This window comes from Apteryx mantelli, chromosome 16 (assembly GCF_036417845.1).
Source record: "Apteryx mantelli isolate bAptMan1 chromosome 16, bAptMan1.hap1, whole genome shotgun sequence".
In the NCBI taxonomy this organism is placed as follows: Eukaryota; Metazoa; Chordata; class Aves; order Apterygiformes; family Apterygidae; genus Apteryx; species Apteryx mantelli.
This window is the reverse complement of record NC_089993.1, coordinates 4,957,635-5,245,992: the sequence shown is the minus strand read 5'-3', so window position 1 is coordinate 5,245,992 and position 288,358 is coordinate 4,957,635. Positions and strand designations below refer to the sequence as shown.

General features: G+C 41.7%; 6 protein-coding genes across 11 annotated transcripts; 3 read left to right on the top strand and 3 right to left on the bottom strand.

Moving 5' to 3' along the window:
• Positions 1–147,142: 147,142 nt before the first annotated feature.
• On the top strand, positions 147,143–157,626 carry EEF2KMT (eukaryotic elongation factor 2 lysine methyltransferase). Of its 4 annotated transcripts, none has more exons than XM_067306300.1 (9): positions 147,143–147,288; positions 148,654–148,716; positions 149,432–149,512; positions 149,785–149,886; positions 150,079–150,212; positions 151,875–152,182; positions 153,504–153,653; positions 154,344–154,417; positions 157,389–157,626. In XM_067306300.1, the coding sequence occupies exons 1-9, from the start codon at positions 147,205–147,207 to the stop codon at positions 157,500–157,502; spliced, it is 1,110 nt and encodes a 369-aa protein (XP_067162401.1). In that variant the 5' UTR covers positions 147,143–147,204; the 3' UTR covers positions 157,503–157,626. The 4 variants fall into 4 exon arrangements, with proteins under 4 accessions (XP_067162401.1, XP_067162403.1, XP_067162402.1 ...); XM_067306302.1 differs by having other exon boundaries at positions 157,363–157,480; XM_067306301.1 differs by lacking the exon at positions 149,432–149,512.
• A 485-nt stretch (positions 157,627–158,111) lies between these two features.
• ALG1 (ALG1 chitobiosyldiphosphodolichol beta-mannosyltransferase) lies at positions 158,112–167,946 on the bottom strand. Of its 3 annotated transcripts, none has more exons than XM_067306363.1 (13): positions 167,736–167,946; positions 167,520–167,597; positions 166,769–166,872; positions 166,113–166,261; positions 164,922–165,011; positions 164,138–164,254; positions 163,106–163,227; positions 162,419–162,457; positions 161,775–161,834; positions 160,893–161,003; positions 159,809–159,923; positions 158,682–158,757; positions 158,112–158,341 (listed from the first exon to the last, which is right to left on the bottom strand). In XM_067306363.1, exons 1-13 carry the CDS (start codon positions 167,944–167,946, stop codon positions 158,207–158,209), a joined length of 1,407 nt encoding a protein of 468 aa, XP_067162464.1. In that variant the 3' UTR covers positions 158,112–158,206. The 3 variants fall into 3 exon arrangements, with proteins under 3 accessions (XP_067162464.1, XP_067162465.1, XP_067162466.1); XM_067306364.1 differs by having other exon boundaries at positions 158,112–158,291; XM_067306365.1 differs by having other exon boundaries at positions 166,113–166,264; positions 167,736–167,879.
• Positions 167,947–169,227: 1,281 nt separating this feature from the next.
• C16H16orf89 (chromosome 16 C16orf89 homolog) lies at positions 169,228–177,608 on the top strand. Its single transcript, XM_013961670.2, has 8 exons — positions 169,228–169,402; positions 171,654–171,803; positions 172,609–172,759; positions 172,949–173,066; positions 174,620–174,755; positions 175,215–175,319; positions 175,761–175,844; positions 177,485–177,608. Exons 1-8 carry the CDS (start codon positions 169,228–169,230, stop codon positions 177,559–177,561), a joined length of 996 nt encoding a protein of 331 aa, XP_013817124.1. The 3' UTR covers positions 177,562–177,608.
• A 3,914-nt stretch (positions 177,609–181,522) lies between these two features.
• On the top strand, positions 181,523–194,754 carry NAGPA (N-acetylglucosamine-1-phosphodiester alpha-N-acetylglucosaminidase). Its single transcript, XM_067306399.1, has 12 exons — positions 181,523–181,629; positions 181,815–182,300; positions 186,639–186,778; positions 187,348–187,456; positions 187,797–187,925; positions 188,811–189,019; positions 190,259–190,306; positions 190,755–190,883; positions 192,094–192,225; positions 192,414–192,462; positions 193,060–193,298; positions 194,122–194,754. The coding sequence occupies exons 1-11, from the start codon at positions 181,523–181,525 to the stop codon at positions 193,271–193,273; spliced, it is 1,752 nt and encodes a 583-aa protein (XP_067162500.1). The 3' UTR covers positions 193,274–193,298; positions 194,122–194,754.
• Positions 194,755–199,970: 5,216 nt separating this feature from the next.
• On the bottom strand, positions 199,971–233,894 carry SEC14L5 (SEC14 like lipid binding 5). The gene is made up of 15 exons (XM_013961667.2): positions 233,823–233,894; positions 216,669–216,818; positions 216,369–216,500; positions 214,290–214,418; positions 213,348–213,567; positions 211,500–211,612; positions 206,779–206,968; positions 205,969–206,057; positions 205,347–205,417; positions 204,510–204,681; positions 203,683–203,817; positions 203,172–203,309; positions 202,087–202,332; positions 201,512–201,690; positions 199,971–200,317 (listed from the first exon to the last, which is right to left on the bottom strand). The coding sequence occupies exons 1-15, from the start codon at positions 233,883–233,885 to the stop codon at positions 200,212–200,214; spliced, it is 2,133 nt and encodes a 710-aa protein (XP_013817121.1). The 5' UTR covers positions 233,886–233,894; the 3' UTR covers positions 199,971–200,211.
• A 12,926-nt stretch (positions 233,895–246,820) lies between these two features.
• LOC106500004 (syntaxin-binding protein 4-like) lies at positions 246,821–285,437 on the bottom strand. Its single transcript, XM_013961669.2, has 20 exons — positions 285,371–285,437; positions 278,426–278,521; positions 277,570–277,639; positions 276,063–276,137; positions 267,913–267,998; positions 266,934–267,054; positions 263,536–263,677; positions 263,234–263,340; positions 262,649–262,802; positions 260,953–261,025; positions 257,719–257,816; positions 254,715–254,811; positions 253,427–253,554; positions 252,604–252,696; positions 251,995–252,060; positions 251,275–251,463; positions 250,538–250,654; positions 249,250–249,299; positions 248,249–248,379; positions 246,821–246,882 (listed from the first exon to the last, which is right to left on the bottom strand). The coding sequence occupies exons 1-20, from the start codon at positions 285,435–285,437 to the stop codon at positions 246,821–246,823; spliced, it is 2,022 nt and encodes a 673-aa protein (XP_013817123.2).
• Positions 285,438–288,358: the final 2,921 nt, after the last annotated feature.

Sequence of the window (288,358 nt, the reverse complement as noted above, 5' to 3'; positions counted from 1 at the left end):
GCGACTTACCAGCTTAGACTAGATCCAGGAGCCCACTATCTCATTTCGCTGGACAGACACATCCTTAGTAACCCTCCTTACCGGATTTTATCACTTTATTACCAGTGTTTTGAGAGCTGCAGCTAGTGATGAGTCATAGATGTGCAAGGTTAGAGCAACTTTAACAAAAACCCCTCAATCTACTATTTCTGTACATCTCTAGTGATGAACATCTGATCTCCGCATAGCTGCGTACCAGTCAGTACAGCTTTGTCAATTAGTGTTGTACAGGTGTCAGCTGAAATAATACAAGTCTGGGGTACCACAAAAAGGAACATTTTCATATTTAATTTCTTCTTTGTTCTGAAGATTTGTTTTTAAACCTTTGTTCATAATCTGAAGATGACAGTATTCAAAGCCCAGCCCTGGGGCCCCAAGAAGTAAGTGGCTTCAGCAAGACCACTCATTTTAGCAAAGACTGCAAGACTGAGCCCTGATATATTTTTTTAAAGCCACTGCAACTCTCCATCTTACAGTCTGTCTTACCCACTGAGAACATAGAGGGTTTGTCAAACAGGAAAGAGAATTCTGACTTATGTTAAGTGTGAACAGCTATACTTGACATTTTCAGCCAATGTCGTTATTCAGAATAAAAGTACCTATTCTGAAGCGGAATCAGATGATCTAAAATAAGGTAGTATTTCTGCTCAATGAAGAGCGCTGACGCATATCATAGAAAAAGTCCCTGCACGCACAAGCCTCCACTCCACAGTGAAATAATGTACAGATACTGAAAATAAGATATTTTGATAAGGAACATAAACAAGCTCTTCTTTATATTTGAAATCATAGAGGAATACAAGCAGAACTGACTGATTAGAAGGCTGGACCTGACACAAGAGCCAAAGTTACCTGGGCTAATTAAAAGTCGGTTTAATCAGATCTGCTAGCAAATAAAGGAGACTGGGCAAAGCTGAACCTAAAAGCCAATTCCTAAGAAAGCCTTGCGCAACTCACTTGTGAAATACGACACTGCTACTGCAACGCTGGCAAGTTTGGCAACTGAACTAAGACTCATCACAGATTTGGTATACCTGGAAAGCCCATAAGCTTTCACTTGGCAATGGGATAAAAGCTCAAATCCCTAGACATCAGGGACTGAACAGACTCATTCCTCATAACTCCTCTCTTCATGCATTAAAAAGAAAAAAAAAAAGCTATGCCATCTTTGGAAGAATTGAGCTATGCTTTTTCCACACTAAGTTAACAGTTTTGACCAGTTTAATCATTTGCTAGAGGGGATTCCCTGTATCACCAAACATTCATTTATTCTGTCACTTGATTCAAAGTATTTCCCTCTCAAAAACAACATACAGAAATGCGATTTGAGCAAGCCAAGTTCAGAGGGCTTTGTACAGTGAGGGCTGTTATTCGCCTTTAATCCCTGTGAGCTACTCTTGATCAGGTTAATAAGAGCTACGCACAAACTCACAAACACCCTTCTGAGAACACACCTCAGTGAACACATTTCATTATAAATCTAAATGCTAAAATGAAAGGCACCCAAAGAGGCTGACGGTGAAGAAAGAGGTTTGCCCTACAGCATCAAGCGAGGTTGCTGCATAATGCTTAGGATCTTCCTTCGGGGGTCAAAAAGTCTAAGCAATAGCTCTGCGTATCAAACAAGGCGTATTGGTAACAAGGCAAAATAAAGGAAAAGCAGAAGTCAGAGCAGTTTTATACACCTAAGAAAGGTTTACTATATAAAAAGCACCCAGCTACAAGCTGAATCATACCTCATGCCACACTAGCTTATGCATTACTGTTATTAGCATATCGCCCTGGAGACCGATGCATAAAAGAAGAGATTATGTCAGCAACTGACCCAGTTACAAAGAGTTGGAATTTAACCAGCTGGTAACAAACACTGCAGATTAGCTGCAAGATCAGATTAGATTTAAAGTAGTTTGAAGAATAAATGAAAGCAAAAACACTAATTTGGTGTGGGTGCCAAGCGCGCTCAACGGCGCTGCCTTGCTCTGCACGGGGCAGGACCGTGGCGCTGGGCCCAGCCAAGGACACCGGGGGCGGCCCGGGCCGCTTCACTGGTGGGACTGAGCCATCGCCTGGTGTGGATTAGCAGAACTTTGATGAGCACGTGGAGTCAAACTGATCCTTACCATACATCTGGTCTACACTTCTTAGCCTTCTGATACAGACAGACTTATGGGCTTGCTGTTTGTGGCAAGTATTTGTGGCTACTTTCAAATAGTGGAGCTGGGACCACGTTTAACTGCTGGTCCAGAAAAGAGCAGCTTTTAAAAGAATATTTTGTATGACTTCTTTGAACACTGCTTATCACTGATTTACTTTCTGCTAAACGCACAAAGGCACAATTACCACAGAGGGCAATTTTGAGGGAGAGAGAAGAGAAGGGGTGACTGAGAGAAGGGGCAAGAGAAGGAGAGGGAAAGTTTCCTTGGAAGAACAATATTTGAAAAGAACTGGAGTTACTACCATGGTTAGATGCCATTTGCCAGCTCAGGTCCATTTGCTAAAAACCAAAATTGGGTTTAAAAACAAACAAATAGCATTCAAGACCTTCACAACTGACCTATATTGGAATGCCCACGGCTAGGAAAAATTCACTGCCTTTCTTCTGTATGACTGCAGCAAGCAGGAGAGTACTTCAAGTCCGCTAAGCCAGTGGACCTTCCTCATCTGTGAGAGCTCCATTCCTGTAGGCACTTACATAGCTAGAGTCCACATTTGCTCAGGAGACCCCAGCAACTTCTTCATCTTTGCCACAGCCATGGAATCAGCCTAGCTCGGTTCCTGGCAAACAGGAAGGCACGTGTTTGGAGGAAGGAATTGTGTGGGTAGTGGAAGAGAAAAGCTAGCAGCTGCAGTGGAGGCACACAGGCAGGATGTAGTCATGCAAGAGCTGTGCGAGTCAAGGGCCAAATGAAGGTGCCCGGAGGCAGGATTATGGAGGAAAGGCACTCACATCAAATAAGCTGTGTCAGATGAAAGCAGTAGGCTAGCCGGGAGCCAAGGGCTGGCCCAAGGTCAAACAGCCTCCCCCAGCCATCTGTGCTCCCAAGCCTCCAAAAGGACGCAGAGCAGATTTGACTGGTGAAAACACAGGTCGCCTCACCCCCCTGCTCCCAAGGCTGCTTGGTGCTGCAGGACGCTGCACAAGGAAACCACTGCACACCGGGGTTACCCCCAGAGCAGAAACCTTTCCTCACATTGCAAATACTCTTTCCTCTGCATGAAGCACAGCAGACGTGTTTGCCCTCTGTAATGTGGCCCAGCAAAGAAAGAGCTTCCTAACACCTCTCATATACTTATCCACCAGGAGAAGACCATCCACAGCTTGCCAAATATAAACAGCAGTCACAGAAGATACAAGCAAAGAGCCCTGGTGCTTTTCTTATCCTTCCTTGCTACTGGCCAGCATGTCATTTTGCATTATTACTTTGGAAAATACCTTGAGTGTGATGACATTTCTTCTGTATAAATATTTGAGGTGCAGTAGCTGAGACAGTTTCAACTGAAATGAAAGACAGTAAACAGAAGAGGAGCAGTTATTGAAAATGCTTCCAAATCTCAGGGCAGTCAAGGATGGCAACCCAGAAGCTGTTGGTACACCTAAAAGGAAGAAAGATTTTTTTAAAAATATAAATAAAGACATAAATAAAATAACAAGTGGGGCAATCCAGTGAGATTTCTTTGAATTTCAGAAAGAAAGAACATGAAGATCATGTTTCAGGAATTAATATTCTATTTTTCCTTCAAGGTTGGCTACACAAGCACAGATGAAAAACTACTGGGAAATAAAAAATAAACTGGATTTGATAATCAGGATGGAAGTTATTGAACATTTATGAGCAAGCCCATCCTAAATATAGTGAACTCAGAAATGCTTTAGGACTCAAGTTCAGCTGTTAACCAGACAAAATATTGGATTTTAATACTGCAGGCTCAGTGGAAATTTAACACGAGTTGAATAAAAGTGATAGGAATCAAGAGAGTTCTGGAAATCTACCATGGAAGTCATATTTAAAGAAACAAAGACACAAATTAAACATACTGAAATTCGTCTGATAAACTTATTTATAAAAAGAAACAATAGTCTCAACAGTAACAGCATAGACCTATGGAGTTAACCAAGTTGTGTTAGAACCAGAAACATGAAGGAAAGCAGCAGGAAGAAACACTGTTGTTAGCATTTATTATAAATATCCCTCGTAAATCCCTGCCACCTGCTAGAGACTGAAGGAGTATGAGGAGTTTTGCATTTGCCCTGTTTAAGCCCAGGACATTCATAACACACATTGAAACACCTAGAGTAACAGATTCTGCTTGGAAATCATCACGTAGCGCCACCAGGTCTCCTCCACAGTCTCCTTCACCCTCCCAGCAGCACACAGGGGTGAATACCCACTGTGTCTAGAGGTAAAGAAAAGGCAAATTACCATTATTTTTTTCATTTTCAAGTGTCCCTGCATTTACTGATTCCAGAAGGAGCCAGAAGCTGAAGACAGAATATACAGATACATTTTCCTTTTATTATTTCCAGCTGATTCAGAAGTAAGAAGGAATAAAATTCAAAACCCAAGAGCCTGATGTCAGGAGAGTTTCACCTCACAGTCACAGATTCAGACATCTCCGATGAGGCTGCTAAGAACGAAGCAGAGCCAAATGCCATGAATGGAACGACAGCTCATGCCTTCTTGCTCATACTACGCCTCGTGTTATGCTGTTGTTCACATACTACCATTCTACTCTCTGACCAAGAGTGTGTAACGTTGTTGTGAAATTTAATTTAGGACTGTGAAATTAATCTAGGACCTGCTTCACCTAAGAGTAGAAAGAAGTGGGAAAAGGTAGTGGTAGTCGCATAAACTTCTAGTAGTTGATAATTTAGCCTCACAAGCCTAAGAATTAAAATTTAAGCTTGATGATGTGCTCTTGGTTTCCAAAGTTGAAAAGGGCACAGAATTTGCTAGGTCTCTGCCACTGCCCTCGAAGGAAAGGAAAAGCACATTTCAGTGATGTGCCTCCCCACCACACCGTGAAAGAAGTCAAAAGTAAAACAATTGTATTTTGGAGGGAACTAAAATTCCAGGCTCTTGGCAACTCTCAGGACAAACTGCATCAAAACTAGGCCTTGCAAGCACGCCATTTTTTAAACAGCAGTTTTAATCAAAAAGTGAAGGTGTAGCAGTAGGGACTGATTTATATAGAAGATTAAAAAAAGAGTTCCAAACATACTATTTTGACCAAAGAATAACAAAGAGAAAACATTACCAGGCGATGCATTTGTAAGGTATAGAAATAATAAAAACTGTTATCACATCATTTAGTGCCATAAAAGGAACTATTACTAGCAAGAATAAGGTGAATTTAATATAGGACCACACAGCCAAAACACAAGAAAGAAAATTGTACCAGGAAGGTACATACCAGACTATCAAATTGTCCTCCTCTAAGAGAAGATAGAAGCTTCATCATTAGGGACATTTAAAATTAGGCTGGGCAAAGCACTAGTGAATGTACAGCAGAGAGCGCGCCAGCAGGAATACAGACCAAATTAGCTAAAAGTTCTTTTCTATTTCTCCAGTGTCTGTAATTCTATTACCAGAGAGTAATTACATAAATTTAGGAAGCAAAGTAATTTGATAAGGAAGGAAAGATGAGATAGAAAAAAAACCAAAACAAATAACAAATGTTATAACAAATGTGCTTTACAGCTCACGGTTGTTAGCAGAAGAACCTGCTTTCCTACAGACCACAGGCCACAAAGAGAGACTTGACCTGTAAGGCACTACCATTTGTACCAGTGTAAGTGTGCCAGGGTACCCACAGTGCCCAAAGACCAGCTTTCCGATGTGTTTTACGCAGGCTCAGGAGGTGTTTTGGGGCTCAGGAGACCTCCGGGGACATGAGTGCCAGCAGCTGGATGTGACCTAGTAACTCAGCCGTTGAATATGGTGCTCCAAACGCACAAACCCATGAAACACTACAATAAGATTAATGTAATTAGTTCAGTTCTTTGCTTTGTTCCTGATTTCAACAGATAGCCCCTATTTAGAAAATACTTCAGCACATTGACAGCAGGAGGATTTAAACCTGTTTTCTAAATACCTTACTTACCAGACACAAGTTATTACTCTTTGCAATACTGTTCTAATATTACTGTATTAATAATACATAGACTCTGCCTGTTCTTTCAGGTGTAAGCATTTAAACACTAACCACAAAAAGTGGGAACCTACGTTGGGGTTTAGGAGTTTGTTTTAAGCAACAGAAGCCAGCATGGAAAATTTCTCTGCTAACGCAATGACCCTGACAGCACCCTCCAGCCAGGTGTAGGCTTTGGCAGGCTACTTCCTCCTGCAGAAAATCTGGACAATGAACTTTGCTTGGAGAAGTAACTGGACGTGCTCTTGGGAGGTGCAGTGCTCCCACTGCAGAGGCCTGCATTCACTGCTCTCTGTTATATCAAACTTAAGTGGAAATGCTGAATAATCTTTAAATGAGAACATTCAAAATTAGGGCATTCCTAGCAAGCACATCTCAGCCTGCTTAAACAGTTTGCAACGTTTCTGTACAAGAGCCCAACAGCCCATCATGGGATCAGAGGGTTACAGGGCATCACAGCGACACAGAACCAGAGCCCAACTCTTACTGATAGCAGACTTGGGACCTCAGCAGCTTTCATGTCTTCGCATCACTGTGCTGTACATCCAAAATGTGCTAATTCCTGGAGCTTTAATTTTAGTATTCTTTATACTAAACTCCTGGACATCCCTTGCCTATGCATTAAACAGCAGAGTCTGAGTGCCCTGGTAGCCTTACTTTCCCCAGCAAGCCTTAGGGTACTATACAATAAAGTAAATATCAGTTTGAATCTAAGAGCACATAGAAACGGGTCAAAGAGCTACAGACCATTGTACCACTTCTTTCAACTGTCTACTGTACACAGAAAACAGAGCCCTAGGAAATCATCACAGGCGAAAACGTTCCAACCAGCACAGATCTATTCACTTCCCTCAGACAGGTTAAGCTAACTTTGTGCTAGTGATACTCTATGAAAAGAGTGTACCCCTCCAAGATGGTGTCCTTCTCGCTTCAAACTTTTCTTCACACAAGATTCGCATCTGTAAAAGCATGGAGATTATCTTTGAAACTCAAGACATGAGCTTGAATTTTGTTTCTTCACTGAAAAGTTAGTGACCTGTTAGCTATAAAGGTAGGACCTCAGTCTTTTAGGAAAAGACATCCATCTCTCAAAGTTACCTATCAATGAATTCAGAAGTCCTCTAATGAAATGTGTATTACTTTTGTACTATATTATTCTTTATTTCCTCATTGTGTTGCATGCTCCAGATTCTAAGCAAGATCTCTAAAACCCATTATTGTGGCTGCCTGTTTTCTCTGGGGCAGATTCCTTGAATTCTCTTTGGTCCTGGCACTTACCTGCAGGTCAACACCCTGCTTAAAACTATTTTTGTTACTTGCACATTGTTGACAAGCTACTCAAGGCTCAAAAGAGCATCAAATCCACGGACTTGCACTCCAAATTTACTCACTGCTACCTGATGAATGTAGTAGCTGTGCTAAAGAAAACAACATCAGCTTTAATGAATAGTTCCTACTGCAACATCCGTTACTCCTCAGGACAGCCAGATCCTCAGTCAGCCATACCTTGCAACTTCACTGACGCTTCTATTTTATTAACTTCTTTTAGCATCCTGTAAACAGAAGCAGTTCAAGAACCATGTTTGTTGGAATACAGAGCAACAACAAACAACAAAACATTTAGTAAGTGGGTAATTGCAATGGCATCTCACTCGATGACAATATTGAAAAAATGCAAAAAAAAAAAAAGTAGATGTTTGGAGAAAAAAAAGAAATACATTCTGGTCGCCTTTGAATTAAAGGCTGTATGGCCTTATATACACAAACAGACTTTCCCTCGTTTGCCCAGAGCAGTACACCCCTGTACAAACAGAAGTTGCTCATTTTCTCCTGTCTGCGACAAACAAGTTAGGGGAAAGTAGGAAAGAACCATGCACTGCCTGTCTCCTCTTCTCCTCACTCCCGAGGCTGCCACAGTATGTTGATGCAGATTGCTCCTACAAATAGAAAATCTCTCCTAAGAGAGTATTTTTCCTTCTCATTTTCTTGTTCACTCAGACTGGTTGAGAATCTGCCTGGCATCAAATTAGCACTGTAAGGCTGAGAAACAGATGATGCTAGTTTTAAATCATGAGGCTCGGAAAAAGATACTTCAAGGTATCAGGAACATCTGTCACTCTTCATACAGAGGTATAATAACTTCAAACCCTAAATGACAGCAGTACATCTCATCTGTACTGGCACTTTTATTCCCCTTCCCTTGTTAATATCACAATTTTCACCAAGCATATAGGCAGCAGGTTTTATGTTCTTTCTAAAAACTAGAGAAGCAGAGATGGTACCCTGGGGAAAAAGAAAGAGAGACACAAAATCCCCCACCCAAAGCACAGATGCTGACAGGCAAGAGAACAGAAATCAAGTTTCAAGCCTTAAGGAGAGCTCCCAGCCAACACTGATAGGCTAAAATTTGACCTGCTGTCTCATATACCAGAGTTATCCTTGAGAAGTTTTCAGCTGCCTTTGCAAGAACAAAGTCTTGCTAGGGCAGCGTTCATCATAGCATCTTCTTGGCATTTCCTATACTGAGATTCAAAGAGAACTTGCTAATAGTATTTAGATACAAAGAAAAACTGGTATGTGTTAAAGATGATCCACTGCATCTCTTACTAAAGCCTTTTGCAATACTTCATGTTCTTATCCCTAAAGAGATCAGCAAATAGGTTCAGAAGAAATTAGAAGACCTTCTTTCTACTTTGCTCACTTTTGAGGACCGAGAAGCTGAATAATTATTATTTCCTTAATTTTGCAGGTTTAAGTGTTTCGAATGAATGTCTAGCAAAGAGACAAATATCCAGGTTATGATCCAAATGCAACATATAGTTTTTCAATGTTTACCTATCTCAGCACTTTCCCAAAAGCTAAATAGTTGAGAGGGCTCAATTTTAAAAATGAAGACGGACAAAACCTGCAAGAAGCATTCACTGAAAACCTTTAAATAGCTAATCATTCACAGGCATCATGCACCCTCCAGTTAAAAATATCAGTCATGCCAACAACTATTCTAAATATCTTCTCTGCTTTCTCATTGTTTTTCCATTATTATTTTTTTTTTAATCACAGAGTACGTTAATACAGGAGGGTCTTCCCTTTCTCCTTTCCTCAGTGTCCCATCCTTAGTATTCTAAGGGCTAAGAACTTGCAATAGCTCTCGATTATTTCTATCGGATACAGCTACTTCTTTAAGTCAGTTCCAGAAGCCTGCACTGTAGCATGTACTCAAATCCATACCAATTCCTAATCTGTATGTACGATAGGAAAGCCAAGGTTTTAGGTCACAATGCTTGTATAACATTGGGCAACATATTCAGCATTTCTGTTTCAGGTTCTCTTTAGTCATGGTCTATAGAGCTCTTTTCATAATTGTTTTCAGAAAAATAGCCTGTGCTCAAATCTGAGAAACAAATACTATACTGTAGACTTGACACAACAGACTGGTACATGTGGAAAAGGAGGTACAAATATGTCACTTAAAGGAAATATTGTAAATAAATCTCCAAAAAAGTTTTACTGGTTTGATCAAAATAAGTGATCTAGTGCACTGACAAAAAGAAAGAAAAAAAAAATCACTCTTTCCCCCCACCCCACATCTCACATCATAACATTAGCTATCATACCTGGAGCTAAGAGAAGGAATATGCAACTATTTCAAAATACAGTGCACTTTTATGAAAATAAATCCTCAAGATCCTTGATTTACGGTTATTATGGTTGTACAAAGCTTCCTGTTTCTGTTTCAAGTCTCTGAATAAATGTACTCCTAGAGCCTTCTCATCAAGCAAATGGTAACCTTACATAGAAATTTTTTTTAAATGACTGAATTGTGGAAATGCAACCTGGTGGCTGGTCCAGAGATTCAGGTCTCACTCAGCTTTCATTAAGCGCTGCGACCCAGTACCCAGGACAAAGGTTTTATACGTTGTCTGACACAACCGGGCACCCTCCATTCCTTCCAGAGGGTTGGCAAAGTACAACTCGTCCATCAACTGCATCTTTTCTCTGGCTCCTTTGTTTTATTTTCCTTTCTTGTATAAACCTCATTCGCTGAAAAAAAATCTTTGTTCTTTATGACTGTCTTTACTGAAAAAAAATCTTTACTCTTTACAAAAAAAAAAATCTTTATTCTTTATGATTTTATTTTCTGTTTAGTCATTCTGTTACTCTGTAGACAAACTATGCCTCCCAGGGAGGCATGCCAGCTCCCTAGCCAAGGCTCCATCCATGCTGGGAGGCAGCACCTGGAGGATTAGCGTTTCGGTTTAACACAGCATCTCTTATGCAGGAACTCAGGGCTGTTTGAAACCTGCAGATCTTAAATCGCACTTCACATTTAAAGAGTGAGCTTAACTCCTTCCCTAAAGACAGGCCTAGGAAAGGGTTTTTGCATTCGTTACTCAGGAAGACATTACTGTCACAAGAGCTGACACCTCAGATTTCCTGTTTCGTTATTTCCAGTTACAGCTGAATTATTTAGATGTTCCATACAACACAGAATGCTTTGCACAGTGAAAAGCACAGATTAACATATGCACATAGAATAGACATAGAATTAACTTATTCACCTGCACAGACACTAACAGAATGAAAGTGTCCCGTTAACGGGGCTGGTTATTAATCCCGATATAGGCAGTGCTTTCTTTCCAAGCTCCCGGTTAGGTGGCTCAGCACAGGCAGCCCCTGCGAAGATCAGCCGCTATTTGTGAAACCCAAGAAAGTGAAATGGAAAGCAGAAGGAAGCACAGCGGCCTGCCCGCTTCCCTGTGCGCAGTCGCACTGCCCAAGAGCGCTGCAGAAGGTCTGTTCAGCCCTTTGCTCTCCAGAAGGGCACCAACTTGAAGCAGTGCTGAAGAAGTATAACAGGGAACACAATTATGTAACATCTACTGAAACTTTAGCTTTTAAATTCCCTTCCACCGGGGATGTCAAAAAAGCAATTTTTATTGAGCTATGGAATCCAATAAAACTCTAACACTGCAAAGGCTCTGGGACTGCCTTAAGTAATAATGTATATACGACTAGGAAGTCAGTTTTTGTACGGTACAACCTACATTTTTTTCTTTTTAATTTAAACTTTAACTTATCTTTTCTTTGGGTAGAAACTTCACAAAAAAGATTATTATCTAATTATAAGTCAAAATCCTGTGTCACTGTCAACAGCAATAACACACTTAAACACATTAGAAGATCTGGACCAAACTGACATGGGAGTACAAAATCAACTACGTTCCATTGAGATTTAATATCTTACATACCACGATCACTTTTGAAAATGTGGCTGAAGTCTATGAGCCACTTAGATTTTATATAGGTTTATTCTTTATGTGGAACACAAAATATATTATTGCTAACTATTGGCTTAAAGCCCAACTATTTTATCTCCTTTCATCTAATAGAAAAAGCCAACACACCAGTTAAGACTACCCTTTTTATTTATAGAGGGCCTAATTTATGGAGATGACTGAATGACTTACAAAGCGTTGTGCCATACTGTACCTGAAGAAACATAGCAACTCTCCCATGCTCCGTAGCAAGAAGGTTGCAATAAGTGGGGTTCTTTTTTCCTGTTGGCTCATAATATACTTTTACTACAAATATTATGCAATCCAATTTTAGAGTAATGAGTCCTCCCCTAAAAAGAGGATGGATTTCAGCTATTGTGTAGCAAACAGCACTGAACAAGGATGTGATAAGACTTTATTAAAAAGGCTGTGTAAAAAGTTCATCTCTTTTCTCAGCGTCAACAATGTTTTTTAAAAGAGAAAGGAAACAAATATTTTATGTCCTCGGTAGCTTTTTGAACAATTGTCTAGTTGTCATCTTCTTTTTTGTTGTTGTTGTTTTTTGATATATTCTCCACTAAGACACTGTAATTGATTAACTACTTGGAAAGGATGAAATAGGAAATTGTCTTCAACTGAACCTTTCTTGAAGCTTAGGGAAGTTCATCTCGGGGACGAGCAATTCTCCCCTTATGGAAGAGGCAGCCTGTAACAAGGTCCCTACTCTCTTGTGCTGCCCTTGACATAATCTATTAACCGGGGTCTGCTAGCTACAAACCACCTTTGCAATTGCCCTCTATAGGTAATGCCAAGAAGATGCTATGATGAACGCTGCCCTAGCAAGACTTTGTTCTTGCAAAGGCAGCTGAAAACTTCTCAAGGATAACTCCGGTATGTGAGACAGCAGGTCAAATTTTAGCCTATCAGTGTTGGCTGGGAGCTCTCTTTAAGGCTTGAAACTTGATTTCCTATAGTGCCTCTCCATAGCAGTATTTCAGAATTTTTGCCCATACTACCTTTCCAAATCTGCACTGACTCCAAATTGCTTTTTCTTCCAAAGTGACAAAGCTCCATGTCACGGAATAAAAGCACAGAGGCCCAGAAGCGACTGACAAGTGTTCAGAGCCTTGTATCAGGGGATCTCCCCGGTCCAGGTTTGGGGGTGAGGCCCATGTATTTCCCTCCTTTAAAAGGATGCTGCGTGAGTGAGTATGGCTCACCCTCCTGAAGGAGCATCGGAGGAAGCTGGAAGGCTCTTCTCTCAAAAGCTAGTATGGGTAAAGGAGCATTAAGAGCAGCAAATAGAGATCTGTAGGAAGACTTAAAGGAGAAAAAAAAAAATCAACAAGCAATTAAATTCCTGTAACATAACTCTCACATACACTTTTCTTGGCATAATGAGTATTTGCCTCAGCTTGTTAAAGAGGCACAGTTTGTGAGCACATATTCATGCAGGGACTGCCGCTGCTCACATCGGCTTCATTCACGAATGTCTAACACAGACAATTCCTGCATTGACAGCACTGACCCTCCAATGAAGGGGCACAGCTGAACATTTTCAATAGTCATTCAGGGCAATCAATCACTGTTTCATCCTGCTTTTAGTCTTATTCCTTTCTGATGCATGAGTTTCCTTGATTTTTTGGGTTTTTTTAGAGAAATGATCCATCAGGGACCAAGAGAGGCTATTTGTGACAAGATAAGATAACTTACAGCATAGCGCTTACGTTTAAGGCCCACCACTTGATTCTTTTCTATTTGAATTTTTCAGTACCATGCAGGTCAAAAAGCAATTTCAGGTGCTGTAATTCAGGAGGGAATAATAAGAGGCAGCATGCAGTGCTAGGAAAATTAAAAGGGACCTTCATCCTGATCTTAGCAAGTCCGGTCTTTTGACAGTTTTGCCTTCTGGACCAGTAGGAAGGTGTGAGGCTTTCCAAGACTTTAGCTTGGTAATTACTGGATGCCTTTTAATAAGACAAGAGTGCCAGAGGGAAATACTAACTCTCGGCTCAGCTAAGTAGGAGATGATAAACTCAAGCTATTATAACAACACTCAAGCTCAAGCTAATTACATTGCTCTAAACTAAGCAGCTTATTATGGGAGTGCCCAAGATGTGTTGCTTGAGAACAGTTTCTTGAGCTGAAAATGGAATTTTGAGACTAAACAAGAGACTCCAGTGTCCCTTTTTTTGTCTAGATATGGGAGAGCCAGATTCAGACCTTTTTCTAGCCTACCACAAGTTCCATTTTTTAATAAAATATGTGACAACACCAGCAGAAGAGAGAGGAACTGACTTTGCAACAGGTAACGTAGGGCATTGCCTGGCCCAGGGCAGATATGTTCAAGGCTCTAGTATGAACCGAATAAAGCACACCTGAACTTGGACTACACTCCAAAAGCAAGTCTGAGTTACTGACTACTCTAAAGCATGCCTATGTCTGTCTGGTTTTCAGACGTGAAGAATATTATAAATAGCATTCCAATAAATATCAAAAACAAATCTGGAAACTTAGTATTAGACTGCCAAGCAACCATATTCTAGCCAGCTCAAATTTCTAGCAACCTGACATCCTTCAGTCCAGCCTTCTATGTGGTGGAGCTCCTTCAGCTGTTTTTTCTCCCTGAAGAGGGCAACACTCGCAAACCAAAGGATTTCTGCTGCAAATTTTCTGCAAACCATTGTTAAGGTCTGAACAGCAATCCAGTGAACATGTGCTAGCATATCTAGGTTTTCCATTATGGTATTTATACCATACATATAGATTTACACACACACACACATATATATATATATATATGGGTGTAGGGTATGGGTGATGTAGCCCACCCCTCCTCACCCAAATCATAGCCTTGCCTATAGCTTATTGACTAGGTGGTATAGGTTTGAGCTGAGAAAGGCATAGAAGCCATGCCTCCCACATAAGTGCTTTAATCTATGTGTCTTTACTGTCTTACAATAGGACAAGCAGAAACATCCAGGTGACTAGCCATTGCTGGCTGGCTAGGACTGCTTCAGCAACACTCTTCAGAATGTTATTTTGTCTCAAGGTTTCTTCTAGACAAAAGATCTTCCTTCTCTCCTCTTCTCAAGCTAGAAACCCTGAAAGCAGCCTATTGCCAGCACCGTAGTGGGCCAGCTGGTGATGGGTCAGAAGGCAGTGGACTCTGCCATATCATCTGGCAAATGACACTGACGAGTATCATGACTATGGGCAATTCCTGCTCCTGCCATGCTTTGGAATGAAGGACCATTTTCACCCAAGGAAAGGTCTGACTTCAGCTTAAGTTGAATGCAACTCTAAAAGGTGCCTAAGTGACTCCATATTTCTAAAGGAAGCTAGTGCTATCAGTGGATCATCAGCACTCCACAGATCCACTCCTATTAGGCATGACTATTCAATAACATAGACATAGCCAAAGGGAATGTGTATTTTCCATTTATAATCAGTCGAGGACTCATTGCAGAATAAGAAGAATTTTCTTCTACCTATGTAGGCTCACAAGTAGCACAAATGAGCATGGAGAGGTTTTTACCCCATTTGTATCTCTCTGATTTAATGAATTAATAGTCTTAGTATGAGACAGTCTTATAAGATTTAAGCTGGAAGACATAATTAGTCAATAGAGAGCATCTCACTTGCATGTAGAAGATTATTTGGTTAGACCCAGCAACATTTCCAGGGAGAAACTAAATTCAGAGATGCTTCACATCACTGGAAGGACACATACAGAAACACTGAATGCTATCAGTTATAAAACAATTGGAGAAAATGGTTTGCTAGTATGATACACGTTCAATACAGCTTAACAGTCATTTAAATTATACAGCCAGTAATGCCTATTAAAGTTACATTATTAGTTTGTTACTGACTAGTTGCATAGCATTTAAAATGTAGGTGTAGGGTAATAAGACAGTACTTGCTATTCATTTAGTGCAGCTCAAATACACAATCAAGTTCAGCTTCTGAACCACATAGCAGAGCTTTACATGAGTAAAATTGCTTTTGGAACACTTATATGCTCTGGCATAGTGCTTCAGTTGCATTTAATTACTATGTAGTTACTTACCAATCAGTCAAAATAAGATTTATCATGATGAAAATATACATCTATATGTGCCTTAACATTTTCCAGTGCTTATGTGCTAGAAATAGCAAGGTCCTGGTTTTTGCAGCACTTACTGGAACATTTATATTAATTTCTGTTTAGATATCTGTAGTCCAGTGCTCCCAAAATAGCCTTATTTCAGTCTCCAAATTCAAGAAATGCAATGTCCATGCTGGGCAGGTGCGCTTGCACTCTGGTTCATCAGACTTCATTGTCAGAGCATCTAATTGCTTGCTGAATGAGATGTAGTTCAAAACTTCATTTTCAGTTAGGTCCCTCAGGAAGAAAATGAGCATGTAAATGTGTGAGTTGTTGCAGTAAGAGTCACTGAGCAAACTGTGCAATAGAACATGTTGCTGAACATAAGAGTATCTACAACTGAACATGAAGAAAGAAATGCTTGGCATTCAGGACTAAAATGCAGAGGCAAGTGCCCTGTGAAAACCACGAACAGAAAGAGTTAATCATGACCAGGAAACTCAAGCGTACTATGTCCAGAAAAGAGTAAGATCTAAAAAGATTTTCAAAGACAGTCACACTCATTTGCACTGCTCTGATGTAAAAAATTAACCTCAAAAGCTGGAGCCAGACCAAGGATGATTAGTATAAATGAAAATCTCTCAAGAACTACTAAATGAGTTTTCATCTGTGCTATTTTCAATTATATAACCCATGTGTTTAAGAACTTGTACCTCTTTTAAAGTATGTATACCTTGAAAATAGTTCTCATTTAACTACCAATATATTGTTACTGCCTCCTTCTGGATTGACTTGCAGCTTAGGAGCGAGAATATTTTCACAAGCTCTGGCAGGGCCTAAACTTTGTTCCCACTCCAAAGTAGGGAGGTTGCACACTGTCTCCAACAGAAGCAGGGTTAGCTGAACACTGAGTGCTTTGAATAATCTCTTGATTAACCTGCAAGCTTTTGTTTGCATTTACACAACTGCATTCACTGTGAAGATGAACACACAACTAAGAGAGCAACATAATTAATAAAGTAAAACATACATATTCAGCCAAAATGCATTTGGACGCACGTAACTGAAAAGTCTATGACCTGGAAAGCAGTGGTTCTAAAAAGGATCATAGAGGTCATACCATGCAGCACCTAAACATAAGTTCCCGTTCCAGTATTGTAGCCAAAGTACCTAGATAAGCAAGCCAAGCCAAAAAAAAAGCCAGTGTGCTTTTTGGATGCTTGCACTAGCAAACTGAGACACACGAGAGAATACATTTTATGAAATAAACAGCAGAATCCTATTCTGGTACCAATATTTTTAGAAGGGCACCAGAAATGAAGAATAGATTGAGAAATGACTTGGTCATAATTGATAATTAACCACAACTGGAAGAAACCCAAGATATTAAAGACCTCTCTAATCTTGTATGGAAAGATGAAACAAGAATCAATAGCTGGAATCTGAAGCGAGATAAACCCAAACAAAAAACAGGCACACCATATGCATATTTTTAAATAGTCAGGATGATTCATCATGAGAAGAACATCCCAAAAAGTAGTGAGAGATTCTTCTTATTCAGTCTGAATTGAGTGACAAAGATAAAGACCGACAGCCTTCAGCCTGGAAGAGAGACACTTTGGTTAAATCCATCTTACCAGATGCAGTATAGCAGTAAATGAGTGCAAGTGAAAGGCCTGTGACAGTCAGAAAGTAACATTAAGTGATCCGCTTTTCCCAGTTTTGCACAGTTCCCAGTTTTGCACTGCTCACACAAATTCTAGAATCTTTAACTCCATGAAGAAATGTTCCTAACTAGGATCTCTTCACATTACTACAAAAAAGTATTAATAATAATAATAAAAATAAATGCTTATATTGAGAAGTGTAGGGCCCATTTCTGAGAAGAGAACACCACTCAAACTTTTTTTTTAAATGAGCAATAACAAACGTATAAAAGCAACAGGAATCTCGCCACTGGCTTGTCTGGATTTTGCATCAGACCCAAAGCGTTAGTATTATGTAAGACCCAAATTTAATTTCTAAGGAGGGAATTTTCAGAAACCATCCCAATATGAATATTAAACAATAAGAACCTAAACCGACTTCCCTATTCAGTATTAGAAAAATCAATGCAATGAATATTAGATCCAGAGATTCTATTTGCATTAAGGTTTAACAGAAAGTATGGCCATGTCACTCAAAGAAAAAACAAATCATACTTCATGCTGGAACATTTGCTTAATAACACAGCTGAATGTCAGCTGAAGATTTCTGCTGCAATATTAAACCTGAGAAAATAAAGAGTAAATGTCTAAGCAGCGTTACTGCATGATAAAATTATACTGCTCTAAAAGCAAAGCTCGTTCACCACACGGCAGCTCTGGTAACACCCTGCACTCCCTACTGCTGCCCTTCAGCGAGGGGACAGTGCCTGCGGCCCCGGCGTCTGAAAAGAGCATCTAAACCATATTAATCCAAATCGAACGTGATCTGTGCTTTATTTTCATTGCCCGCAAGGAAGTTTCGCTACGGAAGAGTGCGTGTCAGTTGGGTTAGGCAGCTAAGGGTGTCGAGTGACCACGCTGCGAACCTCCCGTCGCCACCGTGCCACAGCACGTGCCGCAGAGACCGCTCCGGCCGCCACGGCTCCGGGCGGCGCAGCCACGCAACGGCACGCTGCGCCGCGGCACCTGCGCAGCTCCCGGAGGAAAACACCCGCAGCAGCACGGCACCAGACCCGCGTTAGGAGCATCGCAGCTCAGGGAAGCTTTTCGTCCAGGGTACAGCACGCTGCGCACGCAGTTACGTTGCCTTCGCCGCTACGGAATCAGTGTGGCTGCCACCGGTGCGGGTAGCGTTATTTGGTGTCCGTCCTTGGGGAGCTGCCCTGGGCTTCCTTCCTCCCCCCTCCCAAAAGCAACATCCCAATTAGAACAAATCCGGGAACTCTGACTCAGAGGACTTAACACGACCTTTCTGGGAAACCGCAAAGGCACAGAGCGAGCTCCGGCTCGGGCGAATCCTTTCTCCGTCTGCTTTGTGCATAGTCTGTTTCATCTTCCCGGTGCTTAGAATGGCTGCTTTTACAGCCTGAAATGCATGTTATGTTTCAAAGTGGTATTTTGAGAAATTGTTTCTATTAGGAATGTAGCAGCCACTTTCCAGAAATCAGCTCTTTGCATTTTGCATCCCTGGGAAGTAAACTGTAACAGTGGGTAGGTTTTCATTGAAAATGCCTATTGTACTACACGTAGGGTTGGTCTTAATTTTCCAGACTAAAAAGGCTTGGATGTCAGATCTGATAAGCCTATAAATTTTAATTTGTAAAACTGGGCCAATTACATTCTCTTGCAGGTCAGAAAAGAGCAGCTTTTCCAATGATCCAAGTTACTCTTAGGCTGCAGAGTCCTCTCTGAATAACAAGTCACAACTGGCAGTGGAGGCTCACTTTCCCAGTGACTGCAGAAACACACATCTTAGAGCAAAGTAACCAGATCCAAACAGCATCAAACACCACAGAATTGATTTGCAACCTTGTTTTCCCACAGCACAGTTTGCAAACTAGATTCTACAGGCTCTACAGATTAAGTGCAGAATTATAAATTTAGCACTTTAATAAGTCACAGAGAGCATTACCATACATATCTGCATATTGTTAAATACATTGGAGTAATAAAATGGCTTCATAGATCAGCAAGTATTAGGACCAGGTAGTATTCCTGTGATCATCTAATATGGCATCCAGCGATCCCTGCACCCTGGTGAGCACGTTTTGCTCAGTATTCAGCTCCTCTAGTCAACCTAGTTTTAACACAGCCAAATGCTCTCCTGATAACTGACTCAGTTACTACAAATTAATTTGAACCTATCAGGAGGATATGAAAAACAAACCCTAAGTAACCACAGTCTTCCTAAGACAACAGGAATTTCTGGCTAGCACTGTGGAAGCACAGTTTATTTTCTCTCTACTTTAGATGAAACAAAGAAATACGCCCGGGAGGCAGAAACCTGCAGGGACTTCGAAAGAAAGAAAAAAGTTGCAGAAAGTTGCAGACGGCAACTGCTTAGAAAACAGGAGAAGTAGCTTGTATGACCATGGTTTGAATGCTAGATGCATTTGCATTATTTTTTAAACAGCAGGACCCAAGAAATCAGCTAACCAAGAGTCAGCTTAGGTTTATGAGCACAGAGTTTCAAAGACTTTGTAATGTTATTTTCCTGTACACTAAGCAGAAGGATACACGATCCAAGAAATGGTTCCTTTGAAACCTCCCGTTGCAGGCTGAGGATGATGTATGACTTTCTTCACCACGCCACCCACCCCAAGAGGAGGAATCTGGCTCTAGCGCAGCCTGCACAAGTTTCTGCACTTCAGCAAGGCAACGAAACATGCGCTTAGCCGCAATTTAAAGTATATTTCAGTATCACTGATTTAAGAGTAACTGACACAGCTACGAACACGTGAGTAAGAAGTTTCCTTGGCCAAATCAAAGCATCTGTTTGGAGAAAATATCATCATCTTACTGTGATCTAACAAATACGCTGTCATTACATAAACAAGGCAAAATTAAGCCGTATGACCATTTGGAAGAACAAAGCAAGAAAGAACACTGAGAAATATTGGTATAATATTGAAAATAGCACAGAAGCAGACAATACACAGAAAATAAAGACAACAGGAGTGACTGTAAGAATTACTTATAGGTTAAGACAGAAAAGTTTCAGAGTGGCTGCTGATCTATTTTATCTCGTTTTTTGTTTGTTTGTTTGTTTAATATTAACATCTAGTATTTCATTAGTACCTAAATTTTCAGAATGAATTAAGGCCCTTTCTGAAAATGAGGCCCTATACGATGCCTTCATCACCCTTTTTCCACCTTTTAGAAAGACAGACAACCCCCTCCCACAAACCCCACGCACTTTAGAAATTTGTTAATAACTTAGGCTTTCAACAGGGAAAAATTAAAAGCAACGTACTGTAGAGGAATTTACTTCTATTTACAGAACACTTCCAAATTGAGCACAAAAGCCTGCAAAGATTTTTCTTTTAGAATAGTGTATTAGAATATAACTGTAATACCAATAGAGAGATTTTAACTGCATCATTAAGCTTTCTTCCAGGACTATGTAGATTTGCATTCTTTACCTTAAAGTCAGGCATGCAATTTGGGCAACTCAGTCAGGCTACATCCTGCTCCCAACTGCCTTCTCCCACCTCAAGAAGAGGAGGAACAGGACTCAGGATGGTTTCACCAGCTCCAATACTAACAGCTGGCCTTTAGGTGCCATCTTTCTCAAGGACTTGGGGTGAATTGTTGTGAACATATTGGGACTCCTGACCCCAGACAGAGCAAAAGCACGCTCCCTCCATCAGGCGGGCAGCAGGAGAGCGACCATGGCCTGCCCCTTTCACCTGTCGCTACAACAGTTTGTGTGGCCAACTTGGTTGAAAAGGATGGGCAACCATGACCTAAAGAACAGGGCTTTTTTTATTTGGTTGTTTTTTTCTTTTAATCTGCTCTAGCCCAAAATATTTTTAAGAACTGCTTGCACCTATATTTTACCCCCAAAATTGTGTTTTCAAAGGATTTCTTTTTGATTTGCACAACCTATTTTTTCCTTTTCTAAATGGAAGTGCAGATTCCTCTAAAAAAGTTAAAGAGATTAGCCATTCTGTTCTTCAACAAAAAATGATACTACTATGGATTATTTTTTAAAAATGCTGATTGCACCTGGCTCACCACTTCACAGATGCGCCAAGTCTTTCCATGCAGACGAGGCTGTTGACATGCTAACCCATTAATGATAGCATGCAGGTGGACCGTCCACTTCAAGATCAGACATGAAACAGTAATTTGTTGTTGAATGAATTATGTCAAGATTGTCTTGCTGTGATACTTCAAGGCATTAAATCAGGCTTTTCCAACTGTCTAAATCTTGTATAAAGAGAAATGGAAGAAAAGCATAAAGAATTTAGACAAGCTAGTCATTCAATCTTAATTCTGAATAGCAAAGAACATTGCTCTTTCAGAAAGGTTCTGCTCTTGACTGCAATCACAAATAAATCTGTGCAAAAAGTAGCATGCAAAGTGCATTTGCTGCAACACTGTGGTTAATAGAACAGTGCATTCAAAATACCAGCAGTTATATTTTAGCACTTGTCCTCAATGTATTCTCACAAAAGGAATGAAGTCAAATTCCTAGAAAGTGCTCCAATTCTTTCTGCTTTGTGTTCTCCAAGTTCCTAAATTATTGTGGAAGGCTACTGAGTAAGAAGCTAAATGACCCAAACTTACTGCCAACAGCTGAATGTCCTGCATTTTGCAGAAATGGGAAGCGAGACTGCTGTGCTGTGAGCTCATCCACCCCGCAAGCCAGAATTGGAAAGGTTATTAATAAAGAGGATGCACAAAGTCATCTATCACTGTAAAGCTTCATCCTGCAATACATTTAAAACTTTCATGGATTTAAAAGAGGATTTTATTTCCTGCAAGTTTCAATGCTTCTAAATTTCCAGATTTTAATCAAGAATCTCATAATATTTTGGTTTATTCTTGTAATTCCATACTGCTAAAGTGATGGAATTATTTCAGAAGCTGAGCTTTTACTTAAAATTCAGCTTCTAATTTACATTCTTATGTAGCAGCCTACATTCTTGTTTGCACTCTTATAGGTAAGTTTGTGATTAAAATATCGTGCAAAGAACTTGAAGTGTAGAAGGCAAAAGAACTGAAGTCAAAATTACTACTTTTAAAATATCACAACTGAAGGCATTTTCATGATTTGGAGAGACGAGAGATTTACTCTATTTTTAATGCTTGAAACTGGCAATCCTAGAGTAGCTTTGCAATAAATGCTACATATATGTTTGAAGGTTCAAAGAGTTTTCCCCATATTTATGGATACTTCTCTTATATTAATTGTATCATGTCTTGCATTTCTTAATGTTAAGCTGTTGGTATTTTTATAATGCTTTAGGTAGCATTTTGGAATTCAGGCCCTATAGATACAACTTTCCTTATTCCTATGGAAACTGTAATTATTGTTTTCACAAACTGTGTAACCCAGAAAAGATGATAAAGCACAGGAATAACAACTTCAGGATGATTTAATTTCTTTATTCTTTTAAGTAGGCAGTGCTAGATATTTTCCTTTCTCACTACAGCTTTTCAGCACTTCCACTGCAAAGTTAAATCACTATCTAGTATTTATGAAAATAAAGCAAAGTAGAACAAAGCAAACAGAGACAAACTAAGTAAAAAAGCAAGGTCAGAATTCATCCTCCTTAATGACTTGAGAAGATAAGAACACATGCATCTTGCAGATGAATCAGCCCTTGAGGTAAGCAAGTCCGTTCCTTAATCAGAAGCTTTTTCTTCCAGCTACTTAAGTCTTAGAGGTGAAAGCCAAAACCCTGGAGAACCGTGTTGGCTGGTGTAAACTGTATACCCCCTATGAAAGAGGAAGACAAAAGGGCAGGGAGAGGGCTGAGAAGAGGCAAACAGGGCATAAAACCACAGGGCTTAGGGGATTCCTGAAGACCAGGATTCTAAAAACAACTTGAGAAGGGACAGGCAAGCTGCAACATTGATTTGTGCCCTAATTGAAGGCAATGTCATAACGCTCTCAGCACTTCACTTGGGTATCAAAGCTCCGCATGTTATTTTGGGATATGACCTATCTGTGTACACACAAAGGCATCTTTCACGCACTCTTACAGAACCAATTAGGGCCAGGACTCCTCAACGGCATCCAGAATTTAATCCAAAGAAAGCGAAGAGCCCTTTTACAAGGTATGCAGTTCATTAAATTCCCCAGTGATGCACTGTTTCACAGAGCTGATCTTTTATATCATAAAGGAGAATATCTTTCTCTTCAATGAATGTGCATTCTTTCTATCTACATCTTCAAAAAAGGCCATACCTAATTATTTTGTCTCCTTTAGTAATTATAAGTTGTTGGGACTGTTTTGCTTCAAGGTGGTAAATTCCCATTTGCAATGAAAGCTTGCCATGTAACTGGAGCTTACATATGTGTGTGTATATATACACATATATGTATTTATACACAGACACATGCATCTCCAGCACCCCTGCCCCCCAAGTTACCACTGCAGCTAGACAAAGTTTCCAGGGAGCAATGCGTTCATCACACGTATCTTTTCATACTTGTTCAGAAATATATACTTGAAAATGTCTCATCATATCCTGTTTCAGGTCACATCTTGCTGCACTGCACAGCGTCTGACCATATTCTACACAGGTCCTGACATGTTATAAGGAGGAAAGAATACAGCTTTGCTTAGTGTTGGCTATTTCATCACCATGATAAACATGAGGGACCTCCCCCATGCACAAGCTAAATGACCCACAGGAAAGAAACTAGCTGAAATAGAAAAGAATTTGGGAACACGGTGTCAGAGTGTATATTAAAAAAAACAAAGTCACATATTTGAATACTCCCTCTTTCACAATACCCCCCTGCCATGCACTCTTGTGATCTTGTGCTGACCAAATGCAACTGCAAGGCTGCCCAGAGACCTTTTCCTAGATGTCTTTAGGGCACCTGTACTTCTCAAACATGCTTGATTTTCTAAGAGCTCAGAAGTACAAGAGCTAAGTGTGTTACCAACAAAAAAACAAACCAAAACCAAACCAAACACCCCCCCCCCCCAAAAGCTAGTTATGATAAGGAGGGACACCTTTGCAGGGCTGATCAGCCAGGGCAGTTAAACTCTTCCCAGTCAGTCTCTGATGACAGACTGTGAGCCCACACTTCACTAACACCTTCCAATACATCTTTCCAGAAGGACAGAGCTTGTCCCAAGGAGCCGCTTAGCCTCCCCGGCACAACTGCTGCTGCTACAGAGCATCACTGTTTCCCAGATGAGGTTGATCTGAGTTGAGGAAACTACATATTGTTCTTTGCTTTCTCTCTGAAATAACAGATTTGTAGGATTTTAAACAATGTTAATGCAGATCCACGTTGCACCATTTGTCTGAGAGGTGGGTTTGGTGCCTGCTCAAGCCCCCAGTCCTATAACGGGAGGAACTCCTGATTCCTGCCTCGGCGGAAGTGACGATTTCCTCCCCCCAGATAACAGAAATCCTGCTCCAGCCACATTTATCCCACACAGACAGGAAGTTTCTGAGCCCAGCTGTTGGCATCTCCCTGGAGGCTCCCTCAGACTCTGTTCCTGCTCTAGCAGAAGCGCAACTGGGTCCTAATTCGCCACTGGCTTGATGAGAGACAGGTCAGGGATGGACTACTCCATTTCTTCTTTTTTGTGTATGAGGGTAGGTGTGACTTTGCACAGGTATTTACATAAAACTCAAATGCTTTCAGTATTCATCACCTCCTGCTGCTATAGTCCATAATCCCGATTCTGACCTTGCAATCACTTCCATTGCAACCAATTGCTATGGCAAAGCAGAGATTGTGCCTTCAGGTGAGGAATGAGCAGCAGGAGCAGATGAACTCTGCAAGATCCTATGTTCATGTAAATGTCCCATAAAATAAAGAACAAAAAAAATTAAACACAAGCAAGCGCACATCACTATTTGTTTAATGAAATGTCAGTTTTGCAGGATGTACCAGGGTTCCTTTAATACAAGTGCACTTTTACTCTAGTCTTAAGGTTCAGAAGAGAGGAGGCCTTAAAGGTCAGAGGTTGGCTGATACATAAGAGCCACATTCTGGATTTACATCCTGCAAGATTTAGGACGATTCTAATATTATCTACAGAGCTTCTCCATGTCTCCTTCAGTTTAAGTGATATCAGAATGTGCCCAGTAAATGTTATACAGAAAGCAGTTGCCTCCCTTAGGCCTAAACTACAGGAAATTAGTTACTGTGTTTACAACTCAGAACCCTGCTACAGTCATATTGAAAACTTAATTTTGAAGGTGGTGGAGTTTACCTGGCCTTTTGAGGGCTTCCTGGCACTGAAGCCAGACAAAGATTATATTGAATATGACTTCAAGTCACCCTCAAGCTGTAGCTTAACATGTAAGCCCTTTGGAAGAAACTTGGCTTTTATTATCACCAAAAATAACAATACTTCCTGCTTATATAACGATCGGAGAAACTCATGATGCTTTTCAAACGTTAATTAAGCTTGAGTTGAACCTAAAGAAAGTGTGCACGCTAAAGTGTTATTGCTGCCATTTATAAAGTGGATAATCCTAGAATGTGAGAATTTAAACTACTTGCTTTATCTTCCACAACTGATTCATGGTAAAATCGTGCTAAGATAAACACAGGGAGGGGGCGACCCTCGGCAGAGCTAAGTACAAGCTGACAAGAACAACTAAAAGCAAGGATATTTTAACTCAGAAGCAAGTTCAAGACGAAGGAGGTAAATTGCCATGCAAAGGAGAAACAAAAATGTTAGTCATATACACAGCTGCATTCTTTTTCTTGGTTGCCTACGGAAAAACAGCTCTCAGACCACCAGACACTAAAGCGTTGGCCTCTGCCATTCCATCTGAAGGGTAACATCCAGTACCAACAGGGCAAAAACACTAAGTTCTGGACATGGCAAAGGTCACAAGTTAAACAGTTTAAATTAAATGCTGTGATGAGTACCAAATAATGTGAACACTTTCAAAGACAAACCAAAGCTGTTTACCTAGAACCTGACATCCAGCTCCAGTGAGACACTCGTGCCTGGTCTCAGCCCCTGCTGACATGGCTTTAGTCACCAGTTGCTTCAGCTTTTGAAGAGGGCGCAACACTATCTTCTGATTTTAAGGAAGAGGCCTAAAAACCCCAGTGAAATACCTTGGGAACTTCATGACAATCCATTGCTTTAGCTCCCTCTGTTTGTGACTCCTTTGAGAAAAGCAGATTGTTTCCATTGATTATTCCCTTACATTTTACATGTAATCTCCCACCATCTAACTGCATCTCTCTCCGGACTGAGAGGCTGTACTTAACTAAAATCCAATGTCTTTGCTAGGTGAATGCAATGAGACCCCAGATCCTGCCTCCCGATCTCCTTTAAGGTCTCTGTAAATTTTTTTAATTTAACTGCTCAGATTATTTTATATAACTCATCTCAATCCAGATGACACTCAAAGCTTTTGGAATTACTTGGCTAAGAGGTACTATATAGCAAGTGCACATTTATGTGACGTTTTGATTGCTGGTTTGTGTGAGATGACCAATTTAGGTACTGAATTCTGCCAATTTCAATGTCACCTGAAACAGCTACGACTATTACCAGACAGAAAACTTCGCTGACTTAAGCTTCACAATAAACTTTTTTCTAAATCTCCAGGTCTTTGGAAACTTTTGGGGCCCTATTAATGACTAGTCTAAATGAACTCAGTGCTAACGTGCCCTGGAATGGACCTAGGATAAACATAGTCTATCATCTGCCAGCAGGAACCATATTCTACATCCACAAAAGTGTTCACTCTTACTCCCAGTGGAATAGCATCTGGAAACAAGTTCAAGAAAGTTCAAACACCGTAAGGGGGGCAGGAGCGAATTTTCAAAGCACTACAGAGAATGTGCACTCTCTTGAGATGACAAGGAACAAATCCTACCACTTGAAAACCATATTCTTCAGGGAGCAATTATAACTCACACGCATGCTTCATTTCCAGGATTCCTGAATTCACCATGCCAAAATTACTCAGTAAGGAAGGAGTAGGGCAATTTGGACTTCAGGCTCAGAACAAAGTACTCCTGGCAATTGTGAAAACTGTTGCAAGGCTTTAACTAAAGCAGCAGTAAGGAGATGCACATATAAGCACAATTACCCAATGCATATCTAAGTGTGCTATTCTACACCTGTATGAATTGGTACAGTGTTAAAATCTCAATATGATTTGCAGTAGCCTATAACAGCTACTTCTTTAGACCCTCCGGATAAAGGGCTGGGGGAATATGACAAGAAAAAGGTCCCTTCCTTCGGCAAACAGATTTAAGAGCTACATGTTTAGCAATTACACATCTATGATAAAAAAAAAAAAAGCAACAACAAAAACTGCCTTACAATTTGACTAAATACTTAATTTACAGAAACATGCTTTCATAAAATAAAGATAATAGGAATGCTTCCATTTGCATGGGTGTAATTCCAGCAAAAACTGTCAGGTACTGAGAAAGCAGAGCAATCAGTATGAAATACCATCAGCTGTTCAATTTTTTTTTTTTTTTTAAACAGTGGTTTGAGCAAAGACATTGCTTTGTGGGGTTATGACTTCCCTAGTGCATAAACAAAACGGCGCATCTGCCAGGCAGCCCACTTCCCTCACCTGATGCAATAGCTATTCCACAACACAAACTTTCTAGCGCACACAAACCTTTAAAGTTATAGAATAGCTCAACCTGTTTCAGCAGAGGCAATACTATCGTTGCACAAATACCACTGAGAGAACATTATTACAGTACAGGAAAAAAAACCTAAGGAGTTGCCAGGCCTCGTAGCATGTTACAGCCAACACACTGTAACAATGCTGTACTGCATCCTCTTCAAAGATATCAATAGCCAAACTTGTATACACCACTCCCAAGTGACCTCGGCTCTTCTCCAGCTGCTGGGGCTCCCTCCCTGCTTTCGCTGCGCGTCGAGCCTCGGCCGTGCTCACGGTGCCTTCCAGGGACGCCTCCGCTGAGCCGTAGAAGGGAGCTCTTTCCTCTGGCATTTAGACAGCAGTCCAGCCACTTCAGCAAAAAAGGTTGCTCAGCAGGTTCTTCTGTGCAATACAGCACTAACAAGCTGATCACCTTCCTGCAGCATCACACAGTCCCAGCAGAGTGGCCAAGAGGTTAAAGACCACATGGGCCCATGATTTGTTTCAGCCACATGGGGTTTTTTTTGTTTTTTTTTTAAACGTTTATTATTATTTTTAGAAGCTTTATTGCAAGAACAATCCACACAGTACTTACATGGAAGGAAACAACTTTGCTTGCTAGGCAGCTGCCTTTTTTTTTTTTTTTTTTTAAACAGGTTTTGCACATCAGGTATTGAGAGACCACACAGTAGTTCATGTCACAAATATATCTGGCCTTTTGTCCAAAATGATCCTCCAACTAGGAAGATTAAGAGTCTTTGAAAATAATCTTTCTGAGACAAAGTCTATCTGTCAACATATAACAAAGCACTAACAACAACATACAAGTTTAGTTTAGACTTCTTGGTTGTATTATGTGATGAAATACTTAAAAAAAACCCAAAAAACTATTGAGCATTTTGTAAGGGTATGTAGTGTAGTGCCCAACTAACCTTGCGCTGATCTGGGACAATTGCAAACACTTAAGCTTAAGTCTACGTAACAGAACGATGCCAGTTTACTAGTGACCATTGACAACAGGTTATGGAAAATAACCATGGTCCAACCTGAAGTGATTTTTGATTGAAATTTCAAAGTTTCATTGATAAAAAAATAATTATTTATAATATACATCAACTGCTCTGGACTACTAAACTACATATGCAGATAGGGGCATAGCTACACAGCATATTTCAATGAATTAAAACCCATCAAATAGAAGAAAAAAAACAAAACCAGAGTCATTCCACTCAAGATACCTCTATAGTTATGTCACACAAGGATCTGCTCTTACATGAATATTATTCAGTGATTTTTCAACGAGCTGGGGAGAGCGGGCAGGTATAAATCAAATCACTGATAATTTTCAGGCAACCTGAAAAATCAGAAAATAGTGATGGATGATAGGGATGGGAGTTATCCAGGCAATCAATTCTTTGGTAAGCGGGGCTTGTCTGACAGAAATGCATTTCAGCATGGACAAACACAGACTCATCCATCAAAAGTAGGATGAGGGCACAGTCCTGCTGAGCAGGAACATGCCAACAAGTTCACTGCCTCGTTCCCAGTTGTTGCCAAATGAACCTGAACTCCAAGGCAAAGCACTACCTAAACCACTAAAAGATTGACAGGGGACCATCGAGCAGGATCAACTTTCTTCAAAACAATGTTGAAACTGGAAAGAGCCAGAGAGGGTGGAGACTAATTATTTCTGATGGGCAAGATGGACCTTCAGGATGGAAAACAAAGTGAACAAAGGTCATGGATACAGTCACTTTATCCAAGAGAAAGCAATGCCTTTATTCCCATCGTGTGAGCCTGTATGATCTGGTACAGCAAGTCTGTACAGGCTGCAATGCACAGTTAAATTCAGACCACAGGAAAGTACGTATTTTTGACAGTGAAAACAATTAGCTACTGCAGCAAATTTACCTGGGGATTTGATGAATCTCCATGACCTGAAGTCTTTAATGAATAATGGATGTTTTTGAAAAAGATGGGTTCTAGCTCAAACAGAAGTTACAGACTTGGTACTGACTTTTAACGGAAACCAGGGCCTAACAGTCAATTCTGACCTTCAAATCTGAGAATAAGGATTTAGATATTAGCAGCCAATAGCATAGTGCCTTCATTTAATGTGTACTTATATAAAGACATTAGTAGAAGAAAACATTGTCGCATAACCAAAAGCTGCGCATACAGAATTTGAAAACCAAACCATACTGAGGGGGGAAATTCTGTTCTGCTCTGGGTCTTCCAAGACTCATTCCTTCCTAAAGTAACTGCAACAGCTTTCCACAATGTCATTAACTATTTTAAATTAAGCAAAAGTGATTAATCGCTCAAGCAGCATTCTTTTCATTTATATAGACTTTTTATACAGAAACAGTTTCTAAACATAACAGTCAACAAATTTGCCCTCTGGAGACAATAAAAAGATTATTTTTTTCAGTTGAAATATAGATATTTGTTAAATAAAACACCCTTCAGCATCTCAGAACAGAGATTACTTTGCCAATGTACTTATTGATCAGAATACTTACTGTCAATTTAATTATGGCCCAACTCAGGGAAATAATGTAATCTGTGTGGTGACAGTTATGAATTGTACATACTAAATACAATTATGTTTTTTCTGATTAGTCTAATTTTTGAAAAAAGAACATTCACTGGAAATATTATAACAAAATTAGTGCTGAATACCCAGTACCTCTCAACTAGCAAAACAAGATAATAAAAACTCATACTATACTAGCAATTTGTATGTTTTATATCAATTCAAATTTAAAAAAGCCTCACTAATGCACATGTAGAATTAAACAAAAAAGAATTCCAAAATTGCAGTCAAAGTGGAATTAGGATTTACACTTAATAAGTGAAGACTGACAGATGAAAATGTAAGACAAGGTTATGGAGCTTTTCTCTCTTCCGCCAGTGTGCCTCAGCCAGGACCTACGTCTCCCACATGGCTGTAATTCTTTGCCAGAGAAAAACCTGTCAGTGTCCAGCTACAGCTGTTCTTGCTGTAACAATATTCTTAACTCAGCTGTAGCACAACTTTGCGTCCTTATCAACCACAAAAATATAGTTATTGTACCTTACCAGAAATTGCCTCTCGTTCTTGTTGGAGACCGTCAACAGGGCCTGCCTATCCCACCCAAAATAGTGACTTCTGATATTGCAACATGGGGACTAGCATGATGAACATAAAATCATTTGCAGTTTTGACCCACATAAAAAGAGCAATTAGTGCTTAGTAAATAGGAGGGAGGAAGAGAGTAACTCTGTGATTCACTGGTTATAGATTAGCACCGATTTACTAGTGGAAAAATAGGATTTACTAATCCTATTTTTGCTGGTTGTGCAACTTTTACCACTGACTTTGATAAAGTCAGAATTTAGCTCAATAAATTTAAAAATTCCAGCTAGAGAATTCACACTGAAACAAGCCAGAAACAATCTGAGCAACAATTTGAGCAACAACTTAAGAATAAACCCAGACCTGAATGGACTGTGCACCTCAGTGACTCAAGAGACAAATCCTGTAAAGCCCGACAGCAGAACAAGAGGTAAGAAGTGAGCTTTTAGAAAACTAATTTTTCCACCACAGACCTAAATTCAAGCAACCTGCTCAATTCAGGCTTAGTATCTTCAGGGCCACTTAAGAGGAAATTGTTCTGTTGACAAATTCCATCTCGATCATGGATCTGGAGTGGGGTTTTTTTTGCAGTACAGCAACCTTTCAAGTTGCATTTTACCTGAGCTTGAATTTAGCTTATCCAGAAAAAAAAGGAGAAAACCTTCCAACAATGTTATTTGCTTAATCTTTAATCGAGAAAAGACTAGGACACTGAGAAAAATGTTGCCTCCTTTCTATGTTAAACAGAGCTGATTTGTTTGTACAGATATCAGCTGCGTTATTACTTGAAAACATATCATCCAAAATCTCACTGGGTTAGTTAATAGCTCTAAGTTCACACTTTCATCTAATACAAAGCCTGAACTTTTTACTGCTGTCGATCAACAAGATATGCTTAAAATTCGCCTCATAATAGACTTCTTAGAGGAGTCCTTGCTAGTGATGACAACTCATTAGATACCATTCAGTTATTCATTCAAGACAGCATCTTGGTGAGGAAGAGCAGCGCCCACACAGCATCTCTGAAGCGGAGCTGGGCTATAGTCTATCCTCTTTAACAGCAGAGCCCAGGATTTTCCTAGCTAAGTTCTGCATGCACTTACCGTCTATTTTCTCCTCGCTGCACTGAGTTTCGCCAGCCACCGTCCCCACCTCCAAGGCTGCTTCTCTGAGCAGCGCCAAACTGGCCCCGCACCAAAGTCGGCACAGCTCTGCCCGGGTTTGTTTACCTGCAACGCGTTTATATGTTATGGATAGATAATCCTTGGTGTTGAGAAAAGCTTGCTTTCTCTCATCATATGGGCACATTTCCCAACAGCTATTTCGAGGACAAGCATTTAGTTATAACATTAAAAAGTCTCTGCCATCAGCTAACTTAATGCTAAGCATATTTATTTGGCCTTTATACTATTAAGGTCAAACTGCAGTTAAAAGAAACAAATACTCTACAGATAGCACTAAATCTGATCCAGGTACCAACAAGAATATCAGTTGGAAAGGTGGCACCAGCATTTAGCAGACACAGAGCATCACTGCAGCAGTATTTGAAAATGCAGCACATTTTTGATCTTCAGGGCTTGCAGAAATGATCCATGCTCTGCAGCCTTCCGACGTCCGCAGTCATTCTGACTTACAGCAAATGCAGAAATAAGAACTTTCAATGGCTATGAGCTTACATTGGTTATTTGCAATTCTCATCTTAGACATTTTCCAAAAGCCATCTTACTGAAATCCCTAATTATTAAGCTCAGAACAAGTAGATTGACTAGATAAAGCTGCTTCTCTGAAAGAGGGCTTTACCACAATATTCATGATCATTAACAATAACAACAATTTTAAAACCTTTCATCATCTAATTACTATCTAAGGTAACTAATACCACAGAAATAATTATAGGAGCTGGTCAAGTGTGGAGCCCTTTAAGTTTAAGCCATTCGTGGCTGATCCTGTGGTGTTCTTGCTCAACTATTCAAAGTCATTACAACCTAGCACAACTTCTGTTAGCCTTCAGACAACAACTCTGAGCACGCAGTACACCACAGATAGCAGACTTTGTTCTCCTTTAGCAGCCTTTATCTCCTTACAGCCATGAAGGCTAACGGAGGGTTTCAGACATGTTATCTCTGAGTCATAGGATGGGGATCATTGGTCTTAACAGCTAAGGCTCTGGAGCTGGAGTCTGAGTAGCTAGAGTGTTTTAGATAACAATTTGCTATATGGCCTTAGACAGGTTAGTGCTTCTGCTTCACCTCACCTTTTGTCTTGTCTGTTTAGCTACAGGCTAGTTGAAGGAGAAATTTTTCTACGAAGTGAAGAACCAGAGTCCTTTTGCTCCATTGGGACCCCATATACTATTTGTAATACACAGTAACATTTAAAGTACTATGATCCATGCCACAGTCCACATTTACCTGTAAATACCTGAGACAGTGAAATAGAAGATGGAATAGGAACTGTAACCTAAGCCCTGGACACCACTCTGGGCAGTGACAAGCATAATAATGGCACGCATGCAGAAAGGAAACAGCTGGTAAAAAAAAAAAGCTACATATACAGGAATTATTGCACATAGCAAAGATTTTTGACATGTTAAACAAGTTTTGCTTTTAGGAATAGGATGAGAGTGTCTTTTCCAATGACGGCACTACTGATGTAGTGCCACTACGTCACTGCCACTTCTTATTGATGCGTGAATCTCAGACTGACCTTTATTAATTAACTCTCATTACAATTAATCGAAAATTACTTAGTTATCTACTACTTCACAATCAATGACATTAGGTTAAGCTATTCAACTGCTGTATTTTTCTACACCTAGAGATGTGAAAATCCCTGCTAGTAACCAGCTTGCTTCATGGCTGTAGAAAAAGTGAAGTTTCTCTTAACAATTGCTTAGGATGACAGCAGGAAAAAGTTCAGGATCCAAGAACATCAAAAAGTAAATGTTCAGTACTCTTAATTTAAAGGAAAAGTGCCCTTCTCGACAAGACTAAGTTTCACTGCTTGGGGTGGTGTTTAGCAGCTGCAGAGCGGACAAAGCATTAGAATATATTTTAGTATAGTCTCTGGGGAGAAGTTATATGAGTGCTGGTGGATCAGATATTACTGTCTAATTTAATGGAATAATAAAGGCACATCTGTAGTAATAATGCACCAGCAAAGGAGTCTGAATGATGAGTGCTCCACAGGAGTGATTCTTCAAATAGAAGAACTGTTCAATGGGAAAGGTGGTGAAGCACTATTCTGCTTCCGCTTTCATTTTTTGCATAGCTTCTATGGCGTATTCATCATTATTTTTAATCCAAGTGTATGAATAAGACTGCAACCAGTCAAAAAGAAAAAAAAAGAGCAGGGCAGACAAAATATTATTTCTCAAACACTTTCAGAGTGATTCTATTTTCACTCAAGTTCTGTCATTTATTTTAGAAAAAGAATGGTATAATGACAGTGTGTTGGACTGGAGACTGAGGTTCAAGTTCCTATGCTGAATTAAACAGACAATATTTGAGATAGATTTGTATCTTAGAGGATTACTAGATGTTGGGCATTGCCAAAGTGACCACAGGGAGAATTCTCCTTTTTGACTTTGAGAAAGCTTTCTTGTGAAAGCTGATAATGTACTCCTGTAAAAAGGCTTGGCTTCAGTGAAACAAATTTCTCTTATCTATAAAACGTTGTCTTAAAACTTCCAACTAGATAAAATTACAGTTCCCACAGAAAGCAAACTGTTTTATTAATTCCTAGGTCATAAGTATTTAAAATATTTTCTTCATAGACAATTGGGGGAAAATATTCAATGCACACTAACCTACCTTGGATTACGGAAGGGGAGTGCTAATAGCAATAAAAGAAATGCATAAACATCTTAACTTCAAGTCTTCACTACTTCAGCTCAGTAGACCAGAAGTGTCTTTGTTTGTACTCCCAAAGAATTGAATGCATTTCGGCTGTCACTTCAGTCAAAAGTAATATTTGAATTGCTCTACAAAAATTGTAGTGTTAGGCAATCAATTATCCAAGCTGAGACAGAAATATTCCACGAATGTTTAGTCATGAGTGAATTAAAACTTTCACAATGTAAATACAAAAGGGCTTGTGCTACTCTTGGTTGCACTTCCATATATAAACAGACCACAATTCACTGAATTAAATGAAATTTCCCATCCGTCTAAACAATCTGGAGGGCCATATGAAGTCTTTAGTTTTGTACACTTACCACCTGCCATCTAGTGATCTGTCCTAGCAACTGCAGTAAAACGTTAAAAGGAGGTCACCCGTACAGGTCCATTTCTGCTGCCTTTACTTGTCTAACCAATTTCTTCGTGCAGTTACTCTGCTCCAGTCACCACGATGCTGTTTGCCAGCCTGGGCATCAAACAGCAGAAAGGTAACACGATTCATCCAGGAGGATGAATCCATTCAGGGAGAACGTTTTCCATCAACTTGGTCTTGGAATCAAATCCAAACCAATTTTTAAAGTTCTTTCCTCCACATATTCTTGGAAAAGGCTCCCTCACTCTATCTTACATCATGGACTTCAATTCTGTTCTGAACAACAACAATAAAAATAGTATTTCCAGCATATAACACTGTTTACCTAACAAGACAAAAATCCTTAAATTGCCCTGTAAAGCAAGCAACCTCTCCCAAAAATATGCAAGAGAGGAATGGCAGATGTAGACTGCTTTGTGACATTCCAGATGTCATGCTATCCCAAGTGTGTCAGCTTTATGGGATACTCCTAGATGAGATCCATTCTCTTCCATAACTTCATAGGACAAAAGGATCTCAATAGATTTAAACACTGTTATAAGGAGAGGGGAAAAAAACACACACACACACACACACACACACACCCCTCAAGAACAAGAAGGTTTAAAGCTGTTTAGGACTCTGAAGGTCAAAACCAGCACCTTAAACAAGACGCAGAATCCAATATGGACCCACCATCCAATATATGGAATGCAAAATTGCTGCCTTCATTTCTGGCGCCTCATTTGAGAATCTTCCCTTCTTCAGTTCACATAAGGCAAGGGGGGTTATCACAGCACACTGCATTCCCTTTCTGCCAATATTAAACAGTTTTATAATGCCACAGATTAGACAACTACTTATTTTATTCCCTCTCCATTATGAACAAACAAACTACATTAAGAGTAATGTCACTTATACTGAACTGAATTCAAAGTACAACACGGTGCAATTTTGCTTCTATATCATGTCCTTCAGCTAAAGCATCCTAAGCATGTTGCAGAGCCGGTCAAGAAAGTACATAAAACTGAAATGAGAACTTCTCAGGGTGTAGAAGAATGAGTTCATTTATTTGTTTGCTGTTCTAGCATATTTCTTCAAACTATTATTTTATCTTGTAACAATACCACCATCTGCTATCAATGGATAGATTTTAACTATGGAATTATTTAGGAGGAAGGTACTTGCTAAATGCTATAGCATAAAATGGTCTTGTCGTCAGTGGTGTCCCACTAGAAAAACACCTTTTTTTCCCTTCCAAAGTGACAAAGTCACCTCTTTGAAACTTCTCATTATCCAAGTTTTTGTAATCACACAGCGATTCCAAAATATCCATGCTACTTTGGCTATACCAAAAAGGTCAAGAAAAGCTTGTGGAGAGGAGTGAAATGCAGTAGAAACAGACTAACAGCAAGAATCCAGTTGTTTGAAAAAACAACAATAAAAAACCCAAATCCCCAGACTTAAACAGCTCCTTTTAGCCACAAGCTAGACAAAGGTACTAAGAGGCGAAGGCCTTCTGCCTCAGTTGACAGGGCGTAAGGAAAGCTAGTCACACAACACATTTGATTACTTCCGCTTTCTTCATTTACAAACGTTTATCCACAGCTCATCAAGGGAAAGCATCTTCAGCATATATAAAGGTGAGCAACCTTCCATATGCTCCCTCTGTGTTTTCCTCCTAAAAAACTTTAACTCTCTACCTGCTTCTGAACCAAATACACCCCTGTATTTCCAAAGTGCTTTTGAGATATATGCATTGCTTTTGGCTTCCTGTGGCCCTGGTGCAGATTTTTTTCCACCTTCAAAAAGCAGCTATGGCAGTTCTTTACCGGTGACTAACCTCTGGCTAGCATGGCAGATTCACTCTTGACAGCTCCTTCTAGCTGGAAATCAACACCGCTACAGGCAGCACAACATAACCACAACCGTCACTGTCCCCGTCAGGGTTTCACAAAGGAATTTCTTTTCCTACTGTGGATTTGCGAATACTTCTGTATCACTAGCAAGATCTGGACAGACATTTCTTTCCAAGAGACTTTGAACATTTAGCCCGAAGGATCTATCACACCTGATTAGTCGTCGACTAGGACACTTTGTTGTGCCAATTAAAGACATGCTAAAGAGATAGGTCATCTGCTTCTCTAGTTTCTTAAGCAGCTTTTTCTAGAACTAAAATTAAGCCATTTGGAAATCATCTAACACAGCTAGTCCTTTTATTTTCACTTCTTCTTAAATAGGTCATTTGTCTCTGTGTTGAGCCCAATGTGTTTTATTTAATTAGGATGTGTTTATTTGTAACTGCATTCCTGTGTCAGCGGTTTCAAAAACAAACACACACCTCCACCGCTTTCAAACCTCTAGGAAGGGCTTTATCATCTACAATTGTTACAATTTCATGTTTGAAGAATATATTGTCTGCAAGAAACAGAGTTTGAGACCTTCACTTCACCTTAAGGCACCTGAGAATGAATCTTGATAAGAAATCCAGTAATGTATTTACCTGAAAAGATGGCACTTTTCCCATCCAGATATGCACAGCAGATTAAGGTCATTTTCTTAATAACGAAAGAAGCAATTTGCTCCTGGGTATTGAAGAGGGGGTGAGAAAGGAGGACACAAAGGGGAAATCATACATGCCAGGTAGTATTCCCCTCGGCAAATGGCAGTATATTACTTGAAAAAGGAAAAGACCAACGCTCAGAACGCAGCAGGAGAGAAGGGGTCTAATCCAGACTCTGCCAAATGACTTTACATTTGGATGATCCTTTTACAATATGTCCATTTCTCAGCTAAAATAGCTTGGACCTGATTTACCAGTGAGTTAAGTACCTGCCATTACTACTGAATTAAAAAGTCCTAAAGAACGTGGAGATCCTGAAAGGACTGAGGAAGAGAATGAAATACAGCAACTGTTCTGTCATCTTTATTACGCTGTCCTTTCCTTTGTCAAATACACCGTCATTTACAAAGAAATGAATGAACAGCCTGACCCAAATGTTCATGGAAGTCTAGTGTGCAGTGTGAGCATCTCTGTTATTCAAGACTTTCTGATCTAGCATCCCAAAAACTAGAAGCTGCCTCTTGTCCAGTTTAATATAGCTCGGAGTCATGAATATAATGTAGTCATGAATATCATACGACCCATAGTCTAACAGTTTAACAGAAATCTGTGACCCATAGTCTAACAGTTTGTTATTGTACTCCTTCAGCTCCTTTAACATTTCTAAGATCAAATCCTATCTTTTTTCCAAGTGACTAGTTAATTTATCTCCCAGGAAGCCAACAAAACTATTTGCAACCTTTAAACCTGTGCTTTTGATTTATCCACAAGTACAGAAAGGACACAGATAAAACTGTTTCTCAATACATTCATGTGTTGCAAAATATTCCATTCTGCCTCCGGTCCATTTGCAAAGACTTGCAGTGAGCCAGAAAATGATTTGCAACCATCTGCATAATGTTTTCAGTTTTGTCTAGCTCATCTGCTGTCTTTTGGAAACAGTTATTGAAGACTACAATTTTCATAAATGTTTGGAAACTGATATGAAGGAAAATGGCCACAAAATCCTGTTGGAAGTGTCTCTGAGTTGTTTGCAGTTAAATGACATTGCAGTGCATGAGCACTGCTGAGCAGACCATTGACAGTATTGTCAAAGTCTGCAACCAAATCAGGAGGCAGGTTACAAGAGAAATATCAAGGCTTTTTATTGGACCAAATGTTAGTTTAAGATCTTTTGGAGGTCAAGAAGTCATCCCCATCAGGTTTTGGGAAGCTCAGAGGTATCTTCTATGCAGACTGTGTAATATACACTCTCTAATTTTCTGAGGACCAATTATGTAGTTAAACATGCTGCATTATCATATTATTGCTTTTTACTGTGCATTTAACAGCTCCCAGCAAGAGCAAATCATTGGATAGAATATAAAATACTAACTTAATAACAGCTAGGCTGGCCTAGAAGAACTATAGGTCCAGGGACTGCAGTGTCTTTAGATGCATTGCTGCGAGCTAAAAGGAGACAATGTTTGTAAGGAGAAATCACATATTTTAATAGTTTAACTGAAAGAAACAAAAACCAAACTGGATTTAGGGAACAAGTTCTCTTTCAGGTCTGGAACAGAAGAAGCAATTTTCCAATTTAATTTTTATATCGCCATACACTATTATGCAATTTCAGTTTCTATGACCCTATCAAGATGTGAGCACTACCTCCAAGTAAAGACAGAAAGCAGATATGTGTAGTATTGAAGAGCACAACAGTGGCAAATGTCTTAGTTATTTTTAACCTTTCCCTTTCGAAGAAGGACAACATGATCTTCACCCCTTAGGGACTCTGCAGAAGACAGCAGCACATACTTTTCAGCACTGACAGTAGGCAAAAAAGTCCTGTTGCACCAGAACCAAATTCCAAATATACAGACTACAGGAGAAATTCAGAAGACTATTTGACTTCAGTGGGATTTGGATCAGACCCCTTAATATTGACTGCTAGGTTATTTCTTGTGAAATGTATCACTGCTGTTATCAAGTAACAAGACAAAGTTTCTGCATGTTACAGAAGGCACCACAAACACCATATGCTATCCTTTGCTCTCTATAGCAGAGAGATTCCTCAGACATTAGATCCTAGAAAGGACAGTAAAGCTTGTAAAATAAAATAGCTTGAACTTGAATGTCTGAACTTCTACTTTGGAGTCTTCCACTTCTACCTGTCCTATGACCAACTATCGAAACATTCATTTGTTTCTTTTTTGTCCTCCAGAAGATTATTTTGCACTTACCTGTCTAGTTAGCTGTGGTCTTCATTAGCTTCATTGGTTAGACAATCTATTCACATAACTATTTGTAATAACTATTCCTAACAGCACCTGAAAATAAAAATAGTCACAATACATGCTTTAAGTGCAGAGAGCAGAACTTCAGAATTATACTCCAGGTTTTTGCACAGTATGTGGAAGACTTCAAAATCCTTTGGCAAAAATCATGCTTTTCTGGACACACAACAACTTTTGAGTGAATACCCACTCATTGTGGGAGAGAAAAAAAAAGCTTCGCCTTTATAAGAAAATTCAATATTTTTCCTCACAACAGAAATGTTCTTATTTTTATGAAATATTACATGGTCACAACATTCCACAAACATATAAATAGGTCACATAAAATAGTGAAAGTGTTCATGAAATATTCTCTGAAATTTCATGCAAGCTTACTTGATATCTGATGTCCTGTAGAAACATAATGAAACCATAAAACAAACAAACAAAAAAAACTTATTTAAAAAGCACTCCTTGAACGACATGCCAATTTTTTCTCTAGCATACGAAGTTTCACTGTGGCTTAATACTAAATCTGCTAAATGGTCTACTAGAATACCTTGAATCCAAATACAAACACATGCTCTGAATTAATTGTGTTTAACACCTTGCATTTTCCCAAGGCATTTGCTTTTCAAGTTATTTATGCACCTGTCCACAAGGCAGATCTGTTTTTTGCATTCCTATGTGAAACTGGAACAACGCTGCCATTGAAGATTCATAACCTAGTCTTTGAACTAAATATTTTTGTTGAACAAAACCTTTAAGCTGGAAGCGTTAAAAAATTAGTAACCAAACAGACAGAACCTCATACACATTGTAGTGCTTAGGGCATCATTCTCTGATCTTTTGACCTTCCTATTTATTTGGGGTTTCTCTCTGGACCAATATTTTGTCAGAAGTATTCTGTCACTTCCATCAGTTGTCTTACTGCAAATACCCTCAAACTTTCCTAACAACGTTTGTTAAAATAAATATATGCAGAGACCTAGGGCACAGCATGCAACAGCCTGCATCAAAGATAACAAGAGGAGAAAGATTCTGGAAAAAAAAGGAACTCTGGTCTAAGTTCAAGATCTCCAAGGTTTCTTGTTTTCGGCCAAGTTAGTCGCTTCATACACTGTGCTCTGCCTCACACCTGCTGCGAGTGCTCTGCCACTCGCACTCTTCAGTCATGTTCATCAGTCTTCTCATGCTAAGATTTACTCCGTCTAAAAGTAGCAAAGTTTAGTGACTGATTGAACAGCAGTCCATCAACCATTAGTTATTCCACTGTCCTTCAGTTTACACACTTAACCTGTATTTGCACACTGCTTCCTATTTCAGTTTTACAATCGCTTTATTTGCGGCTTATATCTCTGGAAGAGTTAAAAATTTTTTACACTAACTTGCTCTCTCTCTGGACCAATCCTTTATGATGTTTCGATATCCCCACATTCAGAATTTGCATTGCCATTTTAACATTTCAGGTCAGCCTTCCAAGTACCATGCAACTTTGTAAAGGAGGTGTGTAGCTCTGTCTGAGAAAGCAGGAGATTTTACCAGCTTTCTGTATTATTTGCAATACCTTCAGTGCATTCTCATTAGGTTGCAGCACGAGCCAAACAAAATTAAAGAATAAAGCTAAACTTCTGAGATATCCTGTCTTACATGTTCAATATAGCAACCTTAATATTAAACAGCTAATTTCACTATTTATAAAAACAATAATCAAGACCTAATCAGCATAACACAAACCGTAGCAGATCACTTCCCAGTTCAGAAACTCAACAGACAGCTAGTGCTTCAGTTACGGCAAGTGACCTTGTAAGGTACGGATAAAGGACAGGTTAGGTTGCAGAACTTACAGCCTCGAACAATCTTCAACTATGAACTGCGTCAACAATTCCAGTAAGCAAATGAAGAAAAGGCAATATCTTGAAATCTACATACATTTAATTTTTTTTTCCAAATCTACTAGCTTTTAAGTTTTAATTATGTCTATACAGGGCCAGTTAAGACATTTAAGCCATTTAAGACAAGGAGTTTCTACAAGGAGTTTCTAGGAGTTTCTAATTTGATCAAACGCAGCAGTTTGTATTTTTGCCCACCATTATTCTATCCATCAGTGGTATATTTCAAACACTTATATTGGCATGCAATTGCCAGGAAAAAAACAAAACAGAACAAAACTGCCACACAAATGCTTTGAGTTTTGCATTTGAGAAATATGGATACATTTCTGTAAAAAGTTTAGCACAGTATCTGAGATCTTTCAAGTTCTTTCACCAGCCTGTTGTGCCTGAGCTTCAAAATAAATGGCACTGCAAAATGTAAAATAGGACAATAAGATTTATTAGACTGTGGAACAGCATCCCCTGGGATGTGGTGAAAGACCCATCTCTTGGTATTTTTTAAAATTAGACTAGACAAACCATTGCAAAATGTACTTATAGGGAACAATTCTGCTCTGGCTAAGAGATAGACTGGATGATTTATTAAGGTTCTACCTGTCTAAACATTATGATTCCCCCTCAGAATAATATTCATAAATATGATCAAGAGCACAAAGCCATATACAAACAAAGACAAGTTTTCCTAATAAACTGAATCTAAGGAAAAAATAAATTTTATAAAACAAAAATCAAACCTATATGAGAAACTGCATTAACACAGTGTAAAGTTGCTTGGCAATGCACAGAAAGGTCACAAACTGTCAGGCTTCAAATTGATTTCTTAGACTTGACTCTAAGCTGATGCATATATTTCAAGTAAGAGACTCGAGTTATTGGGCCACAAACTATTTCTCAAGTGCTGTGGATAGCTTTTCATATAACCTGGGATAAACATAAAAGATAATAAATGTGCATTTCATTTGTTTAGATTAACATCATTCACATACTCTAACGCCTCACTATATCTTTGCTATTTACCTCAAGTGCTGCATGGCATCAATATCGCGCTCAGGCTGCTAAGGCACATACTGAAGTTTCTGCAGTGAACCCAGTTCAGCTCTTACAGCCTCGGTCGGACTTTAAGGAGCTTGTAATTTGGTATTTGATCCAGGCCGGTCCCTTGCATGAAGAAATGTTGATCTTGAATTGAACATCAGGCATTCTAGGTTGCCAGCTCGTATCTTCACTATTTGAGAATCCTTCCTCGCCTACTGAGAAACAGCTTCTTACATGATCCGCTTTCTAAGGGGCGTTTTTCTACCCTTTGGGAATAGTCACACATCAGGCAAGAGCTGAAGAACGTCTCATCAAACCAGCCTGCTACCAATTTAATGCTGAGCAATGGCCAGAAGTTAGAGAGCCATGAAAAAGGCAAGGCTTCTCTTCGCCACAGCAGGGCCGCACCACGCATCTGGGTCTAGAGAGTGCACGATATTCCCACTGCGGGGAAGAGGAAAAAAAGGCCACAGGACCTGACTGAATCTTCATTCCAAATGTCTCATGCAGGCAGGGATGAGGGTGGGGGAAGCACGTTAAAAACCTAATCTGACATGAAAGGCAGTTTTCCCATATTTCAACAAAGTTCATGCCAAATGAGTATCTGCTTTTAAAGATTACATACATATGTTAAAGGAGTTGAGCTCACAGAATTTTTTTTTAACAAATAATATGGCAGGGTCAAATTTGTTCCGTATGCAATGATGAGGACTTAACATATAATGCTGCATCCTCCCATCTAAAGTGTATTTAAAATAAATATATAGTAACATTTGAGATTTAAAAGGCCAGATTTGTCACATGCTACCAATTTAGTATAGGCAGTTATTTAGAGTTGCTTAGCAAAAGCAATTTTTTCCTCCTACAAAAGTGTTAAAGAACAGATTTACATGTACTTTTCTCAGATTTTCTTTTACAACATGAAAACACAAAATGTAGTAAAAACATTGCTTTTGACTCAAATTATGAAAAGTTGCAGTTTTTCTTCACCGTACTTCTCTGCTTGTGCCCTTTCCAAGTCTTCACAAAAGCAATTTTTGTAAAGAGTTTGAAACAGTCCTTTAACTCCCAAAAGCACTGGGTCCTTCTGAAGGTGTTTTGAAGGGATGAACATTTAAGCATTTCAGGGCACTCTCCTACACATTTTTGCACTGGTGACATTGCAGGTGAGGACACAGTTAAGACTGCTAAACACTAGGTGAACACCAAAGAAGTCAAACCAAACCCAGGAATTCAATCTACGAGCGTCTTGTTCTATTAATTTTGCACAAGGATTTGGGGGAGAAAAGTTTGGTTTGAAATGCAGCAAGCATTATGAATACAGAAGTCCCCTTGCACCAACACCCAGTCTTCATCAGGCCATATAGCCTGACAGGTTGGGTAAAGAAAGACCAAAAAATACCATATCACTTAAGTACAAATGGTTAATAGTTGAACTGATACACCATAACTCAAGGATCGAGCATTTCATATAAGCTAGTCAGGGAAAGAACCTCTCTTAACAGTCTAGAAAAAATATTTTGTGCATGCTTACTTTCTTTACATGTTTTCCATTTCAGTAACTACTATTTTACACAACATTAATCACCTCCAGCATGTGCTGGAGCATGGCTAGGTGATGATCAACCATATAATGCCACGTAAATGACTGATATGGGCATCCATATCAGGCGGACTCGAGTTCTACCAACACCCTGACTAATACTTAAACTTTACCTTTTGGTGAAAGCTCCTCTGGCTGCTCATTCCCCACATTTGTACCAAATAAGAAATTTTTAGTTGACTCTTACTGTAAATATTACATTCCATTTGGTTTGAACCAAATGCATTATTCAGATGCAAAACAAGAAATAAATACATATATTAAAAAAGAAGCTTAGACTATGCAAGGTCAAAAACCAGCAGTTTCCTCATTAGAAATGCCTCAAAGTAATACAAAGAGAAGGCAAGCAGCAACTCTGATTTGGATAGCTGTCTAAATTAATGATTACAGTTTTATCCCAGGTTACTAAATTAACTAGCTACTCATAATAAATGAGAGAAACACTCCAGATACCACTGTGAACTAACTGTTGGCAAACGCAGCCTTGATTCCCATGGCAAAACACAAAGCATCTCTGTCCAGTGAAGCTAGTGGCAGAAAGGTCCTTCTGCAACCAACTTCTGCACAGCAGCAGCTACTGTTACAAATACGTAACGCCAAATAAATGCCCAGAAGTATTATGCACCATTTCACAAGCATAAAATATAGATAGTGTCTGCATTCTCTCATAATACAGGATTTCATACTAAGTGGGGTAATGAGTTAGAGCTGATGACCTGGGTAGTTTTTTCTTCTAAACCTAGGAATGGCTGCTGAGTCAGACAAGCAGCAGTGGAATAAAGAAATAGCGCCCTTGTTGTGCTGAATTTTTATTACCAGTCCAAAGTGAGTCAAAGCTTATAATTTTTTTAATGTAATTCTTTAAAATAGAAGACATTAGGGACTATTAGGAAATGTTCTTCCAATGCAGGCATTGATTGCCCATACCACTAAGCCTATTAAAATAGTTAGAGATTCTTCTCAACACAGAACTGAAGTCATTCCAGTGCTTCCTGAGGGCACAGAGTCCCTCTTTTCCAACAGCTTGTTCGCTGCAGCGTGATGGACGCTTTCAGTGATTGTTAAACAGTTTTTTATTATTTTTTTAAAGGATGTTTGTGTTAACAGAATTTCAAGTGCTCCTTGTGATGTCAGGCAATTTGTTTCTCATAACGGCTCTGACTCAGGCAGGCTGCTTTAAACAAGGGGAAGAAATACTAGAACTTTATACAAAATGTAGCGCAACATCCTGAACAAGAGTCTATTGGAGTGGAAAATAAACAGTTAACCAGTTGCTCACTTACCACATTTGCTTTGTATTTTCAGCAACCCTCCTATGGAAAAGTCAACAGAACACAGTGCTGGAGCAGATACGCACAGGTCCTCACAGGAGAGGACCAAAATAAGAAAGCTTCCCATCTCCACATAACTTTCCTGTAACAGCACAGAATTAGCTGGGTAGTAATGGAGCCTCACAGATGGGGCTGAGCCTAATTATTTGGATAAGCAGCATTCTAGTAGAGTCTATGTTTTAATAGTCTGTCCTCAAAAGACAAAAGAAACTTGTCCAATTAAAGCTTATTTTGCAATATTTCCTAATTAAATACTATAAGATGTACTATCAAAAAAAGCTGTACTCCAACCCATAACAGTATTCAGATATGGATATTTATCATCAAAGAGAATGGATTTATAAGCCTTCCATGTTTTTAAATCTGTTTTTCTGAAAGTAAACACTTTGATTTGACCAATTAACTGAGCCCATATACTGCACATCTTTGGAGGGGGGGAAAAAAATCAATAATCTTTTAAGAATTGTTACTAGAACAGCATGAATACTAGTCTGATGAGTCAGAGTTATATACAGCGTGCTTTTATAAGCATCAGAAGAGCAAAACAGACTTGTACCAAAGTGAAACCTATTTGCAGCTACATGGAGTGATAGAGAGACTTTTGCTTGCCTAAGCTGGCATTCTATACACATATATAAATTTTAAATACTTTTGCAAGTCAGGCAGACTATCGCATTTAGAGAAATGACCTTCCACCAGGACAAACTGAGTAAATTACCTTTTAAGTTATTTAAAATGTAAATTTTACTGAAGTGCAGAGCATTCAATTGACTTTTCTTTTGTTAAGAAAGAACATTATAATTCAGGAAGCCGGGGGGTGGGGGGAAGGCAAGAAACACATTTCAGAGAACTTCCAAATAACTACACGCCAAACTTCAAGCAGCTATTAGGTGAACTCTAGAAGCTATGCTCCCATTCTATGACCAAGACTTAAGCAGGAAACACCTACACCCAAGATGTTGCTTTTTTTTGTTTGTTTGTTTTAAATTGAGGGAAGCAGCTAGTATGTGTGCAAGAAGAAAATTACCTTCTCTGATTGCATCGCAAGAAGAAAAGCTTCAGCTGGTTGGGAATCCATCTGTTCCCTCCCCCCCCCATACTTTCTGCTTTGCCTCAAAAACCTGCTGGCAAGCACAGCAGCTGAACTAAATAACCAGTCAGACAACACTGAAAAAGTTAACCTCCTCTGAAGATCTCATAATGGATATATGCATACAGACAACCGTTCAGCAGCTTTCTCTTTTTTGGGACGTCTCAGGAGATGACAGTTGCTGTCTCCCCAAGATCTCCTGGGGGTGCTGCCCACTTTGCTCTCCTGGTTCACTGGAGGTCCTGCCCCAGCCCTGGCTGTAAAGCCTGAATGCACAGACTGATAAACAACCCCAAGGGCCCAAGTCAATACACCAACTATTACTTTAACCCTAAATAGGATTAGGGAGCTGAAAACAAGCTTTAGCAGTCAATATTCTTTCAAAGAAAAAAAATAATCACTTCTCTGCCACGGACGTTTTGCAAGCAGCTAATGGCAAGAGCCAAAGTAAAGTACAAACTCCCACACTGGAAAACGTCTAGCCCCAATAAGACACTAAACAGCAACATTCCCAATGAGATGGGACACTTGATCGCATTCCTCCTCCACTACTTGATGCCCACTTACCAACTTCAGGCTGACAAATAATTTCAAAGGCAACCTCACGGCCCTCCCCCCTTTCCAGCTCAGGGCTGAACAGCCTCACTTACACTTTTGCCTTCGCCACCTGCCTCAGGCACTGGCTCTTCTCTGCCCGGACCTGGCATCATTTCTGCTGCTGCTGCTGCTCTGTCCTTCCCAGTGTTTCCTCCTTCATCCCCCAGCTTCAACCTCTTCCCCTCGGGTTGGGAATCATCCACGTCCTCCCTCCTCATCTTCCCATCTCTGCTCCGCTGCTTCACCACGTCTTCAGGGCTGCCACAGGGATTTGACATTTTATTAAAAAAAAAAAAAAAAAGTTTGGCACTTTCTCTCTCTATCTCTTATTTATTTATTTATTTGTTGACTGAGGAAGCTGCCTCTTTGGAGGGGATTTGGCTTCTGAGAGCTCCGACGTGCTCTCGCTCCTCTTAAAAATCGAGCCGGTGTTTCCCAGCCGCGGCCGGCGCGGCGCTGCCGCTTCTCTGCCGCCCTCTGCCGGCCGCGGGCGGCGCGGCGCGGCGCGGCCCGGCTCGGCTCGGGGAGGGGGGGGTCCCGGCTCGGGGAGGGGGTCCCGGCTCGGGGGGCCCGGAGTGTGTGTGTGTGGGGGGGGGGGGTCCCGGCTCGGGGGGGGTCCCGGCTCGGGGAGGGGGGCCCCGGCTCGGGGGTCCCGGAGTGTGTGTGTGGGGGGGGGGCGGGTGCCGGCTCGGGGAGGGGGGCCCCGGCTCGGGGGTCCCGGAGTGTGTGTGTGGGGGGGTCCCGGAGTGTGTGTGTGGGGGGGGTTCCGGCTCGGGGGGGGGGGCCCGGCTCGGGGGCCCCAGCCACGGGCACCCCAAGCAATCACCTTGCCGGCGCTGGCCGCACGCGCCCTTCTCCTGCAGCTTACTTTACCCAAACCCTTGGGTTTCTGTCCCACCGGCTCCAGAGCACGGGCCTTTCTCCACCGTGGAGAGCGGGTGCTGCGCCTCCTTTACACCCGAGTTCACCTCTGTCTCTGCGGGATGCAGTGCCTTTGGTTGTTTAATGGTATTAACACCAATTACCCACAAAAAGCTAAAGAGGGCTTTAATTCCAGGTAGCTTTTCTTTGAAAATTCTTTCATTAGGGCATTTTTTTTTCTTTTTTTTTAAAGTGGTCCTTACTTTGTGAATTAGCTGTGCCTCTTCTAAGTCCATATCCCACATGGCTCCTATCAGTATTGCAGAATACATTCTGTTCCTACAGCTGTGGTCAAAAATGAGATTAAGACAACCCAACATGACAGCTTGGAGATCCTATTTGCTCACTCTGTCAGTTCATAAAACCCACCACTAATATTTGATTGATAGAGTATCTCTCTTTTTTTTTTTTTAAACAGTCATAGTAACCTGGTGTTTTCTCATTAACTTATAATGACCTCTTTCTTCCAATATCAAAGGCAATAGGGAGTAGAATAGGAAAGTAATCTGAGATTTGTTTTCTCCTGCTTAAGCACTTACAGATTTAAGTGAGGCCCCTTATATCTTGCAGAGAAAACAGCCCCTAAGAAGCCCGCTACAAATAGCTAGAGATGTGCCACCCAGGGCCTCAGAGTTAGGGACTAAGCTTGAGAAGTGGGGACCAAACATTCAGTTATGTATGAATGTGTCTAACCAAAACGTCCAGTTTTCCAACGCTCAGGAAAAAGCCTCTCTCAAGAGTCAGACGGTGTTAGAGAGAGTGAGTCTGCCCCCCAGCACTGAGTTCATCAACATTACTGAGCAGACTCTACGTTGAGCAAGTAGCAGCCAGGTAATTATTCAAGCACGGCAGTGAGCAGAGGTGACTCAACAGGTATCGATAACCTGAGACACCGCTGGCCCCCGTGCAGGAGCACCAGGCACAGCTCCAATGGGCAGACCCGAGACGCACAGCTCTGAGCTCCCAGAGCTGGAGACATTCAAAATCTGCTAATAAAACTTGTGGTCTGAAAGGTGGGGGCATTTGCCTGGGTCTAGCTTGCCAGCTGTAAATATTTTCTGCTGTGGATGAACACAAGCCAAGTGGGCTCCAGGGAGGAAAAATAAGACTGCTAAGCTTTTTGAATGGTGCTAGATAAACATATATGCCCTATAACCTTATAATTCAACAGCTTGGCCTTCTCTTTTGAATCAGGTCCGCTCATGATTAATGATTTACGGTAGTAACCTGCCCTGCTGAGAAGTTTGATCCTCTTCAATAAACTCCCAGCGACAAGAGTCAGCAAGAGCACAGCCAGGCACCTACCGCAGGAGGAGTCGCGCTGTAGCTGAGGGTAGGAGCATGGATTCATACAGCTCCTGCTCCACTTCTCAGACCCACAAGTCCCTGCACAAATATAGTGGCTCAGGAGAGAAAGAAAGCTTTAAAACAAACTGTTCAGAATCCCCATCAATAGCAGCAAGAGGAGAGAGTAACAACAGGGATTTTGTGCAAAAAAACAGCTCCCCCATGCACAACTGTTTATTTACTCACAAAAATCCTTAACCCTCTTTCCCTGCCGATTAACAGCTTGTTCCAACATTTCTCTCCAATCTTGTCCACCTTTCCTGCTGGCATGGAGCCCTTGCAAGAGTTCTGCAACTGCCGTACCACCTCCCCCATTTTGGGAGGTGCAGCTCTAACCAGCAGGGGCAGGACAGACTGCGATGGCTTGAAGCTTTCCTCTGCGGAGTGCTCAAAAAAGTCGCATCATTGTTATGTCCAAGGTTCCCACCTCTTCCACCACTCACACCTGCTCCCTTTTTCCATCACACTTGTCCCACCATGTCCTTTAACCCTGCTTTGGATTTCTACTTAGCTTACCCCCTTTCTCTCCAACCTTACCTAAAATACTAAAAGACAAAAATAATCCTGCAATTAGTTTGTCCTATTGCACCGTTCTGCCAGATAACGTATTTGTACAGCAGCCTGCCTCAGTTTCTGGTTCTCCATCCGAAAGCATTCCTTTGGTGGAACCCGCGTGCTCTGCAAGAACGTGCCAGTTCAAACACAAAAATAAAGCAGTGGTAGAAGTGGAACCAGGCAGGCACACAGGTTGCTTCAGTGACCGCCCAGCCAGGTCCCAGCCAGCTGGCAGCTGCCCGGCTCCTCGCGCACTTGCGTCCCCAGGCTGCCTCGTTCACAGGCAGAGTCTGCTTCTTCCAAATTAAAAAAAGAAAAAAATATCCACTTCCTTGTTTGTGAAGCATAACTTTTGTAAATTTGCATTTCTTGGAAAACAGAGACAGATATAGTGGGCTTTTTGCTAATTAAAACCAAACATTTTGGAAAGGTCAACTTTGTTGTGCCTACAGAAAGGGGAAATGGCAGGGCAGCAAACACATTTTGTGGTGGTACTTGGGGGAGGGCAGGCTGGACAGGACTTTCTTTCCTGTTACTTGGCTTGCAAATGCTCTGTGGCAAGAACGGTTCCTTGCTACAATTTATGGTTGTACAGCACCTTGCACTAAAAGAGGCCCTGGTATCAAGCCATTCTCCATTACATTACCCTGCGTTGAGCTCTGTAATAAGTTTAAGCTGGAGCACCAGGCTTTATGCACAGAGCTCACTGCCAATGACCCCAAGCTCATTATAAATGGCAGAAGAGGATAAAGTGACCAACCTGGGAGAAGAGTCAGTGCTACAGCATATCTGGCTGTCTCCATCATTCTGTCTTGCTATGGTTCTTGCTTAATGTCAGCCTGATTCACTGCATAACCTTCTGACTTGACTGGGTAGCTTTAGCTTAATAACTAGTGTCTTTGCCATATTCCTTCTCTCCCACCTTTCCTGACATGTCAGTACCTGGCCCAATTTTTTGACAGAAGTCACTTGTTACCTAATGAGCATTTTTAGATTTCAAGCCCTGTGCTGGTTTCCCCACAGACCTCTTCACACAACTGATCGGGAGCCAAATGGAGCAATTAGCACAACTTGCTCAACTCTAAGAGGCCATTAACCAGGAAAGGATGCCAAACGAAGTAGCCAAGTGCTCTGAGCCCTCAGGAAGCCTCACGCAACCTGATTTGAAGACATTTCTAGTTGGAGTCATTACTAGAAATTGCAAGAATATCAAAACCAAAAGACCACAGTCAAACATCCACATGTATTATGCACGGTATCATCCCCTGCAGGCAGCCCAACACTGGGCAGCATCTGTTCTTGGACTGGAAGGCACAGTAAATATAATACAACAGGCATGCTGAGCATCCCAGGGCACTGTCACGAGACACCAGCAGCAAGACACACAAACAAGTCCTGGGATAGGGGTCACAAAAAGCCACTGCAAAATTCCCTCTGACCTTTCTTCTCTCATTTGTTTACCCTCTCTCACAGTGGTGTCCCCTCTAACAGAGAAAAAAAAAAATGAATGCTTACTTGGAATCGAACCGGGCGCAGTGGCTGGGAGGTAAACGGGGCCCGTGGCTGCAGCTTGGTTTGGGTACACTCTGCGTGTGCACGCACAGCACTGCTCTGCGCAGCAGCAAGCCAGGCTGAGCCATCAGTGGTAGGAGGAGTGGGGAGACCCATACTATCTCCTGCCGGCAAGCCGAGCTTCCACCAGGTCCTGCCTGGCAGCCATGGGCCTGGGACGTGAGGAACCAGGGTGCAGGTCAGGGCTGGGGGAGAGGTGGGAAGGGCAATTCCCATCAAGGACCTGTGGCCAGCAGCACGGGGACAGGAGTGCCGAGCACGCGGCTCCGGGAGCAGCTGGAACGTACCAGGGTTCAGGAATTTCTGCTAGGGATGGAGGGAGAGGCTAGGTAAGGAGGAGGGTCTGAGGCTCTGACCAAACTTGCGACTGCGTGTGGCTATCAAAAGTAAAGGCATAACAACTGCCACGTTAAATAGTTTCTTCAAAAAAAGCACATCTCTGCACTCATATTTCCCCCAGGATGCTTCTTCCTCTAGCAACTATGGAGATATGTCTCCCCTTCCTATTCCTCAGAATGACACTTTTATTAGAATTTAATACCAGAGAAGTAAGCTTACATTCATATTTGGATGGCTAAGAAGGATATTATTAAATGATACTAACAAAGGTAGGATATTCCAAAAATAAATAAAACACTTGGGATTCACACAACATGTATTTCCAGTGCCAAGTGCATTTTTGCAGACTCGCTGAGACTAAGATTAAAGAAAAACAACAAAACTTATAAATGGGCATCCAAACTACTTCAGACTGTTTTAACTGCAACAACTATTGCTTTAGGCAATATGATAAAATGTACTTTCCCATGCTGTAAGCCTGTGCCCATCAATATTAAAGAGTTTAGTGAAACTGAAGTAATAGAGAATAACCTAGCTGGAGGACTCAACTTCTTTTTTCTTATATCTTATGACATTTTTGATCCAAACCAGGATACTGAGATCTAGGACTACTTGTATTCTTATGACTCATTAGATACACTAGTAGAAAACAAAAGTTGAAGAGAAATAAAAGAGGTAAAATGTAGTAGATTTGACAAGCAGAATTTAACTACTGCTACTTATCTGGTAACTGAGAGAAACCAGAAAAGACCCAACAGAAGTGTACAGAAGTGCTGAAAACATCAGTAATGGTATTCAGAAACTTCTCTTTGGATAACGGCCTGAAAAGCAAGCAAGACAGGTAGTGTCTATGTGAAGCTGGCCAAACACTAGATGTAAAATGAATCCGGTTTCAGGCCAGGTTATTCGAGTAGCTTCCAACAAGCGAGAGCCATTCTCAGAACTGGCAGAATTCACCTGTCCTTTACAACTTCAGCAGCAAGATACACAGTCATCAAAAGAAAAGCGAACTAGGGAGGATGATGTTCATTCTCCTTCAGATGAGGAACAATGCGGTATGCACATAACACAAGTCTCTGCATCATGGTATGCATACGATAACTCTGTTCACCGTTCATCTGCATTGTAACAAGATGAATTTTGCAATACTGAACAAGTCTTACTTGCAAAGTGTATGCTGGCCATTGTAACAGCTTTCTATATTAAAAAAATTATTTATCTACTTTCTGACATTACGTATGCACAACATGATTTGGATCAGTATTTCAGAAGCTGCAACAGTAGCAAGGAGCTCTTTAATGCAACATACTGATGTTTTATGTAAGTCATAAGTCATATCTAGTTAAGTACATAGTTCATCGGAACAGACATCCAAATTCCAAAAGCAATTGTTAACTCATACCTGCTTCATTTTGTAAACTGACTTGGTCATCTTCTACGCCCACCAAGCAGATAACTAACGAATCATACAGGTTATTCACTACTGCCATTGGAACTGAGCCCTTGTTAAAGGTAGTAATTGGGATTCAAAGCTCATCATTAAAATAGCAGCATTTTACCCATATTCCCCCCCACTGAGTTCTCTTGACAATTCCACAGCTCTACAGTAAACAGTAAGTGCTTTCACTTGTAGCACGCCTAGTTGAGATTTGTTTATTGCTGATTGCTAGACTTGGCACCTATGGTTATATCAATATCCCTATTACTCCATATAGTCATAAGCAGCCTCATTTGTCAGCTCCACAGTAGGTCTTGGACACACTGTATGCACTTTAAGAAAATTTATCATTGTTTCATATTTACTTCTTACATTAAGAACATGAAAAGCATTATTAGACATGTCACTTACCATTCCATTTTCTCTTCACTTCACAGTAAGACTCAGTTTTAGCCAAACTAGAACTTTTCCTGGTGCTACATCTATAACTTCAACTCAGAAAAGTCTTTTTATTCTAAAGATAACAAAGTATCCTTTCCTTTAAACCCCTGTATCACATCCCATGCTGGTACTTTCAAATGAAGTCAAAGTTATTACATACAGCCAAAAGCTCTCGATCGTGGGTGCCTCCTACCCTGCAGGAAGGAAAAGGTCTCACTCTGATTCCCCAAGACAGCAGTGGATACAAGTGGGGTAACCTACACTACTGATTGCAAAGACTTTCCTAATGTCTGCTTAGTACGTTTTTTAACTCTCAGATGTAAAGAAGGTTCAGTATATCACTGTATCCATCTTACAAATAGGCAACTGAAGTACCAACAGACTATCTTTTTTTTTCAGTTCAGATGGCAGAATTCTCCATGGAATAGGATGGAGTCTATGTGTTACATGCATCTTACTTAATTACTCAGAATTTAAGTGTTGCAATGGTCTTTTTGTTGTCTTTACTAGGAAGTGACACTCAATGAAAGTTTCAAGGGCAGATCAGCCAAGAAAGCAAAGAAAATGCAATTCTCCAAAAAATTTTATCCCTACCTAACTGTGCTCCTACTGAAAGCAAGCAGTTCTAGCGTGAGCAGAATTAGACCAATCCCAAGTGATTTTGTAATTCAACTCAACCAGTTCACAACCACCAGAAGGTAGAAGTTCAGTATTCATAGATTTTAGTGTCTCATCAATGAGTAACATGACAGGAATTACCCTAGAATGACATTTATATTGGAGCACTATGATGTTTTATTTAATGGAGCACTTGTTGCGTTCCCTTAGCTCACCTTAGTTTGCAAGCCAACGTAAGGCTAAGCTTCTGATTTATAGCCCTCTAATGCATGCCTTCTCAGTCAGAGCACAGACTCTAAGTCTATTCATGTCGCAAGATAACATAAAATGCCAGTCCTGCCAAAGAAAGGCAATATAATCAGCAGTAAAAGCTCAGCTCTCTTTTCATGTATACTCCGGTAAAAGAAGAGCAACATCAGACAAGTTACCCACTTGTAAAATTACTTTAATGGGAGAAGAATTGAATCTTAAGTTTATGTTAATCGGGTAACTTGGCAGATCTTATTGCTAAAAGGAGGACAAGTTATTTCTAAAAGTCTTAAAGTGAACTCCATATATAAAATTAATTTTTCATTTATTTTGCTGTTGCTCCCACATTAAACTCTCTCTCATCATTCTAATTACTTCTAAAAAGCTTGTAAATATTTCATTATTCCTTATTATGTTGTTTTATGTTCACTGACAAACATTGGAGGCACTGATTGCATTGTTTATAGCACAGAGTAGATGTGGCAGGAACATCTCTTTCGCTAGCTTGTTTACACAACAACTTCCCAGCCTTTAGTCTAGCTGCGGCCCAAGCAACAAACACTCCCATTATTCACACGCCTCAAGCTCTGGTGCATGCTGGCACCTTCCATCTTCCCTCTTACCTTTATTCAGTCAACAACATCCGCGCCAGAAATCTGAGCATGCGATCTGAGGCAAAATCAGAGGTGACTAAAATTTATTTTATATATATATATATATATATATATATATATATATATATGGATGCATGCTGTCACCTGGAATATGTGTTTACATAAGCAAGCTGTTCCACTCCCATACAATGGGGTAAGGTGCATCATTTCTCCTTATCCACATACACAGTCTAGTTCCTCTTTTGTTCCAGGTGCCAAAGTTCTGCTCCACAGTGGATCCTCCCTTAATGCTAATGCCGGACAGTTAAAAAACAGCATGCAATTTCTTTTTTTAAAAAGGGGGGAAAAGTTTCTGTTCATTTTCAGTTGTCCCTCTCTCGCGCTAAAGTCAGGACAAGTACTTCTATTTTGAATATAGCAAGACAATTTAGATTTCTTGACACCTATTTCCAAACTTTGCACCCTTAAGAAATTCTGTTTGTAGACTTATTTATTAACTAACTCAAAAGGTGTTTTCTAGTTCTGTTTTCAGTTTGTCCTGCGTGAAGTTGAGAAGAGCAGTGCAACCTTGGCACCAGCCAGCCCACCGTGTTTTTTTTTTTGGTCAAGCTACGGAAAATAATAGATCTTTCCATGCATTTTAGTAACTTGTTTAACATGTAGTTGAAGGAGAGAAGAACAAGATTTTATGATTCCCCCCCCCCTTCAACTATGGCCCTCCATTTTTATTCTAAAGCACGAATATAAATGGCTACTAAGCTGGCACAAGTCTAAAGCCTAGATAAATTCTTGCCAGCATCTTAAAGATATTAAAAACACTCAATTACTTCTGTTGTTCCTCAAGTCTTAGCATAGCCCCTCTTCCCTCTCCCATTTATTTCCTACCCAACATTAGTCTGGAAAAACACCTAAGCATTTTCTTATAGCTAGACTTGCCCTCTACCAGCTGCCGTTTGTCCCCAAGCTACAGGAGTGGCAGCAGTGGCACCCAGCTCCAGGAACAGCATTTGCTATGGACTAACAGGGTGAGCGCACACGAAAACAGTTCCATCAAAATTGCTTTGACTGGCAGCTAATATTGACATATCTCAGAAGGAAACCTCAAAACAAAGGTTTTCCACAGGTGTCCCTTGAAAATAGAAAGCTTGGAGGATCTGAATGGAAAAAAGATAGCATGGTTTCCTTTTAAAAGCAAAATGGATCAATCACTTGAAGCAAGATGGAAGACCCTGTCTCCAGGTTTCCCTATAAACTTACTCTGTTTTGTACTAGGAGCAGAGACAGAAATAGTCTAGTTACATAGTGGCTTCTGTATTGCATACATATGAAAACATATTAGCAAGCAACATGTCATCATATAAAACAAAGTGATATCTGTGTCTAGAACTGTCGAGGCATTTGGGTTTCTAGGAGTCTGACCCCAAACCTTCAGCAAGTTCTTCAAAAGGTACTAGATGGGGCTCTGTATTTCCAAAGGGCACTGTAGCCATTCATGAATATGTTGGAACTAGAGCATATTCACCGTGCGATCCCCTGGCAGCTTCAAAACAGCCCCTTGAAGACAACACGCGATAGATAAGATCTGGCAAGAGACAGAATTACAGCAATCCTGCTCCTCATTCCCAGTAACAGCATAACATGTAAAGAAGATGCCCTACTAAGCGCACCGAGTGGAAGGACAGCTTAGGAAGAACACTTGGATGCAACAGTTATATCTGCTATTGCAGCCAAGTAGACAAAAAAAAAAAAAAAAAATATATATATATATATATATGTATATGTATGTTATTGACTGTAAGTCTTTCAGAACTGATCACACATCAAAACATCCCCACAGAAATCTTGCAGAAATACAGCAGGACTTCAGTAAACACTCATCAGCCATGGTCACCACAGACAGCCCCGGCGGAAAGGCTTGCTTCTGCATTCTAGGAGCAAACAGCATGGTTTGTTTTTACCAGCTGCACAGAAGGATCAGATGCATCCCAATGTTTGTGCCCTCAGGCTTCTCTCCGGTGCTAGGAGTTGCACTCTGTACAGACTAGCATATCAATCTCCATTCCAGTTGTCATTCTGTCTGGTTGATCACAGCACAATGTCCCACTTTCAGGATCGTTTTGCAAGACATGCATGACTATGGCTGATAGCAGCATTTCTTCTGCTTGATGGCGAGTTAAAGGCAGTCAGATGTTGAAAGAGCCTTCTCAACCACTTCTAGTTCATAAAGCAGAAGGGATGAGAGAATGTTGGGCAGGTCAAGATGTGGGACAATGCTTGAAAGATTTATGAGTTTTATAAACCTGGTCTGTGTTCACAAGAGGTATTTTAACTTTAACATGGCTCAGTCCTCCCCGAATACCCTCAAAAAAAGTTCTATGTAGACATATGGTATATACTGTTCATTTTAATCCACTTTCCTTATCTCCTTTAGTCAAAGAGCATTAGAACCAAAGACGCCTTCAAATCCACTGTGTTTCAACAAACATAAACTAAGCTGCCACAAAAGTATTTATTAATAAATACATTTCCTCACTTCATTAACCCTCTGCTTTTCCTGCTACAAACCCACAATACAGATGGGAATTCTCTCCCAATGATCCTTACTGTACCTGAACTTCAGACACAAACAGCAGGCATGAAATCCCACACTGGCAAGTAGATTATTCCTGCACTGGTTTTTGTAACACCTTGAAGTCCTTCTTGACTAAAATCTTGCCTACCAGCAGTTAGCAACTACAGACTTTTGATTTAGCTATGTTTAATATCCAAGTCCTGAGAGTCCCATTATCAATAATCCTGAGTCTCTGTAATGTTTAATGAAGTAGAGAAAGCAAGTGTTTAACTGGCTGAGTTGGTTTGTTTTAATGCCACCAATATGCCTACAGGCCAGAACATGGCAGCAAGTTGAACAATGAGATGAATATGAACTTTTATCAAAGTAATTGCCGTTTGTTCTGTGGCCTACATTAAGCATATGCAACGTATTGTATGATCTGTCTCCATGTTTCACATTATTCTCTCAGCACCTCCAAGTCTATTCACCTTTTGAATAAGCTTGTCAAACATCTATGAAAATGGGCAGTTATTAGTAAGAACAATACACATCACCTACAGCCTTGCCTGATTTTTTTCAATCTTTCATTTAATGGGTAATGACACCCAAGATCTTTTGGGGAATTTGAATGCCCAGTTCTCGTGCAGCTGCAGTAAGCAGTCACTCTTTAAATATAATAGAGCTACAGATTGCCACTCTTTAAATGGCTCATCTTAAAACACAAGCCAGAAACCAGTGTTTCATTTATACAAGAAGCTATCTAAAATTACCTAGTTGCTTCAGCAAAGCTATTCTGGATTCACACCTGCAGAGTACAAAGTAGATCATGCCATTACCATCATTACTTTCTCTACCACCACTCTTAAAAATCAGAGTAACTTTATAAAGGGACCCTATCACATTTACAGGCTTTATAAATACAACCTATCACATTTAAAATTATATAAAAAGCATCAGAATCCAAAGTCTCTCCTATCTTTTCTTTAAGGAGAATTTTAAATGGCCAGAGAGTAATAAGCTGCTACTGAAAGACTTCAAGCATGATAGGAAAAAAAGGTAGATCCTCCCTACTGAAAAACTGTTATTATAGAAATAAAAGTAAAAATATGTTTTGCTTATACTAGCTTATTGTTTCAAAGGCTCAGGACCTTAATAGTCTAGTGAACAAATACTGTACGCTAGTGAGCAAAATACTACAGCTGACAGGACAGAAAACTGTATTCAAAGAGGATCCCAGGTTTACATGGGCCAGAAGTTGTTCAGAAGCTGTTTTGGCACAACCAAACACATTACACGGGCTTAGTCTCCCGAGCGACAGAAGGACAGGCAGGGTTACACAGCACAGCGCACGTCTTGGTGCAGCTCGCAGAAGTAGTGTCCTGTCCTCCTGCTCAGCAAAGGCCTCCCCAGGCACAGGGGAAGACTGCAAACAGCCTGAAAACATGGCCCCAACTAATGAACCCATACACAGATAGCACATTCCTAAATAGAAAATAAACAACTTATTATATTATCTCTCATGCTGTTTTATGTCCTTTGGAGAAAAGGATTTATTCCCTGTTTGCACTAGCCTAAGTGCTTTAAAGTCAACTTAAAGGACCCTGGCTGTGATGGAATAGTGCTTATATGGTCATATTAAACATGCCACAGTCTAAGGGCACTTAAACTGAAAGTTAACCTTGTGTTTAAGCATTTCCCTCACTAGAAGAGTGTTTGGAGTACTTATTCAAAATGTAAAGAACAAAACAAATATACAGTATATATATATACTGTATATAAATATACAGAGAAGCATGGGCTTCTCATTTATTAGTAATTTGTGTCAAAAAGTCTTGAACTTTTTTGTACTTTTGTTGTGCATTCAAGACTGGGCAAGGGCACAAAATATGCCACTCATGCTTTGATAAAGACTATGTAATTTAAAGGGAGTTTGGACTTGGGTATACCAGAATGAGAGGAGTTTAATGCGACTTTCAAGGGAAATCTTTGCACTGCAGTTAGAACATGTTCGCTGCAGGTGGGTTTCATCATTTGTGTGCAGAAGGTCAGCCAAAGGCAGCCAGAACATTTCCACCCTATTTTAATCCTTAAAGGGCACATGGGCCACGTGCTAGGACTTCTGAAGGGAGTTCAGGTCTGAGGCCAAGCCCAGACCATAGAGCTGCGATTTAAACACAGCCAGCTGAAGAGCTCACTGTCTTAATTGTGTACCAACTGCTCGGGCTCATTAGTGTAAAATACAGTTTTCACTGTTGCACAAGGCTGGCTGATTGCCTGAAAATATACAATATATGCTCATTTCAAAACATGTGCTGTATGGTATCTCATTATATATGAAAGCAATAGAAAGTTAATGAAGAACTAATTTACAACCCTCTTGATATACTCTGAGACTTAGAAGTGCATCTATTAATATTTCACAAGCCATTAAGCCTGCTTAAAAGGGTTAATTTTTAATTTAACATTCTTAAAATTGAATATTTGGAGTAGCATTTTCTGTTAGAGAAAGTATTTTCAGCAGATCTCTGGCTGGCTCACAGAATTTATGGCCCACACAGCCTGCATTTTTAATTTGAATGAACATGCTAGAAGCAGGTTTGCGCGCTTCCTTGGCAAGCTGTTGCTGCTAGGAAAAAAAATCAAGTAAATATATATATTTATATATACATAAGCCCACTCATGGAGAGCGCACCTGTGTTTCTAGCGGTAGCAGAGGGACAGTTCGGGCGCTGACACTCGCGCTGCAACACTGCTCGGCCCAGGGTCTCCGCCGCAGATTCCAGGCCGGTCCCTGCGCCAGCCGACAAACCCAGCGCTCGTGCGGAGCGGCTGTTTTCAGGGACCTGCCACATTTGCAGAGACGCACGTTCGCCGCAGAGATCGTCCGCAAGGCCTTCGGGAGCGCGCAAACCCGGCGAAACGCGCCTCCACCACAGAGCGCGGAATAAAAGGAGGCGCCGGTCAGGGAGCTTATTACTTTCAAACACCCTCTCTTAGAAATAAAATATTCCTCACGCCTTACTGGGAACGACCAAGCGACACTGCCTTCTGTGGTCGGGAGCTGGAAGTTTCCGGAACCTCTGCACCGCCCTCGCCCCTCACGGAGGCTCTGCAGCCCGGGGGCTCCCCGGGGACGTGGTGTCCCACAGGCTAAGGTGAGATCGACGGTCTGGCTTGCCTATTTGTCTAAAAATAAATAAATAAATCCATTTGTCTTTTGATAACATTGAATAAGCCAGATACAAACTCACCCGGACCCGCAAAGAGGTTCGCCGCCAGGCCTCGCTGCACGAGGGAGCAACGCGGGGCCGCCCCGAGGGAGGCCGAGCTGGGCCGAGGATGCGGCTGGGGACGGGTCGGGTCTCGGGTGAATTTGGATTCGGATCACGGCAGGAGACAGGCGGCCCCAGGCAGGGGGGGCAGGGCTGGGCCCAGGTGGGGCAGTCGGGGCCACGGAGGCCGTTAGCCGCCTCAGGCCCCGGCGAGGCCGCGCTGACCGCGGATGGGGACGGGAGGGAGGGAGGCAGGGCTGCGCTAACGCCCGCTTCGCAGGCTCGTTCGTTGTAACGTAACCCGTGTAAAAGGTGTTTAGGGTCCTCCTTCAACGTCCTCGGTCGTAAAACAAATACACGCCTTCCGCCCAAGCGTCTAGGAGACGTGGATATCGCACGCCAGCTTGTTTCACTGCATGCCCATGCCTCGGGCGCGGCGACGACGGCATTTTGCTTTCTTTGCCCGGCTCCCCGCCCTCGCCGTGTTTTCGCACAGGTCTGCGGCAAGGAAGAGCGTTTCGGCACGGCACAGAGCGGCCTGCCTCACGCCGCGCGTCCAAGGCGCCGGCACACCGCCCCCGCCCCAGCCCAGCGAGTGCCTGCCGGGCGGAGGGGCGCGTACCGAAACGCGGTGTTATTTGCTGTTTCCTTCCACTGGGGCATCCTCATGAAGTTTTGGACAAACATTCAAAGGGGCAATACGCGGACACACGGACCAGCGGAGAACAGCTTCCTGAAACTCTGCTTACCAAGTGTTAACAGTATAGTTCATCTGGCTTTCTCCTGCCTTTCTCAGGACTAAAGGCCAGGTTTTCCTCCATAGTACCACCACGGAATCTGTATTTCCTACGCAAAAAAAAATAAATAAATAAAAAGAATTAAGTTTGCCGGTCTGTACTCCCAGCCACATGTCTCTCACTATTTTCTGTCCTGCCATCTGTGCCTGAGGCCTAATAACGTACTGGCAGTTCCAAGGCTTTAAATTCATTCATCATTAGATTTCATGCTAGGAACAAACTTCAGAGCTCTGGCAGCAACAGCTGTCATGCATTGAAATAAACTTATTTGTATTACGAAGGTATTCGACTGAAGGAGCTCCAGCTTCTAAGGCTGCACTTTGTTCTCCTCAGTCTTTGAACAAAAATTCACTTTGCAATTCTTACACGTCTCCCAAATTCACTGGCACATCTGTGAGCAACAGTGAAGCGCAGGACTGCAAGGAAGTAACTGACAAATCAGAGCAAGCGATTTGACAGATGCAGCAATAGGCTCTCACTAAACCTGGTTTGTTTTTTCATTCCTCTCTCCAGTACTATTCCAGTGTACGATAAGATCTTGATCAGTGAAGTCAAGAGAAATGTTATCAATGACTTCAGGGATGGTCAGATCAAAAGCTAACCTTATCACCATAATATGCTACTTGCTAAAGGGAACAGGGAAGACTCCTGAAGGCACAAAGGAATCTCAAATGGCAGTGGAATTATGGTTTGCTTTTTCAACTTACTGGCTTTGCTTCTAGATGCATAAAGGGAACCAATCAATTACTGAGATCCAAAAGACAGGCCCACCGCATTCTGTGTATTTTGGCATGCAACCTTTCTGATCATCTCATCTCCTCCCACTGTCACAGAGGATGGAAAAGCCAGCAAGCCTGCGCATCAGTACAGTTAGGTTCTGTTCAAAGAAAAAGCAAACAAACAAAAAAAAAATCCTGAGAATCTTGGCAAAGAAAGCTAATTTTAAAATGCACACCATCTCAGGACAAACGTTATCTCTGCAGCAGCTAGATCTGTAGTTGCCCAGTGAGCATAGCGAGATCTAGGGAGGGCCAGCTTTCCCCTCCGGCAACTTCCAAACTGATGCATGAAGACAGATCTTTCTTCCAAAGTCCCACGACGCCCGCTGTCCCACCCCCCGTTATACTCAGAAATACAGCTAAAGGCACAAATTAGACAGCTAGAAGAGATAAAGGAACTGCTGTAGCATTCAGCCAGTCAGGCATGGTTGCTGTCATCTGAATATTGTTCCAATCCACTGAGCATCTTCATCTCACAGCCTCTACTGTCTTCCATGCCTCCTTCTTACCTCTGTCCCTTCAACTTAGCCTCATTCAAAACCTTCCCTTAAAAAGCCTTGTTCCGTTACACACTTTGTAGCCCTTACTTTGCATATCACATCCCTTTTCTGTCTCCCTCGTATCTTTGTGAAGGAGTGGTGTCTTACTTTTCTTGCTCCATGTTTGTAAAAAGCTTTATGTAACAGGGCCCTGATCACAACTAGAGCCAATAGATACCATAATACATATATATGATAAATGGACTCTATCAGTCAAAAGTAATACTCTCTGCTGATACCCCAGGAGTAAAGAGGAAGTCAGGTCAAAAATACGCACATGTAAAACAATGCCAGATAAGCAGTTTAACCAACTGAATCTCTTCTGGTGGAGTCCAAAGGAAAGGTCATCAGTTTAAGTCAATGTGGAAGCAGCAGAAGTAGAAATAACTGAGATACAGCATACTTCCATAAAAGAAGATAACAATCTTCTCATCATATCTAAAGGAAGAAAATAAAGTATAACTCTGGGTCTCTGTTACTACCACAAGACCAATATCCAAAAAGAACAGACAAGGGGTGAACCTTACTGCCTTAAATACAGGAAGTTATTATCACAGATCCTCCAGGGCAATTAATGCATATGATCCCAGCTGGTCTGCAGCAAGTTCACTTTCCCACAAGCATCAGCTCTGAAAGAGAGAGATCCCATTTCCTTCAGTCACGAAACAGAAAGAAGCTGCGTTTAGAGTCTATACCTTTTGTGAGCATCTCATGATTGATGAGGTCTCAGCTTCACATGGGATTGGAAGCTATGTCCTGATCTGTCAAAGCTGTTTATGACAAGCAATAATATAAACCCATTCAGAGTCCAACATAAACATTGCGAGGTTATTTGCCTCCCACTGTTCCTGTTGTCAGATGGCAAAGGCAAGGCTGCTACCTAGTTTCATTTATACATGCATAATCTGAGGTGCCTATGTGCTTTATAAGCAATCTTTTTATTAGAGCAGAAATTCCAAGAAAGTGCAGCAGGCAGTCTCTAATCCAAAGAAGAAAATACAGATTCTGGAGCCACAACTAAAGTCTGGCTCCAACTGTTTATTATGTAAAGTGGGCTATGGGTTAGTATTTTTAAACCTGCCCTATAGCAACAGAAAAGGTTAATGCATATCTATTCATATCAGATTCAGAATGAGTCTAGTATTTCAGGTAAAAGACTCCCAAACCCTTTAAGTGCCCATTTTTCATTCTTAGTATCACTTATTTCATTGATATGGGGAAGGTGGGGAAGACAGGCAAAGAAACCAAACCTGAAATCGAAAGATATTTCACATCTTATGCTACTTTTCTCTCTCTCATTTGAGTATTTGTGCTGCATAATGGCTAACCTTTAATCAGTTAATGCCCTAATCTGTCAGAAGGTATTTTCCTAAGCAATAGAATTACAATCCTTTGTTTGCTTTTATGGAAATAAATTAGCCTAACGTTCCCTATGAAATGGAACCAAGTGAAAGAGTGCCTTTTTTGTTCTGCTTAAAAAGTGAATGGAAAGAACTGCTGTACCACTGGAGAACTGGTAGCTAAAGTCAAGGAAGTGTCTTTAATTTTGGGTATGGGCACAAGGAAAGCCAGCAGTATATAATACTCTAAAAATCATTGACAAGAAGTCAGACAAGCTACTGGACAGGGTATAGCCCCTACAAGAAGTTAAAATATTCTGTCGTGGGAGAGAGACTGAGAAATCATTAATATTTGGAGCTAGATTGCAGCGATCTTCACCTAGTTCAGATTATGTCACTGGAGCTATCCTGAATTTACTCCAGGGACACACATAAACCTAACTGTGCGAGAAAGGTGTTCTCCAGGAAGCAAGAATAGGCTACAATCCATATTAAAACAGGGAACTGCTAACTGTTTTTTATGACTGACAGGAACTCAGTGAACATGGAGTTTTTATCTCTTACATTGATTCTCGTTTCTCTACCTCAAATAACTTGAGTTGCTGTCAATGGGCAGAAATGAAATCTCACATGAAGGCGGTTAAGCTAAAATCTGGCTGCATTTTAAAGCTAGAAAAAGACAGTTGCAAGTCAACACCCTTTGAATACCGAGATATAAGAAAGGTAAACTATTGCTATATTTAATACTTGTATAATACTTGTATAATCCAAATAAAAAGACCAGAACTGCAGGGGAATTAAACTGAGTCCTCTGATTTTATTCACACGTCTGTATAACATGGAAAGAAAACTTAAATGGATGGTATTGCAAGCAAATTTTACTGAAAAGTAACTGTGTAGCCCCACATGCTAAAGAAAAATGCTAGCCTTTCAACAGAACAAAGTTACTGCTGTCTGGTGTTTGCTAGTCCTTAGTGAAGACCAGGTGTGTGATCTTCATGTATGATCTTGAGCTAATGAACACAAGTGTTGAATGTATTTTTCCTGTCCAAATAATAAGCAAAAAAGTTGCCTCCAGGTGAAATGAAGTGTTTGATTCAGTCCAGAAAACTCCGTTTCATTGCAGGAATTTTTAAAAACTATATAAAGTTAATTTTATATAAAACTTTAATAATGAAAAATATTGAACATTTCATTTAAGAAATATGAAAAAAATATGACTTCAGCACTGAAATAATTTGATTGAATTTGATTAATTGAAACAATTCTGTCAGATTACTAACTGTGTGTTCACATGCATGTGACAGAGGAAAAGACAAGGGAAGCTTGCCTGGCTCAACTCTTGAATAAATAAGGCCTATAACAATGCTTATGAATGTTACTGTGCAGATAAGACCCTGGCCTTGCATACACCCCAAGAATCATGGTATGGCTTTGTGCAGCTTTATTTATTTGCACATCAGGTCCCCTTAAAACTACTAATAATAATTTCTTTCTTTTTGTGTGTAAACTATTTGATACACAGATTATGTACAGTATGGATATATATATATATATATATATATAGCCTAGTATGTAAGATCCTGGTCTTGCAGTGTAAGTACCAAAATTGTAAGCTCAAAGCACTATCTTTTATTTTTATACTCGTTTCTCAGGTTCCCTTCACATTAAAAAGGATCTGCCTGACACTGGAAAAGTTTACACCCATAATACTGAGCAATACAATTCAACCAAAGTAAAAACTGTGATCAGGGTAAATCTTCCATTTTTCTGGCCAAAAATATGAAAAGCCACCCAAGCTTTCTAAAATTTGATATCAAAGTAGTAAAATGTTTTTATCTCAATCTCTTAAATTTTCATTTGAATAGAGAAGTCTTTTTAGTCAAAAACCTTTGACTAAAACTTTTCTAAAGAGCTGTAAACTAAAGATGCAAGCCTAATGAAATCTGCCAGATTAAATTTTATCAACCAAAACAAATTTTACATCAGCAAAACTTGTATATAAAGAAAAGATTTGCTCTTATATAATCACGAAGTCTTTTACCAGACATGAACCGATAGGACTCACCTCCCTTTCCTTTGCTCTTTTTCCTTCTCCTCCTTTGCCTTTTCATGTTTGTGACTGTTGGTTCAAGAGACCTCACTGCTGTACCTAAGCAGCCTTCTTAGGCAGAGGATTGAGGATAGATCTATTCTTTTACCTCTGAAAATCAAATAACACAAAACGTCCAACTTTTAGTTTCAACTTCAAAATTTTTAAAAACTAAAGCCAACATTAGAACAGCAGCCAATTCCTAACAAAGCAGAGCTTGAAGGCATGCAGTAATGAATTTCATCTCATTCCCCTTGAAAGACCAGGTGGGAATTCTGCTTCACAAAACAGAACTGTAAGTGAATTTATTTGCTGCCTCCATCTTACCAAACCAATTTGAAATAGTATTTTGCAAAGTACAGCTCAGGTAAGAGAGAGATTTCCTAGGTTTAACTGTTGATTTGTATCACAAATTCCTGCCTCTAAAATCCACTGAAACAGTTTCCTCACTGTGTGTTACCTGAGCGCTGTAGTCAGAAAAGGTGGAAGCATTAAAAGCAACTCCAGACAAAATCCATTTCTAGCACACAATCTGACACTTCGTAGGTTTTCAGGGCACTGCAGCATGGATTGAGGGACAGAAGTTCCTTGCACACAGAAAGTGGTGTTAAAGACATTTCTCTCTACTTTGCATGTTAAAGCAGTTTTAAAATTGCATTTATTTAAGATCTGGTCCAGATGCCAATTAAATCAATGATATGCTGACCAAAAGTGCCCTTAGACACTGAAAGCTAAGGCACCAATTTGTCCTGCTGCCACTTTTGATGTGTCAGCACTGCAGTTGTGGCTTCGGGACACTGACCAAAGACAGACACCTGGCTTTATAGAGTGCCATAGCAACAGAAACTGAAATGCTCCTTCAGATTAACCACGTCATTCTTTTATTAGGATTAACAAATTGGCTTCCGCCTATGGAGTCCCAGCTAGAGACTTTGCACAATGAGCACCATCTTAACGCAAAAGCTCAGAGATGTCAATCAGCACACAGCTGCATCACCCAGCGGGAATTCTAGAAAACCTTGTAGCTTTGCCAGACAATATGTAAAAAGCACTGAGAAACTCTGGTTCATTCTTTTGTTTTCATTTAACTAGTTGCCTTCCTCTGCTCTTAGCCCGTATCACTAAAGAAAGAGTCTACTACTGATCAGACATGTCCTGAATGCACCTTGCACTCACTGGAATATAAGAATCACCATCATGGGCGACCTGTTTCTTATGAGGCCTGTAGGAAAAGACTCTCCTCCATGCAATCCAACTGAGACTAAGGGTAACTTTGCAATATATAGGTTTAAAATAGCAGGGGAAAATAGATTTTTCTCCCTAAGTACCTCCATACTTGCAGCCTGTATCCATTTTGTGGTGCCACTGAGGAAGAAAAAAAAAGATATAGAAAGCAGCAGTAGGAAAAATGGTACATCTTCCTGTAAATGGGCTAACTCTGCAGCTGTTTGACAAATGCAGCTTGTCCTATGAGATGTCTCACCTTGTTACAACTACTAATTTAACTGCTCCTGCCCCATAACCTCAGTTTCAGCACTTCAGTCAGATCACGCTCCTCCTCCACAAACATGTCATGTCAGATTGAGCAAGCGAGGTTGGGGTGGCGTTATGCAATGTGACTAATGCAATTTGATTTGAATTGAACTTGTCAGCTGGGAAATTTGACTAAAGCAGATTTCCTAAAGTATGATGGTTTAAGAAGTGGGTTGAAGCAAAGCTCCTTATAAAAGCATTTACCTTTCAAGTAAAAAAAATGTGGCTTTACAGATGTCTTTCAATATCAAATTTTCTCCTAATTTCCATTTGTGTGCATAGTGAACAATTCTGGGGTCAAGGGCTTCACCTCCTCATGCTCCTTAAAAAGCATGTTCTCTCTCATAATCTAGGAGAATCCAGTTATTCACAGGCTGGGGGCAAGAAGGCCAGTTTTTCTCTCATCCACTCCACTTCTTTCACTTCAGCAGCTCACACAGGATTTGGTTATTTTCGCTGCCCAGATCAAAGCTCTTGATGGTGAACGGTGGTTTTCATGCAACTGCCCTCAGACACAAGTGTTTGATCCTGTATAGGAATACACCCTGCACTTTCAGCACACAAAAACCAGCAGAGACTTAACAGTCAAAACAGCCAGGCAAAACCAAAAGCTAATGCTAACAAAAATCTACGTGACCCCTCCGGAGGTAAGGAAAATGATCCAGAGGGGCAGGAGTCACAAGTTAGGGGAAGCAATAAAATCCCATTGGAACCTAAGAGTGTCCAGTTTGCCACCCCTCACCACACTGGAAGAGCGTAGGAAGTTACTGACTCAGCTTTGGTTGAAAGGCACCATCCCAAAGTCCCCAAAGCAAAGGAAAGACAGCAGAGAAAGACACTACAGTGGCTCCATCAGCAGATCCTCAGTGACCCCAAAAATCAAAAAGGAACATCCACTTTTTCTACAATAAAGACACATAAACAAGGAGCAGTATGAGTACGTAGGGACTGGTGACAGAAGGGTTAAAATGTGTGATCATAAATTTCTATGATCATAGTACATAAACAACCAGTAGAGAAAAAAAACACTAAATTGGACATATAAGGAAAACAAAGCACAACTCCATTATTAAAACTGGAAAAGGTGAGCAGACAGAAGAGGGACTCTTATTCAGTGTGTTCTCTCCTTCATTCTCCACAAAAATGATTCATTTACCTTTGCGTACATGCTAAAGGAAATTAATTTTAAATATGGAGATAGGAGTGCAGGCCAGAGTACAGAAAGAACAAGTTGATTATTTAAAAAGATAGATGTGTTCCAGCCAGCAAGACCTGAGGAAAGTCATCTCATCGTGCCTGAGCAGGTAGCAGAGGTAACCTTTAAACCACCAATAGCTACTTTGGGAAGCTCTGAAGCAGCGAGGGTGGTTATATATCATTAGAAAGGGCCAAATATAGTAATCATCTTTTTTTTTTTTTTTAAAGAGTATTTAGGCTAGTCAGTCAATCATTTCTAATTAAAACAATCCTTAGTGCCTTGGAAATAATACCAGGATTACAAATCCACATTGAGTGAGGATTTGTCAGGAGGAGACCACCTCCCACCACGCACCTTGACAGCGGGGCAGACCTGCGCGGCACAGAGGGAAGCAGCAGGCAGAAAGGTCTGGCGAGCCCCGGGACACCGTGGGCTCCAGGGTCCGGCGGGCACGAGCGGCCACAGCGCTGCCCCGAGCCAGCCCGGGCTCCGAGGGACCTCCGGGGGGTTGAGCCCCTCGCCAAAGCCTGGTCCCGGCACCGCAGCGGTGCTCCACGTCCCCCAAGTGCCCCTGTTGCTAGAGATCAAATGGACGTTTTGTTGCTGTGTGCAGTCGTGCTCTTATAATTCAGAGGAAATACACCAAAATATTTGCATACTGCACACTGGCTAATGTATTGCGATTTTTACTATACCAAGTTCCAGCCTCTGTGACTCTGTATTTGAAGGTTTGACCGGATCTAGGGATTTTATTTAAATTCCCCCTTTCAATAAATAAATGTCTATGTCATTTCTGCAACTCTGTGAGGAAAAAAAACAACATGTAAAAAATTTATTTATTATGTTTTAATCAGAGCTGAAAGATCTGTTTAAAATTGAGATATAGCCTCTGCATCTCATTAATTTTAAAGCTTTCCCCTATATTTACCAACATTGTTTAAACAGCTGTACCTTTGTGGTGCACAAACCACACAAGGAAGTAATTAAATGCCATAGAATTTGAAGTCCCAGGGAGAAGCCATTAAATTTAATAATAATGCCAGCTTCTGCAACAGCTAGAAAACATGTGCACAGCATTAGCTGTAAAGTTTTGATTAATCATTTCTGTACCCACTAGGCAAACCATCGAGTTTAGGTATAAAGTTGATATCTAGTACTCAAAATCTTTTAATAAAGAATGAATGATCCACATTTCAACATTTACACTTAAATAGGATTTTTTCATTAGTGTTCCATACAGCTATAATGCTTAAGTGCTTAAAGAGACAGATCTCACCATACTTGCACATACTGAATACCACCTCATCACGTGATTTTTCACAGAGATCCATTGGCTATGTCTTGAGAGACAATAAATGAGTATAGTCACTTTAACCTCACTCCAGTACTGTTGAGGTGGATTGAAAACTGGCTGTAGAGCAGAGCTCAGAGGGTTGTGATCAGTGGCACAAAGTCTAGTTGGAGGCCTGTAGCTAGAGGTGTCCCCCAGGGGTCAATACTGGGTCCAGTCTTGTTCAACTTATTCATCAGTGACCTGGATGAAGGGACAGAGTGCACCCTCAGCAAGTTTGCCGACGATACAAAACTGGGAGGAGTGGCTGATACGCCAGAGGGCTGTGCTGCCATGCAGAGGGACCTCGACAGGCTGGAGAGGTGGACAGAGAGGAACCTCATGAAGTTCAGCAAAGGCAAGTGCAGGGTCCTGCACCTAGGGAGAAATAACTGCATGCACCAGGACAGGTTGGGGGTTGACCTGCTGGAAAGCAGTCCTGCAGAGAAGGACCTGGGAGTCCTGGTGGACAACAAGTTGACCATGAGCCAGCAATGTGCCCTTGTGGCAAAGGCCAATGGTATCCTGGGCTGCATTAGGCAGAGCACTGCCAGCAGGTTGAGGGAGGTGATCCTGCCCTTCTACTCAGCCCTGGTCAGGCCACACCTGGAGTACCGTGTCCAGTGCTGGGATCCCCAGTAAAAGAGAGACATGGAGCTACTGCAGCAAGTCCAGCGAAGGGCTACTAAGATGATTAAGGGACTAGAGCAGCTGTCATATGAGGAAAGGCTGAGAGCTGGAAAAGAGAAAGCGCAGGCCACAGGGGAAGGGTGCCTGTGTGTCTTATCAGGGTGTGTAAATATCCTAAGGGAAGGTGTAAGGGGGATGAGGCCAGACTCTTCAGCGGTGCCCAGTGGCAGGACGAGTGGCAATGGACACAAACTGAAACACAGGAAGTTCCGTCTGAACATAAGGAAAAACTTTGTTACTCTGAGGGTGACAGAGCACTGGAACAGGTTGCCCAGAGAGGTTGTGGGGTCTCCTTCTCTGGAGATTTTCAAAAGCCATCTGGATATGGTCCTGGGCAACAGGCTTTAGGTGACCCTGCTTGAGCAGGGGCGTTGGAGTAGATGATCTCCAGAGGTCCCTTCCCACCTCAACCATTCTGTGATTCTGAGATTTGGCCCAGTATTGCCAAAGAACAAGAACCATTTCAACATCTGATGCTGGTGATTCAATTCATACAAGTCCACTTCTTGATAATATAGTTGTGTACAACTACTATCCACCAAATGACAGCATGTGCAACAGGATCATTTTTGTGAATTTCTGTTGGTATTTTATCTATGATTTTCTTACATTCCTGACCTAGTATTTCTCATTTTTAACTTTCTGAATGCTTGCTTTCATGCATCAACAGAAACATATGGATTTCAAAAGCCCAGCTGTAATTACGTTAGACATTTGCACACAGGGAAACTGAGGCATAAATAAGTTAAGGAACTGACCTTAACTGAAGTTAATGAACTGGCCAGTCACTCCAGACAAATATCAAAGCAAAGAACAGAATCTAAGTCTCAGAGAGCAAACAGTTTCTACAAAGGCAAGCAAGTCCTCTGTGAGGTTTTATTAGATGATATCAAATCTTTTGATAGGTCTGCTATTTTCCCCCATCTTTAAATATTATTACTATAGATACGCAAAATTATTATACGATTGAAAGGTATCATTTTAAGATGTTTTGATAACACTTACAGAAAAGGTGGTTGAAAAGGAGCCTTTGAGGTCATCTAATCCAGCCTCGCACTTGAAGAAGTGCAAACACTATCAGATCATTCTATAACGGAAAGAGATTTCTAAAGCCCAGAGATATGTAATACAGCTGGGTGTTCCATCCCTTGTTGCGAATCTGTCCTTAACCTTCAGACACCCTGACTAGTAAAATGTTTCAAACACATGCCAAAAATTAGCTATATATCACAGGACGAAGGCCTGCCAGTGTGGTCCACACTGCCAGTTCTCAACCATCCCTCAAGCTGCTTGCTCTTTCCAGCCCCAGCAATCTGTTCTATTTGTTTACACACCTTTAACGAATTCAGGATATCACTGCAAAGAGGAAGCGTATTTGAAATAGGAGTTGAGGTCCTTCACTCTCATAAAAACACATCCACAGCTGCATGCTTTGCCTAGGCTCACTCAGGAAACACATCTCTATTACCGAGGTTTCATGTTGTTTAATGCTGGCTGTGGCACAGCGATCAACTGCTCCGATTGCAACCAGCACATTGTGGTTTTTTTCGATAAACCGTTAGCTGGTTAGGGAGGAGGGTAGGAACTCTCACATTGGTACCCCATGCCCTCTCTCTGGGTTAGCTTTTAAATAATCCATCTTTGTCAAGAAAAAAAAGGTCCCCAAAAATTTCAACAACAACAAACAAAAAACACATCCACCCCATTTTTTTTTATACCAAAATCTTCATTTTGAGACAGAACAAAGCAGAAATCTCTTAAGCAGTTATAACTATTTGCAGGATCAAATATCCTTTTTTGGAACATTTGCATTTTTATTAATTCATGGATTGAAACAACATATAATTGGTCTAAGAAATAAAACAGTCTGTTCTGTTGTAAATGCTTCTCTCTCCTAAATCATTAATATCTCAGTACTTGTTGAATAACTATTTAGTTATGATTGGGTTCTTCCAAGACGACATTTATCCAGATTCCTGGTAGACTGAATAAGAGGAAGAAATGACCCCTAAGCTTTCAAGAGGCATTCACCTAAGAACAAAACCTTCTCATTCATGTAAAACACTGACCCGTACATGGTCTACAATCATTCATGACAACAAAATGTTCAGCTATGGTTCTTCATGGGAAGGATCAGCTACCAACAGGCCCTGAGCAGCTGTGACATTCCTAACCCCTTTCCACAGCAAATAAGAGCACCACTTTAAAACCTGCCTGGTTTTCTCTTGCATAAATATATCACTTGTTTTGCAGAACTAACCAGTAGAGACTTTGATACCTCTTTCAGACATATTGGATGCTGTTAGTCTAAAGGCATTTTACCAGCGGCCCAGACCCAGCCAGGGTAGTCAGTCCCGAGAGCTGCATTAACCAGGAACAAATCCATGCTGTGCTTCCAAACATGAGGCAGAAGAGCTACTCCTTAACACTTAACCTTAATCATGTGTAATGGACTTGATTATCCCTTTGAGGAGTAGCTGAGGGTCAGACTGTTAACTCATTTTGATACTTAGGTTGGGGCGGGGAGAGAGAATTATGCTGGAAAATGAGTATCCAAAAGACTGAGTCCTTCTACTAGAAAGAGTTAGCTTACTTTTCTGTTAGCTAGTGGCATGAAATCACCATCATTTACAAGGGCTTAACTTTTCATAGTATAAGAATAACAAAAAAGTAGTCAGTGGCATAACCCACAGAGTTCAAGGTCAGCAGTTAAGACTTCGACTGTGGAAAAACAAGCAAAATATTGTGAAAGACCATTAGATAGTTAGCTGAAGCTATCCAACATTAGATGAGGCTACGACAAAGCCTAGTGCAAGCACCTGAAACCTAGCCTGGTGATTTAAAGCTTGTTTACCTAGCAATAACTGCATCCATTCGTACTGAAGATGCATTTTGGTTAATAAGCACAAATACTTAAGCTATAATTGGGCTAAAGGGATTTCTTTAGAAGAAACAATTAAAGACTTAATGTGTAATACCTTGACTAAATAATCATAGAGGGGAACAATAACCTTCTCCAAATACCTGGAGGATGAACACACCAAGAAGGGAGATGACTCTTGAGGGACTGAGCTAATAGGATTAAAATTTAGAATATCTGAAATTTTAATAGTGTAACCTAATAGACCAGGGAATAATTGGCATCTCCAGAATAAAGAGGTGTTTTATTAATACTATATGGACAAAGTACTCACAGTAAGACTGTGGGGAAAAGCACATCCCATTAGACAATGAGACCTTAAAGTCCTTTTGTGGGATCATTTTTTAAATAGGCCTATGAAGTCTATTGATTGGATTCCTTTAAATGCTTCCAAATAATTCATGTGAAATAACTGATGGGATTTTCAAATGAAAGAAAGAAATTTAGATGTCCTAATACCCCCAAATAAAACACAACAGTGGACATTTGCTTACCAAACCGTTGTGTCCTGTTTTCTCAAGATTCTCATTTGTTAAAGGCATCAGAATTAAACATATAGGTCTCCATTTTGTAATGGCCTGCTCAGATGAGTAACTTTAAGCTTCCATGGAAACTCCAGCTGAAGGCAAGTATAGATTGTTAACGTAGGAAGGGATGTTTAACACAAGCACCAAGGCACACACCGAATGTGGCTGAGGTGTGTTCAGTGTGTAACCCACTAAACACTTATGTGAAGGTCTATCATGAATGCTTTTGAAGGAAAATACACATGGAAATCAATACAAATATAAGGAGCAACATACTCAGGAGCAACTAATGATTTTTAGGTGCAGGGTTTGAAACATTTTAAAAGAGAGGCAAGTGTCACAGTGGGAATGTTTAGCATTAGAAATCTACCAGGGCATCTTAACTTGAAAATTAAAAAAAAAAAAAAAAAAAAAATCGAGACACAGAAGTTGCTACTGAACTTGGCAGACATTTTGCCACTTCCCCAGGCCAAGGATTGCTCGTTTCACTAGTGACAGCTAAGACAGCCTACATTAGCCCAGTCACTTAGAATGAAGCATGCAAGCCTTCACGCCAAGTAGAGCGCATTTGGAGCCTTTGGTAATTAAGGCATAAAGCTCCTCGGCTCTGAGTAGGAATAGATAGCTATTGTGATGGCTGAAATGTCGAAGAGGACTGCAGCAGGCATAATGCTAATATCTGTCTTTTTAAAATTCTGATTAGTCCCTAGAGATGGGAGAGAAAGTAGGAGAATCACTCCAGAAGAGCATTCAAAATATTTGTCTACCCGTCTGAGCATTATGCAGCCCCCTCTCTTTCATTTCCTTGCCTTCTCCAGCCTCCAGATTGTTGGCTTCTCTCTCTCCAGTGGGAATATAAATTGTTATACAATGGGACCAAAACAAAATACACAGAGGGGGGATGCAGAGGAAGAATGTGTGGTTTTGCATCAGTTTAATGCAAAGGGAGCTCAGGAATGATTTTTCTGCAGATTCTCTTATGCTTAATTGCATTCATTTCCAACAATAACCTATTCAATACATGAAATTAACAGTGCTGCATTGAAAGCAAAGTGTTATTAATTACCCATATGACTTACCCAAAATTTTCAGTGTACTGGATCTATGCTTGAGACACACTGTATAGCTCACAGCATGTGTTAAAGACCTACTGCTCCCATCCACAAGTGCTGATCCCCCCACCCAGCACACGTTGCTAATGTCACTCTGATTTTGGCACTGAAAGAGAGGACTTTTGTCCTTATCTTTCTATAGGAGACTGCCCCTTTGGCAGTATGTTTTCCTCACTCTAGTTCATAGTCCAAAGGCAAAGAAAATCCCACCCTTAGAGGTAGGTGTACTTTCGCCCCACCCGAGAGCTAGGCTATGGGCTTCAGCTAACACTGGCAATATCATTTTTCACTCCTTAACGAAAAGCAGTGTCTGCATCTTTTCCAGAACAGATCTCATTACATACAGAGCATGGTAATCTTAAACTGACTTATTTTAAGATTAAAATCTTTGTTGCCACATAAAATTTTGTAAGTGAGAGACTCCGATACAACGGAGTTGCGTTGCAGTTTCAATTCCTAGCTCCAGGGAAGATATTGATTGCTCCTGGCAGGAAGTTCCATTTCTAATATATTGATGCACTGCATCAGATTTATATACCTCAAATTCAAACAAGCTAAGTAAAGTTATCTATTCTCATCACACTCGATTAAACTCAGTACACAAATCCTCCAAATCAATAGTTAATTAAAAAGAGGTGGCAATTTCTACATACCAACTTAGCTCATATCTATGAAATAAATTCCCAGTTGCAGGTATCTGTATACTGGAAACAAGAAAACTAGTTCCACTGGAAGCAACTTATCTTTTACTTTCTAGGAGGCTTCCTTCTGGTTTAATGGTTAAAAAAAAAAAAAAGAAAAAAAACCCACAAAACTTCTTACTAATGTTGAATTTTGAAAAACAGATTACTGGTGCATATAACAAGATTAACCATATGAGGGCATAGCAAACTTGTACACGGCTGTGCAAGCCTACGTAAAATAGCCATATAACTGTTAAAAAAAAAAAAAAATCCTTCTCCAACGTGTAAACCTGCATGCAACTCAGGAACATCCTATTCCTAGGTGTCCTGCAGGAGAACACTGCACAGGGGAATGCCTGGGACTTCAGGAACCAAAGCATGTCTTTCTCTGGGGTTGTTCAGTCAGGACACACGACAGAGGTAAAAAGAGCTGCCCTGAAGCCTTTCTTACTGTACCAGATTCTTCAGCCCCGTGCAGTAGATTTGTGACTGGAGCCATTCATTTCTCATTCCTCTTGCCTCCTGTGCCCAGTTCAAAGCTAATATCATCACAGATCCCCCACCTCTGCAGGAGCTTCACAAACCATTGCTGAATGTTGTAACTCATCCTCTCCTTATGGCCCACCAACTTAAGCCCAGGCATAAGAAATCCAGTTTGCTTCAATCCCTCCTCCATTTCAATTTTCTTTTTCTACCTCTTTTCCTGTTTATAAAACCCCAACTTAGTGATAACTGCTCTTGCTTCAATCCATGTAATGACATGAAATTGCTGGCATGGACAGTTGCTGCGAGAAACACCTTCTGGATGCAAGAAAAACATTTTGCTTGTGATTTTACTCGTAGAAATCAAACTGAGCCTCAAAGGGCAGAAAAGTCACTTGCTAGTCTCTATTTCACAATAGGCTACTGAGTCCCAAGTTGCCCTACTGTATTTTACAGGATTCCCTCACATGAAGCACACTAAAAATAAGGAACTGTCAGAGTGACTCATGAGCTGCTGTTTAGGTCTTAAAGACAAGAAAGTTTAAGACCTGTTTATTTTCCACCACATTTTACATCCAAATACAATACAACCAGTTATGGAAACTTGCCAACAGCAGAAAGTTCTCATTCTATTAGGATATCTTTGTAAATGTCTTGGTTTATATATTTTTAATTTTTTTAAGCTAAAGAAAATGATTATTATGTGCACCAATCTGGACCTAGCAGATGTGGGGATAGAACATGTTATTCGTATTATGCTAATGTGAGCCAGTTCAAAATACACAATTAAATTGCAAGTTTGGTGGGCATGTCAGGCATACATATGCCACCTTCCCCATTAGGGCTCTCATGCCCGACGAAGCCTGAAGAATGTTTGTAATTCAAATACAAATGGCCTCTGCTCCCTGCAGTATATAATCCAAGTATATAATCCAATAATGTAGGAAAGACCACACCTGAGCAAGAGACAAAAGGAGTAAAAGGAAAGGTAAGACTGTTCACAGCTCATCTTCAACGGTATGGTTTCCTCATAGGAAAGCACCAAATCAGTGGAATTTATGTATTCTGCAGAAAATGGTCAGGGTTTTCTGTGGAAAGCAGAAGAGCTGCTGATTACACAGCTAGCTGGTATTTCTGGCCTCCCGCCAGTCCAGCCTGCTCGGTTTTCACTAAGCGAGCTGTTGGGTTTCCAGATTGCCCAAACCATTCCTCTGGGTAAGCAAATGTTTAGATTATAACAAAGTAAATGCAGATCTGACATATGTCCTGTTTACATCCCAGAAACGATGCACCAGCATTGCTCACAGAAGGTTTAGGAGATCTCGCTAGGATATTCCATTTCAACCTTCAGCCCTGCTTGGCATTTGGGTTTCTTTGCTTTTGGGGGTTTGGAGGTTTTTTTGTTTTGTCTTTCTTTTTAACTGTAGAGAGATAATGAGAGATTGTATTTAGCGTATAGCTCTTTCAGTCCATTCTCAGCTACTGACAATACCTAGAGCCAAATCTGGCTTCATTCGTCTACAAACCAGCAGCAATGTGACTAATTCCCAACAGACCTTCTTCCCCAGCTTTGCAGCTCCTAAAAAGAAGCATTAGCCTTTTTCAGACCTTCTCCAGTTCCCTTACATGCACTTGCAAGATCATGTCCTCCTGTGTACCACCTTCCGCACAGGATACTGCAGCTTTGTTACCTGCCCTGTGAAACCACAGACTCGCCCAATTCTCTGAGAATCACTTGCAACCTTTGATACACAAAAGGGAAGAAAAATGAGGGGTAAGAACAATACTTTTTTTTTTTTTTTTCCTTTTGCTTACACCCACAGTGCTACCGGTCTTTCCAGAAGAAATCACATGTTGTAACGTTGGTGCTGATTTGCCCCTTTCTTCACCTCACTGACATTTGCAGTTCACCTTTGAATTATATATTTTTCTAATACATGCAGAAACCATTTTTAAGGCATTAGGGAAAATATTTCACATCAAAGACATCAAAGAACAAGAAAGAGAAATAAACACGAGAAATTTGTTTGTTTGAATTGATCTTACAAGGTAAGGACAAGGAGAAAGTGGCAGAATGATTTGTCTACCAAATGGTTTAATAGTCTGAACTCCTGCCAGTTTTGTTGGAAGTGCGAAACATTTTTCTCTGAACTCACTTCAAAGTATATTCTTTTTTTAAATACACGACCCTCCATAGATAGATAGGCGAAAGCACTTCAACTCTGAATTTAAGAGAAAATACTTAATTGCTCTGATGTGAATGAGATAGGGAGTACAGAATATAAGACAACAAAGAAAACCAGTAACTGTTAAACTGTAACATTCACAAGCCACATCTTCTCTCATCTCACCAAATTAGCATGAAGAATTAATAATAAAAATAGTTCTTTCAGTATTTATTTTTCATTTCGTTTTGTCTTCACTTGAAGGATAGACTTTATTAAAGCTGTTCCAGATAAATTCACACACAATTTGGACCAGAGGGAAAAATTCTCTCAAAAGAGCATCGCTGTAGTTTTGCCAGTGTCATCAAATTATGCCTTTGAGGACACAGGTGTCCACCAGTGCAATGAAAGAACCCTAAATATATTCAATTAATGGATGACAAGTTCCAAGAATACACACTGCATCACATTGTATGAAGAACACCACATACGAGATCGCCAAAGGTGATGTCTGAGAAGGTGCAATAGGAGCATTGCCAAGGCCAGCTGCTGGAGACTTGAAAAAGAGATACACACTATAAAATTGGCTTGAAAGAAGAGATTCATTTTGTTTTCTTCCTAGCATGAGCCTCAAAGGTACATTTGATTCATCTTAAGCCTCTTTCCCCTTCACAGGAGTCACTCGATTGCAGGAACAGATGCTCTAAGAAAAGTATTTTCAACAGGGCAGTTCCAGGGCAACTGTAGTAAAGCAGAAATGGCAAACTCCATTTCCAGTCTGATCAATACATGAGAAGGGGTCAGCTCTACAAACCAAACATGTTGACTTACCTACTTAATTTGTCACTGATTACTGCATTAAAAATCAGAATAGATTAGATTTCCTTAATAAGCACAAACTATCTCAGTTAAGAAATAATTTGGAGTTAGAGATCCTGAAAAAGAGTTGATGACAGAAACACATAAACACATGACTAATCTGAACTGTAGTTCAAAAGCGCATAATAGGATTTTGTATTTTTGTCTCAGGAACATCTATGCTAATGGTGCAGTCCTGATTGCACCCATCCTAGCAATCCTTGCCCAGGTAGGATTATTGATCTCAGTGGTTACTGATCTCAGAAAGTGATAGTAGAATCACCCCTTTAAATTTGGTCTGTTTAATAAATGGTAATTAAAAGGGTGCAAATTGCACTTTTCCACATATAGTATTGCCTGACAGCAGTGTAAGTCCAAAGGAAAAAAAAAAACCAATTAACAAAAAAACAATTCATAAGACAGTAACAGTAACCATTGCCCAAGCCTCATGGATCTGCTGCATGGCTTGCGGTGAGCACAGCAAAGGCCTCCAGTCACCGAAGCCAGGTTTATTAAAATAAACTACAGATCCAAAACATGGCATCTTCCCCCAGAGCACTGTCACAGGACCGGCTCGCAGAAAACCTTCTCCCCTTCCCAGTCCCACCCTTTCTAACAAGGCAGTAACCAAATAAATCAAACAGCTGTACGCCCTCTCCCGGCTCTGTATGACAAACTGCCGCCAGCACGTCCTCTCAGCGTCATGAGGAATTTGACGGGATGACCTGCAATATCTTATTTTCCCACAATCAATAAAATATAGCCAATGTTCCTTGTACCGAACTTCAGCAGGTTGTTAATGATGATTTTTGTATACAAGCACTTCTTGCAGTACAATTTCTGCACATCTTACAATTAGGAAACATCCTGACAAATATCAGATTTGTCAAAATAGTTAGATTTCAGGGGGATTGAAAATGGCCAAACGTGGTAAATAGCTCAAGAAGAAGGGACAACACTTCTGAGGTACTGAAGTCTTTCAATACTAAAGAAAAGCTTTCACAAGCATGTTTTGTTTAATACTTGACCAAGAAAAATAGTCATTCTAGTATGCCTTTCAAACAACGCACAAAGAGAAGCAAGACATTTATTGAACCAAGTCTTTTGTTGAATCTAAGCATAATTCTAGTTTTATCATCATGCCAAGGAAAATATCTGATGATTTGGTTTAAGCCCAACCCTTTTTCTAATTCTTGGTTTGGTTATTGAGCTGGGGAGAGGAAGACAAACAAACAAACCCCCCTTTTGCCAAGTGCTGCCTATAATGTTGAAAAGATGCAATTTTTACACCTAGCTCTGCTGAAAGACACAGATAACACATATTGCATGATACAGTGCTAGGAATTGGTATGAACCTGCAGAACTTCATAGACTCCAGAAACCAAGAGGCTCTGGTGAAACCTTTAAATTGTCTCTAGCATCTGCTTCCAGGGTCTTTTGCTCAGGTTCAAAAGCTGTATGTCTTTTGAAACAAAGACATGTTCTACATTTTATCTCAGAATTAGTGCCTTGAAATATAACATTGTACAACTGCAATGCGAATAAAGCTGCTATTGTCAAAAGGAAAAATAGAGTTTTCTTTTCAACATCATGTAGAATTATTTATGAATGTTGGATTACAGAAATCGCACAGAAGATTGTAACATTCAATTCCAGCTGCAAACAAGGAAAGGCTGGGAAAAGCATTTCATTAATTGGTCACTCCCCTGTAATTTATGCCCGAACCTCGAATAGTAAATAACTTGACAATAAGGGATAATGGCAGCACTAAGCACTTGAACACATATTACACCAACAGACAAATCATTGCATATGTTTGTGTTTAGATTAGCATTGCTGATCCTTTGCTTTCAGTAAGTAGTTCTCTGCGGTTTGGAGGTTTCGTTTTGTTTTGTTTTAGATAGTAGGTAGAACAGAAACCCTGAGGAACATACCAATTCTCAGTAGTGGTTCTTTCTTCTAAAATAACTCTTTTATTTAAAAAATTTAAAACAAATATTCAGACTGCAGTGTGGGTTTTGAAATACATCACCTTCACAGAACACTAAATTAATAGCAGCACGGTCCTACTGAATCACATCTGCTTTGGGAAATTTCTCTGATATGCTTAGATCGCAGTTCCTATTTTAAGCATCCACTTAACACAAGTATCCTTTCTGTTCAGAAAACAGATTGAATCTGGACTTTAGCAGTGCAGTTTGGCCAATTCTGAAAACTGTGTCATGATCAAGCAAATTGTGGGAAGGGCTGTATTTGCCATGAAAACACTCAGGGTTGCCATTCCCCAAATCTTTCCTTTTTCTAGATCCTAATACCTCCTATTAATACCTTAGTACACTGCTACTGCTGATGGGCTGGCAAGACGGATTCTACTTTCCTACAGTGTATCTGCAAGGGATAGACACATACAGACGGAGGCTGAGCGGGAGGGAGGATACGGTCTTTTGATGCACTTACTCCACAGATCAAGAAAGAGTGTGGAAATTAAATAATTCATATTTATAAGACATTGAGAGAAAACCTGAGATTAAAAAGTAAGTGCCAGAAATAAGATTCCCATCACATTCTTCCTGCAGTCGATGCGACTATGGATTATGACACAGCCATTCATGACAGTGACTTCTCATATTTTCTTTCAAGACTACTCACTCATTCAACACCTAGAATAAATGTTGCCCAGCTAATCTGCAGATATTCAGTAGTCTGTTCCTCTCTCTCTGTTCAGTATTTGGCTATGCTTATTCTTGCTCTTCAAAACCCTGCTCTGAAGACATTGAGTTATTCATGCATTCATTAGCTTTTCTATCACAGGCTTTATTGCAGCATCCAAGTGCTGTGCAAACACAAGGCAGAACACTGTCCACTTTGCTGAAACACTGTTTTAATTTTTCCTTTCCAAGTGACTTGCATAGAAGTTTTGATAGTCGATTAAAATTCAATACCAAAATTCAAACAAAAAAACTTGGATAAACTTTTTTTTTTTTTAATGTCCGGGTTTTGATTGTTGCTCCTAGGGTGAATAAAAACTGCATTCCTAGATGTTGAAAATAGAATTTCTGTTCTGCGTCATACTAAGATTTCGCTAGTCTTTTCTTTTGCGGGCATCACTGTTAGGTACAGCTAAACGCTGAAGAACTTTCCATCACTCAGAAAGCTCTTCACTCTGCTTCCCCTCCTTGCCCGAAAATGTCAGTGGCATTACTCTGAAATATGGATGGATAACCTGCCAGGCAGTTCTCAGCAGGAAACATCCCTGATGCTTAAGCTCAGCACTAGAGAGCAGTGTTTCAATCAGCTTTATGTTCAGTTTTAAAAAAAATAGAAATATAAAAGAAAAAGTTTCTATTGCAGAAGGAAGTCATGCACTAATCATTGCAAATTTTTCATAGATTCATTTTTTACTTTATCTCACAAGAAATTTCTAGTTGGGATGTTTATACTGTGACTGAATAACCTTAGTTACTCATTCAGAGAGAGCTGCGCAAACAGATTCTGCTACTTAAAAAAGGACAAAAACCAAACAACCCAAAAAAGCCACCTTTCTCCCCCGAACACCAGATGTTTTCAGGAAGAAACATTAAAAGAGATGTTGTGGTTTCCCCTTTTCAATACTCTTCACTCTCTCACTTCCATGAACAAGAAATAACTGCTAGTAAAGACACAAATGCAACACAAAATTCATCTCTACCATCTCTGACGTGAATGACCTTCGAAATCCAAAGCTCCCTGAATAAATATCTTACAATAGAGAAATTTCAACAGCACAAGCTGGAGCCCTAACTCCAGAATTTCAAGCAGTGCATGCAGGTTGAATAATTTGGCTCAAAAGCCAAATCTTCAAAAAGCAGAAGCTGATTATACATTGTTAGCTTCTATACAAACTCTCAGATCTTTCCAGTGTAGAAACTATGAAAGGTTTGGGAGCTTCTTCTAGAAATCAGCAGAGGGATCAGTATCAGAACTAACTTTTTACTGAATAAATTATTTGGATGGCACTACTAAAAGCACTCTTAAGTTCGCAGATGGGAAGCGTTTAAAACAGAGAACTAATGCAACAGGATACATAGAAAGGTGAAATAATTTAGATTCATTTGTTACTGGGCAATGAACTGCAGATAAATGAAGGTTATTGAGCTGGGGGAAAGAAGTAACAGATGAGCTGTAGGAAAAGGTCATTGTGGAATTTGCTGGCATTGCTGGAGATCCAGGTGAACATTTTTCTTTGAAAGTTCTTTTCAAAAGAGCTTCCTTAATAATTCTTTTCATGTCTACAGCATTTTCCTAACCATTGATTTTATGTATTTTTCCAAATATGAATTAAATTTCTGATTGTAACGATGGAAAGAGTTGGTAATGTTACTCATCTGTAGGCGAAGAAAAACAGAGAGGTCTCTGTTTGCAGAGGAATGGGAAACAGATCCAGGCTTTCAGTCATACCTGAATACATGACCTCATTGTACAAGGAAGAGGGAGAGGATAACGTTGGCAGTATTCAATAATAACAATAAAAAAAATGCAGCAGCAAAGAGATTGCAGAAGGGGGGTGATGAGTTACACTCCACACTTTCTGCAACAGTGGAAGCAGTAACGTCACAGGGATGTTTCCCTGAAATGGTATCTTCAACAGTTTTCTTCCTTGCCATCAGAATGGAAACCCGAGGGAAGCACTCATTCAGCCCCAAGATTACTAATAAGGAGTGTGGTTAAAATTGAGTGTGATGGCTTAGATTTTGTCTGGAATGAGCATAAGGTGGGTATAAGTTAAGGCTAACGCAAATTAAGCAGCCACACAAAGCAGCTACCTGGTTAGCTACATCCCCTTGAAATTGCACGGTAGACCTGGCACCACCTTCAGCACTGCTAGCTGGTGGGGTAGATCAAGCACCAGCTTTTTAAGCATTTGATGGCCTCAAAGCAGCTTAACAGGCTGGTTGCCAGTTTATTTAGCTCTCTGATGGCTCTTGTAACAGCAGGATGCTCTAAGAAAATGTCCAGTGTACAGAAGGTTATAGCAGTGCAGAGTTAGAAGTGCTGAAACATAATGGATTATTATTTTCTCTCCCTCTTCAGAACTAGAAAAACAGGAGTGGAGGATGGAGGAAAGGCTACAGAAAAGGAATCCTACCAAGCAGCTAGATTTTCTTTGTGTTACACAGGCACCTTTGCTATCATGAAGCTGTTTTAACTTGTGGGTGGAAGGAGTTTCTTTAAGAAACTTACACTGAACAGAAATCTTCATATAGCAAAACGGATAAGTGCTGCTACATTACTCAGTGACAATTCAAGTGAAGGTCCCAAAACATGACATTTGGCAAAGCCTTTTAAAAATATTTATTCCCCCTCACATGTACGGAAAGAGAGGCACAGAGAAGGGACTTGCCTTGTTCAGAGTGACAGGGTCAGCAGTAAAGCCAGGAAGAGGATACTCATCCTCTCAGGTCTCTCTCCAAAAGCTAACTTGAATATTTTATATTTGCTAAAATACACAAATTCTTAGCCCATCTTCAAAGCCAAGATTTAATAGCTGGTTGAGTCATTTTCACTGCTTCTTTCTTGCTTCCTCCTCCACCCTCCTGCACTGCTGCAGAACCCTCTTACTCTTTTTATTTTTTATTTTTATTTTTTTGAAAACACACATTCTCCAAAGACTTGGTGGAGAGAAAAAAAGATAGAAAAAAGACAGAGAGGAGAATTCCAGTTTAGTCCTTTTCCTGCTGCTAAATTATAGTGCCTGTGGGATGTAGTTATGTAATGCAAATTAACACTGATGGAAATTCTGGGGCTACAGTTTTCCACAACTTTGAAAGTTTAAAGCTTAACATGTATTTTATCATAAATCCCGGCTCTTATTTTCAATTGTTCCCTGTTTGCCCTTGACATCAAATGAAGCTCAGATAATGCAAATTTAGTACAATTTGTAGACAATATTTCACTTCAGTTTTACAGAATAACTACCATAAAGTGTCTCCACCCCGGGATGGAAGGGTCAGGATACAAATATCAGAGAAATTCAGAAGTTCTCCCAAGGTAAATTCAGAGGGACAAAAACACTTTCTTTTTTTTTTGGTAGCATCAAAAAAAGCTACTCAATAAAGTGCTTGGCCCTCTACAAAATAACAGTTTTAGAAGTTTTTAACTATAGATTTCTAAACTCATCTAGCTCCACTGAAACAAAGATTTTCTCTTACCATACTACCATGAGCCAGAGCCTCTCTGACTGCACCTAAGCTCATCAGATGCAATATAGAAATCTAGCTATTCCCTTCATCTTTCCTTAGGTAAATGCCCTTTGGGTTGAGACTCTTAAGAACTAAGACATCTTAAAGATGGGCCAGGGAGCAGCAAGGGCTGGCTGCTCCGCAAGGGAAGGGGAGCCGACTGCGACAGCAAGGCTGGCAGGGGCCATGGCCGCACTGACAGGGGGCTGCAGCCCCGCAGCATGTAGACTTCCAAAGGAAATTACATGTCCTGATGATTTAGACATCAGCTCCCAGCTTAACTTTGGGCCCAAGGTCACCCAACAGACCTAAGGCAATGGACTATTTGTTCCAACCATGTTTCAGTGCAACAGAGACAGGTAGCTCTAGAAGTCTGGCCGAGTGGCTGTAATTCCAGAGATTTATTCCCTAAATTCCAGTTCTGGACTTTGCTAGCCTTGAGATACTTTGGCTGAAACATAAGGTCTCCATGAACAGTATGATACAGACTATTTATTAGTATGAATGGATGTGAACAGTTTGACTGAAGGAGATGTTCATATAGATGTACATATATCCTTTGCTCATCCTCATATACCCATTTATCTAAAACGCATTAGTCCACCTACTGAAATGGTATTTAACAAAAAGATTAAGATGGACTATTGGACTATCCCTGCTATTAAAAACAGGAACGCTGTGTTTGTATAGATAAGATGACAAATGAAAGAAACAAAAATGTGTTTTGACAAAAGGTCACGTGTACTGAAACATGTGTAGCTACAAAACAGCGGCAAAACATAAGATGACTAGAATAGCTCTACCTTTGTTTGATGAGAAAACAGCTTCTTTTATAAAAGAATGAGTAAGAAAGAGGTATCCTCTGCCTGCAAGGCCCAAAGCAGAAAAGCCATCGTGGGGGTCAATAGATAAATCTCATCTGAGCAGAAGGGTGTCAAGAGTGAAGGGATAGTCTGGAAATCTATGAGCAAAGTAGACTATCATAGAGAAAGCTGGAAGATCATTGATGTGCACGTTAATTTATCAATTCTGTATGAAATACTGTCCAGAAGGGCAGGGGGAAGGTAGCTGGCCTTCTAAGAGGTTTGAGCTGACGCACAAAGCCACCAGGCTATTCTGGTGCCCCAAAGCGATTAGCGAGTTAGTACCAAAAAGCCTAAGACATTACCAGCTTTGGGAGACAGTGATCCCTTCCTCCGTAAGGTTTTTTCCTCTAGTGTTTGTTAACCTGCCTGTTATGTTAAAAAGCTCACTGTAATTATAGCTCCAAGATGACATTAATTGTTAAATAGAAACACTTCCTCTGTGCAACCTCATGAGAAGCACATTACAACCTAAGAGGTCCAAAAGCATCACAAATCATTTCACCTACAACTGAAATGCATCTGTTCCGGAGGGGAATAAAGCAGGGTTTAGAAACTATATCTTATTTTTTTAACAGCTTACAACTTAATGGTCCCAACACTCTTTTCTTAACCTATGAAGCCCTCAGTTATTTTCAGATCTGTGTATTCATACATCTGTGTATTCATAGCACATTCATATTCTGACCTGTTTTGTGCAGAAATTGCACCCGAGATCCAACGTGCCATAGGTACAAATCAGCGTTACTCTGCCCACTGCAGTGGCATTATCGATACAAAGCTTAGCCAGTCGCCACAGCCGGCAGAGGAACCCTCTGCAAGCCTTACGCCCTGGTTTCAGAGATTAGCACCAGCACTGGTGCTCCAGGCTGCAGCTAGAGCAAGGGAGCAGAGAACTGGGGCTTCGCCGCCTGCTACAAGGGAAGCTGAACCTTGTAGAAACGAGCTTCTCCAGAGTGCAACACTGACGCACCTTGACCCCTTACCTTTGCAGCCGTTTACTTGCAGTTTAAAGTGGGAATCAAGCTTCCACATCAAAATGGCAAATGTTGCAATTCCTCCACTCTGCTACAAATCATTAGATAAGAAAGAGGCATATGCCATCTCCATGATAAGATAAAATAGCATAACTGGCAATTTATGTCAGCTGATGAGACGTTGAACTCTGTTCCTGTAATGCAAGTGTCTGACAGGACACAGCAAGATATTTTTATTAGGCATCAAAATCAACTTCTGTTTTCTCTCATGTCATATTCCAGAGCCGAGTTCAATGTTCTGGGATGATTTTACTTCTGAAGTAGAACTGTCATGTCCAGACTGGATGTCACACACAACTACATACATACAGCAGAGCAATTCCTCTCTGCCAGAAGACTTCATATAACAGACTAATTGAATATTTCTCTCTGGATAAAAGGGAATTACACACCACGATTTACTGAAAAGAAGTAGGTTTGTATAATCAGTCTGATTTTTTTTTTTTTTTAACTCATTATATTTTTTGCGATCCAGTGAGCAAATCCATTTGCCTGACCAGGTTTTACATGCAAATCAGATAAAGAATTTTACTAAGTGGATGATTTGTACAGTATAGCCCCTAGATCTGCGGCAGAACTGCTTTGATGAGGGAATGTTTCTTTAATTATGCTGAAGGCCGATTAGCCCATTAGAGCCACATTGTTTTGTGGATTGCATATAATTTTGCTGTTTCCAAAAGCTTCCCTGCCATAATTCTGAAGAAAATGCAAACACCAAGCAGACACTTGAGACACATTAGGCAAGAGATGAAGATGCTTTAGCAAATTCAATTTAGGCTGCAACATTAAAGTTATTTTGTTGAATAAAACATAATGCAATAATGAGCCTGTGTATGTCAACTCTGTGGAGAAGATAATAGCTGGAGAGCTAGCTTTCCTTCCCTCTTTTCTAGGCCCTTCTTTTCTTAGGCTCATTAGAGTGAGAGATAATGCTGCAGACAAAAACCTTTTCCAGTATATGCTTTATTTCAGCTTAAGTATATTTCCTACAGTTGTATTTCACAATTGAATAAAGTATTAAAGAGATTAATTTATGTGAGCTTCACAGCAGCACTAATGAGACATAACACGCTGCACATTTTTTACCTGTTTATGCCTGCTGCTAGGGATAACATCGTATATAGCTCACTATAGATCACTTGGCAATATTTGCTGTCTTTTTTTAGAAAAGGAATATTTACAAAGTTATGCAATTAAAAGGAAAATAAAGTCTCACAATTGCACTCTGCACAGTTCTTCTCACTATAGTTTCTGGCACCCTTCTACTCCCCTAAAGATAGGCACCCTGAATGCAACAATGTCAAGAGCATATGTCCCAAGCAAGGATTTGATATGACCTGGAATTTGGAGCCTGGTTTCTTCCCTCCTTTCCGAGGAGCTCAAATCTAAATTACATATAAATAGATTTTTTGTGTCTGCAAGAATAATCATCATTACCAGAAACAAGAGAAAGATGAACGGTTAGGATTTTATGAAAAAAAAAAAAAAAACTAACAAGGCTATTTATTGTTGCAGTTTCCACAAGAACTGTTCTAATTTCCATACAGAGTTAACATACAACTTCAGTTAAGTATGGCACAGCTACCAGATTTTTTCCTTTAAGAGGTATCAGAACATCTATAATGTGGTCTTTTTAAGCAGACAGGTGACTTCTAACACTAGTATCTGCACTGCTTTCCAGTTATTTCTGTCTTTGGGCTTTGACAGATTTAACTGGTGCACAAAGAACAACCATCTGCTCTGATGAACAAAACCCCTGGCTTCCCAAAACTCCCTGGATTCTGTGATTGCAGTATACTAGCAGCATTTCAGCTTAAGGCAAATGCTTTCATTTATTCCTGGAGTCATCATTTTCTATGGAAAAGAAAGGTAATTAATCAAAATCTCAGTCATTCATCATGTGGGGCTGCCACAACTTGCAAAGTCAAGTCAAGTTTTAATGGTTTGGCACCATTTTATTTAGATTTCATTGAATGAAGAATAGCTAAGAAGAACAGCCGAGCTTATACATCACTATGTATATGAAGCAAAGGAAAAAACAAGAATGAAGTGTTTCATAATGACAAAACAGCAGCAGGAGCTTAAAAAGCATTGCTTAGAGGAAAGAAAATGAGGAAGACAAGGAACCTTCTTTGCTTGAACTTAGAAGTTCAGAAATCCTGTGCCTTTGAAAAATAATAAAGGCCCCTGGATCTGCAGGATAATGACAGTTCAGTCTGGAAGATGGTGGGCACGCCAGAGGTCTCCAGGCTCTTTGTTCATGGCAAAATTGAACATCCTTTCAACTTGGGGGCGGGGGGGGAGACTGGTGAACCTGGTTGTACTGGTGATATGGACATTGCTATGGTAGAATGGCCAAACATATTCAAACGTATCTCCACACTCTCTTGTAAAAGGCATCCAGGGACTCTAGGGAAGCAGCAATTACAGAGGGGCTTTGGATCTGATCAGGGCTGTCCTCACAGCCTTGGTTGCTCTTATCTCCAGTTCTTCTGGTCTCCTTGCCAGCTTCATTTCCTTGTCATTGGAGTCTGCAGGGTTTAACTTCATTTGAGAGAAAGACTGGAATCACGCAAATCCTGGGTTACTGAGAGCAGCTTTATAACTTTGGTGGGGCAATAGGAAAGAGATGATCAAGTCCAGGGGTACTCTCAGATAGTGATAATTAAAAGAATGAAGATAAAGCACAGGGAACCATTTGTACTAATGAACAAAGGTTGTAGGAACTACAAATTATAGCATACATGTTACTTTGGTAAAGAAATAAGTGAATGAATCTACATTCTCCTATCTCTTTACCTTACTGCTCAATCCATAATGAAGACCAGATCATGCTAGATTGTAGAGACGGATGGAAAGCATCCATTCTCATCTCCAGAGCCAAAAAGTCACTACATTTTCAAAATGGAAAAGAGGAGGGAAGAATTTTTAAACAGATGTTCCACCATAAGAAGGTTAACTGTACAACTACTGTGCATGTCAGATCCACTATGCTCATTACCTCAAATGGTAGCAGAAGATGAACTTCAGCAATGGCATAATAAAGGGAGGAGGTTCCAGGTATTGGCAGAGTTTCCAATATTCTGTTCTTTTTCCTGCCCTGTACCATTTTTCTTTCCCCGACTCTTCCTTTCTCATTGACCTGTTCAGAAAATCCTCCTTGTGTCACTGACATGCAGAACATCAAATCTGTGTTTTTGTGTTATGCACACAATGGCTACAGCTGTGTTCAAAAATTGTATTGGGACATGAAGATGGCTTAGTAACTGCAGGACGGAACATCTAGGCAATCCCTAATTATTCGTGTGTGACTTTTGTTAGTTGTGTCATGTCTGAACTTGCTTTATTGTGGTAGCCCCAAGTCAAGGATTATGGCTTGCCCTTTGGTGGCAGGTGCTATAGTGGGGAGATGCAACTTGCTCACCAGGTTTCACGTGTTTTGTGAACTATTTAATGCAGACACAGAACACATACCTAGACTGTGCAAGAGATTCCAGGGAATGTTATATGCATTTCATACACTTGCTGTATTTTTCCTTCACTAATAGCATATGACTCCATTCTTTTGCTTTCTATGGACATTTTAAAGGAATGCAGACCGTACAGTTTAGGGTGGATAAGTCAAATCCCGCGTGCACAGGCCACATCCTCTACACACAACGTCATAGGTTAAGGAGTGAATCCAACCAGTTTGCCTACCTTTTATGAACTGTGATTTAAGCCAAGTGTTTATCATTAAGTTTCACTAAAATCCAAGTTGTGATTTATTAAACATTAGCGCTAGCTCTGATTCAATAAATTTCAGTTTTAGATCATTAGCATAAAAGAAAAGAACCATTTGTGCAATATAGCCAGAAATCTAACTGAAGAGGGACTTATAGTCTAAAATCTGCTAAAGTGTGTTTGAAATTACACCATTCATATCCATATGATTAAGAGTTTCATTCTAGGCTTAAATTTATGACAACGCTGGCTCTTAGAAGTTATATAGAAGTAAAAACTAAGAACAAAATGTACCAGCCACACTGAGTAAGGCTGGATGGAACACTTTGGTCATTTACAGGCCAACACCAAGATGTGGAGAGGTGAACTGTGGCAATAACAACGTGGTCTTCTATGGTCCAAGACCACACCTGTGTTATCAGTATTAACAAACCCATAGTGCAGGAAAAGTGTGCTCATATAAGAGGCAAGTTTGGAGTAATTATTCCCATTATTTCTCCCATGCCAACTAGTTCTCAGAAGCCCTTGATCCACAATTGGGCTTAGACACCTAAATCCCTTTTACATGCTCAGTTTCCCATGGAAATTAACCCTCAGATGTATTCTTTAACAAATTCACACACTCCCAATAGTAAAAGGCACAGAAATAGGTAAACACATAATGCACAATATAAATTCATAATCCACTACAAAGCACGGAGGTGTGCCCCGTTCCTACTCTAGTTTCCTTTGCAGCAGCTCCCCACCAACAAACAGCTGGGGGAGCTGCTTTTGCTGATGTTTCCCACTGCTACACAAGCTGTCGTTAGCGAATGATTAGCCCGAGTAGCATATTTAAACACACTGTGAGCATAATTCTGATACAACATCTTCACTCCCATCCCGCACTCGTGCTGCTCAGCGAGAAGCTCACACACCCCAATCCCTGCAACTTCCCGTTGGTTCTTTTCACATCTGCAGCTTCAGCCCTCTACATAGGATATCTCCGTCTGTTGTAGCTAAACAAAGATGGCTATGGGTTGGCACCGAGTTGCTCGCTCCTTTGCGACTAGGGGAGCATCCCGGAGAGATGCAGGCAGCCGATCGTCCCGCAATCGTTACAGCAACACCATTTTGAGGTGCGATACCCTGCTACACACTAATGAGCCTGAGCGTTCCTGGGTCAGGACTTTAGTCAGTAAAGTCTCTGTTCTTTTTTCTAGCATGAGCCAAAATGGTTAAGGCTATAATAATTACTCTAAGGCCAGGCCTATGAGTTGTGTCTGCCCCAGAACTTAAAGAGCCGTCTAAAGAGCCTCGGGTCTGCTCGCTCGCTCGCACACCCAGATGTGTCCCGCCGAGAGGCGCTAGGGCTGCAAGCACAGACCTGGGCCGCGGCCCAGGCCATCCCCTGCAGGGAAGCTGACTGATGGGGACGGGGACTATCGGACCTGCCATGAGGAATTGCCGCTTGTGACTAATAAGGATGAGAGGAGCTGACAAAAGTTAAAGGTAGCGCTGGGAGGGATAGCAGGATTTCACAGGTGCTTAAGGGGGACTTGGGTGGAATACATGCCATATACCAATATACCAAATGACAGTCATATTTAAGTAATGAGTTTCTAAGCTCCTTTTAAGAGCATATTGATTAATTAAACTAAAAGCTCATCAATACTGTGAGGGATAAGGCAAATTCTGTGTAAAATATATAATGTAGAGATTTTGCTCTTTAGCATACATCACATGTATTTACAGCCCACAAAATTTGTAAAACAGCAGACAGAAGAAAAACCTGCTACATATTGATAGACAAATATATTTAATATTGACCTATTTTTAATACTGACCCAAGAAACTCTGCTGGGCAAGTATCTGACTACACTGCCAAGATCAATCACTTTCTTCAGGATTAACAGGAAATTGGACAAGAAATTCAGGATGCAATGCAAACACTCAATAACAGAAATCGGTGAGTGTCTTTCCAATAGCTTTGGTAGGAAAAGGTTCAGTCCTTAAATATGTACCCCCCTGAGGGGGATAGAGTTTTAATGAAACTGTTTATTAGTAAAAGTGACCTTGACAGTGTTACAAAGATTTCACAGGACTGAGAACAAATCACGAAAGGGCAAAGAATGAATAATGCAATTCCTTAATCTTGCTTTTTCCATTTTCCTGTTTGGGAATTGTCTACAAACTTGTCTGCAGAGCTCTTCAATTTAAAGTACTTATGCATTCTTTCATTGCTCATTTCTTGCTCTCTAGCTGATTGAAAATGCAACAATTACAATGAAACATACTATTTGCAATACCCATCTCTAAGCATATGCAAATAACTTGTGTAATTTATCAATTAGCTGATATCTCTTATACAATTAAACAACTCGGCATGAGTTCTGAATAGCATACTCAGCTGTAATAGCCACCATTTTCCCCATGATGAATTGTTATTTCATTCATTCTGTCAGGGAAAAAGAACAATACAGAAAACATAACTAACCTGTGCCTTGCACCCTGCAAAGGTGAATAAATAAGTCAGAGCACTCTACTACAAGCAGACTCTAGCACTGCAAGAAGTGTGGGCTGGAAATAATTTCCTGAAGTCCACTGTTGTACATTAGACAGTGCACAGAGCTGAACCTGGACCTCTCGCATCCCAAGTGAACAGAAATTTCCATCCTTTGCCCTGAGAAATTTTTGCCTTAGAAGTTCACCATAAATGTGTCATTCTCATGAAAACATTCAGCTTTCACACATCACCATTCTCCTTTCTTCTCCTCCCTGCAAAAAAATGGCCAGGAGAATCTCCAGCTACAGTTCCCAGCCAGCTCTTTGCAGGCCCAATTTCACATACTTGCAGATTGCTGTCATACCCCATCTTGTTCTTCTTTAGAGTAACAACCTCACTTCTTTCAGTATTTCCTCAAAGACCATATTTTGCAGATCACCAGTTATTCTTTAGCTCTCTGCTCGGGAGGGTTTCCAATTAGCCCACTCCTCTTCTGAAAGTGAGGTAACCAAAGCTGAATGAGTAATTTATCCCAAGCTTTACTACTGCTGAGTAAAATGCAATTGCAGGAGATGCCTCCATTTTTGCACCCTGGGATGCATCTGTCTTTTTTTGCAATAACATTATACTGCTAATTTGTGTTGAGCTTGTGACTGCTTGCAACCTTTCTGAGGAACAGCCCAGTAATCAATTGTTTGCCAAGCTCTAACTGTGTAGCTGATTATTGTTATCAAATAGTGCCTTTTATCTTGTACTTGTCCCTGCTTCATTTTATCCTTTTTTCAGACTATTTGTCCAGTATTCAAGGTAGTTTTGAGTTCCAATTCTGCTCTGCAACACCTTTGCAACCCTACTCATCATCTTATCTGGGCTCTAGGTTCCAACATTTAGACCAGGCATAGAAACAGTGCTGAAGCAAGGCTGTTTGAGTGCCCATCCTTCCGACAAAAAAAATATGGACTGCCATCTGTACTAAGATCAACATACTGGGGTACCTTTTCATAACCCTCACAAAGCCACCTTCTCTTTTTTCCTTAGTGAAATAATTCTCTCAACTGAAAATGCATCTCTCAAGCAGTGGCATCAGCATGGGTCATCAGTTCAAGCCTATGTGCGCTTTGCTGTTCCCCCTCCATATTTCAAATTCTCTAGTTTTTGTCAGTAACAAAAGACTTAAACTGGTGTAAGATTTACAAATCTAATATTTGAATCAAAAACAAACAAACCAGCAAGCAAAAAAACCTGTGCTCAGAAGAATCAATCACATTTATGAAAGCTGAAAATGGGCTGCAATTTGGCAAATGGTATTAAACAGCAATGGTTTTTGTAGGAAGGAACCCTTCAAACTAGAGGGATCTGCTGGTTGTTAGTATTCTACAGTGATGTGCAGGACTTGGCAGAATATAAAGAATTTCTGAAGACTGATTATGCTTTTTTTTTTTTTATTGGTGCCATGTTTGTAATATTTGTTTGTCCCCAGCTGGTGCCACAGTAGGTGATATAAAAAGATGTATGAATAATTTATAAAAGAACTCAGTAGTCAAAGAACATTGCTCTGATGATGTAGTATGCATGAAGGTTTTGGATAATGGATTACAGTGTAAGACATTAAAAGCGTACATTTTGGTCTGTGTTTTTATCTACATTTCTAGAAGTCTGGACACTTCAGACAGCTTAAACTGCAAAGAGAAATTCTCTTTTCCAAATGGAAGCATCTTTAAAAGTCTATAGATTCTCCAAGTCTTTAGAGCAATGAACTTTATGATAAATAAAGATTTTATAATATATCATCTTAGGAGGTTCTCTTTTATATCACCTGAGGCCTTAAGCTACTTTCACCAAAAAGATGTGAATTCTGTTTGTAAGTCAATACAATCTGTAGATTGATGATAATTCATAATGGAGCAGCATAGAGTGTCTTAATTTCTTATCCATGGTATCCTACTAGTTTTAAAAGGGAAATAAAACATCATGATGGTTTCAGTTCTGCATCTTCACACAGGAGTTTCACAGAACCAAGTGCTGCTGTCACTCTAAACAGTAAAAATGAGAAGGGATTTCACTTTTGGACCATTGACTGCAATGGAATTACTATTTGAGCTGAAAATCCAGCTGCATATAAAAAAAAAAGTTTTATTGGGGTAAACTGGATCAAAGCTTCCACAGTGCTTCAAGCCTGCTCTCATTTGCCCCCACACTAAAGCCCCTACATGAACTCAGCTGGATGCCCTACTGAAGGCCAGAATCCAGGAGAATATTTCCTGCCCTCAATACTAATATCCTAGAAAAAAAGATTTAGCAACATGATTTAGCAGTAAGAACTGCATTTTAAGAACACATCCCATTTCATATACCCGAAGAACATGCATTTAACAAAATTAAATGGCAGTATGACAGCTGTCGTTTGGCACTCATCTATCACTAATATTTTACAGAGATACTATATGAATGCTGTTTCTCAAATGAGTTTCTGCAGCATACAAACTATTGGTTAAGTACCTGATACTATGCTGTTCCCTTTCAGTATGGGCCTGATATGCAAAGCAGTCAAATTCTCCCAACTGCAGATCAGCCAGGGTAAATTGTTGCACCACTGGGAATTTTCTTCACCTCTCTAGATCTTTTCCTAGCATTCAATTCCTGATATGGAGCAGCTACTGTATCTTCTCATGCAAATACTGAATGCTTGAAATAACTATTTTTCCTCCATACTAACAATGAGCAAAATCATCCATGCAACTATTTCAATGGGGATTGTCATTTCCAGTGTAGGGGATCCCCCCAAAAAATAAAAATCACAAAATGATGTCAAGACAAAATTGAGACAGTTTGACTTCCACTAGTGGTAAATAAATATCATTTTGAAATTTTTGCTTTGTGGGGACCAATGTCTCAAACACTGTCTAAGCCCTCCATTTCTACATGAAATGCTTCCATCCTCCAAGGGAACTGGGTTTTTGTTCAACCACTGCTAGGTAATTTTGTTTCAGCACTCTCCTTTTGTTTTCATTCATGGAAATGGAACCATCAGGTATTTCCAAAGAGCTGCCATCGCTCTCAAGAGCGTTCTTTGTCACCATTTACCTCCCCCTATTCCCCCAACCATAATTATCTTTTAGCTCATATCCCATGCTTAATGTAGAGAAAGCTTTCTATATTGTTTTAAGGTATCTTTATCTAGTATTTGCAAATGGTTGCCCTCCTTCCCAGCGGAAAACATATGGAAAGTAGCAAATTAGTGAAATGCTAATTCCTGGGGAATGTACTCACCCTTCCCCTAAAGGAAGGGGTAAAGCCATTCTGGAAGATGCTGACATTTGTTGTTTTTTCCCCTCCAGATTCACCAATCACAGGTTTATGTAGTATGGAATGATATGCATTTCTGGTATTTCACATGCCAAATATGTAGATATAGGGAGAAGGTATAAATAAAAGACACTGTTTTCAACACACTAAAATTATTTAACATTGGCTCATGCATCCAAAAATAGAACTCTTCCAGTCCTCCAAAGATAATACATCTGTGATGACCTAGAGGTAGATCACATACGCTGAAGCTGCCTAGGAGCAAATTCATAATATTTGGTATATGTTTCTTCCAAGATTTCAAATGAATTTTGCAGAAGATAATACTTAAGGTATATTTGTATTGGGACCCCTTCTCATCTTTTACCCGATTTGTATGCGCGCTTAAACTTAGAATAAAGAATAAATACCAATTTACCTACATTTTCATTGCTTCTTTTCTCTAAAGTAGGCCAGTGTCGGATCTACTGTTGTTTCTGATGCTGACCAGCAGGCAAGAAGCCCCCTTTTCCATTTCAAACAATAGGAAAGAGCTGCAGGCCTTCTGAGATATGTTAAGCATAAGATGACCAGACAAATCTTAAAAATTTAGGCTCGGTATGCAGTCCAAATTCGTTGCAGAGAATGTCAAAGGATTTCTGTGCCAGCACTGTCCCTGTACCTTCCGAGGAGAAAATATGATCCTTTCATTAATGATTCAAAGTGGTTAAGGTTATTTTGAAATAGATCAATGATCTGTGAAAACTGATACTTTGGCCCTTAAAAATCTAAGCTTTGCTCAAAGTTAAGCTAAGGTTCCCTTAACAACTTTTTTCCATTCAAATGTTAAGGGAATTAGCAGGCTCCTTGAACAGGAGCATGAGACAGAACTATATTTTAAGTTTTATTAAGGTCAGTTCCACTAACTTGAAGATAATAATTCAATATAAATTGCCTATGCTCATTCGCTTTCTCTTGCACACTCGCAATAACGAGAAATTATGAAGTTTATGCTAATGGTATATTAGCTGTTTCCAAAGTGTAAGCTGATAGCACAGTGATCCAGAGGTGAGCCACCTCATCTACACAGGTAGCTTACCTCAAAACTATTTGTGCTGCTGCCACCTTATCCCCCCCTTCCCTTCTCCACCCATCTCCAATACCTGTGTGGTGTCTTGCCGTAAGCCAAGACTGTGGACAGATGTTACTGGACGGTGGAGAGCCAACATAATTGGAACAGAAGCTTACCCAGGAGACCTGCTGGGTACAGGCAGGGACAGGAGGTATCAAAGAAGTGATCTGAACTCCAGCTACCATCACATGGCAGATAACTTTGTCCAAACTATTTACTCAGGCAGAGGTCAGAGAAGCCACGCGATCTTCTCAAACTTCACCTAAAGTCTAGCAAAATGCCATCCTAGAAATCAGAGCCCTGATAGCTGAAGTCAATAAAGAACAGCAACAGCAGAGAATCTAAGCCAATATTTTCTGATTGATACAATTAACTAGAGACTAGGGAGCCATTTTAAAAGGAGGATTTGGCAGGATCTTCAGCAGCAGTGGCAGCAGCACCATGTTCTGGAACAGAAGCTAGCATAAGGGAAGCACTTCATGAGCTCAAAAGCCTGTAAGTTGCAATGACCAGAAGATAAGTATATGAACCTATGTAACATGGTCTAAGATATGAAATGTATATCTGAGCCGATCTGGTGGAATTAATCAGCTTGCTTGTAAGTACATCTTTTAATAACTGTATAGAATATGATTTTTGAATACTGATAGATAGCATCCTCTAATAAATCTAAATAACTATCCTTCTCTACTTATATCCCTATTATGTATATTTTATAGAAGTATTTTGATTACATTTTTATAAATAAATTTTGAACTATAAAGAAAAGTGACTTTCATTTTTATTGCATTTTCAGATTCAGCATTTCCTTATCTCTTGGACTATAAATAGAAATATTGCAGATACAAGAGAACACTTCAAACAAAAACTGTTTGAAGGTTTCCTCTTTAACTTTGTATTAATGATATCCCCTCCCTTTATTAAAACTACAGTATAGTGATCATCCTGCCTATAATATTGAAATTTTTGTGGAATACTGTAGTAAGTTTAGAAATAAAAGGATATTGAGAAACATTATCTCTATGTGTTTAGATACTGAAGTGCAAGCACTATTGCTGAGTGCCTTTCCTATGCATCTATGAGAACTTCAAACAGTAGGAAGCCTATTTTGTCATAAAAAGGAAATTGAAAACACTTACAAAATAAGGAAGGATTCCTGACTATGAATTTTCATACATGGTTCTTATATTTTCCTCAGTCTATAGTAAGGCAACATTCAGCAGTTTCACACGTGCAGTTAGAAACTGCTCTGTAGCTTGTTGATTGATACAGAGGGATTTGGGGCCAGTCTGTTTTGGGGATCATCTCTCGTTTTGTTTCACACTTTTTTACCTTCTTCCTGTCTAGTTCCTTTTCTTTCTGCACCCCTCACTGCCTCAAAGTTTCAGGAGAGAGAAGATACTCTCTACTTCACCAACCGTGATTCATCCTTTCCTCACCTCTGGAAGGCCTGAATCAGCACTTCTTTTGAAACCTGAACCAAGATTCTCACTTGCACCCCAGACTTTGTGTAGCTGGTGAAAAGGCCAGGAGAATATGAGGACATTCTAAATACACCAAGTTCTAGTAAGAAAGACTTTTGCAGCCAGTACAGAAAATACTTTTATGGCCATCTTCACAACTACTGCTGTACAGAGGGCAGGAGACAAGAGAAGTATGATACAAGCAGGGTTACAGATGCTGCAGAGGCCGCGGACAGTGCTGCCTCAGTTAAGCCTAGAATTGAGACAGGCTCCCAAAGCTAACTTCCTCCTCCCGGGTGCAGGAGGGTTCAAAACATAGTTGAAAGGCACCTGAACTTCTTGCTCTGTCTCTCAGGGCTATCTCGTCCCAGGGCATCAGGGAACTCTCCACAGGCCCATAAATGACATGCCACAGCATCCAAAAGCAGCACACAGTTCTGGAAGCACATGATGAATCTTTCTGCTGGAAAGAGAGGCCTTTTTAAAAAGGCATAGGGGAACAATTCGTGGTTTCCACCTAGCTCTGCATCACCCCAGTCAGGATTCTTCCAGACAGCATTATCCTACACACAACTCTATACATAAATTGCAAGAATCATCCAAAAATCCATGGTGATGCTTCATCTTAGTCTTTCGTGGCACTTTTGTCGACAAAGAATGGTCCTTTTGCCATTCTGCCTGACATTGATATATCAACAGCCCTATTTTAGCTGAAGCTGAGGGCTGATGTTGACAGATACTTGAATGCCATTTCAAAACACCAGACTCTGCCTCATTTGGATACAAGAGGCATGGAACTTTTATGCCTGCTTCCAACCATTGCCATGCATTTACGGGAAATGTAAGCCCATTAGATTTGATGCTAGGCAGATCTTGGCTCATCCTTGTCAGTTTATATTCTCCTTCAGTAATTTGCCCAACTAATTTTTCAAGATATAAATCTATTCAACAATAGCTGTTGACTCTGGACTACTCTGCTTGTAGTTGGCTGTATGTTTCCATTCTCCACCTTCACAAAAACAAAATTAGTTAAAAAGTAGTCCTTGCGGCTTGCAGCTGTTACCACCTCCAACCTCCCTTCCAAACTGAACATTGGGCAAGTGCTGTCACAGTGACCAAGGGAAGAGATGTGTGCAGCAGAGAAAACCCGCAAGAAGAAAACCCATTTATATCACGCTCATATAGTCAACATGGATATTATTCTAGGTGCAAATGCCAGTGAATGATTTCTATGACTTTTTCCAGAGTGCTTCATAGTTATTGTTTTTAAAGAGCTTTGTAGTCATATGTCAAATTTCCTGATACTATTTGCTAATCAGTCAGTGAGCAGTTTTGTTTTGAGGATTAACTGCATTCACTTTATACTTATTTGAAATTCAAGTTCAGTTGCTTAATTTCTGACAGGATGCACAGGAGCTGGGGAAGACAGTGGATAAGAATGTTTTGATCTTAGATTCAGCATTTCCATGAAAGTTTGCCCTCAAACTTGCTAGATAGAACATAACAAAATGGCATGAATGTAAATCATTATCTCTTAACAAACATCTTTAAAAATTTAGACCAATGTTCACATGGAATTGATCTCAGTATTCACCAGCTTATACTTTCAATTGGAAGAGACATTCACATAGGTTCATATCTGTCCCCTACAACTTTTCACACAAAATTCCTTTGTGCATTGTAAATCAGGGCAGAACATCTAGATATTATATAGCATTTGATTTATTTTAATCATAGGGAAGAGACTGATGAAATCTACTAGATAAGATCCATCTTCCTAGCAAACATCAGCATATACAACTGTAGGTTCCTAAAGGATATTTTACCTAACTACCTGCATACAGCCATGACTGTCAAGTCTTGAACATCTGTGTCACCCTGAACTTATGGAAGCTGCAGGGGTGATCAGCAATATTGAAAAACAGGACAACACAAACCGAGTAAATATCCAACATATTCTTCTATAAGAAATGGAAGAAAGATATTTCTCACTGGTCACAACTGTGCTATCTGGCATATTTCCTTTCCTCCCCCTCCCCCCATTTTTATTCCCAAAGATATCTTAAGTGTAAACCGGATTCTATTCTTGAAAAACTCTTATGTTCTCATTCCTTAGTCTTGATGACAGGCTAAACAAGAAGTGTTTTCAGGGTTTGCTTCCATATTCTTCTGCCAACATCTGACCTTTAGGCCAAACCCAGAATTTTGACAGCAATAATAGATGGCATCTCGGAGACCTACAAGCATTAATAAGATTCAGATATCCATATGCATACTCCTGCATCTGCCCAGAGCATTCAGTATGGGTGATCTTATGATCTTCCGCAGGCAGTTACTGGGATCACACAGAGATGGCTTTGCAGTCTTTCTTCTTAACTTACTCTATAAAATAGCAACCTGATCCTCCACTTCCAGAGTCCTCACCTACGGAATCCCAGTATACAACATATGTTGTGCATCATCTTTAAATGCATACCATCTTTCAGCATCTGACAGTTAGAGAAACAAACCTACCTTCATGAGCAGGCTTTGCCATTGCAGAAGGCATTCAAGTGCCATAGCATTATGCACAATAAAAGACTTGAGCATAAAAAGTTAGCATTAGGGATCTCACAATGATTTCTTCAGACACAAACTGTAACTTCATATGCAGAAAAAGTTTTCCCTGGACCAACTCTACAGCAACTCCAGTGAATTTGCCTTAGTATAAAGAAATAGAGGATGTAAGGTCATGTTTTAGAAAACTACAGTAATCTGAAGAGACAAGTTTCAGAGAAATAAACATGCTGTCCCCATGTTAGTGTCCTGAGAAATAATCAGATTCAAAGAGGAGATGAGTAAGAAAAAAAAACCAACCAAAAAAAAAAAACCCACAACAACCCACAATTTATAATAAGAGTTGTTCCTTAGCTGAATGCTTTTCTGTATTTTCTGAGCATCAGGAGGCTTTTAATGCTGCAATTTGGCTCTTACACCTGCATAAATATTTCAAAGCATGTTTACTTAATTCCTGTTAACTCGATTTTTCTTAAAATCCTTCTTGATGCCATTCCTTCAAAGCTACATTGTCTTTCCTTATTTCTTTACTTCTGCAAAATCTGTAAGGATGGATTCATGAAAGGCAACCGATTTACACACACAGCAAAACTTGCAAGCTTCTGTTCACGCCATAGAAAGCAGGCACCTTCTGTGTTAATTGTAGCTCTGCTTTGCCTTTTGTAAGACTTTTGTTCACTGTGCTTGGGGTTCTTGGAACAGTTTGAATGATTTAAAAATTCATCTAACCCAAAGATTTTTTTTTCCCCCCTCCCCAAATAGGAGGGTATTCAGTCTCACTAGAATAGATATTAGGCTTGTGCCCCTGTTGATATAAACTTCTTTTAGTAAAACCATTCTGTTCCTGGAGCTTTGGAGCCCTGTCAAGCTACCAGCCTTTAAAATTAAGAACTTACCTGTATTTCTGCAATAAAACAATGATTGTATGAAGCCTATCAGAATTCGCTGCTATTTATCTTATGAAAAGGCTGCAATATGACCCCAATCTTACCCTAATGCAAAGGAGAATGAACTGTAATGGAACAAATAGAAATGCTGGCAATGTCTTTACCCAAAGAGGATACTTTTGATGTAAACCATGATAAAATTCTGTCTCCAAACTCAATTACTAATTAAATGGTTTGCTTGCAGCACCCTTTCAGTCTTACAGAAGGGGAAGTGAAGAGCGATTTCTATGCTGGCTCCAATCCTAGAGTACAAACATTCCGTGTTGACTTCTGTCTAAGAAGTTCTGTGTAAGAACAGAAGAGGTTCCAGTGAAGTACCCTGGGCTTTATTTTTGATAATTGACCAAATAGTATACTTAAGTGTCAGCATTTACTACTGAAAGAAGCCCAACTAGCCTGTTCCTGCCAGACTTACAATCACAATTAAGGCAGACCTCAGAGTACTCTATCTATAAAGTATACTAGTTATAGACAGAGGCCAGCACTGGGGAGCTGTCATCACATCATGTGCACCACAAAGAAACCACAGGTTCTAGGAAGTTTTTAAACAGTGAGCATATTACTGAGACAAAAAAAAAAAAAAAAAAAAAAAAAAAAACCAAAAAACCCACACACACTTAAATTCAGCTATTGTTAGCAGATCAGCACCACAGCAGGACGAATGAGGTGTATGATACTGACTCACTTGCAGCTGCAGGGGCAGCAGTAATTCTGCAGCGTGAAGGTCCTGGCTCTTCCCCAGGACGCTGGGACTCCTCAGCCCTCGCGGGCAGCCTGTGGCAGTGGAAGCTGCTCCCTTGGTGAGCCAAAGGGGAGACTTCCCATTAGCAGCGCTAGATGAAATGAAGGTGCCTCATTAAAATCACTTACGGCTGCCTGCAACAATCCAGCTACCTTATGAAGATCATTTGGGGACCTTTACATTAAAAGGCAACACAATGATTCTTTCAGAGAGAGAGAGGAACAGGGAGACACATATTTAGACATTGCCAACATCCGTAACGCAGGAAAGCACTAAAATGGAGTATTATCTTTATTATGGCTTTTCTGCCCTGGAAACTTTCTTCCCCCCAACCAACAAACAAGGATTTTGTTGACACAACTCTGGGCCAATTTTGCCTTACTGGAAGCTAACCTCCAAATAAAGAGTTACCTATGAGGGAAGTCAAACCAGAAACCAGCTGCAGCTGGGTTAAATCCAGGGCTTTCTATAAAGCCTCGTGAACTATTAAAGCATTGCAACGCGCTCTCACTGTTCAAGGACAAGCTTCGGTTATCAGTTGCCAAAACCTAAAAATCAGTTACCATGTTGTGTTTAGTACTAAATTCTGGAATACAATTACATTTTGCTTATTTTCATTCATTATTCACTGAAAATAACAACAACTGATGCATTTGGGTGTTGGAGTGAGGGAGGGGACCCCGGAGTAACGATGAGTCTCAATATGAGTATGGTCGTTCTCCCTTTATTAGAGCTTACACAAAGTATATATATATATATCGACAAGCAATACGCATGCGCTAGCAATAGTTACATGATTGGTTACAGTCTCTGTCCATACGTATAAAGCGGGTACATGATTGGTGCAAAGTTGCTGACTGTGCTCCATCAACATTTATGGAACCTAGTTCCGTCCAGACTTGTTTACCAGTTTCATGAATACCTTCTTTTGTAGTGCTCAAGGCCGCTGTACGGCCACGTTCAGCAGGCTTCAGCAGGTTCGCTTGCCTTGGCCTAGATAAGGCCGCTTTCAGCAGGCTCGCTTGCCTTGGCCTAGATTCCTTCCTCTACCCCGAAGACGGGATTGCTCATCCCAATCAGAGCATGCCCGCTCTCAGTTAACCATTCCTCCACATTTGGGGACTACCTAGTAGATTTTAATTACTTTACACAAGTAATACAGTGTTAGTCATTATAGTGTAAACACATTATTCAGTAACTGATTTAATTAGTAATTTATTTGCAATCTATTATATTTAAAACAAAATTGCTCTTATCATGCAGCAGAATCCAGAGACTAGAAGTTTAAGGTTCCTCTACCTGTTTCCCTACTCTGTCACCGATTCTTCACACTAACTGAAGTCTGCAGTCAGCACTGCTTCTCATCCTATCGAATCATTCAATCTTTTCATTCCTCTGTTTCCCCACACAGGGTCTGTGCTTTTATTTATCTGCTCCACAAGGCATTTGGAGACCTCACGTTAGTTTATGAAACACTTTACAGTCTTCAGTAAGACTGACACATGTAAAAATCTTGTTACATCAGAATGGAAAGATAGTGATAAATTGAGTTTCTAAATGTTAGTTCTTCTTTGTAAGCAGAACTGTTTTCAACTGAGGAAACTCCTACCCCATACTGAGGAAAGGGACTGAGCTTTTCTTGTCAATGTATACACCACCCTGCACTGTATATTCCTGAAAACCTGCACTGCAGACAAAGAACTGATGTAAAATACCTAAGGACTATCACAGAAGCATAGAAATTGTCAAAATAGTGGTCAGTCTAGGCCTGTGTTATGATCCAACACTTCTCAACACCAGTGGCTTCAGAGGAAAGTGCAAGAAGCTACTCTTTAGGAAAGTTTCCTTCAAAAAAAAATTGTTCCTTTAAAACTGGCTTAGGCTCTGGAACAGATGTTTCTTCTATGGTTGTCTCAAGATCTTGAACATAAATTTGAAAAGAGTATTCCATTTCAAATAATCACTATCATTATTTTGAGTGAAGAACCACCCAATCCACAGGTCCATGCTTAGTGTTATCTGACATTCACCCGTTCTATGTGTATTCTACATCTGGGCTTTTCCCAAGTTAAAAAACACACACACCCCGACACACACACACACCCCAACACCACAACCAACAACTCTACTTCAGCCTTATTTTTTTAAGCATAAGATATCCCTCCCTGATCTTTTTCACCCCTCTCTTCTTATAGGCTGTAGTCACTGGTCCATCATCAGTAATGGCAATGAACACTTCTGCAATCTCAGTTTTTATTACTAAGTGATTGAACAGCAGTAAGGATAAGTTATGCCGTGATACTAAGAAAATCCTGTCAAGTAAATGGTGTGTGAATGGAAAGTTCTAATGTAGCAGCATACATTTTCTCCCCCAATGAATCAAGTGGAAATAAGAAGTTATCACCACAGAGTTTTGGACAAAAGCTATCAAAAGTATCAAGCCTGATATTATAATTTTGTCAATTACAATTTTCAAGATTTAGCTGAATAGGCAAGACCATAGAGGTGAAAAGGAGGGCACTGCTGTATATAAGCAGGCAATAGCAAGAAATAGCATACCTATCCTTCCGCTTAACCTCAGTTTGAAGTTTTCTGCTTCCATGCAAATGAGGTACTGATTAACACCTCAAACATTTTTCCCTTTTAGCAGCCTGAAATAGTGATCTCTCTCATAATCCACAAGCTTGCACAACTCTGGAGATTTCTGTGCTAGAGGGCGATTTGGCTGGCAAGGCTTCTGCAAGGGCTACATCTCTCCCTGAGATTTCATCTCTCTTTCTCCAGGTAATTGATCTCTAGCTTCTAGGATAGGCACTCATATTAGCAGATCAGGTTCTCACTCCCTTCAATTCATCACTTTTTTTTTTTTTAAACACTTGCAGCTCAAACAGGTATCACTGTGGTTACAGAGGGCCATGTAGAGTGTGTACCTTTTCCCACATGTTAGCCTACTAGTACATCATACATAGGTTACTAAGTGAGCTTTGGATGGCAATACCATGCAAGTACCCAGAAAATGCTTCCTCCTACCCCAATATCAGTAGTTGGTGTGGGCTGTCATGTTCAAATCTCTTTTTCAGAAGCTCTGCTTCAGCACAAAAATGGGAGGAAGTAACATCTGAGAAGAGGCTCTGCAAAATGGAAGGCACCTACTCAAATATGACTGTCTATTTCAAGCATTAGACTGATGAATAAATTGCTTTTTCTAGACCCAGATTGAAGTGGAAAGCTTCCATTATCCAAATACAAAAGTGATTGAGGATAATGGGACTCTTTCACTAACTGCATTGGGCTCAAGATCCTCTTGACTGTTATCCCACTGAAGTGCTTCCTATTATCAGTCTCTCACCCTCTTAATGCCTGTCCTCACATGCTGTTCCAGTAGACCTTTAGCTGTTCTTGAAGCATAACCACGCTGTTTCAGCTGTTGTGTCATGAGCTAGTCTTTGAAAAGTTGCATATTAATAATGAACACTACTGTGCTGTAGTAACAGCTGCCACCAACAATACAAAGTCATAAAACAGCTCTGAAAGGTTTCATTATTTGTTTTCGAGAAAAGGCTTAGAGATAAGCACAATCAATAGAGTTTGTGCTGAAAAAATACTTCCAAAAATCAATTCTATTGACACACTGAAGCCAAAATATTTTTTCCTTCATTGAGTTGGTCCAAATGTTGAAGAGGATGTTTGAAATGTCAACAAAACTGCTGCTGGAAAAAAATGAAAGAATTGGGTTTCATTAGTATCTGCACCAAATCACAATAGTCAGTTTACTGATTTTGAACTGACTATACCATAAACTAGTAGCTTGCTTGACTTCTGACTCGCTCTTCTGTTCCTATAAATGCCACTAACTAACTTCATCTGCTGGAGCAGACCTACTACCATAGCACACAAGCTCAGTCACAGAAAAGCCTCATTAAGCAGTCAGGAAATAGATTGTTTTATTGCAGTAGCTGGAGTGAAAGCTGTCATGGTCTAGGAATCACTTTTTCAACCTGCTGTACTTTGCAGAATAATTGATTTGAACATCAGGCAATTTCTACTTTAATTTTCTCTTACACTTCTGATGCAGTAGGCCAAATGCTTTAACTGCTTTTGACATCAGCAAAATTATGCTGGGAGGATGTTTAGCCAGCTTACTCTGTTGGTACATTGTCAGAAATACAGAACATAGGGACTGGCATGCTGAGATCCAAAGTAGTTCAAATCCAACTGCTGTCACTAGAAACTTCCAAAGAGGTGCAAGACACTGATAGGCAGAGATGGAATTATGAGCTCCTTGGGAGAGGCTCATCCTTGAAAGTTTCACTCTGACCCCATTCTTAAACTTCAAGTCTTAACTTGCACTAAATCACTGAATTCAAAGGTAATTTAGCTCCCACTCCAGTTTCTGGCTCAGAACTAGGGGCATCAAGATCCACCAGATCTCTCCAAAGGGACAAAAACCCCAAGGAAACAAACCAACCCCATGATGAAAGCAGTTAAGCACTGGAACTGGCTCTCCAGAGAGTCTACAAAATCATCGTTCTTGGAGACTTTCAAAACTCAACCAGACAAGGCCCCTGAGCAACCTGATCTTGCTTTGAAGTTAGCCCTGCTTCAACTGGGTGATTGCACTAGATAGCTTTCAGAGGTCCCTTCCAACCTACATTATTCTTTGATTATTCAAGTCTGTTCCCACAATGTTATCCCACATCCTTTGGCAAGGATAAGGGAGAGATTAAAAGTGAAATAATTATTGTGGCTAGCTCATAGCGCATGGAAAACTTTGCACTTATCAATACACATCTTCCTCCTTTCCACCACCTCTCCTCCACTTCCATCACACACAAAAAGCCTACTCATTTCCAAGGTAAGGAAGGAAAGGTATTTGTGAAATGATTTTCATTCATTAAGAGAGAAAGTGGCTAGTGTATAAAGCACACAGAAGCATGAAATTTTCTTTTAGCGAGAAGTTCACTTTTTGATACTTGATTATGTTTCCAAATTGAAATACAGACACAATTTTGGAAGTTTCCGGAATAAAGATATTCCAAAGCATTCCCATTTCAAAAAATGTGTCTGAAAGAGACAATATTTTCATATCCAGTTGAGAATTTTCACTGATAAATTTTTATTACTTCCACTTATACCATAAGTAGCAATTCAGTATGTGATGTTCTATTATTTTATCATGCATGATACCTGATAAAATATAATAAACTTTCTATTCTGATTTCATTAAACTTTGAGGGCAGCTGCTTAGAAAAAAAAGGATGTCTTCATGTGTCATTTATTTATATTCTTAGAATACAGTGCAACAGCTATACTCTATCTCACTTTCTTGTTCAAAGCATCCAAATCTGAAAGCATCCAAGTTGGTGTAGAGAATAAGATGTTTCAATCTCCTAAGAAACTACCCTTACATTAAAGAAAGAGTAAAATAAAGTATTTGATACACCACCTAACATAAAATTTTACTGGTATTGGTACGTCAGAAACATGAAAACAAAATAAAAATACATAGTTGGGAATGTAATTTCAACTTTTCTAAAAAGCTTTACATTAAAAATGTTTCCATGCAAATTTTTATTTAAGAATTTCATTTTACTGAAGTGGCATTTTCCCAGTGGAAAAAAAATCTATTTTGACAAAAATCTTCCACTGATTTCCACTAAGACACTCTAGAATGAGGCTTCCCTTGACTTCCTCTGACAAGACAAGGAATGCAACAAGGTCTTAATGATGCCTCATCAAGGTAAAACAGCAGGAAGACGACTATTTTCCTTCTTCCATGGCATCAATATTTTCTTTCAGCTATCCCAAATGACACATCTGCTAGGGTTTGATCTCGACTATCCAGGGAACCACTGATGTACAGCTCAAAGCTGTACATCATTCAAAGCTAGGAATAGATCTGATTCAGAACACGTGCAAGAGAAATGACCATAATCAGCACATTATTACAGAAGCTAGCTGTCATAATACTGTAAAATACTTTTAAAAAAAGAATTTCCATTCACTTTACTAGAGTTCATGGTACCTTATTAAAGGAAAGGCTGTTAGGGAAGGGATTGTTTATGATTTTGCGCTAAGTGTTATATATATTTATTTATTTATTTTTATTTTTAAGTTTGTAAAAAAGGCTTTCTTCAATTGCCTGAAGATAACAGAGAACATTGGTAATCTCCAGAGGCTTCCCCAGTATTATCCAGGAAGTATATGGGAGAATTAGGAACTTGTTTTATCACCAAGTCACCCTTCTCTATACAAAGAAGAAGAAAAAAAAAAAAAGCAGAAAAGAAAAAGCATCACCATGTCAATAAAGATGCAGCACGCTTCTTGTACTTCCTCCTGCTCAGTCTTCTTTCCAAAGTCACTGCTATATGATTTTCAGAAGAAGCCATTTCTGAAGCTAGTAAGAGACTGGGAATATTAAACATTCATGATCAGGCCCAAGCGAAAAACCCAGTTCTGAAAAATGTCTGAAGCGTGGAGAAGTTTTGCTCTGTCTCTCTTACCCTTCTCTGCTTGACTGGTTCTACCTATACATCTATCAGTCAAGAGAGGCACTTTTACCATTTACAAGCCTCATTCAGGCCACTGGAATTAATCAATAAACTTGCTTTGCTACCAACCAATTTTAGCTGTAATACCTCAACTTTATTAATGGGCAGCAGGTCTCTCTCACCCCTTTTCCACAGAGCCCTCTTGGAAAGTTTCATCTGTTTAAACACTTCTCAGGCCCTTAAGAAGTTCTGTTCTGCAGATGACTGTTTAAACAGCTTGGAAATGCCCCAAGTCACCTGCTAAACACTGAGCAAGCATCAGCTAGGAGCCAGCTAGCTCTGACTTCAGTCAGCTCAGCTCAAGCAAAGGACAGAAAACAGCTCTTTCAAGGCACCAGAATGACCAAGCTGACACACTATATAAGTCATGGAAGAGGAGCTGAAATGTATCTGGGGAAAAAAAAACAGCTTGGGAAAAAAAGAACAAAAAAAGAAAACAGCTACCAAGAAAGAAACTTGACACTGCTGCTAGCAAATCTGGTTAAAGCCTCAGCAGATGGTTGTTATGAATCTAGTTAGACATGGGGGGGGCAAACCTCAACAAGTACACTCTTCCAAAAGCAGCTCATTGTTACAGAAAAATCCTGAAAGTTAGTGGAGATCAAAAAAATTGGCAAGGGAAGAGTGTAATGAAAAGTGTGGTATCACTGGCAAATGGAAAAGCAAAAAATGCTGGCATCTCATTTCTCACAACATATGCCCCATTCAAATGAAACTGTGGAAAACCAATAAAGTTGCATCTTTGATCAGCAGATGATAAAAAAAAAAGAATTTTTTCTGAAAAGAAAAAGGAAATCTGACCCAGTTTTTTTTAAAAAGCTTAGAACCACATGGCCGTATAAGCAATTACAAGCAAGCATGACTCCCTGAAAACTCATCCTTTGGTAGCACGAGGTAAGGACTGCCAACAGCACAGGTCAAGCAGCAGAATTTATCCAGAGCACACGCAGACTTTGCTCTTTGCGCAACTGGCACAATCACTAATAACCCCTGGACAGTGACAGCTAAAGAACGAGGTGTAGAAAAGTGATTTGTTAAATGCATAAGCAACCTGTGAGCTGTCTAGGACCAGCAGGAGCCAACAGTACGTCGGTTGATACATTTCATCAGCATAGCTGTGCACAAATAAAACCAAAGCATACAGTTTTGCAGAGGTGCTGAAAGGAACTTACAAGACTAAAAGATACAATTTTGAAAAAAGAGAACCATTCCATTATTGAAAACCCAGAGATTTGCTATTCAAGCCCCTTGGCAACAAGTAGGACTATCGTCACGTTTTTGCCACTGTGGCAGCTCAGACTGAAAGGAAACAAGTGGCCAATGACAAGAAATCGGTAACCAACTTCCAATGCTGGAACATTGTCAAGAAACCTGCTTCTGAATCCTCTGCGTTTCAAAGTCTCACTTTGAACGCAACGAAGAGCAAAGGTGGGTCTCTGACATTTTAAAATTTGCTGGCAATTTGTTAATCGCCCACAAGTTGTCACAGTTAAAATTAATTCTGTGTGGAATCAAGAGCCAGGCTTCCAATAGAAAAAGCTTGTGTGACAGGCTGGCGCACAACCGTTCTACCTTTCACTTGCCCAAGGCCACTGACACACGCTAGTGAATTTTTCTGACCATGCCATCCTCTGGCAAGAGTTGAAGTCACTTACACACAAGAGGAGAGGGCATAACCCATGTCATTTTTCATGTGGTCCAAGGGGCAGTTCTTCAGCAAAAAACTGCTAGACTAACTTTTTGCTGTCTACCAACTGATTAACCTACTAGTTCATACCAATATGCTCCTGTTCTTTCAGGGAGGGGAGGAATTTTTTCCACAGATGGTTCCCCATGGCTCTAGACATTGTAAGAGAGCTGAGATAAATAAGATATGATAATGCAACTCAAGCCTGGGTTTTGCTGATGTCAAATAATCTGGAAACCATGGTGTCCACAAAACTATCTGTTGCTAACTTGCTCTTTTGCAATATCCTTCTTTTCACTACAAATGAGTCTGGAGTGGATGGTTTTTGTCCCAACTACAGAGAGTCCACAGATTTTGTAAGGCACAATATTTGTTTCAGAGGTCACCCACCCCTTTGTCTTGAGCTGTTAATATTTAGCAATTTGTCTGCCCTTTTAGATGATTGGGTTCTCACTTATATGCTTACAGTGCTACAATTCAAGCTTCCTTTGCTATGCCACTTTGACTATGCTCTTTCTGAGAAGAGTGGCTCGTTGCTCAAAGGGGACCCACAGATCATTGTATCCCTGTGCTGTGAAAGGCCAAAGGAAAACAGAGAGTGGAATACTGCATCAGTTCTTCATAACTGACTTGATGCTCTGGACTTGTTCAGACAGTTGAAATATTCTCATTTACAGTGAGAATGAGATGAGTGACCAGAGCTGTCTGTTGATTTGAGACTGTGAGCTACCAAGTTTAGTGTCCCAGAGTAATCCACAATGGCTGAACATTCATATCGCAACAGACCTTCATGCCTCACTCCTGCATGAGAGCTTCATTTTAACAAAGTTAACATATTAGCTGAGGATGTTTTACACTACCAGAATACGGATGCATTTCTACCACTCCAGCTGCACAAATAAATATATTTCATGTAGCTTGAAATAAGTCAGACGAATTTCCTGCAGCACAACTTGCTGCTATTTTCCTTTTAATAAGGCTGACTCCCTTTTAAGCAAGAAGATAATTATAACAGTGGAAAGTTCTTTTCCTTGTTTGAACAGTATTTCTCAGATCTTTACTTTTTACTGATTATTTCAAGAATGCAAACCTCATATTGACAGCTGCAGCATATATCCTAAAGCCTATGAAAATGGAGGGCTTAAAGAGGCACTTGGCAGCTCATCAAGTCAGCCCTCCACCTGTGAAACTGGTCCAACTCAGAGATAACCTATTTTCACATGCAGTATGGCAAGTTGGACTACTGCTTTTCTTCATTCCTCCTCTTTTTTCCTGTTAAGAGGACCATTTGGTAGGAGAAGACCTGTCTCCAGGTTTCTGTTAACATGCAGTACTATACAAGCAAATGGGTTTTGGCAGGTGTCTGATATAATTACCCAGAGATAGGTGACACCAGATGCTCACCATATATTTTCAAGACAGCAGACTAATTTGTAAGAAAATGAAAATATTTCAGCCTGACAGTTCTGAGACACTGGGACAGCAAACTCTCAGTTACTTCAAGTTCAGGATGCCCAGATGAAACCAGAATACTTAAAAGGGTTGTCATTGATTTATGATTCAACTAGCTTATTCTTTGAGCCACCTTACCCATTAAAAGCAAAAACTTATGCCTTGTACTCTTATATCTCATCCTAGTATCTACACCCATTTCAAAGCAAGGCTATTTGGAGATAAGATATGTGTATTCTCTAGTTTTTGTGACACATTCTATTCATTCTAGAATAGAAGCAACGCTTCTTACTTTATATACACAAAGGTCATTGTTAACACACCTTGCATTCCACTCTTTTTAAGGAGTTTTACTGATTATGCAAACAACATACAGGGGGCATATTTTTTTTCCTACCTCACTAGAAACATGGCAAATTTGAGGGTGTTGTCTAGCAGAATGCAAAACAGGTGAGGCTAAAGACTGAAGAAAAATGCCTTATTGGCTTGTAAATCACAGGAGCAGATTAGACCAACAGGAATAAACACAGAAATAAATACATTATAGGAAAGCAACACACAAACCCAGAAATTCAGGCTATCCAAAAAACTAAAGAAAAGGTACAAGTTCATACTAACCCTCAAACACCCCCAATAGTCCAAAACGCCTGAACAGCCATAAGCAACTTCGTTGATACCACCGCAGCATGAGAGTCTCCTCGATATTAGGCCTTTATGTCGCTGTTTTCTGCTGTGGCAGAAAAAAGGGATCAAGTATGTATTATTGTTCCCATTTTTTCCAGCCCTTCCACTTTTTGGGTAGGTGGAGCTCTATGCTTTAGTGCTAACTCCTCTTGTTAAGCCCTGCCTATTGTCCAACCAGGATTATCACAGAGCAATATTTTCACAGTGTGTTTTTATTCTCTCTTGTTCATTTTTTCTTTCTGCTGAGAATATAAACTCTTCAGGACTCTCATATTCTCCCTCCCAAACACCTCAGCCAGCACATGGCCAAGTGAGGAAGGCTTTTGGTCTTAATCTGTGATTGTTGCAGGCCTCCCCAGGGCAGAACAGGCACTCTTGAAAGACCACATTAACTCTACTGTTTCATTGCATGTCTGTGCCAGGCCTCCTTGGAGGACTTGGGGCCTGAAAGTCAGAGCATCTGACAGTCTACTGTGCTGAGCTACTTGTTAGGCTACAATGCTAATAGTTTCATAATCATATCTATGTGGCTTGCAGTGTTTTAAGGCAATACTGGTTGTCTTTGTAAAGCACATGCTTTAGCTCAACCAGAAATTACAGTCTATGTGCAAGAGTTATTGGATGGAATAATTGGCTTGTGTCATGCAGCATGGCAGAGTAGATAATACAAATGTTCTCCTCTGGTCATGAAATCAATAGACCTTTTGCAAAGGCTAAAACAACAGGCCTCAGATTTCTGTCAGAGGCTGGGAGACATATTTCATTGAGAAACGCAAGGGTATAACACCTATAAAAATGTGAAGAAATGGCCTTGTCACAAACTACATCATCTTTGCAAATACTTGTTACCATTTACCCTTAACATTCCCGCTTGATGGGCCTGCAGGGCAACAGCCACACTGGGGTATCTAAATTCTCACTTTGGGATATTTACACAACTTGTAAATATCCCAAAGGAAAAAAACCAACAAAAAAAAGACATCTTTTCCTATTTATTTCCTATGCTGCATCATGAAAGGATGATCATAGCCTGAAGTGCTGGGCCTTAGCTGAAGGCTTTGAGCCAAATTCACCCCAGATTTACAACCTCTTCTGTTTATAACCATGGAATTTGATAGATGAGAATCAGGGAAGAATTTATATGTCAGAATTCATTAATTCAGAAGTTTAAGACAGAGCTAATTCCACATGCTTTTTCACTCAGCATTATTGCTTTACTGCAACAAATAGTTAAGAGAAAACATCTTTCTAATATCTCCTGGGAGTTTATGCTTTCAGTAGCAGATCTTAGAATCAGTCTGGAGTGTTGAGTCCCTACTGCATTACTCAGCAGTACTGGACATTTAAGTAATCCTTACACAAAAGCTTGCTCTCTGCCATTCACAGCTAGCATGAAACTCATACTATATCCTGACAGACACCAACCAGGTCATTAAGTTTTACAGGTTTGTGGCAACCAAATTTGTAGTTCACTAACCGCAGGAAAATAACTAAGCCTTTGAGGAAAGGCCATCTGGAGATGCACTCCTTCTGCAGCAGCTCCTCATGGAACATAGAGTCCTTTCTAAGGATGGAGAGTGGCTCATTAGATCTCTTCCAGCCATTACTTGCTGGTGGTTAAGCTCCACTGAATCCATGACACTGTCAACCAACAAGAGACTCTAGTGACCAGTGAGCACCAGTTAAGGAAAATTTCCCTCAAGAAAGGCATATCATAGGAATTATGATAAAAATAGGCTTGAGAAAAGAATGAACGATACCTGCAATAGCTGTCAGAAGAAGGACCTCTACTTAGCCAACTATAAGCGCTACCATACCTCTAATCCTAAATCCAAAGCTCACTGAAAAAGTCTTTTACTTCACCCCAGAAAAGAACACTTCATACTTCTGTAAAAAGCTAGAGTCAAAAAGTGGAAGAGTTTTTAAAAAAATAAAGTATCAGATTTTAGATTAGCAAATATGTTTAAAAACAACAAAAATGACAGAAAGGAATTCTTTTTCTCTGGCCTACTGATTTTTTCATTCATTCACCACTTCTGTTTTATTGTCAGGAATCCAGAAATAAAATGGCCAAAGAAAACATTTTCTATTACTGTAACTCAGTGTTTAACTGACCTAAACAAATACATTTTGTTTTGGTTCAACAAAACCAATATGCTTCAACTTGTATCAGTCTGGCCTCACCCAAACATCCATTTGGGAACTTGGAGAAACAGAAACTATCACTCAGAAAATACAAGCGTGGACAAAAGTGGACAGAAACTACATTTTCTCTTGCAATGTTCCAGCAAAAACATTCCAACGAGTTCTGATATACACCAATCAAAACAATTTTTTTTTTTACTTAGGTAGAGATAAACAAATAATGGTATGGCCACAAAGCTAACACAGGAATGACTCATTTGAACGTGTTTAATCTTCATAATATGTTGATGGGATGCCACTCTATTTTCATTAAGACAGGTAAATTGAGGCTATATTTGCCCATCAGAAAGAAATCTACCTTAAGAGACTGCCACTTGTTCCTGTAATACAATCTAGCTAAGGAAGTAACAATGGAATCAAGACAACAGAATCAGGTTTTTTGGGAATCCATGAGTCATCCAAGTATATCTCCAAATCCCAAGTACAGATTACTAGCATACGCTAAAGCATATGACCTGTCTTTTGTCACTGCTCTAGTTGTCTCCATTAAACAAGATAAATGGCCCTAGCACAGCTAATGCATGCTATGATTACACCTTCCTCTTGCTATGGTCAGACTCAGGGAGATGCAAAGTGACTTCTACAAGGTAACACAGTACATCAGCAGAAATAAAAGTTAACAGTTATCACTATTAATTTTAGTCTCTCTCTCCAAGCCAAGACTATACTCCTTCAGGAAGGTGTTCTTATATCTGATGAGCAATCCCACAAAACAGCATATGCTACATAGTTCAGTGCAACTCTGGAATACCTTTTACATACTACAACATAAAGATATATACACACACGGAGTGGCTAGGCAAAGCATGAAATCACTATCTGAAGCAGGGTGAATTTCACAATTGCTTTCATTTTCCTGATGTTGCCAACAAAGCCTCTCACACAAAATGTTCCCATAAACCTAACCTTGATGCTCAATCATCCATATCACTATTCAATGAAAGTCATATATGATTGTCAGCTTTCCCATGCTGATAAACATCATAAACTGTATACAAATATTAAAGGCAAGAGTGGGTCACAAGGACATAGCTCATAGTTTCATTACCATAGCAAATGAAAGTTTCATTACCAGGTGAATTAGAAGTAGAACTTCTAATTGTGACATGTAGAACTACCATCAAATCTAAACCGAGATTACACAGATAAATAACCTTCTGGATCCCTTTCTCCCCACTGTTTGGATGAAGATGAAGACCACTCAGAAGGGGCCTGTGGTAAAACAGTCAAGTTGTCCAAATAAATTGAAAGCGATTGCTTTTGATCTGCCTCTAAGACAAATCCAGTTCCTGCTCGCATTGATTTGGAGCTCTGTCACAATATTGGTGGGATTTTGCCCTTTGGAATTCAAGCCATTCTGCATTGCCTTCCTTGAAGCTGTTTCTCAAGGTATCCCGGCAAGTCATTTTCTTTCTGGACATTCTCTGTTTGCCTAACCTCTGAAACTACTCACATGGAAAACCATCAACAAGTCACTGCACCATCTCAAGTTTCCACAATATTACAGCCACATGACATGTTTATTTCTTTGCTTTCAGAAACATCCTTGAAGTTACTTAGTGTCTTGAACTTCTTTGCTCTCCAGGTCACTGGATTAAAGATCATGGAATGATTCATAATACGATGTTTAACCCAGAGACCCTGAGGAAGTGTTCCATTACTGTGACCAAAAAAACAAGACTGACTGGTGGGACAGTGGAGTATTGCCATTATGGACCACAGCTCAGACTCAAGTACCACTGCAAGACCTGACACCACCTCCACTTATATCTCCATGTGGATAGCTTAATCACTTTGCTATAGCACAACACACACAATCTGCATTTGGTATAATGGGCAAACTGTCACACTTGCTAAGCAAAAGCTGTATCAGTGATTTGCAGAGAGCTCAGCAAGTGCATTGGAACACTGATAGCATTTCAAAGCAATACACAATGAGCCTGATCGCAACTACAGACACCAAATAAGTAGATGCTGTTAGAGAGCCACAAGAGCGGACTGCTCTGCAAGGCAGGGGAGCCCAGATCAGAGAGTAACAGCAAGGCAGGTAGGGGCAGTGACTGCACTGACAGCAAACACAGTCCCACAGTACCTGAAGAGGAGCAGATCAGGTCCAGTAGCAATTACCCACAGCAGCCAACAGCCTCCACCATCAGACAGGTCCATAGTGATGAGGCAGGTCCAAGGTCAGCCCAGGAGAGCAAGTCAGTGACCAAGGTCAGCAAGGTGCCTGGCCAGGCACAAGCACCCCTGCAGCAGAGCTCAAGTAAGCACAAGGACCTCAGCCTAAATGCAGCCCCTGGCTTCACATTGCTCTTTTCACAGCAGCCTGACCCAAGGTTGCACAGCTGCACCACATCAAAGCCAGCCTTGAGCAGAGGCAGCTAAACCCCTAGGAGGGGGGAAAGGGGTTGCAGAGCCTTGTGCTGCACTCAGGACCCTGACAGGTGTTTGCACTTGTCACAAAAGGTTTAACAGCTTAGTGTTTCACATGCCTCTTGATAGCCACTTGGGTCACACTGTGAATTACCAACATGACTATGAACAGCTTAATCTCACATTTGGGTCATGGTATATTTGCCCTACTCTTTTTAATATTGGTGTGATTCTTTGTATTTTTTTTAACTGCTATTCAAATTTTTATCCGTGATGATTCTCCCAACCATCATTCAGAATCGGAACATTTTTTCTCTTTCCTCTCCTGCTGAATTTGCATGGGATTATGCAGCAAGCATGTTTAATGCAAAACACCGCAGGCCTCAGAATTGATGACTCATCACTCATTTGGCAGATAAATGTCAAATTGCCACATCCAGGTCTTGATAAATCCACAGCATTCTTATGCAAACTAAAGGACCAGGGCTTAATCATCAGGAAGCTTTTAGCTGTGGGTCAGCTAACTTAGAATAAGAATTCCATACTTCAGCATTTTACTTACATGAGGAGGTCAGCATTTTCAAGCAATTTTTTGATGGGGCTCCTTTAGACATGGATTTAAGCAGTAGTCATCAGCAAGAAATCCACTGCATCCCCTGTTTATTTCTGTGGAGACCAATGCATTAACCTTTAGTAAAACTGAGATGTTTTCCTTTAATGGAAACAATATTGCCAGCATTCCATCAAAATGCAGAATAACTGTTATGCCTCCAGCAGCTGAGGCTGAAAGGATGACTGAATCAACCCAAGCTCCTTCTCAGAGAGAGAGAAAGAAAGAGTCCTATTATTCAGGCATTTATCTTGTTATAACACCTCAAAAAATGTCATGATGTCCCTAAAGAGGAGTCTACCAAAAGATCTATTAATTCTGATGCAGGAATATATTCCAAACACAGACTTACTTATTCCTGGATGTAATATGTCTTAACCCCTTTCTGCTAAACCCAGTCTCGTGCATTCAAGTGTAAGCCTCTCATCTGCACTTTCAACGTGTTCTCAGCTCTTGCTCTCTACTTGTCATCTCCCATATCTCATGTGTCAATGACATCGGATGTACCAGAGTGGTGTAAGGATAGCTGATCCTGTTCTGTATTAGCAGCATACACTATGTGATCTCTTGAGGTCTTTTCCAGCCTAATTTTTTGTATTTATATATATGCTTAACATTAAATACACATGTGAGCACCTTGTTGCGTACAGCATTAGAATGGAATCTTACAGAAGAGGCTGAGAATTAACATGAGAAAGATGCTTCAGGAAAGAGGAAGAGGAAACTCACTATTTTGGTATCAAGTTAGCCAGGAGCCTCTCTTTTTCCCACCTTCAGTCACCAATCTATGGCCATTTGCAGTGTTTAAAAGTTTGCTGCCTCCCAGGGAAAGTTTTCTGCCTGGAAGAACCTCACTTTTGGAGTTTGTTCCCTCTTGCATTCCTGGTGAGCTTCAAGGCACAGCTTGTATTTGGCAGGTCTTTGCAATCAGTTGTTTTTATTGATGTCAAGTTCAGTAGGTGCCTTGGCAAAGGGAGATCCAATATAAATTTCAAAGCAAATTAAAATCAAACACTGTTCTTCCTTCTTGTTATTTTACTGTTTGTGATAGAAACTGAATGAGATGATTCAGGTCCCTGTCTTAGGGAGTACTTGCCTGCCTCCTCATGCTTTAATACTGCAGCTTACAGACCCATTTTTGTGAACTGGGGTTTATGCAGAACAGGAACACTCTCCAAGGACCCTGCAGATCTATAACTGACTTCCCCTGCTTTGAGCCAAATTAGTTTGGACTGGGTGATTTTTAGGATTTATTATTTTCTAAATGTGAAGTTAGGGATAAAGATGGGAATGTTACAGGCCAGAAGGGATACTAACTGTTGGAAAGAGAAGCTGAGAGTAAAATTTAATTTGCCTAGCTTCATGTTTGAAGTTTACTCAGAATGAAGTAAATAAATACAGTTTTTTTGGTACTCCAATACAGCAAGCTCATCTAAAATGCACCGACAGGTGCTCTTTCTCCTAGCATGTAAAGGTAATTAAAGAAAAGTCTATCATCAGTTGGATGCAATTTTGCTCCTCCACTGTGCCAGAGACTCCAGCTGGTGAGATTGATTTTAGGCATATTAGGATTACTCAGTCCTCAAGGCTGCTTTAGTCCTTGATTTCTGCTACAAATGGTACTTCACACCATTAAATAGTTTCAAAGGAGACATCCAAAAGAGATAAAAGGCATACCATTGCTGCTACCAGTTTGAGCTGAATTTGATCTTTTAACCTTGAGGCCAAAGATTTAATATGCTATTATTGATCCCTCGAGTCACCTAGCTCCCTATTAAAAAAACAGTTCTAATCAATGTCAGTGATGAGCAAAATTTCCTAGTGATCAGAAGAGAGAACCGAGAATCTGCCTTTCCAAGCTGTGTTCCCCCCTCTGTTCTGATTGTGTGTGTGACTTCGGGCAAGGCTGACATTGAGGTGTTTTTGTGGAGGAAGATGTAAGTCAACGGAAGGACGCTAACAACAGTGCAATGGCAAGCCTGCAAATGGCCCCTTCTCCAGGAAGCAAATACAGTTTGAATGCTTCAAACCACAAACAAGGCACACAACAAACACACGGACAGACACATTCAGGTCAGAATGGTAAGGCGAGTAAAACACTGGAAAAAAGTCTGAGCAGACTGCAGAGGCTCCGGCACTGGAGGACGTTAGGAACAGGATGAAGGAACAAGCCGGGGCAGAGGTATGGACCAGGTGATCTCCAGAGGTCCCTGCTAAGCCCTAATTCTACCATTCATACTTTTTTCATGCCTCAGTGTTTCCATCTGTTAAAAGCATATGTTGATACTCACCTGCTTACAGACACTTTTGGAATCTTATTTCTTTAATGTTCACAGAGCATTTTTCAGGCTTCCAGATGGAAATCACAAAAGCCCTGATTCAGCAAACTATAGCACTTGTCTAAAAAAAAGTCTGTTTTAGACTACCTCTACTATAAACATTTACAAATGCAAGTATTGCTATTATTACAGACTACTAAATTTTAAAGTGCTTGAATTACCCATGTATATCTGGTCTGACTGTAATTAAAATATGTGTTGACAAATGTCAACTCATCAATACTAGACTTTAAAGTAATAAACAAGATTTTAAAATGTATACATCGATTCACTGTTAGAGAATCTTAAAGGAAAATTTCAAGAAGGACTCATTCACTCTAGATATGTTGAAAACAATGGAATAATAATTTTAAAAAATCAATAGAATTGCAGAGTAAGTAGTTGAAGCATTACATATATTGTTGAGGGAAACTGAAATTCTACAATGTCCTTGCAAACCTTATACGAATAAAATTGCTTCAAATATTTCTGTTCCAGTAATCCTATTTCCTCTTAACTATGGGAAATGTATCATTTTGTCTGTATATAAAGAAGTCAGGAAAAGAACTGACACTAATTTGAATGACATGTGGAACAGAAATAAAATCCAAGCTGCAAAAATGTTTAAATAAAGGTTCAATTCAATGGATTTTGAACACAAAGGAAACTGCTGCAAAGTAGTTCAAACTCCAAAAAACATTTTACCAAGGAAACAAACTCAAGAAAGTTAATGTGTAGTATGCACAAGCATTTTCAAGAATAATAAGCATAACAGTTGCAGCTGTAATCAGTGTAATAAAGGAATACTGCAATAACAAAAAATAATGATCCCAATGAAACTGGCAATATTGCAATTTTATTGCAGCTAATAAAGTTGATTATGTTAATAAAATGGGGGAAAGAACAGTAAATACCCACTCATTTGTACATGATTATATTTTCATATTTTTTTTATCAAATTGTTTCTTGAAATAAGAGATGCAAGAAATCCTCACAACCAGATTTGTTCTAAACAAAAATTCAACCTTTACATTGGTGGGAATCACCAGATTTAACAGTTGAAAAAAGTGCATGAATCACATCTGATTATTGCCTCTTCCAAGGCAATCTAGGAAGCCATACTGGTCTAGTGCAGTATGTTTTAATCTGTGAGTTGCACGCACAAAGGATAGATCATAAAGACTTTTCAGAAACGCATGAGGAATTCACAATGTGTTACAAATGGCATCAGATAAAATCTTATTCTTCTGCTCTCCTTGTATGTTAATCTTCAAGATTGAGCATCTTCTCTCAAATTTTCCCATCACACACAAACCAATTAGGTTGGCATGGCATTATGGTTTTATTTTCTCACAGACTCGCAGAACAGTTGAGGTTGGAAGGGATCCCTGGAGATTGTCTAGTCCAAACCCCCTGCTTAAAGCAGGGTCAGCTGGAGCAGGTTGCCCAGGACTGTATCCAGTTGGGTTTTGAGGCTCTCCAAGGACAGGGACTCCACAATCTCTCTGGGCAAGCTGTTCCAGTGTTCAACCACCCTCACAGTGAAGAAGTGTTTTCTTACATTCAGATAGAATTTCCTGTTTCAATTTGTGCCCATTGCCTCCTGCCTGTTCCCTGCATATCACCGAGAAGAGTCTGACACTGTCTTGTTTACACCCTCCAATCAGGTATTTATACACACTGGTAAGAACCCCCCCCAAGTCCTCTCTTCTCTAGGCTAAACAGTCCCAGCTCTCTCACCCTCTCCTCATATACCAGATGCTCCAGTCCCTTACTCATCTCCGTCGCCCTCTTTTTCTCTTACTTTTACAGTTAATACAGTGTTGTGAAGCTTTTTTTTTTTTTTTTTAACTTAAAACAATAAGTCAAAAACCTGGAAAAGTAAAGAAACATGATCCAGTGGACAAAACACCAAGGCAGAACTCAGGAGATGTTACTTCTATTCCCAACTCCATTATTGAGTTTCTTCGTGGTATGGGGTAAGTCTCTCAGACCTCAGTTTCTGTTTCCACCATCACCTTTCCCATCACAGCATGCGTATAAGATCCACTATAGTGTTGTTCAGAGACACCCAAGCCAGCCTAAGTACCAGAGGCAGGACAGATGCACTAGCACACTGCCCCACTTAGTCTGGTATAACCTTGTTCTCAGAAAAGCTAATTAGCTCATTTGGAGCATTGTGTTAATTCAGTGATCCTATTTTTCATGCCACAGCTATCTCTGAATATCTGTGCTCAGCACTACCTTCTGCAGTGTAGACACGTCAGTAAAACATTTTGGGTGATGATGGTTGTTATGTCAAGTTCCAGTGCCATGGAGCACATGTTTTAGCCGATGCCTCTAGACACTAAAGTTGGGTAACGTAAATGGAGAAGGGACCAGCAAGGGAGAGAGAACTATTCACACTGATAACTTCAAACAACTAATTTAGTGCTTACAATTAGCTAACTAATATCCTTGAGAGTGATATTCAGAGCTGGGCTTATCTCTTCACATTGCCTTGGAGCCATGGGGACCATGGTCTCCAAAAGCAGATATCTACCATCCCGTAAGAACATCAAAGTCTTCAAGTCAGCATGAACAGCCTGAAGACTCATTGCTTCCTCAGTCAGTTTCTTCCTTTGGTTCTAAGCTAGGATTACAGTTTCTTGTAATTTGACTTAGTAGCTGGTGTCATCCTGTAGCATCCTTCCTTCTATTACTTCTGTAATTCCCTTTCATTAGAATTAGAACTAAGCAGGATGTGTCTTTTGCTTTACATGAAGTTTCTCTTTGTAAAATTAACTTCTTAAGTAATTTTTGACCTTTCCAAAATCCTAAATGATGTAGGAAATGTCACAGGAAACATTTTTTCCAGACTTATGAGCCTCAGGTTAATAATCTATAATTAAAGTCAGTGGAGAAAAAAATAAGTGCTGAAAATTGCTATTTTAAAAGTCATTTAATTAAATCAAAATACTATAAATTATTTATGGGGTGGGATTATTATTTTTATTAAAGTGAGTTGGTCAAGGTGACCCAATGAATTAGTGACATAGATAGGGAGGAACCCAAGAATCCTCACTGCCAGTTTTTATTGCAACTGCTATGCAGGATCCCCTTCTCCCCCACCCAAACCATGTTTGAATCTGGTCTTTTATCCTAGCCAGGCAAAGATTCTGTTTTATCACTACGCTCACCCTTTTTTCTTGGTCCCTGCCCTAGTCCAAAAAATCCTGATATTAGAAGGGCTGATTCCTGAAGATAGCTGAGACTGCTTGGTGGAGGCTTAGATGAAGTGTTGCTCCCTGTCATACTTTGAGATGTGCAAAGACTCACTTCCCAGTGCCCAGCTTTTACTGTCTATCCTGGCAGAGGTTACCTTGCTTATTCTGCCCTGCTGTTAGGATGCTCACTGCAATTGCTCATACCAGGCTGCAAAAGGAAAACTGTGGTGAGCCAGAAAGTTCCAGTAGGAAGGATGAATTAATTCTTTTGAAAAGAAACTATGTCTAACATAATGAAAATATTTGACCTTGCTTTTGTCTTGGTTCCATGCTCAGTTTCAATTATGTAAATCTGACACAATGCTACTAAATTCAATAATACAGCACAGCTGCTTAGGATTTACCAGAATATACAGAAGAGTAGATGATCATCTACAAGCTTGTCCTTTAAATTCTGCCTCTGCTTGGCCTACAGCCTTCTTTTGATTCTTCACCTACACTTAAGCCATTATATCTGAGAATACAATGTGAAGCAGAGTTCTTCCCTAAAACACACACGCATACACACACACACACACACACACACACATATATATATACATCATGATAGCATTTGCATGACATGCTGTGAATCATAAAAAATTGCATTACTCACTGATATAATAAACAACAGGGAAAACACGTTCTTCTTTATATAGGGTCTCCAATGCCTGAAAGCTCTTTAATACAGCAAACAAGATCCAAGGAGGGAAGGTGAAGTCAGCACATTTCTAAGTCGAAATAATAGTTGTTAGAACTTTTCCAATGAGTGCACTTAATCGCCAGGATAGCTCCCTACAGTATACAATGGATCCATCATTTTAAGTGTCCCTGAATGGATCTCTTTCTAAAATATGTGCTATAGTTCAACCACAAAAACAGATTCTCTGGAATGAATGCAGCAGACACTGACTGAAGCTCTGTTGCCTGGAGATCAGAAGAAATTATCACAGTGAGATCATCTGGCAATAAAATCTATTAACTTCAGATCCATGGTCCATGAAAAACAAGGGACAACTTTTCATTTACTTCAATGAAACTTGAATGAGATCCGAACTGATGTTTGCTACCTACCTATGGCCAGAAGCTTTCTTCAGCTTCTAATTAAAAAAAAAAAAAATCTTTGTTAGTCTGGATTTTAAACACAGCTTTCTTTCAGTTCACTGAGGATTAAATTTTATGCTAATCTGATTCCAATATGAGCTACTCACATTTATTGCAAAGTCACCTTAAAATAGCTGTGTTTTGTAAAAAAATCACAACATATATCAACATCTTTGCAGGACAGACCACATCAAAATCAAAATGGTGCAGAAGCAAAAGATATTTTCCATAATACACAGAAAGGTGTTTGAAATTTATCCAGGGAGTTGTCAGGGTAATGGAGATCTGCAGCAAGAAAACCCAAAATGCAGTGTTCTGTGACAAATCAATTGTAGAGAACAAAGATCTTTAATTATATAATAATGAAAATATATTTTATGTACCTTGTACACATAAAAGTAAAATCAAAACCCTTTGGCAACACAGTTTCAATAAGCCAGTCATTTAATAAATGTTCTCACTTCATTTGTCTTTCTTTCCCTGCATAATCAGTCTATCTCAGGTCACAGAAAATCAAAATCCATCTCCTTTCCCCTAGCTTCTGATTTTTGGAATCTTAATGTACTTAGGCCATCTCAGGTTTCATAAAAACCTGAGACCCTCTTTCACCAGCATGACTATATCCACTTTTAAAGCACTGAATGGTTGACACCAACAGAATTACACTGCCTCTTTTTTTTTTTTTGATAAAGAGAGTGCAAGCTATGGGCAACACTGCTAGAAGCCATGAGTTTTTAGAGTCTTCTTTCCCTAAAAAAGGTCAGTGGCTGACCTGTGAGCACAGTACCAAAAGTCCTTGACTCTGGGAGAGTCTCTAAACAACCTGAAAGACTGATTATTGGAAAGGATCCTGCAAAGTGCCTCCAACCAGTTGCCCATGACTGATAAACTTCCCTACCAAATAGTCATTTTGATCAGCAGAACTTTTGATTCACAGGATTTGTAAGAAGGTGTTTACAAAACAAGACAAATTTGGAGAGGCAACCAAAAATCAGCCTGTGTGTATCTGGCTACCTAACAATGCAGCGTGCCTCTAGTTCTTCTAACAGAAAAAAAGGAGCCAGGTTCACACTTCGGTATGTGAAATCCTTCCATGATCCTAGCAGGTGGGAAAAGAAATAGGCTGTGAAATGGAGCAACCATATAGCTTGAGAGATAAAACTGGACAGTGGACTAACCAAATATAAAAGCAAAATGGTCTTGCATTGTTCCCTGCTTGTGAAAATGGTTTTGACATTTTGACTTATGTGACATAAGATAGCACTCACTGACTGACTTCCTAGAGACTTCTGGTGATGAATTCACCTTTGTCAACACTTATAAGTGTTGAAGTTTAGCACAGCAGCACTTTATGAACATAGACAAAACTACATTTTGACTGTTTCTCTATTTTCTATGAAGCCTCCAGCTACCTTCAGCACTAAAATGCGGGAAATAAATGTAATACTTAAATGTACAAATTCTACCACAAATAGTGAACAACATCCTGGAACAACAGACCTGTGGCATGATGAAGTGGCATATTTCCAGGCACCTTGCCACTCTTTCCTCCTAATCTTCCATTCCACTCCTCATTGCTGGTCTCTAGTCTTCCTCGAACCTGCCACGCTGAAGTCCGGAGGATTTCAGCAGCACGTGGTGAGGATTCCCCTTTGACAACTCCCACCTCTCCTTTATATGTGCATTCATACAAATTCAGCTGCTTTCTCCTCTTGTGAAGGGTTGCATTAATGTGGTCATGTTTACCATTACAGTTTTATTGTACTCCATGTACAAACACTGCTATTCATAAAGTGTTCTCAGGCACTTTATGACCTTTTAAGCTTATTTCATGCCGTAATTTAATCATTAAAGAATTGCTATATGGCTCCAATGGCCACTATCCTGTTGTCTTTTCTGATGCATCCTTTTTGCTTTTCTCTATCTGTAATCTGCCTGTTTACTTTATAGTCTCTTTGGGAAAGCCTGTCTTCTCCCATTAAGAACAGAGTCCACAAGATAAATGAAAATGACACAGTACAGCTAGAGAGGGTAACGAATTCAAATCAGAGCTTTCTAGTTTTAAGGGAGGTTGAATATCAAAATGTGCTACCATCTCGCCTAAATTTATCATGTATCTCAAGTTATTTGGTGGCTTTTTTCCTTAAAGGTTTTTTCCCCAGATATCATGTTATTTTATGAGAATCTTGATTTTAACTATAAATTCAATTCCTAACTTTCCTGGTTGCGGAGGAAATCTGGAAAACATGAACAATCAGATTCAAATTTTATGGCAAAGAAAAACAATCATCTAACTGTTCTTACTTTTTTCTTTTTTTAGCTTCTATGCTTTCTAGCTCAAACTAGAAATCTCTCATAATATCTACCCTCTAATGACTTTTTGCTGCATAAGGCAGCTATAGGTAGAGCGAGGGAGAAGGGAGAAAAAAAGAGAAAATAGTTCATTTTCCATTTTCATTCAGAACTTGACCTTTCTATAGAACAACTATCACCAAGCTATCAACAGTATCTTTTGCAGGGGCACAGGGAGTATGCCACAAAAGATTGCGAAGAAGAAATGAAAGAGGATACATCTAATCAACCCACCATGAATTCCTTAAATAAACCAAGACCTTAGATTCATTTCATATTAGCTATCAAGAGGAATAAACAGTCATTTCTAATATATTGGATTTTTATTAGTCCTGCAAGTTTTCTTCATCTGCATTTTGCCTGAATTTTCTGCACAGATCACACAGATCTGTTTAATACACGGATGAAGTATGCAGCTGCCAGAAATAATTGACATTACAGATTTTTGTCTTGTTACTAACACAATATGAATATCACCTTCCATCTTCTCAGTTTTTCAGGGGGAAAAACAACCTCATTCCATTATCCCAATGATGGTGCCACTTAAATGGGCCAGGAATTTGACAGAAGCCTTGTGGTATCATTTGATCATCCTGACAGCAATGAGACAGTGATTAGGCAACACTGGCACAGTCAGAAGCTGCTTCGCTAAGGAGGATTTTGATTCTGTCACACTTTACTATGGAGAACCTGGTAATGTAGGTCATGAATGAGGTCCAGAAACAGCTCAGAAAAAGATCATGATTCAACAGATAGATAGAACTATGGGTTACCTACTGGAAGCTATTGAAAGACATGGTCTGAAGATAAACCCAAGATCACAATTTCTTCAACGTCACCATTACATCTGATCGTAGTATGACTAAAGAAGAAACTTGTTGTACAGATCTTATTGTCCAACTACATCATTCTGGATTATGGTGGTTTTTTGAATGATATTGCTGAAACCAGGAGAAAAAGTGCGAATTTATGAAGCACTGAAGAATGCTCATCCTCACCCAAAAGTGTGCAGAAGAGAAGAATTTTCTGTACAATTTCACTATATTAAACTTAACTGTTTATGGTGATTCCAGCTACAATATTAATTGGGCAAGTTCATTACAGAAGTTGAAACAGTCTTAAAATTTCCTAGGCCTCTGCTTTGGCTACAGAGCTATAGACCAGGTCTCAAAGGAATTCCACAAAAATCTATGTCCAACCAATACTTTATTCCATCACAGCCCTTAAGGGTAAGATATTAAATTTATCCTTCCACCTTCCTTTTAGTGAATCAGACCTTATTATTACACGCATTATTTGTGATCAGTCCAGACCCCTAAGCGGTGACAAAGATGTTCTTTAAAGTTTCTTCTGTTTCTTAGCATCTGATAATTATAAGTACAAACTAAAAGCAATATTTGTGATGACACAAAACTTGTACAGAAACTGTTACCTCTCTGTCAGCAGTAAGACTAAACTACATAGTCAAATTGCCTTTCAGCTGTTGCCTATTACCTTACTAACCATTATTCCAACTTGACTGATATCCATGTCTCTCCCTCCCTATTGGCATGTGTTTCCTGGATCGTTTCCTCTATTTCTTTCCTCCCAACCAAGATATATTTACTGGATTTTTTTCTATCTATCTTGAATCTCATTTCGTTATTTTACATGACCACCTTTCTGCTCTGCTTAGGTCTTATTGCATTATTTCTCTCTGTTCCACCATCATTTCTAGTTTTGGTATTATCTCGAGTTTCACTAACATGCTACTTTCATTGGTCTTTAAAGAAAAAATGAAATGGGACAGACTGTGCAGTAACTTCTGATGCAGATTTCATAAGCCAACCCCAATCTGATCTCTGATATTTATCAATTAATATTTTATATTAATATTAATATCAATATTTATAGAACATTAATATGTTTTAGGTGTATCCTTTTGTTTTTTTTCTCACTAAAGACATTTTAAAATAAATATTTCAGCCATTTTTATCATGAATTTCCTCCACTTCTGTTTTATCTGTGGCTTTCACCAGCTGGTGGAATGGCTTCACTGGTCAGAAAATTTACATGAGAGTTTTTTCTCTCCCCTCTCCACAAAAAATTTCCACAATTGGAGTTTCAGGGACCTCAGGCTTGTACACTCAGTTCAAGCAACAACCATGGCCTTTAGTAGGAGAGCACTGAATTCTATTTCCTCAAAACCAAATAGTTTATTTTCTAGCATTCCCTATCTTCTCTTCAGTTGCCTGATTGCCCTCCGTCCCTAACCCTACCTCCTAACTCCCTTTCGGTGTGAGCCGCCCCAGCAAACCCTGCAGCACCCTAGCGTCCAGGCAGCGACATTGTATCACGGCCTAGGAATATTTTCTCTGCTGTATTTTTTGATTCCCTCATTCCCATCTGCTCAACTTCTTCTGCTTCTACTTCTGCACTTCATTTTCCCCCACAAACCTTAAGTGATGTGGTATACTGTCGCAGGAATTGTACCTTGTTTGTCTTTTTAATTTGATCCACTTCTCATTCCTTGTATTCTATCCTGAGGAAAAGAATCCTGCTAAAACTAAATTGCCCCATTAAAAATCCCCTTGGGATGAAGGCATGCTTGAGAAAGGAATGAGCAAATAAAAAAGGACATATGAACTGGACTCATACGCATTCCATCAGCTAGAGGTTTACTTGTTTGTTTAAACTGAAATTGTTATGCAGAATAGATATGAGAGCACTTTCTAGTGATTTAAACAAAGGTTCCCAAAATCAGAACTTCCAGATTATGTTTTTGGCACTGAGTTGCTAGATGCATCTCTTGGAGATCTGCATAATATATCCTTCTCTCAATTTTTACTTATATGAGGTGCCTTATTTTGCTTCTCTTCACTTCTGCTGAATTTTGAGAAACTTCTTTGTTAATATACTATGAGGTTTACCCTGTTTATGGTTCTAGATAACATACCAGAAATCCAGTGTTTTTAAGAAAAAAAAAAGGGCTTTTTTTTTTTTTTGAACTTGTGGACAGCTCTAATAAAGTGCTCTTTTGCCCAGTTTTTTAAAATTAAAATTTTTTCTTAGTTGGAGATAGGTCTCATCCAAAAGTAACAGAAATGCAGAAGCGTGTATTATAGCTTCCACATTTTTTTTTTTTCTTCAGAAGTTAAGGTCAAGTTATCTTTGACAAGATAATGTGCCTAGAGCCATTTTGTGGAGCAACAGTGACATACAGTGGCCACTGAAGCAATTCCTAAATCTTGCTGACCCTTTATGATTGCCCTTTAAACCTGGGAAGATGAGGCTGGGAACATTTAGCATACACTGCCACCATCTCTATGGATCACAGTTCTTTTCCCCTTCCCTGTCCCCCTCCTCTTGTATGTTGCAATGTAATATTTGTGAAGGGAAGAAAAGCTATTTTCTATAATAGATTATCACAGGAATTTTAACAATATAATTTTTTGTTTTGAAGGTCTTCCTTGAAAGTCAGCTGTTCTGCATATCACAATAAAAAGCATAGTTAAACAGATTCCAACTGTATTAGCATAGCCCAAAGCAGTGCGTCCTACAAGTCAAACTGCAAGGATTAGGTAGTATGGAAGTCTTCCAGAACCATTCATTTTGTTAGTATTTCATTCAGCGTTATCTCAGCATTCTGGTGTTAAGCTCAGTTCATTCATCTGTGGTTTTGCTTTGAACCCAGAGCAAGAGGCACTTGCTGCTTAGGAGGATTTCAAAGTCCCTGTTTCCTACTTCCCCTTCAGACTTACTCTTTCCGGCTGTTTTAAAATAGACCTACGTTCATTTGGTATAGGTTTTAGGAAACAAGCAGGAATGGTCAACACTGAGTGAAGCACGAAGTGCATCCCTGAACCTGCATGCTATTCCTCACGCTTCTTCCTGAAGCTGTAGCCCACCTGTCTAAATTCAGCGCCCAGCTGAAACTTCGCTCCCTCACGTATACATGTGCGTGTGTGTGTATTGCTGTGTACCATTAGGTGCCAACTACACTTCCCTACATTATGTTCGGTTTTGTTACAGTCTTTCTGAGATTCAGTATACTGTAACAAAAGGAAATCATGGATTTGATATTGAGTATATGGACCTAAAGATGATACTCAGAGCTTTTGGTTCTGATTTTAAATAGAATTATTTAGCTGAACCCTTTGACAGCATCCAGATATATCCACTGATGTGTAAACTCCTGGGAGTCTGCCCTGAGCCTCATAATGGGTCTCCAGGATTTACACGGAAAATACTTATTGAAAGATGAAAGGAAGTGTCCAGGAGAAAATAAGACATTCAGCTAGTGTCATTTTGAGTGCCAGAGCAGCAGTTCGTGCACTCATCTTGCCGTATCATACACTGCCTTTAAGGAAGAAGGAATAAATGAATACCTACATAACTGGAAATCTATTGAAAGGATGGAGATGAGAGTCTTGGGAGAGAACTGGGTGGATGAAACAGAAAGCTTTGCTATTTGACTGATTAGGGGACAACAGCACATGACTATATCTTCCTGAGCACACTCATTTCACTGAGCGCCCAGTTCCTCGTTTTCCCACTTAAGGCAATATTTGCAATTAGTGTCCCAGTTTGGAGAAAGCCTCAGCGTTATTACCCATATGCCCAAGCCCGTAAGCAGCTGTGAAATCACAGCACTGCAGTTTTTCCAGGCATTTACTGAAGTTATCCTTCAGGATTCCTGAATTTAAAGGCTATTTCAGGGATGTATGATCTGTCCTGACCAACCTTTCTCCCTGTAAAGAGCTGTGAAAATGTTTTATAGATTTAACCACAGCCAGGAATTTCTTTCAGGTAGTGCTGTAATTTCTCTTTGAAGAACTTAAAATTGTGCTCTAATATAATACTGCCCTCTCCAGTCATTTATTTTCTTCTGTCAGCCCTGTTCCCAAGTCATAAACAACAGCACTGGTGGGGACGCCTGCGCGGCGGACTGACGCGTAGCCTCGATCGGGCCATCTCGCACAGCTCATTTACCAGCAGCAGGTTAGCCACAGCAGCGCGGAGCTCAGCTGCCAGTTTGTCCTGATTTTCAGCCACCTTAGTCCACACCGAGCTTTGTGCTGCCTAAATAAATTGCTGCAGGATTAGAATTATTTTATTCACCACCAGCTCAGCTAACTCTCAAGCTACAATTCAACAGCAGTGCAGACACATTTTGAACTATCAGAAAGCTGGAATAAGAGCAGTCACCAGAAACATTTTCAAATCTGAGAATGACAGTCACACTCTGCTTGCCAAAGCAAGTTTTTCCTCTCCCTCCTATGCCACGTAATAGTTTCACAATGTTGGTAAACTGTTAAATCCCCTGCAACAACAACAAAGTCCAGTGATGCTGGAAGTTGGTCGGTTCTGCAAGGCTTCACATATTCTCCCTCACTGATGGGGTCCAGATAAATTACCACTTTCTAAATTATTCCCATTTATTTAGGTTCCACTACAGATTGGCAGCTTAAGCTTATCACCGGATGTTTGGAAAGAAATCAGTTAGTCAAATGTTCTAGCATTCAGCAGGGTATCATCTAAGTATAACAAAGAGGCCGTGACAGGCAGCTACATAAAACCCTGTCCATTTGCTTTTCAAATGTGACTGAGAGCTGAAAGCTCTCTTTTGAAGATGTCACCTGGGTCTTCTCTTTTCTGTTCTTTCAATCCATTTTCCTTGCAAATACCCACTTTGAAGATTACATGTGAACAACCCAGACTGAATTAGGTATGGCTTCCAGCTTATCATTTATGTATGGTAAGTGATGAGAGTCATAAATTAAATTCATTTCATTTTCTACAGTTCACATGAGAATTAGTGCTGCCATTTTTCTTTTTTTTTTGCCTAAATCTATGGATGAGGTTCCAGGACTAGGGTGGCAGTTCAGTTACACATTCCTCATATATTTTCTCAGTTATCTGTCAGACCTCTTCTCTCTTTTCTACTGATAAATGGTGAGGAGGCTACTTAATAAGCTCTTTTCCTCCAATATCAATGATTTACTCTGTCAGTGCAGTGCGACCTGTTCTCTTCGAAACACCAGCAGAACTGATCCGTAGCCAGACCGCCCTGCTTTCCGGCATTTCAGCGCTTCGGTTGCGTTGCAACAAACCCAGAAGACACTCTGGAAGCACACGCTCGCCAGTCTTCCCCTTAAACTTACTCGATGTGGTGGCCTTTGATAAGGCCCTCTAGCTCACGTCTTGTGACCATGCCTTTTTAGTGTTTGCACGTTACCAGAAAGGGCGAGCAAAGAGCACAGGCCCCCCCCCCCTCGCTTTAGACACGCGGAAGCCAGAGAGCAGCTCCCGCGGGTGCCTGGGCTGGAACGGCGCGGGGCTGCCGCAGCAGGCAGCAGTTCTACTGGTCTCTGGCCCCAGGCGCAGGCCCGCTGAAAACAGGAGTCTAGCAACTTCTTGTTTTACCTGAGGCACACTGTGAAAAAGATTTTCCTCTGAAGGAATTTTTAAGACACCAAGTGGGCCTTTTTAGACGTTTTTTATCGTACTGAAATCCAAGCAGATATGAGCAGTTATCACTTTGGCTATCAACACTTCCAGCTCAAGCTCTAGCAGTGCACGTTTGTGTAAGCACCTACTCCACAGATGCTGTCTCTGTCTGCAGCCACTTGCATGGCTCAGGCTGGTCGCTGCCTCTTCCCTGGCCTGTTTCAGCACGCTTGGGATGCTCTCCAGCTTTCTTAACCATCCTGGTATTTCCACTCATTTCACAAAATCTACTACATTTAATAGCTAGCCTCACAGCTAAACTTGCTGTGATTTAGTTAAGATGTAAACAAAACCTCAAAGGTAAATGAGTCGATCTAAATATTTTGCTTCATTTCCTTCTAAATTGGGCATTTCCTCAGGAAATGATGACATATCTATCAGTAAGTTTTATGTTTATAACCATCCATCCTTTGGAGTTTTGAGCAATATTGTTTTTCAAAATACTAGCAAATAATGGAATTGCTTCGCTTAGCTTTTGAATTATTGCCAATTTCCTCTGTTTTACAGACTGAATTATCGTTTTTGCTAATATCTTTCAGAAATATCATGATCTATATTAGAATTCCTCTTTCCCATGACATGTATTAGAAACAGAACTATACTTACACGCCTTAGGGCAGTCCATTTCTCCTTCTCCCCGTCGGGGCAGCTTTTTTTCCTCACAGGCTGCTGCAAGAAATTATTCAAATGCTATGGCAAATTCCACAGTTTCTAGGTATGTCCTTGCCTTGCCTTCTGCTGATCTTTGCTAGCAAAGCTGAGTCTGCTGGAGTATCAATGAATCAGCTTATTGCCAATTTATCTTGGGAGTCATCATCTATATCAAACATATCAAAAGCTCAAGTCTCCATACATACGCTGCCAATCTCCTTTCTATTTAGCTCTCACCTGCTCCCTGGCAAGCTGAAGTTACTGGCTGACTTTGAACAGCATACCAAGAGCTGTACAGTCTCTTTATTCTGGACGTAAATTCTGAGCATCATCAAAGTTGTTCTAGTGAAGTTTGCTGCAATAGAATCCCCTTTCTGTCCATCTTCTGAGGCACTGATTTGTACGTTGATGCTGAACTGTGCTAAACTGACTATTCAAGTAGTTTTGCAACATTTTGCTTTGATTTGTATGAGCAAAATACCAGAATACCTCCAAAGCAGGCAATGGTTAGAAATTACCAACAGTTTCTCACTGGTCCAATTCCAGTTCTGACCGGCTTCTACTCTGATCTGTGAACCTTGAATTTGTCTCAGTGTGATTTCTTAGCTCCTTAAGTTCTTGTTGTAAATTTTAACCAAGTCCAGTGCTCTCCTTATCTGATGAAAAATCAAGTAGCTTATCCAAGATCACAAAAGAAATCTGCAATGGAGAAAAGAACTGAATCAAGTCTCTACATCCAGACTTAGCAGCCTAACCACTGCATTAGTTTGAATACAGCGTAAGCCTTACAAACCAGAGTCGATCTGACAGATGCTTATCTTTAGAAATGCATGCTTAATAAAGTAAACATATTTCACAGAAACATCAATGTAGCTATAATTACGAAGGAAAATCATTAAAACATTTTTTCAGCAAGGTCAAAACGACTTGTGAAAATGAAAAGCAAACAGTAAAATCAAAAGAGTATTTCTAGGCTTTCAAGCCAAGTATTTATATACAGCTGTTTTGACATTTCAAAAATTTTATCTTCTGATATTTTCCCTTTATGGAAGATCTCAGAAGATCTTTTGTCACTCTTATTCCACCGTTATGGAGTCAGAAGGATCACTGCTATCCCAGGGCCTCCTTTGGGGCACTTTTTACCCCTGCATAGATGCTACCTTCAGCTTCCGCCTTGAGTTTTCTTAAGATACTCCACAACCCAATTTCTGTGCTTACGTAGTGCCTAGGTTACTACACTATTGTAAGCAGCCTTACACCCCTCTCGCTAGGATCCTAGTAACAGTTGCCATAAGTTTCCTTCCTATCACCAGGGAAGAAAATATAGTATAATTTTTCTTTTAGAGCCTTGCTGAGGACTCAGGACAGTTGCAATCCCTATTAACCAGACAGACTTACTTCACTGCTCTTTTATTGCTGATAACTGATTAACTCCAATACGGAGCTAAACTAATTCTTCCACCTTGGGAAGGGGGCTGACTGGCTCACTGGCAGTGCAAAATCTTCGGAGAGTAAAAGTTCTAGCTGTCCACCTGATCCCAACAAATTTCTTAAACTCTATGCAAACTCTTTTTTTTGTACATCCATTTCAGTAATAAAGAGAATGATGAGAGGCATAATTCATTACAGATCGTGTGGGTTTTGAGATGAGTGCAGACTGAGATAGACCAGCGCTCCTTATCTCCTCATCTCAAATGAAACGCATGCCTGAAGGTCCAACGCTTTGTCTCAGAAGCACAGTGTATATATCCACATGGTTATGGCCCCATGAGGTACAAAACAGTGAAGAGTCAGATTTGCTGTCCAGGCCCAACTGAACGACTGCTCGCAACTCAGGATTGTCTTATACCTTCCTAGCACAAGTGCAAACAGCTACAGGCTATCCCAGGCAGCAGAAAATCGAGAAGAATTAGGTTATCTTCTGGTGAAACGAAGAACAGACTGCACTCTTTGGGCCTGAACCTCTTTTCTTACATTATTTTTGGAGAGAAATTCCAGTGAAGCTAAGAGTATAATACTGATTTAAGTCAGATCAGCCCTTGGCCATTTATCAAAATTAGCAAGGGGGAATATACAAATTATCAGATAAGTAGAGAGCTTATTGTCCATATAGATGGCCCCTGTGCACGTATTCTGCATGAAAGACGATAAATGGCAGATATTGATACGAGCTTCTCATAGAATAGTTCTGAACAGTTAAAAGGACATACAGCCCCAAAAAAAAGATTTTGTTTAAATTTATTTATAAGAAGGAGACTTCTGTAGTACAAACTTTTACCACAACTCAATAGTATGATTGTGACCGAAATCAGGAGGAAAACTCCTTAACACCAGTGTAGCGTGATAGCAGTAATAGTCTCTGGTGTTCTAGTTTCCTGATATGAAACTGTTCCGTAAATCCCTAAGCTTTTCATTACTGATTAAATAATATTTATCTATGCTAAAGAAAGGAAGAAAATGTTGTTAGAATTGAAAAGAGTGTCAGCAAACGTGATTTATTTCAGTAGGTAGTAAGTTGTTCATAGCAAATTATATTTTATTCACTGCTTTAAAATATACAAGACTCCAAAATTGCATGTCCATTCCTTAAAATCTCAATAAAACATTGGTTCAGTCATCTTCCAGCCATCATTTAGTCATGTTTCACACACACATTGATTATTCTGGATGAAATATAAAAGTGAACATTATTACATTCAGTGAAAACATTCTAGTAAACAGCATGTAGCCATAAAACACTTCATTATAAAGGATTCTATCAGCTAGCCGTTATGAGGAACATTTTTCTTCTAACATTATAAAAATTTTCAAGGAATTCCAATTCTGTTTTATATTAGTTCAGGTCTTCAGAGGGACTTTAATAGAACTAGCTGAAGCAGAAGGGGTGTAGTTCAGCGTGAGTTCATGGAAAGAAGCTGTTGATTTCACTGTGATATATTGGAGTCTGGTAGAAAAGTAAAAAAAGCCACAGGAACTTTGGTCCTCAGAAGTAGGGCTGCTCCTGGGTCCCAATTTTTTGACAAATTCAACTTTCCGGCTGGGTAATTACAGCCAGACTTTCAGCTGGGCTGAGAACATAGAGTCCCAGCTGGAGACCAAGGAAGACGGAAAGGACAGGGCCCCGGGAAATCACGCTCCTTAACATCTGGAATTTAGGCGAAGCCTCTGCACGCGGACCACGTGACACTGCGAGTGGGGCGCAAAGCTCCTTGCCGCCTGCAGGGAATTCTCCGGGCCTTGCGTTTTCGCATTAGGACCCTGCCTCAGTGCGGGAACGGGTCTCACAATGTAATAACAAAATGTTACGGTTGGGAACAGAGAATAGTAAAATGGTGATATAATAGACTTGTCCAGATATTATTACAACTACTACTCTTGCGCGATGGGACAAATATAACCCTGCTAGAGTCTTAACGATAAAGAGACCAAAATCAAATTGGACAATAAAATACTTGATATTTGTTCTGGGACAGCATACCCAACTTGAGAAAGGCAGATCGTGAAGTTAATCACTTCATTTGTGCAAGTCCTTTCTCCAGTCAGAGGCTGATAGTGTTCTTAACAAACTCCTTCTTTAGGATAAGACAATACCTAACAATTTACTATTTTAATGCAAAATCTTTTAGTAGAATGTATTGTTTACTCTACCAAGTGCTACATAATTTTAAACAAGCTAAAGAGAATTTCTAGTTACTGTCCAAGTAGAAAAGCACATTACTGTTGATCACTTTACACCTTTTTATTTTTATGGAAAAATATGGCATCCTGTCACGAACCACATTCCTCACTGCCACGTACATACAGTATTATATACCATCATCTGTCTCTGGGTACAAGCCCCTAGAAATGGCTTCAACAAGCTATTACAAGCCACTGGAATCTGCAAGCTGATGAAAATAACTGCTTGAGAAAACAGTTTCCAAAGCTTTCCTTCTGGGGGGGAGTGTCCGTTTGCCTTTGGTTCTGCAGAACAGGAGGTGTAACATCCACAGAATATGAAGGACCTTGTCTACCATTTGTGATGCTAAACTTGAGAAATGAGCAAGATTTAGTCACCTAGATGTCACCACAAGAAACTGATATCAACAGAAATGAAAACTTTGCTTAACAGGATTCTTCCAACACTACACTATGCTAAATACCTTGAAATCTGAGGTTCTGGGCAGCATGTATTGCAGTTTAAAAAGAGAAAAACTGCATTTCCACTTTATGAGGAAGGAAGACGCAACATGTGAATCAAAAGGCTGCCTATGTAAAGCCTGTGAATTGTGGGGTTCACGTGGGTGTTTCTTCAGTATCACTCCTGCCACCACCTGATTTAATCTCTTACGAGTGAGCCCAAACTGGGGGATCTCACATGCTCCTAGTCAAAATGAGCACCAGCGGATCCAAGTCACTATTGCTCCTGCTGGGCTTCTAAACTGCTTCTAAGTGCGTATATTATACCTGCTTTAGGATAGTGAGACTGATACTTAATTGCCTTAGACCCCCCCCCCCAATGTAGCTCTCAGGCCCCTTGTTGCTTATACACAATCCCACCCATCTCCATCATGCTGGAGGAATCCTCTGTTTCTCTTTGAACTACCTCAGGGACCATACAGCGGACAAGCAAGAAATATGGGCTTAGCAACAGAATTTCTGATAGTCACTTTTGCATTTACAAGCACTGGAGAGCTACAGAATTTTGAAAAAGAACAATTTCAGCAACAAAAAGTCCTGAATACCAACACCCTTCATCTGAACTACCCGCCATTTCTTGTGAGTTCGGAATTCATCAGTGTCTTTAGGCTGGGCTGTTCCTCCTCCCTTCTCCCTTCTCCCCTCCTTGGTCCTTTCACGCCTGTCTCCTTATTCTCATAAGCATCCTTTCTTCAGAACATTACCTCTCCCTTTTTACCCTCCTATCCTTCAGATAAAGTTGTTTCAGACTCAGAAACCAGTCCAAGGTGGTTTCTGTGTGGACTGTCATGATGAACTGTTGTCCCAGGAGGGGGGAGTCCATTTAGCAGCTCTCTCAAGGGCACAGAATTTTACTTACAAAAATAAAGGTTGAGAAATCAGGCCAAATTATTCTTTCTGTTTATCTCCCTGAGTTTCCACAGCCATACCATACTAGTGGGAAATAAAAACAGTCCTATTCCACTGCATACTTTATGGAAATGTGAGTGCAGAAAGGTTAAGCAACTTCCCAAAATTAATGCAGGAAATCTAGACAAAGCAAAGAGTCAAACTCAACTCAGAGCCTATAACAATAACCACCGGACCATTTTTCCTCCTTAATTCCCCCTTGTTAGTCTATACTATTATTCTATTACTTAGATTCTGTTTTTAAACTGCAGGATATTTTAGCATTTGCCAAATATCTGAGAGGTGAAAGTTTTATAGCAGCACAACACCAATTTGATCAAACTATTCAACAGGCCTGCAGTCACAACAGACAGGCATGACAACTCCGTAGATTTCACAAGACAAGAAATATCGTGTTTGAACAGTCTGAGGTCTCCAAGGAAAAAATCCTGAGTTATACAGGAAGTAAGCACGATGAGTTAGCGACTGACATTCAGTTAAATCAAATTCAGCTGTTTTACAGTCATTGATGCAGCTGGAGCTACTGTCTTTCAGATGCTATGCAAAGCCTCCATAATGAAGTATATACTCCACACTTTTTTGGCAATAGAGAGACTAAGGTACCACATACTCAACCCATTTTTTCACCTGTTCATTAAATTCTACCTTTCTTCTGCAAATGTTTTTTTGCTTCCAATCTAAAGAACTGTGTCTCCTTGCTAAGTACTGTTTAAACACACCCATGTTTTTCTCTTGAAGTTGCATGCATTTCACCGCAATAACAAAGTCACTCACCAGAGGACCAACCTTTTTGTTCTGAACGCAGAAGAGCGATACAAACAGTAGGAGGCTGTGATAACGACTAGCATGAAGATGGAAGTTTACCTGAAAAGCTATAACACATTTTATGAGGATGTTCTTCTGCCAGGGAAGGAAAACGTTCCCTGCCTCTGTGCCCAACACAGGTCCTAAAATATTCCAGCACCAGATTCCAGACTGAGTTAGGCAACTACATGAGGAACTCTACTCTTATTTGTAAAAACAGGAAGGTTCAGAGCAGTCTTCCTAGTTCCACAGGGAAGTTTGAGCACTTGACCAAAGTATACACTAAAGCCTCAGATACTCAATATTTCTATTGAAAACTATCTAATTTTTAAGCCAATCACATGTTTAGGACTGACTAGTAATTCTCAGCAGTTTGGGACTGGCAGTCCTGGCATCAAAGAGAAACACAGGGAAAAGAAATAAAACTTCCCAGCCATACTTTAAGGCTGTGGCACTTCCACGTTCTGTGTCACAGAGGCTGTGCTTTGATTGCCTTCTAGATTTTATTCCTCTCCATTGGCCAGTCAAGAGCAAATTGATGATTACTTAAAAGACTCATTTGTTTGCATTAGAGAGGCCCTGAGGTAAGCTTGAATAACTCATTTCCGTAGAGGGAATTAAAAAACTGTGAAATAACAGAAAGCTAATAAAATGCCAGGCACTGATGACTCCAGTGCGATAACATTTTTATAAACACAGAAGAAAAAGATCTCCTTTTATTGCAAGGATAGTCTAGCACTGTAAACACCGACCTACTCCTAAAATTCCATTCTGGAGTATTATTACCTTCATAAAGAAGAGGAAAGAAAACTATTTCTCTACTCAATAACAGTGTAAAGCTAAGAGATGTATGTGGTACAATATCAAAGTAGAAAGCAAATTGCCTAAAGATCTCTCAAGCAACGCTGGGCAATCTAATGATATCCTCTTCTCCTTCAAATGAAAAACTAAACCAATCAAGTTTTAAGTGTATTTCAGGAGGTTTAAAAATATAACTTTTATCCCCATTTTGGCCACAAATTGAGGCATTTAAGAAAAAAGTAATGGTCTGAAACACCTTTTTTATACATAGGGTAAGAAGGAAAGTTTGTGCAAATTGATGTAATTTGGTTGATGGCGAGTTATTCCCAACTTCTTATGCTTCTTGATAAAAGCCCAATAAAATTGTTAGTGCCATGTACAGAATTAAATGTATCCATTTGGGAATAATTTCTGGGAATTTGCAAATAGCATTCCCAGATCTTCACTGGTGTTATCCGGCTGCTTGCCAAAAGCACTTTCCAAGACAAGGACCCAAACAGTCTCAGCGTAACGTGCTAGGGGAGACCATGCCTACTGCTTTTACAAGACAGAAGTGAACTACATCAGCTTATTCTAGGATTTATAACAAAATTCCCTATTCATATTCTCCATGGAACTATCTCCGTACACCTACATACTAATACGTGCACTTAGCACCAGTGTCCAGGTTGTTTGCCTGTGAGTTTCATGATCATTCCCTTTAAACAACATACTGGACTAAGAGCAAAAGCACTGCCTTCCTCCTCCCAAAATTTGCAAATCTACACTGAAAAGACACATTTAGATGGAGGGAAAGCAGAAGGAATCAATGAGGCTACTAAAAAGTAGGATGAGGGGCAGCTTCTGCCCACTTGCTGCTGCTGTTGTCAAATTTTCTAGGCATCCCAGCAGAGAAGTTTCAAGTGGGAAGTTGAAGAGTAGCCCATCCCATATTAGATTTGGGCTTTCAAACTTTTTAAACTATCTACTGCCTCAAATTCCCAAACCAGTCAAATAGAAATGAAGAGCTAAACCAAATCCTCTTATTTGGTTTAGCTATTGTTCAAGTGCAAAACACATTTGGACTTTGCCTTTTCTAACTTAAACCACACAAATACAAAATATATCCGCGTGTGCATATGCTGTATCAAACATTATGCTTTATCTACGATTTTTAACCCTGGTAAGATGAAGAAGCATCCATATGTGATCTGTTGTCCCTTATGTTCGTGAGCGTGCCAGGGAAGGCATTCAGTTTCTACAGTAATAAAGGCAGGAGAACATTCAGTAGAACTGAATTTTCATTTTACAGATGAAATAAGTGACCTACACAATGCTGCAGAGCAAGTCAAGCTGGAGATGTCACAGCTACTGGCACATCACCCTTTTTCTTAACAAGCACATGATATTTTTATGCCATCTGTATTTGAAATAATCAATATAGAACAGAAAATGAAAATAGTAAGGGGTGGGAAATCTACAGCATGCAAACTGCATAAGGTCCTCAACATGATTTCACACACCTTGCAGCTCAACTTATTTTTAACAATATTCCTAGATAACACTAAACTTAATGTCTGGCCTACCAAAGGTGTCTGAAATGCTTATTTTCCTGCACTGCCAAACCAGTTTTTTTAACTTTTGACTACTGGGCCTATCTCCCCTTTCTTTTGAATCCTTTAATTTTATTAAATAAGTAGATATTATTTCAGAGCAGTAGTATATCAGCATATGAATGAAGCAAATATATCTAGTAATTTAAAAAGTATCAGACCGATTAAAAAAAACTCAGAATGAGAGCTTTTTGTTAATATGCATGAGGAAGAAAGAGGAAAGAATATGAAGAGAAATATTCAATGCTCTAGAATCTTTGCAAGTTAGAAGGTGGATGACGAGGAGTCAGGTTTAGCTTTATGAGACTACTTACAGAAATATATTTATACACATGATAAAATACTAGCAAATTTGATTCTTGAGTCAAAATTCTCATTTGGTGTAATTCAAGCTATTCAGGCACTAGCTGAGCATCAGATTTGAAGAGCAAAGAATCCTATTACCTTGTGATGCACTCTGCAGATCCAATTTTATTTTATTTTTTTACAAATTTTCCCAAAGGATATGAAAACTCTCAAAACTTAGATCTTCTTTTATTCAAAGACATACTAGGAATATGAAATCTGTCCTAAGAGACAATACAGGTATGTGGCCTGGGAATGACGCATTGGAATATTGGAACAGATACAGCAACGTTCAGCACAGAAAGGTAATTTCTTTGGACTGGTAAATGGATACTGTGTGACGATCAGGATTTGGCAAAGACCAAAGGAGACAATCAAAGGATGGGCTAGAAAAATTGAAAACAAATGCAGAGAGATGAAGAAGAAAGGAGAAAGCATAGCAAAGAAAGAAAAACATAGAAGACTGATGTGAAAGAACCAAAATCTGCAGTTTCTATTAATAACATCATCTTTGTCTCAAAATAAACTTCTGTGCTGATTGGTGCAAGAATTTCCTCCTGCTGCTTTCCTTCGATCTGATTGTGCATGCATCTTTCTACAAGTATCACCATTTCCTCCCTTTCTTATGATCTCCTTCTGTTTCATTGTTACATACTATATATAATAACATTATGTAATCTTGTAAATATGTTCTTTATATTACCATTCACTGCCACTGTTAACAAAACATACCAGTAAAAGTCTCAGCAGCCTTTCAGTCTCGAGGAAAACCCTACAAAAACGTAAATTTCCAGCTTCCATTCAAAACAACAAAGGGTTGAATCCTGATACCAGAGCATCTTGCTAAGATGCAAAACCCAAATTGCACAAGTGATTTGCCTTGCTTTTATCTTTTAAGCTGAATGCATACAAAAAAAAAAAAGTTATGACTCTCAGAAGTGGAATGCTGTTTTAAAGTTTTTTCTGCATTAGCAAATAGTAACCTAGGACAACTATAACAGTATTAAAGTATGCTTTACCTTTGAAGCCGGTAACAACTATCAGAATTTCTACCGGCAAAGTGCTCTGCATGACCTTCAGAGAGGCTCCTCTCCGGCACAGCGGTTTCCAGGAGGCGCAAACACCTCCAAGCTACATCTCAGCATGAGGATAAAAGTTGTTTCTCCCAGGCATCGCTTATCCCTCAAAGACAGTTTTGAAATTGGTGTAATATGTTACTAGGAAGTGCCATGCCTGACTCAATCAGTAAATACAGGTGTGGGGTTTTTTTTCCCTTACAGGTCTTACATGAACACTGTGCAAAAAATAACGGTCCGTCAAATAAATTTTCTTCCGCTTTTATCAGCTGATCTTGGACAACAAGGTTCATTTTTACTTTTAAGACAGGGCTCGTCCTATTCCGTTCTTGCAAAGCACCGCGGAAACCTTATTTAGTATCGCGGAATGAGTGCGGCAGCAGGGGACATTCTGGGGGCCCGAGGGAGCGCCCCGCCACGCGCGCGGGGGCCCAGCGCCAGGCAGCGCTCCGCACCCTGCCGCGCGCCGCCCGGCGGGGAAACGAGCCCCTCGCCGGCGCCCCGCGGACAGCAGGGGGCCTGGAGGACGGCGCGGCGCCGCCGATACCTCGGGGCCCGGGCAGCGGCGACCCCCGGCCGGGGCGCGGAGGCGCGGTGAGGCGAGGGTGGCCCGCACCCCGGCGGGCAGCGCGGAGGGGACGCGGCCGCCCTTGCCGCCCACCTTAGCCGCGGCCCGGCTCCGCGCCGCTGCCTCCGCCTCCGCCCCCGCCCCCACCCGGGGCGGCGGTCACGCGAGGCCGGGGACGCGGCCTGCTGCGCGGCGGCGCCGCCGCGGCCATGGCCGCCGCCGAGGAGGAGCTGGCGCTCGGCTTCCAGCGCCGCTTCCTGGCCGCTCGGCCGCTCCGCTCCTTCCCGTGGCCGGTGAGTCGGGGCCGGCTGCGGGCGCGGCACGGCGCGGCCGGGGCGGGGGGCCGGGGCCGGGCGGGAGCCTCGCGGCCCCGCGGAGCTGCCGCGGAGGGCGGCGGGCCGCGGCGGCCCGGCAGGCGCGGACACATGGCGGGCGCTGCGCCCCGGAGCCCCGGCGCGGGCAGAGCCCCGGCCCCACCACTTTGGGCCCCGGCCCCTGCGGCCGCCCCGGCCCCGCCACTTTGGGCCCCGGCCGCTAGAAGCAACCAGCGCTGTCGGCAGCGCCTTCGTAACGCAGCTCCCGCCTTTAAAAGGCAGCTCCGCAGGGCAAGTAACACTAACGGGAAGGGTTTTGCTTTCCTTCCCGAAATGTTTGTGCTCCGCAGCTCAGTTCATCTGCTCACAGCATCTGACATTAGAGGAGCTCATTTCAGGAGCTCGGCGTGGCAGAGCGCCTTTGCCGCGCGCGCAGGAGGCGCGGGCAGCTCCTGGCACCGGCTGCCTGCGGCGGATTCCCCGGGGCGCGGCTGCGGGCGGAGCGGTGCTGCCGGCCCTCCCGTTCAGCCGAGGTGCACGTCACCTTTCCAGCACCAGCCGCGACGGCTACTGACCCCCCTCTACAACAAACTGATTTTCACAGAACCAGTTCCTTTGTGCAGGCTTTGCAGTTTACAGACTGGCAGCGCACCGAAGCAGTTCAGGACATCTGCTCTACTTCGCTGCCAGCTGAGTTTTACTGCAGTTGAGTTCACTGTGAATATATCCCACTGCATCAGCAGCTCAGCTGATAATGAAGAGCCAAAGCGCCACTTACCTCACCTACATGACTGATCCCAGTGACTGCAGTGGAAGCAGTCATCTGAGTGCTCAAAATTAACTACCAGGGGGTCAAGAAAGTGGCCTGAAAATTTAACTTGCTGCAAAGGCTATCTTGAAATAGCACGTATGGGGACAAGATTTTGATTCACAGCAATGAATGTGATCAATGAATGTGAAATTTAGCATATTTGGTCATAGTCTGGTCCCAGAGTTTCCAGTGTCTAGAATGAGGTATTCAATTCTACTCCTAGAGGAAGAATTGATTTAATATTTATGACTACATTGGGGCGAAAGGATTTGTCCATCAGTGTAGGAAAGTGTACTGTTCTGTCACCTGATTTTCACCTTTGTCTTGTATTGCTTTCCTTACAAATTAATAATGATCTATTTGTAATACACAATAGATTATGATAACATCATCCTTCACAGCAGGTTTCTTTGCTTCCCACTGTGTAGAATTTGGGTGACTTTTGTTTTCTAATTAGCACTTATCATACTTGGATTGTGCTGTATCAAATACTGAGGATGGGGGAAATTCTCATTTTTTCCCCCCTATTTTAGGAACTTGAGCAAAAACTAAAGACTTCATCAGATTCTTCGCTGCTGGTAGATATATTGCACAAGGTAACGTGGACTAATTTAATATCATGACATTTAAAGATCTACTATAGAGCATACTAAAACTCTTCTGATCATATGGTGCTCCTTATGCAAGCAAAAAAATTGTTGCCTTGCACTGCTTTTTGTTGACAATTAAATGGATAGAGAAATTGTAGCACTTTTTCTTTGTGCCCAGCAAAACAGGAAATTTTCTTTTATTCATGTTATTTAGCTGTTCATCATTAGCACCAAAATTAAAGACCGGTGTGCCTGTCTGAGCACAGATGTCTTTAAGATAGCAAACAAGTCAGCCAAGTTGATCTCATAAATGGTGCTCTAATTATTAAGAAAGAGGTAGGTGATCTAAATCACCATCAGAATTCATACACCTTTATTGTGTTTAAACTTTGTATGCAGACAGCAAGTCACAAATAAGGAAAAAAAAGAGAGCCAAGTGGACTCTTTTTTCACCCAGTTTTCTATTTATTTTTTGAAAAATGAAGAATGCATTTGCTTCCTCAGATCTCTACCCTGCCAAACTTATCAGAAATCACCAAATTTAATTTTCTGGCTCAGTATCACTTCTTTTAACTACAAATTGAATCACTATGCATTTCATGGTGCAAAGAGAACCAGGTTCAGTTAATGGCTCCCTTTTCTTTCTCTGGCCCTTTATTGCCTTTCATAAAATCTTCACTTGGTAACTGATTACATTGCAGTTGTTGGTTTATTGTTTCAGACTATTCTCCACCCCCTGTGTGTAAAATATCCCTCTTCCGTCAAGTACAGAAGAGGCTTTTTAACTGAACTCATTAAAAAGGTAGTGTTTACTTTTCATATGGCTTGGAACCTTTTTTTTTTTTTTTAATCTTGGGATGGGTCTTCTTGTTAAGTGGATTCTTACAAATCACTTGAAAACATGACATTTTTACATTATGGGCCAAGCTGAATTCTTTGTAATAACAAAAACTAGCATTCAGTGTAAAATGTTATAGCAAAGGTGTATTAAAATGGTAGTTGATGTGTGTATAGTTTCTGTTTCAAGATTGATAAATTGGTATCTGAAATTCTGTACTATTCTCTTTCACACAGCATGAATCCACAACAGCTGAACCCTTGGATGAATTGTATGATACACTAGCAGATATTTTAAATAAAGAAGAATCTACTCATTGTTACAAAAACTACTTACTGGTAAAAACAATATTGCACTATTATAAATCACTTTTTAATCATCTAAACTAAGCAGTAATTGGCTTAAAAAGTAACCCCCAGAAACCCAGAGCACAGAGTGCTTCCTGCCTTTCTCCAGATGCTAGTACTGATTTTAAACTGTAAAATATGTTGTCTGTGCTGATGCATTCTCTTCCTGTGTGTGTCTTCCAGCCCACAGGAGAATCTGTTACCCTTTCTGAGAATGTGGCAATCATCTCACGAGGAACCACAGGCCTTGTCACATGGGATGCTGCTCTTCATCTTGCTGAATGGGCAATAGAGAATTCTACAGTTTTCAGTAACAGGTAACAAGCACATCACAGATAGAAAGATGGGGAATGGTGCTAAGGTATTTTCATCCATATCGTGAATGAGCTATGCAACTATAATTTGATAATACACATTATTTACCCCCCAAATAACTGAAATTTAAAATAATGCATAACTTTTAAATGTGAGCAAGAAAGAATCCCACTGAGGTACTGGTAAGTCTTAGCAAGTCCTAATTTCCCTTCCCTAAGCACTCTTACATCATTAAGAAATTAAAGAATCGTATGGTACTTTTGTAATTTCATCTCAAGATCTCAGAGCACATCACAGATGTTAATGAGAAACAGTGCCTCTATTATTTTCCTGGTTTTGATGATAGTAATGGTATGGCACAAAGAAGCTGGTTGACTTGTTCCTGACACCATAAGCCTCAAGGCCTAATGACTACACCCTTTCCCCACTGGCTAACTGCTGCTCTTGTCAGTACTGTTCTGCAACAGTTGAGCTTTAATTCAGCAGAAGACTTCAGAGTTACTTTGAGACAGGTATTAAGATCAAAACCATTACACCATGCAGTCTGACCTCCTCTGTTCTGTAGGCTATTAAATTTCAGCTACCCCCCTGTCAAGCCAATAACTTTAATTAGTGCACTTAACACCATGATGGGAATCATTTTACCTAACTTTAGATGATTACAGTGCAGATGTCTACATCTCATCTCATTATCTAAACTCTGTTTATAACCAATGGAGAAGAACAAACACTTTTGGGGAAAGATTCAGCTGACTTATTTTAAGTATCTACCTCACAAGTAAATATATTGTGCTCTAGAAGTCTGTTTCTCTTCACTGACTATGAAAAGAACTGGACAACCAGTTCAGATGGAGACAACCATGCTGCAAATGTCTAAAGTTGGGTGGAACATATCTCGCCCCAGGGATGGAAATGCTTTCTACCATATGCAGAAGCAGAAGACTGAAGTTCCTTCATTTCTTCGGGCCCAGACAGTGGGAGAGAAGTGATTAAGAGAAGCACATCTAGATGATCCTATTGGCTGCTGCTTCTAACCCTTCTTTCCCCAGAAAACATAAAATATCTTTGCTGAGCAAGCTTTGCAGAAACTTTCTCAACCCAGCCCTGTAAACCAGTTTGACATTAAGCAAATTAGCAAGACACATCCACTGAAAAAGAGGTACTATCTTACTGACTAATTGTCTGCTTTTGTTTTAAAGTGGTTTGAGATCTGATTTCCCTGTAGGGTTACTTGGCTTCATCCCAGCATACTTCTCTTTGTAATGCCCATGCAAGATGTCTGAGCTGGAACATCCAACCTTTTTCTTGTGGAAGTCAATTCAGGGCAGTCTAAGGAGGTATATTAGAAGCATAACATAATTTTGACTAAGAGAATATGTGGATCACTATCAGGGGTGCACAGGAGCTGGATCTGGGGACTGTGTAGTGTCATACTTATATGATGTGGGAACAGGCGTTTAAGCTTGGTTATAAGCCTTATCTTTGGGTATCTGCATACTGTATCTCACGTAAGTCTTCCAGTTGGTCCAGGAAATGTTAATTTTATACATATTTCAGTAACTAATTCTTATGCTTAGAATTGCATCTTCATTATTTATATGTTCTGATTTCATAATTCAAATTAGAGTCCTAATAAATACTTATTTTACTCCATTAACCTTCAGGACAGTCTTGGAATTAGGAAGTGGGATCGGCTTCACTGGAATTGCAATCTCTAAAACCTGTAACCCCAAGGCATATATATTTAGTGATTACCACCATTGTGTTCTCAAACAGCTGACAGAAAACATTTGTTTGAATGGCTTTGTTTTGGAGCCTGAAACTACTAATCATATCGAAATGCAGTCCCAAGGCCAGAAGGTAGAAGTGATGAATTACCAAAAACCAAAACTAACTGTTGCAGAACTTGACTGGGGCTCAGTTACAGAAAAACAACTGATGGATCTTCAGCCTGATGTCATCATTGCAGCAGGTACCATACACTTCTGATTACGCTTCCCTGTGTGATATCATGCAGCAATAAGTAAATAACAGGGACAAAATGCAAAAATATTTATGTGCAGGACTCAGTCATTTCAGTTACCGTATCTGAAAGTATATGACAGATGTACTTCCAGTTCATTTCACCATTCTTTTTCAGATATTCAACAGTTGTTTACCTATCATTGAAAAGCAAATTTTCTCCTCTTTTTTTTTTTAATTGTGAAACAGAAGATAAGAGCCCCATCAATTAGAACTGGCAAATTTGGCAGTCTCATAAGGGATAATGCATATTAAAAAAATGTTACTTTTCTGGAACTTACTTATCTACAAATCTTGAGGGACTTCATAAACAATTGAAGATGTTAAATCTAGCAGTAGTAAAATTTCAGAGCTGCAGTTACAGGCTTCTGCTCCCTGATTTGGGGCTTCGCAAAGCAAAAATTGCCTAAGAATTCAGGTGAAGTAATGAAAAAACATATTATCTTTGTCATCAAAGGCATCACATTAGATAGATTGTGAATTTTATAAAATGAAGTCACTCTATGTTATCTAATCCCAACCATACTGCTCACAGAATGCACAAAATAGCCTAACTTAGATTCATAAAGGCAAGGTAATTCAAAACTGGGGGTGAATTACATGTATTTTTCATTTTCCATTACTAGCTACTGCAGCACAGATTTTTATTATGTTTCATCAAGAGTAACTGGTACATCTGTCACTGGTACATGCATATGCCTTGACTTTGTGTGTCATGAACAACCACCTCTTGAATATCAGTTCTTAACACAAGACTGACAGCCTTTAGAATCACACTGCTAAATAGTAAGGCTGATATTTTGTACCCCTTAATGGTCAGTTTTACGTGCTTCATAAGTATTCCTACTGTTAACAAATTATTCAAGGTGGAAGCTGCTGCAGTTCAAATCAAGTGTTTTGTGATTAGCCACTGAAATAGATATATCTAATTATTCAGTTTCATCCTAAGGACAGTCATAAATGACAGTACCAACACTCAAATTTTTGCTTAAGAGTGCATGAACTTAAACACAGTATTTGACAATCCATTTGCAAAATGGAGTGCCAATTTTTCATGGGTTTGGACTGATATTACAGATGAGGGCAACTTGGCACAGCACATGCAATGGGATATGTTTTCTAAAAGCTCTTCTGGAAATTTTTTAACTCCTCAATAAAAAAAAAAATCATATTCTGCTTTAAGGTAAATATTTTATCTTTTCATTTTGTAGTTTTCATTCTGCTTTTTGCCCATTTCTCAATAAATACCCTATACTTTCCTTTTTGTGCAGATGTGGTGTATGATCCAGAGATAACTTTAGCCCTTATTGGTATGCTACAAAAACTCTCCACTTACAGAGCAGATGGAAAACCTCCTGAGGTCTACATTGCTTTTACAGTTCGTAATCCGGACACATATCATCAGTTCAAGGCTGAACTTGGTAGGTGCCTTCTCATTAAGTGTATCATAGTTTGGCCTCTTTCCCAGTTACTTAATCTGTAACAGAGATGAACAGGAGCATTTTTTTTAGTGATGGCTATTTTCTGATAGTGAGATTCTTATCCTATAGCTGGAACCAGCGGAGGTCAGCCTAAAAGCCATGACCTTCCCACATGGATTGGATCAGGAGACTGGATCTCAGCTTTTTGCTACATCCTGCACATCGTAACTCACATTTGTTATAGTGCCAGCTTGTGATGAATTGCAAGCTTGGTGGTGATAGGAAAGATCATTAGGGTTAAGATTAAAGGAGGAAAAGCATCTGTGCTGTTGTAGTGATAACATTCCAGATGCAGCATAAAACTTTTACCTTGACTAATTGTTCTTTGAGGATTAAAAAAATAGAGATGAAGTAAAATGAGGAGGAATGTTGGACTTTGTTTCACATATTCTTCAAAAGCCTGTTTTTTGCAGCCTGCTGGCTGTACAACTGGCCTTCAGCAATTGGTTAATAAAATTGTTGACTGCATAGCACAAGTGTACCTGTTAATTTTTAAAAATACATACTCATAAGCATTTGCCTGTAGCTTGAACAGCATCCTAAAAGATCTCGTCTTACAGAACTTGGCACACAACTTTTGTTCTTCATTTTGTTAAGCAGAAATGTAATTCCCAGTGTTTCTTTTCACAGATAAAATTGGGATTGGATGGCAGATTATTCCAGCCCACAGGAACAGTATTTTCCTCTATGATCTGCATTCAAACGTAACTATCCTACAACTATTGATATAGATTGGGTAAATCCAATACAATAGAATTTTCAGACCAACAGGAGCTATTTCATACATACAAGATTATCTTGAATTCCAGAAACAAATGAGAGGCATTAGGGATACAACTGTAGGCACAGACTGTTGTCAAAGTGCGTTACATTTCCTCCTGTAGTTGTCAGCATGCATGTGAGCAAGCAGCTGCCCCTTAGAAGAATCTGTGGGCTTCGAGCTGTAGGGAAAAAAAGCCCTAATCATACTGCACTCTGATTCTGTACACAAGCAACAGAACTGAACTGTATAGTTTCAACTGTATTTTGATTTGTATATAATGGAGGCACATCTGCAACATCACAGGATGAATATCTCACACTGAGAAGGGAGCAGAACAATGTTTCATAGTAATAAATAGTTTTTAAAATTGAAAGCATTTGTAGATGGTCATAAACTTTTTTATACGTTTGTATATACTTGTATACTTGCAATGTGAGTTATCTTAGAACAAAATGAGTAATACCTACAATGAACACAGATAGCATCACAAATTTCTACGATGCTGTAAAAGAAGGAAATTGATTCTGCTGTAAATTAGATGCATCTTTACTCTGCAGTGATGACAAAAATCAGAACTTGATTTACATTTCTCTCACGTAAGAACTGACACAACTAGCTATCAGGAAGCCATCTTCTCAGACTGGCCAGAAAATGCAAAAAGAACCATACTCCACAGCAACACTCCTCTTTGTCTAAGTGTACTGCAAGGAGGAAAAGTTTATCTCACCTTTTCTGAAACTTCTGATAATGCATTAATCATTTTCCTGTTTGAAAGTATTAGTCTTGAAGTAGATAACCAAATGTGTTGCTCTTTCTCCTGACTTCCAGTTCTGTACCTTGTTTTAAAAGCTACTTAAGAGAAAACAAACAAATACCTAGTATCCTTCCATAGCAATGGAGAGAAAGTAGGTAGATGATAGATAACTTGAAACTGGAAGAGTCATCTTATTCTTCAGGTTGAAGAATATGACTGTTAGTATAAATCAGAAATACAAAAGCAAGCCCATTACATGTTTTTGGTTTTGCCACCTCTCCCCAAAAAGGAAGAATTCAAAGGTGCTATTATAAAATGCACGCATGCTCACAGCCCAAATAGGAGCTCCTTTATCTTGCTTGGTACAAAATGCTTCATGTCGCTCAGAAGTTATGTAAAGCTTTTTTTTCTGATCTTCATCTTCTGATGGCTTTTTTTTTTGATCTAAAAAAACACATTATTGTAGGAAAATGAAACCTCTTTAGAGAGTTCGGCATTATCATTTACATTAGAGAAGTGCCTAATTTACCTTCCTGTGCATATCATTGGCTAAAGGGGACTTGACATACCATAGGACAGGATTTTGTTGGAAAACATGAAAAATCAGTAGTAAATCTTTATGGCTCATTCTCCAGTCTGTAAACTAATGAAGCTGCCAGTCTCCTACAGTAAACAACTTGGCCTCAAATTTTCATGTTCCCACTAGTGGAGCCAAATCCCTGTCAACAATCACTTTTAACAAAAGAAAGTGTCTACTGTAAACACGGGGCTGAAAGAGAAAGGGAAGACTAGCAAATGGCTGTCTAGTTTCACAAAAGCAGATACTAAATGATAACCAAGTAAGCTGGTTTGAGAACACTGGTGAAGAATTCATTGTAATGATCCACCACCACTGAACTAGGCATTCTGAAGGGAGGGCCTGATAAGCCATCTACCATTTTTCTTTAATTTATAAGCGAGACGAGATTTATAGCGAGCTCTTCTCAATTGTACAATTTATCTAGATGACTTTCCCTAAGCTGGGACTAAGTGAATGGGACAGCTGTTTAGACTGCCCAGCTAGTGCTGAGTATTTTTCATATACATGTTAGTATTAATGAAGTACTTTCCTATGCTGGTACAAGGAATTAAAAATACTCTTAGTTTTGTAACATATCTGATATGCCAGAATTCAGAACAGAGACTTTTTTTTTTTTACACCCACATTTAAGCTGTGAGAAAAAATACTACATCCACTCACTGTAGTATAGAAAAATGACTCAAAACATCTTTGCAAGGGTTTTTTCCTTATTATTTCAGCTAAATCAGAGGTTCATTATTAAGGTACAAACCTCATCAAAAGTACAGCTCTTTATTTCTGAAGCCCCTATTTAAGTTGGTTTTCAAGTTCTCAGGTAGTTCCATTGTCATTTTAGTGTTCTACGATGATGATCACAGAGTACTTATATGGGAAGTCACAAAGTGAATGTTTGTATTGAACAGTATTTTGTACTGCCCTAGCTCTTGACAGAGAATACCAAGGTCAATAATTAAGGCATTTCCAATTAAGAACCAGAGCGCACACAGCACCTCCTTTAAGACTCAGTAATATTTAATTCCAGTTAAGAAAAAAAATTCTTCAGGCACACTGCAAAAGCACAATTTGTAGAAAGCCAGCAGAAACTGTCGTTCTCCAACAAATATAGCCAAGAATGGCAAAATAAGCAGTAGCAAAAGTGCAGCTCCAAGACAGACAAGGTTTTGGGCAACTGGCCCAGTTTCCTGAAACAGCCATTTATCAAGTAACAGAAAGGAACAGAACTATTTTTTAACTGTCAGGGAAGAATATTTGTTAGTCTGGCAGAACTAGAAAATGAATAAAGCTAAATCATCATCCTATCTTTACTTGTCCAAGCAGCAACCATATGATAAAACCAGGCACATTTACTCCTTAAATGACTGACATCTATTTTATAAAGAATCATAAAGATGATGAAGTAAGCAGCCTGTAAGTACTGGGTCTGCATGTGAATACTAACTATGTAAAAAACAAGACTATACCTGAATGAGCATTCAGAAAGTGAAGCGCCTTTTTACTGGATTATGCATACTTTAATAATCTTTTTTCCTCTTCTATTCATCTGTTCAAATAGGAATACATTTTATGTTCTTTCTCAAGGTAAATGGGCACATTTACTTCAGTGTACAAGGACAACACTCATCAGAAGAGCTGTTTTCCTCTCAGTGTTCAATAAAGCTGTTATGTATCAACGACTGTGCTTCCATACTCTAGCACACACTGTAAAAAGGAAAAGAACTTTGAAGCTAAATGGTTCTCCCTTCATAAAAATATACAAGAGGATATTCAGTATTTGTCTAGGGAAGACTAGCCAAGAATATGAACCGTTACAACCCCCCCCCAGTATCCTCAGTTCAGATAACACACAGTTCAAATACAGAGCATCTCCCACTTACAGGGAAAAGAAACCTCAAATCACCTAAAGCAATTACTGCAAAGGAAGAAGTTTTAAGTAATAGGTACTGTATGTACAGTAGGTATAACTGGTATACTTCTTACACACATTCAGTATCTACACCAAAGAGTAACCTTTAAGCAACACAAGTAACAGATTTTGCATGTATGAGTTCCTAGAGTAGTTCAACCCCTCTCCCACTTTCTAAAGGTTAATTCCAAGTGATAAGGAAAGGTAGTCCAGATGGCAAGGCTCAAGCTCTTTAGGGCAGGAACCCTGTCTTTCCTCAGTACTTATATAGTCAGCACTCAACAACCTCAACTGCAACCTCACCACTACTCTTACTCGCACAGGAGACTCAAATTGTGAAGAATGAGGTGTGTTTAAACACTTGTCCCAAGGTGAAATGATTAAAAACTGCAACAAAATCAAAACATAAAATGTTTATTCACCATTTATCACATCTATGCAAATCCAGGAATGTATTAGCTTTTTTTCCACACTCTTCTTCCCCTGCAAAAAGTCATTCATTCTGCCTAAACAAAGGAAGAACAGTCTGGTCCCAACTCTCATCCCAGCGCAGCTGCTTGGATGCCCGAAGATTTCTTCTGAAATTGTGAAGTTTGCCTTCCAGTGTAGGAAATTCCAAGAAAAGCATCTGTAAATTGTTTAAAACCCCCCCACACACACAGAAAAAAAGCCATCATTATTACATTTTAGGCTCATTCTAGCCTTCCCAATTTTTACCCTAAACTACGGTGTTACATAAAAAGGAAGCTCTTTGGTCTGACCCTCTAAATAACATAAGATGACAATATTTAAAGTCTTATCAACAGCTTCAGATTCATATACAAATAGAAGTATGGCCAATAAAATTCACCAGGCAAAAGAATGTCCTCTGAGAATGCAAAATACATAGATGATAGTCAGATATGAAAAGGTAGCTCACATGGTAAGACCTTTCTAATTATAGCCAACAAGAAAGAAAAAGCCTTTACCTTCAGCTGTTCTGCAAGTTCATTTGAATCCCTAAATATCAGACCATTTTCATTGTGTTTCACAAGTTCATGTAAACTGTGAACAAAAGTCATAGAAGAAAACGTGAGCAAAAAAGCAGCGAGTGGGACATAATATTTAAAAAGTTACACAGCACTACCTGTGCTATGATGTCTGCAGCATTAAGATCCTGGATGTGTATGTTTTAGCTTCATTCCTGACAAAATGGGATAAAGGGGCCAGGTAAATTTAAAGATTGTTTCCCCTTCTACGTGTCAGCTTATCCAGGTCTACCATTACAGTAGAAAAGTGCCCTCTCTCTGTCTTTGTGCCATTCATTTGGACATACATTACAATTTAAGGCAATGATCCTTGTGTTAAAATTAACCCACAAGGCAAATCTGTCCATGATCCAATTCATGGGATTTTCATGAACTTCTGCCAGCACAGGAGAGGAAGGAAGAACGGTGGCAAGGGGTAGGAAGGAATGACTGGCGAAACCACCTTCGGTGCATCAAAGATATCTACAAGGTTGAACTTGCCCCGCAGAAGATGCTCGACTGAACTGTGCTAGTCTGTACCACAAGTAATTTTAAGATTTTTTTTCTGGTAAGTAACTTTAAGTGATACAATCTTGTGTTCTAAAACCACATAAAAAAATTATTCACTAGTCACAGCATTATCAAGACATCACAGCACAAAGAATATATTTTTCTTTATAAAAAGCCATTGTTTCCTCAAAGAACTGTAAATTGTACGGGTAACTATACATACAGTCATCCTTTCAAGAACAGAGACATGTCTATGTGGAAGGAAGCATTTTTTAACTATACAGAAACAAAGTATCAGATCCACCTGGGATTACAGGGTGGTTATTCCTTATGGCAACTGGTTTCATTAAGTACTCTCAATTTTGTAGAATCTACTATTAATCTTTTAGCTGATCTTAAATGAAGCAACCTTGATTTCTACTGTTTATCTTATTGAATCAAAAAAAAAAAGTTATTATGGCATAATACTGGAATCACATTTGATATATGGAGAAGCTGCTGAACTGTTGCTTTGTAAGAAAGAGTTTTTTTTTTTTAAATCATCAACTTAAATTATATCAGAATAAGCAAGCTCTTACCATTCAAAGTGTATTGCACATACAGGTAAACAACAGCCAAACATATCTACCACCTTCATAGGTAAATCCAAACCACTGGATGACTTATGGAGACACACACCCAAATCTGCTGAGCCTGAAAAGCAAACAAAATGAGCAACAGCCTAAATTCTCTGAAAGCAACTCTTCTAATCTTATTGTAAACCTTTTCATTTCTATGGGTGACACGAGCTAAACATGAGCCACTTTTCAACACCATCCAGACTGACTCAATTTCAGGCACTCAAAAAATATTATACAACATATTTTGTTACTAAAATTAGCCAGGCTTTAGAAACATACTAGACAAGCTGATACTAAATTAAAGGGAATTTAAAAACCTTACATATCCTAAGCAGCCTTTCTGCCCCTTAATCTCCTAAGAATGGGTAAGTGTACAGGAAAACTCTATCAGAATGCAGACAAGATGTGCTTCATGGCTCACTAGCAACCTCTTTCAATTCAAGTGATTTCAAAACAGAGAAATTACAGTATCATTTTATAGACACTATATTTATTATTCAGGAATTACCAAATTACCTAGGTTTTAAAGCCACATAAATGAGCAGTCTCTAAGTTTCCAAAAAGTAGATCAAGTTGAATTTGTATTTTACTACGGTATTAGGCTTACTCACACTTTATGCTATTACAAGGAACATGCTGAGGGAACACTATTCCAAAGAAACGTTAATTTAGAATTTCAACTACTTTTGGTTGCTCAGCCAAAAACTTTATGATTTGCTTTACTGAACTGATCCTGGAGGTAAACTGGAACATAAATATGCACATTGTATTTCAGCATAACTATATGAATGGAGGACTGCAAAGACCAGATTAAAATAGCAATGCAGACACTATGTCTGCTTCTCAAAATAGCTAGTTACAGAAGCTTAGCAATTTTGCTGGCATGAGAAAAAAAACAAAAGCACTATATATCTCTACCGTCATTAACGAGCAATTTCACTCACCTATTGTATTAACCTGTGCAAAATTTAGACCAGTTATCTGCAACTTTGCCAATTTGTTTTCATACATTCTCATGTCTATTTAGTAACCCACTATTTACCAAGCAAAAGAGGGTAATCCTCAGCTTCAAGCCATGGTGTACAGATCTGGATATGTTTGAAGTGTAATTTATCAATCAGTTGGTTGTAGTACTCTTTTAGGGGTCCTTTGCCTTTTTAAAACAGAAAAAAAATATTAGTGATTTTATTGGGATGACTGAAAATAAGGTGTGGTCTGTGCATCATAGTGTACAGTTGGCAAAATCCCGTTGTCTCAGGCAAGTCAAAAAACATACCACCTATGATCCCCCCAAAAGGCACCTAAGTTCCCTTGAAAGCAATTTGAATCTAGACTTAATCTCTTAAACAGTAATTAGAAGAGCTTGCCATCAATATCTTCCGGTCTTGTCCTGCTTTTTGCCTAAAGCCGTAAGATAACAAAATAACTAATGACAAACTTCATCAGCACGATGACCCTTTAAAATCAAATTAAATTTTAGTTTACTATTAATGAGAAAGTTAACCAAATAGCATTCATCCCATCTACATCACTTTTTTTCAAAACCTTGTTTGATGAGTAAGTCTTCTTTTCCAGAACTAAATAAAAACCTTTCTGCTTAACAGGCCAAACATCAGAATTTTACATTTCTTTTGCTGCGGTATCTCAATGTTCAAAATGTTAAGATTAAAGTATGTTGAAACTGAAGTAATGCACAGCAATACTAGATGGGTGGGCTGAGAAATTCTCCTGTTTACAAATATGGCATAGTTACTTTCCTTCAACAGTCCAACTATAAATTATTACTCTTATTTTTAATCAGGCATAAAGACAACAGTCCCTCCTATCTCTTCGCCATCAGAAGAAGAGTTAGCATAGTGTGACAGCAGAATGAAGTCTTTTGTATTAGTACTAAAAGAGAACTCTAAAGCAAAGAAACTATTACCTGTTATCACACATACTAAAGAAGGAAGCTTGACTCCCTCGTTGATATACTGTTCATAATCTGGAGAAGATAAAAAAAAGTTTTGAGTTGATAAACATATGGATGCCTCTGATCACAGAATGATCATAGTTTACAAATCCTTACTTCCTACTTCAACCAATTGCTTTAAGAACATATACCTAGTAAGAGTTGTACATTTAGCAAACAAACCTTTATAGAAATAAATTATGGTATGTTTGAAATGCACTATTCATAAAGCATTTGTTCAGCTATCCCAAATCAGCTGTTTCAACATATTTAAAAACTGTAGCTGCAAAGCTGCAAAGTCTACCAAATAAATCAACACATTTCCATCTTTCTTATTTTCAAATGCTTATGGAGAGTGTATATATAATAGCTTAGAAAGTAAATTTGCAATTTGCAAGCTAGTTAGAAATATAACCTCCCCCCCAACAACTGCTTTGCTTGAATCCAGATGTTGCACTTCTCTATTTTAATTCCTACACTTAAATCACTGGCACTTTTTCAAATACACTTGTATTTTCACTTGAATTTAGAAGCATTGTTGTTTAAAGAAACCCTTCATAACTGTTCAGAATACAGCCATACCTATTTGAATAGTTGAGATGAACTTCTTAACCTACCTTCTAAAGCTTTTAAAAGGACAGAAAAATCTTCATCCTCTGAAAGAGAGGGCTTTATTAGTGACATTCATATTACTATTATTTGTAATAACCTATTGTTTTTAAATAATAATCATTAGGTAAAGGTGAGAAAGTCATGATTATTAAGCATGAAATATGCTTCTCCTATTGAAAATCTTCTATAACTATTATTTTCATAAACACAATCCTATACCATACACAATGCTTATTTGCTGCCTTTATTGGCAACTTTTCAGACAGACAAACCACAAATAGTGCACATCCCCAAAAGACAGGCCATATCAAGTTAATTCTCTAACTTTAGAAACTAGAAATTTTTAAGTGTAGAAATTACCCTCTTAATTCAAAGGTATCAACAGTTCTGCCCATGGTTACTAGCAATAGATTTTTTTCCCCTCTGTTCCTCTTTTTTCATACAGACAGGAAAAAAAAAGTGAGAAAATATATGTAATATGCATAATTGTAAATAAAAGAGTAAAAATTTTAATTTCTTAGGGTCATTTTACAGCATTTCTTCCAACTGAATCAAAGAAAAATGCAACTTTGCCACTGATGATCCCTGTTTAGCATGATAAGTGTCACATGTGGGGAAGCAGAAAACAGCCCTAGTTTTATTTTTTGTTAAGCGGTTGTTAAATATTAAAAACAAATGATTTATTTCCAAACCTGTCCAGCTTGTGCTGCTGATTAGAAGAGCTGGCTGTCCTCTGGTTTTTATCACGCATCCACTTTTATGATCCATTTCTGTAAAGGCAGACCTCTCAGCACTCGAATTGACAGACTCTGTACTACGTAAACAGAATTTTCTAAATATAGACTACACAAACAGCCAACAAACACAGAAGGAAATACTGTGCTTAACTGGCAAGAATTTCCAAAGGCTTTGTTTCAGATTTGTTGCTCAAATTCTCTGAAAACATATTTATTGCAGTACTGAGCTGCAAAGAGATACCTGATCATAAGAGATCATTTTTTGTTTTTAATATTACTATCTAGAGCCTAGTGACACTACTGCTGTAGACATGATTCCATTCTCTAACAAAGTATTTTCCTTAACAAATTGATAAAACAATCAGCCTGTCTTTTCACCTCTGTCTTGAACATGTATTAGAGATGGTGGTCAGTAGCACATTTATGCATACTGTGCTGGAAATTTCCAAAAAGAAACTGCCATATGCTATGGCTTTCTCCTCCTTTTAAAGCACTAGTTTGGTAAAGTAACTGCAAATTAAGCTATCTACTATAGCAGATACACTTTCCTCTCTGGGCATATGCAGTATAATACTTGCACAAAGATCTTGAAAACTCTCCACAGTAAATGAAAGGAAAGGATGCTATCAAGGTAGTGTCCAATCAGTGCTATCTAGATCAGCAGGAAACACAACTGCTGCCTTTCACCCTTTAGATGTTCTATTACAGATTCCCTCAGTACTTAGGTCAGGTTTTTTTAAATGTATTTGTATTATTTTACACATTAAGAATTGTGCTGCTGCAGTTTAATGATTTCACTTATTCTGGCCTCTCTCGATGACAATTAAGGTAACTTGCATATCATCTCCTGCTGGCTAAGAGCACATGAAGACCCCTCTGCCTGTTCATGTTCAGTAACTTGTCACCCTGTGCAAAAATATTTCTAGTAACTAAGTGCAATAACCCTATGTCATTCAGTTAAGGACTGTAATTGCATTGTTTACTTACGCATACTGTGCTTTAAAAGGTTCATAGACTTTGGCAAGCTTCATATACAATTGATGTTGAAGTTCTAAAGGTGTTTCCTTAAAATAAGAAGCTGGCTTGTCATACAGAGTTACTGCCCTGTAATGAAATAAATTCACAAATTAAATAAAAAATAGATGTAACAGGATGCAAATTGTAAAGAAAGAATGACAGGCTATAACACTGTAACACGGAAAGTAATTAAATTAATAAAATAAAATAATGATTTGACTCTTATGACTTTTTCTATTTCTAAAGTTTTCTGGAATAGAACAAACTTGACATATTAGAGTGAACCCTGTAACAAATAACCCTTTTATGCACATATTCAAAGAATGTAATGCAACCATGAAAACTGCAAACATAATTATCCTAATTTTTTAACTTATTTCATAACTGTGCCTGAGCAGCTTTGATTTTAAAGCTCTATGACTGCAAAAGAAGAACGTGCAAGACACACTAACTGTAAGTTAATGCAGTGATTAGTGATGCTCAGTCTGATTCTATAGGCAGCTTCATAGCAAAGTTCCACAACATCTGTACTCCCGCTGTCCAGTCAATGGAGTGTTAATTATGAAAGCTAATGAAGATTCTTGAATGTCCACACTTCACTAGCTCATTAAAAACCAGAACATGTTTCAGTGGTGATGGACAGAAAAGGGAAAACTGCTTTTGTAAGGTTTCTCTATATCCAGAATCATCAGGGCTATGCATTTTAATCTCACTGCAAGTATGCACATAATAATGTTAGAGGTATTTGACTTACCTTATATTGCACTTCTCCCATAGATCTTCTTTCATTGCATTAGTGACACAGAAGTTATAGTCAGACAAACGCCCAAAAAGCTTTTCATACCTGACAAAAATTAAATCTCAGTTAGGAACCACAGGCAGATAATCTCAATAGCCAAATAGTAGCTTCTCACCAGCTGCAATGAAAAATAAATAAATAAATAAAAGCAAACAAACAAAAACCCCAGTAACTGAAATTTAATTATGAATTATGTACTGACTCCTTATACTGGAATAATATCAGTTTATGAAAACTGATGCAGGATGACTCCCTTATCTCTTAAGGCCTGAGAACACAATACTCAAAACTCTTTATGAACCTCGGGCAAGGCAGATTCAGCAAGAAACACAACTACCATTAAAGACAGGTTGGAGTGTAAAGCAGGAATTGAGAACAAAACACACTAGACTTAAAGTCATTATAATAAAAAGATCAAAGTTTATGCATATATACATAAAAGTAAACTGCCTACCTCACCAAGTCAGAATAAAAGGAAGAGACATATGCAAATCACAGATTTTGATCCATATGAGTGAATCTGTTAATTCCTACAACATTCTCTAACCTACTCAAAAACACACAGGTTTCTAAGACTTTAATTTCCTATTAATAGATAGCTCACATACCACAGGTATACATCTACATTGTATTGGGACACCATATTTCACTTCTAAGTTTAAAATGAATAGGCCTTTTTAGAGCCTAGACTTCTTACAGTGATGTGCATTCTTTACAGTTTGCACTGTATGTATACACACACATGTATCTGGAAGAATATTCCTTAACCTTAATGCCGAAAGGGAGTCTTACAGTACACCATAGAAATTAAAAGACAGGTTTTCTTTCAGAAGCTGCCCCCAAATTCCCTTATATAGAGAACAATATAATTTCTTCAGATTACGTAAATTATTTTATAGAATGAAACAGCCCACACCAAATTTTTAGCATGTTTTGCAGGAAGCCACCTACCATCACCTTCCTATACATTAACAGAGATATTTTATAGAATTTGCTTTCTGAAAAGGAAGCAAGTTCAAGACAGCAAAATTCAGAACTTTATAGAATTAGCCCTTTGCTAATTACACTCTACTCTCAGCTCTCCATCCTTCTGAATATTGCAAAGGTACATAATTTGTGAAGAGAAGAAGAAATTACTATACAAACCATTTTGCAATTTGTACTAGCAGGTGATTTCTTCCATGAATCAGACTCATTATAGTATATCCATAGTTATGCCAATCAATTATCAGTTTGCTTCTCCATACAAGACACGCTACCCAGGCAACAGCTATACTAGGTAGACCTGGAGGATTCTGCTTAACACATAAAACAAATACAAATAGTGTGAGACTGTGGTCAAGGCACGAATGCTTAGCAACTACGAGAAAATGAAAAGGAAAGGATTGAAATTACATTGCTTTTAAGAATTGTAATGAAGAGAGACAATTTTGTATTCTCCAACTGTATAATTTCCACTTTGCTACGAATACTGGCAGGCATTTCAAATTTTACTGTCAAATCTGGATCAAAATTCCCCTCCAATAAATATACAAGCTTCCCTATTAAGATTTATTCTTCACTAATGTCCATGCCAACGATGTTGGAAAGCTCAAAAATTAACAGGAAATTCAAAGATGAGTTATCAACAGGAAAATCAAAAACTAAAACCAAATGCATATTTTTATAAATAGGTTAACACCATGGATTATGCCAGTTTCAGCTCTAAAATAGTTAGAACAATGCCCCAGACTGCTAAAAAAATGCCCTGTAGTGTAATACTATCTATTTTTTAATCAAAATTACACACACACAAAACATACCTGGAGAAGAACATAGGATGGCTGATCCATCTTCAACATTGTGTACAGTAATTGCATTGCTTGTGCAATGACTTTTACAACATACTGGAAAATCTTAGGGCCAACTGCAAAGTGACAAAAAAGTTGGTAAGAATAATTCTACAGCTCTCCAGACAAAAACATGCACTTCATATAAAACCAGCCATCTTTGCAGGGAAAGTTTTAAAGTAATAGCACTCTGTAAAAAAAACCTGTTTTTGAAAAGACAACACCCCAAGATCCTTCCAAACTACAATTCTACATCTTGTCTAGAAAAAAAAAAAAAAATCAGAGTACATAGGGACAAACAAACACAGAAGGAAAAAATAAAAGAACAGTCCCCCCCTTCTATTCCAACCTGCCTCAGAAGTGGATTAATGTGCTCCCAAACCATAAATGCAAACGCTCCCAATAAGCAGAACTGCAACTAATTACTTGCAGCCTGTGTATACTGCTCGGACAAACTAGCACACAATTCTGAAGCAGATTTACACTCCTGGAGCAGAGAGACGCAATGCACCGTCAGACTTTTTTTGTACATAAAACTCCTTTCTCCTCCCTGCTCTTCTCCCGGCCCAACCCCTGAAACCGGCGGCCTCGCTCACCGCCCTCCGCACCCGGCCCCTCGCCAGACCCTGATCATTTACTTTCCAAACCAACCATCCCGAGCGGCTTCAGAGCAGCATCAACAATCGCTGTCGCATACGACCGCGCGTCGCTCGATTAAACTTACCTTGCAACGTTTTAAGGTCCGAGATGGGAACGATCCGTATGTTTTCGTTGTCCAAAACGTCGCTGCGAGGCTTCGTCTCTGGAAGAGGTCAAACGCCCCCCGTGAGCGAGGCGACCGCCACAGCGGGGCGGCGCGGACACGCCCGACCGTTAACGGCCGCGCCGCCGCGCGCGCTGCGGGGCCGGGGGGGGGAGGGGGGCCGCCCGGCGCACTCACGGAGGTAGCCGAGCAGCGTGACGCCGCGCCCGTGGCGGGCCAGCGAGAGCGCGTGGTACTGCATGCGCGGGCTGCGGCCCAGGTCGCCCAGCACCGCCACGCACACCCGCCCCGCGCCGCCCAGCGCCCGCCGCCGCCGCAGCCACAGCCAGAGCGCCGCCAGCGCGCCCAGCGCCGCCAGCGCCGCCAGCGCCGCGCCGCCCGCCGCCATCTTGGGGCGCGGGGCAGGAGCGACGGGCGCCCCCGGCGGCTCGGCGGGGAAGGCCGCGGCCCGCTCCCGCCCGCCCCCGGCCCGGGAGGGCTGGGCGAGGCCGGTGCTTCCGAGCCAGGCGGCCCCTCCGGGGGGCTGGCGGAGGCTGCGGGCGGCCGCGAGCCCCCTCGGCCGGTAGCGCAGGAGCCCGTCTGTTCGTTCAAGGGTGGTCACTTTCTGAAACCGGCAGCGTGGCAGTTTTTTGGGAGAGTCCCCGCGGGCTCGCGGGGTCGGTGCTGGAGGTTCGCCGGCCCCGCAGCGTGGCGCAGCGCGGGGGAGCCGGCTCCTCTCGCCGCCACGGCCGACTGCTCCGCGGGCAGCAGCCCTCAGCGCCTTCTCGCAGGCGCTTTGAAATGGTTCCTCCCTGAAAACTGGTTTAAAAATAGCCTTTGATTAGAAATCTGCCAATCACAGGGAGTTGGAACGTGTCTTTTAGCATAGGTGATACGCTGCAGAGCTACGCAGCCTTAGTACTGCGTTTCCCTTAGATCTCACTAGCCAGGCAGGGTCAAGCCTAGATACAGGATGAACAAATTCCCTGGGTGAACACTATACACCCTGTAGCGTACAGCGAAGCCCGTCCTCTTCACGGCCTTCCATTTCCACACCTGCGACTCCCCTTTTTCCCGAGGATGCCGGCAAAGCCTTCCCGCTCTCCTGGACCGCTCCAAAGCCCACCTCACGCTGGGGGCAGGAATGACCGCAGCAGGCCGGACACTCAGCCCCAGGGAACGGAGGGGGGCAAGGACTAATTCACACTAGGAAGAGCAGGTCTCTCTTTCCCAAGGCCCCATAGTATTTTACTCACCTGCTCATATTCAGCTGCTCACAGGCACATGTGCATTGACCCCCCCGGCTGCATGGAAGTGATTTCTCAGCAGCTCCTCACGTGCACTCCCAGATTTCTGTTTCTTAGGAGCAGACTGACAGGCTGTTAGGGCTCCTTGTCTCCGCGTGTGAGCACGAGGCTTCCTCCCTACTGATTGCCGCTGACAACAGTTTTATCCACGCTAAGGATGGAGGACTGGATTTCACCTGGCGAGCCGAAATGCCAAGTGCTTTGGCTGACATTAAAAGGAAAGAGACATTCGCCTAGCACTGAAGACAGCAACCAGGCTTTCGGCGAGACCGCAGCATGCCTGTGGTTACACTGGAGGAGGAAGTACCCAGTCCCACGGCGCAGGAGCTGCCGCGGGCGGCTGACATTTACAGCTTGCCCAAGCGTCTCTGACCGAAGCAGCAATGTCCTACGCGCTCCTCTTGCTGCTGATCTCTCTCTGCCAGTGCAGCTTGTTGAAAAGTGAGCCTGATGCGAGGAGCTCCGTCATTTCTGCGCTCGAGAGAGCCACTGTCTTCATGGAGAGTCAGTATCAGGACCTCAATTTAGATGCGGTGTTGGGATTTCATATTTTGCAAGGTACTGTGACTCAGTTGCTTCAAAAATGTCAGACTAAGCTGATATCAACTTTCTCACCTTTAAATTTGCTTTTTATATAAGTAGACCTGACTGCTAGTAGCATAGCATGATGTATCTTGTAAGATTTCTAAATTCTTTTTTTTAATGTTTTGAAGAGTCAGCTCCTTAAATGTGACGACAGCAGTAGTGATCCAGCTGTTCTTTATATCAAATGTACGTCTTAGAAGAAACCTTGATTTTTCTTGTTTTTAAAAGGCGTCACTTGGTTAATCTCTGGGTTGGGAGGAATGGAATGAGCTGTAAGAAGAATATTTCAAACTCTAATCTATTTGATAATGCTGGATATTACATCCTCCTGTAGAACCCAAACCAGTAATTGATAAAAGTTGCCTTTACACACATAATTTTGGGGGCCAATGCAAGTTGCAGTCAATTTATGCATGCGCCATACCACATGCAGCAGCAATGCTGCCATCTCCCGAGGGGCCAATGCCAAGGCTGGGATGAGAATTCAATGGCATCGCCCCATCGCCCTCCTTCAGTACCTTCCTCACCCAAACTGTGGTGCAGCGAAGAGAGCGGAAGCACTCTCCAAGCCCATCCCCGCTCCGTCCAGTGTGCTGGAGGAGCTCTCGAGTAGGAGGTGGCCTGACTACGTGGCTGCTTTTTCCGTGTGGATAAATTCCAGTCACCTCTGTAAGAGGCCATTATCTGATCTTTGGGTGAGAAATTCTTTTTCAGAAACCAGTTTGTATGAAGACAGTAAAGGTAGTAACGTAACATCACTGAAATAATCTTGGAATGCAAGCAGATCCACAACCAGCCAGCCATAGCATTTACCATTCTTTATCATGTGCTGCATTTGTCTTTTTATACAGAAATTAAAGGACTAACAGAATGCACTGCGAGCTTTTCCAGCTCACTATGAACAGCCTAAAAGCAGGCTACAGGAGCACAAAGGACAGTATGCAAACATATAACAAGAGCAGTGGTTATCTACCATCTTGCATCTGATTAATAAGTCCCTGGCTATAAAAGAAGCATGAGTGATCCCTTGGTCTACACAGAGAATTTCCTGGCATTTGATAAATCCTCTTTTTTCCCATATGGATGCTATCTGGCTGATTGAGCCTCTCTGGATTAGCAGCCATTGAAACAGCATACTTTCTCTTGTAGACGTGAAGTCAACTTCGTAAATAATGTGGACATAGTGAAAAGCTGAGATCTGTCTCAACAACTATCTCCTTAATTGCCTTCCCTGCAAAGAAATCTGAGAGGCAGCAATATCATTTCTTCAGCCAAATGCTGAAGCACCTATGTAAGACCAGTTGGCATCCTCTTTTCCTAATATACCTACTTTCAAGGGCTCAGAAACCATCAGTCTAGTTCCAGAGTCATGAAAATTGCTTTCAAAATCACTTGTGCATGTTTGTGACTATTTCAGAGGTGACCTTTTGTATATTTTTTGAAGTTATGTAACCATGGAAGGCTAAATAAACACATCTGACTTTGAGAGTTCGTAATATTATCTTTCCCACATAAAACATTAGTTTTTTCTTCCAGGAGATGATGTCTGAAATTTTCCAGGTCAGTTTTTCAATGAAGGAGAAACCAGTGATATGGACTGTGATATCTCCAAAGTAAGAGAACACAGTTTCTCCTGGAGTTGAAGTGATTCAAACAGTGTGTACACAGCCACTTTCTTTCCTGAAACCTCTAATTCATGGTTTGCGAGAAAAAAGAATGGACTCCACACCGAGAGCCTGAAGCAGAGAACAAGCTTCCAGGCAGCTCATCTGTCCGGAAGCCTGTATTTACAGAACAAACAAATTTGTTTTCCCAAGACTTAACATGTATTAAAAGAAAAAAAGGAGGAATAGAGAAGTACTTGATTTCCTCTGCAACGTCATAACATGCTGTCTTACAGAGATCACCTTAACCATATTGCATGCCTATAGTTTTTTCCTTCTTTCTTTGTATTACATCAAGAAATAATTTGGCTTCTAGTTACAGTAGCATTGTGCTTGGCAGTAAGGTACCTGCTAATCAAGCAAAAGGAGGTGCTCCTTAGATTAGTCCAATAGTACATTGGACTCCAGGTTAATTCTCACTTAAAAAAAAGGTGCGTGGGGGGGGAATGGCAGTCACTAGAGAAAGCGGCAAAACTCTGTATTTTACAATTTAAAAAAAAAGAGGGGATGAGCTGGGAGTTTATGCTCATATGCAAAAATATTTTTCTTTCTTTCTGCAGGTTATTTGAAAGGAACCCTAGAAAAATGGTCCTTAGCACATGAATCGCTTGCTCAGCGTGCCCAAGTTGAAAGCTTGCTGAGGAAGTTGTCTTCTCTGACTGAAAAAGCAACACATTTTCTAGCACAGAGTGACCCCAAATATTTCAAAGGTAAAAGTAAGTTGTACTAATGGTGGTGAAGAAAAATTATTCTTGTTCAATTTTGAGCTATTTGTATTACAGTGTTTTTTCCTTTATGCAATGATTCTATGAAACAAAGATGCAAATGAAAAGAAACAATTTACTTGGAGCGAAGGCAATATTTGGTATACATCCTGGAAATGCTTAGGAAAGAAGGGCTAGTGAGAGGCTGGGATGTCAGAGCACAAGTCCCAGTTCTTGGGAGTTAAGATCCTGCTGCTGATTTTTTGTGTGGCTTAGACAAATGCACTAAGGGCAGGTCTGCACAGCAGGGATATTTAGCTCTGAGTCACAGAGTTTCAGGCTTGCTCATCTTTGCATTATAAGCCCAGTGCATTTTTTAAAGTCACTGGAACTAAATCCATTGTCTATTTCATGACATCCCTATTTGGTCCCTTCAAGCTACCTGGTGGCTTGACAGTGAAGTAGCAGTGATGCACTTAATCGGTATCTGTTGAAAAATATAAGAGTTTTCTTCTGGTATAGTTTTTTTTCTAAATTACACACTTATTCTGTGGCACTCACATTATTTTTATAGGGTCCATTTCACTTCTGTTGCTTTGGGCAGAAAGAAAGCACTCCACTCTATGGTATGTCCACAAGTTGGCTTTTACCACAAACACAGACTTTTAAATGGATGTTTCTGCAGAATAGCTACATGCATACACATGCAGGAGCGCCCTCTGGTACAGACAGGCACTTAAGAAATCAGGCAGGACCTGGCAACTCCCTCCACCAAACCGCTAATTATGGGACTTCTTTGATTTGCTTTCAGAATTTGAACCAGTTTTAGGACCACATTTTTGGGTCTTTCCTCGATTGTGGAACCAAACTGATTCCTCGCTGGCCTACACTGCATTTGATAGTACTAAGTGTCTTACAGAGGAAATGAGTGACTCATGCTTGACGTATTTGCTGGGAACATGGTATGTTTTAACGATATGGGCAAATATTTTCTTACTGCCACTGTTTTGAGGCATTTCTACCTTCTGCTAGCATTTACACTGACAAGCAGGGAACGAGATTTACAATCTGCACATGTACAGGAAGCAGAACATGTCTTCCTGAGCAGTTCATCTCAAACTCTTGAACTCTGTGTTGCTGTTCTTATACAGGAAAGAAAGTGGCAAGTCCTGCATTGTCACAAGCACCTGTAGGAACATAATGACAAAACCTGGCTGCTCAGATTACTCCCTGTCCCATCAGCTTTTTTACTTCATGTTTGCTGATATGGTAAGTTTTATTATCCAAGATTTATCAGTCATGGCAGCCAACATTATGCATAGCAAACAAAGCAACATGACATGGTGGATTGTGCAATAAGAAGTTAGAGTTAATGAAGACAAAGAACAAAGCCTTGCCAGAGATATTTGTCTAATTATAAGAGTATTCAGGTGGTAATCTGATATTTTGGAGTTCAGAGGCAAACAGAAAATTCAAACTCCATTTCTAGAGGAAAGCGGGTAAATAAAGAAAAAAGGCAGAAGTGGCAATATAATCATTTAGTTCTGCATTGAAAAAAGCCAATATTTTCTTAATGGCAATGTAACCAAAATGGTAGACATGAATAGAGGAGAGGGAGGAAGAGGCTTTCTAGAAGAGTTCACCTGAAAGATATAGGAGATTGCAAGAAGTAAGAGAAACTCTTGGTCCAGGAGCTGGACCTGGAATCCTGTTAGGACTAGGTGAATGCAGGGGAGAGAAGGAAAAAAAAACAAAACAAAAACATCAGTGGTATGTCTGGGAATAAACATGGGGGAGAGAGGAGGAGGACAGATTATGCAACAACTAGCTTGTTGCACTTTGTCTAGGAGGTAACTACTGATCCATTGATCATTTCAATGAATTAGAATATATCAAGAAAATGCTTAAATTCTGGCAAGAAGAGTTATGATTCTGCCAACTGTCTGTCAAAGGAGAAAACCAAAAATGTAGAAATTATCTTTCCTGACAGAGAACAGTCTGGAGTAGAAGAAGAAAAAAAAAAAAAAAAAGGAAGTGGGGGCTGCATCAAAAGGAAGATGAAGGAGAAAGAATTAAAGAGAAACTGGAAAAAAGGGCAGGAAGGGGAAGACAGACCTAACCTCTGGCATAAGGCAGGTTTCTCTGAACACTGGATCCAAGCTAGTATAGACAAAGCAAAGGACCTCTGGTTCTGATTCCACTTGCAAATACCCCAAGTAAGATACCTAGGAGTACACTTGCATTTTTTGGGCCATGTTTTCCCCTATCTTCCCACCTTTCTTTCCTGATTAACTCCAATATTTTATCTAGGTGCTTTATCCTGAAGACTACACAACAGACTTTCCAGTTGCAGAGGATAGCACGTACATTATTTGTGTGACACACTGCCAGTAACCAATTCTATGATATTTGTACCTAACTAGTGCTTAGGCACCAGACAACATATATCTTTGTTGGGACAACTCTATGTATAGACACATGACAACCTGGTTGAAAATACTATTTTATATACTGTTACAATCTTGAAATTGATGATGATTCCTGCTTGCTGTATAGGGACCTTATATCGATGTTCTTCTCAATTCCCCCCAGGCATGATAAGAAGGAAAGTTATATTTGTGCGGAACCTATGGTCCATGAAAATGCTTCCTGCTAAAAATAATGTTATTGGATCAAATGATCACAGAATACTTGAATCCAAAATATGATTTTCAATTGTAAATAACAGCTTGCAGATCCGATCTTCCCTACTCCAGATTGGGGGGGGGGAGGGGAAGTCTAATAAAATGCAATGCAGTATTTCAGTTCTCTTCTTTATCCAGAAAGGATGCTCAGATCATCTGTTCCTGAGGACCCAGTATTACAAGAATATTTTCTGTGCTAGCATGATGAAAATAAACCTGGCAATTGAAAGCAATGGATTCAAGTTTTCTTCTCAAGACCTCTTCATGGAAAATAGTACGTAACCTATACCCAGTCAATCAACAACATGGCAGATGTTATTGTTAAATAGTAAAAGTAAACCTTTCACTTCAGGGGGAGCGAATCATCAAACAAAAGATATAGAAAAGATTTGCTATGTTAAAGTAGTGAATTATACAGCATTTAAAACTTCAGCTTCAGATACTTAACTTGAATTTTACAATCTGAAGCTTTGTCCCAGCTTAAGCAAGCTGTATAAAATAAAGCTCATAATTCCATTACATGCATTAGCTATTCCATAAGGGGCAACATTTTCAAGCCTGGAATTTATTTGCCTAAATCCAAAGTATAAAATAGACTTCCAGGATTAGATGACATAATATTGATGCCTTTGGTTAAAGTTTATGAGCATCTTTCTTACTGGAGATCAAATGTATGAGAAGGCAAACATGACAAAAAAGCTGTGGTTTTCTGTCCCATTTTTTTTCCCTCCAGTTATGTTCTGTGGCATGTCTGGTTTCTCTGACTTCTACAAACTCAGGTGGCTGGAGGCTATTCTCACTTGGCAGAAGCCTAAGGAAGGATGCTTTGGAAAACCTAGTGAGTAAGCCTTACCCTACAGGAGTGAGGTGTTGTGATCCAAACGTGTAGGTTTAGACTGCAAATCAAAGGGCCATGTTACAGCATTTCTGTTGGGTCTTATTGAAAATACAGATTCAAAGAATGTCCTCCATATCTCCATTGGAAAAAACAAAAAACCCCAAAAACCATTAGTGTTTTTCATGTCCCAAACCTTTCACAAATGCTATACCAGCTCCAGTGCAAAGAATGTACCCAGTTACATAGATTCCCAGAACCCAGCCCATTTGTAATATGCTTCCTCACTTGAAGTCTGTCTTGTCAGCTGTGATGTAAGGTCACCTAATCTGCTTCAAGAAAACAAACTTCAGAAAGAGGCATTAGCAAGAGTTTTCCTCATTGTGAATGGAAGAGCCTTCCACATTGAGGGGTAATCAGTTTCCCTTATTTCTTCTTTTTCAGGTGAAGATTTTGAACACACCTCTGGAGGAGCAGACCAAAAGCATCTGCTAAGGAGAATTAAGAGAAGGGAGAAGTTGTTTGCAGGTAAAAATAGTGGAAGTATTTAAAGGAGAGGGATTTTTGGAAAGCTTTGTTCCAGTTACTGCTGAACAACTGCTGCATAAACATCTCAGTAATATAAAGCAAAACCATTGTTGCCAAGGTAATTCTAACTTCTTTTTCTTACATATAAGTGGTTTTCTTTTCTCCCTAGGAAAGTTTGCAGAATAGAAGGTGTCACAAATGCTTGCATGCTCCTGAAATAGTCTCCAAGTTTTTTGTCAGGCAGGAATCTGTCTATTAGGTGAGAGTAACTTGCAAGTTTGGAGGGAAATCTTACAGCATGAGTGCAGAATGAGAACTCAAATCTGCGCCTGCACTGAACAAGTCAGCAAAATCAGGCTGAAATAGGATTGGGAAAAATATTCTGAATGATAGTGCCAGAGAGCAGCAAGGACCAACTGTTTCCTAAGGGAAGGCAAGCCAAGGGTGACCAAGGGAGCAGCGCAGGCCAGGCAATGGTCTCACCAACAGGCCACCATCCCACAGCAATCTGAGCCAGGAGAGCAGAGCAGAGCAATGACAGCAACAGGTCCAGTGATCATCAAGCAAAGCAAGGTAATGAGTCCAAGATCAATCCAGGAGATCCAAACAATAATTCAGGAACAGGACTAGAAACAGAGATATCCACAACATAGCTCAGGCAAGAACTGAAGACCCAGGCCTGAGCTTAAATGAGGTACATGGGCTTGGGGGGGGGGGTAGAAGGAGGGTGGTGGGGGTGGAGGCACCAGGTGAAGCCAGTCAGGGAAATTAAGGTCTATTGGTGCACTCAGGGTCCTGACCAACAAGTATTTACAAACACCAGGTCCATCTGCAGTTAACTCGTTAACATAAAAATTGGCTGCATTTCACATTTAGCAGTTCAACTGTATTATCATCTTACCATGCATCAATATAGTCTTACAAAAAAGAAAGTGCTCCTGGAAGACAACGAATACAGCATTTGTAGAATAAAACACTTGAACAAATGCTGCTTATATTATCCAAAGCAGCCTGTTTAAAGTAGTTAGAGAGCTAATATTCATTATCATCTATGAAATGAGGCAAATGTCTTCCTATCTGAGTTCTTAAGCAGGATGCCTAGCACTAGGGAAACTCTAAATCCTAAAATTCTTTTATCTTCAACTCATGTGGAAACTCCAATATTAATCTATCTGTCTGTCCATGTTTCTGATCTTTGGAAATGCGGAAGTCTTGTATTGAGGGATAGCAACTGAAGCTATTCATACTGTGATAGACAGATTCATATCATGAAATAAAATGTTTTTCATTATATGAAGGGTAGGTTTTCTTCTTCAGTGGCTCTGAAAGTACTTTCCAAGCATTTCTGTAGACTCACAATGTTCCTGTTAGGTAGAAGAATCTTATCTCAATGGCTGGGTAAGGTAGAGCACAGAGAGTATTTTATTCAAGGTCAAATGATGAGCCCAAGGTCACACAAATCTTGGGGCAAAGCTGAGCATAAAATCTAATTGGAGTTCTGACTCCCAATTCAATTTTACCATTTGATCTCCCTAACTAAACACTACCGTAGCCTTAAAAATGCATATGGATTTAAAATCAGGAATACAGATCATCACCTATGCAAGCCACGTAACGACATTCAATAACTTTCTCCACAGATGGATGTTCCTCTCATAACACGGCTGTTGCAGTAGGAGCGCTTGGGGGGTTCCTGTACTATTACTGCTGTCAATGACGGTGCATTACAGACTGGCAACTGGGAATGCCACTTCCACACACAGGTGATTGGCCCGTGAATAATACCAGTGCTCACTCCGGAGCAAAATGACTTTAAAGCACAATCTTCTCATGCAATACAAGGAGCAGCCTCACTTTGGGAGCCAGTTTTTAATTATAGCAATACTGGATAGTCCCGCACAATGCTGTTTTTAGTAACAAGTTTCAGAGTATCCCAGAGGGTCAGAGATTATTTCGGTGCAGCCCTATTGCCACTGAATACATAAATTTTTCTCTAGCTCAAATTCTACTATTTCCAAAGAGATCTTCAACTTTATTGGAACTGGATTAATATCCTGGTTATTTCTGTGATATCTCTCAATTTGCTGTCTCAAGCCTTGATCCTGACAGGTACTAAATACCTTCAACACCTGCCTTCCACTGAGTTGTAGTATATACACATAATAAGCAATTTTCAACTATTTTCAGTTTGCTGATACCTATTTTCTGGCGGAAATGCAGGTGCCAAGAGCAAACAGAAGCCTCCTGGCACAAACATTTACATTATTACCTTGCCAGCACCCTCTGGAAGTAATTGATGAACCCCAGGGTGAAAATCATTAAGTCAGAGCCTTTTTTCAGGAGCTTGAAGCTCAGTTAGATGCATAGACCATGAATGAAATAAAATGTATCACACACCGCAAAGAACAAATGGTATTTCTTCGCTACAGTTAGACATGAATGAAGGATGCTCTTCCGCAGACCCTGATGGCCACCCAGTCTGAATGTTGCCATCGTGGTACTGTGGTCATTTTGCAAAATTTTTCTTTCTTCTACCAATATTACAAAAACAAATGTTAGATATTTAACTTCCACTATAATTCAATTCTCCATATTGCCTACCAGCAAACTTGTAGTAACAATAAAACCTCTTATAGCATACAACTAATTAGATGTGTGGGCATATTGGCTCAACAGATAGTAAAGCCTTGAATGTTTGCTCAAAGATCCGATTTGGAATGAATCTTTTTCTAATTAGGGAAACAAAGACTCAAGTCTTTTCAAGGGAAGACCACTGTCCCAGATCCCTAAGCTACCTTTACACATACACCCGTGGCATTGCCAGACACATCCATGCAAACTTGTAGGAGATCTATGCTTTTGGGATCTCTTGTCTCATTCTCACCTAGTATCTGACAGCTACTTGCTTATGGTGGTGTATTCACTTCATACAAAAGGCAAATTGCTTTTCATATTTACTTCCTTGAACAGAGTGCAAACATGACGTCCTGTGATGGAGTCAATGACTGATTTTTTCCTGGAGGCATAACACTGCTAATTCCATATATTTGCATTTTCTGTCAGGTTATTAAATTACTTAAAATTACTTAAATTTTTATTAGCTTTATAGAAATAGTGATGTGAGTTTATATATGTAAAGGTGCAGTGTCTGTTAGTTCTTTTGGCCTATCTAGTCTTCAGAGCACTTGGCTGCAGAAAGATAAATATGGTATAGTCATCACATACATCTGAAGTTCTGAAAATAGGAATAGAGCGATGAATGGATTTACAAGAGATGCATTTTGTGAGTGAACTGATTTCTGCATGTAAAATTCTTCATATTTGTTGAATAACAATCAAAATTTTTGGAAAGCTCTTCCCCCCTTTTCTTCTTGTGCCACTAAAGGAAGTTTGGAAATGCTTTTTATGTTTTTTTCTGGAAACTGTCTACTGAAGCTCAGCAGGTCAAAGTCTAGCCCCAGCACCAGTTCCCTAAGGCTGTTTGGCTTAAGTAGTCAGTTTGTGTGCATCCCAGCAATACTTGCTCTAAGGACCAGCACTGAGTTAGCAGATTTCTCTTCCAAGTCACTTGGAGATACTCTACTTCTGGAAAGACCGGTTTTCCTTTTAATCCCTTTGTCATCCATGTTAATGTCTCAGGGTGTTTGCCAAAGCAGAACGACCAGTTAGCCGCTCTGCTAGTCACTGGGTTACACTGCAGAGCTCTTAAAAAACAAAGCTGCTACAAGCTTTTGAGTCATGTCTATTCCTGTGAGCATTATGAAACATGTTCTCCCTGACAGATAGACACTGCATACTAATTTCTAAATCAATACAAGGCTGATGGGAGTGTAGGCACTTAGGATCCATCTCAATCTTTCTCGCCTTGACAAATTGCTGTGGGTGCAATAAGTAGAGACATGGAAGCCTAAATCCTTCCAATTAGTGGAACTTCACTATTCCAGAAATCACTAGTCTCAAGTCTCAAGTTAACCACACAAAAACCTGCTGCCACCTTGGCTACTCTTACTGCCACATAAGAATATTTGTAGTACAAACCTTTTCAAAATTGTTTTATGTTTTTTTAAGTTGCACTGAAAAAACTCAGAAGGGAGTATCTCAATAACAGGTATTTGCACCAACCATACCTGCAGTGCAGGGGTACAGACTAGCAGTGGTCATAAAAACAGTATGATTTCAAAGGGTGCAGACCTCCGAGGCTCTGCTGTATTTTAGTATAATAAATTACTGCCATTGTTTAACAGCAAGTAATTTGCTTCTTGTATTTGTTCTTCTGTTTGTTCAGATTCTAAAGAACACTCCTGGATGCTCTGCTACAGGGGTGCTGAAAAGAGACAGTCCCAGAATAAGCTCCACCTGGAAGCAGTTCTAGGTAGCCTGAAATGCTATTGAAGGTAGCCTAGCACAGAGCTCACAGGCTGTCTTAATACTGCGGAGAATTTTCCGTGCCTTGCTCAGTGCAGTGAACATGAAAAGACTATAGTCTTTCAAAGGTAGGACTCCCAGCCTCAAGCCAAATGTTCCCCTCTAGACCACCAAGCTCTCAAATAAGAGATTCATTTTATTCTACTTAGTACATATGTGGCATGTGATCTGTATGTCTGTCTAACCTGATCCAAAATCAGCCGTTCTCTGCTTTATATTAAGACTACAGCTAGCAGTGGACAAAACCATAGCACTTAATTTTCTTCACCGATTTCTGCAACCTCAACTTTCCTTCTTGAAGGGAAATTGGGGTGGAAAGACCCTTTTAAAAATGCCCCTTTCTCCACCCATAGCATCCTCTACCAGTCCAAACTCTGTACTTTTCTTGCAGTTACTGCCTTTTAATCTCACTAACTGCTTTGTATCAGCTTAATCCATTTTCTTCCTACCCTGACCCAATAAGAAATCCCTAAGGCAAGTATGAAGGTAAAAAGAAGTGATACAGTTAGAAGTTCTTAACTGAGTACCCAAAGGCAGTTTCCCCTGGCAGATTTGTGTTGGTTAGACATATTTTCAGACAGGTAGATGTATATCCTACAGAAGTAAATTGTTGTCTTCCATCCAGTTTTACATATGTGGGCATAGAAGAGGAAGAAGGGAGACTGGTGAATCAGAAAGAGAAGAGCCAATATATCTGGCTTATGAGATTCTCCAAAAGTTCTCACAGACAAACTGTTTTCTTTCATTCTAGTTTGTAGGAGGTTTCTGTTCCCTGTGGATTTCCAAAGGCAGCTTTTGGCCCTTGGCTTTTACACTTTACATTGTGATAATGGAGATCCGTTTCATTTACAGCATCAACATTCGGGAAGTTTTATTCCCAACGCAATGACATGCTGGCAGCGTTTCCCTCGGTGACAGGCAGGGCTCGGCACGGAGCAATGCAACACGGAAGCGATGTCCCGCGGAGAGCGTCGCCTCCCTTCGCACGGCGGTCCCGCACCCCGGGAGCCGGTGGTCAGAGGGCCCCTGCGCGGGCACCGTGCCCGCGGGGCCGCCCCCGCCTCCCCTGCGAGAGCGAGCTGAGGCGAGACGCGGCTCCGCGGCGCGAGCCCCCCCCCGCCCCGCCCCGCCTGCCGCGGGTAACGGCCGCAACGGCGGGTAGCGGCCCGGCCCGGCCCGGCCGCCACCGGGGGGCAGGGGGCGCGCTGCGCTGCGCCGCGCCCCGCCCGCGCGCCACGTGAGCGCCCGCCAAGATGGCGGCCTGCGCGGCCGGGCGGCGGCGGCGGCCGGCGGCTCCGCGGGCGGTGGTGGCCGCCGCCCTGGCGGCGCTGGGCTGGCTGCAGGCGGCGCGCGGCGCCGGGTGAGTGCGGCGGGCCCGGCCCCCGCTGCCCCCCCCCTCCCCGGGCAGGGGCCGGGGCGCCGCGGCCCGGCGGGGAGCGGGGGAGGACGGCGCCGCGTCCGAGCCCCCGCGGCCGGGGACGGCGCCTGGCGGAGCGCGTTGCTGAGCGAGCGCTAGAGATGAGTCGCCCGATCTTCTCCTTTCAGGGCCTCCTCGAACGGCGACTGGTTACTGCCCTACTTGCCCGCCCGCCACGGCCCTCGGCACCACCACCGCTACGTCCGAGACTGCCAGCCCGTCAAGCACGGCAACGCGACGTACGAGGCCTGGCCCAGCGACGCGCGGACGGGCGCCCCCGTGGCTGCTACGCGAACGTTTGTTTCTTACGTCCCCTCTGCGGGCGAGAACCGCAAAGCGGTCTACGGCCACTTCACTTTCGTGAGAAACCCCCTGAGAACGTTCTCTGTGTTAGAGCCCGGTGGCGCAGGAGGCTGCCACGCTCGCCGCAGAGCCCCCGTGGAAGAGACCGCAAAGCTTGGGAAGTGTCTGGTGGCCCAGAACGGCGGGTACTTTGACATGGGAACGGGGGAGTGCCTTGGGAACGTTGTGAGTGACGGAAGGCTGGTGAGAAACGCCAGAGGCCTGCAAAATGCTCAATTCGGCATCCGGAAGGATGGCACCATGGTGTTCGGGTAAGAACGTGGGTGGTGTTTTGGGAGTGCTCTTCTCCCTCTCTGAAGACTAGTGGGAATCTCTAAGGCGGGAAGCACTACCTCCTTGGCCTCTCCTGGTTAGAGCACTAGCATGGCTTAATCTCTTAAATTAGAGATGTCCTACCTGTAACCCATTGAGCTATTTCTCTGGCCTTTGGCTTTCTTTCCTGGGATGAAAATAAGCTAGATAAGTTACTCTGATCCTCTCTTACTCTCCTCTAAGGAGCTCCTCAAGCTCCTGGATCTCCTTCCCCCCACCATGCTGCAGCTATGCTTGATTGTGGTTGAAGGGGGAGAGGTCTCAGTCCTGCCCCACTGAGAAGAGAGGCAGGGAGGGGACTAAACAGCTGCTCTGGCTACAGGACAGAATCACTGAGGTTGGAAGGGACCTCTGGACGTCTCTAGTCTGCCCTTCCTGCTCAGAGCAGGGCCAACTAGAGCAGGTTGCTCAGGCCCTTGTCCATTTGGGTTTTGAATACCTCCAAAGATGGAGGCTCCATGACCTCTCTGCACAACCTGTTCTGGTGTTTGACCGCCCCTGCAGTAAAAAAGGTGATTCTTGTTGTTATTTTAAAGTAGAAATCCAGATATCTCCTCAATTGCTTGTGCCCTGTGTTGCCCTTCCAGCAGATATCAGTGGTTAAAGTCCCCCATGAGCACCAGAGTCTGTGAACATGAAGCTTCTTCCAATTGTCTGGAGAAGGCCTGATCTACCAATTCCTGATCAGGTGGTCTCTAGTGGACACCAACCAAGCCTACATTGGTCTGCCCTCTAATCCTAACCCATAGGGTTTCGGCTGGCTCATCATCTGTCCCAAGGCAGAGCTCCATGAATTCCCAGCTACTCCCCCATATAAAGGGCAGCTCCCATCCTTCCCAAAAAGCCTGTACCCGTCTGTTGCAGCAGCCCAGTTGTATGAGCTGTCCCACCACATCTCTGATCTGCTAGGTCATAGCCCTGCAACCGCACACAGACCTTTAATTCATGCTGTTTGTTACCTGTGCTGTGTGTGTTACTGTACAGGCACTTCAGATAGGCACCCACTCATGCTGATTTCCCAGGAAAAAGGTGAGAGCTTCCCCCATAAGCCCTCTCAGCACTTCTTTATTTGGTACATATGCTTGAGGAAGCCCCCTTCTGCCCACTTTGTTTTGGAGGGGGTGGGGGAAAGGAGGCAGATTTTAACATCTATTGTCAACATCACCCTGCAGCCTTTGCTTGCCAACCCAGCCCACCACTTCCATGCTTGACTGTGGGCCATCATCCCCCTCCCCTGTCAAGTTTAGAGCTGCCCTCACCACGTTGGCCAGCCTGTTTTCAAAGTTACTTTTGCCTCGCTTAGTCAGGTGGATGCCATCTCTCCCCATCAGTCCTCAGTCTTCAGGAAGGGTCCTATGGTTGCAAAAGCCAAATTTCTGTTGTCAACACCAGCTGCACAACCAGGTATTGACCCCCAGGATCCATCCACTACTCCTCAAGCCCTTCCCCCTCACCAGCAGGTTTGAGGAAAAATCCACCCAGGCCACCATGTCCTTGCCTGTTGCCCCCAGAGCCATGTAGTCACTCTTGATATGCTCCAGGTCTCCCCTGGCAGTATTGTTGGTATTCACATGGAGAAGCAGCAGGGGGTATTAGCCTGAGGGCTGGAAAAGCCTCAGCTGTCTCTCTACAACATCCTGGATCTGAGCCCCCAGCAAGCAGCAAACCTGCCTAGACAGGTTAGCACACGGGGGCCTCTGTCCCTTGCTGCAGGGAGTCTCCACAATCACTCACCGCTTCCTCTGGTGCTGCTGTGTGGTTCAGGCTCAGCCAGTGCAGATGCTTCCTCTGACAGAGCTTCCAGCCCCTTGCAGGCTACCAGGGCACTGAACCTACTCTAGGTGCAGATCTTCAGGTGGAGGAGGAGCTACTCTTCTGGTGCCAGAACTCACAATCTTCCAGTCATCAGCACAGGTGCCTCCATTTGTCACCCCAGTGAACAGAGATTCTGGTTGCTCCTCCTGGACAGCTTGAAGTTCAGGCTCTTGTTTCTGGAGGGTATCAGAGAAGATCTGTCAATCTCTCATCATCACTGCTACTGTACGGTCCAGTGACCTCTTCCTCTGGCTCCGTATCTGGAAAAATAGCTCCTTAACCAATGCACACAAGGACACCATTTCTCTTAGCCCTAGCTTTAGTGAGAGGCACACCAGGTATCTCTGCAGCCTGAGGACTGAAGAACTGCATCCTCCCTCGGGAGCTTGGTCTGAGTCAAAGCCTGTGGTGTGCCAGGGATAGTTGCTCTATCAGTGTTGGAGACTGCACCCTGTGGTGTGTCACCACCACTGCTGACCACACAGACACATACTGTCCTCAGCAGGATTTCTGGCTCCCTGCTGTACAAGCTGCAGCATGTGTTGGCTGCTTCTGGGAGCTGTGCTCTGGGTCTGGCAGTTATATAGGCTTCTCACTAGCACCAGCTGAAAGGATGCTTGATACTTCCTTAATTAGGAGGCAGCTGGAGACAAAAGCTCAAAGCACCCTTTGATCAGGATTAGCTGACAGAGCTCGTTAGAGACTGTTAGAGCTTGTTAGAAGTAAAAGCTTCCTTTAGCTGTCCTTTTCCCAAAGTTCCTAGAAGGGTTCCCAGAAGTTCTCTGATGCTCCCATAAGTTGTTCCCAGATTTAGAAGCAGGGATGGGAAACAGCTGCACAAACTGCTGTGGCTGTTGGCTGCTCCCATTAGCTGCATTCCTCCTGCTTCTCTTAGTCTGGTCCCACCTACCTTCAGACCTCAGCAGAGGACAGAGAAACATCTCTGTAGAGCCAAACGAGGCTTTAGCAGGCAGCTGTCCCCTGACAGCCCTGAGCACCACTGGTCTAACTTACTTGGTAGAGGGACTACTACTGGCAGAGTTGGTGACATTTCCACCTTAGTGAGGAGGCTTCTGCATCAGGGACCAACAGCAAGCCCAAGGTCACTGCTGAGCCTTTAATCCCAGCTCTTCCCCAACTCCCTCCTGATTTTGCAGGATTTTCCCTGTTAAAGGGAGTCACGACATTGCCTGTGTGGGTTGTTGTCGGCTCCAGGTCGTTGTGGCTTCTTAAACATGACAACAAAAATAGTTTTGATGTAGATAACAGATTGCCAGGACAGCTGAGAAAGCAGTGCACTCTTGAGTCTTTCTCTCTATGTAATGATGAGCACAGCAGGGTACTAGGGCGCATTGTTACCCGAAGCTTAGGAAAGACGCTGCCTCTGCCACCTAGATTGGGGATAAATAGTTGAAAATTTAAAAGCTGACAGTCAGTTAGTCCATACCCGAACTGTTGTGCCATTTAATCAATTTTCAGCTGTGTTCATTTTGTCTTTGTGTTCACGTCTGATGGTTGCAGGGATTTCTTTTTGCGTGTTTTTCCATTCATGTATTTTCAATTATGCTTTTGTACGAAATGGTGTGATTTATTCAGCTGCACTCACGTATATTAAAAAACTAAAAGTTGAGCTTCCAACCCCACAAGATATGCGGTGCATGTAGAGCAACAGGTTTTAAACAAAAAAACCCATTTGCAGAGCTCACAGTGGAAGCACAGCTGTTCAGCCCCAACCTTTGCTGCTGTCCTCTTCTGTCTGTTGCAAACGTTACTTAGCATCTGGTTATAATGAGGCAGATGTTGCTCAGCACCCTGATTCCTGAGATAAGAATATTCTTAGAGAAACATCCCACAGTGACATATGACCCTCATCATGGAGATGGTAGCTCAGCAATCCTTCCCTACTGTCTAGCAGTCTAACAGTAAAAGAGGGAAGAGTAGAGGATAATTCTTTCCCGGACAGGGGAACGGCATCTGGCATTGTCTTCCCCTCAGTGAAGCTGTGGGGCATCTGGATGCTGTTACTGAAAACCCTTTCAAAAGCTGTTTGGTGTCACTGTTTTGAAGAATTGAAGCCAACTAACAGCAAGATGTTAAAGCTGCTTCCACAGGTCCCTGTGCATTTGGCAATGGCTCTGCCCTCATGTTTTGCCAAATGCTTTCTGCCCTTAGTATCCTGGCTCAGGTCCACTGGCAGCATCACTGGCAGGAGCTGTTTCATGCACAGTGGTCTGGGACAGTCATTTAACGGTGGTTTTGTATAGACTTGCTGGGAGCAGCGTCCAGTTTGGCTGCTGAAGAGATGTTCTGCACTACTTGGCCTATATTTTTGGATGTCGCTAGCATTCATTCAGCTGTCTTTTCTCCTTCTCCCCACTTCTAGAGTCTGTTGGCAGCAGAAGAGGCTTTAACATGACATTGCTGTGGCTGTGGGTAATCCCTCCTACTCTGTCTTTCTCTAGTTACCTGTCTGAGGAAGATGTCTTGGATCAAGTGAATCCTTTTGTGCAGCTTGTGAGCGGGGTAGTTTGGCTCTTGAGAGATAGGGAAGTGTACATCAATCAGAGTCGAATGGCTGAGTGTGATGAAACACAAACCACAGGTAAATATTGCAAAGCCCAGCTTCAGCCTGGGTATAGATTCTCCTTGTGGTGAGGCTGTTGGTAGGCGGGGGGAGCTTTAGAAACTATGTTGTCTAGTTGCGGTGCTTGCTGCTCGCTTAACAGGTCCAGATTTCTTCTGTGCTACTTCATTACCCTGAGTCAGTGCAAGTGCAGTACAAACAGTGGGTTACCTGCAAGACCAGGCAGCACTTGCCTGTTCAGCATCATTGAACAAAATTTCCTAACGGCTGTAAAAAGTCTTAGCATGACTGGTGTTAGTGCTTGCCCAGGGAAGCTCAAAGCAGATAGATACCTCTTGCAAGGGTTTAAGAGCTGAAGGCTTCTGAATCCTCTTCCTTTCTCCTGTACCAGCCAAAATCTTAATAAGAGTGCTTCTGGAAATCTTAATCCTAGATGGGCTTGGATGGGCAAGAGGAAGCTGGGCTCTGTTCTCATTGTGCTTCAGTTTAGCTGAGCCTCTTGCTGGGAGCTGTTTTACAGGCAGATGTGTCTAATCAGCCAGTTCTGTCACCCAGCTAGCATGTGAATTATTCCCTCTCATACATAGGAACCTTTGACAAGTTCATCAATGTGGTATCAGCCAGGACTGCGGTCGGACATGACAGCGAGGGGCAGCTGGTGTTGGTTCATGTGGATGGACAGACAGAATCCAGAGGGTAAGGCCAGAGTTGAGGTAAGGCCTTGGAGATACAAGACCAGTCTTTAAATTCTGTCACTGGAATTGGAGGGACTCTGCTGCTCAGAATGAGCTCAGGGGGTCTCTGCCTTAGAACGTAAAGGATAAATTGAAGGTACTGCTTAACAGTTTGTGGTGCTAGAAGGGCAGAGTCAGAAAAGCCTAGGCAGCCTCCAGAGAGTCCTCCAGAGCGTGGGTTGGCCTGCCTGGGATGGGAAAACTTCTCCCCTTCCATTGAGGAGCTTCTAATACAGCAGTTTCATTGAAGTCGAAAAGCATGAATGCAAGTCTGTACAATCAAAAACTGTTTGCTTTTGCAGGCTTAACCTCTGGGAAATGGCTGACTTTTTGAGGCAGCAAGGAATCATCAATGCTATCAACCTGGATGGTGGAGGCTCTGCAACGCTGGTCTTAAATGGGACCCTTGCAAGCTACCCATCAGAGCACTGGTAGGTGCCAGCAGGTGCTGGCTGCACATGTCCAGGGCTGCACAAGCAACTGTGCAACTCCCGTTAGCATGCAGAGCTCAGTCCTGCTCCTCTGCTCCCCGGGGGAATGGGTCATCATTGCTAGGAGTATGCAGCGTACAAGCAAGGGACTGGTTGTCAGAGAGAGTGGCTCTAAACTTCACAGTGATTTAGTGACTCTCTATTTTTTCACTTAGGACTCTGGTATTAAGTTTAGCTGTTTTCAGACATGCAGCAAAGCTGTCTGGCATGACTGAGTGGCCTGATGTGGGAATCAGGTATCAAAGCAGCTCTTAGACTGGGCGATTCAGTTGCACATTTGCAGGAATTGGCTGAGACCTGTCACGGAAGAGAAACACTGACTTGCAGACCCAGCCCTGGCTAGCCCAGCTATCCTTTACTCACTCATGCCACTGTCAAGATAGCTAAAGAATACTTTACTTTAAATTTAGGTTTAGTTGTTTCTGACAGTAAACAAAGAGTGATTTAAAATTCAGTTGCAATCAGCCAAATGTTACTATAAGCTTAATGAAGTTGCTTACATCAAAGCAAAGGGTAGTTGAGTGAAGGTGTGTTAAATGCCACAGTTAGGGGAGGACAGTAGCAGGCCCTGCTTTAACAGGGACTTCGCTTTCATGTTGCTTTCTGTAATTTTGTGTCTGAAATGACTCCTATCTAATAGGACTCAACACTTTGTTAAGGATGGAAAAATATAAACATAAAACTAGATTTGAGTCAATGTTCTAATTTTCTTATTTGCCAACTTGAATTTGGGTGAAAGTTTGTGGATTATGTTAACTGGTTTCACGTAGGACTGGGAGCAGCAGAGCACTAGCACACCTTATGGTGCCCATCTTGTGTCCCCAGCCCCTTTGACAGCATGTGGCGTTGCCCTCGGAGCATCTCGACAGTTATGTGTATTCACGAGCCAGCCTGCGAGCCTGCGGACTGCAGCAGTCACGGGGACTGCGTGCAAGGGAGGTGCAGCTGTACTGGGGACTTCTGGCACGGCCCTGCCTGTGACGTCTTGGACTGCGGCCCTTCCAACTGCAGCCTGCATGGCACCTGCACTGACTGTAAGTCACTTTGGCGTACAGAGGAGGCCCCTGCAAAGGAGACTCTTGTGCATAGCACTAAGAGAAGCATGAACTGGGCGGGTATATATGTGGGAGTATATCGCTTACCTTATCAGAGCAGTCAAGCATGTTGTTACAGTATGAGCATCACCTGCCACCCCCAGCCTGCTCGCTGGGGCATCATGGTGGGGGCCTTATTGGTGTATCTCAATGCACAGAAGCAGCAACTTGTGTCCAAGAAGTCCTTTCCCACCCTGGTTTGAAGGATTGTAGCTGCTGCTTCTCTTTCACAGGAATTAGCTCCAGCAGTAGCTGCTTCCTTCACTGCAGGGAGCAGCATTTGCTGGGGAGTCCAGCCCTTTAGAGCCACAGGTGCTGATGCTCCAGCCAGCCCAGGGCCTGACTCTGCAGGCCAGGTGGGGCTGTTTGCCTCCGTCCTGGCCTTGCCTTCTGGGTGTATGGAGCTGTGCCCCCCCCTTTCCTCTCCCCTCTGAGGCAGCAGTAGAGATTATCAAAACATGGTGCCTTTAGGAGACGGCAGCAGTGCTAGGTTGGGGCTCAGATCTGGAATCTAGACCTGTAACAGGACTTCACCTCAAACTTTGTCTCAGTTTCCCTTTCTGCCCCCCGGGGTCATGCGCCTGGTTTTCTTTGTAAATCTGCTGATAAGAAGGGCAATGATGTGTTACGCTGTGTGACAAATATAGCAGCTGAGTTCTGCCCCCTGCCCTTAGAGCTCCTTCTCCTCTGTATTCAGCTGTCCTGCTTCACTGCATCGTGATTTTTACAAGTGTGTGATTGCTGTTCTGTAAACTTGCCTTGCATCTAGGGGCTGCTATGGTATACTGTCCCCAGCTTCTGCTCTTCGTGTCCCTGCTCAATCTTGTTTTTGTGTTTCTTTGCTACCTCCCTGATTCAGCTCACAACCAAGTTTGCACCAGTGACATGACTGGGTAGAGCTGGGTGGGATGCAGGTGGTGCTAATAGTTGATTCAGAATTAATGTCTTGGCCTCCAGTCAGCAGGAAGTGTCACAGAAACTGGTGTGTTTTGCTGCTGTAGTGGGTGGGTATTTGCATCCAACCTGTTTGTGAGTTCAGGATTCCTCTTCTGTGGGTTCCCTGGCAGAAGCAGCCTGATCTCAAGTGAAGAGGGCACCCCAGGAAGCTCCTAATTTTAAGTTCTTGCTGTCTCTAAGCCTTTCTCTCCTGTTAATATCTGTTTGTGTGTATTTGCACAGCTGGATGCCTGTGTGACGCTGGCTGGACTGGCAGCAACTGCAGTGAAGGTAATGCTGACTTCTGCTCTACTCTGATTCTTCATAGCTGCCAAGGGGATAGTCTGAACCACTTTCTATGGGCTAGCTGCCGGCAGCGGTGGGAAAGTGCCTCTAACCTCCCGTGAGGGAGCAGTGAAGGAAAAGGCTGCACAGGGTGCTGTCCTTTTTCTCAGAGGGAGTTTAATTGCACCCTGAGAGTCTCTCAGTTGTCTTGGTGCTAAGCACTTTAATTTAAGCCCTTTGCAGATTGCCCTTTTTCTGCCATATGGAATCATGGTCCCCAGGTGAGACATGTTGCTCCTCATTCAAGGCACAGGCGGCTTCTTTTCGCTAAGCAGCAACTCAACACCCTGTGGCAGCAAATACTCAGTGGGTGCCAGCGTGGGGCAAGACTGCTGGTGTTTGTACACAGCAGCTGTACCAGGGCCCTGATGAGATCTGTGCTTGTCTCTTGCAGCTTGTGCTAGTGGTTTCTACGGGGATGCTTGCACCCAAAAATGCCTGTGCCAGAACGGCGGCCTGTGCGACCCCGTGCATGGCACCTGCTCCTGCCCGGCTGGGTACTACGGAACCAGCTGCGAGCAAGGTAAGGGCAGCTCCGAATAAGTCTGGGCCAAGGAGAGGCTTTTGTGTCATGTTTGAGCCACCTCACTTAGACAAAGGAAGCGCGAGGTCTGCCTAACAGGCTCAGGCCTGGACTTTGCAGCTGTAGCATAACCTGCTGATTCTCACCTCCTAAGGACTTGCCTGTCCTACCCAAATCAGCTTTAAAAAAAAAAAAAAAGAGGCAGCAGAAAGGAGAATTTTTCTTCATTATTGGAAAATTTTAGACCTCTCTTTAGTCTCTGCCCAAAAGAGCTGAGCTGCTTTCCCAAAGCTTGTGAACCAAAGAACATGAACGCTTGAATACCTTGAATTCGACAGTGTCACTCCAGTCCCCACCTATAGCCCAGGCTTAAGGTGGTCTAAGTCAGTGACTAAAAGGCTCCAGAGGGCCATTTTGGCTTGTGCTCTTTGAACTCCACAGCTTTACAAGTGCTAGAAGTAATAGAGCCAGTAATGTTTTCATCTGTGTAGCCACTCCAGCTTTTTTGAAGTACTTCAGGCTCCTGTGAATCTGACTGAACAGCTTGCTCTGGTGATAGCATGAGTTAATTACAGCGTGGGTGTAAATTCTGTGCGTGTATGGTTAATTTAGCAATGCTTTGTCCTCAGCCTAGGAACACTCAGCTAGTCTAATCCCTGATGTTACAAAACCTTCTCCTTGAAGCAGGTGAAATGACAACAGATAACTTAGTCTGGTGTTTTCAGGGCTGAAGGAGAAAGCTGTGTGGGGAGGCAGAACGCCTTTGTCAGGCTGCAGTGAACCTGGGGCTTGGGGAATGGAAAGCTGATGGCTCAGCACTCCTGAGAAGTCCTCTGGGTGCTCTTACCCAAATCTGAGCACCTGTTTCCCTCTAGGAATCAGCTGATGCACAGATGCCCCCCACCCTTTGCCTGAGCCAAACAGCAACACCATAGCTCAGATGTGGCAGGGAGATAAATGCACTGGATGCAACAAGGCCAGACACTGCTGTAGTGATAGAAGCAATCTGAATACCTCAGATCTACATGAGGTTTGAGCCTCTCCTAAAGCTCTGAGTGTGCCTGTCTTTCCTGACACTTGGCTGATGCAGCTGATAAAATAGGCATGGTTGAGTTGGGGACCGGGGAAGGTCCAGAATGATGGATTAGATAGATTCAAAGTACATGGAGCTTTGGAAATGATTGACTTTTGTTTTTAATCAATTCCCTAGCATGCCCCATGGGCTGGTATGGGCCAAACTGCCAGAAGCTATGTGCATGTGAACACATGTGTCCCTGTGACCGAGAGACAGGCAGCTGTAACATCACCTATGAACTGGCAATACAGGACCAGTTAAACAAAGGTACCGCTGATTACTTTGGCTGTTTTTTTCATTTGTTTTGTTTTTAAAGATAGGTGGAAGAGCAGCTTTACTGCATCATGTTTTGTTTGTTTAGTTATCAGCTTTGGGTTGCTGTCACTTTACCTAACATTGTTCTGTTTCAGTGAAATTTTACCTCCCCCACCTTTTTCTTCCCTCTTGTTTTCCAGCTGGGCGATGTCTGGCTTCCCGGAGCAAAGAGAAATTCTCTCTGTCAGAGTAAGTGTGTAATACTGGTCATATCTGACTGGTATCTCACACACACACACACAACCTGTCCTCACTTGTTCACACCACAGCATGTGTGTTCTGATTTCATTATATGATGGGAAGGGGGACGATAGGGAAGGCAAAGTGGTAAAAGCCTAATTGTAAGAAAAGTGCTCAGCTGGAGCCACCATCAGTGACTGAGTTCACACACTGAGCCTAGCACTCAACAGTTGTTGCACTTAAACAAGAGCTACCTTTCCTCTTCAACTGATGCACTGTACATCCAGCAAGGGACAGGGTGCTTGAGGAAAGTAACAGGAATCTTGCACCCTAGAACAACTCCAGAGCACGGCTTCTGCAGAAGTGGCGAAGCTGCAGTCTCTCTGCAGGCACAGTTGTTCCCTCGCTATGGAAGTGGAAAGCTAAAAACATCCATTTCAAACAAACAGAACCCTTTCAAAGCATGTTCTCATGTGCCTGAGAGCAGAACCACGAGCTCATGATGACAGAGAAGTACAAACCTTGAGAAATTGTTTGCACATGGGGAACATCTGAATGCGGATAGAGGGATGTTACTTACATAGTTTTTGTTTGTTTGTTTGATAGAAGAACCTGGATTGCCATAACTGCCATCTTGGCTCTGCTTCTTGCAATTAGTGCTCTGGGAAACATAGGCCTTTTTCTCAAAGCGAGGTCAGAGAGGCAGCATGAAAGTGGGGACTACCTCTACCACCCCCTGAGGGAGATGAACGGAGAAGCCAGTCATACCTCTGCCTGTGAGACAGAAGATGCTCAGGACCAAAGTCAAGCACTCCTTTAAGGTCATGGCTGGAAAGAAACATAAGGTATTTACTCTGCCCTGTGTATTGCCTGTGGGGGCTACTTAGACCTAGAGTGCAAAACTGCAGACAAACACAAGAGCAGCAGCAAGGTATTAGTCCAGGCCACTTCCTTGCTTCTTGCCCTGCCCCACTCTGAATGTGGTTAGCTTCCCTCCCCTCCTCAGCTGCTCTGGTTGGGCCATCAAGGGTGCAGTGCCATGCAGCCAGCTTCCACACACACAGGGCCTGGTGTTACCCATCACACATGTGGATGAGAGGTCCACAGCTGCAGCAGGAAAGAACATGGGCTGGTTCCCTGCAATATTTGAGGAAGACAGGTGATAAATGTAAGCCATAAGTACTTCAGAAAGATCCCTTCTCACCTGAAAAATGGATAAGTATTTTTAAAGATGTGGACAAAAAAACCTGCATGTCACCCTAGCATAAACAAGATTTAAGGAAGCTGGTTTAAGGATTTTGCAGTCTACAACTGGCTGCCTTTCCCCGATAAGCTAAGATTGTCATCAAAATGAACTAATAAAATAGTTTAAAAATGTTGAAACAGGTGCAGCCCACAATGAAGCCACAACATACCTCATTCTGGCCACAGCAGTAGGCTCAAAGGCTGACACACAGCATTGTGGCTTTCTTGCACCTCACTTTCTTCACCCAGCCTGTGTTGACTGCAGGGCAAGAGTGTTTTCTTACTGCATTCCTAGTCCTAGAGTTAGTCTAACAAACAGGTGTTTCACAAGCCCTGCATCTTTGTTGGGTTCTTACAGCAAAATGAAAAGCCATATGCCACCTCAAAGAATTAATTCTTGTATTCTCTTACTCCTTCTGGAAGCCTGGGTGCTCCGCTCAGCTGTGTGACCTGCTGCTGAGGGACCAGAACCCATGTTGTCCCCATCTGGAGAATGGGAAAGCGCAGCAGCCCTGTGTGGCCAGCACAACACAGCCTAACAGTGGGCCTGGATTCGGCCCCATCCCAGTCCGATCACCACGTGCTTTACCACCACCAGGCTGTCCTCAGCGAATGGCACAGTCTTCACAGCAGTGAGCAACAGCCGCTGTAAAAACTGCCCCTACCTCCTCAGAGAGGATGGCTGCCATCGGCAAGCTGGCACCATGTTCAGTATGTATTTCAAGCAACCCAAGATACAGAACATCTCAGCTGGGAATCAGCCATTTTGAATGTATTGTGCAAGGATGTATTCTAGCAAAAATACCTATTTAAGTTTGCTTCCTTGTGAAGAAAATTAGCCTTTAATATGCTACTTTAGCACTGCAAATTAGTTTTTTAAAGCCTGTCTGAGCCTGAATATTAAAATGTTGTATGCACTATTTTTATCTCTTCAAGCAAAGGATATGTAATTTTTGTGCTGTAGATGGCGTCAAATCAACCTGTACACTGAAGATTCTATTTTTCTATTATTTACAGAAGACTATTTGAAACTTGAATAAACTCAGTTAGTCTTAACTGCCTGAAAATTGAATTCTTAATAAATATTAAGTTGGGCAGGATGAAATAATCCTTTCCCAGTTGAGCCTAGTTGGCCATTTGAATCCACCATTCCCTTTCATTTTAAATAACGAGTTGTGTTGCAGCATGATGTGTACCAGCCTACTTGGTGGTGTAAAAATAAACAAAGAATGCTGGTTCTACAAGAAAATAACAATTAAAGTCCTCCTTGTTTTTCAGGAGTAGAAATAACTGGATACAAACAAGACTTACCTCAGTTTCCATGGGTACTTAAATAGACCAGCACAAATGCTTTAGCTTTTCAAAATTCACCACAAATTTGAACAATTCAGTTGCATCAAACAATTGGATGTGTTCTTTAGAGATGCTTTTTTATTTCCAACATACAGAAATGTACAGCTCCTACAAGAACCTACAAATACTGTAACTAATTACATTTTTAGCATCAGATTTGTTGTCAAGTAACACATTACAAAGCACTTTGCATTTTGCTAGTGTGCTCTTAAAGAAGGTGGTTTTTTTTGGCTGAGAAAAATCAGGACCTTGATATATAAAGACAGCTGCAAAGTAGAGAAATACAGTGCTTGCTAAAAATTTAATGCCCATTTAATTTATATGTACTGATAGCTTGGGAGTGGATGTTAATGTCATAAAAGCCAATGCATGTCACATGATACCAATTTAGCCTTCCAAAAGAATTAATTAGGAATAGGAGTCATCACAAACATGCACTGGGAGAATATTAAAGCTAATAGCATGCAGGAATCTTTTACAAATGCCTGTCAATTTTAGTCCTTAGAGTCTAACAGCTCTGTTTTTAGCTCACAGTATAAACATTTTGAATACTAAAGAAGCATGAGCTAGTGAAATGCATTTTGAAAGGGATTTCTCTGGCTCTAGTATGGCTGGAGTTAGCTCCTGTGTCAATACATAACAGCTTAACACCTGAGTTGAGTAGACAGTTAGCCTCACTTCCCACTGAGAATTGCAACAAATGTTACAGATCTAAAATGACTGGGTTATGGCATCAAGATCTTTCGATAAATAAGCCAAGCAAGTCTTCAAAAATAATTCAGACCCTCTCTTAACGCTCAAAGCCAGAACTAGAGGGTTGTACCATTTATTATGCAGCGCTGAGCAAAGAATGCAAAACTCCACAGTATTTCAGCTATTTAATTAAAACAGAGTTTATAAATTCTTACTAAAAGATTTTTTTTAAGACTGTTACCCAAAGGATTGACACAACCAAACTGGCCAAGGCCTGAAATGAGCAAGGCAGTGTCCGAAACTATGCAGCGAATGCGTCTGTGCAGCCAAAGTGACCGCAGTAGCTTAGAGTTTTCTCATGTAATGCTACTGCAACCAGCATTGCTCTTCCCCCACAACAGCAATTACACCAGAAGCCTGAAACAAGGACGCGTATTTTTAAGTGCCTCCCTGCTGACAGTGCAAGAGTGCTTCAGAGCGCAGTTTTTCAACTTCACCCTTGGCACACGGAGAGTGGTAAAGCAGCCAGCAGTGCTCGTTTTGCATCTTTCTGAACTAGAGTCTCCCTCAGTCCTTACACAAGGCTAAGCTATTCTAAAAACCATTTAAAAAAAAGCCCTTTTCAAACCTGAAAAAACACTGAAATGTTTAGCCAAAATTACTCAGTTACAGCATTCCCAGCTTTGCCCTGAATGACAGAGGCCTAGTCTGGCATCCCTTTTCAATGCATATCCCATTTTTGAAGTGCTCTGTGTTGATCTTTCCCAGTCCTACTGTTACAGAAGCTAGCAAATGGTGAGGTGGGGCATACCCATAGAAATTGCTAAGAATAAAGGTTTCAAATATGGCCATATTTAATTGTAAACAACGGCATAACACTTTGTACCTACAACATAGTGTCTTTTCTCTTAAGATCTCATATCGCCTAAGAAACATTAAACATGGCAACAGCTCTTTGAGGTAGGTATTAAGTTTTACATATGGAATATCTGAAACAGGGAAAAGCCCTAATTTACTGAGTAGCTAATTTTTAAGTACCCAGCTAGTCCCTGAACATAGCCAGAGCTCACTGACCTTATCTGAAATAACAGATGCTGGGATACTTCTAAGAAGCAGGGGGGGCCTTGTTGCATTGCTATCTCAGCACCCAAAGCTGGAGTCTTGTTCTTGAAGGTGCTGGCTTACGGGATTTACAGGGAATCATTGTAAACAGAATCAACAGAATCCAGAACTACTTCCAGTCTTACTCTCAGCTCACAAAGAAAATAATATGTGTCTTATTTTCTAAAGCATGCTAATATAGTTTTGCAGGGAGAGGGGAAGTGCTTTAAAAGAATTCTTCTTTTCTTGCATCTGCAGTTCACAAAGCCAGGTTTAAAAAGCACAGTGCAGCATCAGCCATAACATCCAGGCTGTTATCCCTTTTCTCCTGTTAGGTATGTTAGCATTCAGAAAAAAAAAATAGGGAAAAAATCCATATTAAGTAATTTAAATTGGTAGATAAATTAGTCTAAGCAATTTTGCCTAAAATTGACTCGGGAGAGATCACATGAATTGCTCCGCAAATAGATTTGAGCAGCAGTGTCTTGTGGAACAGAGGAGTGGTATTTATCATTCATCAGCACAGCTAGGTACAGAAAGGAAAGCTGTTTGTAGCCCCAAAGAACAAGAGGGAAAAGCCCACTATTGTCAGCCTATTTCCAACCTCAACCATTCTACGATTCCGTGATATCCCAGGAGTCACCAAGATGGAGCTCTCCACAGAACGAAGCCCTTCACTGCTGTTTTTCCCTGGTTAATTCAGAAACATGGGAGAGTGTAACAAGTTCCAGATACTTCACTGACAGAGTTAAACACCCAAAACTTTTGCTGGTGGGAAGAATGTGGCACATGCCACATTTTTAAATTAAAAAAGAAAAAAAAAATCCAATGAAATGGAAAAGGTACTTAACCAGAGTAAACTGAGGGCAAAGCAAAAAACAGGAAAATTACCACCATGAAATACTCAAACTAAGCAGCAAGCCACAACTGAAATCCTGAAACAGAGCACAGAGGGGGGCCTGGTTTTGCTGTTGAGGTGTTGGAAATCAGTTTCAAACTGTGCATTTCTAGCAATAGAGCTAATTATGGCTAAAGGCATAATATGCACAATTAATTTCAGAGCAACTCTTGCTTTTTCATGGCAAAGGTAATAGTTTTCCTTTTCCTTGTGTCAAGACTCCAATTATACTGAAATAGTGGAGACAGAAGTTTCATTCATCTGAGAGAGATGGTAAAGACTAAAGGACTACTGGGGAATTCCTCCCCCGCCCTCCCCAAAAGGAAACCCTTTCCTGGGGGTCCGTATAACTAAGTTAACTGTTCAGCTTTCCCAGTGAAAGATGCAAGCTGGGAGATTAACTTTCTTGCCTCTGTTTCTTAAAAAAACAACACAGAAACAACTATATAAACGACATTCTTCATCTCCTGTTGCTGCAATTATTGGGGCACTTTTTTCCTTTGTCAATGCTCAGTGCTTCAAAATAACTAAGAAAAACAGGGTTAGAAAGAACTACTTCACATGTATGTTCTCCTTAGCTGCACGAATTCTATCACCCTTAGTAAGACTTGGTGAGAGCGAGAAAATTACTGAGAAGTATGGCCATGGATACATGAATTGCTGTGCTGGATGAAGTAACTACAATTCCACCATCACCTCTGCTGTTTCCCCATGGGGCCCTTCAACACCGAGCCATTTGTACTGTTCCGCAGCTCTAACAGAAGGGACTGGAAACTCATTCCTTTTAGACTGGGTTAGCCATGAGGTCACACCAGTCATTCAGCTGAGATAGCTTGAACAGCCACGTGGGGCAATGCCCTCATGATCCCTTCTGTTGGCCGATTTGTGTAGAGTTAACCTCCAGCTGGTGGAGATGAGGTCTTCACAAAGCACAGCCAGATCCTGAGGCAGACAACTGTCCATATCACAAGTCTTGCACATCTGCTAATTGCAAATAGTGCCTAAGAGCACTATATTTGACATCCATTTTTCTCGTTTTGTTGTCACCTGGACAAAAATACATACAACTTTTGCTATGTAAAGTGATAAATGGATCACTAGCACCTTTGCTACACATCTATTCTCTGATGTAATCAGTGGAGATTATGGACAAACATGATACCTGTGGTGCGTCTTCAAGATGCACTACCTTCTTACAACTCCCGAATGAATTTCTCGCTTCTTAACTCTAGGAAGCATCCCTTTAGAGTCCAAAAAGCTGTTCCAACAAGGAACTGTCCCTGCCTTACCTTGCATGAAAACATGACACACAGCCCTTATCCCCTGTGCCATGTATGATACAGCCCTTTACTTAAGAACATCCAGCAATCACAAAGATTAGAACTGAAACAGAAATGTTCTTGGGATTGAAGACAATCAGTTATTCCTTTCTAAAACAAAAGTTCATCCCTTTAAAAAAGGTAATTGGGTTTAATAAATAGTCATATTTTTCAAATTATAAATAAGTTAAAAATTAATTTAAAATAAGCTAGTATTTGAATAAATACGTTTCAGTAAGTGCTTAAATACACACATGCTTTTTTTTTTTTTTTTAAAGATTTCTCTTCAAGTTAGCTCATGTTTTAAAGAAACAAATTCTATAATACTGCCATAAAACTTTGTGCCTTCAGGAAATAAAATATTGCTTTTCTTAGCCCTTTATAATTTGAATCAGTTCCCATCCACTTGAATAAGATGGGTCAGATCTACTCATTATTGCTTGTAAACCTGAGGAGAAAGGAAAAATAGTCCATCTTTAAGAAAGATTCTGCTTACTGGAGGCAGGTTCTCTGTCTATATTTTCTAGAAAACAGTTTATATTTTTGTGTCTCAGTGGGTTAAAAACAAATTTCCTAATAGCATCCAGTTGGATCAGAAGAGGTTTTATGTTTGACCTGGAATTGATTTTTGAAACATGCTATATCTGTATTAAGGTATTTACAGTTTGCTTTAAGTCCCTGCTGCTGAAATGCCCACTTTACTTCCTGATGTGTAACTGGTACCCTGGGCACCCAGAAAACTAGATTAGTTTTGCTACACATGAATAATCTAGTCCTACAGATAACAGATAAGGCAACATTAGTCTCCTCTACCATGTGTAGGAAAAGGACTGATTGGAAAGAGCCCTTCAAACTTTAGTAATACATAGATTCATGCAAACTGATATTCATCCAAAACCATGATTTTTGAAAAATAACTAATAAGTAGGCGCCGTATAAAAATTCTAAATCTGCCATTTGAATTCTAAGTTCTTTGTTGAAAACATTTCGCAGAAGGCTCTGTGTCCAAATGGCTGCTACCTGTGGTCACGCGAGCGGCTGCCTCAAGGCTCAGCCCCTGCAGGCTCTTTGGTCTGGTGCACAGAGCAGCTCTAGGGGCAGCCAAGAAGCCCAGAGCAACGTTTCCATGTCAGCGTAGCCTTGACCCTGCTATCTAGAAAGGTGGGAGCTGCTCTGGGACTGGCTGGAAGATGTCGTGGCTCCGCTGAGCTGGGAAAAGCCACTGTTGCAAGATTCCAGGCTTGACATAGATCCCCTGAGATGGGATGAAAGAGATACATTTGTTAGTTAGGCTGCTGTTTACGGATAACTGGATACATCTGACAGGAGATCAACTTACTCTGTAATGTTTTGAAAAGCATTTTATTTTTTGTCCCACCATTTTCAACTTGGTCTCTAAGAATCTCAGGATTCCTCTGTGTCATGAGGAAAAAAATTGTCATAGACATCTTTTTTGCTAGCTACAGTTATTACAACTTTTCTCTTACAGTTATTCTGGCAGTGGGGCACAGCTGGAACTCTCTGGGGCTGCATATACAGCCCTGGCCAGAAATGTACAACTAAAGAGCCCTCCAAATGCTGCATAGCTCAGTGAATGTGGTCAGAATAGCTGCCACAGCTAAGGTGAGAACTCTGGTGTGCGAGCACGAGAGTCCCACCTCCAGCTTGTCCAGCCATAATCTTCAGTTCCTTCCTGCCCATGGCAAACTGGATTTGCTCTAGCTGCAACACATTTGACACAGGCAGGGCAACAGGAAATAGGTTTGAATGATGGGAGTGAGGAATTTGCTGCTGCTCTGACTCAACAGGATCTGGGCAAGTCATGTCATTCTCAAGGTCAGCACCTGTCCATCTGCAAGTCTGGTCTACCTAATACTTCTTCCAGCTCTTAGTAAAAGGTCTGTAAGTACTTTCAAAGTATTCAGATCACCTAATGGTTGATATGAGAAGTACTTTTTCCATTAAAGGGGGTTAGACAAATCCTGCAGAGGTTGATGTATTCAGAAAGCACTCTAAGCCACATGGCTGACATCCTTCCCAGATGCCAAACCAGTTTACAAAATAGCCCAGTTGACATTTGTAAGTTACTCCAAAAGTAACTTCTCAAATGTTCCCAACTAAGATCAAACCTCTCATCAGCCAAAACCCTCGCCACTTTAGGCAGCTGTAAGCAGGAACTGAAGCAGCAGTTCCACTGGTGAATATACAGCCAAGGTGTACATCCAGCCAAGGTGTACCTGCTACAAAGGGAAAACCTTATTACCTACACCACTAAGGGGAGAGTTTTTCTGCAAAATACCACCAAGCTTGTGTCAGTCCAACTTACTATCAATGCAACATGCATACTGTGGAGGTGATGGACATCTGGATGTTTTATGTCTCACTCAGTCCTCTCAAATGGCTTCTCTATTGCAAGACACATAATAAGTCCCCCCAGTAAATCTCCTACCTGAAGTCCTTGGATGCAAGCACCTCATAGTAGTATATGATCTTGCACTTGTGACTGGAAACTTGCAAAGAGGCAAGGACATCATCCACGCGAGGGAGGCTAGTGCCAGAACAGGGCAGAGGGCCATGCATTTTCCACTGGAGAATGTAAAAGCCAGGCCAGCGAGTCACATGAGATCCCTGGAAGAAAAAAGACAAAGAGTGCCACCAAGTGACTACCAGAAGTCTTAAGAAATAGGTGAATGACTTCACAGAAGTCAAAAGAAACTACTGAACTGAATGCTTTAGGGAACATATGTTGTTCAATTTTATTTTACATGCCTGAACCAAAGCCCTGTAATGCTAGTAAAATGAACTCCATTAATTTCAATTAGCTTTTTATCATGGATTATGGTATCACTTTCCAATAGCTCAGTATAAACTAGAACTGCAGTAGTAGTCACTTTCATAGGGAATCCAGAGAATATTCCCCAGCAATACAGGATTTCCCCATCCCATCAGTTCCTTCTCCACTTCCCTCCATTTTGGAGTTTGCTAGGATTGTAAGATCAATACAAGGATCCAAACACATCTGACCTGGATGCTCTCTCCTTCCCGACAAACCAGTGGAGATTCCATACGGCTGTAATCCACCCCAAGGACCCATGTCTTATCAATTAGCTGCATATTGTCCCCTGCAATAGAGGTACTTGGTAATGTGGCTTCTTTGTGACTAGTTTCAGGAGCTCGTTTGGAGTGAAAGAGGCTGAACACCACATCTCCCTTCAGGATGTCAAAGTCCCAAGTGATCACAGATTCACCTTCCAAAATCTCTACAACTATCTAAAAAGGAAACAAAACAAGCACATTTTAAAAAGTCAAGTCTTCAGATGACAGCCGGCATCTTCCTTCAGCCTATGTAAAGATGCTTTTCTCCACAATCTTTTAGTTAAAGTATTGATCTTGATTCCTAAGGAGGATAGACTGATTCCCAGTCCCAATCTTCTACCCCAATGGATCTGCTCAGCCATTTTTACCTTCTCTTTCCCCTGTGTCAGAGTTGCTTGTAAATCATTTGCTAGTTCTAGGAAAGCCTCAATGGAACTGAAGCAAAGCGTTCAGGGCCACAGCAAAGAGCAGCTTAAGAGTGGCTAAGTACTCCAGAAGCCACTTCTATTTTGTAAGAAGTCCAGACAGGCCAAATCAGAGTTACTCATCATTAGTGAAGCTAGTGGACTGTATTGAGACTGAAGTGCTCCTTAACGTGTCCTTTTTGGACATTCTCTTTTCTGATTACCTAAGTCAGCTCATGTACCACCCTTTCATATCACCACCATTACTGTCCTAGCTGCACCACTGAGAATGGAAGCAGTACTATCACAGAAGGGAAACTGAGGGAGCCTTTATTTCCTCAAAAAAGGAGGAAGAGACTGCATCTTACAAAAGAACTGGTCACACTAGAGGTAAGAGGCACTGCTTCTTAAATGACCATTCTTAACTTCCACACCCCTAGCTGTTAGCTAGCCTATTCTTAGCCTTCCCAAGAAAGGCACACTATGGCTGAAACATCTAGCACTTGCATTTTGGGAGCCGTTCATTCTTCTAGGCAGCCTTAACAAGCAGAACACATTGCTGATACCAGTTAAGCTCCTCCTTCAGCCATATAAAGTTCTGGTTTGTACCTCATGTGGAGCTCCTTTGAGAACACTCGCAGAATGATAGATCGTTTCTGTCCACAACCGGATGTGATCCGAGTTCTCTGGCTCTTCATCTGTTTGATAGAGTGACTTAGGAACAAGCCCACCTTCTGGGACATTACACTGGAAGAGTCAGACACAAATATGAGGAATCGTACTAATCTAGCGATAAAGTATTAAGTCATCTATACCATGACACTGTAGATGGACACCCTCAGTTAGTATAAGATTTCACAGCTAGCCTAAATTTACATGAACTGCAATAATTTTCCTGACCTCTAACTCCCTTCTCCAGGGCAGCATCACCACTTCAAGGCAAGGTCATCAGTGGCACAAACTGACTGTTTGTACAGCACTCAGAGCAGTGGTATCCCAGCCACAGCAGAGATGTAACTGCCTTTCAGAAGGGACTGAAAGGCCAGAGGCTTTGAAAAGAAGGTCTCTAGGGAGTTTGTACACTGCAGATTCCACCCGCGCTACAGGAAGGAAAACTCACCACACAGTCTCCTCCCAGGAAGTCTGGGATCACATCTTTGTCCACATAGTCTACTAGCCCTCCTGGACCCTGGTAGTTATTCCCACTGTAAATCAGGAACTTCTGCCTTGTGTTCTCATTGATAAAGGGACTAACCTGAAAAAAAAAGGGGGTGGGTGGGGGGAACAGAAGACATTGTTATGCCATCGAGTGAAGTTAGAGACAGTGTTGATACCATCTTCCATGGATACTGTAGACCCTAGACTGAAAGGCCCGGTCAGCAGGAACGCAGACCAGCAATAGTATAGAGCTGTGCGATTCTGAAGCACTTCCCCAAAGCAAGAGGTAACATTACACTATATTCTCTCACATGATTTTTCCACTTCATGTAAAATAAGTTAGCAGTCACCTCGCCACATATAAACTTCACAAGAAATTTGTCAAGTATGTTTTTACATTGCTAAAACAACAGTTAGCAGGCACCAGACAGTGCCATATTTTTTACTTTTCTCTTCAGTGCCCTTCAGCATGAGATTTAAAAATATTTTTGTATTTTCCCATCAACATGAAAACCTATCATGTTGGGGCTACTTCTGAAGATTTACATGAAGATTTACAGTTTAGATCCCACATTTTGTCCTGCTCTGGTGGAATGACAGCGATGAGAATCAAACACATTGTCTGCTCTATAGCAATGCTGTGGCCCTTCAGGAGTTCAGCAATATATTGCCAGGAAGTTTTTCCCCCCCTTAAGTCTTCAAATAAGCAGAAATTACAATGACTGGGTGGTTTTAGCTATTTGTACACACACAAGTGCTTATGATCCCTGCAGTCCAGATTTCACCCACCAGTGTCCAGAGTACAGGAAAAACCCTGGGGGCTCGCACTATCAGTAGTCTCCCCAGGGTTTCAGGGTAGTTGTCCTCAACAACCTCGATTATCCGAAGCAGGGTCTTAACTCCAGGACGCCAGAGGTGCCGCATATTCAAGCCTTCCAAGTCCACTAGACATGTCCAGGATCTAAAACAAACCAGAAAAGCTACTTGTCAGAACTTCATTGCACAGTGACAGCTTGGTTTATCATCCATGAAACACTCATTTCAGTAAAACCACAAATTGCATAAGAATCTAATTCAATGAGGTAAACCAGCAGTTCCAATACAATAAAAAGTAGATCTCCACTCAAGCAGCAACCTTTTGGTAGACTGGATCCAAAAGCATAAAACAGACAAGACAAAATGTCATCAGTGTGAAAGAGAATGAAGATACGCAGGCCCATTGCTAAAAATAACTAAAAAGTGCATTTTGAAGACTGCTTTTTAAGATGAGTCTGGCAGACAGTTCCCTGTATTAAAAAAAAAAAAAAAAAAAAAAGGAGAATTTTAAGGACCTGAATTAAAATCACCAAGACAACAAGGTTAAATTCCCTTGGAGAGGGACAGAAAAAGATGTATAATGTAGGGAAGAGCCAATACTTGCTTGCATATGAAGCTGTCAAATTAATTTGCATTTAATTCCACTATATATGTTACCCCAAGCCCAGGCTGGAACAGTCCATAAGAGACATGCGCAACACTGCTGTCTGCAGTTTAACCCTAAGAACATCTTTAAAAGCTTCATGGAAACATTATTCCCATCACTTCAGTTACATTCTGTAAGGATACAAGAAAACTAGCTATACTAACGTGATGGGGCGGCCAAAGAGGTTAGTATTTTCCTCACATCTCTTTTGTCCTTCTTCATTAATTGACAGAACCTGAAATTAAAGACAGCAGACTGGGATTAGCCTGAGTATGACTGAGGAACCAGGAGGACCTAGAAACCTTTCAAAGAACCCAGAACCCAGAGATATACCAGTCTGAGAACTCGCAGTATGCAAAACAGAATAAGATTCTACGCAAAAAAGGCTGCTCTACTGAAAAATAAGTTCTGCTGAACATGCAAGGTACAGATACTGAAATTTTAAGATGAAATAGAAGAGTCTCAAGCCAAGTGTTATTAGCTAAGCTGTACACAAGGGCCACGGAAAGCTCATAGTTGAGCTGAAAATTATCAGAAAACATCCTTCAGGCCCATTTATACCATTACAACATCTCACTCCAAATTCTCTCTCTGCAGGAAGGCAGAGAAACTATGCCATGCCAAAGGCACTAAGCCAGATCTATAACTTAGAGTTGGCAGCCATGAAACCCAGCAATTACTTCTTTGTGCATCAGGCAGGTAGATTCCTGCTGCACTATAACAAGTACTTCTAAGTTTCCCAAGGGAAGTATAGTTCCTCAGCTGAGAAATGAAGGCAGATCTTACATGTCGCAGTAGAGATTCTTCTCCCAGGGCTTTCACCAAACCTTTTGTATCCATCTGGCCAAGACGAAGGATATAGAGTGGTCGTCCATCTTTAAAACAAAAATAAGGCTTTAAAAGCAAAATAACTGAACTTGAAATGCCCAAAGAGGAAAAGTTCTTCAGTGAATTTGGAACTGTGAATGTAGAGAAGAGGTATGCAAATGGATTACCATAACCTCAGTTTCGTGTGACTGATGATATGCCGTATACCTGTGAAAGATGCAGTTTAGAGGAGCAATCGAAGAGGGTTGCTAGGACTGTTGCCTAGTCAGAGAACATCCCAAGTGATAAGACATTGTTTGCTCTTTGGTGGTCTCAATTAGTGAGGCCAAGGCAATAGCAACATAACCAGATTGTCTGGAGATAGAATCTGTCCTTAGACTTTAGGAGTACCTAAAGATTAGGCATAGGAGGAGAAGCTTCTACTACAAATAGAAGTGAGTACTGTAGTCTTCCAGGCTATCTCTCTATTACCTTTTACAAATGCCACATTAAATATCTGAAAAGGATAAAAATGGCATCCAAAGGCCATCTGATCAAAGAGATGCTTTACACTAGCTCTAGTCTGCTAGATCTGTGCAGAGAAAATAATGAAGCTACAGCAAAACAGTACAGCTATTTGTAGGTGTTAAAACTTATCCACGATAGCATTCTTTGTTCTGTTTATATAAATGAAGTTTCAGTACAGCTTTCTCCAAAAGCCACAGGTTACTTATGAGGTCTTACAGTGCAAACTATGTTGTAGTGTCAATGCAAGAGGCAACTTCTAACCTCTGTCTTGGTAATGCCATCCTCCAGTGTAGTACTCATCCAGGAGGGCTGGGGGCCTCCATGACTGTAGGATGTAATCCACCTGGTACTGCTTTCGCCAGGTCAGTGACTGACAGAGCATTTCTCGAGCTTTGTCAATGTTGAAGTCACGAGCCCTCAGAAATCGAAGGATATGTTCATCTTTGGGGATCTGAGAGAAGAGAGAAAGTCCGAGGATCAGGACTGGTACATTACTTGTACCACTGTTCCATAAAAACTGCAGGGAAGCCTGCAGAGCATGTAGCAGTTTTTAAACTTTTAAAATTATGGCGACAAAGATTAAACCTACATTCAGTCTTTCTCCCTCCCTGCCTAGCTAATCCAGTTCATTGCAGCAGATGGTGCTAGCAACAAGAAAGAAGTGACCAATCCACACCCCTTCTAGAGATATGGGCTTGATGTTTATCTGAGTAGGAATTAAACATGCATATGCACAGCCTGTGAGAAGGCACTGCACTGAGCGAATGGCCAGAAACCCCAGCAGGCGAACTGTGTGCTGGCTAAAGTTTCCCTCAGCTGGCTATCCACAAGGACAAGCAACAAAATCCTGAATGAAAGTGATAGAGCTGCAAGGTTACATCCCTGTAAGTCAAATTAGCAAAGGATGAAAAGCATCCTTAGGCAACACATCAACCAAGTTAACCTGTACTATTTGGCAATGGATCATAACTGTACAGTCTTCATAGTATTTTATTTCAGCTTTTGTGCAGGCCCCTCTTCTGCTTTGCTGCTGACTGTGCTTTGCTGGCCTTCTCTGAACACGAAAGATTTTAAGTTCTTCCACAGGCTCCCCTTCCCCTCAACCACATTACAGTCTAACTCTTATTAAAAACAACCACCACAATGTACCCTCACTATCACTCATCCCAACACTTTTGGTTAGTAATTCCAACACCACAGGCACAAAAGCCTTTCCAAACCAAGTATGTAAAATGGCTTATTCCAACTTCCTTCCAAATCTCCCAAGGCCCCCTTTTAACTGAAAACCAAAGAAAAACTGCCATCTAATATTAGGCAGCAGGGACTAACAATAACCCTGACAGATCCCAGAAAAGTGCCAAATTTGACTAAAAGCATGCCAGTTGTGAAAACAACTGGATCATAGCTGCACATGCTCTTGATTGCTCTTCTCAGTCCCTTCACCCCAGCTCCCCAAAATGTTTGACCTCTTTGGCTGCATCGGGTTTCCATTAAAAATGCAAGTTGTTTAGAGCAGGGATAGTCTCCTCCAGACTATTTGTACTGTGTTTAGCGCAATGCGAGCAATCTGAGCTCCACTGTAATACAGAAAAAAAAAGCGTGTGTTCAGGAGTCAAAGCTCTTTTGTTTGTTCTCTGACATGCTGATGAAAATAGAAAGCAAGGAAGAAAGCAAAGCCACCAGCAGTGTCAGGCTGAGAGCAATCTCAGTTTCACAAGCTGATATGAAGCTGCAAGAGATAATAAGAATCAATTCCATGAAAAAAAGCGGTGGAGTTCAGACAGCCTGAAGCCAAAGCCTGGGGTCACCTGAGGAGGAGATGGCAGACTAATACTGTTTAGCACAATGCTTTGTTTCTAACACTTTGCAAATGCTGTATTTGTCTGTCGTAAACAGGAAAAGGACAAGCTTTCCCAAATCAGATCTCAGACATATTTAGAAGAATGCCCATGAAATTTTCTACATTGTAATAAGATTAAAGACAGCAGAATTTTTTATCAGATGTTCTACATTTTCATTTTTGCTGCTCAAAGGAAGCCATTATTCACAAGACAACAGACAAAATCCACAAACATCCACAACAGCCCTTGGATCTCCTGCTAACAGGAGGGAGAGCGGATGGCTGTTACACAAAGTTTTGCTACTCCCAATGGTTTTCAAACCTAGACTGCATGTAGCTACTGGTAAGATGCTACTTTCTATGTGAGAAAGAAGTTCACATCACTGCAATATCTAGAAATTGTAGACTGGGGAAAATTCAACACTTGTGTTTGGACCAAAGGCAGAGCGCTCTGAGTAGACTTGGAAAGTCTCTCAATTATCTCTGTCCAACCAAAGCAGTAATTCCCATATGCAAGAAAATGAAGTTTTAATTCCAGCTTGTTGTTCTATTCACTGGTGGAACTACATACACTCTTTGACATGGTACAAAACCATTGACGAGCAGCTTTGAGTTTCAATTTCTTCAAATACACAGATTTTTAAAGCAATAACAAATCCAATTATAAAGAGCACTGTGTTTTGGAAGGAAAAGGGAACAGACAGTGAAACAGGACAACAGAAAAGGACAAAAATAAGATGGAAAATTTCCAAGAAACAGGAGATCTACAAATATTTTTTGACAGAGCAATAATGATATCCCTGCTTTGAATTAAAAGAGCAGAAAGTCATAGCAAGATGACAACCTCTCCAGAGAAAACTCAAGTCACATAGGAAAAGTTTCTGATTTTGTATTATTCTGACAGGCAATCTGCATTTCAAGAGAAGCAGGTGGGTTTAGGATAAAGTCTGAATAGCCAGCGCCATCCTACTTGCTTGTTCAAGATCACAGAGCCTACACAAAGGGTACAATGCCGCTCCCAGCTGTCCCCGAGAGCAGTCAGCAATCAGCCGTACCCTGTCAAGGCACCTAACTCAGCAAGCAGCTCTGAGGAAGAACAAGCCTGTGCACACTGCCAGAGCTCTAAGCACCGCAGTGGGCAATTGCTTCACATTGCTCATACACTCTCCGTTTTACCTTTTCCAGCTTCCATTCCCCAGACTCTGACTAAGGGCAGGGAGGGGGAAGGAAACATTGAAGAAAACAGACAGACATTTAGAGCGTGCTTCTTCAAACTGAAATCGGGACCCTTGCAGATCACAAGCATGGATAAAGTCCAACAGTCTTACTCTCATCTAAGGCTGGTTTTCAACAGGATAGCTAAGAGACCTTCTACCAGTCACACAGAAGTCCACTCTGTTCTGCCAGACAGATCACAGTAGACTTGAAAACACAAGTACTATATTTCAGAGCATATCTGTGTCTGGGGCTTGTCTTCTCTGCTAAGTTGTTTGTTGTTTTTTTTTTCCCCTCTGTTTTTTAAAAAACTTCAGGGAAGCCAATCTGCATCAGCAGTCCTCAGGGAAGTTTAGTTAGCGTTGAGTTAAATTTGCTGGGTTCAGCTCTATATCCCTTTACCTAGGATTGATCCCTGCCCTTTGTTCCCTGTCTGGTTTGTTTCAATTCCCTTTTCCCTGACAGAGGATCGAATGGGGGAGACACAGATCACAACCAATATTTATTAGAGCACCTTTTAATAGTTAAGCTGTTATTATTAGTAGCAGATAACTATTCACACAGTTCACTCAAATACACTCTCAGTTACCTCAGTAGGGAGGCCAACCCCAGCTGTTTACTCAGAGGCATAAATAGCATCATACCGACATGTTGGTGGCTTGCAGGCTCAGAAAGTCCCTCAAAGGGTCCTTTTTTCATCAGTTGTTATATCTAATCCTGTAGTCTTGCCTGCCTATAGCAGCTACTGCCATCTTGGACGTGGTCCAAATTATACAACCTATTGTTGATGCCAGTATATGCTGGTGGCCTTGGACAGATTTGGCAGACGCTTGGTGTTCTGAATTTATCAGCTCTTGCCGATTCAACAGCATGACTAGTCTCCAGAGCTCATCAGTTCTTAGGAGACTTTCACACACTACCTCTCAGTACATACTTTTCCTCTCTTCAGCCTGCCGTTCTCTGCTGTTTCTCCATCAATAGGTACCTATGGAATCCACACACACACTCGCACAGAAGGGGACTTAATGATGTGCTGAGCTTATGAGTTCACGAACAGCAGAATCACAGCACTAAGTCTTTGTTACATTTTTTACTTCTGAATAAGCAATGTACATTAGTTTTCCCAAGGAAAAACAGGTCTTTAAAAGAGTGTTTAAGAAGCAACAGAGTTGCTGTTGGCCCCAAGTACCCATGCTGCTTTTCAGGGAAAAACGTTTCCACCTACACTAGCCGGCCAGGTCCAGCTGTACTTGCCCCAAACTAGTGTCCTCAGCTCCTCTATTTTAGACACTTACTCAATGCATCTCAAACCATGAGGTAAGACAGTCTCTACTTCTTGAATTCTGTGTGGTTTTGAAATAGCAAATTTTGATAAAGGAGATACAAACAAGATCAGGATTAATTCTCCTAAAAGAAGTCAGCATCTGACTGTACCAGCTTACACAACTTGCCTAGTATAACACGCACAGCATACTGCTGACATGCACTAGCTGAGAGATAGGTGCTATTGACTGCCTCTCTAATGAGCAGCATCTGCCAAGAGACAGGAGACGCACCATCAGTGCCCCTAGCCATTTCTCCCACTCCACCCGACAGATCCTGGAAAACACAACCCATCCAGACAGGCCATTCTGGACAAAGTACTGATCAATGTCTACTCTAAATGTACCACAGTGCGGCTCCTTTTCAATACTGACAGGACTGAACTGGGCCACGCAGGTGCAGTCAGTGATACTGCTGGATACTGCTGCAACATCATGCAAGCAGTCTTCAGGCCTGGCCTTTTACCTAACCTTGCCAAAACTGTTAAGTCTCAACCCAAATCATCTGTGATCCTCAGTTTTATAGGGGAAATTGAAGGCACACAACCAACGAGAATAACTCCCTTCAGGTCTGCAAAGGGGTGCGCTATCCCTCATCTACCCACCTTGCCTTTGTGCATTTCTTGAAGCCACTGGCGAAGGCGGATCAAGCAACTCTCTTGCATTGGAGTCAGTTGGCCCAGATATCGCTCAATGTAATCAGCATCCAATTTGTCAGCTGGAGAAAGAACAGAACAATTCAGAGGAAGATTGGCAAAGCCACAGGGGAGAACTTGGGACATGCAGTTATTTCCACATATCAGGTTATTTATGATTTACACTGGAAGACCGTAGAAGCCCTCATTTTAGCTGCTGGTCCTGAGGGGAGAGAGTGGGTGACATTCTCGTGGTGATTAGGGCATGAGGACACAAAGAGTGCGCAAGTTATCAAAGTAAGATCACTCAGTTTGTCTCTAAGAATGCTAATATTTCATTCAGCCTGGAACTGCCCCAGCAGGAGCTTTCAAAGAAATACTATGAGCTCTGGCACTCACCAGGCTCTGGGCACCTAAATCTCTTGGTGTCCTAAAAATCTCATTACTCACTATTCCAACGGCAAAAAGCTAAAAGCAGCCACCCTTGAAAACTGAAATGTTATCCTGCTTATGGACACCAGAGGGAAAGGGTGAATAACAGCAATTCAGACAGCGAGGGAGATTTTTTTGTCATGAAGAAGTCCTATGCATACCAGCAGCTCAGGGTCCCCCCAGATCAGAGACAAAGGACAAGGGGCTTGAGGCTGCCAGCATCCAGAGATAGAAGCAGATGTGCTGTCAGACACTTGTACGTGCAGATGCCAGTGAAGAGAACGTGGTACCAATAGAGGAGCGGTGCAAGCCTGTAGCTGTGCTGGAGGCATGCAGGCACACAAAAAGGAAGGCTGGGAGGAGGACCTCTGAGCTAGCTCTGCATCCGGCAGAATATTCTTTTCAGCAGATACCATTAGCTATAGAATAAGGATTGGACACCCACAGGACACACTGTTGCTGACTGATAACACAGAAATTCTTTTTGATAAGCACTACATCCCCAGAGAATCTACAGAACTAGCAAGCTGAGGAGAAAACCCAGGGAAGTTTATCAGTTTACAAGCATGAACTTAAGCAGAACAAGAGCAGCTACTCTCCTCTTCTGCTAGACAGAATCTGCCACTCTTAAATTAACTTTAATCTGAAGATCTCAAAGCACGTGAACATTTCTTATACTCACAGTTCCTCTGTGGATTTGAATCCTTTTTACAGACTTTCTCTCATACAGAGAAGCTACCAGAGGTGGTCTGGTGAGACCAGAAACGGTAAGAATACCAAATTCCAGGCTTTTTCCCTAGGTACAGTCAGCAAAGCAGGTGCTACCTTTGCTTCTGAGTAATGACAACTCCTATTCCTAATATCACAGCTCTCACTACATTAAGATGACGCCCTATTTCTTTTTCCAAGACGAGAATTTTCTTTTGTCTAGAATATATCCTCAGATCAACGCACAGAAGGATAAAGCTTTATTTGGGCATTTTGGATGAGAAATGCATTAGGCCCAAATTCCAAGAACATTAATTTTGAAAGAATCAAAATGTTTCATTATATGTCAGTCATTTTGTACTCAAGATACCTTTAGGTATCTTCAATTTAAAGTATAAAATAACAAAGATCAATGTTTTTTCTCAGCTCAAACAAAAACATACTATCTGCTTTTCCTGTCTTTTCAAGGCTGTTTTTTCTTGGCTTTTCAGCTGGGGGGGGGGGGGGGCAGTAGTTTGTGTTTTTGTTGAAGAAAAAAGATAACTTCCTCTCCTCCCCACCCACAGTCCAGAAGAAAAAAAGTCATGCCAAGAAAAATAAAAATAAACCCATTAGTCACACAGTGCTACTCAAGACATTTAGATTGCCAGTTGCTGCTACTGCCTGGACATCGCATACCATCAGGGCTGACTGCCTCCGCTGGAGAGCAGGAGCTGCCAGCTTGCTCTTTGGTAGTTCCACGAGCCCCACACTCGACCGGTATGTCATCAGCATCACGTCCAACAGCCAGGGTTTGCTCATCTTTCTGTCCACTCTCTGAGGGAGGTGTCCAACGGGGGATGAATGTGATACCTTGGGAGATCAACTCCTTCAGATAGTGTTCAATCACTTCCTTGCCCTGGAGAGGAAAATTCGTATTAGTGTAAAAAAAACAAAAAACAAAAAACAAAACCCACAACCCCGCCCCATGAAAACCAGCAAGCTGCAGAAAGAGTTTCCCTCAAGGAAGGTGACTAGAGCTGTTAAACAGAAGGGAAATATTTATCTCCTTCCACCTGCATCAACCCTTGGAAAAATTATATAGTGCTTTCATAATGAAAAATGGCAAAATACAACACTGGTCAGGCAAATTCTAATGCTATGGATTCAGCTGCCTTTATCCTAGTCTCCTACTCTCAAATCATCAGTTTGCTGCATTGTTCCTCTGCAACCCAGGGGAAAAGGCCACCAAAAGAAATCGCCTCTTCCCCAAGCTACTGGAGAGGCAAGGTGCTTATTTTTACCCAGAACTTTCTTTTCCTATATGAGAATAGTGTCCTCAGAGCCTGAGGAGCCTGGCACCACAGCATCCACTGCAGCCCTCCGCTGGTACAGCCTGCTCCCTCCTCTGCACGGAAACATCCCAGTGAGCAGATTGTTTTTGCTCATTGCACACTGGCTTTGGGTTTTTGTTTTTGTTTTTTTTCTTCCATTCGTCCTACTGAGCAATTTCAGAGACACAAGTAAGACAAAGCAAAAGTATAAAACTATACTGGGTCTATTTTACAGAAAATAAAACCGAGGCACACTGACAGCAGGTGTTTGCTTTCGTTTTGTGGTACAAAGGGAAGCCCATCTTACCCGTTTGATGTTTGAAGTGTATTGCTTCATGGCAATTTTTTCCACTGTGCTTTCAAAGCCAAAAAATGACTTGATGTCGAGAGAGGCAGACTGTTCAAAGCATGTCCACTCTTCATTCTCAGGGTGTACCTAAGCCCAAAGATATACATAGGGTTGGATGGTAGCAGATAACTCGGATTATGGCAGGGCCCTCACTGCTGGTACCCACTTGGCTGTTTATTCTCCAGAGCTACAGACTGAGGGATCAGAAGAGGTTTCCTATGCGGTACTGAGACACCCACATTTAGCAGCCAGACTAATTCTCCCAGAGTAATAGAAGCACATCAGGAACTGGATATACGGACATCAGCGGTTAAAACAGCATTCTTCACACACAAGGAAGTCAAGATTAAAACCCATCTCCGACTGGCACACCTAAACAGCAATATCAGTGGCAGAAGTTGCACTAAAATAGTAGCAAGGCTGCCAACTTGAAACCATCATGCCAATGCTCCTTATGGAAAGATAGGCACTGCCTCACAAAATCTGCAGTTAAAAACCTCCATATCTCCAGCAAAGGAGGAAGAACATAAAACAATCTTTCTTCTAGTTTTGGACAAGAAACTCAGCCACTGAATGTTGGTCTTCCCCCCAAAACACAGAAAATACATGGCAGACCTGGGAGTGTTCCCACATTGTCAATTCAAAGTTCATCTTTTCTTTCTAGCCATTTCTCCTCAGTTACTTTATATACAGTAAAACTCTAAGTAATCTTTCCCTCTTCTAAACTCAACTCTGTTCTGAGGGACTCTGCCTTTTCTCTGTAGGTGCTGCTAGTCACAAACTGGCATGAAAGGAAAAAAAAAAAAATCCAGCTCCCGCCCCTCGTCCTGCCAAAAGATATAGTGAGCTCTGTCAAGAACACAAATTTCCCCAGGGGAAATATTAAGCAGCTTTAAGAGAAGGATCATATTTCTCCAGGTTGCTTCAGAGAACACTGCAGAAGTAGAAGGATGAGAATAAACCTGTTTCCGGTGCATTCTGGCAAGGAAAAGGAAACGGGTAAAAATAGACCAGGGAACCATCTTGAGGATGCAGACAGCTAGCTCTCACTCTGTTCCAGGAAGAACCCTCCCCTCAAAAGCCCAGCTGTTGACATTTCCTTCTGAGGGACACAAGCTGCAGGCAACACAGCCAAAACCAGCAAGTGCAACGAAGTCTGAGCAATTCCAGAGTTGACCTGACAATATTTCAGGACTGTCAGCACCCTTCATAATGATGAAAGTTTGATCTACTGTAATTTTTGGGAAGCTCCATGTAGACTCCCAGTGATCTCTGGCTCAGGAGCTCCCCGTCACCTTTCAAAATGCTAATAGCTTTTCAGCTATGTGTTTTTCTTGAAGCAGAAGCAACTTACAGTTTGCTCGCTTCTAGGAAGCTGAGCTGTTGTCCAGTTGCCAAAAGGGCAGGTAAGTAACAGGATCTGGACTTTTGTTTAGGGAACAAAAAGCAGTATCTGATTGCTTCCAGAAACAGATGAAGCTGTTTAATGGTGACTGAGCCCTAATAGCCCAGATAGAGTGAAATGGCACACCGCTGCCTAAGGTACAGCCACAAAGAGAAACATCCCAGGCCACAAATAAGGCTCAGGATCTTTATCCAAATATTTAGAACAAGAAGATCATGATAACATCTTAAAACTTGTACTTATTTGTGGGCAAAAGGAAAGTTAATTGTCAGACTTCTCTCCTGTCTTCATCATATCTCCCATTATAGTAAATACTGTGGGTTTCCTTCTAAATGTCCACATCTAAATACTATGCCCAAGCTCCAGAAGTTTTTATTAACTTGAATTCCAACCATTTTTTCTACTCTCACTCTAGGACCTAACACTCCAATCAACCTAAGAAAGTTTCTCAATCCCCAGAAAAGCATTGGAAAAGGCCTGCTCTATAAGACCCAATGGCCTTCCAGTCCAAGAGTCTCCAACTGTAGTACGCTACAGTCCAGTGTTCAAACTCATTCAAGCAACTTCACCCTGTATGTTAGCACATGACTTTCAACACTTCCTTCACAAACAAGTAGAAACAAGGCACTTACTGAGTAGCTACATGTCTCAAGGACAACAACACGGTTGGCAAAAGTCTCATTGTGGGCTTCAATGCGGAGAGTTCGTTCTTTCCAGTTCACTGTGTTTTTCTGTATGAAGAAAACATACTCTACCCCTGCGATCTGAGAAGGATGAAGAAACAAACATGGAAAGAAAGAGGGTGGGGGGAAATCAGAAATCAACCCTTTGCAAGTTTAGGAGTAAAGTTTCTATGGCTACAGTCTTAGAGCCTTTGCTAATCTGTGCCAGCCAACAAAATCCAAGACTCTGTGCCCCTAGATTCCACTTGCCTTCTTTAGCAGCCTAGGAGCATCCACATTCAGTTTGCAGCTCCGTTCAATGATATGTATAGCTCCATCATCACTCCTGGATTCATGTAGGATTTCACTCCCCAGGAAGACTGGAATCTCTGGGCATGTGGGAAAGCGCTTTTCATATGCCTGGAAGTGAAAACGGAGCAAATTTCAGCTTCTGGATAGATCCATCTTAACTCCTTCTGAATTTACAAATTGCCTTACAACAAGGGTCCAACAAAACAGATCTCCTTCACCTCTGAGAAAAGGGGAGCTAATGCAGGGAGAAAAAAGTTAAAGCAAAATAGTCATGAACAGACCTTAGCTCCTGTCAGTCATCAAGCTAAGTATGCCTTAACATATCTTTTCTTTCACACATAAAGCAGAAACAAAAGCTTGTTATTAAAGAATATTAGATAGGGAATCATAAAAACTTGAATGTCACAAGCCAGGTCTTCAGCTAGCATAACAGAATCACAGAATCGCTGAGGTTGGAAGGGACCTCTGGAGATCATCTAGTCCAACCCCCCTGCTCAAGCAGGGTCACCTAGAGCACATTGCACAGGATTGCATCCAGGCGCGTTTTGAATATCTCCAGAGAAGGAGACTCCACCACCTCTCTGGGCAACCTGTTCCAGTGCTCTGTCACCCTCACAGTGAAAAAGTTTTTCCTCATGTTCAGATGGAAGTGTCTGTGTTTCAGTTTGTGCCCGTTGCCTCGCGTCCTGTCGCTCGGCACCACTGAAAAGAGACTGGTCCCATCCTCTCGACACCCTCCCTTCAGATACTTGTACACGTTGATAAGATCTCCTCTCAGCCTTCTCTTCTCCAGGCTAAACAGGCCCAGCTCTCTCAGCCTTTCCTCCTAAGAGAGATGCTCCAGTCCCCTAATCATCTTTGTAGCCCTTCGCTGCACTTGCTCCAGTAGTGCCACATCCCTCTTGTACTGGGGAGCCCAGAACTGGACGCAGTACTCCAGATGTGGCCTCACCAGGGCTGAGTAGAGGGGAAGAATCACCTCCCTCGACCTGCTGGCAACACTCTTCCTGATGCACCCCAGGATACCATTGGCCTTCTTGGCCACAAGGGCACATTGCTGCCTCATGCTTAACTTGGTGTCCACCAGCACTCCCAGGTCCTTCTCGGCAGAGCTGCTTTCCAGCAGGTCAACCCCCAACCTGTACTGGTGCCTGGCGTTATTCCTCCCCAGGTGCAGGACCCTGCACTTGCCTTTGTTGAACTTCATGAGGTTCCTCTCTGCCCACCTCTCCAGCCTGTCCAAGTCTCTCTGAATGGCAGCACAGCCCTCTGGCGTATCCGCCACTCCTCCCAGTTTGGTGTCGTCAGCAAACTTGCTGAGGGTGCACTCTGTGCCTTCATCCAGGTCATTGATGAAGAAGTTGAACAAGACTGGACCCAGGACTGACCCCTGGGGGACACCGCTAGCTACAGGCCTCCAACTAGACTCTGTGCCACTGATCACAACTCTCTGAGCTCTGCCATTCAGCCAGGTCTCAATCCACCTCACTGTCCACTCATCTAACCCACACTTCCTGAGCTTGTCTATGAGGATGCTATGGGAGACAGTGTCAAAAGCCTTGCTGAAGTCTAGGTAGACAACATCCACTGCTCTCCCCTCATCTACCCAGCCAGTCATTCCATCATAGAAGGCTATCAGGTTGGTTAGGCATGATTTCCCCTTGGTGAAGCCATGCTGACTACTCCTGATCACCTTCTTTTCCTCCACATGCTTGGAGATGGCCTCCAGGATGAGCTGCTCCATCGCCTTTCCAGGGATGGAGGTGAGGCTGACTGGCCTGTAGTTCCCTGGGTCCTCCTTCTTGCCCTTTTTGAAGACTGGGGTGACATTGGCTTTCTTCCAGTGCTCAGGCACCTCTCCTGTCCTCCATGACCTTTCAAAGATGATGGAGAGTGGCTTAGCAATAATGTCCGCCAGCTCCCTCAGCACACGTTTGCTAGTTTAAGACTAGATCCAGAGGTAACAACATTTAAGTCAGACACATTGCCTGGATGAAGAAGCTATTTTAATGAAATATGTAATACCCCTTAATACACCTATAATACCTTAAAAATGGGATGGGCTTAATAGCCACTCCAGACTATCTAGGATAAGACTACCAATTATTGACTACTCTGCTTTGATTCACCTGTTTCTACAATGATTCTGTCCTGGATCTGAAACCTTCCTTGTTTTGATTGACTGACATCCCTTTGAAAACCAAAAATCCACTTTTCCATGACACTTGCAGCAAATAAAGTTAAATTACATAAATGTTACCTACTGTTGCTTCCCCCCCCCCCCCAAACTTCTCCCTACTTGTCAGTCTCTCATTATATCCCAAGATCTTTGGAGGATGAAATGTTTTTCTTGAATTTCTGAAAAATGCCTTGCATATCAGGATGCTATTATAAATATATAATCGAATAACATCATCACACACTGCAAAAGCAGCCCAGGATTCAACTATAGCTGTCACTGGAGAACCTGTGCATTCTTTCTCATAGAGAGTTAGACCATTTTGGTCATAAGACTTTTCTGCTATCGCTCCATAGATGCACTTAACCTGTATGAGCTACCACCATCTTCCAGTCTTCTGTAAGACACAACCATCTTACACAGCACATAATTCTCTCCTGAGCATTTATACTTTTATCTACCACAAAAAAGAGTTAATGTGATCGTGACCGAGATACGCTCAACTGTCAACACATGCACAATGCTACGAGCATGCTCAGGGGTGGCTGCATTACCAGTTACCACAGCAGTTTGAAAGCCTGGTTTCCCCAGTACATACTCATGTACCCTGGTGCTGGGAATAATACCTGCTCTTAAAATAGCTCAGGCACTTAAGGACACATTCCATATCTCCTTTTCCTAGATCTCCAAATGGAACATAAGTTATTTCAGGTTATTGCGTTGCTTCAGTATCCAAAGGAGAGTGCAAGCAGAGACTACCAACCGAAATTCTGGACATAAGCAAAGTACATAAGTCTTTAAATCATCCTCCCCAAGTCACTAAGTAACCTTCTGTCCACTTTGCCACATTTGTTGGACAACTTTTGCTGTGTCTGCAAGGCTTCTTTCAGAAAGCCTAAAACATGTTTTAGATAAATATAAAACTTCACATGGCAAACGACTATTTTCAACACCTGGGTGCATATGACAAAAATCAAACTCATTGCTTTAAGCAGCTTGTCATGATGGAAATTCATGAAGAGATATCAGACACTGCTGAAGGATGCTCCCAGCTACCCACTTCCTAGTAAACTTCACTTTTCTCAAGGGTCACAGAGAGAAGTTAATAACTTGCTCTCTGAGGTCTGCAGCTGCCAGCATGTTAATCTTCTCAGGGCAAAATTAGTACTTCTAACCTGTCCCTCCACCTGCCCTCTCCCAACCCTCCATACTCCAAATTACCATCTTTTGCTGTCTCAAGGTACTCTCTTCTCCCTTGATAATCTTTTCTCTTCTAGCACATACAAGCAAAAGTCTCTTCAGGCCATCCAGACTACCCATTCTCAGTTACTAGAGTCTCAGTGTTCAGACAGTGGAAGTTGCGAACACCTTTGTAAGCCACTGGGATACCAGAATACTTGGCAACTATTTTCAGCTATTTGTCTCATGCCACTCCTTACACATGCCTGTAATGCTCATGCAAAAAGCGTAACTGGAAACCCTATCCCAAAGAACACTGCCCCCAGTTAATCCCATGATTTCAGAAAAGAGCAGTTAGCATAGAGGCTAGAAAACGCCTCGAATGTCAGGAGGTTTGTATAAGAATCATACTAGGATTGTCCAGACACCTGACAACAAATTAAGCCTGTCTAAATATCTCTGGGCTTTTTCCCACACTTCAGTCTTTACAGGAGTGGCAAGTCCTCCTCACCCTCAGCTACGCTGCACCTTATCTCTTGCTGGCTGCACTCACGCAGTGCTTTTCCCCACTTCAGCTCTCAGCTCCATGTGAATGGGCAACACGTTAGGTTCCAGGACTCCAAGATTATAATGAGCAAGGCTGAATGAAACAAAGGCTGGCCCAACTCCACCCACTTCTCAGAGCAGCTAGGCTGGAAGAAAGGCCCAAGTATGGTGATCTCAACTTCTCTTCCTCCATTTGTTCAGGGTTGCAGTTGTGCCACGAACATTCGGGGAGGAGTTGGCAGAGAAACAAGATCTGTTCTTCCAATAGGACACTGAATGATCAGAGCACAGGGATGATCTCCAAAGGCCTCACTTCAACACTTTTAACAGAAGTACTGAATTTTAGGAGCCTCCTCTCCACTGAAAGACCACGTTGCAAACATGAAGTCCCATACAACTCTACTGAATATAATATGGGCATGTCCGATTCTGACCCTGTGATAAAACTGCTGGTTCTCAAAACACAGCTGCTTCTTTCTCCACTATGTAAGCACCTGACTTAGCTGGAGATAGGCTTCTCAAAAAAGCTGTCATTAAGTATAGCAAAAACAAGATCAGGGCAGCTTTTAAAACAGTGCAGTCACAGAGTCACCATTTCAGAGAGTTAACAACATCTGGAGAAAGAAAAAGGTCAGGGAACTGAGGGACATGTCAATGCACAGCCCTGGTGATATAACTAAGATAACAATCAAAACCTATTACCTAAATAGGCAGAGTGTTTCCATATTTGAAAAAGAATTCCTTTCACACATCGATGTTAAGTCCTTTGCTAATCTTCCTTGCTCAACAACAACTCTAAAAATATAGCGGGTCAAAGATGCCTGAGATCATATGAAGGACAGCTGAAACACCATGCTTCAGGCACAATAAAGTTATACTATTAACATGCCTGATCTTTAATCACTGAAGACACTGAGCTATCAGGAGACCACTCCATCTCTTGCACCCAGCATCCTCTTAACAAAATCAGTATCTATACACAACAGTACATTTCTGCTCCAATAGAGAAATTGCTGGAAATTATAAAGACAAAAAAGTGTCTTAGAAGTTGTCAGCCATTGCCAAAACTGGCCATTTTCTTCTCCTCTGATTCTGCAGAGTGAACGACAGAATATCTGAGCCAAAAGAAAGGCAAAGGGGACTTAATATTAGCTTGTTTTAATACTTCAGCAGCTAATCTGCCTGCATTTGCCCTTTCATCTCCTTGCTGCAGTAACTCTGCACTGACTAGTATACAGAAACTAGGATTTGTCTTTCCCTTCTCTGACCCTGCCACCTCCTCCCCAGAAACAAGTACAGCAGTATCAAGTCACTTCTCTTTCCTAAGCCCATGCCCACAAGATTTCTTAAAGTTAACAACCTTGATGACTGAAGTCTTGAACAGAATCAAACGTAGAAAAAAAGAAGAAAAAAAAATAATGGTTTGGTGAAGCCACTCCCTGCCCTTTTATAAACCCTACTGGGATTAACATTCATTCAAACTAACTAACACTTTGATCACCTGCAGATCCTCCAGCCCAAAGAAGCCAACACTTCACACTGAATCCCAGGCTTGGGCTGCCTTTTCCAGCAGAGTCTTCAGTACTGACTTCATGTCAGATCAGACTGAAGAAAATCTCCAAGCAAATGAACAGCTGTTGCAGAAGCTGTCTAGGCAACCTGGGGCACTGCATACACCTGATTAACCAAGAAAACTATTTCAACAGCCCAGTTTACAATAATTCTTTTCTTAAAGGTTCAGAGCAGTGTGCTTTTTAAGAGAACTCTTCACCCTAATACAATTGTTTCACAAGAGCTGGTTGACTCAGGCCCACAAGCGACTTTCTTTACATCAAGCTTTTTGTCCTAGATTTGTCACAAAAATATTGCTGCAAAAAAACAGAGCAAGTGTTTTTTGTATTGGACTGCATGCAACACCTGTCCAACACACAAATGCCATTTAAAACTTTATAATAATCTCTCTCAGATTGAAATTACACATCATTAAAGTTCTAAATTCACAACAGAGCTCGGTGAAGACAGAAATTTGGGATTGTTTGAACTCTTCTAGATATTTTGCTTGAAATTATAATCAACTTTTATTCTTTGGTGCATTTAAAGTGTAAAAAAAATTCTAAAGAGTAGAAAACATGAAAATTTCTAGTATGAAACAATGTTTCATTTCTAAAATTTAAATCATGCAGGAAAAATTCATAACAGACACTCAGAGTTTCAATAGTGTCAAAACTTCATTTTATACTGAAGGGAAGACAAGAGGGGAAATCTGTGCAAAGGCTAGTGGCATCTTCATACAAGCATACACACTGGCATGACCTGCACAGCCATTCGAAGCACCTTAGCACATGTGCTGAGGGAACCCACGCGGCCAGAGAGCAGTAGGGTGACTGCCACTGCACAGGGTGCTGGGGAAGGGGAACATCCAACTTTATTACATAAGTATGATTAGAGGTGGTAGGAGAGGGTATTTCAGACTGCTTACAAGATGACCTCTACATCTCAGTCCAAGACAAGTTAGTGCCACAGGAGCTGACAGATGATTAACCACACTGAGCCACAATTAATCAGCTGTGATATGGCTGACTATAAAATCAGTACAGTAAAGAGATTTGACTGAGGTTTTGCCAGGCAATAACAAGCTTCGGCCAGCAATCTGCTAGGAAATGTGTCTGCAGAGGGCAGTTTTACCTATGCTGGCCAAGGAGATTACGGGGCCAACACCGTGATAGCCAAAAATCAAATTAATACTTTTTTGTTGCAAGAACAGAGCCTTTGAGGGCAACACAAGGAAGCCACACTTAAGGGTCCTAAATTGCTGATCAAATACACAATAATCAGTTTAAAAAAATGCATCTGTGACAGATTGCCCTGAAGGTCAACTGGATGCCAAAAGAGAACATGTTATATGAGCATATGAGTGTCAAAAACAAAAAAATATGACATTCTAATGCCTCACAACCACAGAGGAGTGAAGATTACCCTGCTCTGCACTCCATCCACCTTGTGCCTGCTTATCCACCTTGCTCCAAAGCACAGAGGTCCTCCCTTGAGCCCCTCATCTTCATAGTACCTAGCTGTTATGCATATCAACAGTGCAAGAGTGTTCCTGCTCCCCTCTCCAATTTAATTAATCTCCAGTAGATTGACAATGGCTATAACATTCTTGCTTTGTATACGATCCAGAGAACTACAGCACATGGCCAGAGGTTTAGATCTTTATAACAGCTACTCCTGTTTCTTCTCTGTGGGTTTCAACAACCTTTCCGACAAGTGACCTTGAAATCAATTACACAACACAGGCCTTAGGAATTCAAAACAACGAGGAAGTCCAAGTACTGAATTACTGCATGAAACAAAACACCTCGAAAAGTGAGCTTTCCTGCAAATATACAGACTTCTGGCAGTTTATTCCAGCCCACTGCCTGCTAAGTCCTGAGTGGCTCCAATGTGCTCCAGCATGACACAGCTCTCAAGTTAGATTATCTAGTTTCGTATCATAATATCCCAGAGGAAATGTTATCCTCTCTGTTCATGAAAGAAAACTGAAGTGGAAAACACAGGAAGTCAGCAAAGGTCGCATACTGATTCCCAGGGTAGCAGTTCTGGCTTTCTCACCCCACCAGTCATCTTTCTAAGATAGGCTCTTCAAGCTTCCCACTAATACACAGCAAAAAGGCAAATGGCTTGGATCTTCCCTATCAGCATGCAGATCCTTTAGCAGATTCAACATAAAGAGCTTGCTAAATACACAGAAACATACCAAGCTATTTTGGAAGAGCAGCTAGCAGGAAAACATTCACCTTCTACTTGATAAATGATGCTCTGAAGTGGCTGCATGGGCTTGCTTTTTTCTTTCTCTCTCTCTCTCTCTTTTTTTTTTTTTTTTAAATATTGGTGGAGATCCTTAGAGATGGCAGCATGGAGATCTGCTGTTTCAGATGCAGGCAAGTGCACAGAAATGGGAAAAAGTATGGACTGACTCCTGCATGCTAAGATGAACTCAAGGCGGATCTTCAAGCATGTAAAAGCTCAGTTACAGTGGAAAATGATATTGTATAGAGCACATGAAGGAACTAAGCTATTACTCACCTGATTGAGACAGAGACTGCCATGGTTAATATTATATGAATAGGTTAAAAGTAGCAGACTTCACCCTTGGGCTAAGAGCTAAGACACTTCAAACTTTCATGACTGAACACAGAGCTAAATTTGTATTAATTAACAAGATTCCTCAAAGGCATGTGACAGCCATGTGCAATTTGCCAGGATAAAGGAAGAACATGTACATCTGTGTTTAGGTGAAAGCAGAAAGAGGAGGAGATGATACCAAGTTTTAAGCTAAAGATGGCCAGATCATCATACCTTTGAAAAGAGATGACTAAGGAGCAAGACAAGACTCCTTATCATTGCTAGGTAGAAGTGGATGGATTTTGACCAGCTCTTGAGCAGCTCTAGTAATACATAAATCTCTCTCCAGATCCAGGTGTTTTCAGAACGTAGCCTTCCAAGAAGCAACCATTTCACCCAGCAGTCCCTTCCACTACTTAGTCTAAGTGTTGAAGGGAACCACAGGGCCTGTATATGTATCCACCAGATGTAATAACCCATTTCCTTCATAATGGCTAGAACAGAGACCTATTTCTTGCTACTCACAGACAGCACAAAACAAAATACACATGGAACAATAGGAAGGGGGGAGGGATCAGATATTTGGGGTATAAAAATGCACTGAAGTCAGGGGAAGATAACACCTTTTTAAGGGGATACAAAGCAGCTGCAGAATAGCATAAAATTCTTTGGGGACTGAGAAAAATACCTTTGCTGGGAATAAGAAAACGATCTGCCAGTGAGAAGCTCACTGGACCTCAGAACCCTAGATATAAACATTGACCTAGTGTTGTCTCTCCCTGGACTACAGCCAATAATCTGCCTCATTTCTTCAGATTTGGTGAAAGAAACAATTCAGAGAGCACCAGCTGGTTACTACAATACAAGCACAACCAAGTGACACAGCAAACCTACTAAAACCAGGGCATGCACTGCAGCTGCACACAGCTAACTCAGGAAATCACCAACGTGTCTGATCTCCTGCCTGAGAAAAAATATTATCCTACTCAAGCTATTCTGCTACAGCATTCTCTGCTGCTTACTAGAGAGGAGAAACTTAGGGAGCAGTTCAAGACACGAACAGCACAGAATGCACTGGCCTTTACAAATACCCATGGAAGCGATGCCTTATCCAGGAATTATTGCCAGCTAGTTGCACACATTTGCATACCCCCTTGTGGGTAGAGACAGATGCACTGAACAAGGCAGGCATTGAAGCAGACACCTCAGGTGACTACAACCTTGAAGAGCAAAACACAACAAGCAAGCATTATGTCAAACACAGACTGCCCAATGAATCACCTCAAATCAAAAAGGCTGACTCAGAAAGTAGTCCCTAGTGGCTGGCAGGACAATTTGTCATTGCCAGAAGCTGCTGGACAGGCCACTGTGCTTAAAAGTTAAAAAAACAAAACAAAAACCAAATAAATCCAAAAAACCATCTGCATGCTGATTGAGATTTAACAACTGATGCTGGTTCTAAATTTTCTCAGGTCTTTTAGATAATAAACTGTTGAGCATGGACTATCTTCTGCGTTAATACATTCTGTAGAATAGAAAAGGGTCCTTTAGGCACCACTGAAATACAAGGCATTGGTGACACCTGAAGCTACACTTTGTCTCCTTGTGCTATGCTGGAGTGCCATTGAATGACAGCTTTGGAGCTCTTCCATTCTAGCACTAGACTGCACTGATCAGGTTAAGCTTGAGATGCTACTCATCCTACTTTAATGCAACAAGCCTCCATTTTGCAGCTGGAGAAGATGATTAAAGAAAACTGGAAATACCCTACACAGATTCCTTGAATGACAGAATTGCTGTAAATCTTATCTCCAAATCTACGCATTGTGCCCAAACCAACCTTTCCTAAACATTCTTTCCAAGCAAATAAAGTCTTAGAACTGACAAAGCAAAACTATAAAAGAAGAGACTTGCATGATGCCCACAACATACACTAAGCAGGCCAGGGTGTACAAATGTTGCCAGCAGGTGTTCGCTAGAACTCCGAATGAATAAACACTTCTATTTGCTCCCAGTAGCTGTGGTAAATTACCACAGCATTTACCAAACACTTTCTACTCACTGGAGGGGAAATATCCCACACCATAAGTTCAACAGAAATGTCAGCTATTTGCTCAGCCTGACTAATGCTCACTCTCATTGTGCTTAATATTGGAAGGAGGAGGTGGCAGGTCTGCACAAGCAAGTACAGCTGTAAAGAGTCTCCCCAGCTGACATGGGGATCATCACCTTCAGACTTTTGTTGCCAAATGTTTCTCAGCAGTAAGATGTTGTGATGTTTATACTGTATCTTGACCCTGTGGTCTCAAACCATCAAGTCACACTGAAACAGCATGTCTTGAGTCAACACTAGATCTTCTGTAAGTGTACAAAATGTTAACCCAGTAACTTCTGCCAGTCACAACAAATATTATTTTCAAAACACAGCAGAAAGAGAGGAAACAAGGGAAGCTGCCTTCCTTTAAAATACCTGGCACAGATCATGGTTGAAGACAGCATCCAAATCCAAAGATCATTTGTCTGCACTCAGGAGGCAAGTTCTATATATCTAACAACCCTGCTAAAGTGAGTAGATAGTTCTCTTTCATGTATACTATGTTTGACAGGGATGGAACACCAAAGAATAACTACTTTAAAAAATTTCCCCCCTGCATCTTGGTTCTCTCTCAATCTCTAGCATATTGTCAACCAGAAATACCATTTCAGACAGGATCTGAAAACTGTGTCATTATCTACATCAGAGCAGCTCCAAAGGAGCCAAAGGAGCACCGGGCATGCAGGCCACATGCTGCCAAACACTACTGCATGCCATTTGCAGAAATCCAAAGACGCTGTGGGTAGCAGGTCATTGCAGGCACCTCCTCCCTGGCATTCCCCCAGATGCTGCACTTGGAGCTCCACTGCAATCCCTTCAGCTGCTCTGCACAGCCACACCATCATTACCGCTTCAGAGGGATTCCAGCTGCCAGAAACTGCTCTGTTCTCCCTGCAGCAAGGGTGCTTCTTTTTACCAGGGCCCAACCTTGAAAGCAGAGGCTATAAACCAGCATCAAATATTTTAGCCAAGACTCCACTTTTCTTTATATAAAAATCAGTCTGGGATATTACTTAGAATAACGACAATAGCTTGTAATTTCAGACTGGGATATTCCAGTCTGTAATTACTATTAAGTATGTAGAAATTCCAAAATACATATTGTGATATATTTGTGCTGTAAGCACTGTAAAATATTGAACTGTAGTTGACCTAAACAGCCAATCTGCAAGTCTTATGTAGCAAGGCAGCAGTCTTGATACCTGGATGTGCTGTGAACATGCATATTGAACCTGTCATTCTAAACAAACCCACAGAACCAACATGCTCCTTGCTAGTCATCATTCTGCTTGTGCATTATACTCCCTTCACCCACCATTTTGTCTGTTACTGATGCATGCTGCAAGCTGTTTGAACTAGGCTTACTCTGGTGTCTACATCACCTGGCACAAGAGGGCTCAGAGACTCCACTGCCAAACAACCATTGCACCAATCAGTGAAACACTGATCCTTTAAGACACCACAGCATTAGAGAGCTGAGCATGCACAGTACATCAGGATTTAAAGTCTCTTTATACTACCAATATGCTAGATGTGACAGGAAGCAGTCATCAAATAAAGCTACTAAAAAATCTAACATCTGTAACATGATACATGCTGATGCTGAAAAGGCATAAATAAAAATCATTTTGAAAAGGTAAACAGAAAGAAGTTCCAATTGTCAGGACCTGTAGCTCAGTGTTCAGAGTTATTCCTCCCACAGCTAATCCTGACAGCTAGCATAGCAAGAAGCTGCTTTCAACCAGGCTGCATATGCAAGCCCCCTATCACTTTTGGCACAAAAGAGCACAGGCAAGATAGTGAAATAAGATGCATTTTGATTTTAATTGTACTGGATGTTTAACTGTTACATGTACTATGGGCCGGATCCTCAATGAGTATAAACAAGCAAAGCTTCATTGACTTCAAAGCAGCTTCACCAATTTACAAATAGCCAGTGTAATCAAGGCTTGCGTGCTGGTTGATTATTTTGGGGCAAGAGCAAGGATGCCTGACAAATCCAGTGAATATCAGCAAGACTGCCTCAGCAGGGCTGGGCACGTGAGGAAAAAAAAACCCAAAACAACAAAATAAAAACATCTCACACAGAGACCATGGAGTATTTGCTTTTGATGGGCTATGATCCTGGGATATGGGATGAGAGTTAAGAAGATGGAGAGGAATATTTTCTACTAACAGTTCCATGTGAAGTAGTTTCTGAGTCTGGATAAAACTGCAACATCGTAGTCTGAACTAAACTTGCCGCCCAGCTTGTTAGTGACCGTGACATTCAAGCCATATTAAGAAACAGAAGCATACACCATCCCTGGTTCCATTAATTTCCTACTTTATCTTACCTGAAAAATCAAGAACTCTAGATCAATTAAATGCAAAGAGCGGTTAATTGCTACCAAAGCTAGAAGAGAGTCATAGAGCTGTTTGGAAGGACAGGTGGCAAGCCAGGACCTTTTACAGCCAAGTTTCCACTTCCAGACCAACACAAGTGGGTGAATCATGATCTAGCAGATCTACTGGACATTCCAAGGGATGTCTGAGACACACAAAGGCTGCAAGCCACAGACATGCTCACAGAACAACACCCCATCCCAAATCATCATTGCATGCAACTTTGCTGGAGACCATAGCAGAAGCACCTTAGACTGAATAGCACCATTTGACCAGTGGAGTGAGAAACATATGCCACTGCTGTCTATGTGTACATTTTGGTTAAAGGTATGAAATCCACAAGTACAACGTTCCCTTTCCAGGATCTGAATCCTATACTATTTCTCCCTTGGCACCACCCTGTGCAGAAAGACCACTCGCACTCAACAGAAACCAGAAATTTCCAGTAGTAGCAATAACAGCTGAACATGAAGTGCATTGCTTGGTCCTCTCAGCACATTTAAAACCAACAGAAGCGCAGTCATTGAGTTCCTCATTTACAATACTACTGCAGCAGTTCAAACTGCACACCAAGTACAGAAGACAATGTGAGAGTTCCTAAGGGGGATTCAGATTCTGTAGTATTAAGAAGCATTCTAAGAAAAATTAGGGTACACTATAAAGTACATCAAAATGGCAGATAATGTCAATTGCAAGTGTAAAGGGCGGAGAGCATTACTAAAATTAACGGGAACAAAACTCCCCAATTTGAGTCTCAGTCTAAAACTATTTTATCTGACCTAATAATTCATTGGTAACGAATGATATCAAAAACGCAAGCTTAGCTTAGCAAGCTGTTTCCTATATGACTATGCATTTTGGACTTGCTCACCCAAATCAAATGATTTATCTTCCTATGTCAGAGAGGGCTCACAAAAATTTGCATCATTCAGAACAAGTTATCGCTCATGAGCTATTTGGCAGAAATATCCCTCCTTCCAGATTTGTCCCTCTTTATAACATTTTTAGTATAAAACTTTAGCTTTAAAACTGCAACACGAATACTATATCAAAAAAAAAAGTGCGTTTGCATTTGGGGATTACTTGGCTCTAAAGTAAAATCAGGAGGTGTGCAATCTTAGACTTGCCGATCTAATTGAGGAGAACATAAGATCAGGTCCTCAGAGGCACAAACTTGGCTGGAGAACTCGTTTGAGAACAGCTCCAATTAAAAGGAGAAACAAAAAAAGAAATCAAATGGAAAGGAAAAACATGAGAAGATAAAGCATAACAAAAGTCAAGGTTCTTTTCAAGTATGTGGGATAAAGATGTCAGGCACTGGTTATAATTTGAAGAGCATAATATTTGCAGTCCTTTAGTGTGAATGCAGATTAGGAACAAAGCATGTGAAAATGACCACTGTGAATTTGGACAGGTGTGGAAAGATCATATTTTTTAAAAAAAAGGGGGGGGGAGGGGCAGAAGAAGAGAAAAAATTCAAAACTCCTAAATGGCCAAAAGAGACTTGCTAAGTTGATTCCTTTTTAATTCCTCGGATGCACAGGTCTAGCAAAGAGACCAAGAAGGGATGTATGTTATGAAAGACTGGGAAGATACGTCAAATCTACTGCCTGTGAAAGTCAGAATGCAAGCTGCAGAAGTATTAGTAATCAGCAGAGTGTAAATTCATAGGCAATTATGCAGAGACCCAATATAACAAACATATTACCAGTAAAAGCACTGGCTCATCTGTTAAGCACAGCCTCATGCTGTCTAGCGGATAAGTTTGCACAAACATGCACTTTTGAGAAGCCCATAAAATAAATCATATTCCTGATGGTAGGGCTGAACGAAAGGCATGGGAAACACTATGTGCTTTAATAAGGTCAGGATGCAATGGATTGCTTGGCTCATTTGGCTATGATGATCCTATTTCTCAGATCCTCATAACTGAATGAGATACACACACTATTTACTACAGTGTGACCCAAACACCAGAAGTACTGGGGGAAAATAGTTTTTCTAACACACACCTCATGACACACAGTCTAACAGACCACAGAAGATATGATGACCCTCCCCATCAAACAGATGAGGAAACAAGCACAGGAATATCAAGCTGAAGAGGACACAGAGACCTGTAAAATGTGGAGGTGTCTTGTGATCACCCACATGAGCTTTGGGTTCCTCTCATAAACCAGGGTATGAGATCATGGCATTCCAAAGGTTTGCACAAAGCATTTGAGGGGAAAAGATGAAAGCAGCTGAATACAAGGTTCCCAGTAGTGGGGAAGCTGCTGTCAGATTTATGTTGAGGCAGATTAACAGCAATACCATGTGCTCAAGAGCAAAACAGCCTCACTGTACGCCTACGTTCCATGTGAAACTTCCAGCAACTGACAGCAGCACTTGACAGCTCTGAGAAATTTGCACTGCCTCCACACAAAGGGAAGACTCCATCTAAACATACCAAATATAATAAAGAAGCCTGCGTTCAACTCGGCCTGCATGAACTGCCGCTAGATTTGAGCACTACTGTCTTCAGAGTATTTACGACATCAGTACTGATAATAAAACAAATCCTACTGTGAACACATGGTTTTAACAGGACATTAGAGTGGGACCAAGGGGTCTACATTCAATTCCTTACTCCACCATGCAGTCCTTTGGGTGACCTTGCACAAGTAACAATCTACATAAGAAAGAGAACTAATACTTTTGCTAAGGTAATAAGAGTTCAAGTTTGCTCAACACCAAAAAGATGGCATTTACAATCCCAGCCTTGAAACTCCAGGGAATTATGAGTTCTATCATGTCAAAAAGCCAAAATTGAAAGCAAATAAACTGAAATCATATAAAATTAAACCACTTGAAAAATAAACCCATCAAACCCTGGCCTTTAGGTATTCTGCTAACAAGCTTACAAAGGATTTGTCTAGAGGCAACCCACCCTCCTGTATTAGCAGCCAATCTATTGTTGGGCATCTGGTGTTAGGGTTATCCTACTAATCTAGACAGTAGAAATGCGGAGAGCTATGTATACAGCAAAGTCTACTGGTATCTTCATAACAAGCATTGCTATCTTATTCTAAGACAGGCTACACTAAGACAGCAAAGAACATACCCAGAAAAGTTTCACTAACACAAGCAGGTAGGGTGCAACCTTAGGCTGCACCCATATCTACAGCAAGTTACCGGCTTAGCTGTTAAACAACCACTGCAAACTCAGACAAGACTGGAAAGAGGGGAAAAAGTGAAAAAAAAGGGAAGAAAATCCAAGCATCAAAAATAAAGTGTTTATTTTGATAATCGGAAAGTATTAAGGTGAATGGCAACTACTCTTAGCTGAGGGAGTGCTGCTGTCTTTGGGGTGCACACACACTTTGGCCCAAACAAAGAAACTCTCATCCAGTTTTAACTACTGAAATAGAAGACTAGAGATTGTTTTGGATAAACAAATCTTATGGCACTGACTTCCCAGGAACCCAAAAGAGGTAGTGTTGTCAAGAGACACACAAAGCACAAGTCAGGCTCTCCTTTCCACTCATGGGGATGATTTCAACTATCTGTAGGCTATAGCTTTTCATCTTCATTCTTGATCCCTAACAGACCAAAGAAAATTGTTGTCCATGTTCAACGAGGAAGGAAGACAATGGAAAAAGCAGCAGACTACAAAAGTCTCAAGTACCAAGCCTCAGGGAATCCTAGAGTGGACTGAAATGCTCAACAGAAGTTACAAAACAAAGCCTTGCAAGAATCTGTATGCAAACCTCTGAGATATAGGCCCAAATGCTCAGTGCTGCCCTTGAAATACAAGGAGCAAGCCCTTCAGAAGAATATTTGGCACACACCTTGAAAAACAGTGACAAAGTCCAGAATACCACATATGCCCTCCAACTGTACCTGTCTAAGGAAGTTACATGGCCACATTAACTTTCCGCATCACCAGTGGAAGAATTTCAATCGCAGCCCTGAAGCCTCTTTTGGAAATTACAAAATTTAGAGAGAGATTTCCCAACATTTCAATCATGGGGTGAACAGGGAAGAACAATATGGAAGATTTTTTTCCAAAAATTTCCCATTTTTAACAAAATCAAGAAGTTCAGTGTGATTTAGAATTGAGTTCTAGATACAGATATCCTACCATACTGACCAGGATGAGAAAAACTGAGAGTCTCCAAAAATATTCAGGCCAAAGCTATCTCATTACCACTTTTTAATCATTTTTGCTCAGATCAAGAGATTCTACACCAAATGGTATTTTGTGACAATGCAAAGACAGTGTCTGACCACAAACTGTCTAACCCCATTCACCCAAACGTTACATTTTTTTCCTTCTTTGTGATATTACTCTTGCATGTTATGGAAGGTTTCTTTTTCTCCTCTACTAATTAAACTGGCTATTAAAATATTTAGATGTTTATTCTGATTTTTCACAAAGAATTGAATAAAGGATGAAAGATAACAAGAATTAAACCTCTGTTCCCACAATGTACCCAAAAGATTGCCATAAAGACATACTAGCCAAAACTGCAGTTCCCCACCTCCCACTGCCTTATGTCAAATAAGACAGAGGTTGCAGTCCTTAGCTGCGAGAGAAGTAGAAATGCTGAGTGTTACTCACTGCCATGACGAGCTCAAAAGGATATTTGTAGACCCGAACAGGGGACTGGTACTTCTGCACCATTTTTACTACACACCTGTAAAAGAAAAAAAACAGCAGATTTTAGATCCTTTATCGGAAACATAACTCTACTGCAACATGTCCTAGCAATTTTCACCTACAGACCTTACTAGAAGCCTTAAGTCTTTTTCACAGCTAGGGAGGAGGAAACATATTAGGGAAGATATCTTGCCCTGTGTCACTTAGAATGAAACACAGCCTGCAATCCCAGTGCTGTGTCCAGTAAACAATACCGTACTTTGCTGCTTCCCAACACTATTGCAGTGAATTCCACTTAGAGCTTAAACAAAACTCATGATAATAAAGCACAAAACAGAGATGTAAAGTCAGAATCAACTGATTGCACCCTGGAGAAGGAAGCCTCTCAGAGGGCTTGCTAAACTTAAATGGTGATTTTTTTATCCTCCTTTCTGCATTGTTTGATATCACCATACAAAATCCCTTATATTGCAACCGTTTCCAGTGCTAAGCCTTGGCTTCCTCTTTGTTAGCATTTTAAATGCTTTTGGGCACACAGTAGCATCCAGCTGTTTTAACCCCACTAAAAGAAAGAAAAAGGAAACAGCATGCCTAGAGAACATGCCTGACGCTTAGCTAGCAATCACATCCCACTGACTGGATGCCCACTGCTTCCAGCTGAACTAGGAAAATAACTGCATGTAATGGTAACAATTCAGTTCTCAGCATTTCATTTCTCCTAACCACCTCTCACTGTTCTCATCAGGATTCCTCCCTCAGACTCTTTTGCTGGGGTTTTAACCCTCAAGCAGGCACCAATATCAGCATCTGAAGGAAGTATGTAAAACATCTAAAATGTTCTTAAGCTGCTTTCTGTAAGTCCTTTAGGATGCTGCCCCTATTAATACCATCTACAAACATCAGAAACACAAAAGACTGGGCTGCTGGTTTGAGACATTACACTGATTCCACCCCACTCAGATTCCACCGCGAAGCAGACAGCCCTTGGCAACATGATGCAGTGTAGCACTGAACTCAACAGAGCAAAAGACAACTTATCCCTGACATTTTAAGCCAAAAACTGGAGCTGAAAGATGAATTAAAGACAAAAACAGCGACATATTTTCCTCCAGGAAGACTGCTGCAAAACACTATTATACAGGAAAATCTAAGCATTAAGCAAGGGAAAGGGAAAAAAAGCTTTAAAAAGTTTGGGTACCTGAGAATGGGGATGTTTGTAGATGAGTCTCACGATCAGATGGTCAGGCCTTGCTGGATCTCAGAGAGTCTCATTGGTACTAAAAGCCAGTCCACGCAGAACAAGTAAACAGAGAAGAGAACGCATCAGTAGAGCATCCAGCTCAAACTGAAGTGAACAGAGCAGGGGCAAGCAAGCACCCAGGAAGCCCAGGCTGCTATCATGTAACAGATACTCGAGCCAACAGAAGCACGGGGCACCTTGTAACGCAACGCTGTAATATGATTATGTAACCGCGATACCTAGGCTGTGCGGGAACCTTCCAAGTAAGTGCAAATACAGCAAGAGAAGCCTAGTCAAACATTTTGCTGTGATCTTGCTACCAGTTATGAGTTTGCCTTCTACTTGGGAGCTGCAATACCAGATTTTCCACAGCTTTATTGAACCCTATTTCCCTAGCTGAGGGAGGTTGGAGAAAAAGGGCCAGAGACTATTGTAGCCACAGGAGCTGCGGAAGACAGATAGCTGTTAACTCAAACATGCCCTAAAACCATTTATGCCTTGGAGAAAGTGCAGTGGCTGACCTGTTATGCCCTCTTCTCAGAGCAGGACTGTGAGAAAGCCATTCTGCTTCTCAAAGCAAGGGGGACTCCAGCTAGAACATCTGAAAAAAAGAGAAGGCAGTGAAAGGTAGCTGTTTGTGCACACAGATACACATACATGATTAGCAATGATAATGATAAGATTTCAGGTTTTACCACTGGCCAGCTAAGCCATGTTAGCTAACAACATGCATCCTCCAGAGCTTTAGAACTACAAAGACAGACATGTTTTAAAAATTATTTCATGTACTCCACTCAAATTACAAACAGATGTGTTCAACCACTTTGTAAAGAAAGCCAGAAGGAAGCTACACACCTACAGAATATGGCTGCTCCTCAACTATCCATCACACCACTCCAGCCTCTACAGTGGCCCAGGCTACCTCCTCTGCTTTGTATTTGCATCTGGCTAAAATCACATATTAGCAAACACAGTTCAGCTGAAGAGCAGTGACACACTAAACTGCAGCTTGATCACTTATAACCATCAATCCACATCAAGAGGAAGACCTATAACCATTCACTGGGAAAGTTGGGAAAGACCATGATCTCAGCTGGCCAAGCCCAGTTCAGTTTCAAAAATTAAGAGAAGCTAGAGCAGCTAATGCATTGAAGCAATGTATCTAGCTAATCATTTTAATATCTCAATTAGACATTGGAAGTGTTTGGAAGTATTGCACGCCTGGATACATAGAACAGTGGCAGCTACCACATTTCATAAAGCATCCAGTAACACTAACTGCAATGCCAACTGGACGGAGAGTCAACAGTCTGAAGCTCCCTGCAGAGTCCAGCTGGCCTACGTGCCCCTTTTGCTACAATCCACACAGCGATTCACAGATTAACCGAACCCTAGAAGGCAGTGAGTTAATTACAAGCCTGAGCTACACCAGCTGGCAGGATACTGGGGGAAGCAGGGCAGGCTTATTGTAAATTGGAAGTATATGAACCCCTGGCTGCATATACATTTGCCTGCTGTAGCTTTGGTAGCATTTCAGAGAAAAGGTGAGGTTTTAATGAGAAATGATGCAAATGCAGCACGCAGAGTTACTGTTACATATTAGCTAAGCCTGAAGAGAGCGAGGGCTCCCACAAGGAATACAATGTATACGTCACTACACACACGGCAAGGGGAATAGAGGCAGTAATATTAACTGCATGTTTCCATTTTATTTAGAATCATTCATTATGTACCTGAGAGATTTTACATATGTTTAACTTTTATTCCATTGTTATCTGTAGGAGGGACATACTTGACAGAGTACAGACAGTTGGTTGGAAACAAGAAATTGGGTTTATATATGAATATACAACATATATCAAAGCCCTGAACCAAAGCCCCCTCACCCTTGCTTCTCAGCCAGCCTAGTATGAAGTCATTCAACTCTTTCTACATTAGTACTGCATGTTGGATGGTGAAACTCGGCATCTAGTGACTTCAGTAACTTCTCCCACCTGCGGTGGCTTCTCTTCAGCTGGAAGAGAAGAACTGAGCAGTGGTGGGGTTTTTTGTTTTTGTTTTTTTCTTGGGGGTGGGGCAGGGGGGAACAGAGCACTGCTGAAAATACTGGAGTTTCAGACTTCAAGTTCTACTCTACTAGGACACATGAAAGCTAGCTGCAGCACCCCGTGGAGCTGGTATTTAAAGTTACGAAAGGCAGGCTCTTCAGGCCTTGTGGTCTTCCCCCCTCCCCCCCCAAATAAGGCAACACTGCAGACAACACGGAGAGAAAGAAGAGCTGTGTGATGTTTTCTCCACCTTAAACACCTTTCACTTAGGCAGATGTTGACACAGTAGCTGATGCTTTGCACATATAATAGCAAGATGATACCAAGCGGCAAGATATTTATTAGAGCTCTTTCACATGAGTCAAGAACTTGTTCTCAAGTCTTCTGTACCAAAATAGTACAGGCAGAAGCTTTTAGTATCTTTTAGAAGTAGACAGTCTTCTCAGGCAAAGAGATTTGATCTTCCTGTTCCATCTTACACCTAAGAAATGTCTATGGTGTGGGGAGTGAAGGAATATGAAGAGTTTTAAGGCAGCACACTGTTGTGTGCCTGGCCTCCTCTTTTTACACCTTGCAGAGATGCCTGGAGTCCTGTTGTTGATTATAATCAAAAGACAGGCAAAAACATTCAAACAACACTCACCATGTTCTTTACAAGACAATAAGGAACAGTTTCTCTGGCTGAGAGGGGAAGAGGAAAAAGGAACAGCATGCAGCAGTCTGCTCTTGAAGCTGTGGGAAGTTAGCCATGTCCTCCGTCTATGTGGCAAAATAAGCTTCGTGCTCAATACCTTCACATTTTCATCTCATACTTAAGTGGATGTTCTTGCCAAAGAAGCATGATTGTCCTTTTACACTGCCACATGCTAAATGCTAATTGAAATTTAGCAACCTGCAGCAGTAGACAATCTTTCTTGAAGGAAACAGTCTCATTCCTCTCCCATGCCAGTCTCAAAGAAACATCCTTCTCCTTGCCCTTCCATAGGGAACGATGCTATATGCTTTCTTAACCATCAACATGCCAGTATGCATGTAACAGTCATTAAATTAGACTTAAGAATGGAAACCTGCTCTGGTTCACCTTAACATACAGAACAAGAGTAGGTCCAGTTGCCAGGTGCCTTCACATCGGTACAGAGCGCCAGCACAGAGCAGTCCCAGCTCGCCCCATGCAAAGTTCACAGGCACATTTCCTCTGCACACTGGCACGCTGCACACAGGTGTGCTTGCCAGCCCCAGCCAGGCGCCAGTGGTGCTGCCAGCGCAATCCCCTTCTCACACCGCCTGCAAACTGATTCTGCTACTTGGAGGAGTTAAGCCAAGTGACCCAGAGTATAACAGCACATGCTTGGTTTAACCCTACCCCAAAGCCAATTGAGTTTTATACAGAAGCTGACCCAAATACATCGGTAGATTTGCAGTGACTTACCGGGGTCAGCCTTCGAGTTCACAAATACTGGAGGGCCAGCCAGGTATCCCAGCACAGCTGAGCAGCTAGTTTGCAGGACCAACGGGGACCGCGCACTGCTAGCCCGAACGAAGGATCAGCTTATCGTGGGGCTGGTATTTCCCGTGCGAGCCCCTCGCCGAGCCCAGCGGGGCAGCGCTGCGCTCCTACAAGTGCTCGCAGCCACACACACGGCTGCGGCAGGCGCGGCCCCGCCGACGCCCGCGAGCCCTCCCCAGCTTTCGCAGGAGCGACCGCGACCGCACGAGCCCACTACGCAGCAAGCTGTCATCAAGCTTTAGCGAGGAGAGCCAGGGAGCAAGAGATTAAACGGCCGCCAACTTCCGCTAAGTAGGGCAGGAACCAGCAAAACTTTAAAGTGGGTTTTTAGATAAACCCGAAGTGATTCGCAGCGCGACTGCTCGGGGTTTAAGCCCGCCACTCGCCACCACTCGGCTTTTACCCGCGCTCTCTAATCCCCTAAGGATTATGACTAAATTTCCCTTTCAGCTTCTCGGAGCTGCAGGAATAACGGCTCCCGGCGCCGCCGGCCCCCGGCGCCGCCCCCGCCGCCACACGGAGGGCGCCGGCGAGGCCCGGGCACACGGCGGGGCGCCGCCGCCGCCCCCCGGCGAGCCCCGCGCACGGCAGCCGGGGGGGACGGGCCCGCCGCAGCGGGGTTCCGCGCCGCCCCCCCCCCTCCCAGCCCGCCTCGGGCCGCCCCCGCGCCTTCTCACCGCTCAGCACGGCGGAGCCCGGCCGGGCCCATGCCGAGCGCGGCGGCGGCGGCGGTGGCCCCGGCCCGCTGCGCCGCCCCCAACGGCCGCCGCCGGCTCCACGCGCTGCCTTCAACCGCCGCGCGCACCGCCCCCGCCGCCCGGCCCCGCCCCCCCGGCGGCGCGCGGCGCCGCAGAGCGCTGTCCATTGTGCTGCGGCCCCGCCCCCCGCCCCGCCCGGGCACGTGCGCCCCCCTGCCGCCCCTCCCCCCCGCCGCCATTTCGCCGCGCGGCGCTGAGGAGAGGGCGGGTGGCGGGAAGCGGCGCGGCGTCACCGTTCCGTTAGGCAGCGGCCGCGGGTCCGGCTCGGCTCGGCTCGGCTCGCCACACCGGCTCAGCCACAATAATTCAGGCGTCTTAGGAGGCTTTAACGTGTATCAGTTGCCTGCCTTAAAAGATCAGGTGCCCCCGGAGCTGCCGCCTCGCCGCCGCCTGCCAGAGGAGGTTCAAACCCTGGCACTGACGCTGAGAGGAATGAACCGGTTTAAGCACTAAGTGGAAGGAGTCAGTTACGGACCGACATCCTGTTCATCGCACCTGGGTTTAGGGCTTCAGGAGCTGTCCCACTAGTGTATGTACTCACCTTTCCCTAGGCTTTCTCAGTGCGTGGCGCAGACCGCTGGTTTGCTGCATGGAGTGTGATTACCCAGAGCGCTGCACGCTCACTTTGAGGCGATTCTCTGACCTCTCAGCTTTTTTTCTACGTAATCTCTGGGAGTGCTGCACGAAGCCGAGGGAGGTGCCACCCGCCCCGTGCTGCAGGACACGCCACGAGAGCGGGTCTGGCCGGCCGCGTGCTGGGGAAAGGGGCCGCGGCAGGGAGTCGTCGCCAAGAGGCGACGTCGCCTGGTGGGACCTCCTTGCGAACAGGGCTCCCCCGCCGCCGCCTCTCGCGTGCCAGGCTCAGCCGCCGCGCGGGCAGGCAGTGGGACCGGTGCATGGCACACCGGAGCGGGAGCAGCGCGTGGCAGCGCGCTGCTCCTGTAAGCCCTGGTGCCAGGGCAGAGGAGAGGGAGGTGGGAGACCAGCCTGGGAATGCTTTGCACCTTCAAAGCCTGCTTTCAAAACTTCCCAAGGGACCAGCTGGCACTTGGGGAGATGTTATTGAAAACACCATGCTCACATTTACTGTTGCTTTTTATTTTCCCGCCTCCTTATCACGTCCAGCTGTCGAATGTCCCCTTATCTGAGCGGGCATTTCAGGAAGCTGTGCTCCTATTTCTGATCGGCAATATTTCCTGAAGTGTTCTGCTATCTCAGAGAGGAGGCCAGCCTGGCAGCGCTCCGTAAACAGAGGCTCCGCAGAGCTGTCAAATGGCAAAACAGCCTGAAAGCTCCTGCCTGAAAATTCACAGCAGCTGGCATTTCCTAGAGGCCTTCATACAACTGCCAGGCATTGAGAACCACAACGTTATCCAAGGCCCACAGCATCTAAATTTACTTTATAAATACATGTTGTCTTTTCCCATCCAAAACATCACTTTTTTCAGAGAAATACCTCTATCACTGTTAAATTTCCTTAGAGGAGGAAGAAAGGAAGAATAAACGAGGAAATAAAATACAACTTCTACCCCATTATTACAAATCCTACACCAACCCATTACAGTTTTGCGACCCAACAGCGGTAATTTTACTTCTGTTCTAGTCATAAAAGCTTGTCAAGATTGCAGAGAGGCCCATTCCATCCTTTCCTCTGGTAGGCAGCCCTGCTCTGCCATTCCCGTTTTCCAACATATATCCTCTCCTGCTGCCAGAAGACCACCTTGGCATTTCACACTTTCAACATGCAACTTCTTCCCCTGTCAGAGAGGCAGTTCTCTCCTGGCATTCCCAAATGTCATGAAGTCTCTTCATTTCAGCTCTCTATCCTTTTATCACCACCAAGAGAAACCCCTTGCTATGTGCGGTGCCCATGTCCTCCTTTCCTTACACTTGAAAGGGAGGAATATGCTGTTAGAGTTGCAGCAAAGATGCGCGCCCAATTTTTCCATCAGCTGACCCCGGACTGGATGCTTGCCTCAAGGCATGGCGTTCAGTGCTTGGTATTTCTCATGGGAGCCATTCAAAAGGAAGTCCGGCACATAGCAGCCCGGCACAGGCTGGTCTCTGTAGTTAAAAATTAGAGTGTTCACCAGGAACGATGTCTGGCCTGTGGTTACCGTTCACCTCCACTTCCCCAGTACTGAAGGCTTTTCACTGCAAATTCTCTTCCTCTCCAGCTTTCTTCCCTGATCTGTGGGGGTGAACTTGAAAAATTTGGCAGAAAAATCCAGTGCATCATGTGCTGAAAAGAAGAACTTGTAGGGTTTGTTCATGGTATTGTTATTTGTATTTTACGGCAGGTGGAGAGAAGTGTGGGAGTGGTTTGCCCTATGCTTTTTTACGTGCATGAATGCTTATTATCAAAGCAGCTGTCCTCTGAAGAAGCTGCAAAGGAGGTTTGTGGCAGTGCTGTAGTCAGTGAGGCCAGCAAACTCACAAGTCTGTCCTGGAAGCGCTGGGCTAGCCTCAGCCCTGTGCAAGAGAAAGATCACTGTGTCATGGAAAAGTAGCATCACGCAGACAGCCCAGTCCTAGCTGCATTGTCACACTTAAGTCACTTTCCAGTCCCCTTTCACATGTGTTTAACAACCTTAGAAAATCAGCATTGTTTAAACATTAAAGAGTCTCTTTAAAAATTCAGCAGCAAAGTTCACCTGGTTTTTAGAGCCATATTTAAAGCAGGGTAGAAGTGTTATTTCCACTCTCTAGACCTGGGCTTTTGTCCAGCCAGTGTCAGTGAATGGGGCTGAGAGAAAAAGGAGGCTCTGCAGCCTCCAGCACTGGGAACAGAAATGCCAATCTACTCCGCAGCAGTGTTCAGGGTTAGTTTTCACCTCCACTATGAGAAACACATCTCTCAAGAGAACCTTTCTAGCACTTAACTTAGCTCTGTTTTATAAAGCTAAGTAAAAGTTCAGCCTGCTGTTTTAAGAGTCAGCAAAAGTAAAGATTTTGAGGGTTTCTTCAATGAAAACGCAGAACAGCAACAGATCATTCCACACCATTCTCCAGATCCATTTGTACTAGAAGGTCAAGTCCATGTACTGTGGTCCCCTGAAGATTTGCCTTCCCTATGTCACTCAGAGGTAAGCTGGCACTGTCCGTTCCATTTTTCTGGTGCAAAACTGAGATGAAGCGTGCTGCCCAAGGTCACACAGTGAAATGGCAGAGATCACTGGCAGAGATGGAAATGGAGATCTAATGAGCTCCAGTCCAGCACATCTTGCAGCAGATTCAGTTACCTTACTCATCAGACTGCAGATAAACAGTGCTAATGGCTCTCTGCTACATTCACCTTTCAAGATAATGCCTAGGTGGCTACCTGCCCAAGCTTCCCTTTTTTGCATATGTTAAAATAGTTCAATATTCCTATCTTGTTTTGGTTTATTTTGTTAGAGGAAAAGGATTCCCACCCTCTGGCCCACCAACAGGTGAAAAATGAATTTCTGCCTTGCTTAAGAAAAATGCAAAATAAAAACATCAGGTCAGTGATACTTTACACCCAAAACTTACAAGTGAACAGCTGACTGCACTGATGTTCTTTAAATGCATTGTCATGAGTTTATACACATGCGATGTGTTGAACACAGTCCATTACACCCATTTACTAGCATAGGTTGCATTTCCCCTTGCAGCTCGTAAAATACTTGCCATTTTCCATCTTAACCACTCAGTGAGATCTACTACCATCCAAGACTCTCATTTTTATCAGAAATACTTCTCCTTCTTCTCCTTTCTATTAGGACATGCTGGGGCTCTCTTACAAAGATATAACATGCTGTGACAGCAGCAAATCTCCAGAACTCCACCAGCAAACTATGATATTGCAAATGATGATGGAATTTAGCTCTTTATGAGTGCCAGACAGGCCCTGTGTAAATAAAATGCATTCTGGCTAAATACCATGTTCTGTGACTTTTCTTTCTGTGCTGTTCGTTCCTTTTTGCCTCTTGGTAGCTCTATGGGAAGATGTCATTTTGTGACTAGCTGAGTTCTGCCTAAATCAGCTTGCCTGGGAGTAAATGATGACATAGATTTGTTATTCTAGGTCACCAAAATCAGCAGCACCTCCAGGAGCACAATTCTCATCATACCTTAGCTTTCAACATTTCTCTAAAAAGATAGCAGTTAGCAACAATGCTATTAATAGGAGATGGAAAGTTTTCTGTGCTTGAAGCAATGGCAAAAGGAACATGATGAGCTTAACATGGTACTAAGAAAAATAATGTAAACAAGCTAAAAAGTTTGACTACATTGAAAAGCAAAATGTACACAATGCTGGATGTTCTGGCTAGTAGGAACCTGGATGCTTTCTTTTCCAATGAGGTTGCCAGTATGCTAAGAACACAGGATTGTCTAGGCTTTTTAAAAGGCTAAAATCTTCACAGCTCTTTTTCTAGCAGACAGCTCAGGATGCACAAAATACAGTGGCCCTGGATCAGCAACTGGTTGTTTCCACCCTTTGCCATGTGTTTGCATGACCTGCATAACATTTGGGCTTTGTCAGGCTTGTTTCGACGAGGCTTTGACACACTGCGATACTTTCATACAAAAATCTTCTTTCTTGGGACATGAAAAGACAAATCACTTGACAATGGAAGGAGCATCAAATATGTTCTCTTTCAGATCATGTAGCTGATCCCCGGGGCAGGCCAGACCCCACTGGGCTGTACTGTTCCAGCACTCAGGGAGGTGGAGTTCAATACTGATACACTGATGTAATTCCATGGTTGTTGGAGTCATTAGCAAAACTCCTGTTAACTTCCACAAGAACAGACTGGGCCTAAATAATTCTGTTTTCCCCATAACTTTTCCCTTTTCTATTAGGTTTCTCAGATGCCTTTGGGTATATGTAACAATATATCTGAAGATCTGCTGCTTCCCAAAATATTCTTTGTAATATCCTCTGGCTAGTGTGGGGAGCAAAGGCTTTTAGACATCTTCCTAGGATGGAACACCTCTGACTGAATACTTTTAAAGATGCATTGCTACCGGCAGGTTGGTATTGCCATACTAACCCCAGGGGAACTGGAGATGTTTTTACAGAGACAGAGTGCGCCAAACTGGTGAGACTGAATTTTGCTCTATGCACTTTTCTTTCCTGTTGTCTTGCAGCTTTGCCCTGTTTATATAATACACGAGAACAAAGCCATAGGACTAAATCCACAAGTAACATCAGTAAGTACTATCATTCCATGGAAAGAGCGCTGGGTAAAAAAATGATTAACCATAGGGCACCCCAAGAATATTAATATTTTTTAAAGTATCTTTTTCCTGGGAGAATGCCTCATGAATGGTCCAAAGAATTATGTTTCCTTTTAAAAGTCCTTTAATTTATATTCTGAGGGATATATTCAAAAGATTTTAATTTATTGTGAACTATGAAATTAAATTTCAGACCAGCTATTTATGACTGTGAAATTCCACCACCCTGTTGATATTTTAGCAGCATAGTGATTTAAGTATAGTAGATATTAGCTATTGTCACAAGTCTTCCTAGGCCTTTATTTTAGCATATAAAGGATCCACAGGCTTTGAACCCTCATGAAGGAAATTTGAAGTAATAGTACCAAGTTCTGAGTGAAAGCTAGAATATATTGCATTTTCTTGTAACATCTCAATGTATCTTGCTACTAGCTGCCAAAATAAGAGAAAGAATGAATCAAGCATGGAATTCATCTCAGATGAACTGCAACGATAACCCAGCTCAGAAAGCAAACACCTTGTAAGCAGCATTTTCATTTTATTTTCCAGACCTCATGTTCATCTCAGATCTCTACCACGTTCATTGCTAACCACATACAGTCTTGCATCCTGTGTATCTAATTTCCAAGTGACACCTTGGGCCTGTATTTAAATATGTTCACTATGCCCTCTGTGTTCCAAAGACTGTTTGGTGTTCAGTAATACTACATCATTGGTAGCGTATGGCTGTCTCTGGCCCCTTTCTCCAAGGAGTAGCTGGGATGGTACTTTCCACGTCAAGCAGCTGGGATAAGCTATACAAAAAAAAATAAATAAAAAGAAAAGTACCTATCCCAAAACAGGACACTACAGATTAAACTGCTTTTATTATAGTCACTAAATGTACTTTGGTTTTTCATATGAAATACCAAAAGGAATCTGTTTGAGACCCCTGAGTCCCTTGTTAAGTTCATGCTCCTCTTACTACCCAGGATACAAACTCTAAAAGGCTGCCAGTGAAATCCAGGCATTTGTATCTGCTTGAAAACATTTTTCCTATAAAGCTGCAAAACCAAGAGAAAATAGCCTTGTATAACTCGGAGGTAGACATGCAGGGGAGGTTACTGAAAGTCTTCAGTGGCTATTCAGGAAGAATCAGTCTCCTGTTAGAAAGCTTGTTTCCCTCTGGTTTGCCTGGAAGCTGAACCACCAGTTGTGTGTCCTTTCCATCTCCCAGCAGAGCAGCTGTGTTATGAATATGCACAGTTCTGAGCACAAGAAAGTTGTGGGAGATTTATGTAGGCTTCTCAGGCAGTTCGTTGGTTGGACCCAGTGGCTGTGGCTCATCATTCTTGTTCTGGCTTGAAGGAGGGGGCCACGTAGTCTTCTGATGAAGATGACTGCAAATGAAAAATATTTTATGTAGTTTGGGAAAAGAACACAGAACATGACATGAAGACAAGATTTGTTATTAAGGAAGGAAAAGGGGAGGTCTCAAATCTTGCATAGCTATTTGGTTGTACTGGACATCAAGCATTTGTTCTGTCTGAAAATGCTTTTTGTAACCTTGAAATCATGTTTGCAAATGTCTATTTTCTACCTAACGAAAAAGCCATGCAGGCAGATTTTAAGGTCCAGTGAAAGTGATCAACTAACACTGCAGTATTAGACATTTAGGTCTCCAAAAGAAAAAAAAAAAGCCCTTTAAGCAGATATCTTTAGGATACGGTTCTGTTTAGCATAAGAATTTCCCTGAAATCTTTTAAGTGAATAAAGAGAATGAAGACCCAAATGGAGCCATGATTGTCCTACTATCCTTGGCAGGGACTGCAGTGTCTTGGTTCCATGGTATATGATATTAACACAGTTAGTGAGGATTTTTCCCATGCTCTGAACTTCACAATGGTCTAGAAGAATGTTCATTAGACAAACCATAGAACCATAAATTCCCATCTAGCCCAAAGGAAAAAAACACATCTTAGAAAAACAAAACAAAATTAACTAAGCAAAAAGATCTAGGAATTCACACTGTACTTCACTGTGCTGGGCAGGAAGGGTCTTGCTGACTACTAAGGTGTCTTGCTGTCTGTTTCCCTGACGTGATCATCTGAAGGCTTCTACTAGATTATATGGTTAAGAGTTGTCAAGGAAATTTTTGATTAATAAAAACAGGACTTTATTATATGAATTGTCAAAATTACAAACCAAGGCAGTCTTGACACCTATTCCTTGTAATCTGAGATTCCTTCAGTAAGCAGGCACTGGTCCCAGTCACATGGCAAAGCTGCAAACGTAAGCACACAACCAAGTGCAAGTGAAGGCTTACAGAACATCCCTAATACAAGTAGCACTGCTACATCACAAGAAATGCACATTGAAAAGATACAGAGACTCTGGAAACACTGACAAACTCATATATTAGTAGTACTCCTTAAGGGCTACAGTTATATTCTGTGTGTTGTGCTTTGAGAAAAGGCAATGCAGGACTGCAGCACAAGAATGTCATGGCAGTATGTTCAACTGGTGAATAGTATCAAAGAGCAAAGACTAAACACACGTTTGGGACTGTGTGCTCACCTGATCATGACAAAGGGGAGACCATAAACTCTCCTTTTGCATGGAAAGAGTCAAGTGGGGTCAAACAACTGCTGCCAAGAAAAGTTTGCAGCCCACAGACTAAGCTCAAAATACCAAACGGGGAAAGTTACATTAGACTCTCACAGAGGTAGATTCCTTTTCTCTGATTTTCTCCCACCCACAGATATGAGCGTGGAAGGGATTCTGGGCTGACAGACTCATATGCCAAGGAAACAGGGAAGTTACTATTCCCCTCCTCTCAGTATTGGTGTAGTCATATCTGGAATACTGTATCAAGTTTCAGGTCCCTGGTTCAAGGCCATTGAGCAACTGGACAAGGTCCAGCAAAGGGAGGCCTAGAGCATATAACCTGTGAGAGGAAGCTGAGGGAGCTGGGCTTATTTAGTCTGGCAAAGAGGAGACTAAGAGGCAATCTAGCAGCACTCACTACCAGTTCAATAGCAATTACAAAGATGTCAGAGCCAAACTCTTCTTGGCAGTGGCAGAGAATGTAACTGGGGGCAATGGCCACAAATTGAACCTTGGGAAGTTCAGAGCGGACTTTAGGGAAAACTCCTTTACATGGAGCATAATGCAGCTCTGAAAGACATTATCCAGAGAGGCTGTGGATCTTCAACCTTGGAGATTTTCAAGACTTGGCTGGACAAAGCCAGCGCTGACCTGATCTAGTGTGGGCAGTAGTCCTACTCGGAGCAGAAGACTGGACTACTGATCTCCAGTGGTCCCCTTCAACCAGCATTTCTATAATTCTGTGAAACCCTCCTTCCTGTTAGTTTTTCTGGATAAATGCCTTTCTTCTGGCCCTGGGCACAAGTCACACCCTTTGACTCCTTACACTACATGTTTGCATGTCAGATCAAAAGGTAAGTCACATGAGTATGTGGAGTGTAAATTACATCTCATTTAGCCTGTGAGAATCAAGTACATTTATTGGAGTCTTAACTGGTATAGCAAGCAAATATGGAAGGTGGTGGAAACTGCAAGTAACACTAGCAATAGACAACTTTGAGACTTCCTTAGGTTCAGGCTTCTCTAGTTAATTTAGTGCTTACCATCCTTGTTGGAGAGGATTGGTGCTAACAGTTCTTTAGCTTCTGATAGCAAAAGGTCAACAAGATCTGAAGATGGAAGAGATGTATCTGAGACTGCGTCTGTTTTATCCTCTTCTGTTTCACTGTTGACTCTTATAAATATGGAAAGTACCATCAATACTTCTATTTTAAAATCATCATTGAAAATCCTGGCCTGTCTCTCATGAAGGATATTCTATATAAATTACAACTTTCATTCGGAGTGAATTTCATCTCATAACCACAGGAGATTCTCTTTTTGACATATTTGCATTGTTATGTTACAGACAGGTAGTTATATACTATCAAAGTATTCCTTCAAATTTCTCAAAAGTGTTTTCCTTCATTATCTGAGAAATAACCATCTTGGAAATTTAAAATCTGTTTCCCCTTACCATCATTCTCAAAAACTGGCTTTTCTTAAGGGTCTGGTCATTATCAGCGAGACAGTGACCTTTCAATCAGTTCGGTTAAAAGACAGAGTTCTGATAATAGAGTTCTGATACATTTTTTCCCAGGTGATAGGAGGTAGGTTCAGCTTGGAGGAGTCCAAAAGCCTATATTTCTGTAACCATTTATGCATCTGAGTCATGTCTGCTCTTTGCTTGCACCCTATCAGCTTCTGTAACTGCTGTTAGAAAAGGACTAGGTTCTAAAGTCAAAAACTGTCTAATATTAGGAAAAGCAGGTAGATTCACAGCTCTGCTGCTTTGACTCAGCCTGCTCAGGATCTCTGCTAACAAGATCAACTTAACCAGAGAAGTGTTTCACTTAGGATGCTCAGAAAAAGTCTGAAAGAGGCCAAGCCTTCCAAGTACCAATCCACCAATAGCCTCCAGATCATCTTTTCACAATGATTTCATTTCCAAAGGGACAATATGATTACAAACTCTGGGTAAGAAGTGCCTGGATCACCTTCCCTTGAGAAAGGTCGAAAAAGGGCATTTCATGTTTCTGTTCAGTTCCCAGAAGCTGACTCCTACCTCTTCTCGTCTGGTAAATGACTGGATGTGCTCAGAACCTTGTGAACATTCTGCCACAAAACAAAAAAAGGAAAAAAGGTTTCAAACTTGTAGAAATAAATAATACCTGAGAACAAACCCCTGAGTTTTTGCTGGTGATCGGATTTAATCTGACAGTAGTGAGCTTCTGCTTATTCATTGCCCTTGAAGCTAACATCTCAAGGCTCTTTGCAACACAGGCAACATTCACAGTCTATGTAAATATACAGACACATCTAAATTACACATATTAATACCAACACTAAAACATACCAGATGCGGCATAAAAGCACACTTCCAAAGAATAAGTTTGCAGGTTACATTTCAGTGAGGCCATGATCAACGCTACTAACAATCCCTGGTTTCTGGATTGTGCCTGCACATGTTCTCTCTCATTACCATGCATGGATAGTGAATTCTCAAACATTACTTAGGGACATATAAAGGAACATATTTTGCTCCAGTGGTCAAACCCTGTGATGTTTGACCATAGGGTAAAGTCAAATCCATTTCTAAACTCTAGCACCAAGCTGCTTGTGTACCAGTACCTAGCGCTGCAGTTCTAGAGATATTTTAACTCTTTCTTCACCAAAGCAGAGGACACAGCATCTATACTTGCTTCCATTCCACTGTTTCCTATTGATTTCAGGAGCTCCTAAGATAGACTAATAGCAACTGTAGCAGATATACTGAATACTAGTGCTTGCCATGCTGGCCAGTTTACTAATTACACAAGCTTGTATTCCCAATACAGGTAATGAAGTGGAAGAACAATCAGTTAAATGGCTGAAGCAATTATATGTGTGATTCCACAGAAAATCGGGGCGGGGGGGGGACTCTGAAGAAGCAAACTGCTCTTCGAGTTTGCATTTGCTGTACAACCAGAGAAGCAACAGTCCAGTTACACAATGGGAAGGTTAAAACACAGCTTAGACCAGGTCCAACAGAATTTCTGAACAAGCCTCAGCCCCAGCAGCTCTGCTGAAGAGGAGGGACTGTCAGAGGGACGAGTGAGCAGGGACTCTCTCTTAGACAGCAGAGCAACAGGAGTCACACAGGGCAAATAATGCACCACTGTGCTTACACAGCTTGTATGTACATGAGTTCACTCCCAAAGAGTTTCTCCTAGCCAACAGAGTCTTTTTAGAACGAGACGGAAGAAAGTTAGCTCTTGCTTATGAACCAGGAAATGATCTGGACTTGCAAAATAACTCTGAAGGTAACAGGACAGGGTGGTGCCATCAGCACAGGTGGCAGTTCAGTACTTCACCTGCACAAACAGGAGCAGCTTCCTATTGCAGATCTCCAGGCGCTTCCGTGAGAATTCTGATTTTCGTAACTGGCTATCAGCCAGGGACAACTGCCTTTTCAGATCCTGAATGTCCCCCTGAGACAGAAGAAGAGAAAGGTGGTTGTGACACCACAGTCCTGGCTTTTGGAAACACCGACTTACACCAAGATGTGCTAAGAACAGAAGAACACAGTCAGTCTTCCAGGGTAACAGCAGAACTTCCCAAAACAGCCAGAGCTAGTGAGAACCATAAGGTTTCCCATGTGCCTTTCCTTGAACCTCATTCCAGGCTTAGCATTGTGATAAGGTTTTGCTGAGACGGGTGGCCAAAGAGGAAAAAAAAGTGAACTTAAGTAGGGTGTGTGGATGTCAAAAGTGTGGCAGGGAGCAGTGGTCATCAGGAAAAGTTTTAGCTGGAGTCTGTCTTTTTTTTAGGGAAAGTTTTCCTTTTGGAATGCACAATGGAAGTCATACAAATTACAACACATACATAAAGACCATGCTGGCCTTGTACACAGCAAAAAGACCACACTGGCCCTGTTGTTGTACACAACAATCAATGCAAGTGCTACAATTCATTTTCCTTTGTAAAAAGGAAGGTAGTGGTGGTGGGGGACAACAAAAGAAGAGGGGGAACAGGAGTTTGTTTTTTTGTTTTGTTTAACTGGTCTGTTTAGTTTCTTTGCAGGCCCTCACAGGCTCAGGCGTTGCATTACCTCTATTTCAGAGACATGTTTTGCTTTCTTCCCTGCCAGCTCCGTCTTCAGTTCTGCAATTTCAGCTTCCAGCAAATGGATCACTTCCTCATAGTCCTGTTCCGCACTGTGAGCCTGTCTCTGCACGACCTCTGCCACCTGCAGCTTGCTGTGCAGGGTCCAGTTCTCAGAGAGGAAGCCCAGTGCTTTCTGGAACCAGCAAGGAGTTCTAGTTAATTTAATGTACTGCCTCCCCTCAGCCACCAGCACCAGAACCACCCAAACAGCCTTCCTAGGCCCTCTCCCAGCGCTAGGGGCTGCCTTTTCCCCCAGACTTTTGCATGCTAAACACATCATTAGCATCCCTCTGTGTCAGTGCAGCAGTGGCTAGAACTCAGGAATACAGGACCATATCCATGGCAAACAAGTATTGTTTGGTTTCTGAGTATGGGAGACCTTGGGGCTCGGACTCTTCTTCCGGAGACTTATGTGCACAAAGCCACCTGCAGTCAGATCCTGAGCCCCAGCTGGGGTGCTGGCTCTGCCCCAGGACAGATGATCAGTAAGAACTGTGACTGTGCCATGGGTGGTGACTGTGTCCCAGCTGGAGGCTTGGATGTGTATGGGAAGAGCCTCCATGGTTTATTTTTTCTTGTAGGCTGGGGGAACCTGAGGGCACTGAAGTAAAAAAAAAAAAGTGTGAGCCACCTCTAATGACACACAAATGAGCTGTTCACTAACCTGGTTCAGTCTCTGAAGTTCATCTTCCATTGACTTCTTACTGTTCTCTACCTCTTTCAGGAGAGACTAGAGAAAATATTTTCACTGGATTAGAAGGAAGCAATAGGACATTCTCTAGAAAACACCCTGGTATTTTCACTCCTATCCCGCAGAGCGCTATTTTACAATAGCGGTCATGTGCCCTGTCACACTGCCAGCGGTGGTCTGTGGGCTATGACCTGCATGCATGCAAAATTCCACACTGACACCCTAAGAGCCATGCTGGAGGTCAGAATGGGAAGACAGGTGGCATTTCTACTATTCACAAATTTGTGTAACGTTTTTGTATTTAAAAATACAATTTATTATCTGTTAAAAAAAGTGACTGCACACTTCCAGCGCGCATAGGTTTTCATTTGAACGAGAGCGCACAAGAGAGCAAGAGCACACGAGAAAGTTCCAATTAAAGAGAGCAGAGCCTGAGAGTCTCCTTTGTACCAAAGATTGCACAGAATGCAAAGCGGTGACTTCTTAAGAGAGACAGGTTGCACAGACTATTCCTGCATATGACTACAGTGAGTTACAGCAGAAGGCACCAGCCACAAAAGCCGCTCAAATGATAGGTTCCACCTTTAGCCTTCGGACTTCTCGCCGCAGATCTGTCATTTCCAGTTGCAGCTGTTCCAGTTCCTCATTGCCATTACAGCTGAGGGAGTCAGAAGCCTGGAAGGCAGAGGGTCAGACAGCAAATAAGCACCATTTACGCTTTCCCAAGAGCATGTGGTTATATTGCAGGCATATTGCTTTCCGTACCCAGCATAATGATTAATCAAAATCACTTTGAAAAAGAGTCTCTGTTTTTACAAAATGGATCAAATGTCACATTAAATAATCCAATTTCAGTTTTTTCTCCCCCCACAGGATTTCAAGCTTTGATCCATGACACGCCTGGAATAGCTGTGCTACAGTGCATTTTCATTTTGTGAGCCAAATGAAATCAGTTGGAATTGATTAACTATGGCTAATTTTCCTTCTACATCACTGAGTGGCATAGGCTGCTTCCTTCACATCATCCCATAGATGTTTACCTATAAAAATGAGAAGTCTGAGGTCTTTTACAGAACTTCCTATAAGCAGAATGATTAGTGGCTGGAATTCTACCTTTTCTTTATGACTCAAGAACAATTAGGAAATGGAAATCGAGCTTTTCCCTTCTCAGACTGTTATGAATTTATGTATCAAGAGCAATAGCATTGTGATTGATTCTGTATGTCCACTCCTGTAGCCACTGCACGGCCCAGAAGTCCTTAACAGAACTTTTTGGCCTAGGAACATGTCAGCTGCTTGTCAGTTCACAGATAGACATACAGAAATCTTAGTTTTAAGGAGAGCTTTGGAGGTGAGTCAGTCTGCAGCTGGACTGGAAGAGGAAGTAGAGGAGCATTTGACTGACCAGAGAGTGAAAAGCAGATGTATCCAGCAAGCTGGCCACTTCATGTTGAGTGAAGAGCATCGAGCTGGAATCAAGGCCAGCTTCATCCAGCTCATCCTGCATTAGATCCCTGAGTGCTTGGAGAAGGTCTGTGAGAAAGAATCAGAGTTGTTACAGGGCCAAAAGTGGAAAGCATGCTGTATGTGTGCAGGAGAAAGTGCCATGGATCTTGAGGAAATTCATTGACTGCTAAGCAGATCAGGTTTAGAGATGCCAAACATTTTTTTTTTCTAAAATTTGTCAGTTCTTTGACAATCCCCCCAAGCTAAAATAAGTTGTTGATAATCTTTACCAGACCAGTTTTTTTTAATACTGAGAAGTTATTGAACTGAAAAAAAATGAAACTTAAAAAACAAAAAACAGCACTATGTTTCTAAAAGTTCTAAAATTTTGATCCAAAACAAAATTTCTCTGACAAAAGATTTTGATGACACACGTTTCACCAGCCTGATTGCTGACATTTCTCAAGTCGGAATTAAACAAAACTAAGTCAAGGGCTTTAGCACTTAGAAAAGGTGTTAAATCGACAACACTGGCAATCAGGATTCTTTTTGCTCTCAGACACTGTGGAGAAAAGCAGAGTGCAAGAGGCTGGGTAGGGCAGACCAGACCCTACACAGCTAGTGTGGAACGGGCCCGGGGCCCTGGCCCATCCGGTGCTCAGCCCTGTGCCACATCTCCGTAGGAACTGCAGCAGCAACTTGAGCCTTTCAGGAAAGGTAGATTTGCCAAATACCCCTACTCATTTTTATTTCCATTACCACAAACCATGAACCCAGTCACCTCTAAGAGAGGCATAAAGTTCCATATCCATCACTAGCTCTGCATGAAAAAGCCAAGTCTAATAGGCAATGCACTTTGCAAGCCTATTCTATCTGATAGGGGCCATTAGTGAAAAGCACAGAGACTTCTAGGGAACAGGCAACGTTCCGGCGCTTCACAAGAAACAGAGCAGGCTTTCTTTTTCTGAGCATCTCCTAGCTAGTTCCTGCGAGGCAAGCTGAGGATTTAAGTAAAATGAGTCCTCACAACTACCTTCCCTTATTCTCATTTTACACGTGCTTCTACCGAAAGCCCTTTTTCCTTTTCGTGACTTGTTCTTAACTGTCCAGAGGCTACATCAGTGCCCAGCCAGAGAATTATTGTACCTGCCACCTTTCAACAGGTGCAGCTCTTCTTTCTCAGCTGTCAGCAAAGCTACAGAAAAGGTGAAAAAGGCCCCATTACACGCACAGAACTGCCTGCTCACCTCCATAGGCCACGGTTCCCTGAGAGTCTGTTGTCAAACTTTGCCGTAACTGTCTCTTCTTCTCCTCAGTCACATCCAGACTGAGATACTGCAGAACCTGTAGCAAAAACAACAAGCCTGTAAAGAGAATCCTGGAAAAGCAACTCTTTGAAGGAGGTGCTGGCAGGACACTTAGTGCTGTGTTTTTCCTAGATGTAGTTTTTCAGGCAACCTCTCCTAAAGGAATGGACTTGGACTGGATTTCCAGTCTTTCTTCTTTCCTACATTTGTACCAGCATGCTTGCCCCAATGTCCTCCAAGAACATTTTACACAAACAGATTTGCAGCTATTATAAACTCAGAGCTTTATTAAAAGCCAATGGAGCTGTCAGTGTTCAGCTAAGAGCTCAGCCTCTCCTCTTGCTCTTACTGCCCAGGAATGCAGCAGATATCTGAGAAGATAAGAACTATTCACAGTATTTCTGTGGTAACAGAAGACATTCTAGCATTTTGCCTCTTCACTGCACCTTTTGCTTTCTTATTATGTGAGATGCCCTATCCTCTATGATATTTATCACAACAACCTCAGAGCACCTGCAAAGAGGAGACAAACCTATGAAAATCCCACGTCACTGCTAGCAGCAGCAAGCGAAAGATTCGTAGACAAGGTCAAGCTCAGCAGAGAATCTGGGAAAGAGCCTGAATTAAAAGCTCACCTGTCTCGGTTGTCCAGGCTGTACCTGCCACCCCTGTCTACCTGCATACGTCTCCCTCCTAGTCCCCCAGAAAGGAGGCAGGAGATGAGTCCTTGTTCGTGTAACCATCAGCAGGAGGCCCAGGAGCTGGGGCAGGCCTGTCGGCTCTCCTGCGCTGCCTGGGAGGCTCACTCGCCTCCTGCTTCTCTCCCTGCCATCACTGCCTCACACCAGCGCAGAGCGATGCCACACGCTCTCTCTTGCTTTCGGATTCCTATCCCAGATGTAGCTGGCTGCCCTGCTCTGCAGTCTGCTATGTTGGCACCTTGCTTGGGCCACAGAGCAACCGTTTCAGGTTGTGTGACCTGACAGGTCCACCTTGGGTGTCCCCGCACAGCTACCCTCACTCGTTGCAGGCGAATGGCTGGGTGTTCACTGCAAGCTCTGCCAGGCAGGGCTGTGTTTTGCAGCTGTCTGGAAAAGGAGAGAAGGGCCCATCTCACCCCACAAGAGAGCTCCTGTTGGCCCACAGTAGCTTGCTGTTCATAACATCTATTTTTAAAGGGGGAGGCCAAGTGTCCTACGTGCCTCCTACCAAAGAGGAGTTGGTGTTATATCCATAATAGGCAAGAGATCACTGAGCAAATGCAATCCTAAATCCTGATTAAGAATTGTGCAGGCTTAGAAGAAAACTTTCTGCTTGTGTGCTGCCCTCCTGAACTTCCTGGGAGGCTCGAGCAGTAAAATTGCTAGGGCTGCATCTGCCATAGGGTGGCAGCAAATGCCAGCTCATGTGTGTACATCCATCCTTTACTGGTAGTCCTCTTCCCTGCAGAAGGGGTATGTTCACACCCTTCCCACCAGAAAGCAAGCAGTGCCCGGGGCTGGGGAGGCTCCCCGACACAGACCAGTGAGTACTGCAGCTCCAAGGGCACCCTCACCTTTGCTGGGTTTCTCCAGTGAGTGACCAGTTCCACTCCCTGCCCTTTAATGACACCCTTTGAATATATTTTCCATTAAAGGATTAAAAAAGCAACAATTTTGTCTGGATCCTCAGCCCTGCGAACACTACCCTTCCTCAGAGACCTTACTCACTACTCTGACACATCTCTTATTTCAGCCTAATTCTGTCCCACACCAGGCTGCCCCTAGGTCACTCCATCAGTAAAAGCGTCACTGGAAAGTTCGGCTAAAAGCTGACAAAGTGGAGAAGGGCAGCTGACTTCAAGAGGTCTTTGCATCAAAAGCAGTACATCCATGGGAGATAAGACTGCCAACCACAAACTTTTGGATCTCCCTGCAGCATTGAAAAGGAGCCAAGACAAGCCAAGATTTTTCAAACGTACCTTCAGATGTGATCAGGATGTTTCACTATGATGTATTCCCCCTTTTTATCTTCAGAAATTCTGAGGTATGACTCAATTTCAAGCAAATTCAGTTTAAGAGTTAAGACCCATTTTTCTTCCAGACTCCCAATAATACAGTTTGGTAGCAGACTATTATGCCTCTATCTCACTAATCAGATTAGGACTGAAATTTAATTGCACCCCATGAGCAGTGTGATGCTAATCATGAAATCAGTGTTTTGAACACTGCTTCTGTATCTGCATTCCACATCACCTGAGCTATTAATATTCCCAGTACAGCCTGGTTGGGCTTGTGATTAGAATAAAGCGGAATTAGGCTGGAGCAGACTCTGTTCAGTGGGGGATGATACACATGCAGATTAGACCACTGACCAAGTGCAATAACATGAATAGGCAGACCTGATTCTTAGACCATTTGCATTCAGGTTTGTTTTTAATCCCTCTGAAAAGCAAATGACATACTAACCCCAATTCTAATAACTGACAATCCTCACATGCCTGAATGTGACCTTAGTGGAAGAATCAAACCTGAAAAGTCTAGATCTAGTCTCAGCTCAGGGTCGTGCTTCCTGCACAGACACCCCTAAGCTACATGTTTATGTTGCTCCATCAGCGAACTCCCCAGCCCAATGTCCTCCCAGCGGGGACTGTGTCGTAATTGAATGGAGAGCCTCCTCCTTCCTAGTGTGACTGCCCGATTTGACCACTGACCGGCCATACCTTTCTCAGTATCTCTCATCTCGTTCCCCTTCTCCTAGCCTTCCCTACAATCCCCAGACATTTCTTCACAGAAAAACAATATGAGGAGACCATTTGCATAAGCTCATTTTGTTTGACAATAATTTAGCAGCTGGAAACAAGGAGGAACTGGTATCGTGTCAATGGACAGTTTTCTGCATACGACAGTTTTGGAGAGGCTTGAGAGGACACCTCACCTTCAAGAGAGGGAAACATTCCACTTACCAGTTCCAGTTTTCCATCCTTGAGACGAACATGGGGATCCAGTGCTACTTTTGGTTTGTTGCCCAAAGCTGCTTTCTGATTAGGTGCTGAAGCAGGTGCTAAAAAGCAAGAGGCAAACATTAATGGAAGAGCACTTGGGCAAAGGACTCAGGACTCTTGTTGCATGAAATATAATGTGTGTGCAGACAGGCCAAAATCAAAGAACAGGATTTTCTAAATCAGGTTCTGGAAGCCTGAACTCTGCCACTGTTGAAAAGACTAGATGTCAGAGCGTGAACAGTTCACCCATACTTAAATCAAATTTTATCTAAGCACCTAAGCTTGCAAAACATCACTTTGGAAATTTCCAATCTTTTTTTTTTTGTTTTTAAACTGAGTCTTGGGGTCTGTAGCTATGGTGAGTTTTTCTACAAAAATAAATAAATAAAAAGAAAAAATCAGTCTGGACCTTGTTTACTCTCATTGATCTAGCAACACTGAAACACAAAAGTAACATTTTATAAAATTCATCCTTGGCCTTCACAACCCCCATGTTAAAGGAAACTCAGAGATTAAAAGCAATGCGGAAAAATATTTGTGCAAGACTTTTCCCCTCCACAAGACTGCAAAAGTACTGAGACCTTTTCACTCAGTTGCACATTTAAGTTGTCTGGGTAGAATAACTACATGCTCTGAGATACAGACACAGAGGGAGGGTACCTGAGACCACGGCAACTGAAATGATTCTGTAAGAGGAGAAGCAGCAGCTGCTTTCTAGTTAAAAGCTGTCATGAGATCAGGAAAAGAACCAGCTGCTGAAAGCTAGTTCTTCAGGTACCATTTTCAAAGCTCAAATGGCACAAAGCACAAATCCTATTCCCATGCTGTGGCACCCGTGGTCCTCCATCACTGGAGGAAATCCCATCTTTTTATTACAGTTAACCCTTGTCCATAACAAGCTGTGACATCCTCTGGGAAAAGTATTGCAGAAAGCGTTACTCACTCAGGAGCTCCACTGCCAGCTTCGCCAAAGGCGCAAGACAGCTGCTGCGCTGCAGCCTTGCTGCTGCCTCGGGCGCCTGCGCCTTCACCCTAAAGTCATGAACTCCGCAGTACTGAGCTCAGTAACAGAAGTCCTTTTCATGTCAACAGCACAGGATCTGCCCAAGGACCAATTTCTTTCACCTGCCTGGGATCTGATTAACAAATATGCTAAAGCTGCTGCTGCTCAGGAATTCAAAGAAAACTCCCACTGTTCAGACTCAGGGTGGGGGTGGGTGGGTGGATTTTCAGAAATTTGTGAATGACATGAGCACGCAAGACTTGTTCAACAAGACCATTTCTTCTAAATCACTTGAAGACTTCTCAACCTCACCCTCCTTGACTGTCAGGGGCAGAGACTGCACACGAGGAAAAGGCAACAGGAAGCAGCAGAGGTGTGGCACAAGCATAATCCTTCTAATCCTGGCATTCATCCGCTCCACTAATGCCAGTGGCTGGGAAGCAGGAAGAGGTAATAAATGGGTTTCCTGGACTGGCCACCAACACTTTACTGTGCAAGTTCAAGGGAGAGCTCTTACCCTTTGACTCACGGCTAATCGGGATTAGTGCCACATGGCTTTGCTGTCAGCTCTAAGCAGAGATATGTCCAGGGTGGCACCCTCAGACAGGCAATCACGGCTCCAAACTCCAAGCCTAGCCGCTGCTCTTTCAAAGACAGTTGTCTATTTTCATGAATGACAACACTGACAAAAGCCTTCTCAGCATTTCATCACATAACTTGTGCAACAAAATCCCCTAGAGAAGTCACTGATTAGGTTATTGCTATTTGCTGTATGGTTTATATAGCCCAGGGCTTCGTTCACCCTCACACCTCTGTTTGTCAGTGGTGGCTACATAACAGCCCACCCGAAATCAAGGTTGCAGGATACTAGGGGTTGTGAGGACAGAGACAAAAGCAGTCCTGTCCTAATGTCTTCACAGTGCGGACCACAGAGACAAAGGCCAAAGCAGCTTGAAGGTCCCAAGGTGAGAAAGCACATCCCTGGGAGGAGAGCGCAGGTTGTGCGATGTACACCCTGTCCAACACACAGTTCAGCACTTTGTTGCAGAGTCTATATAACTGGGATTAGTGGGAGATGTCGGTAGTAGACAAAGTTTACCTTGCAAAGCTCAGTCTTAATCTATCCCCACATCCCTGGCTAATCCTCTGGGACCTTAGATGGAAATTACAGCACAGTTTGTGGATTCACAAGCAAGGCCAGTGCTTTGGCAGTGCATGGAGGAGCAAGGGCTTTCTGACTTGGGGCCACAAATTAGACGTGACCCGCAAATGTGTGAAAATGGACTGCCCTGCAAAGGGCTAACTAAGATGTGGTAAGAAAGCCCGTCTTTTCCCTTGGGCGGATGTAACCTTCATACCACAGGGATATGTGGTATCTTGCTGAAGATCATTTCACAGGACACTGGATCAGAGGCATTAACGCTATTTCTGATGATTCCTAAGGGAACTGTGAAGCTATGCTGTGGTTAAAGTTCACCCCTTTACCCCCTACCAAATCTTGCTGCCATCCCATCAGGAAAAGAGAGTAGGTCTATTCCACAAAAGTTAAGAACTGAGTACGCGACTCAGAGCATGAGGAGAAAATACAGCATGAAAAGGTAACGAAAAAGTGAAGCTTGGAGTAACAAATCTGACTTAATTACATCAGAAAGCAGTTTCCCAATCTGAACTGCAGGCAGTCTTAACGTGTGTAAAATACCTGGAGTTGCCTTGTACGTTACAAGCATTATTAATTGACTGTTTTTCACAATAAAAAAAACATCCTGTGTTTCCGGGGACCATTCATTTCCTTCATAAAGGAATGTTATCTGCAATGAAACCCACTGGATGCAAGTCTGATGAGATCTTTGAGGGAGAGTAAAGACAATGCTGCAAATGAACCACAGGCAGAGAGCAGAAAAAGTGTTGTCTCCCATTTCTAATCCTCTGACTGCCTTAGCAAAGAATTTCGCTACTATGAACAAACCAACATGGACATAATTACTGCCCATTAATTAGTTAATGCCCATGAGTAAGCCAGGCTGCTGCCTTCCCTCAGTCCTAGTGGGTTGAGTCTTATTATCACATCATTAGATTCCACTATAACGGTATAAACACTGATCAAAATTAATTTCATCATCTTCAGCACTGAGGAGCTGAGGCTATAAGCGTTTGTCACCTACACAAACAGAACAATGAAGCAAGACTCTTACCTGAGACAGTGAGCTCTGGCAGGCAAGTGTCTGGTGACAAAGGCGGCACAGGAAAGAGATTTTCGTGCCTATTCTAGAAAAACAAGACAAAATGACGCAAAAATTGCTGAGCAGAATCCGATGGTGTAATATAGGGAAGAAAATAGAGAAGTTCAAGAGACACCAACCCAGTTGTCCCACAGAGTCACCCTTGCATAAAGAAAAAAGGCACCATGCACACCTCCTGTGCAGATGGGCCAAAAGAGACTCCAGGGATTTCTCTAAACTCTTGGCACAGGTCCATTCCCGAGTCTTTTTAAAATCCCATCGCACACAGCAAACTCAATTCTGTAACTGTAATTGAGAGTCAAGGATGAATTTGACCTTGTGCGTTTTCTCCACAGAGATTTTCTCTAAAGCCCTGCATCCAAAACATCAGTGAGGTCCTGATTCAGATCAGGACCAGTTGCATTATTTTTCTAAAACACTAGCAGAATGAGCACAACAGGAAGCTGCGAGAAAGTGCCCGCACTTTCTTGAACGCCAGATCTTGGCTAAATTACAAGTAAGAGGAAAAAGAGTGACAGTGTGGATAAGCTGAGGATCACTGAGACAGTACTTCCATAGCTAGCAATTTATATGCAGATAGAGACCTGGGATTGGTGCTGAGCATTTACAGGCACAGGCAGTGTAAGAGTCTGAACACATTCCCTAATGTGGAAGCCTAGATCTTATTAAAAGTTATATCTTCTAATGGGAGAAAAGGAGAAATTTAATTCCATCCAGCAGTATAATTTCATGTAGGTGCTCAAAATTATACAGGCACACATTCTGCTGAATGATACAGGATCTAACTATAGTATTCTGCTATATATGCAGGCTCAGGTTGACTTCATAAGCACACCTCCAGCCAGGTACCCCCAGAGAAGACATGTATTTGGCATCTTTGCAAGTCCATGTCTCCAGAGGCTCTGGAGAGAGACTTTTCGTGAATTAGGTTTGTATGAAAGGAATCTCCACCTAGCCTTCCCTAAAGGAAGTTTAGGTGGCAAAGGGCAGCAGTTACACCAGGCATTGCAATAATCCAAGACAGAAATGACAAATACAATCCAGCCACGGGCCTAAATTATTATGAAAGGTGTGGAGTTAAATCTCACCTCACCATGCACAGTTCAAGCACTTGCCTCTGCAAATATAGCATAGAGCTAGGCCTCACAAGGGAATAAACCTGTCTTATCATTAGGATAGTGAAGAACAGAAGTAGACTGCTTAAGAATGTTGTGGATTCATCCTCACCAGAGGTCTTTAAGAACAAGAATTGTTCCTGCCTTTGGGTAGGGGACTAGATCAGACAGACTCTTGAGATCCCTTCCAGCTCTGTGATTGGTGTTGAATGAGATGTAAGTAGCTATGTGCAGAAGGGGTTTTTCCAATCTGAGACTTCTGAAACAAGTCTGAATGCAGGCCCTGGAGATAAAACTCCTGTCATTACCTCCACAGATCCTTTGCCATCTCAAACCCAAGACAGAATGAACAATATTTCAGATATAAAAATACCTGGCTCTAAACAAGAGTAAACATGGCCATGTAAATCAACATTACAGACCTTCCATAGTCCGGAAGGACCACCACAGAGTCCCTAAAAAGAGGGTTTTCTGATCAATGAAGGAGATCACAGTATTGGTGTCTGTAGTCTTAGATATGAACTTCAGCCTACCTCTGGGGACCTCACATGGACCTTCAATCTGCAGGAGCTTAGACCATTTCCCACAGCCTTTGGAGGCGGCGACTGGTTGTTGTTATGAACTGACAGTCCGGGATGTAACCGTCCCCTTCCAGGAATAAAGGCCACTTCTATGTTTCCCTCATGTCTTAAACAACAAATACAGAACATTTTATTAATGAAAAAAAGCACAATTTACATTTTCAGAACTTTTATGTCAGTGTTTTTTTCTCCAGGATAATCTCACTTAAACCCATGTAATCTACACCAGTGGAGCAAGATCTCTACCAGATGTGTTGCTTATTTGAACTTAACTTCCATTGCAGAGTTCTTACTGGGGATGTTCACAAGGACCAAATATTGGGAAGGTCTGGATTACACTTCTGGATGATTCATGCATTCAGATTCCCTCATCTGACCACCTATAAGAACCATCTTGAACCATCATTCAAGACTAACATGCCTGATGCTTCTTGAAACCAAAAATTGGTATGACATGAAGAGTCTCTGCCTAAGACTCAACAGCATCATAGCAACAGCACCATGACGATGATGATAGGAAACATGATACATGCCTACCTGAATTTGGTTTTTGCAATTATTTTTCTGGCCTCTTCATATGTGCTGCCCACCAAAGAATCTTTATTGATAGCAATTAGTTGGTCACCAGGATGGAGCCGACCATCCTAAACAAGGAGGGAGAAAGTCAGAGGAATGGAAAGGAATGTCCCTCTGCCCAAAGTTTTCTTCTGCAATACAAGTCTCCATTAGTCCATGCAGTCTATTATTCATCTCTTCTTAGAAAAGCTGCTTCAGAACAGCTACAACTTCTAGGAGAGGCTCCCATTGCAAAGTCACTGATGGTTTCCCCACTGACTTACCTTGTAACAGTCACCATCTGGCATAAGCTCTTGAACATAAATCATGGGGCCATCAGGCCTGTTAGATCCACCACTGATTGTCAGCCCTAAGCCGGAGGACTTTGCTATAGAGATGCTCTGGATTCCCGATTCAATGGAGTAACTGCAAAGGACAGATGTTAGCAGGTGACTCAAGGGTGATCTGGTTTATTTCCCATGTCACTGAACAAACTCTGCCTGATTTTCATTCTGAGTATGATCCTTCTAACTTCTCCCAGCCTTTTCTCCCTCTGCATCTTTTCTTCCCCCCCATCTCAAAAAGAGGGGATAAGGACTCCGGTTTCTTGGCAGACATTGTTTAGCATTATAAATGTTTGGCTTGCATACTCACAAATGCTGAGGAATACTTGCTTTCATTTGGAAATTAAAGAGAAAAATAAAGGTTTAGCCAGTGTGTATTTGGCACCCTTGTTTCTGTAGCCAAAAGCATGCAAAAGATTGATGCGACTTTTATTCAAATCCAGCTACACTTGCCTAGATCACTAGACAGCATTCTACAGATTGGTCAACTATAGCAGCCCTTAGAAACAGGCAAAGTGAAGCTCAGGATACACATCTGAATTTGTCTCAGCCAAGGTTTGGACTCAAAACCTTGCAAGATACCATAAGACCTGAGCTCCTAAGCCTGTTTATAGCAATAACTACCACACTGATTTATTTCTATAGCACTAATACTAATGACTCACCCAGTCATGGCTCAAGGACACTGCACTGATTGGTACTGCATGGAGAAGTAACAAGGAAATCAAACACTACCCTCAAAGACCTTCCTGCTAAACAGGACCCAACAGGCCACCAAAACAGGGTCATGGCAGGTGGCTCTGTACGGGAAAGAAGAGGTAACAAAGTAAGAGAATTTGTAGGAGAGCAGAGACTTCACTGACCTACCCAAAGGCAGGTAAGACTGGATAGCATAACAGCAGAGGGAAGCTTCCAAGAAAGATTTGATGGGATTCTAAATGTGGATGAGAAGGTTTCCTCTCAAATGGGGCATGACACAGGACAAAGAGCAGCTGTGCTAGGAGTGTGAGCAAGGAAGTTACTGAGCTTCCATTAATGGCAGAGCAAATCCACATAGCAAAGGGTCAGGAACCCTTTCCCCTCATACCTGGCTGGTTGTACCTGGTATTTCTCTTTCACATGATATTTTGATAGCATCCACTCAAATAGTTTGCAGCTTCCAGTATCCTTTGTGTTATCTGATAACTTAGGGCAGAAGATGACCATGCATCCTGTACCTCACAATGACATTAGTGTGTAACCACTACCCTGTGCTTCTCAACAATACCATCAGCAATGGTCAGACACGACAGAGAAAGAGTAACCTACTGCCAGCACCCTTCCAAACTAGCAGCAGACCCCTGGGAAAGCCACCAGGTTATTTGGAGCAAAGGGGCTTTATTAATAGACTATGCATCTTAATCTTATGAAAAACGTCTCCAAAATAAATATTCTGGGAAAATACAATAAGACATAGCATTAAAATGCTGCATCCAAATCAAAATATCAAATATTCTATCTGTGGAGAGACTGAATCATATTCAAGTCACATTGCTTAATGAGATGGGAGGACTTCAGATAGCATCGTGATGAGACACCACAGTCTAAGAATTACACATAATGAATGGAACAGCAGAGAGCAAAGATGCAGCAGCACCGAAAAACAGGTGGAAGCAGTTGAAGTTTTGTGCCTAGCTGTGCCCCTGTGAACAAGGAATGCTCACAGGGTCCATTTTGGGGCCTGCTGGGAAAGGCAAGGAGGGTGAAGCCTCCAGGTAAGAGATGGCATGGCAGCAAGGGCTGGTACCTACTTAACGCCTTCCAGCCAGATGCAGACATAGACCATGGCTGCACCTGGTCTAAATTATATCTCTGTAGCCTACTGCCAACACTCTGCACAGTCAGTGATTTCAAATGGCTCTTGTTTCTCCCAAGAAGAGATTACTCGGGCCTGGCTATTCTTTGGTATAGCTCCAACCTGAAGACACACTGAACATAGCTGAGTGTGGCAGTGCTGAATAAAGATCTGTCAGGCTAGGTCCCCTCTAGTCTAATTGCAGCATGAAGGGGGTTAATTGTGGAGCAAGGATGTCTAGTTTATCCAAACCAGCTGCCAAGCAGATGAGCTGGTCTCTGCTCTGTAAGGGTCTCTCACTTTATGCAAGCAGCTTAAACCTCTGGTGCCAAATATTTGTCCTCTGCAAATCCCTAATAAAGAGCTGATATTTAGCATGTGGCACTTGTTACCTGCCAAGAGGATTTAGTGTGTCTGCAGTAAGGCCTGATTCTCTTTACCAGTGACTTGACTTGTTTACACTAGCAAAGGAAGAGAAGCAGCAGCAGGCCCTGGGGACTAATGGTCTCAATTCCAAGACAATTAACACCCTTCAAGCTGTCCCTCTTGAGAAGGGCAGCCCCAAGCACCCTGGAGACTAGACTGCGTAGACAACAAGCTCTGCCTGTCCAAACCTCTGATCTTGTGAAATATGAAAGGGACAGATGACCACATGAACACATGTACTCTAGAAAGTGTTCTAGACACAAAAGGATGCAGTCTCTGTAGGCAACCTCTGTTTACACCAAAGCAAAGGGCAACTGAAGTGTTCGAATTTAGGGGGTAATGCTTGCACTCTTGTTGCACTGATGTAAATGTGTCAGGAGCAGGGCAATAGAAAATGTGGTCCAGAATCACCTTCTGAAAGCACCAGTGGCCTCACAGAAACATTAAGCTTGTGACATAGTTTAAAAAGATGATATGTACTGTCCTCTCAGATGGCTGTAAACTATGGCTTCTCCCAACTTTTAGAGGGGAAGAACTTGAACAATTATATATTTAACCACATTCCAAACATATTGACTGTCTAATGGGGGAGCTTTTCAGCTCTTGGGGCACTGTGATGCAAACACATTAACAGTAAGTCATTATGGTGATATAATGGTGTAGGAAACATAGGGTTAAACAAAGCAATCATTCAAACACTGGAAATATTTACTGGATCTGTTCCTCAACAACATTAGATATTCAGTGATCATCTTCACGACTGACCAATAGTCTGGAATACCTCCCTTTTTGCTGAGCACATATAGAAACTTCTTAAACAGCATACATTTTAGAAGAGGGTACTCTACACTTTATGAAAAATAAGGATCTGGAAGCCAAGCACTGAAACAGTCCAAAAAGCCACTATTTAGCTGCTCACTGAAACTGGTGACTAAAACCTTTGAAAATCATGATTGACACCTTGCCCAGGCTTTTGATAGCAGACCATAGTTATTACTCGATTATGAAAAAGTTGTACAAAAGAGTCAGGCCAGCAGACAGGCTGTGTTGGGTCTGCACTGTGTGATCATGTACGTACTGTGAGTGAGGAGAGTGTGCTGAGTTTCCGATGAATGGGCTGTGAGAATTTGCAGGGCTCAGTAGCAGTGGACTCTGAGAACGTGAGGAGGACCCCGAGGATGTACTTTCCAGATATCGACCTGAATAGCAAAGGCAGAATCAGTCCAGGTAATTCAAATATTCCAGTACCACCCTCTTACTCTATTCCACCACTGAGGGTTGACACAATTTGCATAGCTCTTTATTTGGATGAAAAACATGTGCTTGTTAAAGATATCAGTATATTCCTCATGTAGAGGACATTTTAACTCCTTGAGATAATCTCAGCTTTTGACTGTTATCTCTTTGCCAGTCTCACCTATCTCTTCCAAAAGGGGAAGGGTTGACAGTCTTTTGGTGGGATATACCAAGCCAGAGAGACACCTTTGCCCACGCACAAACATGATTTGATGTGCTGGCCAATGGCTTAGGTTAACATTGTTGTGCATCTCTGACCATTTCCTGATTTGCAGAAGAAAAATAATGATCATTCCCCACACTGAAATGCTTTGAAGCCATAGCAGAAAGCTGCATTTGCAGAGATATGCATTGTTCTAAAGTTACCAGTCCAGTATTACAGTTAAAGAGGAGTTCAGGGATCTGGAAAGCTGTTACGACTCCAATTCATTCTCCCTTATTCACCACAAGGAAGTCAGTTTGCTTGCTTGGCTTTTCTCATTTTGCACAGGCACTACTGGCCATACTCAGCTGCTCTGCATCCTGGGATGCATTGAAGTGCTTCTAATAATGACAAGCAGGACTTTGCTTCTTTCAAACCTCCACCCAAATACATACCACAGACAACAGTATCTTATCAAATCAAAATTCCCTCAAAATAGCACTGGGATAAAGAAAATTATCTTGGCAGAAGGATAAAGGGACTTCCAGTTTTCACACAGGGGCACATCAAGCTCTGGCAGCTGTGGTGCTGACACTGCACATCAGAGATCAGTACTCACTTCCACCATGCAGAACAGGAGAACTCCGTGCTGAGCCTGTATTGCTCTGAGAGCCAAACTTCTCCATCAGCCCAGAGAACTCTCTCCTGGAAACAAAGACACAATATAGTCTGCTGCTGCTCAAAACAATTTCCTACCTGATTGTAATGATAACAGTGCCTCTAATGGTTTTGACATACTAACCAAGTTTTAGAGGTCAGATTCTCTCCTGCAGTAGGGAGCAGACAGAAATTTGTCTTCCTAAGGATAGCCCCCCCTGAGATTTCAAGAGGTTGTTAAGGTTGATAGTCAACCTCATGGCAGTGCAGGATTCCTATGATGGGCTGGAACTTCTGTGTACTCACAAGGGACAATTCCCTGACCCAGGTGAGCTGCCTCTTGAAACACCCCTTCTCAGCCCCTCTTGCCCCTGCTACCCCTGAATGCCTTCTGCAACAGGGAAGGGGCATACAAAAGTTCCAGCCCATCACAGGAATCTTGCCCTGCCATGAGGTTGATTACTGATCCCCTGAAAAGTTAGCTCAGTGCTCAAATGCTTCCAGATTGAGTTTGACCACCTTATAACTGCCCAAACTTGTTGAGCCCCCAGTGAGCTGTAAATACCTGCACACAAGAGGTGCAGCGCTTCATGACCTTCCTTGTGCCAAATGAAATACATTGAGTTCTTAAACCATTAAGAACCACCATTAACCATATTTTACCAGCTCCCGCATCATTTCTCTAATCCCTCTTTGAGCTGCCATGAGAATCTTGCATCCGTTTTGAACAGTAGGCTTGGAAGGGGGATGCCATGTTCCGATATCAGTCTCACCCAGCTGTGCACAGACTTGTGGTCACTCTTTTACTCATCCCTTCTGTGCCAGCCTCCTTGGAAAATGAGGCTCCCAGGAGCGCAGTTCTTCTATGTCTGTGTATTCCTCTCCCTTCATAACCCAAACACTTCCTGACACATTCAGCCACTTCTGAGAGAGGAAGGCCTCAAAGAGGACTAATTCCTTACAGGTGTTGTTAAATAAGCAGCCAAGCAGGGGAGAGAGACTGTAAAAGTGTTGCTTCTGTGGCAATGGTAACAACATTAGCTGTTCGCTTTTAAGACATGAGGGAATCCACATGGGAAAAGTGCCCTCTATGCTACAGCCACAACAAAAGCCTAGTTATGAGCGGCAAGCTCTCACACTTGACAGTCAGTCAACCTCAAGACATAAATCTGTAGGAAACCAGACAAGGCAAAGTTTCCTCAGCAAGGAGACTGCTCTTGCATTGTTAGCACACCAACAGACAGATGTTTTGTATTATTGGCTAGATGAGAGTCAACAATATTAAATGGTGGATGAATCATCAGCTCCTTCAGTTCCTGCTGGAAATGCTCCCAGTAATTTTTGTCTTCCCATTAACAACCAGCTCATTAACAAACTTCAAAAAGTAATGTTTGCCTTATCTAATATTGCCATCAAATATGTGCCTTATTCATCCCATTTAATGCTAATTTTACATCCAAGTATCACATGACACTTACTGGAATGCCTTGGCAAGTCCAAATATTTTGTATCAATGCTGTTGTCTTTATCAACTAAACCCATGACCTTAAATAAAGACAACTTCTTTGTTCAGAAACCTCACCTTCTACAAAACTATTCCAGCTAGCACTTTCATAGTTTTAGACACTGAAGCTATTTGTAAAAGCACTGAGTAAGTGGAAGAACAATATACAAAGATCCAACAGCAATAGGACAGCTGCTTCCTGTCCTCTGGTTTCCTTGGCTTAAGCATTGGACGGATCCTATCCTAACAGATTTTTTCCAATATTCCAGTAAAACTTTTCTCTTTATAGAGGTTATTCAGAATCCCATTTCAGTGGTAACTTATGCATTCACAGACCTATCCCTCTATGACCTCTTGTAATGAGGGGTCTAATTTGCTGGAATTTGATTAGCAGTATGAGCTAATATATTATTTCCAGTGATTACCTAGCCATCAGCAGGTGGGTTGTTGTTTTGGGCTGGGCATTTTTTTGGTCCCCTGTTGTTACATGTTCCTCAGATGATAATTCAACAGAGCAAGGAAAAGGTTACGAACTAAAAACAATGAGATAAAAAAATCTCAGTAAATGGAAATGCAGCTAGTCAAGCAGCTCTTATGTTCTTTATGCAATGCAAATCCAATCACCAGTCAGGGCTGTCAAGCTATTTGTTATAAACAAGGGTAAGTATGATTTGGGCATTCTCTGTTGTTGTTTACTTCGTGTCATTAAGTTCATCCACAAAGTGAAAAAGTATTTATTGTTATTTGCTCAGGAGCCTGGACAAAGAGCTTTGAGCCTACAGGCGCTTTGCAAACTGTCCAGCCCATCCTTTTGCTACAGGGATGGTGTGACCAACTGGCAAGTCACAAACAACCATCTTGGCTCAGTTGGGGCTCGCAGTATTGACCAACAAAGCAGGAGCCAAGGACAAAATACATGACTAATTTGAAGTACGTGCTTATCCCAGCAACAAGCAACAATTTCTCATATGAACCTCCCAAGAATCAATTTTGTCCTCAGCATTGTGTTTGGAGGAATTTTTAAGTGGGCAGATATTACCCAAACATTACTGATTAATGAACAACGACCCTAGAGGAATGCTAACAAATCTTTCTTTATGCTTTCAGATGCTAAAAGACTTCAAAATTCTTCTTTAATATTTAAAATGTGACCTTATTAAAATATCCCAAATTGTCAGGTCTCTGCAGGGCTAAATGCTCAGCTTTACTTCAAACATTTTTTGTGATGTTGTAATAGGTGGAAAGTTCATTTTAACAACCACTTCTCCAGCTATTTTTCATTAAGATACAGAAATCTAAGGGTCTGGAGGATCCCTGTAATGAAGCTCAGGTTTGCTTCAGCTAGACCCATGGAGCGGAGGCAGAGTTTGCCAGCAGCAGCCAGCTGTAGGCTGACTTTGCTCCAGACTAAGCAGGAGGGGGTCAATCTTTCTGCAGAACATTGTTGTTTTATCTCATAATACCTTTTTGGCCTGCCCTTTTGTTCTCGGGAGAACAAAGAGTGAATCCTACAAAGGTTATGTGGCAGCACAGTGTCTGGAAGCCTCAACCTCTGCACTGCAGATGGGGGAGAAAGAGCAGTCTGTGACACAAGATAAATTAATAGCTTGTTTCAATAAACAAAACCTGCAGGTCAGTGGGAACTGTAAACCCTAAGCACTGCAAGCCACATGCAAACAGCAGTCATCCCAGAAGCTGATTTTCTCACACACCCAGTACTCTCAACTACAGCATTACTGCCTCTCTTTGGGTAGGTCTACACTTGAGGCACTGCAGCTCCATGCCCAGAGCCCGACCCCAGCTCTGGCAGCAGAATTGCCTGGAAACGGGGCTGCACTCACCTGGCAGAGTCAGAGCTAGCTCACGCCGTGCTACCACTGAGCTCTCTAGCCCCGGCTATACTGGGCAGTACATCAGGCCATTGCTAGGGTTTGTTTTTTTGTAAATGCCTAGGAAGCAGTGATTACGTGTACATCTCTGCTTTTGTTTAAAAGGATACATGTTTTTCCTCAAAGAGCAGCCTATGATCCTGAAATACCTGAGGCTTGCAGGATTCAGCCCCAGCACAAGTCTAAGTTTAGCACTAAGTGCTCAGAGACACAATCAAATGACTGAAGCTAGCTCCTAGGTATTGCCTGAGCCACCGCCACTGTCACACAAATGGAAGGTAATTCAGCACTTTTGGCTCACAATAAAAAGGGACCATCTTGCATTTGCACCAGGCTAAGTGCGGACTTCAGTAACAGCCTCTCTGCTAATTCCTGGATATTGATCAACACAGGAGGCTTTAGCATGTGTGAGCCTGCCCTGCCCACTTGCCAATACTGCGGGGGGGGGGGGGGGGGAAGGGGGTAAAAAGAAAAAATAGGAAACTGGGGAGAGATTAGAAAAGTAATGTGCGAATTAAAGATGCAGCACAGAAAGAAAGCAAGATGTCCCTGACACACCTTCAGGTCTGTCCTCCATGGTCACTCACTAAGAACAAAATCCACTCACTCTGCTTGTCCTCTGCAAATGTTCAAGAACACACAAGCAACAGCATGGAGATCACAGATTTAGCACCGAAACCAAAACAAGAAGAAATAACCCCACACCACAGCCTTGCAAATGGTTACCATACTGGGAAATATGGAAATACAGGGAAACCCTGTCCCTTGGCAGGAACAGAGGGAAGGTTGTAATGGTGTCATTCAGTCAACTGTGTCATGATGCTAGAGATGCCTTTTGTAATGAAGGCTGAGTGAAAGAAAGCAGCCTTATTCGCTGTTTCCTGGATTTTAGTTTTGATTGGATGTAAGTTTGTGTAATTTGGAAATTGTTCATGGTAAAGAATGCAGTACATTTACCCGAAAGCAGACTACTACTTTTCTTATTTCTTCTGATGCAGGTCTTAATACAACAATAAGTTTTCACCAAGGTGACTATGCATACTGTACGCAGAGATGCACTGAAATAGCATTTTATCCTGCAAGTACAAGGAGGTAAAGCACAAACAGGCTTTCTCTCAATGATAAACCTGAAAGACTAGGATGATATCTATGCAACTTATAGAAACAAGGAACTATTGCAACTTGCAGGCTGAGAACGAATAAACAATAATTACACACATGCAGTAAGTTTATCCTCATTAGCTAGAGATGAGCACAGACAAAATCAGATCCAAATATCTTCCAAATCTGGCACATTAAGCTCTAAACCTGAATTTTCTGCTTCAGACCCTAGCATTACTGTAGTTCTCTGCAGCATGTCTGATGTGACAAGCTGAAAGCATGCATCTTATACACACTGGGACTAAGTTCTATTAACAGCACAGGCAATTTGGGCCTGTAATTAACTTCAAGAACAAATAATAGCATTTAAGTCAAATTCACCTAAGGGCAGCCACAACAAAATGCTACTCAACTGAGTCACTGGGAAAACTGGCAAGCAGGTTGAATGTTCTTTCAAATCCAGAGCCATCACATTTCTCCCTCCAGAGTACCCAATATCACAGCTACATGTTCTGGATTTATGAAGAAAACCTGCATGCAAACATCTGCAAATAGACAGACTGATTTATGCATCTCCTAGCGTGATTCCTTTGGCTTGCATGTCACATGAGCTACTTTGCTAGACTGTATGAAGGTACAAGACTGCTCTCGCTTCATTTGAGTTAATGGTGCAGCAGCTCCATGGATATCACTTCCATTACTGACATTCTCTGAGAAGTCAGAAGGGAAGAGGATAATTGTCCCATGTCTGTCATAGCAACAGCTTCCTGAAGGGTCCCTTCGTACGAGCACCACGCTGACATTAACACCTGGGCTCAGAGGAAGACATCCTGAGAAGATCAGTTTTTCACTCCACCCATTCGAAGGTGACAAGATGGCAAAGCCAACGCCAATTTGTTTGGACTGCCAATAGGATAGTCCTGCCTTGCTTCTTATTCACACCAGGGCAATTTTAGGCTGAGAGGGCAATGCAAAAGGCCTTAGAGTAAATGAGAATCAGGCTCTCCTCATTGCCCACAAGTGGCCAAGTCCCTCCTCACTTAAAACCCAGCCAGCAAAGTGCTGCTGGCCACAACTACATCCATGCCAGCAGGCACTCCTGACCCTCCCAGGGACAGAGGGCTGTCTGCTTGGCTGAGCTCAAGGACATTGTTAAAAGATAATATGGAATCAAAAAAAAAAATCTAATAGGAAAAAAAAAAGTAAAAAGCAGAAAAATCCTTCCCCCTCTTCCATAGCTCTTAATCCAGGAGATATGTATTTGTGTATTAAACATATTGTGAGATGATTATGTAAGTGAAATCTCTGCAAATCTTTAAAAAAAATATTAAACTGATTACTTCCCCACTCTCCCTCTGAGTAACCTTTTGCAGATTTAACAGATAACCAATAGCAAATGGCGGCCAAATAAATTGTTTAAAGTTTGGTTGCCCTCACTGTCTCCAGCCGATCACTTTACAACAATCTATATCTCACGGTGATTGGAGGCTCTGTTGACAGATGCACAAAGGAGCTGTAGCTGCAGACAAAGCCACGCATGCATGTATTTTAAGAAACATCTGCTGCAATTTAAGATATTAAGAGGCATGTTGAGATGCCTGAAAAGCTTGGAACAGTTAAACGTGGTAAAGGCAGAAAACCTGCTTTGGGGGCACTGCCTGAGAAACAAAATGTTTCCACAAGGAAAATGGGTAAGTCCTGCTTCTGATCAGCCCCTGTGGGGGTTTCCAGGGAGTTGCTCAGAAAAGGAAATCCAGCCCCCTCGTGGCATCCGGTTCTGATCACAGCCCCGCACAGCAGACAGTGCAAGAAGCCCACTACTATTTCCTCACCTAAAGCAAGGAAAACTGTTCACAAATGGGATGACTGCAGCACGGAGAACCGCAGTGATCTGTGCAAGTTTACTCAGACCAAAACAGCCAAATTCCCAAGTCTCATTTGGATGATTTAATCACTTCACTCAGTGCTTCCTCAGCAGCTGACTCAGGAACTCGCAGGTTACTGTAATAATTTGAGATGTTATTTTTCCTTGAAGGGCAGAATAGAACTAGCTAAAACCATTAATGCCAGATACTTCTCTCAACAGAATATAACTGCATCAAAATTAGCCTTATCTCTTTCATTACAATGCTCTCACTGTTCTGCCAAGGCAATAATGTTCCATAGCCATTGATGGATAATGAATGAAACCATCATCTCCAATCCTATGGGGTTGTGGGAATATTGAACAAACGAATGTCTGATCTTAAGCCACCCACGTTCAGTGCAAACCTCTGTCCCACCAACCTCCGCAGGCCTCTGTGCCAGCCCTCTGAGTTGCAAGCCACCACTACACAATGCGGTGCCTGTTGGTCTGGCATTCTGGCGTAGAGCTGATTTTTCCTTTGCAGCCTTGTTCTGTCTCTGCTTATCAGGAAGCAGCCATCAGACCAAGTCCTGTTGCCTCTCATGCCTGGAAACCACTAGCTTTTGCAGTCATTTTGCATATGGGCTCTGTGCAATGAGCAGTTTTGCTCTGGATTTCACACTTAGCATAAGCTCAATTTCAGACCCTGGCTGCCTGCCCACAGCTGCCCTCTACCTTAACCCACTCTATTTTCAGTGGTTCCTGGTGCACCTTCCAGACATGTATTTTTATTCAGAAGGGACAGGATGCTGCAGTACATTGCATCAAATACCCCAGAAGATATAAACTGAATACAGTTAAAGGATCTCACTAATCCTGCAGCTTGGTTTCTATAATCCTCTCCTCTCTCATGATAACCTCTTTGTCTCACACTCAGCTTAAATCTAGCCAGGACAGAACTGAACTCTTTCCTTCTCCTTTCAAATCCTCCAACTATCTCTAGAGAAAGCAAGATTTTCCAGGAAGCAGCTGGTGGAGAGGTTTCAGGGAGAATCTGACCTTCCTCTCTGGGAGAAAGGAATTCTGTGGGGAAGGTAGCACTCTAATTTCTAAAGTCCTTCCTAGGCCTTGAAATTTGGAAACACATCCAGGTGAAAGACCACCTTAGCACAATGTATCTACCTGGAAAGGAAAGGGATGATCCTGCTGTCCCTGTAGGTCTTGATCCAAATCGCTCTGCAGGATGTGATAAACCATAGGCATCTCAACACCACATGCCACAGTGTGGAAGGGGCCTCCCCATTGCCTGTGACAGACAACCCAGCGGCGATGCTAGTGCTGCCTGGGGACAGCTCTCACACTGTGGCTAAAGAAATGCGTGTGAAAATCTGCTTAGCGCCTGGATCCTCCACGGACCTGATGAGTTGGCTGGGTTGTGAGCTAGGTCTGCAGCTGGGAGACAGTGACTTTGTTTCTGTTCCCGTTACAACTTCAGAATGTTTCCACTGTTTTAGAGTTAATGAAGACCTTTGGCCACCTTCACAGGCTTTGACTGTGTAAACTGCAGTTCCCGTCCCAAGTGTTGGTAGTGGAAAAGGAGACTGGGAACTGAACAAAAATAGCATCTATGCACATGAAGAGAAGAGAGGGCACATGGCTCTAACACAGCCACAGCCAGAGAGAGAATGAGCCTGGTTAGTTTAATGGCAGTCCAGCCGCAATTGGTGCCAACAAGTCCCACGATTCCCCTTAAGTGTATGACACCACCTTACCTGGCATCATCATCTCTGGCTATAAGAAGGCGCATGTGGCTGGTGGCAGATGCTGTTCTGAGGATATCCACAGCCCTGCAAGAAGACAGGCAAGAAAAAGACTGTTTGTAACATGTCAACACTGGGTTACAGCAATGCACCACCAAGCTCATTCACTGGCATGTCAAAGCTCACGTCAAACTCAGCAGTGAGCCATGTCCTGGGCAAACCCTAAACAGCAGCCAAATGACTTTTTTTGAGGGAAAGGCCTCTGGCAGACCAAATATCTGTTAAACAGCCTTGATTCCCTTGCCTGGCAGCAGGGTTGGAGGGAAGCTAAGTCACTGCCTGATTTTCCCACTTCTACCCTAACTTAGAAGTTCCTGATAATAAAGCAAACCCAGAATATGTTCATGCCAGCAGGCAAATACCTCCCAGCACACCTCTTCCCTCTGAAGGCTCCTTCTCAGAGACATCCACTGCTTCCAGGTTCAAAATACATGTATCCCAGTCAGAGTCAGAGGCAAAGCAGTGGAGGTCCACTGGCCAGACAGAGCATCCCTGCCTGACACAGCCCCTGTAGCTGCAGAAATGTAATAGCGAACATCCTCTACCAAAAAGAGCAGGTTCTAGGGATCTGGGAGCAGGAGAAGCTCCTTGTGTTGCTTTCTAAAGATCCATCCAGCTGTGGCACTTTAAGAGCGACATGCAGAAGTGCAAGGCAACCAGTGGTTTAGCATAATATTTAAAGGAAAACTGGTGTCCCAAAAGCGTAATGCTCATCTAGATCAATTAACTATATTCTTGGCACTGAGACAAGGGGCTGAATTGCAGCTCTGGAAGGAATCCCCTGAGCGCAGCAGCACTACTGGGCTTATGTATTGGCTAATCTCTTGTGTGGCTGTGAGCAGAGGGGCTTGCTGGGAAACAGCAGCAGATGGAGTGGGGGTCCTATAAGCCAAAGGGGAATAGCTATAAGCACTCCTCTACAGCAGTTCAGGGCTGCGGTGTGGCTCCTGATGAGACATTAAACACTACTGCAAAGTCAAGTAGCTTGCAGAAATACTCCAGTGAGTGTCCAGAATTGAAAAGCACAGAGATGATATAAAGCATGAAGTCCCCTCCCTACCCCAGCACAGTGCTGGGCTGGAACAGTAACTCAGTTTTGTGCAATGTCTACATATTCTTACAGTGCTGAGCATGGAAAGCTAGAAGATATTGAGAAGATGACTATTTCTGCAAGGAAAGCTGAGGATAGATTCAGTCAGCATTCCAGAGCCATATATGAATTTTTCATAATACAGTTTGGGTTCCCTGGTCTATTTTTATATAGAAACTTTTCATTCTGTAATAGTCCCATAACACAGCTGGCTCTTGGGAACAGTGCTGGATGCAGAAACCCTTTGTTTACATTAGGGCATGGACAAAGCAACGCACTGGTGCTCTTCATGCAACCCACAGCCTATAACCACTTCACAGAATTATACAAACCCAACAGGAATGCAAAGTCTCTGTTTGGATATGGTACCTCTCACTTGTAATTCCAATTAGGGAATCTCCATTGACCTCCAGGATCTGGTCTCCTGGTTGCAGGCGACCTAGGAAAGAAAACTAATGAATAGAAACTGCAGAAAATACAGCTAGAAGGGACTTGAAGAGGTTGGGAAGTCCCTCCCTTTACCAAAGACAGGCTGAAATATGCCTAGGTCATTCCTGAGAGATGCTTATCCAACCTGTTTTTCAAGATGTCCACAGATGAAGTTTCTACAGCCTCCCTAAACAATTTGTGTCATTGGCACAGTGCTTCCTATGCTGTAGGAAGGTATGACAGCAAATACAAAAAAATGCAGTAAAGCTTTTACTTGATTTAATTTTTGAGGTCAGGTAGAAAACCCATGAGTTTCACCTCCACCTGTTCTGGATTTATTTTTCTTTATTAGATGAACAAATGATGTTGTAACATTTGAAAAATCTTTTTGGCTTAAGTCATAAAAGCTCAGCTCTGCAGACCCTTGCCTAATACCGACTTATCTGAAGTTCAGAATGAAATCAATGGTGCAGGCCAGATCAGAGCAGAGTTTGCAAAAGGATCTCAGGTCATTTTCAGGCTACACACAATTAACACCACTTGGGAAAAAAGAGGTATCATAAAATGGAGAGATCTTTCTGAAGCATGGATGTATCTTGGTTTAAACATAGTGAAGTAATCGTCTAAATGCCCTAGAATCCAGATGGAAGGCGGCTGTCAGACATTACAATGACTCCCCACTGCTAGAAAACCTGGGAGGAAATGTCTCAAGTGTCCAGTAACGCAATGTATAAAATAAGTACGCTCTTTTCTGGCTTTTCTCAAGTTGCAATATTCTCCACCATGTTTAACTCACCATCAGCATAAGCAACACCTCCTGGTAGGATCCTCTTGACATAAACTCCATATTCTTCTCCTGTGAGCTCCTTGATACCACCAATTACCTTAATACCTACAGAGAGAGAAATTACCCTATTACACAAAGGCATGAACAAGCGTAGTTTCCATGGGAGAGTGCTATTCTGGGCCATCTCAGAGGGAAGCAACCTCCCACACAATTCCAAGACGTCACAACAACAGTGTGTGAGGGCAGTCTCTGACATCCCTTCTTTTTATTCCACAGATTTCACAAAGCACAGAAACACAACTGAGGAATGTACACTTGGGATGGCATCACCTCCTTATGTTTTCAAGTGTATGGGTAAACTGTGCAAAAAGGTGATTACAGACATTTGTTCAAGCATGACCATCAGAATCACTAATGTGCCTTAACTGTTTTATTAGCTTCTTTTAGACATAACCAGTTCTTGAATCTATGACTTGTTTTCGAAAGCATTTGTGGGATATCCTGCATATCATCTGCACTAAACAAGCAGCAGCAACGCACTCGCATCTGAAAGGAGCTCTGGCAGCAAGTGAAGCAGCAGAAACAACGGGATGTGGCCAGTGACATGACACAAAGGCTAAAAGCATCTAATAGCATCTGTTCAAAACAACAACTATAAAAAGTTTCCAAGAAATGTATAGGCAAAGAATGTGCACCTTCCATCAACCAGAAAATTCATCATCTGCAGTGAAATCAGTCACTGACGGGGAAGAATTCAACTCAGTCACCAGCTATGGCTGCTTCAGCCTGTGCTCATGTCTCTGATGAAACCAATGAAATCCTGTCATAGGAAACATTGCTGTGGACAAGAGTATTTCCTGAGAGCCAGGAGTCAGGATGCAGCGATTTTTAGTGCTCTGCTACTCTGAAAAACCCTACATTGCCACAGGACAACTGGGGCTCTGTAACACCATCCATTGGAAGTGGTGCCTGAGACAAACTAAAACCTCCAAAGCAGCGTACGTCTGTATAATGCTAAATTAGCCTTTTCAGACAGACCCTCTTTCTCATCACAACAACGTGGAAATACAGCAAGCTCCTGTCCAGTAAACTTGCAGTAGCCCACAGTCCCTCGGTGCAAAGGTGAAGTGCAAGTATAAGCAACTGATGCTTTGAGACATCTTTGCTAGGGGCTACCAGCACTGTGCATTCACCGCTCCAAATGCTCCGACTCTCCGTAGCTGACGGGACTACGGTGCACTCGTTTTCTCATTGCAGCGCAGAATTACATAAGCTATCTGGCAGGAAAAGGCTGAGGAGACTTACTTGCCAGGGGCTCATTAAATCCTGCTTCCATGATCCAGGCTGTGGACAGTAGGATTAAAAAGCCTGGCTTTAATTAACAAATCTTCCCAGAGACCCGCTGATCAGACATTTTGCTGTTCTGAACATGAGGCAAGAATGAGGGCACCCTGAGGACAAGCAGCACCACAGAAAGCAGTAGATCCACTGAGAAAGGGTCACTTCCAGCACTGCCTGCTTCAAGCCAGATAACTTTCTCCCCTGACAGCTCCCTTGAACTTTTAAATCACTAAACATCTTCACAGGACACTGGAAAGTACGGGTAGCGACCTCAGTGTCACACTAAGGAGGAGAAAATGGTGTTTCTGAAGGCCCCACAGAGACTCAGCAACACCATTCCCACCAGAGTGACTTCTCTGATGGTCTATAAAAACTGCAGGCCAGCTGTGTGCTCAGGTGTACTCAGAAGTCTGACTTGTCCCTTTCCCTAGAGGTCAGAAGTGTCCCAGGTGAAGATTTAGTCTCTCAAGACACCACACATTAAAATTGGAATTAAAACCAGATTGCCATAATTTTTTCATTTCATTCATGTACACACCAGTCCCTTGCTTCTTTTCCCAAACACAAAAACCCAATGCCATCCCAGTGATGGTATTGCATTCCTGCAATATTGCATTCCTGTACAATATTTTGATGCAATCAAACACCAACATTCTTCTCCGCTGCAGTCTTAAAAATTCCACTCAAATTTGAAACACAGTCCAGAAGAAGTACCTTTTCAGGCCATTGCAAATTGAATTCTCACATCCTGGTTTGGGACTAATGGAGCACATGGCTGTCACTGTGCCCTTTGGGCAGGAGTAGAGATGATGAACCACTGGTAGTGCCATATTCCCAATCTGATACCATGTCAAGTATGTGTTTGCAAGTGTCACCAGTAATGAATTCATTGCAGATTATCTGGTAGTGCACAGAGATTATTTTAATGGCTTATCACTTTTTTTTAAGCTAAAAGGGACTATTACTGTAAGAGTTTCAAGAAATAACAGGAATTGCATTGTGCAGAACACTAAGAACTGGCTGGGTGAGGTGACTGTGGAGACGGGACACGTGGTAACCAGGAGTACCGGAACAGCTGAACACCTTGAGCTTCACTGAGCAGGACTGGCCTGGCACATCTGGCACGTTAGGTACTTTTGGACTCCAGAGGATGATAGCAGTTGCATCCCCATTAGCACCTGAAGGCAGATGAAACTTCCTAGGAGTGACAGAAGCTAAAACAAACTCAGTCTGCTCATCACCAAAGATCCTCAGCTATAAATCCACTCAGCCAGTTTTTGGCAGTATCCGGCAGTGGACTCCTGACAGAGCTGGGGTGGCTGGTGGTGGACTTTATGCCATAAGCAGGTGTGAGATATGCTCACGTAAGTCAAACGTGAAGAGAGACCTGGACGAGAAACCCTGTGGGGCAGACACTGAGACCAGGGACATGTTTAGGAAGCTCCTGGCAAGGGGATATTCCAACTCTACAGACAGGGATCTCACAGAGGCAAAGTCACAGCATTTCCTGAGGGGAGGGAGGACACTAGAAGTTATATTTAAGCCAGTGTGATGACTCAAAAAGAAGTTATACATCTTTCTACACACCTAAAGTAATTAGAAATTATAAAATCCATGAGACATCGTGTAAGATTTGGATCTCAAAATAATTGCAACTATAATATCACATACCAACGCAATGAGACCTGTTTGTGACAGAGAGGGTGGCTTCTGCAGGCTCCTCTCTCTAGGTATCAAAAGCAGTAATGACTCATTTCCCTTTTGTGTCCGCAAGTCAATTGTTATAATGGCTTAATATAGCTGAAGTATCTACTCCTCCTTTATCCCCAACAATGTCAGTAGAAAATCCGATCTTGTTAACTAAACTCAGTGATTACCCACAGCATTACTCCCAGACACACTCAAACTTTGAAAGGGGAAAACTGACTTTGAATTCTCTTGTTGGCAAACAAACCTGCCCTCTGCCTCCCTCTCCCTGCCACCCACCCGGCCCTCCCACCCACATCGTTCTGGCAGCAGAGCTGGGAACCTGCAGCGCCGCAAACTGCCTGCCCCTCCTTGGTGCACTCTGCCCCTCCGCTGGAGTATTACACTAGGGATTCCCCATTAGGACATGAAAGAGTAGGAAGGAGTCATCCAATTCAAGGCCTCATCCAGACATGGGACATCTCACTTGTGCCACCAAATCTGAATCATCAAATTCTTGCATTGCTCAAGCCACAAGATTTCTAATCTCAAACATTTTACCATAGTAAAAAACACTAGTTCTGCATGGCTCAGAAGTCTACTTCTCTGCAGGGTTTTGCTCTGGTTATTGTTTGGAGCTTTTAGAGTTTGTGGTAGCATTCATGGGAGTTTCTGTATTTTATAAACACTTATTTCAACCAAATTTATATTTGGGACATGGTTTAGGTAAATAACAGTTCTTTAATTATCACAGCATCAAAGTCCCACCATAATGCTTATTAAGTCATACTTAGGACCAGATAATCTAGCCTATTTTGGATCTCTCTTTTTAATCTTTCCTTTCTGGCAAGGGTCCTGGAGTTGATGCTGTTGTCTCCAGGAGTTTCTCTTTTGCAGAATAAAGGTTTACAGGGGAATTCCAGATTGGATTGTAGTTTAGACTGACCTACACAGAGTTTGCATGAAATTCTTAATGATCCTTTAAATTTCTTTTCAAGAACCTTGAGCTGCACTGGGGCACTTAATCCTGCTCCCCCTAATGCCAGCGCCACAGTTCTCAACTTCTCAGGCCTATAATCTCACCTGCTCTTGGATCTCCATGCAGCTCTATATACCACGGGTCAAGGGGCATTCTGGCTAATCTGCTTGTTTAGCCTAACTGTAATCATCTCCGGTAGCTTTGAGGATGCTTGGCATCCAAGCAACAGATATGTGGCATGGTCCAGAGCCTCAGGACTAGCAGCAAGATCCAAAAGCCTCCTATTCCCAGCTTTGCCTCCCAATACAGTGCTGCTGGCATATTTGCATTTTGGGGCCATCTTCCCCATGCAAACTGAAGACCACAGTGGTCACTCAGCTTTGTAAACACTTCTCAGGACACTGCTAGAGGAGAGCTGATGCTTGGCTTTGGTCTGATCAAATCAAGTGTTCAATCAAGAGTGGTTCTGACCTGCTGTGGGTTTGTGTCCCAGTGCTGGCTCCATCAGCACTGTGCAGCTGTGCCTTGCTCCTCTCAATACACAGTGTGGAGAGGACTCCTGCTTTGCGTCCAAGCTAGTAATGTTCAATTACATTTCCCTTAATCCCTCTGTTGATCTTATAGTCCCTGCCAGGTTCTTCTGTCTGGACAAAGGGACAGATTGCAGGTGAATCACTCTGCCCTGTTCTAAGAGGATGAAGGTCAAGATAATGGGATCTCAGTGTTTCTGAGAAATACTTCTTAATCAGCACTTCCCTTTGATGGCTATTCTTTAATTCAAAGTTCAGGTTTAGGAGCCGCCAGGTAACCTCTTTGAACTTTTGCTGAGGTTCACATGTGGGTTTCCATTTAAAGCCACAGAGTAACAGACCTGGGGCCAAACGCTGACCTGCCATGCCAGCATGAAGTGGACTGATTCTACTTTAAAGAAACTATGCTAGAACAACACCAGGTTCTGAATGTAAGAAGCTAGCAGCAAACACAAAGGCTCACAGGTTCAAAGGTTCACAGAGGCTTCTTTTTTCTAGAACATATTGTGCACACTGCAGGACCAGCTAAAATCTATGGCAGATATGGAGCTTCTGCAAGGACTTCTCTGTGCTAGATTCCAAGTAGAGAAGGATGATTTTTGGAGGACTACTGCTTATTTTGGATCTTTCATGTCTCCTAAGAGTACTAAGAAAGCTGATGATGGCATTAGAAAAGCCCTAACATTACAGCCTACTACAGCATGTTGCAATATCTTGCAAAGCCCTTCCCTGCTTCTGGCCATAGAGCGGTGAAAAGAAAGAATATTGGGATCCAGCAAGGTGTCTCTCAATGGGATGCATCACCTGTGCATCTCTAAGTTGCAGCCTTCAGCAACAGCCTTGTCAGACTTGTGTCTCTTCCTTTAACAAGCTAATCTAATCCATCAGCTAAAATCCCATCAACTCAACCAAGTCTACCTCTGGAGATTAAAATACCACATTCACTGAGCAAAGAACTTACTCTGAACTCTCATATACCTCATGAATAAAACACAGGGGGAGAGATCCTACCAAAGCCATTCTTTGGCAGCAGAAATCCTATTTACCCAGTCCAAGAGTTAGAAACATAGTCAATAATTAACAAGTGTTCTTAGTTCTCAGAAAACGTAAACCCTAACTAATGTGTGAGCTTGTTTCTCTGATGAGTTTAAATATTCAGAATTAGCAGTTCCTAAACAGTCATCCAAGGAGCAGTGACCCTGCCAAGTGGTCCTCAGCTGTTCTCCCAGACTATCATCTACACTTGCAATTTTAATTTATTGATGAGAATGCATGGTGGACCCCGATAAATCCTGAGCACAGAAAGTGGTTCACGCACTACACACTTCTGGAGCAGCTGTTGTGGAGGATCTCAGTTTTGGCAAAGGCTGTGAAAGAGCATCTCTATTTATACTGCTGGATTTACAGAGGTCAAATGAGATAATACACCGGATCCTTTTGGCCCTAAATTTATGGATCTATCACTATTTCTCCCATTCTGATGGATATGACCATCTCATTTTTCTCTTCTTTAATGGGTAGAGCACTTTGAAAGGAAGTCTGACTCACTCTGGGTTCACACTCTTACCTGTGGATGAAACTTTCCAAACAGATTTTGTTTGCTCTAATACACCCAAGTCCACAGGAGAGCCATAGTGTGCTAGTTCCAGCCATCAGGAACTGCCTCCTGAAGGGGTGCTTCAGGCACAAAGCCTTGCCTATGGAGCAAAGCAGGAGCACTGGGCACGCAGCTCCTGTGATACTCCTTTGGGAAGTGCTTGGGATTCTCTTGAAGGGATTTTTTTTTTTTGGAAAGTCAAAAAGACTGAAAAATTCTGAAAAGACTTTTCCCCCTAATTTATTAAAATTCCTTGAGAGGAAATAAACAGGAATTTGTGATTTACTCTAAGCTGGCCCATTTTATGCCAGCTCAGGTGCCATCCATATGGCACTTAGGTGTCACACAATGTTACTTATAGCCACGCTGCTTTTGACAGCTCAGATTGGTATTCACATTAGTCAGCCTGGCTGCACTTCTTGACTGCTATCACTCTGAAACTGCAGCAATGGGAGGAATACACAGGCACAGAGCCCAGCACAGGTGTGGGTTCCTTTCCACCTCTCCTAGGACCTTCCAGCTCCCAGAAATCCTGCTCAAGGAAAGGGCCATCTTGCACTGAATTCTTGTGCAATTCTAAGCACTGCAACTGCTTGTAGTAAACACAGAATTAATCAGGACTTTGACCTTATTTTAACCTCCTTGCCATGAAAGCTGACAGAGGCTTGACCAGCAGGCAGGCACAAGAAGCAGTACTTCTGCGAGAAGTCAGACTTCAAATAGGAAGACGAAATCATGACATGGATGCTGGAAATTTGGGGGGCTTGTTCCAGTTTCCCCAGTGCACTAGGATGTCCCTTGCATAAAGGGGCACTACTCACCCAGCCCGTTTGCGCAGTCGTAGAAATCAAAACAATGCACAACTCGGTCCATTCCATATGGTCCCATGAGTGTCCTGGGAGAGAGAAGAGACACGTCTTTCACAGGCTAAAATAAAGAGATATACACACACGCACAAAAACCAAACATGCACACAAGCACTCCCTTCCCTCCTCTCTAGACTTGGAGAGGCACAGTCCCACATATTAAGCCCATGCTGGCAAAAAGCAACCCCCCCCCCCAGCTCCCTCCTCCAAATTTACACAAATCAATAAGAAATATGTGCAAAGATGGACATCATCTCCACCCAGCAAATCTGATGGACCTGTCTGATCTGTTACCCTGGATTAATGGGGCTGGACAGCTGTCCAGCTCCATATAAAAGGAGATCAGAGCTTGAACCAATATTCCAAGAATAAGCCAGTTTCACAAACACATGCAATCTGTGATGAAGAAAACAGGTGAGTCCATTTCCAAAGTTTTGTAACACATGCAAAATGCATGACAAGGAGAAAGAGACTATTCTTCTGCATCTCCATTTCTCTAGCAGAGGTGCTGGAAAAAATGGGATGCAAGTTTTGCTTCAAATCTTGTCAGACTAAGAGCGGAAGTTTTTCATCTCAGGCAAGCAAAGCTGGCAAAACAGGAGCTTAAGCCTTAGTTTCCTCCATGCCAAGTTAGTATCCCAACCACTACATGCTACTGTCTCTCCCTAAACGCTCACTGATGAGTGCTGGGAAAACAGGCTTGATTTTAGAGAGGTGTCACATGTTACCCAAACTACGTGTTCCTGAAGACACTGATCCACTCTGCCTCAGCTAGGCACTCTTGACTCCACTCCTGGGACTATCCACAATTCCCATATAAGTAAGTGTGTCTCCAGATAATTCCTAAAACATCTTGTCAGGTCAAGAAGCTGTCCCATGGTGCCTCAAGCCTCCCTACACTATGTGAGAATGAGTAAGAATTTAGACTTCCTGAGCACCTTCCAGAACAGACATAAATAGTGTCATACGGACACCCAGCAATGCAGCCCGCAGATGTTGACACTGCTATGGCTGTGAATTACCCCAGCAAGGAGTAAGAAATAAACTCCCTTCCCAAGACAGCTTTCCCACCAGGTCCTGTCAAAGACATCTGGAGTGGAAGTAGCTTCACACAAGCAAACAGCTCCAGCACTGGCCTTCAGAAACTCCTACCTTTAGTTTTGAAAAGGAGATCAGAGGCTGCAGATTGTATTGCTGTTAGCTATTACTCACCCTCTTTTCCTACTTTTTAGTTTTAATTTAGAAAAAGACACACTCATTCAAGACACAGCTTCTCCTCTTCTTAAAGCCTGTCAGATCACCCCTGAGAGGATCAGTTGTCTTTAACCTGACAAACCCAGAGTCAGGTGTGCAAGGGGACACATCAGTGTTCTCCCAAAACACTCCAGTTTCCAAATATTTAACTTGCAGGAGGAGAGGAGAGTTTCTGAATCAACATCAGAACCCAAATTTTCACTGGACTCAGCCAAGCAGGGAGAACACCATGGGGCACAACTGTTCATCTAAATCTAACAGAGCACAAGAGAGGAATAAACCTCAGGGACTTCTCTTCTTCAAATAAAGCACACCTGAAATACTTCAAAATATCAAAGTATTCTACAAAGACAGATTTGACAGGAAGATCCCTCTCTTCATTGAAAATAAAATTCCTTAATGTTCTTATAATGCTTTACATATTCAAGATCTTTGATAAAGAACTAGCCAAATCATCCGCTGTCAGAAAATGATGAAGTTTCAGCAATTCCCAGGAAGCTAGACCAGTCTGTATTCTCTAAAGCTTGGACCTGGACCGATTAAACAAATTGAAGCACTTGTCCAGGCTTTTCAGAATATTTTGGATAAATATCTGAGGAAACTCTGTCACGAATAAACAGGAAATAATTCAAACCATGCTGGAATGTAACACTAGGACAGTTTTTGGTAAAACCAATGCCTACTTGATATGATCAAATTTTATTCCGAATATGATCCACAAGCAATGGAGTAGAAGTACAAATGAGCTTTCCTAATGTTAGGGACACAAAAACCCCACCAGCAGGACCATAGGGTGAAGGTGCAGAGAAGGACAGCCATTTGCTTCTAGAAGGAGTAAACAATCCTTAGCCATTCCCAGTTCCCAAGGAGAATTCAAAAAAAGCTTCATTTCTAAGTGATTATCCTCTAAATACCTATCGCCTCACCTTGGAAATTCAGAAACAGGAGAGTGTCTTCACAGGAGACAAAGAAATCAAATAGAACAGCACAATATGCAGAGCATGCATCCCGTTTCTGCATCACTCCTACTTAATAACCCAGTCCCCTTTTCTTCGTGGGAGGAGATACAAAACCAAAAGATCCCGCGTGTGTCTCCAGTCAGGGCGATTTCATGGATGCGGTAAGACATACCTCGCTCTGTTGCTGCAAAGTGATGCTTCCTCCGATTTTTCAGCCCGTTTCATTCTCTCAGCTCTTTCGGTTGCATGCAAATAATCCCTGCAAACCTGAACCCTTTTCTAAGGAAACCACAGCAAACCTCCCTTCACTTTCCACCTGGAAGGCAGCTCCAGCCTGTGCTGCAGCAACTGATATGAGACCTGACACCAGACAGAGCCGTCAAATGTCTCCTTCCCTCTTCCAGGCGGTCCCTCGCACCCTGCAGTTTCACCGCTCAGAGGCATTACCTGCTGATGATGACGGCTCCCTTGTAAAGGACAGAGACGGTGAGCATCTTGCTCGCAGAGTTGTGCGGTGGCAGCCCAGCCCGGCTGGACTCTAGCCACTGTGATTTGGCAGGAATCCGTTAAAGCGATGAAAAGAGGGGAGGGGAAGGGGTCACATGGTCTTCCCATATGCATGTTAATTCCACCCAACATTAACACAGATCAGCTAAAAACATCTCCAACTTTAGATTAAAGCTTACGCAAGCCGAACAAAGCCAACACGGCCTATTGCAAGTGCCTTCCT

Excerpts from the sequence above, each read along its gene's own strand:
- LOC106500004 (XM_013961669.2), bottom strand. The coding sequence starts at position 285,437 with ATGGGACCATATGGAATGGACCGAGTTGTGCATTGTTTTGATTTCTAC. Across the intron at positions 267,055-267,912 it reads TCCTGTTCTGCATGGTGGAA|GTCGATATCTGGAAAGTACA; the intron begins GTGAGTACTGAT and ends TTTGCTATTCAG. Across the intron at positions 263,678-266,933 it reads GCACACTCTCCTCACTCACA|TTACTCCATTGAATCGGGAA; the intron begins GTACGTACATGA and ends TGTCCTTTGCAG.
- ALG1 (XM_067306363.1), bottom strand. The coding sequence starts at position 167,946 with ATGGCGGCGGGCGGCGCGGCGCTGGCGGCGCTGGCGGCGCTGGGCGCG. Across the intron at positions 166,262-166,768 it reads CATCCTATGTTCTTCTCCAG|AATCCTCCAGGTCTACCTAG; the intron begins GTATGTTTTGTG and ends TGTGTTAAGCAG. Across the intron at positions 161,004-161,774 it reads TTTAGTATGTGTGATAACAG|GCAAAGGACCCCTAAAAGAG; the intron begins GTAATAGTTTCT and ends TGTTTTAAAAAG.
- NAGPA (XM_067306399.1), top strand. The coding sequence starts at position 181,523 with ATGGCGGCCTGCGCGGCCGGGCGGCGGCGGCGGCCGGCGGCTCCGCGG. Across the intron at positions 182,301-186,638 it reads GATGGCACCATGGTGTTCGG|TTACCTGTCTGAGGAAGATG; the intron begins GTAAGAACGTGG and ends GTCTTTCTCTAG. Across the intron at positions 186,779-187,347 it reads TGATGAAACACAAACCACAG|GAACCTTTGACAAGTTCATC; the intron begins GTAAATATTGCA and ends TCTCATACATAG.
- SEC14L5 (XM_013961667.2), bottom strand. The coding sequence starts at position 233,885 with ATGGTGCAGAAGTACCAGTCCCCTGTTCGGGTCTACAAATATCCTTTT. Across the intron at positions 213,568-214,289 it reads ACACTTCAAACATCAAACGG|GGCAAGGAAGTGATTGAACA; the intron begins GTAAGATGGGCT and ends TTTCCTCTCCAG. Across the intron at positions 201,691-202,086 it reads GGGAAGGAGAGAGCATCCAG|GGATCTCATGTGACTCGCTG; the intron begins GTCAGATGTGTT and ends TTTTTCTTCCAG.
- C16H16orf89 (XM_013961670.2), top strand. The coding sequence starts at position 169,228 with ATGTCCTACGCGCTCCTCTTGCTGCTGATCTCTCTCTGCCAGTGCAGC. Across the intron at positions 172,760-172,948 it reads ACGTATTTGCTGGGAACATG|GAAAGAAAGTGGCAAGTCCT; the intron begins GTATGTTTTAAC and ends GTTCTTATACAG. Across the intron at positions 175,845-177,484 it reads AAGGGAGAAGTTGTTTGCAG|ATGGATGTTCCTCTCATAAC; the intron begins GTAAAAATAGTG and ends CTTTCTCCACAG.
- EEF2KMT (XM_067306300.1), top strand. The coding sequence starts at position 147,205 with ATGGCCGCCGCCGAGGAGGAGCTGGCGCTCGGCTTCCAGCGCCGCTTC. Across the intron at positions 147,289-148,653 it reads TCCGCTCCTTCCCGTGGCCG|GAACTTGAGCAAAAACTAAA; the intron begins GTGAGTCGGGGC and ends CCCCTATTTTAG. Across the intron at positions 149,513-149,784 it reads TAACTGAACTCATTAAAAAG|CATGAATCCACAACAGCTGA; the intron begins GTAGTGTTTACT and ends TCTTTCACACAG.